Source organism: Salvelinus alpinus, chromosome 11 (genome assembly GCF_045679555.1).
Source record: "Salvelinus alpinus chromosome 11, SLU_Salpinus.1, whole genome shotgun sequence".
Taxonomy (NCBI): Eukaryota; Metazoa; Chordata; class Actinopteri; order Salmoniformes; family Salmonidae; genus Salvelinus; species Salvelinus alpinus.
This window is the reverse complement of record NC_092096.1, coordinates 60002673-60291030: the sequence shown is the minus strand read 5'-3', so window position 1 is coordinate 60291030 and position 288358 is coordinate 60002673. Positions and strand designations below refer to the sequence as shown.

General features: G+C 43.0%; 5 protein-coding genes across 9 annotated transcripts; 1 reads left to right on the top strand and 4 right to left on the bottom strand.

Annotated features, from left to right (window-relative positions):
* Positions 1-44244: 44244 nt before the first annotated feature.
* LOC139534581 (alpha-2 adrenergic receptor-like) lies at positions 44245-46643 on the bottom strand. The gene has a single exon (XM_071333821.1). The coding sequence runs from the start codon at positions 46362-46364 to the stop codon at positions 45063-45065; it is 1302 nt and encodes a 433-aa protein (XP_071189922.1). The 5' UTR covers positions 46365-46643; the 3' UTR covers positions 44245-45062.
* Positions 46644-140663: 94020 nt separating this feature from the next.
* On the bottom strand, positions 140664-168210 carry LOC139533349 (protein Dok-7-like). Its single transcript, XM_071331396.1, has 9 exons — positions 168023-168210; positions 167879-167924; positions 165114-165344; positions 162017-162217; positions 151084-151203; positions 147226-147330; positions 145867-146675; positions 140984-141032; positions 140664-140725 (listed from the first exon to the last, which is right to left on the bottom strand). The coding sequence occupies exons 1-9, from the start codon at positions 168074-168076 to the stop codon at positions 140664-140666; spliced, it is 1677 nt and encodes a 558-aa protein (XP_071187497.1). The 5' UTR covers positions 168077-168210.
* LOC139534579 (putative nuclease HARBI1) lies at positions 153613-156867 on the top strand. Of its 4 annotated transcripts, none has more exons than XM_071333817.1 (11): positions 153613-153886; positions 153974-154150; positions 154241-154302; positions 154385-154471; positions 154559-154600; positions 154669-154842; positions 154922-154957; positions 155055-155609; positions 155679-155794; positions 155891-156000; positions 156095-156867. In XM_071333817.1, the coding sequence occupies exons 8-10, from the start codon at positions 155138-155140 to the stop codon at positions 155951-155953; spliced, it is 651 nt and encodes a 216-aa protein (XP_071189918.1). In that variant the 5' UTR covers positions 153613-153886; positions 153974-154150; positions 154241-154302; positions 154385-154471; positions 154559-154600; positions 154669-154842; positions 154922-154957; positions 155055-155137; the 3' UTR covers positions 155954-156000; positions 156095-156867. The 4 variants fall into 4 exon arrangements, with proteins under 4 accessions (XP_071189918.1, XP_071189915.1, XP_071189916.1 ...); XM_071333814.1 differs by having other exon boundaries at positions 153808-153886; XM_071333815.1 differs by lacking the exon at positions 155679-155794 and having other exon boundaries at positions 153816-153886.
* A 229-nt stretch (positions 168211-168439) lies between the features above and the next one.
* Positions 168440-188604, bottom strand: LOC139534578 (hepatocyte growth factor activator). The gene is made up of 14 exons (XM_071333813.1): positions 188206-188604; positions 187988-188051; positions 187212-187305; positions 185094-185167; positions 184624-184767; positions 184189-184320; positions 181562-181672; positions 181091-181265; positions 180044-180141; positions 176268-176553; positions 175217-175356; positions 169710-169850; positions 169294-169436; positions 168440-168733 (listed from the first exon to the last, which is right to left on the bottom strand). The coding sequence occupies exons 1-14, from the start codon at positions 188257-188259 to the stop codon at positions 168560-168562; spliced, it is 1830 nt and encodes a 609-aa protein (XP_071189914.1). The 5' UTR covers positions 188260-188604; the 3' UTR covers positions 168440-168559.
* Positions 188605-191889: 3285 nt separating this feature from the next.
* LOC139534580 (regulator of G-protein signaling 12-like) lies at positions 191890-287565 on the bottom strand. Of its 2 annotated transcripts, none has more exons than XM_071333819.1 (18): positions 287372-287564; positions 284673-286643; positions 268169-268270; positions 218393-218414; positions 216441-216613; positions 215328-215420; positions 214893-215036; positions 214289-214468; positions 213787-213940; positions 212890-212987; positions 209825-210022; positions 206700-206773; positions 205202-205328; positions 204560-204659; positions 203365-203429; positions 202749-202845; positions 201912-202505; positions 191890-193011 (listed from the first exon to the last, which is right to left on the bottom strand). In XM_071333819.1, exons 2-18 carry the CDS (start codon positions 286548-286550, stop codon positions 192674-192676), a joined length of 4437 nt encoding a protein of 1478 aa, XP_071189920.1. In that variant the 5' UTR covers positions 286551-286643; positions 287372-287564; the 3' UTR covers positions 191890-192673. The 2 variants fall into 2 exon arrangements, with proteins under 2 accessions (XP_071189920.1, XP_071189921.1); XM_071333820.1 differs by lacking the exon at positions 191890-193011 and adding an exon at positions 196886-198053 and having other exon boundaries at positions 287372-287565.
* Positions 287566-288358: the final 793 nt, after the last annotated feature.

The following is a 288358-nucleotide window of genomic DNA, read 5'->3' as shown; positions in this document are numbered from 1 at the left end:
TTCTCAACTGTATTGCTGAAGAATTGGGACGGTTTCGATCATTTTCCACAATTACCCCGAATTTCATTGCGAGTTGTTCTGATATTGTTTTGCGTTTATGCCAGAAGCATAAGATACTAGTCTAGTTATAAACAGTGTTACTGTTTATAAGCTACTCTGAAATCATAGTTTACCAAAATAACAATTATTTAACACTAGAAGAAGTTAAGTTACACTAAAGCTACCGTTAAGAAAAATAGTTCACCGAACTGAAGCTACTTTGAAAAAGTAGTTCACTACATACAAGTTACTTCGGGAAAAAAATATCATAACTAAATCTGAAAGGTCATGGACTACAAATTTAAAACAGATCACTCTGGGGTCAGGTGTTAACAGAAAAAAAACGATGTTTTAAGTTAGAATTAGGCAGGTCTAATGCCGAAAAAAAGAGGAAATTATTGCCCATTTCCCCCATATTGTCTTATCTTTTTGCAACAACAATAAATGTGTGTATAGTTAGCTACACCGATACAAGGACAAAAAAGTTATTAACTACTGAAAACACTTCCAAGATCTGAATTTAGTTCAACCACCACCACGCTACTGCAAAATGTAGTTTAAATTAGGCCTACCAGTTGAACTACAAGTAGTTCCCTACTCCCCAACACTAGTTATAAACTACTAATAATCTAATGAAATGTAATTTAACGTTTTCAGCAACGTTGTTATTTACTTTATTCAAGGATACTATTGTGTCCCGTTACAATCCAAAGTGCTTGTGCACAGACCTGTGCCACATAGGCCTATGTTGCTGTACCATAGACTAATATATTCATATAATTATACCTGAATTACATCGGAATGACTTGCAAAGTGGAACCCTGTAGCCTCCCAATCGAAAGACTAATTTCCTCGTAAACGCGTGTGGAATTAGTGTGTGAAATAGAGTATACACAACTTTGTGAATAATAACAATAATAACAAACACATGTATCATATATAATAATAACACTTCCTGAAATACCATTGTCTGGTTTGTCACGGTTAATTTACAATGCGAAAAGAGAAACATGTTTTCTGTACAATTTCAAAACAGGAAATAACCCATGTGTGGCCACAATAACTGGGTACGGAGGGGTGACTGATCCATTACGTTCTGGTTCAAAGATAATGTAGCCAAGTCAGGACAAGAGAAAGATAGAGAAAATCTATTATGTCTTCCTATTTTTCGTTGTTATTTAACCAGTTTTAACAGTAACCATTGAAATGAAACTGTTTCTCTCTACCTCGCAATAGCAGCTCAATATATCTACAATTATGATAGACCACTGCATAACACCATTATTGAGTGTATACAAGAGAAAAATAAGCAAACTATTTTGGAGAACTCAGATTCAAACAAATATATTATTTCAGCTGGAAAGTTGGAAGCTTCCAAAGTTTTGAATAGCAAAAGCCATTCAAGATGGTCAGAAGCCTTTTCGGCAACAACAGCCATTATTGATAAATCTATATCTAGTTTTGTAGCGTATTGTATTCAACTGAAACATGTTAATGTATTTGTTTGTTAACTAAAATGGAGGCTATTCCATTAGTTCGATGGAATGTATTTTCTATTGGCCTACACGTCGGTTCATACAAGCCAATGAAGACAACATATTCCATTCAAATCTCTTCTGAATTCAGGTGGTGTACTGAGGCGTGTACTGAGTGGTTTCATCCAAGCAAAGGTCTGAATCGACAGGCCGTAGGCCATTCTCACCGAACATCAATCAGTTACAATTATTATTAACTTACCTCTTTATGTGTCAAATAATTTTAGCATACACCTACATAATCTCAATGTAGCCCATTTTTTCCTATACGTAGGCTATATCTTAAAATGAGTGAGTCAGCAGGGAATAACGCAAAGTGGTTGCTATGAGGGTTGCATGGCCAAACAAAGGGCCTAGCAGTAGCCTATAGATGCATAGGTCATTCTTTAATTACAGGACTGCTTCTTGTTTTTTTAAACTGAGAGGCTTTAGAGGAAACTCAGTTGTCAGCTCTGATTTTCTTGCTCACCTGAGCGAAGTTCTTTTCGACCAAGCAAGCGCGTTTCATGCTGCGTGATCAAAAACAAGGGTGTCATCCCCACTTACTTTGACACTGCGACAAAAGGAAACTGCAAATTGTTTCCTAAAGCCTCTTTTCAAAGTAATAAGATATCGGATGTAAAGGGCGTGCACTCTAATGAATTAAATGTAAGGACCTATAACAAATGACTGATATTCAATGTGCAAATGACGTCTATTCTCTTGTTATTGAAAGGGACTATTTTAATTATACTTCGAGTAATGTGTTCAACTTCACTCAAAGAAGTGACGTGTGTAATAATGGGGTCAATTCTCTACGCGGCATTTAGGCCTACCAAGCAATGTGCTACAAATGTAGCATTATTATGGTTAAATTCATGGTGGACTTAAGAAATAAATTAAAAGTGACTGTTAGAAAAAGTTCCACGTTTTAAATTAATCGAAGAAAGTCTTTACTGTCCACAGGGACAGGGCAAATTGCTTTAATAGCACTGTAATTCTTATTAAAGTTAAATAATGCATAGAATTTTGCATTTGTAGCCTATGTCCTCTTTCCTTTAAATCGTTAATGATAGGTAATGGATGGGGGGGGGGGGGGGGAGAGACTGAAGGGCACCATCGAGTGACAGCTGGTGGTGTCAGAAGTTATAATGCTGCAGATTAACAGGTTGGCTTGTTATTATGACATCAGGTACCCAGGTCAAAGGAAATGTAACCCAGCTTTTCTGTATCTAAAGCCCAACAACTCGCATGGATACAGTCAGGACACCATCGGGATAGACCTATAGCCACATATGGCTGGGGTTCATAATGAGGGAACCTATCTGTTTATTGTTAACAGGTTGTCAGTGTTGCCACTGTTAAAAGAGTCACACTGTTAGACTCATCTGGAGCCTGAAGGAGAATACACATAATTTGAAAGAAAATACTACAAGCCTGATGTCATGTTCAACCCGGCTGTTCATCCATTATGGCTCAAAGCCCAGAGAGCTACATGTATATGCTGTTGGAACTAACTATAGCTAGATCTCAGAGATTAGTAGAGGTCCCAGTCATCCATTATGGCTCAAGGGCCTGGGAGTTAGAGTATGCTGTTGGAACTAATTATAGCTAGATCTCAAAGACCAGCCAAAATATTTAGTTTACTATACTGTAGAATACTATATTCCACACTGTAGTATTTTTTTACTTTATTTAACTAGGCAAGTCAGTTAAGAACATATTCTTATTTACAATGACAGCCTAGGAACAGTGGGTTAACTGCCTTGTTCAGGGGCAGAACGACTGATTTTTACCTTGTCAGCTCGGGGATTCAATCTATCAACCTTTCGGTTACTGGCCCAAAGCTCTAACCACTAGGCTACCTGCCACCCGAATCCCTTGATCATGTGTAGTACTTACTATAGCATTTTGTAGTATACTGTAGAAAATTACACTACACACTGTAGTATCCCTTGATCACGTGTAGTATTTACTATAGCATTTCATAGTACACTATAGAATACTACAGTATTATCCGCAAAAAAAACAATGTAGTATATACTACAGAGTCCGCAAAAATATTACAGTCCGCAAAAACACTACAGGTTTTTAACTATAGTAATACTACAGTATTTCATTTGCATTAACTCCATCCATTTAATCCCGATTATCTCAATATGTGCCACCCATCAGTAAGAAACCAACATGCCAAGTATAGACCATATATTGTGTTCCATACAGGTTATAGAAAAGAGCCGAAGCTCTGAATAAAAACACTTTAGTAAATACTACAGTAACATCTACACAAACACTATAGTGATTGTTAAAGTATATACTATAGTTTTTTTTTACTATAGTAATACTACAGTATTTCTACTATTGTAAACTGTATATATAACAGTATACTACAGTAAAGTCTGCAAAAACACTACAGTGAATACTATAAATATAAATATAGTAATACTACAGTATTTATACCGTAATATACTGATTCAGAGGGGTTGGGTTAAATGTGGAAGACACATTTCGGTTGAATGAATTCAGTTGTGCAAATGTTCCTATAGTATTTTTTTCATGTGGGAGTAGAGGTCCCAGCAGAGAGAATTATTTGAAACTAAATAATGTCTGTTTTTTTTTTACCAGAAGAGGGCAGCAATGTAAGTTCCACTACCATTCTGCATAGAGCATGTCTTTTTAATTTTTACATTTTATTTAGCCATTATTTAATTAGGCAAGTCAGTTAAGAAAAAATGCTTATTTTACAATGATGGCCTACCCCGGCCTAACCCTCCCCTAACCTGGACGATGCTGGACCAGTTGTGCGCCACCCTATGGGACTCCTGATCATGGCCAGTTGTGATACAGCCTAGGATCGAACCAGGGTCTGTAGTGACACATCTAGTATTGAGATGCAATGCCTTAGACCGCTGCGCCACTCGGGAGCACTTTATGGTGGTCACAAACTCTATCTTGTCCTGCAGGGTGTCCAGGCATTTGACCCAGCCCAGACATGCACACCTTGATCCAGCTAATCATGGTTTTGATGATGAAAGGAATCAGTGTTGGGCTGAAACAAAAGCCTGCAATCCCTTAGTCTCCAAAAGCTGCAGGTGACTGCTGCTCCATAAGTAACTTACATGCACTTTTATGCCTCGCGAATGGTCGGTGCATCCGTCTTGTGATTACGAGGCTAGCACATTTATACATCCCTAAAGATATGGATTTACACGTCAGTCCCATTACCATAGGCAGGTACAGTGTAATTACAGTTTTACATAATACTTATAATAAATCAGTGTAAATTGTGCTAACACTGTACATAGTGTGCCTAAGTAACTACCATAAGTATCAGTGACACTTATTTTAAAGTGGGGCCCTCACACAGACACTGTACTTAACTGTACATCATTTGAGTTTGTCCAGTAGAGGGATTCTATGCCCAATTATAAAGGCACAATTTACTGGCCCTGTTTACAATGTCCCTCTTTTGTCACTGGATGGCAGTATGTCACTATTCCAAATCATGTACGTTTCATACCACTAGCACGGTAACAGTTTTCAAGCTATATGGGATTGCATAATGACTATAGTTTTTCCATAGCATACTATAGAACAGGTGTACTGTCTACACAAGTGAGTATCATTAGCAAAAATGTGAAATGGTACAAGTTGACGTTGTACAAGATAGCCATATAAATGTTAGCACAGGGGAAACAGAGAGACGGATGCAGAATACAAGAGGTGATTTAACGATGGCTTTTAACATGTGAAGCTAGCTCTGTCCCATCTCATCGTGTTGACATTTCTTCTCCCTACAGAAGCCACTGGGCCTCAGTATAATCTCTGCAGCCACCGATATGAAGCTCATTAATAGATAATTCAGTCTAGGAAACCGCGTAGGGCTCATTTATCAACGAGGTATTGTGAACTGCATGAGAGCAAAATTACATTATCATATGTCACCCAAGATTATCAAATAATATTTCTTTGCTGTAAATGACATCATGCTGCACTAAAATTGATAAAATTATATTTGCACAAAAGCGGGGCTGGTGGGGGAGAGAGAAAGACTCAGAGCATGTCATCAAGGTATTTTTATGCAAATAACACACTGGCATAATTGCTGCAATCTTGAAATGTGGATATCTCCATCTTTGATTATTGTGTTTTCCTCCCTGCTATGAATGAGAAACACTGCTTATTTGAGATAATCAGTATCCTTTACTAGTAGGATGAGTTTGAGATTCTTCCAGACCCCAACCTCAGAAACATCTCAGTGCGTCTCTCAAACGTTAACCTTGTCCCCAGGCTTAATTGCTATGCTGAGAGAGCGCTTACACAGAAATGGGATTTCAGTCATTTTGTGTTGTAGAGATACATTATGGTTGCTTGGCTTTACAGTGAACTAAATGTAAAAATCACTGTCGCCTAGTTGAAAGTTTCACACGTACACTGTATCAATGGAACATTGGTAATAATATGAACACTTTATAATTACACTTCATTAACAATATGAGCACAATTAGCCAGAGAGGGATGGAGTGCCCTTTGAAAATTGTATTCCTCCGAAGGCTGTCTCTTAGTCAATTCTAGGGAGGTTGGAAATGAACAGTGCATTGAGCTTGTACTATCAGAACTCTGAGGCTGTTGCAATACAAAATTGACACAATTTGTAGAAGATAATGACTATGTATTATGATATTGCTGTGGCAGCGGTAATCATCCCTTATGTCTGAGTGTAATAACAGCACTTAGAATAGATCACCACAGTTGTCATCCACCTAATAACTTGTAAATAAACCCCCACGTTTCCTGTCTGCTGAAAGAGGCTAGCAAAACCATTTTAGTACAGAAAGCCTTGTGCTATCTCAGTTCATTCTACTCCACCTCACACCAGGGCAGCCTGGTAGCATCACAGTATATTTTGTTCTCATAGGACAAGTTCACTAGATCAGTGGTTGCCAACTCCAGTCCTCCAGTACCCCCAACAGTACACATTTTTATTGTAGCCCTGGACAAGGAGACCTGATTCAACTTGTCATCCAATCATCAGGCCCTCAATGAGTTAAATCAGGTGTTTTATTGTCCGGAGCTTACAACAAAAATGCTGTTGGAGATACTGTAGGACTGGAATTGGGAAACACTGCACTAGATAAACACAAGACATGGGCCATTGGGTCAAGGGTCAAGATCATCACTTCAGACAGCGGGAGAAGGATTATCGAAGAGAGGGCCTGACCTGAGACTGACTTAATAACTTAAATTCATTGTAGACTACTAAAGTAACTGCACCCCTAGAAAGAATATGGCCAATAGTATAAATACAGACTGGATCCAAGTGGTTGGGTCTGAAGGCCAATTCAGCTGTCTCTCTAAGAAGAGTCTATATGGGTACTTTGGAAGCCCCATTCTCTCAACCTGATTTGTCTGTCCATGTCTACTGTTTAACAGATTTGCCCTAATTGCTGCATTGAATTCCACCATCCTACTACTAGCTTTGATTTCCAGGCTCCCTCACACCAACAGCCTAGTGATGAACGTAACTTGGGAGTATGAGAACGGAAGATCTGACTAGTAACCTGATGTTGAATCAAACCCCAGCATCTCTTTGTAATTACACATGGCTGTCGGGGTCCTGTCTTGTGCACACCAATTCTAGACGTCTGTGGCTAGGGAGGAGCCCTGGCTACAGAGTGCAGTTAACACAATCCCATTCAAATTCACCATAAATACTGTACAGTTTAATTCATTGGACAGAGACTATGAAGGCTTGTTCTCGTGCACCCCACACGCCATCTCCTCTCCTCTGCCTATTTAATGAATTAAATCAATTAGAAGAACTTGGGCCCGGATTCACAAAACCTTCTCAAGAAAAATTTGTTCTTAACTGTCATTTTTTTCATTAACTATAGACTTATGAAGAACATTAAGCAAAGTTGCTATTCCTCAAAAAGGTTATTGGAAATGTTCTTGCACTATTTCTTATGTTTCTCCTTAAGCAAAAAGTTAAGAAGAAATGTAATTCTTAAAAATACATTTTTGTGAGAAGTGTTTTGTGAATTTGGGCTCTGGTCCATTAAGAAATAAGATTTAAATAAATAATAATAATAATATACAGTACCCGTCAAAAGTCTGGACACACCTACTCATTCAAGGGTTTTTCTTTATTTTACTATTTTCTACTTTGTAGAATAATCAAAACTATGAAATAACACATATGGAATCATGTAGTAATCAAAAAAGTGTTAAACAAATCAAAATATATTTTCAATTTGAGATTCTTCAAAGTAGCCACTCTTTGCCTTGATGACAGCTTTGCACACTCTTGGCATTCTCTCAACCAGCTTCATGAGGTAGTCACCTGGAATGCATTTTAGTTAACCAGCTAGGGCTACCACAGCATTCTGCAGCAATAGGCCATCCCATCTGGGGGACTATCATTTGTTTTTCAACAGGACAATGACCCAACACACCTCCAGGCTGTGTAAGGGCTATCTGACCAAGGAGAGTGATGGAGTGCTGCATCAAATGACTTGGCTTCCACAATCACCTGACTTCAACCCAGAGATGGTTTGGGATGAGTTGGACTGCAGAGTGAAGGAAACGCAGCCAACAAGTGCTCAGCATATGCGGGAACTCTTTCAAGACTGTTGGAAAAGCATTCCTCATGAAGCTGGTTGAGAGAATGCCTAGAGTGTAAAATGCTGTCATCAAGGCAAAGGGTGGCTACTTTGAAGAATCTCAAATATATTTGCATTTGTTTAACCCTTTTTTGGTTTTCTAGATGGTTCCATATGAGTTACTTCATAGTTTTGATGTCTTCACTACTTTTACAATTTAGAAAATAGTACAAATTAAGAAAAACCCTTGAATTAGTAGGTTTGTCCAAACTTTTGACTGATATTGTACTTATATACATTGTTGTGAGAATCAATCCCGCTTCCATAAGGCAAACACTTCTAGCATAATGCTAATGAGTGTTGCTGGGCTTTCATTTCAATTGGATTTAGAAAATCAATGTGCGGTTGGCATATGTTCTGTTGGCAGCCAGTTCCTGGGAGCCCAGTTAGAGTACAGTCATTTACATAACCTCCAACTGTCTGTCTTCTTGGACTAAACCCCCTGTATGAGTAAATAGTCAAATACTTTGTTTTATATTCCAACTACAGTGGCATTCACTAAAAGGCCTATGTAATAAGCGAGAAGGTACAGTGTATTGTATCATACGCAGTATTTATTGACCTTGTACCTGGTTCTCAAATATAAACAGAAGCATGTGTTATAGTTAAGCAATACGGCACGAGGGGGTGTGGTATATGGCCAATATACCACGGCTAAGGGCTGTTCTTACGCATGACTCATTGCGGAGTGGCTGGACACAGCCCTTAGCCGTGGTATATTGACCATATACCATAAACCCCCGAGGTGCCTTATTGCTATTACAAACTGGTTACCAACATAATTAGAGCAGTAAAAATCTATATTTTGTCATACTCGTGGTATACGGTCTGATATACCACGGCTGTCAGCCAATCAGCATTCAGGGCTCGAACCACCCAGTTTATAATTACTGTTAAGGAATGTCTGATATGTAACCAGATATGTCACCAACATGCTCGTTATTGGTTTTTGATGTTTTTCCAGTTAACGGGAAACATCAGTTGTCTTGTTTAAATACGTGATTACTACTGCTTAGGAGCTTGTTAACATACAGTACAGTATTTTAGGTTAATCAAATATGCAATGCCATTGACTATGATTCAATAGAGCATCGCATCCTCCCCAAACAACAAAGGTCTATCAACATTCTTCCTAAACAGCTGCGTATTTCCTCCCTCAAAGGTCTTCCATTCAGGCCCCAACCAATCCCAACCTCGCTGGACTTTTGATATTCAAAATCCCCTACTCCCCTCTGAAGATGAGTTGTCTCCCGTGCAGGTAAATTGAAGGCACGTTGCAGTAGATCACAGCCAACTGAGGCTTTGCCACCATAGATCTTCTGGCAGCACAATGCCCCATGCCTAGGTTTGCAAAATTCCAGTAACTTTCCCCAAATTCCCTAGTTTTCCAGAAATCACAGTTGGAAGATTCACGGAATCAGAAGGGAATAAGCAGGAAATCCGAGAATCCTTCAACCAGGTTTTCTGGTAAAGTTACCGTAATTTTGCGGAAGACACATTTTAGTTGAATGCATTCAGTTGTACTACTGACTAGGTATCCCCCTTTCCCTTTACTTTCTTATCAGTTTCGCAGACGGCGCATGACAGTTAGCCCCCGTCTATATTCAGCCTTCATTCCCCCAGTAATGGCGGAGCTGAATTGCCACGCAGAGAGTGTGTGTGTATGAGTATGCGTGTGTGTCTTCATCTCATAGCATCGATAGAACTAGAAAACGGCCGTGGTGATGCAGTCTGCAGGTCACGTACCTGTCTGTCAGGTAATTTAATCAGGATCACAGACTCATAATCCCCATGAGGCTCCTCTCTCTGTCCTCGCAGTAGTGGGTTTTGCACTGGCTCAATCATTCAAACCACATTGTTGTGAGTCAGTGAAGTAGTAGTGACTCACCGGAAATGTAATAATGTTAGTAATCTAGGAAACACTTCCCACCTGTGAGGAATCATGTATTATATGAATATAGAGCCATTATTTGTTTTGAATAATTTATACCCGGTGGTACACACAGGGGGTTTATAAAAAGTATATTTTAAAGGGGCAGTATTTTACAACATAATGTTAGACTACGTTCAGGTTGAGGAACCATCTAACATTATATGTTGTAAAACAATGAACTGCCCCTTTAATCTTAGCTCTAGGAGAACCCCACTTCCTCCAGATTAGCACTGTTAACCTCACCCCCACTTCCTCCAGATTAGCGCTGTTAACCTCACCCCCACTTCCTCCAGATTAGCGCTGTTAACCTCACACCCACTTCCTCCAGATTAGTACGATTAACCTCACCCCCACTTCCTCCAGATTAGTACGATTAACCTCACCCCCACTTCCTCCAGATTAGTACGGTTAACCTCACCCCCACTTCCTCCAGATTAGTACGATTAACCTCACCCCCACTTCCTCCAGATTAGTACGGTTAACCTCACCCCCACTTCCTCCAGATTAGCGCTGTTAACCTCACCCCCACTTCGTCCAGATTAGTACGGTTAAACTCAACCCCACTTCCTCCAGATTAGTATGGTTACCTCACCCCCACTTCCTCCATATTAGTACGGTTAACCTCACCCCCACTTCCTCCAGATTAGTGCTGTTAACCTCACCCCCACTTCCTCCAGATTAGTATGATTAACCTCACCCCCACTTCCTCCAGATTAGTGCTGTTAACCTCACCCCCACTTCCTCCAGATTAGTGCTGTTAACCTCACCCCCACTTCCTCCAGATTAGTGCTGTTAACCTCACCCCCACTTCCTCCAGATTAGTGCTGTTAACCTCACCCCCACTTTCTCCATATTAGTACGGTTAACCTCACCCCCACTTCCTCCAGATTAGTATGATTAACCTCACCCCCACTTCCTCCAGATTAGTACGGTTAACCTCACACCCACTTCCTCCAGATTAGTATGATTAACCTCACCCCCACTTCCTCCAGATTAGTGCTGTTAACCTCACCCCACTTCCTCCAGATTAGTGCTGTTAACCTCACCCCCACTTCCTCCAGATTAGTGCTGTTAATCTCACCCCCACTTCCTCCAGATTAGTGCTGTTAATCTCACCCCCACTTCCTCCAGATTAGTGCTGTTAATCTCACCCCCACTTCCTCCAGATTAGTGCTGTTAACCTCACCCCACTTCCTCCAGATTAGTATGATTAACCTCACCTCCACTTCCTCCAGATTAGCGCTGTTAACCTCACCCCCACTTCCTCCAGATTAGTGCTGTTAACCTCACCCCCACTTCCTCCAGATTAGTATGGTTACCTCACCCCCACTTCCTCCAGATTAGTATGATTAACCTCACCCCCACTTCCTCCAGATTAGTATGGTTAACCTCACCCCCACTTCCTCCAGATTAGTACGATTAACCTCACCCCCACTTCCTCCAGATTAGTATGGTTAACCTCACCCCCACTTCCTCCAGATTAGTATGATTAACCTCACCCCCATTTCCTCCAGATTAGTATGATTAACCTCACCCCCACTTCCTCCAGATTAGTGCTGTTAACCTCACCCCACTTCCTCCAGATTAGTGCTGTTAACCTCACCCCCACTTCCTCCAGATTAGTACGATTAAACTCACCCCCACTTCCTCCAGATTAGTATGGTTACCTCACCCCCACTTCCTCCAGATTAGTACGATTAACCTCACCCCCACTTCCTCCAGATTAGTATGGTTACCTCACCCCCACTTCCTCCAGATTAGTACGGTTAACCTCACACCTACTTCTTCCAGATTAGTGCTGTTAACCTCACCCCCACGTCCTCCAGATTAGTGCTGTTAACCTCACCCCACTTCCTCCAGATTAGTGCTGTTAACCTCACCCCCACTTCCTCCAGATTAGTATGGTTAACCTCACCCCCACTTCCTCCAGATTAGTGCTGTTAACCTCACCCCACTTCCTCCAGATTAGTGCTGTTAACCTCACCCCCACTTCCTCCAGATTAGTACGATTAAACTCACACCCACTTCCTCCAGATTAGTATGGTTACCTCACCCCCACTTCCTCCAGATTAGTACGATTAACCTCACCCCCACGTCTTCCAGATTAGTGCTGTTAACCTCACCCCCACTTCCTCCAGATTAGTGCTGTTAACCTCACCCCCACTTCCTCCAGATTAGTGCTGTTAACCTCACCCCCACTTCCTCCAGATTAGTACGATTAAACTCACCCCCACTTCCTCCAGATTAGTATGGTTACCTCACCCCCACTTCCTCCAGATTAGTACGATTAACCTCACCCCCACGTCTTCCAGATTAGTGCTGTTAACCTCACCCCCACTTCCTCCAGATTAGTGCTGTTAACCTCACCCCCACTTCCTCCAGATTAGTGCTGTTAACCTCACCCCCACTTCCTCCAGATTAGTACGATTAAACTCACCCCCACTTCCTCCAGATTAGTATGGTTAACCTCACCCCCACTTCCTCCAGATTAGTACGGTTAACCTCACCCCCACTTCCTCCAGATTAGTGCTGTTAACCTCACCCCCACTGTCACATTCCCCAGTTTCTGTGTTGTGGTTTGATTTGTATGTGTGTTTCAGGATGGATTCCTGAAATTCCCCCAAGCAGCTGATTGGTCGGCCCCATTGCTAATTGGAGCTGACCCCGCCCTCTCGTTAGAGGATACAGCTGTATCCCATTACAGACTCCTTCTGAAGCTAGAAAAGCCAGTGTTCCTTTTTTCTCAGACAGCTGATTGTTATGTTCTGTGTTGGGTGTTTCTCAGAGAGAGCTGATTTATGTTCTGTGTTGGGTGTTTCTCAGAGAGAGCTGATTTATGTTCTGTGTTGGGTGTTTCTCAGACAGAGCTTCTTTGATGTCCTGTGTTAGTTGTTTCTCAGAGTTTTTTTGTGAAGTAGTTTGTAGCTGGTCCTGCGGAGGTATGTTTATGTCCAAAGGACTGTTTTGATTATTGAAATTGTTTACTTACGGTTGGATTATTGTTTCATTTGTTCCCAGGGGGGAAGGGGAAGGCACCTAGGGAGTGTTTAGGCAAGAGGCCTGCGGGCATACATAACCCCTAGTATTTACTGTCTATGCACACTAGGTAAGACCTGGGCGGACCACCCCCTGTATTTTGGTTAGCGCACCAGGTGGTGCTAAGTTAAGTAGTGGGTAGGTAGGAGAGGGGGCTTTGACATTTACTTTCTTTGCTTTGGTTCCGTCCAGCCCCTTTTTACAAATTTACCGTGTGAAGGAATACATACATTCCCAGTAAATGGTAAATTCTGTGCTTTTGTCATCCTTACTTGTACCTACACTCCCATACCTCTTTCACGCCATGGGAGTTGAGTTGTAGCAGGGTGTTGCGCCTCTTGGAGATGAAACGCATGTAACACCCACATCCTCCAGATTAGTGCTGTTAACATCACCACCAACCTTGAGGTCACTGCTAGAATCACCAAATCACCTGAAAATGTTAGGCTATTGTGTGCTTGCTTTTGTATTGAAGTAACATTTTGTTTTATAGATGGGTTGGCTGACAATGTCACAAAAATGATGCGCCCCCATCGATGGGGGCGGAAGCCTTGCCTTGTAATGATTCTGAATGGTCAGATAGCTAGCAACAATGACAAGAAGATGCCATGTGGGGAATTGTAGGTGGATCGTTTCAGTTTTATCTTGTTCTTGATACCATGTCCTGTTTTGACTGATTTCATTTCAATGGCTAAGATTTGCAAGGTATCTAGTCAACAACTGTAATGATGTCTTTGAGACCACAATTACACATTATGCAAATGTATTTATATTTTCAATAAACATTTGGCGTCTTGAATGAGTCCCCACATATGCTGAGCACTTGTTGGCTGCTTTTTTCCTTCACTCTGCGATCCAACTCATCCCAAACCATCTGCGTTGAAGGGTGATTGTGGAGGCCAAGTCATCTGATGCAGCACTTCGTCACTCTCCTTGGTCAAATAGCCTTTACACAGCCTCGAGGTGTGTTGGGTCATTGTCCTGTTGAAAAACAAATGATAGTCCCACTTAGCGCAAACCAGATGGGATGGCGTATCGCTGCAGAATGCTGTGGTCGCCATGCTGGTTAAGTGTGCCTTGCATTCTAAATAAATCAGACATTGTCACCAGTAAAGCACCATCACACCTCCTCCTCCATGCGTCACGGTGGGAGCCACACATGCGGAGATCATCCGTTCACCTACTCTGCATCTCACAAAGACAAAAATTTGGACTCATCAGACCAAAGGACATATTTCCACCGGTCTAATGTCCATTACTCGTGTTTCTTGGTTCAAGTAAGTCTCTTCTTATTGGTGTCCTTTAGTAGCGGTTTCTTTGCAGCAATTTGACCATGAAGGCCTGATTCACGCAGTCTCAACAGTTGAATTGTGTCCGTTACTTGAACTCTGAAGTATTTATTTGGGCTGCAATTTCTGAGGCTGGTAACTCTAGTGAACTTATCCTCTGCAGGTTAACTCTGGGTCTTCATTTCCTGTGGCGGTCCTCATGAGAGCCAGTTTCATCATAGCGCTTGATGGTTTTTGCGACAGCACTTGATTAAACTTTCAAAGTTCTTAAAGTAATGATGGACTGTTTCTCTTTGCTTATTTGAGCTGTTATCTACATAATATGGACTTTTACCAAATAGGGCTATCTTCTGTATACAACCCCTACCTTGTCACAACACAACTGATTGTCTCAAACGCATTAAGACGGAACGAAAATCCACAAACTAACTTTTAACAAGGCACACCTGTTAATTGAAATGCATTCCAGGTGACTACCTCATGAAGCTAGTTGAGAGAATGCCAAAAGTGTGTAAAGCTGTCATCAAGGCAAAGGGTGGCTACTTTGAAGAATATCGAATAGAATATATATTTTGATTTGTTTAACACTTTTTTTGGTTGCTACATGATTCCATGTGTTTTTTCATAGTTTTAATGTCTTAACTATTATTCTACAATGTAGAACATTTTAAAAATTAACAAAAAACCTTGAGTGAGTGTGTCCAAACTTTTGACTCGTACTGTATATTATATATATATATTTATATATATATACAGTGCATTGGGAAAGTATTCAGACCCCTTGACTTTTTCCACATTTTGTTACGTTATAGCCTTATTCTAAAATTGATTAAATCATTTTTTTTACTCATCAATCTTCACACAATACCTCATAATGACGAAGTAAAAACAGTTTTTTTGAAATTTTTGCAAATGTATATATATTTTTTCTCTGTAATATTACATTTACACAAGTATTCAGACCCTTTACTCAACATTTTGTTGAAGCACATTTGGTAGCATTTACAGCCTCGAGTCTTCTTGGGAATGACGCTACAAGCTTGGCACACCTGTATTTGGGGAGTTTCTCCCATTCTTCTCAAGCTCTCTGAGGTAGGATGTTGAGCGTTGCTGCACAGCTATTTTCAGTTCTCTCCAGAGATGTTAGATCGAGTTCAAGTCGGGGCTCTGGCTGGCACATTCAAGGATATTCTGAGACTTTTCCCGAAGCCACTCCTGCGTTGTCTTGGCTGTGTGCTTAGGGTCGTTGTCCTGTTGGAAGGTGAACCTTTGCCCCAATCTGAAGTCCTGAGCACTCCGGAGCGGGTTTTCATCAAGGATCTCTCTGTTCTTTGCTCAGTTCATCTTTGCCTTGTTCCTGACTAGTCTCCCAGTCCCTGCCATTGAAAAACATACCCACAGCATACCCACCGTAGGGGTGGTGCCAGGTTTCCTCCAGACGTGGCGCTTGGCATTCAGGCCAAATAGTTCAATGTTGGTTTCATCAGACCAGAAAATCTTGCTACAGAAATGTTTTGGTACCCTTCCCCAGATCTGTGCCTCGACACAATCCTGTCTCGGAGCTTTACGGACAATTCCTTCGACCTCATGGCTTGGTTTTTGTTCTGACATGCACTGTCAACTGTAGGACCTTATATAGACAGGTGTGTGCCTTTTCAAATCATGTTCAATCAATTGAATTTGCCATAGGTGGACTCCAATGAAGTTGTAAAAACATCTCAAGGATGCTTAATGGAAACAGGATGTACCTGATCTCAATTTCGAGTCTCATAGCAAAGGGTTTGACTACTTATGTAAATAAGGTATTTCTGTTTTTATTTTTAATACATTTGAAAAATAATCTAAAAACCTTTTTTCGCTTTGTCATTATGGGCTATTGTGTGTGGATTGCTGGGGAATAAAACGTAATACATTTTAGAATAAGGCTGTCATGTAACAAAATGTGGAAAAAGTCAAATGGTCTGAATACTTTCTGCATGCACTATACATATATATACAGTTGAAGTCGGAAGTTTACATACACTTAGGTTGGAGTCTTAAAACTTGTTTTTCAACCACTCCACAAATGTCTTGTTAACAAACTATAGTTTTGGCAAGTCGGTTAGGACATCTACTTTGTGCATGACACAAGTAATTTTTCCAAAAATTGTGTACAGACAGATTATTTCACTTATAGTTCACTGTATCACAATTCCAGTGGGTCAGAAGTTTACATACACTAAGTTGACTGTGCCTTTAAACAGCTTGGAAAATTCCAGAAAATTATGTCATGGCTTTAGAAGCTTCTGATAGGCTAATTGACATCATTTGAGTCAATTGGAGGTGTACCTGTGGATGTATTTCAAGGCCTCCCTTTCAAACTCAGTGCCTCTTTGCTTGACATCATGGAAAAATCAAAAGAAATCAGACAAGACCTCAGAAAAAAATGTGTAGACCTCCACAAGTCTGGCTCATCTTTGGGAGCAATTTCCAAACGCCTGAAGGTATCACGTTCATCTGTACAAACAATAGTAGGCAAGTATAAACACCATGGGACCATGCAGCCTTCATACTGCTCAGGAAGGAGACGCGTCCTGTCTCCTAGAGATAAACGTACTTTGGTGCAAAAAGTGCAAATCAATCCCAGAACAACAGAAAAGGACCTTGTAAAGATGCTGGAGAAAACAGGCACAAAAGTATCTATATCCACTGTAAAAAGAGTCCTATATCGACATAACCTGAAAGGCCGCTCAGCTAGGAAGAAGCCACTGCTCCAAACCCACCATAAAAAAGCCAGACTACGGTTTGCAACTGCACATTGGGACAAAGATTGTACTTTTTGGAGAAATATCCTCTGGTCTGATGATACAAAAATAGAACTGTTTGGCCATCATGACCATCGTTATGTTTGGAGGAAAAAGGGGGAGTGTCACGCTCTGACCTTAGATCCTTTTTATGTCTCTATTTTGGTTTGGTCAGGGCGTGAGTTGGGGTGGGCATTCTATGTCTTGCATTCTATGTTCATTTTTCTATGCTTTCTATTTCTTTGTGTTTGGCCATGTGTGGTTCTCAATCAGAGGCAGCTGTCTATCGTTGTCTCTGATTGAGAACCATAGGTAGCCTTTTTCCACCTGTGTGTTGTGGGTAGTTGTTTTCTGTCTTTGTGTCTGCACCAGACAGAACTGTTTCGTGTTGGTCTATTTTTGTTATTTTGTCTTAGTGTTCTGAGTTAAATAAATTTTAACATGGACACTTACCACGCTGCGTTTTGGTCCGATCCTGACTACTCTTCATCAGACGAAGAAGATCGTTACAGAACTACCCACCACCAAAGGACCAAGCAGCGGGGTAAGGAGGACTGGACATGGGAGGACATCCTGGACGGCAAAGGATCCTACACGTGGGAGGAGATCCTGGCTGGAAAAGATCGCCTGCCATGGGAGCAGGTCGAAGCAGCAAGGAAGGCGGATCCCCAGTCCGGAGCCTCCAGCGACGATCCCCAGTCCGGAGCCTCCAGCGACGATCCCCAGTCCGGAGCATCCAGCGACGATCCCCAGTCCGGAGCTGCCAGAGTCTCCCTCCTGTCCGGAGCTGCCAGAGTCTCCCTCCTGTCCGGAGCTGCCAGAGTCTCCCTCCTGTCCGGAGCTGCCAGAGTCTCCCTCCTGTCCGGAGCTGCCAGAGTCTCCCTCCTGTCCGGAGCTGCCAGAGTCTCCCTCCTGTCCGGAGCTGCCAGAGTCTAAATCAAATCAAATTTTTATTTGTCACATACACATGGTTAGCAGATGTTAATGCGAGTGTAGCGAAATGCTTGTGCTTCTAGTTCCGACAATGCAGTAATAACAAGTAATCTAACCTAACAATTCCACAACTACTACCTTATACACACAAGTGTAAAGGGATAAAGAATATGTACATAAAGATATATGAATGAGTGATGGTACAGAACGGCATAGGCAAGATGCAGTAGATGGTATAGTGTACAGTCTATACATATGAGATGAGTAATGTAGGGTATGTAAACATAAAGTGGCATAGTTTAAAGTGGCTAGTGATACATGTATTACATAAAGATGGCAAGATGCAGTAGATGATATAGAGTACAGTATATACATATACATATGAGATGAGTAATGTAGGATATGTAAACATTATATTAAGTGGCATTGTTTAAAGTGGCTAGTGATACATTTTTACATAATTTCCATCAATTCCCATTATTAAAGTGGCTGGAGTTGAGTCAGTATGTTGGCAGCGGCCACTAAATATTAGTGGTGGCTGTTTAACAGTCTGATGGCCTTGAGATAGAAGCTGTTTTTCAGTCTCTCGGTCCCCGCTTTGATGCACCTGTACTGACCTCGCCTTCTGGATGATAGCGGGGTGAACAGGCAGTGGCTTGGGTGGTTGTTGTCCTTGATGATCTTTATGGCCTTCCTGTGACATCGGGTGGTGTAGGTGTCCTGGAGGGCAGGTAGTTTGCCCCCGGTGATGCGTTGTGCAGACCTCACTACCCTCTGGAGAGCCTTACGGTTGTGGGCGGAGCAGTTGCCGTACCAGGCGGTGATACAGCCCGACAGGATGCTCTCGATTGTGCATCTGTAGAAGTTTGTGAGTGCTTTTGGTGACAAGCCAAATTTCTTCAGCCTCCTGAGGTTGAAGAGGCGCTGCTGCGTCTTCTTCACAACGCTGTCTGTGTGGGTGGCCCAATTCAGTTTGTCCGTGATGTGTACACCGAGGAACTTAAAACTTTCCACCTTCTCCACTACTGTCCCGTCGATGTGATTAGGGGGGTGCTCCCTCTGCTGTTTCCTGAAGTCCACAATCATCTCCTTTGTTTTGTTGACGTTGAGTGTGAGGTTATTTTCCTGACACCACACTCCGAGGGCCCTCACCTCCTCCCAGTAGGCCGTCTCGTCGTTGTTGGTAATCAAGCCTACCACTGTAGTGTCGTCCGCAAACTTGATGATTGAGTTGGAGGCGTGCATGGCCACGCAGTCGTGGGTGAACAGGGAGTACAGGAGAGGGCTCAGAACGCACCCTTGTGGGGCCCCAGTGTTGAGGATCAGCGGGGTGGAGATGTTGTTACCTACCCTCACCATGTGGGGGCGGCCCGTCAGGAAGTCCAGGACCCAGTTGCACAGGGCGGGGTCGAGACCCAGGGTCTCGAGCTTGATGACGAGTTTGGAGGGTACTATGGTGTTAAATGCTGAGCTGTAGTCGATGAACAGCATTCTCACATAGGTATTCCTCTTGTCCAGATGGGTTAGGGCAGTGTGCAGTGTGGTTGCGATTGCGTCGTCTGTGGACCTATTGGGTCGGTAAGCAAATTGGAGTGGGTCTAGGGTGTCAGGAAGGGTGGAGGTGATATGGTCCTTGACTAGTCTCTCAAAGCACTTCATGATGACGGAAGTGAGTGCTACGGGGCGGTAGTCGTTTAGCTCAGTTACCTTAGCTTTCTTGGGAACAGGAACAATGGTGGCCCTCTTGAACCATGTGGGAACAGCAGACTGGGATAAGGATTGATTGAATATGTCCTTAAACACACCAGCCAGCTGGTCTGCGCATGCTCTGAGGACGCGGCTGGGAATGCCGTTTGGGCCTGCAGCCTTGCGAGGGTTAACACGTTTAAATGTTTTACTCACCTCGGCTGCAGTGAAGGAGAGCCCGCAGGTTTTGGTAGCGGGCCGTGTCAGTGGCACTGTATTGTCCTCAAAGCGAGCAAAAAAGTTATTTAGTCTGTCTGGGAGCAAGACATCCTGGTCCGCGACGGGCTGGTTTTCTTTTTGTAATCCGTGATTGACTGTAGACCCTGCCACATACCTCTTGTGTCTGAGCTGTTGAATTGCGACTCTACTTTGTCTCTATACTGGGACTTAGCTTGTTTGATTGCCTTGCGGAGGGAATAGCTACACTGTTTGTATTCGGTCATGTTTCCGGTCACCTTGCCCTGGTTAAAAGCAGTGGTTCGCGCTTTCAGTTTCACGCGAATGCTGCCATCAATCCACGGTTTCTTGTTTGGGAATGTTTTAATCGTTGCTGTGGGTACGACATCGTCAATGCACTTTCTAATGAACTCGCTCACCGAATCAGCGTATTCGTCAATGTTGTTGTTGGACGCAATGCGGAACATATCCCAATCCACGTGATCGAAGCAGTCTTGAAGCGTGGAATCAGATTGGTCGTACCAGCGTTGAACAGACCTGAGCGCGGGAGCTTGCTGTTTTAGTTTCTGTTTGTAGGCTGGAAGCAACAAAATGGAGTCGTGGTCAGCTTTTCCGAAAGGAGGGTGGGGGAGGGCCTTATATGCGTCGCGGAAGTTAGTATAACAATGATCCAAGGTTTTACCAGCCCTGGTAGCACAATCGATATGCTGATAGAATTTAGGGAGTTTTGTTTTCAGATTAGCCTTGTTAAAATCCCCAGCTACGATGAATGCAGCCTCAGGGTGTGTGGTTTCCAGTTTACAAAGAGTCAGATAAAGTCTCCCTCCTGTCCGGAGCTGCCATAGTCTCCCTCCTGTCCGGGGCTGCCAGAGTCGCCCTCCTGTCCGGGGCCCACTGCAAGGGTCCCCAGTCCGGGGTCGGCGACAAGGGTCCTGGCCACCTAAGTGGGCCAAGAGTAAGGTGGAGCGGGGTCCACGTCCCGCGACAGAGCCGCCACCGCGGATAGATGCCCACCCAGACCCTCCCCTATAGGTTTAGGTTTTGCGGCCGGAGTCCGCACCTTTGGGGGGGGGGGTACTGTTACGCCCTGACCTTAGATCCTTTTTATGTCTCTATTTTGGTTTGGTCCAGGCGTGAGTTGGGGTGGGCATTCTATGTCTTGCATTCTATGTTCATTTTTCTATGCTTTCTATTTCTTTGTGTTTGGCCGTGTGTGGTTCTCAATCAGAGGCAGCTGTCTATCGTTGTCTCTGATTGAGAACCATACTTAGGTAGCCTTTTTCCACCTGTGTGTTGTGAGTAGTTGTTTTCTGTCTTTGTGTCTGCACCAGACAGAACTGTTTCGTGTTGGTCTATTTTTGTTATTTTGTCTTAGTGTTCTGAGTTAAATACATTTTAACATGGACACTTACCACGCTGCCTTTTGGTCCGAACCTGACTACTCTTCATCAGACGAAGAGGATCGTTACAGGGACGCTTGCAAGCCAAAGAACACCATCCCAACCGTGAAGCACGGGAGTGGCAGCATCATGTTGTGGGGGTACTTTGCTGCAGATGGGACTGGTGCACTTCACAAAATAGATGGCATCATGAGGAAGCAAAATTATGTGGATATATTGAAGCAACATCTCGAGACATCAGTCAGGAAGTTAAAGCTTGGTCGCAAATGGGTCTTCCAAATGGACAATGACCCCAAGCATACTTCCAAAGTTGTGCCAAAATGGCTTAAGGACAACAAAGTCAAGGTATTGGAGTGGCCATCACAAAGCCCTGACCTCAATCCCACAGAAAATGTGTGGGCAGAACTGAAAAAGTGTGTGCGAGCAAGGAGGCCTACAAACCTGACTCAGTTACACCAGCTCTGTCAGGAGGAATGGGGCAAAATTCACCCAACTTATTGTGGGAAGCTTGTAGAAGGCTACCTGAAACATTTGACCAAAGTTAAACAATTTAAAGGCAATGCTACCAAGTGCTAATTGAGTGTATGTAAATTGAGTGTATGTAAACTGGGAATGAAATAAAAGCTGAAATAAAAAATTCTCTCTACTATTATTCTGATATTTCACATTCTTAAAATAAGGTGGTGATCCTAACTGACCTAAGACAGGGAATTTTTACTAGGATTAAATATCAGGAATTATTAAAAACTAAGTTTAAATGTATTTGGCAATGGTGTATGTAAACTTCCGACTTCATATATAAATATATATATAAAATATCTAGGAAAATCCTTGACCCTGTTTGTCCTGATTTTCTCAAACAATGAACAGTACAATAGCAGGTACTTAACTACAGTGAACATCACAATAGCAGGTATTTAACTACATTGAACAGTACAATAGTAGGTATTTAACTACACTGAACAGTCCATCACCATCATTACCGTTGCCCCAACTAGACCTTGAGACATTCGTTTCCTCCCTACTGCATTATTTACCAATGTAACAGTTATGTCGGTGAGGCCATTATATTTTGTATGATATATTAAAGAAGACTGGTCTGACACACACACCCGCACACACACACAGGCACGCACACACACACACACGCACACGCACACGCACACGCACACGCACACACACACGCAAATACACACACTCACCCACTCGCAGACACACACGTTGTTACTTCGCTGCAAAAAAAGATGACAGGTTAAACAACATGCTGCCAAACGCTCTGTACATCACGCCATGTCCATCTTTGAAGAGATATGCGAAGGCCAATCCTTTTGCATTTGCTTGCCGAATAATATCTTAAATGAAAATCTTAACTCTCAATTGCCCTTTGTCTCACCACGCCTCTAAATCTCACGCCACCTTTTCTAAGTCAACATCTGTGGGGAATCCTGAAGGAATTGAGGATGTTGTAGAGATAACAACACAGAATCCGCTGTGTGTACACTACTAATAGCTCTTCCCCAGAGGGTATGACAAGCAATATCAATCCAGATGACAAAATGAGTTCACCCACACACGCTAAAGCGCTCAGCCGCCTGGTCTTGAGGAATAAGTGGTAATTTTGGAGCAAAGAGTATAACATCTTGTCCCCTTGGCTTAAAAGAGGTGCATCAGACTGACGCTGATGATACGAATTGATCAGAGAGTCAAAGGATTATCTATTAAACACGCTTGCCCAGAATCCCTACCCCATCAGACTACATCGGTTCACTAAACATCTATTCCTTATGTCACTGATTGGTCATCTACAAACTATCTTGCATTGAGTAAAGTCATCATCGGTTCTGACCAGAGATGAGTCTTGGGCCGAAGTCTGATTGTGTTGTCTACTCTTTTTTTTTATAGTAACCTAATGATACATCATCAGGAGATAGCCAAACATGAATAGCGTGTCCATGTACTCCCTTAGCACAGTTAGCTTCAGGTCAGCATGTACAAGTGGGGAACCTGTACGAGTGTGAGGTTTGAAATGGAAATGTGTTTTTTTGCACAAATATAAGCACCCCCTATTTGACCTTTTAACCTCTTGAACAAACACTAGAACAAACTTTGTTCTTACATGACATTCACTTCATTGACATGGAAGAGAGGACACTCATTGATAAGAGTGACGTGGTGTTGTCATTGACAAGAGCATCAATCAGACCTCTGAACATTAGCCGGCGCAAGTGGGATAAACAATGTATCAAATTACAATCTATTGAAAACAAATTTACAAAGAGGATTTTCCAATAAAGTGATTGCTGATATGCTTGTTTAAAAGTAATGCAGTGGCAAGGGAATGCTACTTGAATTGAATGTAGAGATGATTGAATATTCTGTATTTATTCTAAGATGTTCAAAGAAGACCATCAGAGGGAAAGTGATGCGTTTCAATAAAACTCTCTATGAATGGAAACGGCATAATTGTATACCTTCCTTTCAAAATGTAAAGTGTAATTGGGTTAAAGCTGCAAAGATGATCCGCCATCATAGCTGCAATTATCAAAATACGATATCGTCCGTGATGCTCATAAATGATTTAATTTCTATCAACGGGTAATTGTATCATTGGTTTCAAAAGTGCTGAGGAATGGGATGGATCTGATTGATAAGCTCTTTGACTGGGAAATTACCGTCATGACTGGGTTCTTCCATACGGTGCACTCAGCATGTAATATAATAGCGACTGCTTTCGCTCCCTTTATGGATCTGCCCATTTTCATGTTGATTATACCTTTGTAATGGTTTCTATCTGGCTAGAGATGCTTTCAGAGAGATTTTAACCGAGTAAATGTAATTTCAGTCTCTGTGAAATATCACTGCTGTTCCCACTGCGACCCAGCCAAGCCTTTCACAGGGCAGAAAGGAAAGGAGAAGGACGTGTACTACTTGATGCACTTTGGATGGTGCCCACGTTGATCGTGTTCCTGCTTACAAACATCTGGGCATCTGGATAGACGATAAGCTGTCTTTTTAAAAGCATATTGATGAGTTAGTTAAGAAGCTGAGAATAACAATGGGCTTCTTCTATAGAAATAGGTCATGCCTATCACTAGATAAAGAATGCAGATGCTTCAGTCGATGTTTCATTTGGTCCTAGACTATGGTGATACCATTTTAATTGAATGAATGCAGCTGCCACGTCATTGAAGCTGTTAGATACAGTTTTCCATAGTGCACTTCGTTTTATTACAGGTGACAGGTTTTGCCCTCATCACTGCTTGCTCTATCGGAAAGTGGGTTTGCCTCTGATTCGTTTATAAAGTCCTATTGCAAAAACAAAAAAACGTCTAGTTTAGATTTACATTTCATTGAGTTGTCAACTAACCTGAATTTAACATGAAATCAATAAGAATTTGAACCGTGTCAGTGGATTTAGGTTAAAGGTTAGGTGAAAAACAGAAATTCCTTGACATGGAAACAACATTGATTTAACCAGTTTGTGCCCAGTGGGACCATACCCGACCACAGGGATGGTTAACTCTGGAAATATCTGGAAATATCTGTTGATACAGACTTTAGTTTCTATGTATCCCATGTATGGATCAAAGTCTTCAGAGTTCCCTTCAACTAGATACATTGGTACCTCTCAGGCAGTTATTGTTGACCAATGTGTCTGTATTGTTGTATTTTGTATTCACTTGTATTTAGTCAAATGCGTGAAATTGTAAAATGCAAGGCTTGTGAAAGGGACCTTGGTCTCAATGGGACTCCCTGTTGAAAAAAAGGTATTATATACATTATATATATATTTTTTTATAAAATAATCATACTGCATTTCCAAGACTTCACACAAGGCTTGCGGGTCAAGTGGTGTCACCGGTGGGATTTTACATTCGATTATATAATTTGTTTTTGGTGTCAGCGGTGGTATGTTCTCTCAGCATAAGTAGACATTGCTTCCCTAACATCTGAGGTAAATGGGTCATATCGGGAGTGCAATACAAATTATTAAAGATCTTGCAGCAACTTTCTGGCGGGTTCCTGAACATTATGTGATTACAGCGCATTCGGAAAGTATTCAGACCCCTTCAGTTTTTCCACATTCTGTTACGTTACAGCCTTATTCTAAAATGGATTCCATTGTTTTTGACCTCCTCATAAATCTACACACAATACCCCATAATGTTTGCAAATCTACTTAAAAAAACAGAAATATCACATTTACATAAGTATTCAGACCCTTTACTCAGTACTTTGTTGAAGCACCTTTGGCAGATATTACAGCCTCGAGTATTCTTGGGTATGACGCTACAAGCTTGGCACACCTGTATTTGGGGAGTTTCTCCCATTATTCTCTGCAGATCCTCTCTGTCAGGTTTGATGGGGAGCGTTGCTGCACAGACATTTTCAAGTCTGTCCAGAGATGTTCATTGGATTCAAGTCCGGGCTCTGGCTGGGCCACTCAAGGACATTCAGAGACTTTTCCCGAAGCCACTCTTGCGTTGTTTTGGCTGTGTGCTTAGGGTCGTTGTCCTGTTGGAAGGTGAACGTTCGCTCCAGTCTGAGGTCCTGAGCACTCTGGAGCAGGTTTCATCAAAGATATCTCTGTACTTTGCTCCGTTCATCTTTGCATCAATCCCTGCCACCACCATGCTTCACCGTAGGGATGGTATTGGCCAGGTGATGAGCGGTGCCTGGTTTCCTCTGGATCTGATGCTTGGCATTCAGGCCAAAGAGTTCCATCTTGGTTTCATCAGACCAGAGAATCTTGTTTCTCATGGTCTGGTAATTATTTAGGTGCCTTTTGGCAAACACCAAGAGGACTGTCATGTGCCTTTTACTGAGAAGTGGCTTCTGTCTGGCCACTCTACCATAATGGCCTGATTGGTGGAGTGCTGTAAAGATGGTTGTCCTTCTGGAAGGTTATCCCATCTCCACAGAGGAACTCTGGAGCTCTGTCAGAGTGACCATTGGGTTCTTGGTCACCGCCCTGACTAAGGCCCTTCTACCTCGATTACTCAGTTTGACCAGGCAGCCAGCTCTAGGAAGAGTCTTAGTAGTTCCAAACTTTTTCCATTTAAGAATGATGGCCACTGTGTTCTTGGGGACCATGAACTGTCAACTGTGGGACCTTATATAGACAGGTGTGTGCCTTTCCAAATCATGTCCAATCAATTGAATTTACTACAGGTGGACTCAAGGATGTCAAGGATCTCAAGGATGATCAATGGAAACAGGATGCACCTGAGCTCAATTTCGAGTCTCATAGCAAAGGGTCTGAATACTTACGTGAATATGTTTTTTGTTGTTGTTCTTTGCTAACATTTCTAAAAACCTGTTTTTGCTTTGTCATTATGGGGTTTTGTGTGTAGATTGATGAGAGAAACAAAACAATTTAAAAATATTTTTTAATAAGGCTGTCATGTTACAAAATGTGGAAAAGGTCAAGGGATCTGCAAACTTTCTGAATGCACTGTATATTAACAAATTGTAGATCTCCTATATTCCTTCCAATTCCATTTCCCAGGGCACACTCCAAAAACATTTCCAATAAGTCACTAGACCTGTCTGATGTGAATGCTTTGCGATGCTTTGCTGGGTTTCTTTGCCATTTTCTAAAACTGCCACGGCATGTCTACAAGACCTTCCTGCTGGTAAATAAGATACATTGTAGGTAATGGTTAAGAGACTCATTTGTCTTCCCCAAGCCATCTTCTTAGCTTCAACCTAACAAGTAATTAGGGAGTCTCCCAAATCGCAAACTTTTCCCTATGTAGTGCACTACTTTTGGGCCCTGGTCAAAAGTAGTGCACTACATAGGGAAAAGGGCACCATTTGGGATGCAACCCTAAATGTTAGGTGGCCTCAGGGGGGTTTCATGTTCACTTTCATTCACCTATTAGCTACCCCCGGCAATGCTTTCCACGTGTAATGAATGTGTTGTGTATTACATGTAAGTTCTACAGGAATAACCATATACTCGTGAGATTGGTTTCTTATAGCTTATATCCTGTAGCTTGAGAAACAAATCAGTATAATTAAGCGCCATCGACCTGGAGTTCAATGTCTCTTGATGGCTATTTACACATATGTTTCATGCTTGCTAGATGTTGCAGTGGTATTGTGTTTTACGATGAGCCATTTATATCAAGGTATATAGACATATTATGTACATTCAATTGCCCAAAAAGAAGCATATCATGGCATAAAGAAGAGGGGAAATTAATCTCCATTCATGGTGTGGTGATACGGCTGGCAATGCTCTTTATCCTAGATAGCGAGCTGTTGAAAACAAAGTTACTCATCTACAGCTCCCTACTGTAGCCCTTTCCTGCAGTCAAATGACTAGTGGCCTAATGTGTGGAATGTTCTTAATATTCTTTCATAATTTCATAATTAATAAACATATATTTTTTTAAACAGCCGAAAATCTGGTGTTTCTATGTCAAACGGTTTTGTTATATTTTAGTCTCCTGTGATGTATATTAAGTGTAATATTGGGGTGCAAACACAACAACAACAAAAAATCAACTATAAGGTACGACAGTATGAGTCATAATACCCATAAAACCTAGTGGTCAAACAGGGAAATGGTTCTAATCGTTTTTCCACCATTCATTTTGCCCATAGGGGATTTTAGAAACACTTCAAATAAGGGCTGTTTCATGTAGGCTTACCCTGGTGTGACGTTTTGAAAACCATGTAAGTCTCTCTAGGACAAGTTGACTTGTATCAATATATTTGCCTGTATTTACCCCCTCCAAAATTAGCTGCTCAGGTGGCAATCATAAAGAACTACAAATGCCATGATGATCTGGATGAGACTGCAGAATCGAGGCAAAGGTAAGAATCTCAGGATTAACTCTCTAATGTTAGCTAAATGTAGTAATGAATAAATTGGCAAAATGTCTTAAATGGACAATTCTGTGAACTGTCTTGTGCATGTTTTAAATCGACACAATACCTGTTAGCAAAAGTGTCAGCTAGAGATGATGTGCAGGAGCTTGCAGGGATTTGTAGTTTTGCATGATGTCTAATTTGATGCTAATTAGCATTTTTGAATCTAAGAGTAAATAGAACCGAATATATTGATAAAAGTCACCTTGTCCGAGAGATTTACATGGTTATCAAATCATTACGCCAGGGTAAGCCTATACGAAACACAGCACTTATTTTAAGTGTTTCAAAAATATCCTATGAGAAAAATTAATGGTGTTTGACCGCTAGGTTTTATGGGTATTATGACACCTCCACTGTGGGGCTCTATATCTGACATGGTACAGGTGTCTTATTTTTTAAGCCCATAACCATGTGTGTGAGGTGTATACTTTGGTTTCAAAGTAGATTTGTTTAAGACTACCAAGTAACACTCTGTGTGACCCTGGTTTTTGAACTTTTCCTGTTGAAGCGATATCCCAAGTATAAATACAGTAAAGTACACACACTAAAGGGTCAAATTAATATGTTTTGAGAAACATTTTCGTTTTTTAGACACAAATACAAACACACACACACATGCACACACACGTGTGCATGTCATGTCATACCTTGACCAGACACATCCGCTTTCTAACGAGCCTGCGTAAATCAGGTGTTAAATGAGGTGAAAAGGAGACTGGAGAAGGACGTTAAACCTTAAAAGGATTTGTTAAAAACTGGAGCTGCAGACATCAAACACCCCAGTCAGAATCACAGATGTCATCTCAGGCATGAACAGAGGAATTCATCTTTTCATTTATTCATTCACCAGCAGCTTAGTGTGCAGGTGGAACCAGCAGTGTGACTATACCAAAATCAGGTGGCAGCTCGATGCCACCGAAATGTATGAACTGAGGACACAAAGGAAGAGAACACAAAGGAAATCCTCAGAGGTGGCGGCCATTGTTTTATCATCCCATGGTGTCCCATGGCCAACAGAATCGGTAAAGCAACTAATTTCAGAAGTAAAATTCTTCTTAATTTTTTAAATTCAGAATGTTAATTATTTGATGTCTGCCTGGTAGGGGTGTAATGAGAGTATGCTGCCGGATACATGGAACTATAGAGAGGGTAAGGATTTCTGCATATAGTTAAAAGACAAAAAAGCCCTCATAGAATGAATGCATCCAAACTGGAATAGTGCAATACAAAGTGAGCCTACAGCTTTTTCCTTTCACTGATGAAATAACTAGAGCTCAAATGTAGGCCAAGACATTGATTGATTTATTATACCTGTATACCTGAAGTAATATTTATACACTGCTCAAAAAAATAAAGGGAACACTTAAACAACACAATGTAACTCCAAGTCAATCACACTTCTGTGAAATCAAACTGTCCACTTAGGAAGCAACACTGATTGACAATAAATTTCACATGCTGTTGTGCAATTGGAATAGACAAAAGGTGGAAATTATAGGCAATTAGCAAGACACCCCCAAAAAAGGAGTGATTCTGCAGGTGGTGACCACAGACCACTTCTCAGTTCCTATGCTTCCTGGCTGATGTTTTGGTCACTTTTGAATGCTGGCGGTGCTCTCACTCTAGTGGTAGCATGAGACGGAGTCTACAACCCACACAAGTGGCTCAGGTAGTGCAGTTCATCCAGGATGGCACATCAATGCGAGCTGTGGCAAAAAGGTTTGCTGTGTCTGTCAGCGTAGTGTCCAGAGCATGGAGGCGCTACCAGGAGACAGGCCAGTACATCAGGAGACGTGGAGGAGGCCGTAGGAGGGCAACAACCCAGCAGCAGGACCGCTACCTCCGCCTTTGTGCAAGGAGGTGCACTGCCAGCGCCCTGCAAAATGACCTCCAGCAGGCCACAAATGTGCATGTGTCTGCTCAAACGGTCAGAAACAGACTCCATGAGGGTGGTATGAGGGCCCGACGTCCACAGGTGGGGGTTGTGCTTACAGCCCAACACCGTGCAGGACGTTTGGCATTTGCCAGAGAACACCAAGATTGGCAAATTCGCCACTGGCGCCCTGTGCTCTTCACAGATGAAAGCAGGTTCACACTGAGCACATGAGCACATGTGACAGACGTGACAGAGTCTGGAGACGCCGTGGAGAACGTTCTGCTGCCTGCAACATCCTCCAGCATGACCGGTTTGGCGATGGGTCAGTCATGGTGTGGGGTGGCATTTCTTTGTGGGGCCGCACAGCCCTCCATGTGCTCGCCAGAGGTAGCCTGACTGCCATTAGGTACCGAGATGAGATCCTCAGACCCCTTGTGAGACCATATGCTGACACATGCACATTTGTGGCCTGCTGGAGGTCATTTTGCAGGGCTCTGGCAGTGCACCTCCTTGCACAAAGGCGGAGGTAGCGGTCCAGCTGCTGGGTTGTTGCCCTCCTACGGCCTCCTCCACGTCTCCCGATGTACTGGCCTGTCTCCTGGTAGCGTCTCCATGCTCTGGACACTACGCTGACAGACACAGCAAACCTTTTTGCCACAGCTCGCATTGATGTGCCATCCTGGATGAACTGCACTACCTGAGCCACTTGTGTGGGTTGTAGACTCCGTCTCATGCTACCACTAGAGTGAGAGCACCGCCAGCATTCAAAAGTGACCAAAACATCAGCCAGGAAGCATAGGAACTGAGAAGTGGTCTGTGGTCACCACCTGCAGAATCACTCCTTTTTTGGGGGTGTCTTGCTAATTGCCTATAATTTCCACCTTTTGTCTATTCCATTTGCACAACAGCATGTGAAATTTATTGTCAATCAGTGTTGCTTCCTAAGTGGACAGTTTGATTTCATAGAAGTGTGATTGACTTGGAGTTACATTGTGTTGTTTAAGTGTTCCCTTTATTTTTTTGAGCAGTGTACTTGGGAAATGTGTCAAATAGCTTCTTGGGAGCTTGTCAGGAAGGCATTCAGGTGAAACGTTACAATATTTTCGCACTCATTAGTCTATATCATAATTCAATTCTCACACAAACAAGCTTCAATAAAACATATTTGATTCATGCCTATCAAGTTCCCAGCCCTTCTAGTCTCTTCACTGTTCCCCAGGGCAGTATTTCTCTATATATAGGTAGAGTTTATGTTGGGCATATTTTCTAACTGCAAAACCTACACGGAAGTAATATCATGCTGTGCCCCACTGATTTCCCTGTCGCCTGGACTGCAACATATAATATTACATTTGCCACGGAACAGTTGTTTCAGTGTGGCGATAATTCCTCATGGAATACTAAGACTTAGAAGCTGTGTGCTGCTGGATGAGAGGCACTCCATTAACCAAAAATCCCTGCAATGAATCGGCAAAAATCAATAACTCTGCTACATTTTGCTAGATTCCCACGTGACCCCTCTGCTCTCCATTTCATCAGCAGTTCATTTAGCCTTATCTCAATGGTATTATGAGGGAATTCAAATTGAGGGGTCAAGCTATGCAATTGAAAAAGCAATATTGGAGAAGAAGAATTAACACCGGGTGCATAAAAGGTCAACATTATAGAATAGGGGGGAAAAAAGACAACAATTGACATTTAACTTGCAATCACTGAAATGTCATTTAGCAGAGATGAAGGAAAACATTTGGGGGAGCAGCTTGCGTCCTGCAAGACTATAGAGACAAAAGTGCAGATGAGAGCATGCTTTTAGAATGAAAGAAAAAAATGTCCTGTTTAGTATAACCACTGGCGTGTGAAAAATATTCAGGCATCTTCATTTGTAGCACAACTGTGGTACTCGGAAGCTTTCTAAATTCCAGTCAAACATACCTACAAAAGCTTGTTTAATTTGATATAAACATTTTAATACATGTCTGCATGTATGTTACTTCTCAAGTAGACACATTGTTCCAGCTCTGCAGGCACGGCAAGTGAACGACAGAGAATACTTTTAGAGGGCCAAATTGGAGATGCAAAGGGTCGTGACACGTAAGTCACAGAGGGAGCTTGTCTTATCTCGCCTTTCACATCAAAGATTCAGTCTGTCCTGGTGGAATATCACTTCCTTCTCTTTTAAGAGGGAAGAGAGTGGGGACTGTAATGGATAAAGTTGATCAGGGTATTCAACTGCTTGAGCTACTGTCCATTAGAGATGATGTCATCCATAGCCTTTGGTGTTTTCCCAAATCAACAGACTGCCATTCGGGTTGAATAGTGTGATGTCACTCAGATTATTGTTTACCTGAAAAGAAAGGTCTCCCAGTGCTTCACGCTGTTTACAGTCTTCAAAACAGTCACACCAAATCTATCTGGATGTTAATTGAAACCTGAATCCAGAGAATGCTGTAGGCTATTATCATCCGCTTTCAGATTCAGTTGCAAGGATGCTGCGGTTTGTCATTATAAAAATGTGTGAAAAAGACATTTCAGGGGGAAGGAGCTTCATAGAAATGCAGTTTTATTTTGAAGCTTCCGAAGCATTACACGTGATTATATTACCACATAAATTAATGCTCAAGATCTGCAAGATTTTTACAGTGACAAACATTTTCTTCTACAAAGTCAGATATTTATTGTTTTAGGAGGAACATCACTTATGGTTGAGTATTTTTAAAGGAACCACACACTGTTATTTAAAGCCTAAATAATTAACCATGGAAGCGAAAACCAGTCATACCAACTAATTGACTGTCAATGCAGTGCAATGATTCCAGTGGAGACAGCTGGTTTTTTTTATATCTTAGAGCACTATAGTCGAGTACATGGTCAGTAAATTAGCTGGCACTTTCCCCAGCCAGCACATCACTCCTGTTTGTTGTACAGAAATTAAATGGGACAAATTTTTAAGAATTGGTTCCTTGAACCAGGGCCAAACTGGATCCAACCCTCTTAGCCATCTATTATTTTAGGGAGAGGGGAATGGGGAAGTTGAAGTTGGGACAGTACTTTTACTTTGCACTTTAAAATGTTTTTCTCTTTGCCTCACACAATCGATGCTTGACTGCACTGGACCCATCTAATGAACATCCTAGCTCATCTCACATTCACATTGATTGCTGATGCCTCTAGCCACATGTCCCTGTGGAAAACTTAATTCATCTCATAAACCGCGATGCCCCAGAGCCCCTTTCATCCAAACGCCAAGACCTCCTCTGGGCGCAGATGAGTCTCATGTGGAGAAGAGTAACAAGGAGGGGTAGGTTGGAATGTTTTTGTGGACCGGCAGGGGACTCGGCATATCAGAACCGGAATCTTAGCACGTGTGAGAAGCAAACAGGTAAACTGCACATGTGAGATGGATTCAAATACGCCACCCATGTTGAACAATTAACATCTGGCATTAAAAAGATCTTTCAAGCTGACCTATGAGGGTGACTAGGTGGCTAGGACCACAAGGGTATGATGCGTCCCCACAGATGGGGGCGGTTGTGGCTTTGAAAGCACCTCTGTGCCAGCGATGCCAGTGATTGACCTCACGCCGAATCCTCAGTGTCTAAAAGCTTCTCAACAGCAGGAGATGGTAATGGAATGTTCTATACCCCACACCCACCTCATCCTTCCCTTTCACAATGACAAGCCAATTAAAGAGTAGGAGCTCTATGATAGGAAGCACGTCTACGCTCTCGGTAGCAAACCCATTGTTCATGGATGGGCTGAGGAATAACAGCATAGCAGGTGGTTTGGAATTATAGACACGGAGATCACGATTGAAAACCGGCAAAAGGGAAATGTCTGTGTAGGTAGAGAGTTGTGAGTAATGTACTACAGACTCGGAAGTTATTAGCCATCAGTCATCCATAGCTACAAAATATATTGCTAGTGCAGCAGGTTGGCACATTTGTGTGTTATTTTGTCAAATCCAACTTCATCTCAGACAATCACACTTTAAACTGACCTGAAAATCACTGTCTACCACAGACATACTGAACATACACTGGTTTAATCTAGCATCTATACAATCTAAGATATCAACTTGATCTCCAATTAGATTGTACCTAACTTTTACAGCATTGTTGCCGTGGCAAATAACCCATTACACTTTTCTGTTCAATGGTTGCCTGATTGGATTTGGCCTTCCAGCTTTAACCTGTTTTGGAAGGGATTTGTGATGCAAAGCAGTCGGTCATAGCCTCCGTGTTAATTGTTTTTCACAACATGATCTCCCCTCGGGCATTTTAACCACATCGCTGTGAAGAAAATGGAACGATAAAGGTGACTTAAGGGTGTTTGAATGGCGATTGCTCCCAATGCCTGAGCCAAACCTGGTGTGATGTTCATGTTAAATGAGTTATACACCTTTAGGAGTGCAGAGCGGTGACGTCACTAGTGCACACCATAGGAAATATTTTCAAAACGTTTTCAAATGAAATCAAAGTTTATTGGTTGCGTACACAGTTGTGCAGATATCTAGCAATACAATAACAATAAACATATAATCCAAAAATGAAACAAAAATAAAGAACAAGAAATTAAGACATATCAGAATGAGCAATATCAGAAGAACTAATATCAGAGTCCGGAATACAAATAAATATATATGTATATGATGGTGTGTATAGACAGTATGAACAGTATATGAATAGAAAAGGTGTGTAGAGCAGTAGTTATATAGGATGAGTCATGACCAGAACACAGTATATAAATATGAAGTGGGTAAAACAGTATGTAAACATTATTAAAGTGACCAGTGTTCAATGACTCTATGTACAGTACATAGAGCAGCAGTCTCTAAGGTGCAGTGTAGAGTACTGGGTGGTAGCTGGCTAGTGAGGAAAAGTTTTGCAACAAAAAACAAGATTTCTTATTGGAAGAATTAATTTCGGCCCGTTTTCTACCGTTTGGTTCCTAGTGAAAAACACCCCAGGCATTGGGGCTAAGAATGAAAGAAACAGGATAAGGAAAGAAGGACCAAATGGAATGTAACATTAGACACCTGGCTTTCTCTTTTAGTCAGAACACAAGGCACCGAATATAATAAACCACTGTGCAGAAAACACCTCAAGGCCTTCAATGTTTTCATAACAATGTAGTCACGTTAAATCTGCAGTACCGTGTGCAACTTAACAGAGTTACTCGGCAAGAGGGCTAAACACACTCCGAGTCACTAATTGTTGGGCATCACTATGTGAGCTGGGATCTAAAACCTGTGCCTGTCTCGTCCACTTCCTTATGATTTGGACTGTGGCTCAATGTGACAATCGGATTATTGTACTTTTTTTCCTATTTTATTGCATTACAACCTGAAATTTAAAATTGATTTTTATTTGGATTTCATGTAATGGACATACACAAAATAATCCAAATTGGTGAAGTGAAATGAAAAAAAAAAAAAACGGAAGAGTGGTGCTTGAACATGTATTCACCCCCTTTGCTATGAAGCCCCTAAATAAGATCTGGTGCAATCAATTACCTTCAGAAGTCATATAATTAGTTAACTAAAGTCCACCTGTGTGCAATCTAAGTGTCACATGATCTGTCACATGATCTCAGTAAATATACACCTGTTCTGAAAGGCCCCAGAGTCTGCAACACCACTAAGCAAAGGGCAACACCAAGCAAGCGGCACCATGAAGACCAAGTAGCTCTCCAAACAAGTCAGGGACAAAGTTGTGGAGAAGTACAGATCAGGGTTGTGTTATTTTTTATTTTTTTTTAATTTTTTTTTTTTTTATTATTATTAATTTTTTTTTTTACCGTTATTTTACCAGGTAAGTTGACTGAGAACACGTTCTCATTTGCAGCAACGACCTGGGGAATAGTTACAGGGGAGAGGAGGGGGATGAATGAGCCAATTGTAAACTGGGGATTATTAGGTGACCGTGATGGTTATAAAAAAATATATCCGAAACTTTGAACATCCTACGGAGTACCATTAAATCCATTATGAAAAATAGAAAGAATATGGCACCACAACAAACCTGGCAAGAGAGGGCCGCCCACCAAAACTCACGGACCAGGCAAGGAAGGCATTAATCAGAGAGGCAACAAAGAGACCAAAGATAACCCTGAAGGAGCTGCAAAGCTCAACAGCGGAGATGGGAGTATCTGTCCAGAAGACCACTTTAAGCCGTACACTCCACAAAGCTGGGCTTTATGGAAGAGTGGCCAGACTAAAGCCATTGCTTAAAGAAAAAAATAAGCAAACACGTTTGGTGTTCGCCAAAAACATATGGAAGAAGGTAATCTGGTCAGATGAGACTAAAATTGAGCTTTTTGGCCATCAAGGAAAACGCTATGTCTGGCACAAACCCAAAACCTCTCATCTCTCTGAGAACACCATCCCCACAGTGAAGCATGGTGGTGGCAGCATCATGCCTTGGGGATGTTTTTCATCGGCAGGGACTTGGAAACTGGTCAGAATTGAAGGAATGATGGATGGCGCTAAATACAGGGAAATTCTTGAGGGAAACCTGTTTCAGTCTTCCAGAGATTTGAGACTGGGATAGAGGTTCACCTTCCAGCAGGACAATGACCCTAAGCATACTGCTAAAGCAACACTCGAGTGGTTTAAGGGGAAACATGTAAATGTCTTGGAATGGCCTAGTCAAAGCCCAGACCTCAATCCAATTGAGAACCTGTGGTATGACTTAAAGATTGCTGTACACAGGTGGAACCCATCCATCTTGAAGGAGCTGGAGCAGTTTTGCCTTGAACAATGGGCAAAAATCCCAGTGGCTTGATGTGCCAAGCTCATAGAGACATAACCCAAAATACTTGCAGCTGTAATTGCTGCAAAAGGTGGCTCTACAAAGTATTGACTTTGGGGGTGTGAATAGTTATTAACGCTCAAGTTTTCTGTTTTTTTTAGGTATTTCTTGTTATTTTCACAATAAAAAATATTTTGGATCTTCAAAGTGGTAGGCATGTTGTGTAAATCAAATGATACAAACCCCCCAAAAATCTATTTTAATTCCAGGTTGTAAGGTAACAAAATAGGAAAAATGCCAAGGGGGTGAATACTTTTGCAAGCCACTGTATAGGCTACGTCCTTTTTACAGTGAAAACAAGTATCTTCTGTACTCAGTGAGCTACGAAAGGAATGTCCCCTTTCTGTCTCTAGACTCGTCTTCTGACTTATCTGCTCACCCATAACTGTTGCTATGACGGCCATTCCAGAGTTGGAGCAGCTATGCAGCATGTGCCATAACGATTTGTTGTTGAGGTAGAGAACAAAGAAGTGGAGAGAAAAGCTACGAAGAACAAGCACACACGAAGAGTTAAGAGTTTCTAACTCAGTTTTTCTCTTGAGCTATTTGACGGGGGAGTGAAAAGGTGCCAACGCACTGAGGCACTGCTGCAGAATCTAGCAGAAAGCTGTGAGCTCAGCTAGGAGAGTGTTAACGTGTGTGTGGGATACCATCTGAGCTGCCCTCCATCATTAGTACTGACAAGTACGCATTGATGTATGGGCGAGAAGATAAATTGAGGTCACTAATTCATAGTGCATCAAACAGTACACTGTAGTGCAATGAACAAATGGGGAATTAGTGTTTCTTCATTCAACACGTTGAGTACTGTACATCTACACAAGACTGGAATTCAATGAAACGCACACTGTAGGAAAATAAGCTGTTACTACACTATGTAACAACAAGTCATTACAATGTTGTTACTGTGTAATTACAAAGATATAAGGGCAACTTGTATGAATGAAATTGTACTGATTGGTAAAAGTACTGATTGGTGATGTTATCTGAGATAGCAATATTTTCAGTGGGCAGTAGTACCTCCTCCTATCCTTATGGCATCAAAGAAAGGTTGAAATTCCTGAAAATGTTGCCAAAGCAAAGCTCAACTTTATACATTTTATACAGATGGATACCCTGCCTTTTATACAGACAGATAGTCTTTGGGTTGAAGAGTTTTGCTGAAGGGCTCAATGGCAGAACAGCCCACCTGGGATTGCTCTAGCCACCTTCTGGTCACTGCCACATTTCCCTCAGGCCTGACTGCTGTCTGTAAAATGAACCTAGTGGAGGACACATTCTCTGTATGCATCCAGTTAGCTCCCTTTCACAAATGATCAAGCTGAGAAGCCAACAGGATTTGTCCCTAGATAAAACTAAAGAATCCTCCGTTGAGGATATGTGTGTGTGTTTGAGATCAGATTTTGAATATGAAACCTTGGAATATTTTTTGCATTGATTTTATATTTTTAGTATTGACAGGCTTATTTACATAATGACATTCTGTAATGCTGTGACTGAACTTCTGCAGGTGGTTCATCTAGTAGTATTATGAAAACTGATCGTACCTCAATTAGAGACTCATCTATAATAGAAGCAGACAGTGGGTCCATTTACCCAGATGAGGAGAAACAATTACAATTGTCTGAATGAGACGGTGCTTAAGGAGGACTTTCACAGTAATTACGAGTGACTGAAATGACCGCAATACTGTCTGCAATACTATCCACTCTTTAGAATAAATATTCAGGTTTTAGAAAGCTAGCTATCATCAGGTCTCAGGCACTTGAGCATAATTGTTTATTTCTGCTGTGAGCCGAGGCTTGATCTTTTCATCCATTACTTTTATCAAGACAAAAGAGTCTCAACTATTCCAATAAAGCCCAAATCCATTTTGCTCGTGGTCCAAGGCTGATAAACGCAGACCTTGTTAGCCACTTGATATCCCTAGTCTTAAGTTACTTTAGGAAATGGCCTGTTATGTCACAGTGAGTTTAGTCACGTTCAAGTGGAACTCTTCCTCATTTGTACTTTGGTAGAGTGTTCTTAAGATGGGTTTCGAGTGAATTCCTTTCGATCTCGCTGGGAGTACCTCAGGGCTTGATGCTTGGCCCACTACAAATGTTCAATTTCTTAGCAGATTCTCGTGAGAGTCATGTCATATCACAGTTAAAGATGTGTTATAAAGGTTTTGGATAATTTCAGCCAGTAGTTTTGAAAGTAGAGCTCATGACCCAAAATGAGTCCCCGACAATTGTGCACAATTGTGTACAACGTCATCCATTTCGTATGATATGTTACGTCTTGCAAAAATGTGTATGATATGTTACCAATTCCGATTTGTACAACATGTTACAACATTTCTAAGTGCTTAAGATCCTGTTCAATCTTAACTAGCATAAAACCACATGGGCACAGTGAATTAAACCTTGGTACAACTCAGTTACTTGACAAACCGAAACAGCATAAAAACCTGCATTTGCCGTAAATACCCATTACAGAGAAGGAATGCTGTTTCCCTCTCCAATGAGACATGGTATAGACCATTCTATTCCATTTTAATCAGCAGGATTTTCCAGGCTGTTAACCATGACAGTCACAAGCCAAAATAAACATACAAATCAGCAAGGACTGACTACATTGTTACAATGCTCTTGTTTATAACACTGCTGCATTTTCAGGAAAGCAAACAGGAAAGATTAAAACAAAGACAGCCATCCGAACCTATTGCATAACCTGTTGGTATCTGTTGCAGCAGAAATCCAACCTCTCAAACCTGTTAGATTCACAGAATGAATGAAACAAATCATCAGGAAATATTCTCTTGTTAACAAGCGTTTCTCTCCATGGAGGTTTGCATTCAAGGTCTTCTCGGAGGCTTAACTTTGGTAAGAGCATACTCCATTAGTAGTACTATACAGTACAGTAGGCCTATGTACAATATCGATCCGAATGTCATTCCCTCTTAATGCTCCCACTTGAGGAACCATGTGCCATATCTGTATCACACCAACACAGAGGTTCCTATCCCCCCCCCCCATTCATTTCAACAAATGTAGATTTACCTGGAATTGAAAGCAAATATGCACTGTATTTTCATATAAGAATCAACGCTATATTGTTATATAAAGCTTTCAGTGATACATTTTTAATACTAACCTCAATTGCTTGAGCTGAGTAAGATGAAATACACAAGGATTAATCACAAAGAATTACAATCACACCGTCTCGGTCCGTGTTTTAAGTACTTGCTCCCTTTTATTTGACACTATGATAGTACTGGCCTTACCAAAATCTGCCATTAAATTACCAGAAGAACATTGGATGGTGGCATGGTAAACTATGATAAAGCAAAAAATCTGTCTGACCTTATAAAGAAAGAGATTCAATACAACTGTTTGCTAAGAGATCTGACACCAGTGTAGCATGAAGTGCCACTTTAGTATTTGATAGTGCTGAGCGATTAGTGCTTTTTGAGGACGGTACAGTTTCAGTTCGGTTTGTAAAAAATAATTACGGTTTTCGATTTCAATTATTTTTATTCATTGCATTATGAAATATGACCTGGAATTTATTTTAGACCTTTTTAACGGAAATTCCAAAGCCAAATATTGAGAACATTCAATTGCCAAAACATTGATAACATATAATATAATAATACTCGTAGGAAAGGTTTTCATCTTTAGCTCACAATCTGTGGATAACATACGATTAGAAAGGTACAAAAATGATGTAAAACATCACATTACAATTTAAAAATATATGCACATGGAAACCAACGAGGCTGGTCTATGGTGATAGGTGGGATGAGCTGAGAGAGATTAAAGAGCTTATGTTTGGTAATGTATTGTTGTTATGTGACAGCTTTATATAAAAGTACCATATACAGTTGAAGTCATAAGTTTACATACACTTAGGTTGGAGTCATTAAAACTTGTTTTTCAACCACTCCACAAATTTCTTGTTAACAAACTATAGTTTTGGCAAGTCGGTTAGGACATCTACTTTGTGCATGACACAAGTAATCTTTCCAACAATTGATTACAGACAGATTATTTCACTTATAATAAACTGTATCACAATTTCAGTGGGTCAGAAGTTTACATACACTAAATTGACTGTGCCTTTAAACAGCTTGGAAAATTGCAGAAAATTATGTCATGGCTTGAGAAGCTTCTGATACGCTAAATGACATAATTTGAGTGTTTTTTTTCTGAGGTCTTGGCTGACTTCTTTCGATTTTCCCATGATGTCAAGCAAAGAGGCAGTGAGTTTGAAGGTAGGCCTTGAAATACATCCACAGGTACACCTCCAATTGACTCAAATTATGTCAATTAGCCTATCAGAAGCTTCTCAAGCCATGACATCATTTTCTGGAATTTTCCAAGCTGTTTAAAGGCACAGTCAATTTAGTGTATGTAAACTTCTGACCCACTGGAATTGTGATACAGTGAATTATAAGTGAAATAATCTGTCTGTAATCAATTGTTGGAAAAATTACTTGTGTCATGCACGAAGTAGATGTCCTAACAGACTTGCCAAAACTAGTTTGTTGACAAGAAATGTGTGGAGTGGTTGAAAAACAAGTTTTAATGACTCCAACCTAAGTGTATGTAAACTTCCAACTTTAACTGTATATGTAGCAGAAAAGCTGTAAAAAAACTCAAATATATTTGTCCTCCAAAGAGGGGAGGGGTAAAAAAAATATATATATATATACACATATATATAAAAAGACAACAGATAACATTCCATTGTCTCTAACAACACAGAATACATCAATTAAAAATAGCCCCATGATGGCCGATTACTGCTTATCACTTATTAACCATAATTTATTCACATTACTTTACTTAAATAAAATATTTCAGTTGTGTATATTACTTATTTTTTATTTGATTACTTTATTATTTAATTTCTTAAAGTCATTATCTCCTCTCTGCTCACGCAGTAGCAGCCAGACAGCCATCTAACGTATCTCTGTACTCCCCAATGAGTCATACTATTTACCTAGTTGGCTAGTGAAAATGGTAGCCCGTGATTATTGGTTTGCCACAGCTGCTCATGCTGCAGAGCTGTCTGATGAAATCACTATTTTAGTAGTTCTTGAAAGTAGATAAGATTTCAAGACTGCTACAACTATCAATCTGGTAGAGCTACCCCGAGTCCTGAAAAGTCTGTATCCCTCTCATCGCTGTTTTGTTGACGTTCCTCTCACTCGGTATGCGTGTCAGCCCGAGCAGAATAGGCACAATTCATTCTAGTCATTGTAGTTAATTACCACGTTTTCTGCGCTGAACCAGATTGAATATTTGCCTATTAAAAACTCCCTACAGCGTTCCACAGTTCCTTCTTGATTTAATTTCTCTCTAGAGAAACGGCACAATGAGCTCACAAAAAACGGAACTAAATGGAATTCAAGTAATTGAACCGATGTCGTCGGTCAATTAGTTGTTTAACAATCGCTCAGCACTAGTATTTGACAGAGTGAGATAAAATGACAAACGCAAGTTTTGTAAGACATTTGGGATCAATCATGAACTGAACTTTGTGGATGCTGTTGTATGTATTCCCTTATAACAGTCCTCTGTATCATAGATGGTCTGCGTGTTGCCTAGTAGCTTCCCTCATGTTTGTGTGGGGAAACCCTATCCTTTACACAGGAAGTCAATGGGGGTAATGTGTCCAATGCAGTTAATGCTAAACTGATCTCAATGGAAAATCATAAAACATACAAATTAAATTAGTTAGATTTAGTTAGGTTAAAAGGTTAACATAATTCCTTTAAAAAGCCTACATCAATATCATATACAGTATATGTAATCTGTTTTTTTTTTTACTGGTGAATAAAACCAACCAACCTCTATGTCTACATGTCTACATTTACTGTGACACCTTAACAGCAGTTTAAGTGATGCTCCAGAATGTTTGTATCATTTCAGCTAGTAGTTTTGAAAGTGGTGCTCACGAGCCAAAACGGGTCCCTGTTTTCTGTGTACTACGTCATCCAATTGTGTACCTGGTCATCCATTTCGTATGATACGTTATATCCTTAAGATCCTGAACTGCATTTGAACAAACACAAAAGATGTAGACCATTACAAAGAGCTGTTACATTGGCACCCCAAACACAGCAGCAGTTTAAAGTGGAGGAAAGATTCAGTTCCACCTTGCTGATGTCCACAGGGCAGTGGGGAATATTGGATTATCTCCTCTCAGCCAACCTGTTGTGCTAAAAGGTCACCAACACCCTGGTATTGACATGGCCAGTCTGTGTCAGGGGGACGAGAACTTTGGTTGACCCCATTACTGCAGCTTCTATCATTTTCATAGTTAACTTCAGAAAATGTTGCCAGTACATTACACTAGGGATCTGAGGCTACTTAGTAAAACAAACAGGCTACGTCCCAATACTCTGGAATACTTCCTTGTTTCATTCCCTTTGTGAATGGACACTAATCTGAATGTTATGGATTGGTGAGGGAAAAATGGGCTGCATACCAATTCTCCACACTTCTCCCAAAGTGTGCACCTGCGCACTCCCTCTCCTGGATTGTAGATCCATGACTGGGAGTGTGCACGTGCACGCTTTGAGAGAAGGGAGGAGAATCGGTAAGCAGCTATGGTGAGAACACCCCCAAGCCAGTCAATGGGATGGGTGGGATATTAGACATGATATCAATAGTGTGATAATAGAGTCTTGATTAGGATTGCCAAAAAGGAATTGTTTTTACCCTAAATAATGATTTAGGCAACTAATTACAGATTTTTTCCCCAGGAAGCTGTTGCAGCGACATTTTAACCATCTCCCTTTAGCATTCCCTAATTATATTTCACCTGCATTTTAAATTGTTTGACAGTGCAAGCGAATGTCTATGAATAGAAAGGATTACGTAAATGCATGGTTGTCCTGGAGCTGTTCTGTTACCATGTTTATAGTGTCTAAACATAAAAAGCTTATTTGTATACCATCTGAGGGACAAATGGGTTGCCAGACATCTTAGAGAGTGCACGTTAGACATTGATTGATGCTGGCGCACACTATCTCAGAATCCCTTGCATAAGACAACACTTGGCAACCCCAGTATCTCTCAATCACTCAAGCATGTCAAAACACATGTGCATCATTGTCAGAGTGCTCCAGTGTGTATATACATATGACAGAAGTCCAACATCACAATAGAGCTCAGATAAGATTTCTTCAGCGTTTATTTTGCATGATAGCCCACTACTTTAAGCATAAGATAAAGCACCACTTGCAAAACAAAATGTTAAATATGCAAAATAATTTAACAGAAACAGTCCACAAGAGAGGTACTTCAAATAAATACTTTATGTTTTATTCTTAGGTATTTATTAATCAGCATCCAGGGTGAAAAATATGGATCTTTCTTACTATTATAAATAAAAGGAACAACCGTAGCCCACGTTTTAAAAACATATACACCTCAACCATTTGTCTGTAATCCCTAGGGTCCACTTGGTAATCATTACCCATGACAAGTCAACATAGTGGATTTGACTACTGATGCGCCCGGCTAGTTCCCCTGTGTTTTCGCATTAGCATGATTAGCCTGGAAATTGTGTTACTTTGGTTGTATAGGACTCAGGAGTACCAGATATCTAATGTGACATTGAGTTAAAGCCTTGCGATACACTTCAGAACATCTTGTTCTGGGAACCACTATGCACACACTGAACGTCAATGGCAAATATGCAGGCCAGTAACATAAATATGTTGGGTAATGAGAGCACAAGAGTTGCCTGTGAGGGAATATGAAGACGTAGTTCAGAATGATGCTCTCTCAATTGAGTTACAGCATGACAATGTGTATGACCACTGTAAGTACAGTACGCACGTTGCATTGTTCATATGGTTGAATACAAAAAAGGCTTCTTTCATACTAATATTTCATGGTAGATTTCATATGTCCATATTGAGATTGTCATGGTCATCTCAGGGCATATTTAGTCATGGCTTGTCCCTCCCATTATCACATATATCTAGAAGGATTTTTTCCACGACTTGCAAAGGATTTTCTGAAAGGCGCGTCGGAAATCCTGGTTGAAGATGGTATAGATGGCGGGGTTGAGTGAGCTGTTGCAGTAACCAATCCAGAAGAAGAATTTAAAGAGGGGATCGGGAATCTTACAGGGGTCCCCGCACACTCCATGCAGGCAGTAGCTGAAGAAGAATGGGAACCAGCACACCACAAATACCCCCATGACTACCGCCAGCACAAAGGTGAACCTCTTCTCCCTGGCCTGGGAGACCTTTTTCATGGACACAGAGCTCCTCCTCCTCTTCCTCCTGGAGGCGAACAGGTCCATGGATTTGTTGCTGGCTCTAGAGATCCGGCTGGAGTGTTTGGAGATGGCACTGTTCTTCCGGCTGGCCCGCTTGACCCTCTTATGGTTCAGGTCCTGAGGTTTGGTGTGACCTTTGCCCTCTGAGGAGGAGCTCTCCTCCAGGTCCCCCTCATCATGAACCTCTGTGGTCATCATGCTGGGCGTGGGTGGGCACTGGCAGTGCCCGGTCTCTCTGTCCCCGTTGATTTTGCACAAGGCGGCTTTGCTTAGCCCATTCTCAGTCATTGTAGGTTCACCTGGACCATGTTTTTTCTCCGACATGCCCCTGGTCCTCGTCTTGGCCACTTGGTATATTCTAATATACACTAATATCATGATTAGGCAAGGCGCAAAGAATGACGCAATGCTAGAGGAGAGGATGTACCAAGTGTCATTGTTCAGCTCACACCCTGGGTACTGAGAGTTATCATTGTTCTTGTCTATTGATATTAACGGAGGAGAAGATATCATGGCAGATATAAGCCATACAATGACGATAATACACTTCACTCGTTTAGGAGTCCGTTTGAGATTATATTCAACAGCTTGCGTAACGGACCAGTAGCGGTCCAAACTGATTGCGCACAGATGGACGATGGACGAAGTGCAAAATAAGACATCTAAAGCGAGGTAAATTCCACACCAAACTCTGCCGAAATACCAGTAGCCCATAAGTTCGTTTGCCAGAGAAAATGGCATCACCAAAGTGGCAACCAGAATGTCTGCGGTGGCTAACGAAACCAAAAACAGATTCTGGGGAGCTTTCATTGCCCGGCTTGTTAACACCGCAATTACAACCAGAACGTTCCCGACCACTGTAAACAAAATAAGAAAACTTACAAGTGCTGCAAGACTCGCTATTGTAGCCGAAGAATATGGACTTTCTGATGAGGAATTTAAGTTGACAACAGGGAACGTGTCAACTCCGCTTGAATTAAACGAATCCATTCCGTCCATGTATTTATTTTTTTATTCCAGAATGGTTGATTCAGGGAAAGACATTCACTTTATGCATGTAGAGTCCATGATAACTAGTCGGTATTTTCATTGCCAAAATGAAAATGAGCACAATGTTGACGGCATGTCTCGTGGATTAGACGGCAAATAATTACCTAATATATATCTGGTTAATTAACTAAACGATCATGCCACCTTGCCTTGTACATGCATACTGTTATAGCATGACAGGCAATCCTTCTCTATCGGCTGCTGCTGGCTCTCTCTCAGCGCTCGTGCTGAGCTCTACATAAGAAAGCTGTCTTAGTCAGCGCTCATGTGTTGCTCACATACAACTAACTGATTTCTGCCCCGCCCCCGACAGAGTGCATTATTTTCTGGAAGCATTGCCCTCTTAACTGTCACCTCATTGAATTACAGTATGCGATGCTTTTATTTATTTTATTTGTTATATCAGTTCAATAGGCTATTTTGTGAATGACGACTATAGTGAAATACGTTGTCTGTCATTAGGCTTTGATCATATGATGTATTGATGACACATGTTGCATGTCAATCACGCCGATACACTGGATAACAAAAAAAGTATGTAATTATTAAATTAGGGAGAAAAGTACATTTGCGAACACACGCATATTTCAGAGATGTGAGATGCGCCCTGAATATCAATGTGATTTAGGCACACCTTTATCCTAAAACGCTGGAGGTCAGTATTGCTGCATCTACTAATGTAATCCCCTGCAAACAATAATGAGTCTTTAGGACGTCCTTGGGACCTCACGAAATGTTCGCCTGAAGTCATCAGGACGTTGTGTCAAATCAAATCAAATGTTATTGGTCACATACACATATTTAGCAGATGTTATTGCGGGTGTAGCGAAATGCTTGTGTTCCTAGCTCCAACAATGTAGTAATATCTAACAATTCACAACAGTACACACAAATCTAAAGTAAGTATTAGGACGAGCAATGTCGGAGTGGCATTAACTGAAATACAGTAGAATGAAATGCAGTATATACATATGAGATTAGTAAAGCTGTATGTAAACATACTGCTTTACTCATGGTGTCATGGTCCACTGGAGGTTTTGTCTAGTTCCCGGTTGGCCCCTGAGGACATTTTTAGGACATTCTTGGAACGTTGTGTCATGGTCCCCTGGATGATTTTTATCTAGTTCCTGGTTTGTCTCGGGGACATCACCTGATGGTCGCAAAGAAACGTCCCCCACCCCCCAAAAAGAGCTCTACCCAGGGCAAGCGCACCCTAGTTTCATTACACATCACCCCCTGTTACTGTTGCTGAGCCCATCAAGGCCCTGATTGTGAACCACTGATCTAGTCACAGCTTTGTCTTTTGGCAATGCTGGGGATACCCACACAAACATTGCATTTAACTTACGTTTGGACACACTTTGACATTCATGATTACATAGTGTATTCATACAGTAATTATTATTTAAGATGTTTTCCCCTGGCATTTGAAATGACAACCTTTTGGTTCATGGCATTCCGATTCCTGCTACATCACCATGTCTGTTTCAATGACTGATTTCACCTGTAGGACTATTCCTACCTTTTACACTTCAAAGTAAATCTCAGCTCTGTTAAAAATACACAGAAGAAAAATGATTATATTTATTGTAGTGATTCAGGAGTAACATTAAAACAGAATAATATGCCTCACCTACATTAGACAACTATACTGAAAACCCAAACTCAAATTGCTGAAATAAGTAAATGAAATCAATGAGAGAATAGTCAGATTAACTCATAACTAAAATAGCAGCGCAGATGGCACTCTTTTGCTAAATGCAGAGATGCATTATAGGTAATGAATGTGTAGGGGACTTAATAAATTCTACAGAATTTGTGGCGCAGCAGAATGATCAGCATACCTGAAGATCCAGAGGTTGTGAATTGAAATCCCAGGAAGGGTCATAATGAGAAGTCAGTAGTGATCATGTCAAATGGATGAAAGATTTTGACACTATTTCAGCTGAACAGCTTACCACTTACTTTAAAACCCCCATACCATTTAATTACTTTACTTATAATGGTTTGAGACACCTGGGACCATCAAGTGACTAAAACCTTCATGGGACCATGACACAACGTCCCAAGAAAGTTTTCAGTCAATTCCCGTGTGGCTGAATCTCACCGGAGAAATCCTCAGAGCAAGGGCAACAGTGCCCCTCTGTCTCAGTAAGTGTAGACCACGTATCTGATACTGTCTTGACCAAAAAACATGTTGCCGCCATAGAATTTGATTGATTGACGCCAGCAAGAATTTGGCCTGCTTTGATAAGTAAATTATAATATTTAGCCAATCTGCGTTGAGCTGAGCTGTGGGTTGTCCTGGTGCAGCAAAACACCCTCCAAATGAGGCCAGTTTGGATTTGGCTACATACCAATCAAATAATTTCCTTAGAAAAACATGATTTTCTGTTCCTGGTCAGCTTGTGCTGTTGTCCTGCAGTAGCTAGCTTGCTAAATCGTCCCTTTCCTAAACCATTGATGGAGATGGGGATTTGGACTTGTGGTTTTGACTTAATTATCTCTACAGGGCAATGATTATGACGGCAAGTCTGATTTAACCATAAATTAACATGTTGTGCCACTGGCCTGAGACGATTGAAGTTCAATATGTAGCCTAGTAGGCTCATGTTAACTAGCTAGCTAACTTAGCTGGTTCATTGTTTCCCATGCAAGGAACCTAGGCTAGTAGCAAGCATTTTAGCTAAAAACTAAAAGTGTACTGTATGACAGAGCCTTAGACCGCTTTGCCAACATGAAAGAGAGGATGGCTTTGGCGTTCAACTAGTCTACAAGTAGGGTGACTCAGTATTTTTGTTTCACGCACCCACGCTAGCTTTTTTACCATGCACCGATACTGTTTAGTAGTCGACTTGAGCTGCAACAGATTTCCACAGCAATGTTCACATGTTGCCACCAACCTTATTATAAGACCAAATGAAACATTTGTTCACAAAAAATGTTGTTCTCACATATTAGTGTTATTTAATACTGTAAACTATAGGAATGAGTGGTTTTGGGTGGATTTATCCTTTAAGGGACCTAATGGGAACATCACTGAATACCCTCAAGACGCCCTGTTAGCGGGTTCCTTCCTTGACAGGATGTGAAAATGTTTATTGTCACTTAAAATTGTACCGGACAATCATCACTCCTTACCATATAACATTTTTAAAGATCGGCATTACAATACTGAAACACAAAAAACATACCAGGGATAAAAATTAAATCAAAGGCACTTGGTTTACTTTGATTCCTTCCTTTAGGAAGCTCCTGTGCGTGTGTGTGTGTGTGTGTGTGTGTGTGTGTGTGTGTGTGTGTGTGTGTGTGTGTTTGTGCGCGCAAGAGAGATAGAATAGAGAGAAACAGAGAGAGAGAGAGAGAGAGAGAGAGAGTTTGGGCTTGGGCTTGTCAAATTGTCAGAACCACGGAAAGACAAAATGAGAAAGTGTTCATTTGCATACCAAATGAAGCCCAATAAGAGCATTTTGGTGGCAGATTGAGGAAGGTGGAATTTTGTGAGCCCTTTGGGTGTTTTGAGTTGAGCTCATCAGCTGAGCAGAGGCAGACAGCAGACAGAGACACATTATAACAGAAGAGTGTTTCCAACTAATGGCAGGAATAAACATTTTTATCTCTTTCCCTCTCCTAACACACACACATACACACACGCACGCACACACACACACACACACACACAAACACGCACACACACACGCACACACACATACGTCTTACTATACTTGTGAGTGCTTTTTGGGGAGCAACAATTGATTCCCATTCAAAATCATATTAACCCTCAACCTAACCCTAGCACTAACGCTTACCCTAACCCTAACTTTAACCCTAACCTCAATCCCTAACCTTAACCCCTAACCTTAACCCGAACCCTAACTCCTAACCCCTAACCTTAATTCTAACCCTAAACCTAACCCCTCAGCCTAAAATAGTATTTTTACAAGGGAGGTATGGCAAAATGTCAAAACTTCTCTTAATTTTAGTTGATTTACGATTCTTGTGAGGACTTCTGTTACTGGTAATGGAGCAATACAACTGAATTATTTGCCTTAACTGCCATAGCACAGTGACGACAGCTTTGAAAGTACAGCGCATCAGCCTGTTGTGATGATGAGAATGACCTGGTTGTTCCACAAGGTCTTGATGTCAGCCTGTGTGTTCCTCAGTTCAGCTGAGGGCTCAGCTTTGAAATGCGTGCTGACGTTTGGAAGTCATGTTGTCCACAGTCAACTTCGATGTGCTGCTGTCAGGTACCTGTCAACACGGGTATAGGTCAGCATATTGTCACTGTGTTCCAGGTGCTGTCTTGAAATTGCTACAGCATAAGAGCACTATCATGAAACCTACTTGATCCTAATAACCATGGTATAACACCTGTTATCATATGCACGTTATAATCTGTTATAATGCTTCAGACATCTAAAATAATAACATTCACAATTATCACATTGAGTTATGGCATTAACACAGCTGATTATATGGACTGAACCCAGTTCTGATGTGTGATGTGCCGACAAAAGAGGACTGCATGAGCTCATTAAGATGATTAGAGTCTGTCTGATGTTGCAACAAACTAGCGGAGTCAGACCATCCTGATATCGTGAATTTACAGTGCCATACAAATATATTGACACCCTTGCACTTTTCTGAAATAGTTTCCTAATTTCTTCTGAAGTTATTATTATTATTATAATTTTAAAAAAAACTTTTGTCGGCACACCTTCCTGTTGGATTTTTAACATTGCAGAGCCAATTGGAAGCAGGTTCCTGATGATGATGATGCTACTGTCTTGAGGTTTGAGGAAGAGACTCCTAAGGATTCTTTATTTCTACGCGTTAGAAAGGCATGCTTGTTCTACGGTACGGCGTAATTGTGATAGACTGCATCCAATTTGTTGAGTAGAATGTTGGAGGCTATTTTGTAAATGACATCGCCGAAGTCGAGGATCGGCAGGATGGTCAGTTTTACGAGGGTATGTTTGGCAGCATGAGTGAAGGATGCTTTGTGAGATAGATGGTTAAAACGAAAGTAGGGTGGTTGTTCGGGCTGGATGGGTGGACGTATACCGCAAAAGGTTGCGAGCTCGAATCTCATCAGGGTCAACTTTAGCATTTTAGCAACTTTTCAACTACTTACTACTTTCTAGCTACTTTGCAACTACTTAGCATGTTAGTTAACCCTTCTCCTAACCCTAATTTTAAGCCTTGAACCTTACTCCTAAACTTAACCCTAACCTTAACCCTAACCCCTAATCCTAACCCCTAGCCTAGCTAACGTTAGTCAGCTAGCTAACATTAGCCACCTAGCCATCTAGCTAGAATTCGTAAAATATTATAACATTTTCAAATTCGTAACTTATAGTACATTTTTCAAATTAGTATCATATCGTACGTTATGCAAATTCGTTACATATAATTTCAATTGTATTTCGTAACATATCAAATGACATGGGTGTTGGACATCCACAAATGAATACATACCATACAAAATGTAACATATCATACTAAATGGAGTGTTTCGGATTTACCTACAGAGTAATACGAAATACTCTGAGACCAGGTTAGTTCCAAAGGCCCGGACCATAACGACTGAACGCAGCCACACTAGATGTTTTAAAACAAATGTTTTAAAACAAATGTTTTAAAACGTTGCATCCTACTGAACATGCCCGAGAACAGCAGAGTGGAGAATAGTCAGGATGTTATAGGATGAACAGGGACGGCGCGTCGGCCGAAAGACCAAACTATGTGGAAAACTTCTAAGACATATTTCATGAACCAAAATAATATTATGGAAATATTCATGTACATTTTGTTATAGAGCGGGTGATTGGCATCTTGAAGTGGAGGTTCCATATTCTTGATGGGCCACTTCCTCTTCAGTTTGTGAAGACAAAATGGAACACATGGAAGAGGCCATGTGTGTACAGCTTTGATAAACATGTCAGCAAGTGTGGTGTTCAACAAGAACAGGTTGGGGGATGGGTAGTGTCCAGACTCCTAATTGAAGAGCTCAATTGAAAGTAAAATCTGAACTTGAAAAGCAAAAGACTATACCTGGTCAACCTAGTCAATTAAGCTAAATCAGCTGTTATGGTTAGCTCATTTGATAAATTAATTTGTGTTGATATGATTAACTTAATACACACTTCAGGTCAAAGAACACCTACTCAAGGGTTTTTCTTTATTTTTACTATTTTCTACATTGTAGAATAATAGTGAAGACATCAAGACTATGAAATAACACACATGGAATCATGTAGTAATCAAAAAAGTGTTAAACAAATCAAAATATATTTTATATTTGAGATTCTTCAAATAGCCACCCTTTGCCTTGATGACAGCTTTGCACACTCTTGGCATTCTCTCAACCAGCTTCATGAGGTAGTCACCTGGAATGCATTTCAATTAACAGGTGTGCCTTCTTAAAAGTTCATTTGTGGAATTTCTTTCCTTCTTAATGCGAAACAACAGTCCATCATTACTTTAAGACATGAAGGTCAGTCAATACGGAAACTTTCAAGAACTTTGAACGTTTCTTCAAGCGCAGTCGCAAAAACCATCAAGCGCTATGATGAAACTGTCTCTCATTAGGACTGCCACAGGAATGGAAGACCCAGAGTTACCTCTGCTGCAGAGGATAAGTTCAACAGAGTTACCAGCCTCAGACATTGCAGCCCAAATAAATGCTTCACAGAGTTCAAGTAACAGACACATCTCAACATCAACTGTTCAGAGGAGTCTGTGTGAATCAGGCCTTTATGGTCAAATTGATGCAAAGAAACCATTACTAAAGGACACCAATAAGAAGAAGAAAGAGACTTGCTTCCGGTGGAAATTTGTCATTTGGTCTGGAGTCCAAATTGGAGATTTTTGGTTTCAACTGCATGTCTTTGTGAGACGCGGTGTGGGTGAACGGACTGCACTCGAAGTAAACGTTCAAAGTTCTTGAAATGTCTTAAAGTAATGATGGACTGTAATTTGCTTATTTGAGCTGTTCTTGGCATAATATGAACTTGGTCTTTTACCAAACAGGGCTATCTTCTGTATACCACTCCTATCTTGTCACAACACAACCGATTGGCTCAAACAGATTAAGAAGGAATGAAATTCCTTCAGCTGTCACAAAGTGCTGTACAGAAACCCAGCCTAAAACCCCCAACAACAAGCAATGCAGGTGTAGAAGTGGCTAGGAAAAACTTCCAAGAAAGGCCGGAACCTAGGAAGAATCATAGAGAGGAACCAGGCTATGATGGGTGGCCAGTCCTCTTCTGGCTGTGCTGGTTAGAGATTATAACAGAACATGGCCAATATGTTCAAATGTTCATAGATGACCAGCAGGGTCTGATAACAATAATCACAGTGGTTGTAGAGGGTGCAACTGGTCAGCACCTCAGGAGTAGATGTCAGATAGCTTTTCATAGCCGATCATTCAGAGTATATCTACTGCACCTGCTGTCTCTAGAGAGTTTAAAACAGCAGGTCTGGAACAAGGTAGCACATCCGGTGAACAGGCAATGGTCCCATAGCCGCAGGCAAAACAGTTGAAACTGGAGCAGCAGCACGACCAGGTGGACTGGGAACAGCAAGGAGTCATCAGGCTCAGGTCCTACGAGAGAAAGAGAGAGAAAAGAGAGAGAGAAAAAGAGCGACAGAGAATTAGAGAGAGCATACTTAAATTCACACAGGAAACCGGATAAGACAGGAGAAATACTCCAGATATAACAGACTGACCCTAGCCCCCCGTCACATAAACTATTGCAGCATAAATACTGGAGGCTAAGACAGGAGGGGTCGGGAGACACTGTGGCCCTGTGGCCCATCTCCCCCATGGCACGAACCCGAGGGGGGGAGGGGGGGCAACCCGGACAGGAAGATCACATCAGTGATTCAACCCACTCAAGTGACGCACCCCTCCCAGGGACGGCATGGAAGAGGACCAGTAAGCCAGTGACTCAGCCCCCGTAATAGGGTTAGAGGCAGAGAATTACAGTGGAGAGAGGGGAACCGGCCAGGCAGAGACAGCAAGGTCAGTTTGTTGCTCCAGTGCCTTTCCGTTCCCCTTCATACTCCTGGGCCAGACTACACTCAATCATAGGACCTACTGAAGAGATGAGTCTTCAATAGACTTAAAGGTCGAGACCGAGTCTGTGTCTCTCACATGGACAGGCAGACCATTCCATAAAAATGGAGCACTATAGGCGAAAGCCCTGCCTTCAGCTGTTGGCTTAGAAATTCGAGGGACAGTAAGGAGCCTGCGTCTTGTGACCGTAGCGTACGTGTAGGTATGTACGGCAGGACCAAATCAGAAAGATAGGTAAGAGCAAGCCCATGTAATGCTTTGTAGGTTAGCAGTAAAACCTTGAAATCAGCCCTAGCCTTAAGAGGAAGCCAGTGTAGAGAGGCTAGCACTGGAGTAACATGACCAAATTTTGGGTTCTAGTCAAAATTCTAGCAGCAGTGTTTAGCATTAACTGAAGTTTATTTAGTGCTTTATCCGGGTAGCCAGAAAGTAGAGCATTGCAGTAATCTAATCTAGAAGTGACAAAAGCATGGATACATTTTTCTGCATCATTTTTGGACAGAAAGTTTCAGATTTCTGCAATGTTACGTAGATGGAAAAAAGCTGTCCTTGAAACAGCCTTGATATGTTCGTCAAAAAAGAGATCAGGGTCCAGAGTAACGCCGAGGTCCTTCACAGTTTTATTTGAGACGACTTTACAACCATCAAGATTAATTGTCAGATTCAACAGAAGATCTCTTTGTTTCTTGGGACTTAGAACTAGCATCTCTGTTTTGTCCAAGTTTAAAAGTAGAAAAGTTGCCGCCATCCACTTCCTTATGTCTGAAACACAGGCTTCCAGGGACGGCACTTTTGGAGCTTCACCGTGTTTCATCGCGATGTACCGCTGTGTGTCGTCCGCATAGCAATGAACGTTAACATTATGTTTCTGAATGACATGACCAAGAGGTAAAATATATAGTGAAAACAATAGTGGTCCTAAAACGGAGCCTTGAGGAACACCGAAATTTACAGTTGATTTGTCAGAGGACAAACCATCTACAGAGACAAACTGATATCTTTCTGATAAGACTGATAAGATCTAAACCAGGCTAGAACTTGTCAGTGTAGACCAATTTGGGTTTCCAATCTCTCCAAAAGAATGTGGGGATCGATGGTATCAAAAGTAGCACTAAGGTCTATGAGCATGAGGACAGATGCAGAGCCTCGGTCTGATGCCATTAAAAGGTAATTTACCACCTTCACAAGTGCAGTCTCAGTGCTATGATGGGGTCTAAAACCATAATATACATTGTTTGTCTTCAGGAAGTTGCTGTGCTACAGCTTTTTCCCCCCAAAATTTGAGAGGAATGGGAGATTCGATATAGGCCGATTTTTATATTTTCTGGGTCAAGGTTTGGCTTTTCAAGAGAGGCTTTATTACTGCCACTTGTAGTGAGTTTGGTACACATCCGGTGGATAGGGAGCCGTTTATTAATTTCAACATATGAGGGCCAAGCAAAGGAAGCAGCTCTTTCAGTAGTTCAGTTGGAATAGGGTCCAGTATGCAGCTTGAAGGTTTAGAGGCCATGACTATTTTCATCAATGTGTCAAGAGATATAGTATTAAAACACTTTAGTGTCTCTCTTGATCCTAGGTCCTGGCAGTGTTGTGCAGACTCAGGACAACTGAGCTTTGGAGAAATACGCATATTTAAAGAGGAGTCCGTAATTTGCTTTCTCATGATTATAATCTTTTCGTCAAAGAAGTTCATGAATTTATCACTGCTGAAGTGAAAGCCATCCTCTCTTGGGGAATGCGGCTTTTTAGTTAGCTTTGCAACAGTATCAAAATGTATTTTGGATTGTTCTTAATTTCCTCAATTAAGTTGGAAAAATAGGATGACCGAGCAGCAGTGAGGGCTCTTCAATACTGCACGGTACTGTCTTTCCAAGCTAGTCGGAAGACTTCCAGTTTGGTGTAGCGCCATTTCCTTTCCAATTTTCTGGAAGCTTGCTTCAGGGCTCAGGTATTTTCTGTATACCAGGGAGCTAGTTTCTTATGACAAATGTTTTTTGTTTTTAGGGGTGCGACTACATCTAGGGTATTACGCAAGGTTAAATTGAGTTCCTCAGTTAGGTGGTTAACTGATTTTTGTACTCTTACATCCTTGGGTAGGTGGAGGGAGTCTGGAAGGGCATCGTTGCGGGCCCCGGACTGGGCACCCTCGCTGCGGGCCCCGGACTGGGCACCCTCGCTGCGGGCCCCGGACTGAGCACCCTCGTTGCGGGCCCCGGACTGAGCACCCTCGTTGCGGGCCCCGGACTGAGTACCATCGTTGTGGGCCCCGGACTGGGCACCCTCATTGCGGGCCCCGGACTTAGCACCCACGTTGCGGGCCCCGGACTGGGCACCCTCGTTGCGGGCCCCGAACTGGGCACCCTCGTTGCGGGCCCCGGACTGGGGACCGTCGCTGGAGGCTCCGGACTGGGGACCCTCGTTGCGGGCCCCGGACTGGGGACCGTCGCTGGGGGCTCCGGACTGGAGAACGTCGCTGGAGGCTCCGGACTGGAGACCGTCGCTAGAGGCTCCGGACTGGAGGCCGTCCCCGGAGGCCCCGGACTGGAGGCCCGTCGCTGGAGGATCCGGACTGGAGGCCGTCGCTTGAGACTCCGGACTGGAGGCCGTAGCTGGAGACTCCGGACTGGAGACCGTCGCTGGAGACTCCGGACTGGGGACCGTCGCTGGAGGCTCCGGACTGGGGACCGTAGCTGGAGGCTGGAGATTGGAGGCTTCATGCCATGACTCCTCACTGGAGGCTTCGTGCCATGGATCATCACTGGAGGCTTCTTGCCATGGATCATCACTGGAGGCTTCGTGCCATGGATCATCACTGGAGGCTTCTTGCCATGGATCATCACTGGAGGCTTCGTGCCATGGATCATTACTGGAGGCTTCTTGCCATGGATCATCACTGGAGGCTTCGTGCCATGGATCATCACTGGAGGCTTCTTGCCATGGACCATCACTGGAGGCTTCGTGCCATGGATCATCACTGGAGGCTTCTTGCCATGGATCATCACTGGAGGCTTCGTGCCATGGATCCTCACTGGAGGCTTCTTGCCATGGATCATCACTGGAGGCTTCGTGCCATGGAGCATCACTGGAGGCTTCTTGCCATGGATCATCACTGGAGGCTTCGTGCCATGGATCATCACTGGAGGCTTCGTGCCATGGATCATCACTGGAGGCTTCGTGCCATGGATCATCACTGGAGGCTTCTTGCCATGGATCATCACTGGAGGCTTCGTGCCATGGATCATCACTGGAGTGAGGAGACGTATGGGCAGTCTGGTACGTGGAGCTGCCACCAGGCTGGGGAGACATACAGGAGGCCTGGTTCTGGCAACAGGCACAGGACTCACCAGGCTGGGGAGACATACAGGAGGCTTTGTCCTTGGCAGAGGCACCGGATACACTGGGCTGTGGAAGCGCACTGGAGGTCTCGAGCTTAGAGCTGGCACAACCCGTTCTGGCTGGATGCTCACCCTAGCAGGGCAGGTGCGGGGAGCTGGGATGTAGCGCACCGGGCTGTGAACGCGCACTGGAGATACCGTGCGCTCCACCGCATAACACGGTGCCTGACCAGTACGAAAAAAAACAGATTTTACCCTTTTAATCCACTCCACAGTGGCCTATCAACTTGTCTCCTGTCATTACTATCATGGACATCACTAAGATGAAACACGCTGATTTGGTATTGATGTAAAAAAACAAGGAAACTATTAACAACTCATTATTTGCATATGTAACGCTAATGCTCAAAATCCTCTGCAATTATCTTCTCCTCTTGAACCATACGTCAATTCACTCCAGATTTTGTTTTTGTTTGTGCATTGAAATATGGCTACAATGTACCTATAGATGCATGTTAGCACATGTGCTAATGCAAAAAATACTTTCAAAATCTTATTCTCATGAACCATAAGTCAGATTGATTTAGTTTATAGACTCACTGAATTAGCCTCTAATTAATTTGAGAATGATTACCTGCTGCATTCAAAGATAACCGACCTACAGCACTAGACTTAACTTCATTTGTGTCATCGTTGTGGTATTGAGAGAAACATGGTAATGCTTTCAATGATTGCACATATAGGAAGTTCCTACATGATAAGACTGCTTTCTTTGATATCCAACGGATCTTGTGTCCTTTCTGTCAACCTGTGAACCTCGTTCACTGCTGCTCGCAGCTATATTAATTTGTTTGTTTTTTCTCTGGAGAACCATGCTGATTGAAAAGTCTGTGGATATATTTTAGTGCAGAGTGTGTCGTTTTTCTTCGGAGTGCTCCTACAGAACGATGGGCTTGTCAAGCTGTCAACACACTATTAATAATGCAACAGATAACTTGTGTTAATGCTTCTTTCTTAGTTATTAATTGAACCCTCTCCTGAACATACTGTATAGATAAGTAACACTTTTGATGCAATTATATTGTGAAGCCACCTGGGGCTTTTAAGACCACAGAAAACATTACCTACTGTATACTGTCAAAGGATGTTTACATGTGCTGTAGGTCATGTAGGATAAATGACTTTCTCTGCAGGAGCTGAAACACAAACTGTTGCATCATACAGTAGAAGCATGTCTTATTCCCATTTTCATGCATACAGTTCGGTATTTGTTAATGATATTCAGCCTGGTTCAGAAACAAACTATGTGCTATCGAAAGTATTTGTTATCCTTAATAATTACAGGCCCTGATAACTGTTATAGCTAGCGATTTGCAGAAGCTGTATCCATTAGTTGAGTCAGAAGCTTTTGAATGGCACTAAAATTATTTGGCTGGTCCTTGACTATTTAGTAGGTCCACTCCAGGCAAGAGGAATCAATGACTTCCTCACAAAGGAGATATTTAACACAAATGCTGAGGACTGAAGAGAACCTGCTTCTGCTAAGCATGTTATTGGTATTACTTGGGCCAATGCCAAGGCATTACGACGTTTAGAGAGCCATAGCTCCACATTTATTATGTACTGCAATTAGAAGTTGGGTTGTTCTTAACATGCTATGGTATATGACAGCAATGCACACTGCATTCCAATGCTGTCTCGTAACTCACTGTAAAAACCAATTACCCAACTGTTAAATGTAAAAACCAATTACCCCAACTGTTAAATATGAAAGTACAGTCTTGATGAAAGAGTATGTTTGACACAAATAGCTATAATTTCATGTTGTTGATAACACAGGCCACTATGTACAACAATATAAAAGCCATGTCTTTCAAATCAAATCAAATCAAATTGTACTGGTCACATACACGTGTTTAGCAGATGTCATTGCAGGTGCAGTGAAATGTTTGTGCTTCTAGTTCTGACAGTACAGCAATATCTAAGTATTATCTAACAATTTCACAACATATAACCAATACACACAAATCTAAGTAAGGAATGGAATTAAGAATATATAAATATATGGACGAGCAATGTCAGAGCGGCATAGACTAAGATACAGTGGAATAGTATAGAATACAGTATATACATATGAGATGAGTAATGCAAGATATGTAAACATGATTAAAATGACATTATTAAAGTGACTAGTGTTCCATTTATTAAAGTGGCCAATGATTTCAAGTCTGTGTATATAGGTAGCAGCCTCTCTGTCCTAGTGATGGCTATTTAACAGTCTGATGGCCTTGAGATAGAAGCTGTTTTTCAGTCTCTCGGTCCCAGCTTTGATGCACCTGTACTGACTTGACCTTCTGGATGATAACAGTGTGAACAGGCAGTTGCTCGGGTAGTTGTTGTCCTGGAGAGCCCTGCGGTTGTGGCCGATGCAGTCGTCGTACCATGCGGTGATACAGCCCGACAGGAATGCCATTTTCAGCTTGTTTTGTTGTTTGACTTGTATGTTCTCAGTGTTGAAAATTAGATTTTGAGATTCAATTTCATAGTTTTTTTTATTGCTCACATCTCCTACATGTTTTTTAAATGGCAAGGTCTAATTTTCAATTTCTTCCTCAGGTATCTCCTAAAGTGGAGTAGCCTTCATGTGGATATCTGAATGTGTGTGTGAGGGGAAAGTGTGTGTGTGAGTTTTTTTTAAAGGAGGATAGTGATAACAAGTAGCCTACCCTAGTCCAGGCCTCTGAATAATCTCACTATAAAAACAAGAAATCCAGGGAGACCAAAAAAGTCAGCAATTTCCCCGGAACATATCATCTAAAAACATGTATCACACTTTGAGCCCCACAGTCTCCTGTTTAAGCTTAATTAAGACACCAACGTCTTCTCCCGCCTCCATCTGATTAGGTGTCACGTTCACCTTCACATACCCTTCACACATTAATAATGTGCTGGGTGGATGGCAGCTCACACGCTGGGTGTGAGAATTGACTTCCCTGGCAGCCACAGAGCGAAGGAGAAAAGAGATTTCACTTCAAACGCAGAAGCGGTTGCTTCCTGTGCCGAGGCCGAGTGTGCGGGCGGGTGGCTCTAATGCCATTACAACAGGGTAGGATTCAACAGACATAAATCCGGCCCTAGCAGCCAGTCAAGAGGAACTGAAGGAACAAATGTTCTCCCAAGACTGCCATTGAAGTGTGAGAAGCATACTGTTAAATGTGTGTAGAAATCCAATTGCGAATTGAGGCATGAGAACGAATACTAAACAATTGGATGGGACTTACAGTACAGAACAAATTGGGTGGGGTTTCTTTTGTTTGCTGCTTGTTATGTGTGGAGTTTATTTTTAATCAGCGTGGAAAAGCTAATTAAGTTCTCTCAAGTCATGAACTGATTAATGAGTATTAACATGTAATTGAATGGTTAGGCTATTATTACAATGTATAAGAAGGAAATTTAGATGACAAGACATTCACAACTCAAAGGCGAGACATGACGCACGCTACACGTCTTTGTTATGAATCTCAAGGGGACTTGTCATTGAGTAAGCCACTCTAGAATGGTCAATGGGCCTGGAGGGCAGAATTCATGGAGAGCACTGATCCACTGATCAGTCTCCCAGTGACAGTAAACTGCAGCAGCTCATTTGGGGTGAACCGTTGTCAAGGGGATGAAATGTGTTTGGAATGGTCAAACGCCCTGGGAGTGTGTTTCGTCGACGTGAGCGTCGTCAACGGGCGATAGGCTGCAATTTAATTAGAACTGCGCAGGCCAGTCATTTGATCAATCACAACTTTCAACTCGCTCTCCCAAGACAGCCCCGTTTAATGGTGCCATCTGTCAGAGGTTCCCCTTTAGTCGTGCAAACAATGGCAACCTGTCTGCATAACAATCATAATGAAGGTCATGCTTCTTCACTGATCAGGAGCAAGGGGATCAACGGAGGATGTGAACCTTTGACTTTTGAGGGAGTTGGGAAGTTTGTCAGAGCTTCACCTCTGATGACCTCACATGAGGAGCCATGAGCTCACTGGAAGAGACTCAAACAGACTCCTGCTGGGTTGTTGTGTACATTCTGGTGTCAATCAATAAATGCCTCAATTGGCACAATTAAGTGTTTACCACGATACAGAATAATCGTTCAAGTCGTGCATGCTCCCATATTTGTCCAGTAAGTTCCTATCACCGAAATGACATTGATTTAATCACCTGTAATAGACTACAAACAGAGGTCAGTAAGAGTTCTCACACACACACATACCCTCACAAGTATGTAATACACATACTTGCAGTATATGGAGATATCATTAGCTTCCACACAATAGATACACCTGGCACTATGTCTCACAAGTCAAATCAAAGTATTATCGGTCAACTGGTAGGATGATTTTCATCACTTCCACCCATTCTGAAAGAACATTTTCATACACCAGATGCTGAGTTGCATATGGGACGCACTGAATCCATGCAGTCATTGACAACCTAACTGAACCTGTGGCATCCCCATAGCTGGAGAACCCTCATTGTACGCCAAAGCTCATTGCGAGCAAGCCCATAGGAACAGCCATAGAGAGAGAGAGAGAGAGAGAGAGAGAGAGAGAGAGAGAGAGAGAGAGAGAGAGAGAGAGAGAGAGAGAGAGAGAGAGAGAGAGAGAGAGAGAGAGAGAGAGAGAGAGAGAGAGAGAGAGAGAGAGAGAGAGAGAGAGAGAGAGAGAGAGAGAGAGAGAGAGAGAGACGCTGTATTTTATTTATAGATTGTTGGTCTGATAGTTGCTGGTGTATTTATGTGCACTGATGTGTAATAACTGTATAATGTTGACTGCATAACCTGTTTGCTTTTGAAAAGATTTCTAAAATCGATTGTTTTCCAAAGCCAACAACCATTTCAGTCATTATCATAAAAATGAGTTAGAACTTCTCTTCCAAAGACCAAAGTGTTTATCTGAAGTGTTTATTGCTTAAAGTGAGTGATGCAGGAAAGGGTTTTGTTTGCTCGTAACCTCCCTGACCACTTTAGTGGCAATTACAGAGAAGCCAAGAGGTAGAGACATCAAACAGGTGTCTTGGGCGACTTAGCTACTTCCTTTGTCATACGAATGTATAAAACAAAGCAAATTACAAACTTTGATTAAACTACCAGTAGACACAATATTAATTTTGTTTGCTGCAGCATTACCAGGTGATACTACATTTTCCCACACACCCACTGTCCACGAACACCGTACATCATGCATACTACCGATGGAGACAATAGGACAGAAAGAGAGAATAACATATCGTAAGCAGACATATCTTTCCACAGTATTTCTATGCCCATTCCTATTCCCTGATCTACAGACGCCAAACCGATAAATATGAACCAGCTCCTCGGATGTAGCTATACTGTATCATAAATGACAGGTCTCACTAATGAATTTACGTCTGTACATAACCTTACTGTTTATGAAATGGATGAGTAACAGAGGATCTGACCGGGAGTACAGTATGCAAAATGTCCTTCCGTAGGAAGGTGGTGGGGCATGTTCATGAATATTCATGAGTCTCACATAGAACCTGTCGGGTGATTGGTTGAGCCTTCTTGAGTGTGTGACGTCACACAGATGCTCTACAGAGCCGTCTGTTTAGCTAGCTCGTGCCGCTGGCATGAGCAGTTAGCACTGCTCGAACAACTTGAGAAATCCAGCTTCAGCTTGATCAAATGAATTGGGAATTAAAGGAAAGCGTCACCAGTTAGATACCAATCTATTTTAGTTTCACTGTCTGATCATTCAAAAAATTTGCCCACTAATTGTTATTTTTACCTTTCCACATACGGTCTGGTATGTGTTGCTTGATATGAGCAAGTTAAACCAAATGTATCAAAGAATAGGTCATGCGTCCACAATTAGTTAGTGGCTACTGCCTGGCCAGTGATCTAGATACAGTGCCTTGCAAAAAGTATTCATCCCCCTTGACATTTTTTCTTATTTTGTTGAATTACAACCTGTAATTTAAATAGATTTTTATTTGGATTTCATGTAATGGACATACACAAAATATACCAAATCGGTGAAGTGAAATTAAAAATAGAACTTGTTTCAAAAAATTTTACTAAAGAAAAATATGGAAAAGTGATGCGTGCATATGTATTCACCCCCTTTGCTATGAAGCCCCCAAATAAGATCTGGTGCAACCAATTACCTTCAGAAGTCACATAATTAGTTAAATAAAGTCCACCTGTGCAATCTATGTTTCACATGATGATGATGCCCCAGAGTCTTACAACACCACCAAGAAAGAGACACCATGAAAACCAAGGAGCTCTCCAAACAGGTCAGAGACAAAGTTGTGGAGAAGTACAGATCAGGGTTGGGTTATAAAAAAAATATAAAAAACATCCCACGGAGCACTATTAAATCCATTGTTAAAACATTTAAAGAATATAGCACCACAACAAACCTGCCAAGAGAGGGCCACCCACCAAAACTCACAGACCAGGCAAGGAGGGCATTAATCAGAGAGGAAACAAAGAGACCAAAGATAACCCTGAAGGAGCTGCAAAGCTCCACAGCGGAGATTGGAGTATCTGGCCATAGGACCACTTTAAGCCGTACACTCCACAGAGCTGGGCTTTATGGAAGAGTTGCCAGAAAAAAGCCATTGCTTAAAGAAAAAAATAAGCAAACACATTTGGTGTTCACCAAAAACATATGGAAGAAGGCACTCTAGTCAGTTGAGACTAAATTTGAGCTTTTTGGCCATTACTGTCACGTTCGTCGGAATGAATGGACCAAGGCTCAGCGTACTTAGAGTTTCACATGTTTAATAAATATGAAACTCACCAAAAACAATACAGAAGAAAACAAAACGTGACGTTCTGGGCTGCTCACAGGCAGCTACACAAAAACAAGATGTGGGAAAAGGCTGCCTAAATATGATCCCCAATCAGAGACAACGATAGACAGCTGCCTCTGATTGGGAACCATACCAGGCCAACAAAGAAATAGAAAACATAGATTGCCCACCCTAGTCACACCCTGACCTAACCAAATAGAGAATTAAAACAGTGAAGCATGGTGGTGGCTGCCTCATGCTGTGGGGACGATTTTCATCGGCAGGGACTGGGAAACTGGTCAGGAATGATGGTTGGCACTAAATAGAGGGAAATTCTTGAGGGAAACCAGTTTCAGTCTTCCAGAGATTTGAGACTGGGACGGAGGTTCACCTTCCAGCAGGACACCTTCCAGCCCCTCCCAAAATATATAATTTGTAGATAATTGGCCCTCTTTCTGGGACTCACCCACAAACAGGACCAAGCCTGGCCTGCTGAGGAGTGACGGACTCCATCCTAGCTGGAGGGGTGCTCTCATCTTATCTACTAACATAGACGGGGCTCTAACTCCTCTAGCTCCACAATGAAATAGGGTGCAGGCCAGGCAGCAGGCTGTTAGCCAGCCTACCAGCTTAGTGGAGTCTGCCACTAGCATAGTCAGTGTAGTCAGCTTAGCTATCCCCATTGAGACTGTGTCTGTGCCTCGACCTAGGTTGGGCAAAACTAAACATGGCGGTGTTCGCCTTAGCAATCTCACTAGGATAAAGACCTCCTCCATTCCTGCCATTATTGAAAGAGATCCTTTCCTTCCAATTCTCTGCTGCCAATGACTGGAACGACTTACAAAAATCGCTGAAGCTGGAGACTCATATTTCCCTCACTAACTTTAAACATCAGCTATCTGAGCAGCTAACCGATCGCTGCAGCTGTATATAGCCCATCTGTAAATAGCCCACCCAATCTACCTACCTCATCCCCGTATTGTTTTTATTTACTTATCTGCTATTTTGCACACCAGTATTTCTACTTGCACATCATCATCTGCTCATCTATCACTCCAGGGTTAATTTGCTAAACTGTAATTACTTCGCTACTATGGCCTATTTATTGCCTTACCTCCTCACGCCATTTTCACACACTGTATATAGACTTTCTTTTTTCTATTGTGTTATTGACTGTACGCTTGTTTATTCCATGTGTAACTCTGTGTTATTGTTTGTGTCGCACTGCTTTGCTTTATCATGGCCAGGTCGCAGTTGTAAATGAGAACTTGCTCTCAACTAGCCTACCTGGTTAAATAAAGGTGAAATAAAATTAATAAATAAATAAAAGAAGTAGTCTTCCAAAAAGGAGACAGAAACTAGACACCCTAGAAGAAACTGCAGCTATGATGATTGGTCCGGGCTATTCCGTTCCGGCAAACGAAGTCCTAAGTATTTTTTCTGGAAGTTAATCAATGATGATTCTATATTTGTAACTAGGCAAATCAGTTAAGAACAAATTCTTATTTTCAAGGAACAGCGGGTTAACTTGTTCAGGGGCAGAACGACAGTTTTTTACCTTGTCAGCTCAGGGATTCGATCTTGCAACCTTCCAATTACTAGTCCAACGCTCTAACCACTAGGCTACCTGCCGCTACCTGTATTCCCTATCAGTGCCCCACTGAAATTGGAATGATTCTTGAATTCAAGAACGGCAATCACAGTATGTCGATCTGTCAACGACGTAGAAGGAACACATCCACACACAACCTGTCCAACTCATTTAACTATGAATGTGTTCTGATTGATATCTTAATGGAAAGGTAGACATACAAGATACCCATCTATCATATTCCTGCGAGAGTTGGCCTTTGGCATCTCAATAGGAACTACAGTTCCCACATACTGTAGTTTCCTCACGGGGAGAAAAAAAACCTCTCTGTTGGCCCATTGGGTATCAATTTCTGCAGTGAACTCTGTTGGAAGAGGGAGTGCATTTTACTAAGACTTTACTATCAATAGGCATTTACTGTATATGGCAATGGAGACAAAGCACCTGCCGATTAATCAGTAAACATAAACAAAGAAGACATATTGCCTATCACATGCAGATTACATACCATAACAAGCCCAGGTTAAAAGTTACTGTAAATGAATAGTACTGTAATTTGTCTGCACTAAAGTAATGGAAAGCAGCCCTTTAGGGAGCAAACATTTAAACAACACACCTTTCAATCCATATCATCAGGGCGCCATGCAATGCAACCAACTAAATAATTCACAATTGATCATTTAATAATTCAAAGGAATCGGGATTGTTTAGTATTTTGCCATATGGGAATGCCTAGAAAAGCCAATCAGAGCTCGTCTAGGATATCAGTTCCCAACTGTGTTCCGGTACTTCAGTTTGAATTGACATCCAACTTGCATTCCATAGAGAAAAAAATCTATGTGCGTAAACAACAGAAGATTAATTTAGATCTTCATTATACTAATTATGATATCAATCATACACTCTTAGAAAAAAGGTGTTATCTAGAACCTAAAAGGGTTCTTCGGCAGTCCCCATAGGAGAACCCTTTGAAGAACCCTTTTGGTTCCAGGTAGAATCCTTTCCACAAAGGGTTCTACATGGATCCCTTAAGGGTTCTACCTGCAACCAAAAAGGGTTCTCCTATGGGAGCAGTCGAAGAACCCCTTTAGAACCCTTTTTTCTAAGAATATACTCAAAGGACTTACGGTATACTCTATGGCAGTGGTTCTTAACCTGGGTTCGATCGAACCCCAGGGGTTCGGTGAGTCAGTCTCAGGGGTTCGGCGGAAGTCAAGACACACATCCGACTCATATGATTCGTGATGACACGCCCCGCTTGGCCATCATTGGCTGCAGGTGATCACGCTACATCGCTTGGCCTATCTGTGCTGCAGGGAATTTGGTGCGCTCAGTAGTCGACTTGTGACTGTCGTGATGGTACGTCTTGTGATTTCTTTCTTAATATTTTAATCCCTTCATACTTACTATGTCGAGCAAAAAAAGAAAGTGGTCGGACGAATATGTACAATATGGATTCACATGTATAACGGAACGTGATGGGAGTCAGCGTCCTAACTGCATGATTTGCAATGCCAAGTTGAGCAATTCTAGTCTAGCACCGGCAAAACTAAGAGAACACTTCCTTAAGCTGCATGGGGATGGAAAATACAAGAACACAACGCTCGCTGAATTCAAGGTGAAGAGAGCCAGATTCGATGAAAAGGCTACTCTGCCTGTTCTCGGCTTTGTACCCATCAACAAACCGATCCTCACAGCATCGTACGAAGTTGCTTACCTGATCGCAAAGCAGGGCAAACCACACACCATTGGTGAAACACTCATAAAACCAGCTGTGTTGAAGATGGCGAATATCATGCTGGGAAAAGAGGCTGAAGTTAAGTTATCCCAAATTCCTCTTTCAAATGACACCATCAGCGACAGAATAGAGGACATGAGCAAAGACATCTTGGCTCAAGTAGTTGCAGATCTGATTTCAAGCCCGGCAAAATTCAGCCTTCAACTCGACGAGACCACAGACGTTTCCAATCTAAGCCAGCTTGCTGTATTCGTGCGCTATGTGAAAGACGACGTGATAAAGGAAGATTTTTTATTTTGTAAGCCTCTTACAACAACAACTAAGGCAGCCGATGTGAAGAAACTTGTGGATGACTTCTTCAAAGACAACAATCTTTCGTGGGATATGGTTTCTGCAGTTTGTTCGGACGGAGCTCCAGTCATGCTGGGAAGAAAGTCTGGTTTTGGTGCGCTAGTGAAAGCCGATGCACCACACATCATTGTTACGCATTGTATTCTGCACAGGCATGCGTTGGCAACAAAAACCTTGCCTCCAAAACTGGCAGAAGTATTAAAAATTGTAGTGGAATGCGTGAACTATGTGCGAACTAGTGCTCTGAGGCACCGCATCTTCAGTGAGCTGTGTAAAGAAATGGGCTCTGAATTCGAGGTACTTCTGTACCATTCTAACGTTCGGTGGTTATCCCGGGGACAGGTGCTGAATCGTGTTTTTGCCGTGCGTGTGGAATTAGCCCTGTTTTTGCAAGAGCACCAACATTGTCATGCAGATTGCTTCAAAAATTCTTAGTTCATTCTCATTTTAGCGTACATGGCTGATATCTTCGCAGCTCTCAATCATCTCAATCAAAAGATGCAGGGCGATGGAGTCAACATCATCGAAGCGGAGGAAAACCTGAAGGCTTTTCAAAAAAAGCTACCGTTATGGAAACGACGAACAGAGAACGATAACTTCGCAAACTTTCCCCTGCTGGACGACTGTGTAAGTAAGATCGAATATGTATCTGGAATCGGAGACATTTCTGTGCCCGCGGAACTGAAGCAAGCAATTGCCACGCACTTAGATGAGCTTGCAAAGTCTCTCGACGGATACTTCCCTACAAGAGAGTCATATTCAGCATGGGTGAGACAGCCGTTCACGTTTAGTGTTGAGACAATAGATGTCAATGATGAATACCTCGATGAAATCATTGAAATTCAGCAGAGCCAGGTTCAACAGCAACTCTTCAGAACAACAACGCTTTCAACGTTTTGGTGTCAACAAATGGTAACGTACCCTGTTATTGCTAAATCAAATCAAATCAAGTTTATTTTATATAGCCCTTCGTACATCAGCTAATATCTCGAAGTGCTGTACAGACACCCAGCCTAAAACCCCAAACAGCAAGCAATGCAGGTGTAGAAGCACGGTGGCTAGGAAAAACTCCCTAGAAAGGCCAAAACCTAGGAAGAAACCTAGAGAGGAACCAGGCTATGAGGGGTGGCCAGTCCTCTTCTGGCTGTGCTGGGTGGAGATTATAACAGAACTATGCCAAGATGTTCAAAATGTTCATAAGTGACAAGCATGGTCAAATAATAATCATGAATAATTTTCAGTTGGCTTTTCATAGCCGATCATCAAGAGTTGAAAATAGCAGGTCCGGGACAGGTGGCGGTTCCATAACCGCAGGCAGAACAGCTGAAACTGGAATAGCAGCAAGGCCAGGTGGACTGGGGACAGCAAGGAGCCATCACGCCCGGCAGCCCCGACGCACGGTCCCAGGGCTCAGGTCCTCCGAGAGAGAGAAAGAGAGAGAGAAGGAGAGAATTAGAGAGAGACAAGATTTTCAAAATGTTCATAAATGACAAGCATGGTCAAATAATAATCAGGAATAAATGTCAGTTGGCTTTTCATAGCCGATCATTAAGAATTGAAAACAGCAGGTCTGGGACAGGTAGGGGTTCCATAACCGCAGGCAGAACAGTTGAAACTGGAATAGCAGCAGGGCCAGGCGGACTGGGGACAGCAAGGAGTCATCATGCCCGGTAGTCCTGACGTATGGTCCTAGGGCTCCGGTCCTCCGAGAGAGAAAGAAAGAGAGAAGGAGAGAATTAGAGAGAGCCAAGATTTTCAAAATGTTCATAAATGACAAGCATGGTCAAATAATAATCAGGAATAAAAGTCAGTTGGCTTTTCATAGCCGATCATTAAGAGTTGAACAGGTAGGGGTTCCATAACAGCAGGCAGAACAGTTGAAACTGGAACAGCAGCAAGGCCAGGTGGACTGGGGACAGCAAGGAGTCATCATGCCCGGTTTGCCGTGACGTATGGTCCTAGGGCTCAGGTTCTCCGAGAGAGAGAAAGAAAGAGAGAACGAGAGAATTAGAGAGAGCATACTTAAATTCACACAGGACACTGGATAAGATAGGAGAAGTACTCCAGGTATAACCAACTGACCCTAGCCCCCCGACACATAAACTACTGCAGCATAAATACTGGAGGCTGAGACAGGAGGGGAAAGCTAAGAAAGCTCTGGAGATTTTCATACCGTTTGTTACAACATATCTTTGCGAGCAATCCTTTTCGAGGATGCTGGACATAAAAACGAAGAAAAGGAACAGACTTTGTTGCGAAAATGACATGAGAGTGGCACTTGCCAAGGTGAAGCTGCGCATTTCTGAACTGGTCTCTGAAAGGCAACAGCAGAAGTCACACTGATTTGCAGTAAATATTCATTATTATGTTTTTGTTTTTGTGTGAAAATCATGTTTTGATGATTTTGTTCTTTGAACACACAGTGTTGATGTTGATGCACGGTTCATTTTGTGCACCAGTAAAATATATACCTATGTTTTGAATTTGAAAAAATCATATTTTATTTTTCCAATTAATAAGGGTTCGGTGAATGCGCATATGAAACTGGTGGGGTTCAGTACCTCCAACAAGGTTAAGAACCACTGCTCTATGGGATAAGAGTGAGACCATGAAATTAACATGGATTTTGCAGATCTATTTAATTCAAATCAATCTTTATTTGTCACATGCACCGAACAGGTGTAGACCTTACCGTGAAATGTTCACTTATGTCACGTCCTGACCAGAGAGTCATTATTTTCTATGGTGGAGTAGGTCAGGGCGTGACTGGGGGGTTAGTCTAGTTTATATTTTCTATGTGGGGTTCTAGTTTTGTTTTTCTATGTTGGTGATTTTGTATGATTCCCAATTAGAGGCAGCTGGTAATCGTAGTCTCCAATTGGGGATCATATTTAGGTAGCTTTTTCCACCTGTGTTTTGTGGGATATTGTTTATGTGTAGTTGCATGTTAGCACTCCATTGTCGTTTCGTTTAGTCTTTATTGTTTTGTTGTGTGGTTCACTTATTTCTAATAAAAGATGTGGAACCCAGATCACGCTGCACGTTGGTCCGAGTATGCTTCCAACGCTCGTGACAACTTACAAGCTCTTAACCAACAATGCAGTTCAAGAAAGAGTTAAGAAAATATTTACCAAATAAACTAAAGTAAAAAATAATATAAAGTAGCACAATAAAATAACAATAACAAGGCTATATACAGGGGGTACCGGTACAGAGTCAATGTGTGGGAGTACCGGTTAGTTGAGGTAATTTGTACATATAGGTAGGGCTAAAGTGACTATGCATAGATAATAGACAGCGAGTAGCAGCAGTGTAAAAACAAATGGGGGGGATCAATGTAAATAGTCCGGGTGGCCATTTGATTAATTGTTTAGCAGTCTTATGGCTTGGGGGTAGAAGCTGTTAAGGAGCCTTTTGGTCCTAGACTTGGTGCTCCAGTACCGCTTGCCGTGCGGTAGCAGAGAGAATACTCTATGACTTGGGTGAATGGAGTCTTAGACAATGTTTTGGGCCTTCCTCTGACACCACCTAGTACTGTATATAGGTCCTGGATGGCAGGAAGCTTGGCCCCAGTGATGTACTGGGCCGTACGCACTACCCTCTGTAGCGCATTATTGTCAGATGCTGAGCCGTTGCCATACCAGGCGGTGATGCAACCAGTCAAGATGCTCTCGATGGTGCAGCTGTAGATTTTTTTGATGATCTGGGGACTCATGCCAAATCTTTTCAGTCTCCTGAGGTGCCCTCTTCACGACTGTCTTGGTGTGTTTGGACCATGATAGTTTGGACCATGATAGTGCTCTCATGCATACTTCAGTGTTGTTGCCTCGAAGCGAGCATAAAAGGCATTTAGCTCATCTGGAAGGCTCGCGTCACTGGGCAGCTCGTGGCTGGAATTCACTTTGTAGTCCGTAATAGTTTTCAAGTCCTGCCACATCCGATGAGTGTCAGAGCCGGTGTAGTACGATTCAATCTTAATCCTGTATTGACGCTTTGCCTGTTTGATGGTTCGTCTAAGGGCGAACCATCAAGCGTCTGGATTATTGTCCCGCTCCTTGAAAGTGGCAGCTCTTGCCTTTAGCTCGATGTGGATGTTGCCTGTAATCCATGGCTTCTGGTTGGGATATGTACGTACGGTCACTGTGTGGATGACATCGTCGATGCACTTATTGATGAAGCCGATGACTGAGGTGGTATACTCCTCAATGCAATTGAATGAATCCGGGAACATATTCCAGTCTCTGCTAGCAAAACAGTCCTGTAGCGTAGCATCCACGTCATCTGACCACTTCCGTATTGAGCGAGTCACTGGTACTTCCCGCTTTAGTTTTTGCTTGCAAGCAGGAATCAGGAGGATAGAATGATGGCCAGATTTGCCAAACGGAGGGCGAGGGAGAGCTTTGTATGTGTCTCTGTGTGTCACGTTCCTGACCTGTTTTCCCTTGTTTTTGTATTTGTTTAGTATGGTCAGGGCGTGAGTTGGGGTGGGCATTCTATGTTGTGTGTCTAGTTTGTCTGTTTCTGTGTTCAGCCTAATATGGTTCTCAATCAGAGGCAGCTGTCAATCGTTGTCCCTGATTGAGAATCATATATAGGTGGCTTGTTTTGTGTTGGGGATTGTGGGTGGTTGTTTCCTGTCTCTGTGTTTGTGTTCTGCACCAGATAGGACTGTCTTGGTTTTCACGTTTGTTGTTTTCTATTGTTGTAAGTGTTCACAGTTCGTTAAATTAAACATGTTGAACACTAACTGCGCTGCATTTTGGTCCTCTCCTTCATCCCAGGAAGAAAGCCGTTACACTATGTGTGGAGTAAAGGTGGTCTAGAGTTTTTTCCCCCTCTGGTTGCACATGTGACATGCTGGTAGAAATGAGGTAAAACGGATTTAAGTTTGCTTGTTCAGGCAGGTAGCCCTGATATTTACTTAGTTTCACATCCTATTGGTTCACTGAAGGGTGTACATGCCAATAGAATGATCATCACAACAGTGTAGTGTATGATCATATAAAGCACTGTAGAGATTGAGAATCTTATAGTATACACAGTATTAAATCAATGATTTAATTTAGTTTTTCTTATTTGGCGAGTAACAACAAAGAACTGAGTCCATAATGTTCTATTAAGTATTAACTACTGTCTACTTGATATGTATTGTAAAACACGGTATTGATTGCCTGACGACTCAAACTGAATTCTTCCGCTGCTGTATGTTCACTACAGACTTCAGTCTGAGACTGCCATCATTGAAGTCGTTTGTGGTGACATCAAAATGATGGGTGTTGTACAAAACAAAGTCATCAGCGATTGGACAATCTCTAACCAATCAGAGTATCAAAGCCAATGATGCATTTTCAATACGCAGCTTTACCCACGTGTTCTGGTAGAACCCATCCGTTTCTGGGACCAATCAGAATGGTTAGAATGTGTTTGCATTCCAGAAATCGTTGGGGAGGTACTCAGATCCAGACTCATTGCGGAGAAGAAACTAATGTCCTGGGCGTGGCTTTGCATTTGGCCGGTGCAAGGAGTTTGGGTAGCAAGGCAAGGGTATTGAGGCAACACTGGTCCTTTGAGATGGTAAATCTCCATCACATATATTAAAATACAAATTGGATGTGAACAGATTTCATCGGAGAGACAAAGCTCTCCTGGGTGTTTTGATTCATGCGTCTCAATAGCTGAATAGCTATATACGCTCCCCATTTCCTCTGTTTTGAAGTAGATCAGTTCAAGTTGGTTAAGCTTTGATTCACTTGGTGCATCTGTTTTTCCAGCACTGCTGTGATTCAAGTGACTGAGCATGCAGCTAACATCTCTTCCTTTCATGTGTTTATTTTTTTTATTCAACTAAATATAAAAGGATACAGTTTGTCCTATTCCGGCGCCACTGTAGTGGGGTAATGATGTATGTATTTAATAATTATTTTTTATTTTACCTTTACTTAACTAGGCAAGTCAGTTATTTTCAATGACGGCCTAGGAACAGTGGGTTAACTGCCTGTTCAGGAGCAGAACGACAGATTTGTACCTTGTCAGCTCGGGAATTACAAACTTGCAACCTTTCGGTTGCTAGTCTAACGCTCTAACCACTAGGCTACCCTGCCGCCCCAATGATGTATGTATAACATGTTTGATAAGGTAATGAGTTGGGTTCACAGGCCCTCGGGACATACAGGTAGCTGCCAAAATAAAGGAAACACCAACATAAAGTGTCTTAATAGGGCGTTGGGCCAACACGAGCCAGAAAAGCTTCAATGAACCTTGACATAGATTCTACAAGTTTCCGGAACTCTATCAGAGGGATGCAACACCATTCTTCCACGAGAAATTCCATAATTTGGTATTTTGTTGATGGTGGTGGAAAACACTGTCTCAGGCGCCACTCCAGAATCTCCTATAAGACGGCCATGGCATATGGTTCACATCATTTTCATGCTCATCAAACCATTCAGTGACCACTCGTGCCCTCTGGATGGGGGCATTGTCATCCTATAGCCATGGTAGCCAAAATAGTGACCTGCCCAGCATTTTTATACATGACTTTAAGCATGATGAGATGTTAATTGCTTAATTAACTCAGGAACCACACCTGAGTGGAAGCACCTGCTTTCAATAAACTTTGTATCCCTCAATTACTTAAGTGTTTCCATTATTTTGGCAGTTACCTGTATGTGTGCACAGTTACCAGGACCAGAAAGAATGAAACACTGCTCAGGCGTTTCTTTTACACCTGCTACATTATGTTAGTGCAACAGAAGTCACAGCAGCGGTGCGCACCGGGAAAGGGGGGCAAAAATGTTACATCGGGGACCGCATGCCGCAGCAAGGTAAATTCGTGCAGTGACATCATAGCAGCAATGGCAAAACATAATCTAGCAACAAATCAAGGAGCCAATAGCGATTCTCACTTAAACATATTTGGCAACACTGCTTACAGCCGGTTCTGTACATTCTGTATCCAATGCTGTTTCACACAATTCGTTCATAGTTCATCGGTAGCTCACTACGTGTAAAGTTGAACATATGTCAGAGTGCCAAATCAATCTCCAATGAGTGATACATACAGTATGTTCAGAGTCAGAGTGCCAAATCTACCTCCAATGAGTGATACATACAGTATGTTCAGAGTCAGAGTGCCAAATCTACCTCCAATGAGTGATACATACAGTATGTTCAGAGTCAGAGTGCCAAATCTACCTCCAATGAGTGATACATACAGTATGTTCAGCTCCGGTACACACTCATGACACCCATGGATAATTGAGAAAGTTTTGAAATAGTTTTGAACAACTCCAATGACTTGAGTATTTCTGGCCTTGTTCGAACAGTCATGGACATACAGTGCCTTCAGAAGGCACACCGTTGACTTTTTCTACAGTTTGTTGCGTTACAAAGTGGGCTTAAAATGGATTTAATTTACAATTTTTATAAATTATCTACACAAATACTCTGTGGAAAGTGGAAGCAATTTGTTAATGGAAAATTAAAAAACGAATGTTTCTTGATGAGATAAGTATTCAACCCTCTTAATGTTAGAATCCCTTTTGGCAGCTGCATCTTTCTGGGTAAGACTCTAAGAGCTTTGCAAACAATATTTGCGCATTATTCTTTTAAAGATTCTTCAAGCTCTGTCAAGTTGGTTGTTGATCATTGCTAGACAGCCATTTAAGTCTTTCCATATATTTACAAGAGTATATATTTTCTGGAGTATTTCTCCTGTCTTATCCGGTGTCCTGTGTGAATTTAAGTATGCTCTCTCTAATTCTCTATTTCTCTCTCTCTTTCTTTCTCTCTCTCTGAGGACCTGAGCCCTAGGACCATGCCTCAGGACTAGCTGGCATGATGACTCCTTGTTGTCCCCAGTCCACCTGGCCGTGCTGCTGCTCCAGTTTCAACTGTTCTGCCTGCGGCTATGGAACACTGACCTGTTCACTGTGATTACTATTATTTGACCATGCTGGTCATTTATGAACATTTGAACATCTTGGCCATGTTCTGTTATAATCTCCACCCGGCACAGCCAGAAGAGGACTGGCCACCCCTTATAGCCTGGTTCCTCTCTAGGTTTCTTCCTAGGTTTTGGCCGTTCTAGGGAGTTTTTCCTAGCCACCGTGCTTCTACACCTGCATTGCTTGCTGTTTGGGGTTTTAGGCTGGGTTTCTGTACAGCACTTTGATATATCAGCTGATGTAAGAAGGGCTATATAAATACATTTGATTTGAATAAATTTGATTTAAGTACAAACTGCAACTAGTCCACTCAAAAACATTCAATGTCGTTTTGGTAAGAAACCTGCCCTGAATGACGGGGCGACCCGGTCAGAGACCCACCTGTTTTGAGCCCTACATTTGTACCCCCCCCCCAAAAAAAGTATATATATTATTTTTGTAGGGGCTTTCCTGTTTTGCATGTTATTTTGGCATTAATATGTGTCACATATCAGTTTGCATACAATGTAAAAAAAATATATACATACAGTTAAAGTTGGAAATTTACATACAACTTAGCAAAATACATTTAAACTCAGTTTTTCACAATTCCTGAAATTTAATCGTAGTAAAAATTCCTTGTCTTAGGTCAGTTAGGATCACCACTTTATTTTAAGAATGTGAAATGTCAGAATAATAGTAGAGAGAATGATTTATTTCAGCTTTTATATCTTTCAACACATTCCCAGTGGGTCAGAAGTTTACATACTGTAACGCTTGTCGTTGGAATGAGTTGAGGACCAAAGCGCAGCGTGATAAGTGTCCATATTCAATTTAATAACTGGACACTAAGAATACAAAAATAACAACGTGAATGATACAAAACGAAAACGAAACAGTCCCGTATGGTGAAAACAGACACCGGAAAACAACCACCCACAAAACACAAAGGAAAACAGGATACCTAAATATGGCTCCCAATCAGAGACAACGACTGACACCTGCCCCTGATTGGGAACCATACTAGGCCAAACACATAAAAATATAACCATAGAACAAAACATAGAAAAACAACATAGAATGCCCAACTCACACTCTGACCAAACTAAAATAAAGACATAAAAAAGGAACTAAGGTCAGAACGGTACACATACACTCAATTAGTATTTGGTAGCATTACCTTTAAATTGTTTAACTTGAGTCAAATGTTTCGGGTAGACTTCCAAAAGCTTCTCACAATAAGTTGGGTGAAATTTGGCCCATTGCTCCTGACAGAGGTTGCGTAACTGAGTCAGGTTTGTAGGCCTCCTTGCTCGCACGCGCTTTTTCAGTTCTGCCTACAAATTTTCTATAGGATTGAGGTCAGGGCTTTGTGATGGCCACTCCAATACCTTGACTTTGTGTCCTTAAGCCATTTTGCCACAACTTTGGAAGTATGCTTGGGGTCATTGTCGATTTGGAAGACCCATTTGCGACCAAACTTTAACTTCCGGACTGATGTCTCAAGATTTTGCTTCAATATATCCACATAATTTTGCTTCCTTATGTTGCCATCTATTTTGTGAAGTGCATCAGTCCCTCCTGCAGCAAAGCACCCCCACAACATGATGCTGCCACCCCTGTGCTTCACAGTTGGGATCGTGTTCTTTAGCTTGCAAACGTCCCCCTTATTCCTCCAAACATAACGATGGTCATTATGGCCAAACAGTTCGATTTAAGTTTCATCAGACCAGAGGACATTTCTCCAAAAAGTGCGATCTTTATCCCCATGTGCAGTTGCAAACAGTAGTCTGGCTTTTTTTATGGCGGTTTTGGAGCAGTGGCTTCTTCCTTGCTGAGCGGCCTTTCAGGTTATGTCAATATAGGATTCGTATTACTGTGGATATAGATACTTTTGTACCTGTTTCCTTCAGCGTCTCCTTCCTGAGCGGTATGACGGCTGCGTGGTCCCATGGTGTTTATACTTGCGTACTATTGTTTGTGCATATGAACGTGGTACCTTCAGGCATTTGGAATTTGCTCCCAAGGATGAACCAGACTTGTGGAGGTCTACAATTTGTTTTCTGAGGACTTGGGCTGATTTCTTTTGATTTTCCCATGATGCCAAACAAAGAGGCAATGAGTTTGAAGGTAGGCCTTGAAATACATCCACAGGTACACCTCCAATTGACTCAAATTATGTCAATTAGCCTATAAGAAGCTTCTAAAGCCATAACATAATTTTCTGGAATTTTCCAAGCTGTTTAAAGACACAGTCAACTTAGTGTATGTAAACTTCTGACCCACTGGAATTGAGATACAGTGAATTATAAGTGAAATAATCTGTCTGTAAACAATTGTTGGAGAAATGACTTGTCATGCACAAAGTAGATGTCCTAACCAACTTGCCAAAACTATAGTTTGTTAACAACACATTTGTGGAGTTGTTGAAAAACGAGTTTTGATGACTCCAACCTAAGTGTATGTAAACCTCAGACTTCAACTGTATATATATATGTATATCTATCACTGAGTTAATAAAGCCGCATACAAACATGGTGTCTTTTTTGTTTTCTTGAGTAAGGCAGCTCCAAAATGCAGGTGTTTCAACCTAGCTCAGTGCTTTCTGTGGTGGTGGGGCAAGGCAGCAGAAAATACGGGGCGTTGCATCGTGTTTGACTCAGTGTTCTGTCACTCATGGGGACACTACGTCACCGCCAAGTCTAAGGGCAGAGCTAGAAAATTCAAGCCCTTGGGTGCTGCCATAGAGTTACATTAGAAGTGCCCATCCAAGAAGGCTCAAGGTCATTGGCCACAGATAAAATTACATCAAATCACGTTATATCTACAGTAGCTTTGATTGGAAATCTTAGCTAGCAGTCATCACCATGAATCAAGTCGACAATCTACTGGCAAATCCTTTTTAATCCTTTTAAAGAGAAATAGTGAAAATAAATTATAGATAAAACGTATCGGTGCTTATCGGCCATTAGACATAAACATTACACAACAAGTTGGAAATCGCAAATTCAACCATGAGTGGTTTGGAAGGAGTCAGTGGCTAACTGCAAGCATTGCAAATCAATCATTAGCCTGCTATTCAGTGGAGTGGCTGTGTGGTCACAAGTCTAAGATTAAGGGTCTCTTTTCCTAGTTTAAAATTATAAACATTCAACATTGGCCATGCTGTCAATGAAGCATGACTTGTGCTGTGCTCAAAACAACTGTTAACACGAAACTGCAAAATCTGACTTTAGTGAGTTCAAGACAACTGGGAACTTGGGAAAATACATTTTGAAAAGTCATCCAACTCGGAATTGTAAATAGGGCACCCCGGCCTCTTTCTACAGCTACGACCTGAAGATCACTGATGTCATCATGATTCAACCTTTTTTTTCTTCCGAGTTGCCAGTTGTCTTGAAAGCACCATAAATCCAGAGAATGACAGACTTTGATGACAAAGTTTGATGACAAGTTTGCCAATGAAGAACCGTCGCGCCACCTTCCTGTTGAAGTGAGCACAGCACAACAAGGTGAGTCCAAAAATGTCTTGTATGCTACTGCATAAATGATGTAATATAAGAAAATAATACTAAGTGTATGTTGTGTAGTAAGCTGTTAGTTGGCAATGTGCCTCACCCTAATAAATTGGTCTATTTTCACCTCTTAATTTCGCTTACTGCTCTCACTTGGTGGTGCACATGTAGCCTATAACCTATTTTTGAGAAATGTAATCATTGAATATTGTAAGAGCTTTCATTGTCTGCTTATATTCCCCCTTCAGTTATCCTACGTTTCTGACTTGGTGTACAGGGAGAACACTATGAACGGCCCATATTCTGAATTCTGTTGCTTTACATTTCAAAAGTGCTGAACAAATAGTTATGGCTACGTCCGTCCTAGCTGGCTCATTAATGTCTTAATTGAAATTACAGATTGCCTCTTATCCGTTTGTCGTCCCCTTATGCCACACTTTAGTTTGTACATCTCAATTGTCAGTTGAAACCACATTTGTTTAAGCAAGTCAGCCATATTAGCTATGTTTTTTTAAAGGCAGTAAATGAGGCTGAATGAACTGTTTCGCTGCCAGACAAGGCTCCGCTGATAGCCAGGTGTAGCAGTGGTAAGGTGTTGGGACTCTGCTGTTGGGACAGCTTTATGTAGGCCCTAACAGTTTGTGGGAACCATTTGTCACCATTGTAGTGCAATTAATATAATGTTTAGTGTTGTGTTATGTAGTGGCTTTGCTGGCATGCATCCCACAATAGTTTTTTTTTGCCCCACAAAGATTTACATGCTAAAATCACCACTGCTCCAGTGTATATTTGGCCTTGCATTTTAGGTTATTGTCTTGCTGAAAGGTGGATTTGTCTCACAGTGTCTGTAAGGAAAGCAGACTCAACCAGTTTTTCCTCTAGGACTTTGCCTGTGCTTAGCACTGTTCCTTTTCTATTTATAAAAAAATCCCTAGCCCTTGCAGATGAAACGCATACCCAGAACATGATGCAGCCACCAACATAATTGAAAATATGAAGAGTGGTACTCAGTGATGTGTTGTGGTGGATTTGCCCCAAACATGATGATTTGTATTCAGGACAAAAAGTTCATTTCTTTGCCATAATGTATTTGTTGCAGTATTACTAAAGTGCCTTGTTGCAAACAGGATGCATGTTTTGGAATATTTTTATTCTGTACAGGCTTCCTTCTTTCACTCTGTTAGTATTGTGGATTAACTACAATGTTGTTGATCCATACTCAGTTTTCTCATATCACAGCCATTAAACTCTAACTGGTTTAATCACCATTGGCCTGAAATCCCTGAGAGGTTTCCTTCCTCTCCGTCAACTGAGTTAGTAAGAACGCCTTAATCTTTGTAGTGACTGGGTGTATTGATTCATCATCCAAAGTGTAATTAATAACTTCCCCATGCTCAAAGTGATATTCAATGTCTGCTTTTTCTTTACCCAATTACCAATAGATGCCCTTCTTTGCGAGGCATTGGAAAACCTCACTGTGGTTGAATCTGTGCTTAAAATTCACTGCTCGACTGAGGGAACTTACAGATAATTGTAAGTGTGAGGTACAACTAAAAAAATCACGTTAAACACTATTATTGCACACAGAGTGAATCCTTGAAAAGTATTATTTAAGTTATTTAGGCTTGCCATAAGAAAGGGGTTGAATACTTATTGACTCAAGACATTTCAGCTTAGAATTTTTTATTAATTTGTAAAAAATTCTAAAAACATAATTATACTTTGACATGACAGGGTATTGTGTGTAAATCCCTGACACAAAATCTAAATGTAATCAATTTTAAATTCAGGCTGTAACACAAAATGTGAAAAAAGTCAAGGGGTGTAATTCTTTCTGAAGGCACTGTACCTTATTGACTACGGTGACATGAGTGATATTAAGTTGGCTTTAGCTACTTATTTTGTGTCAGGTGAGAAATTATAAACAAGACGCCATGATAAATAATTGATCAGGCACACTTTTTTTCAGAGGGATGCGAGCCATATGCTGCGTCTGCCATGCTGTCATGACCTTCTGAAACATTAATGTCAGTCGTCTTTAACCAAGCTCAACAGGGAACCGCAAAGGTGTCGAGGGTATAGCTGTCTTCATGAAGCAATAAGCAATTAAAATCAAAGAGAATAACGATGCACTCAACCTGAGGACGAGCGAGAGAGAACAAATTGGAGGGAATTAGCACCGACAGTAAAGGAGACGACAACAAACACCATTGAAGGGTTGCTGGCCGTGGCTAGGAGGCAGGCGGCTGCTTTAAAGGGATTAAAGGGAGAGGGTGGTGTCGAAGACTGGTAGTCGGTCAGCATTTGTGAAGATTTTTGATTTGACGGCTCGTTCGTGGTCTGGAGAAGTTTTTACAACATTTTTTTGGGGGAAAGGACAACTTTACTCATCTAATATCTCCCATTAAACAGACGTCACTCTTCTTAACGTCTTCTCACCGATCTTCCCAATAAATGGCATCAGGAGTGGTCCTCACCTCAACCCAAGCCCCGGAAATAAATAATCAGGTGAATAAATGAGTAACAACATAAAAGAAACATGAAATCAAAGATAATGGATATACAGCAACAAGATGAAAGAACGAATTAAAAAATAAACGAATGGTTGAACAATTAACTAAACACATGAAGGACTGAAGGACTGCATGCCAGATTGCTTCATGAGACACTTTTAAGAAAGTTCTAAGAAGGTTCTAAGGTTAATAATCAGCTGTTTTACAAAGCTCGGAAGGTTATGTTACTCAGAATGCCACCTGTTTACGCCAGCTAGGACAGTGACATCCTGCAAAGTCAGGTGGGGGTTGGACGGATTCCCAGCGGAAAAACCTTGATGTCTAAGAAATGCTTTGATGAAGTACATGAGTTTACAGCTCTCAAAGGCCTTATCTTTCTGCTTAGTATGCTCAAGAAACGCTACTTATGCAAAATGCACTGAAAATTATCAGAACATTGCATCTCCGGGGACGATGGCTTAGCTGTAAAAACGTCAAGAGATGTTGTTTAGTTTCAAGATAAAGAAGCAAATATTACAACATGGATCGTCCTTGACTTAACATGAACCTATGCACATTCTCATCCATCTACCTGCCTGGATCAGTCCAGACCCAAAAACCACATGGGGGTAAGTCATTTTTCTGTGATAAAACTTTCAATACAAATGCTTAGTTTTTCATACATTTTTAATAAATGACATCCATTGTTCACGATATCAAAATCCCATAAGGGATACAAGTAAAGGGTTGAAGAAAACCCAAGAACAGGATAATCTTGCCACTGACTGAGATGAAGATTCTAGAGGTCAACCACTTTGTATTGTGTTTAAAGAACATGGTGTTCCAGATCGACTCCATTCCAGACCTAAACTGAAGACGACAGTACAGAGAGTCTTCTGCCTCACTACCCCTGCAGAGCTGACCTAGGACCAGCGTAGGCAGATGGCTTCTACATCACAGCACTTATCCCCCATGTCAGTGGGAATGAAATTGCTCTAATGAAAATTAGAGACTTATGCGATGACTGTGATCATCTTTGGGAAGATTGTGTCGTCGTGCTATTTGATTTTTTGCCAGATGGCTCACGCTTGCCTGAGTGGATCTTGCGGAGATCCCAGTGATCTCATGAACTGATTTTGGTGGGGGTGGGGGTGGTGATGATGAAGAGGATGGTGATGAGGATGATGTGTAGAGAATAGGATCAACATGCTGGGAAGTGGATGATGGTGGTAGTGAGGAGGATGAGGAGTGTGATGTGGATGATGTGTAGAGAATAGGATCAACATGCTGGGAAGTGGATGGTGGTGGTGGTGGTGATGACAGCGACAAAGATGATGAGGAGGCCAAGATGATGAGGAGGCCAAAGTGTATCCAGTCCTATGATATCTGGCTTGAAAGTGAAATTTGTTGCATCCTCCATGCCAAGTGAATATTTGGCTAAACGCTGGTTGAGAACAACATCAGGCTGTTTGTTGGACTCATCTCTAAACAGCTCATGACCTTCAGTTTGTTTGTCTTGTTCTCTGAGGCTCAGGAAACGATGCAGGTTCTCTGCTCTCAGGAAACGATGCAGGTTCTCTGCTCTCAGGAAACGATGCAGGTTCTCTGCTCTCAGGAAACGGTGCAGGTTCTCTGCTCTCAGGAAACGATGCAGGTTCTCTGCTCTCAGGAAACGATGAAGGTTCTCTGCTCTCAGGAAACGATGCAGGTTCTCTGCTCTCAGGAAACGGTGCAGGTTATCTGCTCTCAGGAAACGATGCAGGTTCTCTGCTCTCAGGAAACGGTGCAGGTTATCTGCTCTCAGGAAACGGTGCAGGTTCTCTGCTCTCAGGAAACGGTGCAGGTTATCTGCTCTTACCACATTCTCCCCCAAATTCATACTGAAGCCACAAACAAGTCCACTATGACTTGGAAGCTTTTAAGACATAAACAATCTATAATCAACAAATATTTAGGGGCTTCATGATAAAATTACTTTGGACATGTAGTGCTTACAATATTCTATTAACTGATCATATTGTGGTCCAACATAATCCTGCTTTTCTGTGTAGTAACAATATGGATAGTAGATTTGACTGTGATTGACAGGTATACAACAAGACAGGATTTAAAGGGGACTTGCTTCTACTCAATCCTTCAACAGGAGTTGCATATACAGTGGGGAGAACAAGTATTTGATACACTGCCGATTTTGAAGGTTTTCCTACTTACAAAGCATGTAGAGGTCTGTAATTTTTATCATAGGTACACTTCAACTGTGAGAGACGGAATCTAAAACAAAAATCCAAAAAATCACATTGTATGATTTTTAAGTAATTAATTTGCATTTTATTGCATGACATAAGTATTTGATACATCAGAAAAGCAGAACTGAATATTTGGTACAGAAACCTTAGTTTGCAATTACAGAGATCATACGTTTCCTGTAGTTCTTGACCAGGTTTGCACACACTGCAGCAGGGATTTTGGCCCACTCCTCCATACAGACCTTCTCCAGATCCTTCAGGTTTCGGGGCTGTCGCTGGGCAATACGGACTTTCGGCTCCCTCCAAAGATTTTCTATTGGGTTCAGGTCTGGAGACTGGCTAGGCCACTCCAGGACCTTGAGATGCTTCTTACGGAGCCACTCCTTAGTTGCCCTGGCTGTGTGTTTCGGGTCGTTGTCATGCTGGAAGACCCAGCCACGACCCATCTTCAATGCTCTTACTGAGGGAAGGAGGTTGTTGGTCAAGATCTCGCGATACATGGCCCCATCCATCCTCCCTTCAATACGGTGCAGTCGTCCTGTCCCCTTTGCAGAAAAGCATCCCCAAAGAATGATGTTTCCACCTCCATGCTTCACGGTTGGGATGGTGTTCTTGGGGTTGTACTCATCCTTCTATTCCTCCAAACACGGCGAGTGGAGTTTAGAGCAAAAAGCTCTATTTTTGTCTCATCAGACCACATTACCTTCTCCCATTCCTCCTCTGGATCATCCAGATGGTCATTGGCAAACTTCAGACGGGCCTGGACATGCGCTGGCTTGAGCAGGGGGACCTTGCGTGCGCTGCAGGATTTTAATCCATGACGGCGTAGTGTGTTACTAATGGTTTTCTTTGAGACTGTGGTCCCAGCTCTCTTCAGGTCATTGACCAGGTCCTGCCGTGTAATTCTGGGCTGATCCCTCACATTCCTCATGATCATTGATGCCCCACGAGGTGAGATCTTGCATGGAGCCCCAGACCGAGGGTGATTGACCGTCATCTTGAACTTCTTCCATTTTCTAATAATTGTGCCAACAGTTGTTGCCTTCTCACCAAGCTGCTTGGCTATTGTCCTGTAGCCCATCCCAGCCTTGTACAGGTCTACAATTTATCCCTGATGTCCTTACACAGCTCTCTGGTCTTGGCCATTGTGGAGAGGTTGGAGTCTGTTTGATTGAGTGTGTGGACAGGTGTCTTTTATACAGGTAACGAGTTCAAACAGGTGCAGTTAATACAGGTAATGAGTGGAGAACAGGAGGGCTTCTTAAAGAAAAACTAACAGGTCTGTGAGAGCCGGAATTCTTACTGGTTGGTAGGTGATCAAATACTTATGTCATGCAATAAAATGCAAATTAATTACTTAAAAATCATACAATGTGATTTTCTGGATTTTTGTTTTAGATTCCGTCTCTCACAGTTGAAGTGTACCTATGATAAAAATGACAGACCTCTACATGCTTTGTAAGTAGGAAAACCTGCAAAATCGGCAGTGTATCAAATACTTGTTCTCCCCACTGTAGCTTCTATTCAACCTACAGTACTTGATTGGTTTCTCAATAATAAAAATGAAATAAACATAGTATTGCATCATACAGTATTCCATATGGTGCAGGAGTGAATAACATGTGTTGCATGATTGAGGGATAAACATTTGCATTGTGTTATCATCACGAGATGAGTGACTTTGCCGTTAAAGCTGCATTTATAATTCGGTCAAAAGGGCTGCCCCTGGGCCTGCACTTGTTTTGAAACTGAGGGGGTAGGAGTTGGCAAAAGTCTGTTTGTTTTTGTTTAGCTGCTTAGCCAGATGTATTTGTACTACCTCGACTTCCAGGTCTACCTCGGTCCAGTGACTCAATGAAATGGCCAAATTTTCAGAATAAAAGGAGAAGTATAGAGTCCTCACATCATGCCATTGTGGCTTTCCCAATGACTCAAACAGAAGTCCATCTAAACACAATAGACCTTTTGTATCTGCATTTATTAGTTCAGCAAGACAAACGCAACCCAGCTATGCCATACATCAGACCGTCTTCCCCCTTCATTTGCACAAATGATGCGTCTCGCGCCATGTGAAAATGAAATAATGAATCATGGCGCTCTCCCAACTCTATCCTTATCTGGGTGAGTCAGAATCACTTCGGCGAGCGAGAGGCTGACTCTGCATGGTGTGTGTGCCAGCCGACCAGCCAGACGGGCTAAAACAAACATGGTCCTATCACCCCCTCTTGAAACCCAGTAGCTTCGCTTCTCAAATTGAGTTCCCCGTGACAATATCTCACGCAGATAATAATGAAACACTGGGAAAGTGAAGGTTAATAGATCTTAGAGTCGGGTTGCCTGGCGCCTGCATTAGTAATGTCGCACCTTTGTCGGCAGCAGGCTGGAGCTAAATTAGAGTTTCATTGCTATGGTGTCATTAATAAATTACAAGTGTATATTGGGTTTTAAAGGGTATTTTAATTGGCTCCGATTGAGGTCAGAGAGTTCTGTTGTGAATCACATTTATTTGTGATCATATCAACAAGCACTAGAGGCTAAGAAATGACTGTCACATATCAGCCAGTAAAGTCAAGGGAGCAGGAGGAAATCTGTGTAAACTGGATGGTAAAAGGAAGAGTGATTGGGTGATATCCCAAAATGTTTACTGGTGTTAGTGACTAAGGCTTCTGTGAAGATGGAACATTGCTCTTTCTGAATAGAAGCAGGCAGCAATATACAGTATACCCTGTAAGGGCCTATCTATCTTCATTTACAGGATTGGACAATATCTAATCTCTCGTGGACAGACTACCTAAGCATAACTGGAACAGTAGATCTGTCGGCATGCTATGGGATGCGTGAGATAACGAACATCAGTAGTTCCGAGTCACTGGTTATTCGGACGTGTCAGGATTGGGCGAAGGCGGTGCTTAACGTGCTTCGCTTCGACGGATGAAGATTTCCCATAGCGAGGGTGGAGACTTTGGTATCACGCTTCTTCCAGAACCTAATCGAGTAGCTGACCTGTCAGGACCCGGTGCGAGAAACAGTCACTAAATAGGCAGAACCCAGAAGATGAGGCAGACACAGCAGTACTAGAGATGGTGGTTTAATAAAAAATAGATATCTTCCAAAATACAAAGAAAATCCACAAAGTGGTAAAAACAGCAAGGGAAAAACAAACCTCAAAAGACTAATCCAAAATACAAAAGAACAAAACCAGAGAACCTCTGGAAAATCCAACAAGAGAAAAATATATGTTCACAACAAGGCTTGGGCTGGGGCTGGGTGCTAACATACAAACACTGAGCAAGGAACTGAGGAACACACAGGGATTAAATACTAACAAGGGAACGACATACAGGTGCAAACAATAATTAGACCAAGGGAAAAACAAAAGGTACAAAAAAGGTGCAATGGGGACATCTAGTGACAAAAAAACAGAACAGTCCTGGCCAAAACCTGACATGACCAAATTACGCTAGATTGTAGTTCTGGGTTAACCGGCACACCTAACTATATTACTGGCATACTGGACACCCCTGCAGCCCACAGAAGTCTGGGGGGCCCACGAGCTCTGAGGGCCCATGCGCCTGTCATTGATGCAATGAGTGGAGCTTACTCAGGTGTTCAAAAGCACCATATCAGACCGAAAGCCCAATGATTCATTCTTAGGTAGTTCTTTATGAGTTTTAGTTTAGAAAACGATCTCTCCGTAGAAGTGACTGTTAAAAGGATGGTTGAAAACAGCTTGATTGCCATAGCAACATCAGGGAAACTGGGCACAAACTAAAAAAGCAGTTTGCGATGTGAAACGATATTTGAGTTGTGTGGTTGCAATATCAACAGTCCCTTATCTCTGGTATAACTTGGCCAAAACTACATTTAAATTGTGTGCAGCGCAATGGACATATACTGAACAATGTCTCAGGAGGACTTCAGATGACCAGGGGAGTCTCTCGTTGAATTTAATTTACCCTTGATTACATCCCATTTGTGTAGGCTATTAGCCAGACAAAACCTGATTAGTTCAACAATAAATAGTGGCTAAATGTATCCTCAAGCAGACTGATTTTTTTCTCATTATTAGGGTAGTTGATGTGTAATTTTCTTTTTAAGTTTATAAATAGCAGCTAAATACTGTATATAGCTGTATATATACTGCATATACAGTGGGGAGAACAAGTATTTGATACACTGCCGATTTTGCAGGTTTCCCTACTTACAAAGCATGTAGAGGTCTGTAATTTTTATCATAGGTACACTTCAACTGTGAGAGACGGAATCTAAAACAAAAATCCAGAAAATCACATTGTATGATTTTTAAGTAATTAATTTGCATTTTATTGCATGACATAAGTATTTGATACATCAGAAAAGCAGAACTTAATATTTGGTACAGAAACCTTTGTTTGCAATTACAGAGATCATACGTTTCCTGTAGTTCTTGACCAGGTTTGCACACACTGCAGCAGGGATTTTGGCCCACTCCTCCATACAGACCTTCTCCAGATCATTCAGGTTTCGGGGCTGTCGCTGGGCAATACGGACTTTCAGCTCCCTCCAAAGATTTTCTATTGGGTTCAGTTCTGGAGACTGGCTAGGTCACTCCAGGACCTTGAGATGCTTCTTACGGAGCCACTCCTTAGTTGCCCTGGCTGTGTGTTTCGGGTCGTTGTCATGCTGGAAGACCCAGCCACGACCCATCTTCAATGCTCTTACTGAGGGAAGGAGGTTGTTGGCCAAGATCTCGCGATACATGGCCCCATCCATCCTCCCCTCAATACGGTGCAGTCGTCCTGTCCCCTTTGCAGAAAAGCATCCCCAAAGAATGATGTTTCCACCTCCATGCTTCACGGTTGGGATGGTGTTCTTGGGGTTGTACTCATCCTTCTTCTTCCTCCAAACACGGCGAGTGGAGTTTAGACCAAAAAGCTATATTTTTGTCTCATCAGACCACATGACCTTCTCCCATTCCTCCTCTGGATCATCCAGATGGTCATTGGCAAACTTCAGACGGGCCTGGACATGCGCTGGCTTGAGCAGGGGGACCTTGCGTGCGCTGCAGGATTTTAATCCATGACGGCGTAGTGTGTTACTAATGGTTTTCTTTGAGACTGTGGTCCCAGCTCTCTTCAGGTCATTGACCAGGTCCTGCCGTGTAGTTCTAGGCTAATCCCTCACCTTCCTCATGATTATTGATGCCCCACGAGGTGAGATCTTGCATGGAGCCCCAGACCGAGAGTGATTGACCGTCATCTTGAACTTCTTCCATTTTCTAATAATTGCGCCAACAGTTGTTGCCTTCTCACCAAGCTGCTTGCCTATTGTCCTGTAGCCCATCCCAGCCTTGTGCAGGTCTACAATTTTATCCCTGATGCCTTACACAGCTCTCTGGTCTTGGCCATTGTGCAGAGGTTGGAGTCTGTTTGATTGAGTGTGTGGACAGGTGTCTTTTATACAGGTAACGAGTTCAAACAGGTGGAGTTAATACAGGCAATGAGTGGAGAACAGGAGGGCTTCTTAAAGAAAAACTAACAGGTCTGTGAGAGCCGGAATTCTTACTGGTTGGTAGGTGATCAATACTTATGTCATGCAATAAAATACAAATTAATTACTTAAAAATCATACAATGTGATTTTCTGGATTTTTGTTTTAGATTCCGTCTCTCACAGTTGAAGTGTACCTATGATAAAAATGACAGACCTCTACATGCTTTGTAAGTAGGAAAACCTGCAAAATCGGCAGTGTATCAAATACTTGTTCTCCCCACTGTATATATACAGTGTAACGGCTTTCTTCCATAGGTGAAGGAGAGGACCAAAGTGCAGCGCGGCTAGTGTTCAACATGTTTAATAAAAGAACAAGTGAAACACTACAAACAACATACAAAAATAACAAAATGTGCAAAAACCGAGACAGACCTATCTGGTGCAGACAACCACAGAGACAGGAAACAAACACCCACAAAATCCCAACAAAACAAGCCTCTTATATATGATTCTCAATCAGGGACAACGATTACCATCTGCCTCTGATTGAGAACCATATTAGGCTGGACATAGAAACAGACAAACTAGACACACAACATAGAATTCCCACCCAGCTCACGTCCTGACCAACACTAAACAAGCAAAACACATAATAACTCTGGTCAGGACGTTACAGTACCCCCCTCCTGAGGTGCGGACTCCGAACGCACCCCTACAACTCAAGAGGAGGGTCTGGGTGGGCATCTGTCCGCGGTGGCGGCTCCGGCGGTGGACGAGGACACCACTCCACCACTGTCTTTGTCCCCCTCCTTAGCGTCCTTTGAGTGGCGACCCTCGCCCACGACCTTGGCCTAAGAATCCTCCCCAAGGCCCCCACATGATTTTGGAGGTAGCTCAGGACAGAGAGGTAGCTCAGGACAGAGAGGTAGCTCAGGACAGAGAGGTAGCTCAGGACAGAGAGGTAGCTCAGGACAGAGAGGTAGCTCAGGACAGAGGGGCAACTCCGGACTAATGGCAGCTCCGGACTGAATGGCAGCTCCGGACTGAGTGGCAGCTCCGGACTGAGTGGCAGCTCCGGACTGACTGGCAGCTCATGACTGACTGGCAGCTCATGACTGACTGGCAGCTCATGACTGTAAGGCAGCTCATGACTGTAAGGCAGCTCATGACTGTAAGGCAGCTCATGACTGTAAGGCAGCTCATGACTGACTGGCAGCTCATGACTGTAGGGCAGCCCATGACTGTAGGGCAGCTCATGACTGTAGGGCAGCTCATGACTGTAGGGCAGCTCATGACTGTAGGGCAGCTCATGACTGTAGGGCAGCTCATGACTGTAGGGCAGCTCTGGACTGGCTGGCGGCTCTGGACGCTCATGGCTGGCTGACGGCTCCGGCAGATCCTGTCTGGTTGGCGGCTCCGGCAGATCCTGTCTGGTTGGCGGCTCCGGCAGATCCTGTCTGGTTGGCGGCTCCGGCAGATCCTGTCTGGTTGGCGGCTCCGGCAGATCCTGTCTGGTTGGCAGCTCTGGCAGATCCTGTCTGGTTGGCGGCCCTGGCAGATCCTGACTGACAAATGGCTCTAGCGGCTCCTGACTGACGAACGGCTCTGACGGCTCGGGACAGACGGGCGGCTCTAACGGCTCGGGACAGACGGATGGCTCAGACGGCGCTGGGGAGACGGATGCCTCAGATGGCGCTGGGGAGACGGATGGCTCAGATGGCGCTGGGGAGACGGATGGCTCAGATGGCGCTGGGGAGACGGATGGCTCCGATGGCGCTTGGCAGACGGCCAGCTCAGACGGCGTTGGGCAGACGGACAGTTCAGACGGCGTTGGGCAGACGGGCAGTTCAGGCGCCGCTGGGCAGACGGGCAGTTCAGGCACCGCTGGGCAGACGGCAGACTCTGGCCGGCTGAGACGCACTATAGGCCTGATGCGTACTGCCGGAACTGGAGGTACCGGGCTGAGGGCACGCACCTCAGGGCGAGTGCGGGGAGAAAGAACAGTGCGTACAGGGCTCTGGAGACGCACAGGAGGCTTGGTGCGTGGTGCCGGAACTGGAGGCACTGGACTGGAGACACGCACCATAGGGAGAGTGCGTGGAGAAGGATCAGGGCTCTGGAGATGCACTGGAAGCCTGGTGCGTGGTGTAGGCACTGGTGGTACTGGGCTGGGGCGGGAAGGTGGCGCCGGATATACCGGACCGTGAAGGAGGACACGCGCTCTTGAGCACCGAGCCTCTCCAACCTTACCAGGTTGAATGGTCCCCGTAGCCCTGCCAGTGCGGCGAGGTGGAATAGCCCGCACTGGGCTATGCAGGCGAACCGGGGACACCACCTGTAAGGCTGGTGCCCGGCTCGATGCCCAACCTAGCCCTACCAGTGCGGCAAGGTGGAATAGCCCGCACTGGGCTAAGCACGCGTACTGGGGACACCGTGCGCTCCACCGCATAACACGGTGTCTGACCAGTACGACGCCCTCTCACTCCACGGTAAGCCCGGGGAGTTGGCTCAGGTATCCAACCCGGCTTCGCCACACTCCCCTTTAGCCCCCTCCCAAGACATTTTTGGGTGAGCCTCTCGGGCTTCCGTGCTAGTCGCGTACCCTCATACCTCCGGTTCCTCTCTCCGGTTGCCTCTGCTCTCCTCGCTGCCTCCAGCTGTTCCCATGGGAGGCGATCCTTTCCACCCAGGATCTCCTCCCATGTGTAGCAACCCTTGCCGTTTAAGACATCTTCCCATGTCCATTCCTCTGTCTGTCTCTGCTGCTGTCGCTGCCCGTTGCCACGCTGCTTGGTCCGGGTTTGGTGGGTGTTTCTGTAACGGCTTTCTTCCATAGGTGAAGGAGAGGACCAAAGTGCAGCGCGGCTAGTGTTCAACATGTTTAATAAAAGAACAAGTGAAACACTACAAACAACATACAAAAATAACAAAATGTGCAAAAACCGAGACAGACCTATCTGGTGCAGACAACCACAGAGACAGGAAACAAACACCCACAAAATCCCAACACAAAACAAGCCTCCTATATATGATTCTCAATCAGGGACAACGATTACCATCTGCCTCTGATTGAGAACCATATTAGGCTGGACATAGAAACAGACAAACTAGACACACAAGATAGAATTCCCACCCAGCTCACGTCCTGACCAACACTAAACAAGCAAAACACATAATAACTCTGGTCAGGACGTTACATACAGTGTATATATATATAGCTTTCAGAAAGTATTGACATCCCTTTACTTTTTCCAAATGGTGTCGTGTTACAGCCTGAATTCAAAATTCATTCAATTGAGATTTTGTGTCACTGATCTACACACAATATCCCATAATGTCAACGTGGAATTTTGTTTGTGGAAAATCTTAAAAATTCATAAAAAATGTAAAGCTGAAATATCTTGAGTCAGTAAGTATTCAATCCCTTTGTTATGGCAAGCCTAAATACGTTCAGGAGTAAAAATGTGCTTAACAAATCACATAATAGGTTACATCGACTCATTCCGTGTTTAATAATAGTGGTTACCATTCTTTTTTAATAACTATTCCATCTCTGTACCTCACACATACAATTATCTGAAAGGTCACTCAATCGAGTAGTGAATTTCAAGCACAGATTCAACAAAAAAGACCAGGGAGGTTTTTCAATGCCTCGCAAAGAAGGGCACCGATTCGTAGATGTGTAAAGAATTGTAGATACTGAATATCCCTTTGAGCATGGTGAAGTTATTAATTAGGCTTTGGATGGTGTATCAATACACCCAGTCACTATAAAGATACAGGTGTCCTTCCTAACTCAGTTGCTGGAGAGGAAGGACACTGCTCAGGGATTTCACCATGAGGACAATGGTGATTTTAAAACAGAGTAACTGTGTTACGCCAGTGAACTATATTCAATACATCCAACCAATATCGTCAATGGCAAAGTTGTAGCTGTGAGGACTTTACTTACTTTAATGGACTGCCTTTGTGATAAACAAGTTAACCCCGCAAGCAATTCAAAAGAGATTTGTGTCTGGAATAATACCAATATGGTAGCACTTCAGTTTACATTGCTGACATAACAGGGTAATGACTGGAATGTAACAAGAAACAACAGGGAAACAAGACGGCAACAACAACCATTCTGTCATGAATGTGAATCAATTGAACTTCATATCTCCTCCAAGTAGCATTTATCTCTATTGCAGCTACCAGTACTTCACTTTCAGTGCATCCCTGGCTATTGCAGAGATGGGAAACTTAGACAAACTGGAATAAACTGGATATTTGACTAACATCTTTGCTGGCTAAATTCCTCTCAAGCTAAAGGAAGAGGTTAATTTGAGGAATGGGGATGGATGAATTCTAGTCATACAGTAGCGGTCACCCGTAACCTGATTCACAAAAACGTTTTATACTGTTTGACATAAGGACATGAAAGAAGAGTTCTCTGAAGCTCCAAATGAACTGTTCTTTCTTTACAACTGCCAATACATTTCCATGGCAACAGGTTCAAGCAGGCTTTGAGGGCGCTCCAAGTAACTTTTCAAAATACACTCATCACATACAAGAGACTACAACAATGACAACTGGCTTATTTTGTTGCCAAGGACCATAAGTAATTTCAAACAGCATATTCTAAGACGTCTAATTGTAGTCTCTCTACTCTCCACTATGATTATCGATCATCTTTCACAAATCATATCTTTGTTGTAGCAGCTATCTCACAAAATGATTAGTGCTTAGTTTACTTGGTTGATCACCGTGCTTGAACAGTCATATTCAATATGTAGCCTTAAAAATGTAAAGGAAGTTATCTGTCTACAAAAAGGCCATGAATTCCAAGTTCACATGACCTTTATAAGGCCACACAATATGTTGGTTAGGCTCCTAGCCTTTTCTGGGTCAGCCCTCAGGACATAACCATCCTTAATTGAAAGGGAGAGGGGAACAGGGCCTAGGCAGGAAGCACATGAGAGGGTATGGTACCTCCTCTCGTTCAGCCATCAGAACTGGCCATAAATGTCAAGCCACCAAAAGGCCAGGCTCAGCACAGGAATCAAGACTGTCTGCTAACATTTTGGTCTCCTATTTGAGGTTGATTCAATGTTAAAGATCCCCAGAATAGGCTATCTTTCCATCATAGCCTATAGAGCAGCATGGCAAAGTCATGATGGTAGATCAATGACAAAGGGTGATGTGAGAACCTATGAGATCTCACAACCTGGGATATGTTCAATGAGCTGAAACATTTAGAACTTTTAAAATATTTTGAATATTCTACACAATGCATTTCTATCTGAATGTTCTATGTCATTGCAACCTCCTGAACAGGCCCCCTGGGGTTTCAGAGCCAGCAGCATGGAACAGTAACTGTTGATGAAAGGATCAGATTGGTGACCACAGGGCCACAAGTTTGAATCCTAATGCTGACTCTACCCGCCCTTGTGAGTAATGACACAACATCACCTGAATCACTTCGGTAAATTATTTAAAATGTCTGTTGAATAAAGGCATCTTTAAAACCGAGTGGAAATCTTTGAAATAAATGCCAACTCAAAGCTATCCCTCCGTCTCTATATCCCTTTTCAAAACCACCTGCGAAATTCAATCAACTATCCCTGCCTGCAACGGCTATCACATTTTTTAGGAGAACTAGCCTCTCATGCATTTTATCTTATTTTCAGCACTACGTAAATCAGGTCGAGTGCTCCTGGGTAGCATGGATGTTACATTTAAATTGGAAAGGAGGAAAGTTCAATAAAGAAAAAGTCAGGAGGAAAACCATTCACAATCATGCTTCATCGCTTAAACCTAAACTTGAGAGGAAAACTCGAGCTGTGAGCAATCTCTCTTATGAAAGCGAGAAAGAGAACAGGTAATTTAGGAATTACATTAGGAAGTAATCCAAACCCCAAATAAATAACGTTGAAGGAAAGAGGAAGAGCATGCCATGGGAGGCAGCAGCCTTGACCAACCTAACCTGGTAGCAGGCCCAGAACTTGTCGAACGTCCATGCTACCTCACTGATCCTTGAAAAGGCAGCCGCTGTAGAAATGTGGAAATATCAATGAAAATGCTCACAAGAAGTCGGCGGAATGTTGAAACGCTGAATTAGAGTGAAAGCTAGAAAGACCATGAGTACAGAGTAGACCCGAGTTTACAGCACTGAAAAGTTATTTGAATAACATTTTTTAAATAAACTGTAGCATACTGTATGGTCAATGCTTTTCTTGTTTATAATAGATAGGCTGCATTCTTTTTCTTATATCAAAGAAAAAGCTCTCAAACCTTTACCTGAATGTCTCATTTCTCCTCCGTGTAGTTGCTATTTTTCCCCCCTCAATCTTTGTCTCCAAATTCAAGTTACTTCCAGAACAGTGACAGCTGGACTGGGCAAATTGAAACGCCAGAGGTGAGAGGCTTGTAACAGAATGGTAAAGGTAGCAATTGTTTCAATGCAAAGGGATTTTTCATCGCCAAGAGAAAGTTTCTCACCATCTTTGTAACCTCGATGTCTGTCCTTTCGGAGCACTTTCTGAGAGAAAATTTGACGTGGCAGACACATTTAAGCTCCCAGTGCAGGGCTTCACACACTCTCCATTAACAATAAAAGCCATGTTGAAGAACTATAGTAAAGTCTGAGGAAGGTTGAAATATAGATAACATAAGAAAATTTGGGGATTTTAAACTGGACTAATGACACGTGTGGTGCAGCTTCTTGCATTAGCCTGGCCATCTCTAAATCTGTTTCTATGGGAAGTAAGTCCTCAGACAGTTGGCCAACATACTTGCTTTTCCCCCATAATGTTTCCCAAAATACAGCCTGTGAACCTCTACCTCAGAATTCATCCTTGCTACCAAGACCTCAGTTAAGGAATAACACAGTTTACCTTTTGTCACGTCTGCTCTCCCGCTTCTGCATTAATTGTTTTTCGTTTGTATTACTAGTTTGCTGACGCTGTTCCTGTCTCGTTCCATGTCCGTTCTTTACTAAATGTTTGACTCCCCCGTACCTGCTTCGTCTCTCCAGCGTCATCCCATGTGACACCTTCAATAATCAAGCTGTGCCCATATGATACAATTCTATCATGCCTTTTGATCTACTCACCATAAAAAAAACGAATCTTTCCCCTTTATTATTGAGAAAAACATTTGAAGATGAATATTCACACAATGACCTCTGAATAGTACTCCCTTCTCACAGATAACAAGGAATTGAACCCATCTGTAACAGCTAATAGATCCCACAATAAGACCTTGTCATCTAATTAAAATCTAAATTAAGATGTCCACTTCTCCTAATTAACATCCATGACACTACTCCTCCAATTGGCAGGTAATGCAGTGTAACTTGTCCAGGCAGTTCTCAACTCTGGATCTACAACTACCCGTTAGTATTCACATAGAGTCAGGCGGACTAATTTAGACCCAAGTAGGTTTCCTTGGACATCAGTAATCTCCACGCATAACGTCATCTCCCCGGGGCAAAGTGTATTCAATTTATCCTTTATTGTCTTCTCCATTCCTTAGCTTTTTGTTATTGCTCACAATTTCTGTGATCTCCTTTCTTGTCTTTATGAGTTGTTGTTATGCAAGCCCAGAGCGTTGGATTGTGGAAGTGGAGGCACCTGATCACTGTCGCTGTTATGCCCCCCTGGGAGGACCGTTGAGGGATAGTTAGGGTCAGTGGGAGGTTAAGGGTCATTCATACATATCCCAGACTGCACCGCAAGGACCGTGTGGTTGTTACCTTGAGCGCACACATGGGACTTCACAATCATTACTTTTACAGTTGTTACTAGGCTATCTGGACAAGCTGGAGATGACAGTAGTAAACCACAAATGAGATGTAAATACCTAACCCTAACCTTAACCCTATTTAAAGCACATATAGCTCATTTACTTGTTCAGCAGTGATGCCCATTCTAATGTAACATGTCCATTTAGAAACTACTAGATAGTATGAGACTTGGTCATTATTTACCCAGTGAGATTGGAAACTGATGACCTTTCAGCCTTTTTATTCAAGAGCAAATAATGATGTGCCAAAAGGCAATATGCTTTGTGTTACAGTGGATGGATTTGATAATGGCCCAACTACAGTTTCTACAGTAAAAATTGCATTCATCTGGAATCAATCTGTGGTAAACTTCTTGTCAAAACTAGTTTCCTGTTAATTCGAAGATATACATTTTACATTATAAGTAGTATATTTTAAGGCAAAGGAAAGCTTATTGAAGTCTCTTCTTAAATAAATTGAAAGCCGCATTTTAAATGAATGCCTTAAAATAGGCCGTTGTACCACCTATTGTCACTATGTGAGTTAAATCTAAGCAACTTAGAATTGCACAGTGCTGTTCAAATCAGTTAATGACACTAAAGCATATTTTCATAGTCGGCAGATTTGTTCAACCGAAAGCGATAGGAAAGTCAGCTCCATTGGGAATACATTGCAAAAATGTATTCTTTATATGCTGGGCTTTGAAGTAAAACAATTTAGCTGTCAAGAAAGAAATGTGATTTTTGGTGGGCAAATGGGCAAAGCTCACATTGTGTGTCATAGAGCGTGACAGAAAGCTGGAGTGAGTGAAAAAGGAGTGAGGAGAAAGATGAGACGTGAGAGATCAAAGGCAAAGATCAGTCTGAATTGAAATTAAGTCATTTAGATACGGAGGTTTGCGATATAATGCATATTCTGAGAAATTGTTATATTGTGTAGTTACTTAGCACCCACTAATAGCACATTCAATAATTATTAGCTGCAATTTTTGCAGTTAAAAGGCTTAACAATTATGGGATGGCATATTCTTGACATTTTCCCTAAAAGTTCATGGAAAATCATTAGAAGACAGGCACTGCTATTAATGTTCCTTGACTAATGACTTGGTTCAACTGTCCAGCTAAAGGTCGGATTATATTTAATATAGGACTAGTCAGTTCAGTTTTAGCTGGAGCACTAATATATATATATTTTTTATTGTCACATACACCAGATAGGGGCAGTGAAATGTGTTGTTTTACAGGGTCAGTCATAATAGTACAGCGCCCCGGTGCAAATTAGGGTTAAGTGCCTTGCTCAAGTGCAAATCGATAGATTTTTCACCCTGTCGGATCGGGTATTTAGGACTACCTGGAATGATAACTCCTTGCTGTCCCCAGTCCACCTGGCCGTGCTGCTGCTCCAGTTTCAACTGTTCTGCCTGCGGCTATGGAACCCTGACCTGTTCACCGGACGTGCTACCTGTCCCAGACCTGCTGTTTTCAACTCTCTAGAGACAGCAGGAGCGGTAGAGATACTCTTAATGATCGGCTATGAAAAGCCAACTGACATTTACTCCTGAGGTGCTGACATGCTGCACCCTCGACAACTACTGTGATTATTATTATTTGACCATGCTGGTCATTTATGAACATTTGAACATCTTGGCCATGTTCTGTTATAATCTCCACCCGGCACAGCCAGAAGAGGACTGGCCACCCCTCATAGCCTGGTTCCTCTCTAGGTTTCTTCCTAGGTTTTGGCCTTTCTAGGGAGTTTTTCCTTGCCACCGTGCTTCTACACCTGCATTGCTTGCTGTTTGGGGTTTTAGGCTGGGTTTCTGTATAGCACTTTGAGATATAAGCTGATGTAAGAAGGGCTATATAAATACATTTGATTTGATTTAAACCAGTGACCAGCTATCTTTCGGTTACTGGCCCAACGTTCTTGCTGCTAGGCTACCTGCCACCCACTATGACTAGATCAATCCCCAACATTCCTCTTTCTCAGAGTTTGACCGCTTTTATGACTATAGCTATAACAGCTTGTACGACTATAGCAGCTTGTACGACTATAGCTATAACAGCTTGTACGACTATAGCTATAACAGCTTGTACGACTATAGCTATAACAGCTTGTATGACTATAGCTAAAACAGCTTGTATGATTATAGCTATAACAGTGTCCATATCAACTGTCACCCCCCAAGACTTGACAACAAAGATGGTGCTATCTCTTCTCCCACATATGCATTTTACCAGACACTCTTATCCAGAGCAACTTAGAGGAGCAGTCAGGGTTAAGTGCCTTGCTCAAGGGCACAAGGACATTTTTTACCTAGTCGGCTCAGGGACTCGAACCGGTCACCTTTCGGTTACTGACCAACGTTCTTAACCGCTAGGCTACCTTCTCCCCTCCTATGTTATCTGTGTGTGTGCGTGAATGCGTGCCAACATGTGTACGCATTGTGTGTTTACAGTACATGCGTGCATGTTCCATCCAGATATTTTACCTTGTTGCAGAACTAAGACAAACAATACACAATATACTGTTGAAGTTGGAAGTTTACATACACCTTAGCCAAATACATTTAAACACAGTTTTTCACAATTCCTGACATTTAATCCTAGTAAAAATCCCCTGTCTTAGGTCAGTTAGGATCACCACTTTATTTTAAGAATGTGAAATGTCAGAATAATGGTAGAGAGAATGATTTATTTAAGCTTTTATTTCTTTCATCACATTCCCAGTAGGTCAGAAGTTTGCATACACTCAATTAGTATTTTGTAGCATTGCCTTTAAATTGTTTAACTTGGGTCAAACGTTTCGGGTAGCCTTCCACAAGCTTCCCACATAAGTTGGGTGAAGTTTGGTCCATTCCTCCTGACAGAGGTGGTGTAACGGAGTCAGGTTTGTAGGCCTCCTTGCTCGCACACCGTTTTTTCAGTTCTGCTCACAAGATTTCTATAGGATTGAGGTCAGGGCTTTGTGATGGCCACTCCAATACCTTGACTTTGTTGTCCTTAAGCCATTTTGCCACAACTTTGGAAGTATGCTTGGGGTCATTGTCCATTTGGAAGACCCATTTGCGACCAAGTTTTAACTTCCGGACTGATGTCTTGAGATTTTGCTTCAATATATCCACATAATTTTGCTTCCTCATGATGCCATCTATTTTGTGAAGTGCACCAGTCCCTCCTGCAGCAAAGCACCCCCACAACATGATGCTGCCACCCCCGTGCTTCACGGGTGGGATGGTGTTCTTTGGAATGCAAGCCTCCCCCTTTTTCTTCCAAACATAACGATGGTCATTATGGCCAAACAGTTCTATTTTTGTTTCATCAGACCAGAGGATATTTCTCCAAAAAGTACGATCTTTGTCCCCATGTGCAGTTGCAAACCATAGTCTGTCTTTTTTATGCCGGTTTTGGAGCAGTGGCTTCTTCCTTGCTGAGGGGCCTTTCAGGTTATGTCAATATAGGACTCGTTTTACTGTGGATATAGATACTTCTGTACCTGTTTCCTCCAGCATCTTCACAAGGTCCTTTGCTGTTGTTCTGGGATTGATTCGCACTTTTCGCACCAAAGTACGTTAATCTCTAGGAGACAGAATGCATCTCCTTCCTGAGAGGTATGACGGCTGTGTGGTCCCATGGTGTTTATACTTGCGTACTATTGTTTGTACAGATGAACGTGGTACCTTCAAGTGTTTGGAAATTGCTCCCAAGGATGAACCAGACTTGTGGAGGTCTACAACTTTTTTTCTGAGGTCTTGGCTGATTTATTTTGATTTTCCCATGATGTCAAGCAAAGAGGCACTGAGTTTGAAGGGAGGCCTTGAAATACATCCACAGGTACACCTCCAATTGACTCAAATGATGTAAATTAGCCCATCAGAAGCTTCTAAAGCCATGACATAATTTTCTGGAATTTTCCAAGCTGTTTAAAGGCACAGTCAACTTAGTGTATGTAAACGTCTGATCCACTGGAATTGTGGGTATACAGTGAATTATAAGTTAAATAATCTGTCTGTAAACAATTGTTTGAAAAATTACTTGTGTCATGCACAAAGTAGATGTCCTAAAAGACTTTCCAAAACTATAGTTTGTTAACAAGAAATTTGTTGAGTGGTTGAAAAACGAGTTTTGATGACTCCAACCTAAGTGTATGTAAACTTCCGACTTCAACTGTACATGTTGCATTCAAGACTGAAAGCATGAGTAAATCACAGCCTGACCTGGACTTCTGTTCACACAAAAAGAAAAGGAAGTTGTAGAGATGAGGAGCCATATCTTTTCTTCCCCCACCCACAGACTGTTATTATGTGGTCCAACATTCATGTAACATGTACAATTAAGTCGTTACGTGTGCCTTTTAAGCGTTGAATGTCACGTAGCACCATTTTTAATTGTTCATTGTTTGCCGGTTTTCAAGTAAGTGTGACATTTACCTCAATTTTAAAAAATACAATAGAAAATCGTCTTGTAATTTAATTTCAATAATTTGGGTGACCTGAGGAAGGTACACTGATGCCGAAACGTTGGTAAATACCCATTAAATTGCTGGGAGTTTATATATGGAGTGTGCTACTTTCTTTATTTTTATAGTTTATTCGCCGTTAGTCAGCACCTACACACAAACTCATTTTTCTGGGTGTGCGCCAGCTCATGTTTTTTAATAATTTCCAATGAAACATTGTGCCTATACTGTTGCATGGAACATCACATAGGGACTTTCAGAACATTACGTAATAAGCTTTTATTTGCTCGGCACAAACTAATTTGTCAAAGTGACCTTTTTGTTTCTGTTTTCCATATTAAATATGTTGTTTGTTCTTGAATTCTTTCCAGGAGTTTCCCAGCAGCTTTCTGTTTGTTTTCTGCCATTGTGAAGTGTTTGGAATAACCCCTTAGGGCTCTTGCTACACTTCGTGTATGGTTCTAAAAGGTATCCAAACTCTTTCATTACTAACGTAGGTGAGTGTTATTCAACTGCTTTGCTGAGGACAAGGGCATACATTCTTGTACTTACAATATATTTATATATTTTTTAACCTTTATTTAACTAGGCAAGTCACAATATAATGTATGACCAATCCTATTTTTGCTCAATAACTTTAAAACTTGATATGATTGCTGATACTACACTTCCTGTGAAGCGTGATGCGTATTTCAGAATATTTCCAAGTAAATGCAGAGGTTATTTGATTGTGTTGTATGTAACCTCTTCACCCACAATGAGGCAGAGGAGAGAGAAACTTGGCGTTTGGCCAGTCTGAGAGGAGTGCTAGAGTGAGTTGGCCCAGAGGACACTTGACAAAAACTGAAGTGAATTTGGAGGATGTTATGAAACACTGTTTCTACAGAGGCAGGATTTGGTACTTTTGTATGCATTGTTAACATGATATTTAATTGCTTCTTAACAAAGGGCAATATCTCAAGCAAGAATTTTGATAGGACTCTTTGGGAGTGGTCTGACTGGGGAGGGGAAAACGGAAAGTTAGCTGTTATTGGTAGAGAGGTTTGGAACTTTCTTTTATTGGCCTATTAACTAATTTACCGCATGGGGATGTCACCATGGAAGGCCAAAAACTCCATCCCACCAAAACAGCCAGACATTTCAGCCGGTCTTTTCAAACAGCTCTTACACTAAAAGGACATCATCATAAATTTCACAATTTCACAGTATTGTTCCAACCTCAGTGTGGATATATATATATAAAACACATAAAAAATCAAATGTTTGACTACTGCACTGGGCTTTCAACAGAATACATCTTCAAATATGAGTCAAATCTGTCTGGAGGAGTGAACCATTTCTCTTCCTCTCCATCAGTGATTACACTGGTCCTCTTTGCTTTTCTATGTGAGCTCTCCAGCCGACGGAACCATGGCAGAGAGTGGGGACAGGCGTATCGATTCCGTCCCCCGTTAAACCCATTATCAGGCCTGTATCAGGGCAGCGAGGAAGTCTGTGGTTATTGCATTTTCCATTTTCTTAGCAGACCGGAAACCACTATAAGGTCTCTATCTGAAAAGTGTGGATATTTGCCAGGCGTTCACTGTTCAGACATCTCTGATTGTCAAGACAGGTAGTGAGATTTCTGTAAACTTCCTCCTTCATTGACTTACAACGTGTGTCACGCTGGTATGACGGGTCGGGGGACAGGTGCAGGAATGCGTACTAGTTTCTTTTATTATACCCAAATTATGGCGTGCCGTGTAAAGGACGAAGGGGACGAAGGGACGAAGACCAAACAAACACGTATATAAAACACAGAGTAGAAACCCAAACAAAAGAGCGAGGAGTACCTCGAATAAATACACAATTGCACAATGATTATCACTGGGACGAGACCCGTAATCATCTGCACAATATACGTGGCACGAAAGCCAAAACAACATAGCACAGGTACTCACACGACCAATGGACATTGGAACAATAATCGACAGCCCAATGGAATAATCGAGAGCCCACAGAATAATCGACAGCCCACAGAATTAGAGAGAGCATACTTAAATTCACACAGAACACCGGATAAGACAGAAGTACTCCAGATATAACAAACTGACCCTATCCCCCCGACACATAAACTAATGCAGCATAAATACTGGAGGCTGAGACAGGAGGGGTCAGGAGACACTGTGGCCCCATCCGATGATACCCCCGGACAGGGCCAAACAGGAAGGATATAACCCCACCCACTTTGCAAAGGCACAGCTCCCACACAACTAGAGGGATATCTTCAACCACCAACTTACCATCCTGAGACAAGGCCGAGTATAGCCCACAAAGATCTCCGCCACGGCACAACCCAAGGGGGGGCGCTAACCCAGACAGGAAGATCACGTCAGTGACTCAACCCACTCAAGTGACGCACCCCTCCTAGGGACGGCATGAAAGAGCACCAGTAAGCCAATGACTCAGCCCCTGTAATAGGGTAAGAGGCAGAGAATCCCAGTGGAGAGAGGGGAACCGGCCAGGCAGAGACAGCAAGGGCGGTTCGTTGCTCCAGAGCCTTTCCGTTCACCTTCACACTCCTGGGCCAGACTACACTCAATCATAGGACCTACTGAAGAGATGAGTCTTCAATAAAGACTTAAAGATTGAGACCGAGTCTGCGTCTCTCACATGGGTAGGCAGACCATTCCATAAAAATTGAGATCTATAGGAGAAAGCTCTGCCTCCAGCTGTTTGCTTAGAAATTCTAGGGACAATTAGGAGGCCTGCGTCTTGTGACCGTAGCGTACGTGTAGGTATGTACGGCAGGACTAACTCGGAAAGATAGGTAGGAGCAAGCCCATGTAACGCTTTGTAGGTTAACAGTAAAACCTTGAAATCAGCCCTTGCCTTAACAGGAAGCCAGTGTAGGGAGGCTAGCACTGGAGTAATATGATCAAATTCTTTGGTTCTAGTCACGATTCTAGCAGCCGTATTTAGCACTAACTGAAGTTTATTTAGTGCTTTATCCGGGTACCCGGAAAGTAGAGCATTGCAGTAGTCTAACCTAGAAGTAACAAAAGCATGGATACATTTTTCTGCATCATTTTTGGACAGAAAATTTCGGATTTTTGCAATGTTACGTAGATGGAAAAAAGCTGTCCTTGAAACAGTCTTGATATGTTCGTCAAAAGAGAGATCAGGGTCCAGAGTAACGCCAAGGTCCTTCACAGTTTTATTTGAGACGACTTTACAACCATCAAGATTAATTGTCAGATTTAACCGAAGATCTCTTTGTTTCTTGGGACCTAGAACAAGCATCTCTGTTTTGTCCGAGTTTAAAAGTAGAAAGTTTTCAGCCATCCACTTCCTTATGTCTGAAACACAGGCTTCTAGCGAGGGCAATTTTGGGGCTTCACCATGTTTCATTGAAATGTACAGCTGTGTGTCATCCGCATAGCAGTGAAAGTTAACATTATGTTTTCGAATGACATCCCCAAGAGGTAAAATATATAGTGAAAACAATAGTGGTCCTAAAACGGAACCTTGAGGACAAACCATTCACAGAGACAAACTGATATCTTTCCGACAGATAAGATCTAAACCAGGCCAGTACCCCCTGATGAGCTAACGACACCGGCCTCGAGGACGATCACAGGAACGCAGTGCAGGTCGATCAGGACCCGATGCAGCTGCCGAAGTTGCGTCGTTGTCGGACGGGCCAGTTGCCGCTGCCAAAGTTGCGGCGGCATCGGACAGACCAGTAGCAGTGGCGCCGGACGGATCAGTTGTGGCGGCGCCGGATGGACCAGTTGCAGCGTCGTCGGAGGGGCCATTTCTGCTGTCTCCCTTAATGGTCGATTATTCTGTCATGCTGGTATGAATGATTCGGGAGACAGGCGCAGGAATGCGTAATAGTTTTTTTTTATAAACCCAAATTATGGCGTGCCGTGTAAAGGCACGGGGACTAAGACCAAACAAACATGTAAGAAAACACAGGGTAGAAACCCAAAACAAAAGAGCGAGAAGTACCTCGAATGAATAACACACGCGCACAATGATTAACACACGGGACGAGACCCGTAATCATCTGCGCAATCCACCATGGCACGAAAGCCAAAACACACAGCAACTCACACACACCAACGGACATTGTAACAATAATCGACAGGACACTGGTGAACAAAGGGCACACTTATACAATTACTAATCAATGGGAATAGGGACTAGGTGTGCGTAATGACAGTTCCGGAGGGATCCGTGACAACGTGAATATTCAGACTTGAATCATAAACGTATAATAACTGCTGTCGTAACCTTCAGTGGTGGAAAAAGTACCCAATTGTCGTATTTGAGAAAAAGTAAAGATACCTTAATAGAAAATGACTCAAGTAAAAGTGAAAGTCACCCAGTAAAATATTACTTGAGTAAAAGTATAAATCATTTCACATTCTTTATATTAAGCAAATCAGACGGCGCCATTTTCTTGTTTATTTCATTTACAGATAGCCAGGGGAACACTCCAACACTCAGACATCATTTACAAATTAAGCATTTGTGTTTAGTGAGTCTGTCAGATGAAAGGCAGTAGAGATGACCAGAGATGTGCTCTTGATAACTGTGAATTGGACCATTTTCCTGTCCTGCTAAGCATTCGAAATGTAGTACTTTTGGGTGTCAGGGAAAATGTATTGAGTAAAAAGTACACTATTTTCTTTTGGAATGTAGCCAAAGTAGTCAAAAATAGAAATAGTCCAAGTTATCTACAGATACCCAAAAAAACGACTTAGTAGTACTTAAATGTTTTTACTGAAGTGCATCACACCACTAATAAAAATGTTATGAGCCATTGTTCCTGTTCCTGGAGAGTATATGACGTGACACCTGTCAGAACAGTGCAGACAGATCATAACGATGACATCGGATGTGGATTATGGCAAACAAAAAGACAGAAGCAGAACTCACTTACTGAGCAAATACAGACACGGTCCCATCATCCCAAATATGAAATTCCATATTTCCTTCAAGCAGCACATTAGTCTGTTTCGTAGCATCATCACATACGTCATCACATATATTCCCCCCCAAGCAGACACATCGATGGCCCTGAACGAACTTTATCTGACTCTTTGTAAACTGGAAACCACACACCCTGAGGCTGCATTCATCGTAGCTGGGGATTTTAACAAGGCTAATCTAAAAACAAAACTCCCTAAATTCTATCAGCATATCGATTGTGCTACCAGGGCTCTAAAAACCCTAGATCATTGTTATACTAATTTCCGCGACGCATATAAGGCCCTCCCCCGCCCCCCTTTCGGAAAAGCTGACCACGACTCCATTTTGTTGATTCCAGCCTACAAACAGAAACTAAAACAACAAGCTCCCGCGCTCAGGTCTGTTCAACGCTGGTCCGACCAATCTGAATCCACGCTTCAAGACTGCTTCGATCACGCGGATTGGAATATGTTCCGCATTGCGTCCAACAACAATATTGACGAATATGCTGATTCGGTGAGCGAGTTCATTAGGAAGTGCATTGACGATGTCGTACCCACAGCAACGATTAAAACATTCCCAAACCAGAAACCGTGGATTGACGGCAGCATTCGCGTGAAACTGAAAGCGCGAACCACTGCTTTTAACCAGGGCAAGGTGACCGGAAGCATGACCGAATACAAACAGTGTAGCTATTCTCTCCGCAAGGCAATCAAACAGGCTAAGTCCCAGTACAGAGACAAAATCGAGTCGCAATTCAACAGCTCAGACACAAGAGGTATGTGGCAGGGTCTACAGTCAATCACGGATTACAAAAAGAAAACCAGCCCCGTCGCGGACCAGGATGTCTTGCTCCCAGACAGGCTAAACAACTTTTTTGCCCGCTTTGAGGACAATACAGTGCCACTGACACGGCCCCCTACCAAAACCTGCGGGCTCTCCTTCACTGCAGCCGAGGTGAGTAAAACATTTAAACGTGTTAACCCTCGCAAGGCTGCAGGCCCAGACGGCATTCCCAGCCGCGTCCTCAGAGCATGCGCAGACCAGCTGGCTGGTGTGTTTACGGACATATTCAATCAATCCTTATCCCAGTCTGCTGTTCCCACATGCTTCAAGAGGGCCACCATTGTTCCTGTTCCCAAGAAAGCTAAGGTAACTGAGCTAAACGACTACCGCCCCGTAGCACTCACTTCCGTCATCATGAAGTGCTTTGAGAGACTAGTCAAGGACCATATCACCTCCACCCTTCCGGACACCCTAGACCCACTCCAATTTGCTTACCGACCCAATAGGTCCACAGACGACGCAATCGCAACCACACTGCACACTGCCCTAACCCATCTGGACAAGAGGAATACCCATGTGAGAATGCTGTTCATCGATTACAGCTCAGCATTTAACACCATAGTACCCTCCAAACTCGTCATCAAGCTCGAGACCCTGGGTCTCGACCCCGCCCTGTGCAACTGGGTCCTGGACTTCCTGACGGGCCGCCCCCAGGTGGTGAGGGTAGGTAACAACATCTCCACCCCGCTGATCCTCAACACTGGGGCCCCACAAGGGTGCGTTCTGAGCCCTCTCCTGTACTCCCTGTTCACCCACGACTGCGTGGCCATGCACGCCTCCAACTCAATCATCAAGTTTGCGGATGACACTACAGTGGTAGGCTTGATTACCAACAACGACGAGACGGCCTACAGGGAGGAGGTGAGGGCCCTCGGAGTGTGGTGTCAGGAAAATAACCTCACACTCAACGTCAACAAAACAAAGGAGATGATTGTGGACTTCAGGAAACAGCAGAGGGAGCACCCCCCTATCCACATCGACGGGTCAGTAGTGGAGAAGGTGGAAAGTTTTAAGTTCCTCGGTGTACACATCACGGACAAACTGAATTGGTCCACCCACACAGACAGCGTTGTGAAGAAGGCGCAGCAGCGCCTCTTCAACCTCAGGAGGCTGAAGAAATTCGGCTTGTCACCAAAAGCACTCACAAACTTCTACAGATGCACAATCGAGAGCATCCTGTCGGGCTGTATCACCGCCTGGTACGGCAACTGCTCCGCCCACAACCGTAAGGCTCTCCAGAGGGTAGTGAGGTCTGCAGAACGCACCACCGGGGGCAAACTACCTGCCCTCCAGGACACCTACACCACCCGATGTCACAGGAAGGCCATAAAGATCATCAAGGACAACAACCACCCAAGCCACTGCCTGTTCACCCCGCTTTCATCCAGAAGGCGAGGTCAGTACAGGTGCATCAAAGCCGGGACCGAGAGACTGAGAAACAGCTTCTATCTCAAGGCCATCAGACTGTTAAACAGCCACCACTAACATTTAGCGGCCGCTGCCAACATACTGACTCAACTCCAGCCACTTTAAAAATGGGAATTGATGGAAATTATGTAAAAATGTACCACTAGCCACTTTAAACAATGCCACTTAATATAATGTTTACATACCCTACATTACCCATCTCATATGTATATACTGTACTCTATATCATCTACTGCATCTTGCCATCTTTATGTAATACATGTACCACTAGCCACTTTAAACTATGCCACTTTATGTTTACATACCCTACAGTACTCATCTCATATGTATATACCGTACTCTATACCATCTACTGCATCTTGCCATGCCGTTCTGTACCACCACTCATTCATATATCTTTATGTACATATTCTTTATCCCTTTACACTTGTGTGTGTGTATAAGGTAGTAGTTGTGGAATTGTTAGGTTAGATTACTTGTTGGTTATTACTGCATTGTCGGAACTAGAAGCACAAGCATTTCGCTACACTCGCATTAACATCTGCTAACCATGTGTATGTGACTAATAAAATTTGATTTGATTTGATTTATGCTCATTGCAGCATATCAATAATTGTATCAGAAAATGACCAAAAGTATGTGGAGACCTGCTCCTTGAACATCTCACTCCAAAATCATGGACATTAATATGGAGTAGGTTCCCCCTTTGCTGCTATAACAGCCTCCACTCTCCTGGGAAGGCTTTCCACTAGATTTTGGAACACTGCTATGGAGACTTGCTTCCATTCAGCCACAAGAGCATTAGTGAGGTCGGGCACTGATGTTGGGCGATTAGGCCTGGCTCGCAGTCAGCGTTCCAATTCATCCCAAAGGTGTTCGATGGGGTTGAGGTCAGGGCTTTGTGCAGGCCAGTCAAGTTCTTCCACAACGATCTCGACAAACCATTTCTGTATGGACCTCGCTTTGTACACGGGAGCATTGTCATACTGAAATAGGAAAGGGCCTTCCCCAAACTGTTGCCACAAAGTTGGAAGCACAGAATCATCTAGAACGTCATTGTACGTTGAGACGTTAAGAATTCCCTCCACTGCAACTAAAGGGCCTAGCCTAACCATGAAAAACAGCCCCAGACCATTATTCCTCCTCCACCAAACTTTACAGTTGGCACTATGCATTTGGGCAGGTAGTGTTCTCCTGGCATCCGCCAAACCCAGATTTGTCCGTCAGACTGCCAGATGGTGAAGTGTGATTCAGCACTCTAGAAACCATGTTTCTACTGCTCCAGAGTCCAATGGCGGTGAGCTTTACACCACTCCAGCCGTCGCTTGGCATTGCATATGGTGATCTTAGGCTTGGTGATCTTTGGCAACGGAAACCCATTTCATGAAGCTCCCGATGAACAGTTCTTGTGCTGACGTTGCTTCCACAGGCAATTTGGAACTTGGTAGTCCCATTCTGTGAGCTTGTGTGTCCCTCCACTTTGTGCCTGAGCCGTTGTTGCTCCTAGATGTTTCCACTTCACAATAACAGCACTTACAGTTGACCGGGGCAGCTCTAGCAGAAATTTGACAAACTGAATTGTTGGAAAGGTGGCATCCTATGATGGTGCCATGTTGAAAGTCTCTGAGCTCTTCAATAATGCTATTCTACTGCCAATGTTTGTCTATGGAGATTGCATGGCTGCGTGCCCGATTGAATACACCTGCCTGCAATGGGTGTGGCTGAAATAGCCGAATCAACTAATTTGAAGGTGTGTCCACATACTTTTGTATATGTAGTGTATTATTAGAAAAAGATGCCATCGTGTTTATGTCTTTGTCTTTGCTTCCATTTCCTCTAGGCTTGGGCGGTATCCAGATTGTCATAGCAACCTGGTGCCATCCCGGGAAATTTGGTAAAACCGGCACTGAACACAAGGGGCACTATTTTCAAACCCACTGAGCCTCTGTAACCCAAAGATTAGCAACGCTAAGAAGTATGCTAGCTAAATGCTCACGAGCGCATTGCAAACGTTTTATACAATCTCTGACAAACTATTTGCAGGACAAACATCCCAGCTTATAAAGTTATACAATTAACTAAAAAATGCACCTCACAGTTACAAATATTAGACAGCAAAGCACTTTATCCAGAAGGGGATTCTCTGCTGCTACCAATAGAAGCTTAATTTTGCAAGAAGCTAACCATTAAATTAGCAAACTAAATTCACAACTGCTGAGCCTTTAACACATTTTAGCTTTAATAGTTCTAATACATCCAGCTGGCAGACATTTAGTTGTGAATTCCATACTGTAACTAGATCACCTGGCATGTGCTGCACAACAGTGAGTGACTCACAAGGCTTAAAAAGGTAGCTACAAATATTACCTTTTTTTTTTACTTCAAATAAATAGTTTCAACGGTATTGAGAGTAGCCATTCCATGGCTATTTCAGTATACACAGTATACCACCAAAGAATTATTTCCACTTACATTTTCCCACTTATATTTTCATTAGAACTGTGCATTTATTCATATATATTGTCCAATGGATCTACATTACGTGGCATTGGACAAACCGTATAGTTTAGAATGAAATGAGGTGAAGGGCTCTTCTTGAATTGTGCTGTACAAGTTGTAAGGTCGTATGTACAGTGGGGAGAACAAGTATTTGACACTCCCGAATTTGCAGGTTTCCCTACTTACAAAGCATGTAGAGGTCTGTAATTTTTATCATAGGTACACTTCAACTGTGAGAGACGGAATCTAAAACAAAAATCCAGAAAATCACATTGTATGATTTTTAAGTAATTAATTTGCATTTTATTGCATGACATAAGTATTTGATCACCTACCAACCAGTAAGAATTCCGGCTCTCACAGACCTGTTAGTTTTTCTTTAAGAAGCCCTCCTGTTCTCCACTCATTACCTGTATTAACTGCACCTGTTTGAACTCGTTACCTGTATAAAAGACACCTGTCCACACACTCAATCAAACAGACTCCAACCTCTCCACAATGGCCAAGACCAGAGAGCTGTGTAAGGACATCAGGGATAAATTGTAGACCTGTACAAGGCTGGGATGGGCTACAGGACAATAGCCAAGCAGCTTGGTGAGAAGGCAACAACTGTTGGCACAATTATTAGAAAATGGAAGAAGTTCAAGATGACGGTCAATCACCCTCGGTCTGGGGCTCCATGCAAGATCTCACCTCGTGGGGCATCAATGATCATGAGGAAGGTGAGGGATCAGCCCAGAACTACACAGCAGGACCTGGTCAATGACCTAACGAGAGCTGGGACCACAGTCTCAAAGAAAACCATTAGTAACACACTACGCCGTCATAGATTAAAATCCTGCAGCGCACGCAAGGTCCCCCTGCTCAAGCCAGCGCATGTCCAGGCCTGTCTGAAGTTTGCCAATGACCATCTGGATGATCCAGAAGAGGAATGGGAGAAGGTCATGTGGTCTGATGAGACAAAAATATAGCTTTTTGGTCTAAACTCCACTCGCTGTGTTTGGAGGAAGAAGAAGGATGAGTACAACCCCAAGAACACCATCCCAACCGTGAAGCATGGAGGTGGAAACATCATTCTTTGGGGATGCTTTTCTGCAAAGGGGACAGGACGACTGCACCGTATTGAGGGGAGGATGGATGGGGCCATGTATCGCAAGATCTTGGCCAACAACCTCCTTCCCTCAGTAAGAGCATTGAAGATGGGTTGTGGCTGGGTCTTCCAGCATGACAACGACCCGAAACACACAGCCAGGGCAACTAAGGAGTGGCTCCTTAGGATTGCCCAGCGACAGCCCCGAAACCTGAAGGATCTGGAGAAGGTCTGTATGGAGGAGTGGGCCAACATCACATAAGCAATCACGTACGCTCAGATAAAAGCAATTTCTCTGTGTATCTTTGAACATGCTTTATAAAATACTACTCGCTGGGAAAACAAAAGGGTTTGTGTAAGCGTGTACATTACCTTCTCCCATTTACCCTCTCGTATATGCAAATTGTAAAATAAAAGGTTTGTCAATTAAGCACCTACTTCAAACACATGAGATATGAATAAATCCTAATAATACAGCTAAAAACATCCATTTGGGATTTGCGTCATGGTCTACTGTCATAAGACAGATTTAATATATACATAGATGGGTTAAATGGTTACAGCGGGAATCATTTAGCCTTCATTGGTTTTCTTTTTGTCTGTTAGTGTTTAAATCTACACCTTTTCTGTAAAAGACAAGTTATTTTAGGCTCGAACATTACTGCTCAAATTGATATGGGAAAGGCATTTGTCTCAACATATTAGAGGCTCTGTTCTCAAATAAATCAGCTATAAATAAAGTTAAAATAGAATATACAATGAATAGGTCATAGCACATAATACATCGTTAATACCAAACCAGCAAACGACTCACTTCATTTTCTGGAATGATGGAAAGGACGGAAGGATAGCAATAATAATTTGTTCCATTCTGTATTTAAGGTTTCAACCTTGGGTAAACAGCTAGGTCTCTGTACTCAAACCTTGGCTGAATCGCTCTGTGCGTTAAACTGTAAATATATACAGTATTCACACACTTGCTGCCTTACAGTTATTTCAATGGAAAGGCATATATTGATTTGTTCAAAGCTGTTTGTTCAAAGCTTTCCCCACCAACAGAAAACCCACACTATACACTAAATTAAACATTAAAGGTTATCTAAGAACTTGACATTTGCAAGCAATTTGCAGTTCAATTGTTAAGCGGTAAGTAGGTCTTGCCTCAATGGTCAGGTCAACATCACTGAATGGCTAATGCTAGAACATGAGTCATTGCACTGTTTACTGACTTACAGCCAGATTCACTCTGTCATTTCACCAGTGCACTGGAATCACACAGAGCTGAATGTGTTGACTATTACTAGAAGTGCAATGTGAGAGCACTACAGAGTCAAGGTGAGAGTGAACATAAGAGTTGTATCAGCCATCACAATGGTACACAGTCATTGACTAAACAAGCTGACTGTATTTCAAGATGACGTCAATGACCTAGGGAGGTCATAATCTTACAGATGTAGGATCTTAATTTGATCCATCTTTTGTTGCTGGCTTCTGAAGTTTGTAGTTTCCATTTAAAAATGGCAGATTTGATTTTCCCTGACGACAAATGTGTCAACCCCTATAAAACATTTCCATTAATTATATTTCACATAATATTTAACATTTCCTGTTACTACAGGATTATTTTCCTGCAGTAGCAAATTGGCTCAAATTAAGATTGTACATCTGTAAATCATAACTAGTACAGAAAGGGTTCTGATACTTGTTGTTACTATAGGTTCATGAGATGAACTAGAACAGTCCAACCACCTTCAAAACTTCTGGTCACTTATGAACTCATGATTTGTTAATGTCCAATTTCCAGTATCCAATCTTTCAAACTTTTCAATGGGGTTTACTGTGGCTGAGGAAATGAGGGTTCAAGAGTGAGAAGGTATTTGATTTATGAAACCCATCCATGAGGTTAGTTTTGACTAGAAGACACTATGGATCTTGTGATTTATTGTGAATATGTTATGTGTACAGTAGATACATACTGGGGGGTCAATCTAACTACTTGCTAGGACAGTTGGCCCATGTCATGATATCACACTCCACCCTTCATCAGACCACCACCTTATGACCGAGATCAACGGAAATCAATAACCATGAAAATAAAACAACGAAAAGTCGAAATCCCATCAAGAATGAGTGTTGGGTTACATAATCAACGTAGTAATGTCACTAATAAGTCGATTGCTTTCTTAATTAAATGGGGCTCTCGTTTTGCGGACGAGGAGGATGCTCTGCAGCCACTCCAAGGTACTTGCGCCCAACAGTCAAAGGTCAACGTATGAGAGGCGGATTATGATGCTGCTCAAGTGTTCCTCATCACATCCTCTGGGTAACCAGAAGTAACCTTGTTAGCCTACATGACTCCCCGTGTAGCACAGTATACTGCGGTGAGTTACTAGCAACGAGTTTGCGATAAGTTGCAAAGACAAAGGTTGTTAACTGATAAGGTTGTTTTGTTCCGACCGTAAACCTTGTCTGTACTTCTGGAATTTTCCACAAAGCCAACATCGAGTCACTCTTGCATCACCCACCCACCTACCCATTGGGCATGCACTTGTTGAATGAACGTTGTTTCCACGTCATATAAATGAAATTACGTTGAACCAACGTTGAATTGACGTCTGTTCCCAGTAGGTAACCTCTGATGACACAAACAAGGAAGGGCCTAAAACTGACAAACAGTATTGAGTGTACCCATTCACATCATTTATTTGTTTCTTATTTATTTATTTATTTAAGTTAAATTAGTTCTAGATTCATTACAAGAACATCACTTCTATAGTCTTAGCAACAACAACAAAAGTGTATTCAGAGAGAGAGAGAGAGAGAGAGAGAGAGAGAGAGAGAGAGAGAGAGAGAGAGAGAGAGAGAGAGAGAGAGAGAGAGAGAGAGAGAGAGAGAGAGAGAGAGAGAGAGAGAGAGAGAGAGAGAGAGAGAGAGAGAGAGAGACAGAGCACGCGAGAGAGAGAGTGCATCAGCCAGTGAAGCAGCAGCAACCACAGAAAGAGAGGATAGTATACATTTAAAAAAAAAAAAAAAAGATTAGGACATTTCTCCCCCACTATGCCTCGTGGGCACTGCCTGTACAAGCTGCTTTCTGTGGGACATTAGGGGCTGTAATCGAGTTGCATTAAACAGGCCAATGACCAGGACAGAAAGGTCAGTGGCCGCAAATGATTTGGTTGCCTGGCGTTTGGAAATGTTACCCAGCCCTCTAGGCCTGGACCGTTGGCAACAAATCACGTCCGATAGCTAAACTGATCAGCTGCTATTTGTGAAGGCTTAGCAGTAGAATCGATGGAGGTTGAATGTTGGAGGTTGAATGTTGTTTTCCAATGTGCCATTTTTAAACACTTGGAAACCATTTTCAAACACAAGGAAGACGAGCATGACACATATACATGTACAAGCTTGAAAAAATCACTTCTTACATTAGCATAATATGACAATTCACATTAGCACTAGATGCTGTACATGTAATTTGAAGTGACACGTGCATTGTTTTACATTCACATTGCAAGCAACACACCGAACGACTGCAAAGGCATTCAAATGTCAAATGAATGTCTCAAGTGTGTCATGGTTGTGTTTTCCAGTGCTCAACTGAATGCCTTTGAAAGAGTGACTGCTTCCTTTCTGACATACACTACATGGACACCCCTTCAAATGAGTGAATTTGTCTATTTCAGCCACACCCGTTGCTGACAGGTGTATAAAATCGAGCACACAGCCATGCAATCTCCATAGACAAACATTGGCAGTAGAATGGCCGTGCTGAAGAGCTCAGTGACTTTGAACGTGGCACAGTCATAGGATGCCATGTTTCCAACAAGTCGGTCGTCAAATTTCTGACCTGCTAGAGCTACCCAGGTCAACTGTAAGTGCTGTTATTGGGAAGTGGAAACGTCTAGGAGCATCAACGGCTCAGCCGCAAAGTGGTAGGCTACATAAGCTCACAGAACGGGACCGCCGAGTGCTGAAACACATACAGTGCATTCGGAAAGTATTCAGACCCCTTGACTTTTCCCACATTTTGTTACGTTACAGCCTTATTCTAAAATGGGTTAGTCATTTTTTCCCTCATCAATCTACACACCCCATAATAATAATCGCATAATCCCCATAATGACAAAGCAAAAACAGGTTTAGATTTTTTGCAAATGTATAAAATAAAATAAACTGAAATATCACATTTAGATAAGTATTTAGACCCTTTACTCAGTACTTTGTTGAAGCACCTTTAGCAACGATTACAGCCTCAAGTGTTCTTGGGTATGACACTACAAGCTTGGCACACCTGTATTTAGGGAGTTTCTCCCATTCTTCTCTGTAGCTCCTGTCAAGCTCTGTCAGGTTGGATAGGGAATGTCGCTGCACAGCTATTTTCAGGTCTCTCCAGAGATGTTTGATCGGGTTCAAGTCCGGACTCTGGCTGGGCCACTTAAGGACATTCAGAGACTTGTCCCGAAGCCACTCCTGCGTTATCTTGGCCTTGTGCTTAGGGTCATTGTCCTGTTGGAAGGTGAACCTTCGCCCCAGTCTGAGGGCCTAAGCACTCTGGAGCACTCTCTAAGCACATCAAGGATCATTCTGTACTTTACTCCGTTCATCTTTCCCTCGATCCTGACTAGTCTCCTAGTCCCTGCCGCTGAAAAACATCCCCACAGCATGATTCTGCCACCACCATGCTTCACCATAGGGATGGTGCCAGGTTTCCTCCAGATGTGACTCTTGGTTTAATCAGACCATATAATCTTGAACCTTTAAGGACCTTTAATGCTGCAGAAATGTTTTGGTACCCTTCCCCAGATCTCTGCCTCGACACAATCCTGTCTCGGAGCTCAACGGACAATTCCTTCGACCTCATGGCTTGATTTTTGCTCTGACATGCACTGTCAACTGTGGGACTTTATATAGACAGATGAGTGCCTTTCCAAATCATGTCCAATCAGTTGAATTTACCACAGTTGGACTGAAATCAAGTGGTAGAAACATCTTAAGGCTGATCAATGGAAACACCTGATGCACCTGTGCTCAAATTCGAGTTTCATAGCAAAGGGTCTGAATACATATGTAAATCAGGTATTTCTGTTTTGTATCATTATGGGGATTGTGTGTAGATTGATTGAGGGGAAAACATAATTTTATCGATTTTATAATAAGGCTGTAATGTAACAAAATGTGGAAAAAGTCAAGGGGTCAGAATACTTTCCAGGTGCACTGTAGAGTGTAAAAATTGTCTGTCCTCGGTTGCTACACTCACTAATGAATCTCTGGAAGCAAAGTCAACACAATAACTGTCCGTCGGGAGCTTCATGAAATGGGTTTCAATGGCCGAACAGCCGCACACAAGCCTAAAATCACTATGCACATTGCCAAGTGTCAGTTGGAGGGGTGTAAAGCTTACCGCCATTGGACTCAGGAGCAGTGGAAACACTTTCTCTGGAGTGATGAATCACGCTTCACCATCTGGCAGTCCGACAGACCAATCTGAGTTTGGCAGATGCCAAGAGAATGCTACCTGCCCAAATGCATAGTGCCAACTGTAAAGTTTGGTGGAGGAGAAATATCGGTCTGGGGCTGTTTTTTATTAGACCCCTTAGTTCAAGTGAAGGGAAATCTTAATGTTACAGCATAAAGTTTGGGGAAGGCCCTTTCCTATTTCAGCATGACAATGCCCCCATGCACAAAGCGAGGTCCATACAGAAACTGTTTGTCGAGATCGGTCTGGAAGAACTTGACTGGCCTGCACAGAGCCCTGACCTCAACCCCATCAAGCACCTTTGTAATGAATTGTAACACCAACCGCGAGCCAGGCCTAATCGCCCAACAGCCTAATCGCCCAACATCAGTGCCCGACCTCGCTAATGCTCCCTAGTCATCATCAGTGACCTGACATTCACAGTGCCTTCCGGGGGACCTTTGATTTCTAAAGCGTTTGTTAAGGAAACTGATGGAGACAGGATGGGGAAGATGGAGCCTAGTGGAGGAGTGACTGTAACCATAGAGCTGGTTTGCTATGCCTCTACTCCTCTGCCCTTCACTTCTCTAGCGAGCCATCCCTCTTTTCTCTCTCCTGCACGTAATTCAAAATAAAAATATATTTTTGGGGGAAAGGTGAAAAATGTTGCTGTGTGGTCATGTTGACATGATATAATTTACATGGTGCTACAGTATGCTGATTCATTCCCACCACGGCGCTATAAAGCCTACTGAAATAAATCTAATAGCATCATATTCTCTACAGTGCCTTGCAAAAGTATTCATACCCCTTGGTGTTTAAAAAAAAAAATTGCATTACAACCTGTAATTTAATTTGATTTTTATTTGGATTTCATGTAATTGGTGAAGTGAAATTTTAAAAAATGTAAAATACAAAACTGAAAAGTGGTCGGTGCATATGTATTCACCCCTTTTGCTATGAAGCCCCTAAATACGATCTGGTGCAACGAATTACCTTCAGAAGTCACATAATTAATTAAATAAAGTCCACCTTTGTGCAATCTAAGTGTCACATGATCTCAGTATGTATACACCTGTTCTGAAAGGCCCCAGAATCTGCAACACCACTAAGCAAGGGGCACCACCAAGAAAGCGACACCATGAAGACCAAGGAGCTCTCCAAACAGATCAGGGACAAAGTTGATGGAGAAGTACAGATCAGGGTTGAGTTATAAAAAAATATCAGAAACTTTGAACATCCCACGGAGCACCATTAAATCCATCATAAAAAAATGGAAAGAATATGGCACCACAACAAATCTGCCAAGACAGGGCTGCCCACCAAAACTCACAGACCAGGCAAGTGCATTAATCAGAGAGGCAACAAAGAGACCAAAGATAACTCTGAAGGATCTGCAAAGCTCCACAGCGGAGATTGGAGTATCTGTCCATAGGACCACTTTAAGCCGTACACTCCACAGAGCTGGGCTTTACAGAAGAGTGTCCAGAAAAAAGCCATTGCTAAAAGAAAAAAATGAGCAAACACATTTGGTGTTCGCCAAAAGGCATGTGGGAGACTCCCCAAACATATGGAAGAATGTACTCTGGTCAGATGAGACTAAAATTGAGCTTTTTGGCCATCAAGGAAAATGCTATGTCTGGCGCAAACCAACACCTCTCATCACCCCGAGAACACCATCCCCACAGTGAAGCATGGTGGTGGTAGCATCATGCTGTGGGGGTGTTTTTCACCGGCAGGGACTGAGAAACTGGTCAGAATTGAAGGAATGATGGACGGCACTAAATACAGGGAAATTCTTGAGGGAAACCTGTTTCGGTCTTCCAGAGATTTGAGACTGGGACGGAGGTTCACCTTCCAGCAGGACAATGACCCTAAGCATACTGCTAAAGCAACACTCGAGAGGTTTAAGGGGAAACATTTAAATGTTTTGGAATGGCCTAGTCAAAGCCCAGACCTCAATCCAATTGAGAATCTGTGGTATGACTTAAAGATTGCTGTACACCAGCAGAACCCATCCAACTTGAAGGAGCTGGAGCAGTTTTGCCTTGAAGAATGGGCAAAAATCCCAGTGGCTAGATGTGCCAAGCTTATAGAGACATACCCCAATAGACTTGCAGCTCTAATTGCTGCAAAAGGTGGCTCTACAAAGTATTGATTTTGGGGGGGGGGAATAGTTATCCACGCTCAAGTTTTCAGTATTTTTGTCTAATTTCTTGTTTGTTTCACAATAAAATATATTTTGCATCTTCAAAGTGGTAGGCATGTTGTGTAAATCAAATGATACCAACCCCCCCAAAATATATTTTAATTCCAGGTTGTAAAGCAACAAAATAGGAAAAATGCCAAGGGGGGTGAATAATTTCACAAGCCACTGTACGTTATTAACTAAAGCATATCACCATGCTCAGGGTTTGCTATTCCTGTGTTGTCCACTCTAGGTGTTTGATGGTAAGGTGCAAATAAGCCTTCCTCTGTTGTTGAACTATTTATTGAATTTGGACATTTATTTGTTTATGTTGTCTTGCAAGACCAGGCACGTAGAGTAAAGATTTTCCAACTGAATTCCACCTGAATAATTGAGAAGTGTGCAGTTATTTAAATTTGTTTTGACAAGACGGAAGATTGATAAAGCAAACCTGATGACGTTTCCGTTTCAGGGTCGTCATTATTAATTCAACAGATATAATTTTCTCCGAAGCTGAGAGCGAGAGGTTTTCCGAGTGAACTCATCAAGTGCTCGCTCTCATTGGTCAGCTACTTCATTGCTTTCATAGGCACTTCACATCAACCCTGCTTGGTGGTAGAGGGCTTGAAAATATTATACATGCCAATCAAAAGAGTCAGAAACATCACTTTAAAACACAGTTGAGTGACAGACAGATTTCACTGCAGATTTCTCCCTCTGATCCGAGCTGCAGATGGTGTGACCTCAACCTTTCACATTTCAACAAAAGATCAATTAAAGTTTCGTCAAAGTTCAAATTAAACTCCAGTACATTGATTGATGTGAAGGTTAGGCTATCTGTATATTATTTCGCATCCAGGAACACTTTGTTGGCATCTAGGTCTGTCTGTCTATCCATGGGTTACCATGGTGACCTGGCTTGCCTAAAGCCTACCAAGCCAGAGTTTACAAAGGTAACACAATCCTAGGAAACAATGACCACGTTTACATGCACACCAATATCCCGTTATTATTCGTGATTGTCAAGTATTCTGTTTTTGAGCTGACGCATATAAACATCATATCCCGTTTACAATAACCCGAAAAAGCTTGTATCCCGGTTATGAGAAACCCGGATAAGATGTGTGGGATATGATGATCTTAGACGGGATACTGTGGCATGTAAACATCTTATTCCGTTTACTGTTGTTTTTTTGTGATCTGCGCAGGCTCAGTTTCGCATATCATAGATGTTGTGTGATGTTTTCATCTGATTTTCAAACAAATCACTTCAAAAAGTAGGCTATCTGCGCAGTTCTATCCACCATAATAATTCCATAATAATTTATTTAGCTGATACTCCATACTAGACTGTATAGCCTACTGGCTACTTTCACCCCTAATTTAGACACGTTTCTGCTTATCATTTCTGACATTTGGTAGGCCGTATTATAATTTCCGACATTTGGTAGGCGGTATTATAATTTCCTACATTTGGTAGTCCGTATTATAATTTCCGACATTTGGTAGGCCGTGTTATAATTTCCGGCATTTGGTAGGCCATATTATAATTTCCGACATTTGGTAGGCATATTATAATTTCCGACATTTGGTAGGCCGTATTATAATTTCCGACATTTGGTAGACCGTATTATAATTTCCGACATTTGGTAGGCCGTATTATAATTTCCGACATTTGGTAGGCCATTTGTTTGTTGACTATAGTTAGATACATGCAGCTTCTTTTGAGTCATATAATTGTTGCCTCAGAAGACTAAATAAAGTAGTGCTCACCAGAATAATGTCGTACATCAATAGAATGAATACCGTAGTTATCTAGTTAACACTGGTAAAGATGCCTGTTTCGTTTAGGTCTGCGTTTAGAGAGAACACAATAACTCCAAAACAGTGGAAAGATTGGTCCTATGCAAAATGTCCAAATGTCATCAGTTATGAGGAAATGAAAAGCTGCAAAAATTATGAAACACGTTTCAGATAAGACTTCAGTTTGTCTTGGGTGCATATTTTATGTGGTTGACATACTGTCTGCTTGCATAAGAGTGTCAAAGATAACACTTTACAGTGCATTCACATTTTCTCAAGAGATGCTGAAAGAAAGAAATTATATTTCTCCAATCCTGTTCCCAAGACAAAATTAACATCTGTTCTATAATCTTACTGCAAGATATGAATAATTCAGCAGGAGTTAATATTATATTATGCTACATGTGAGAGTTTATAGGTCTACAGTCAGTGTCCATCAGAGGACGCTGGTGGGAGGTGCTATAAGACAGGCTCATTGTAATGGCTGGAATGGAATAAATGGAACGGTATCAAACATATAAAGCAAATGGTAACCACATGTTTGACTCTGTTCCATCTATTCCATTCCAGCCATCACAATGAGCACATCCTCCTATAGAGCTTCCCACCAACCTCCTTCGGTGTCCATATTTCAGTTACTATTCCATTTAAATATTAGGAATATTCTGTTTATTCATGGTTACTCGTAGACCTTAAGCTGGATATGAGCTACTATTCGGAATACTCTGCATATATAAACGTGGTGGAGAACTGTGTTACCTGTGGGATTTATAAACAGGGGGAAAGTGTGTGAGAGCGATCATGGGAAGAACTTCCCCATTTCTGCCAGAGGCTTACCAGTTGCCATTTTGGGAGCCTAAAGTGGTGTTGATTGAAGATCTCGTGCAGCTGGGTGATTTAGGGATGACGCCCATCTGTGCAGCTTTGGACAGTGTTGGCGTTGTCGGTGATTTGCGCAAAGTATTATTTACTTTGTGGTGATCTGCTTATGTAGTTAATTCATAATGTTTTTATGAAGAATTCACATCATGTTTCTGTAAAACTTGTAAGCATGCTGTTTAGGCCCAGAGGTATTGGAACAAAAAACTGTGTGTGTGATCAATTAACTACACATTCTGTGTTGCATGAAAATATCTTTGGGGTTTTCTAATATTTAACTTAATTATCTAACAAGCACATTGCATTTGATTGTAAGCCTTCTCATTGACATTATTATAACTATCCAATTTTTTAAAATGTTTTTGTTTGAGAATGTAAGCCAGAAGCTACATCAACACTTGCATAACACGAAGAAGGCCTGAATGCACGATGTGCGCAAGTCTAATCACGTGTCAAGTAAATGTTTGGTCAAATTATTGGCCCACATTTCAGTTTGATATTTAAACGCTGTAAAAATACCCAGTTGCAATCCTCCAAGTGAATGTGAAGCTTAGGTACAGACTAATACTCACGATAAAAAAGTTTAGTTTATTTCCATATAGCCTATGTTTCCTTTGTTTGTAAGTCATGTGTCTATGAGCTCCATGTCTGTCTGTCTAGCTATCTGTCATGTCAGTCATATGGGAGAGCTCGCGGGTCCACGGCTCCATTTACATTTTTCCGTATATTGGCCTGCATTAGCCTACTATTATATATTAGGAAATATATATTCATTAAAAGTGTTGCCGCTTTGAGTTTGAGCCAGGAATGTTTGAGATGTCAATGGCTGTGTTTACACAGTCAGCCCAATTCTGATCTTTTTGCCACTAATTGATATCTTGACTAATCAGATCAGAATGGCCTGCCTTTGTAAACGCAGCCTATTTAGACAGGCTACATAAGGTCTCGTTTCCCTGCTCAGACATTGCATGCATCAACCAATGGTTGCGTGAAACATCATATGTTATAGCAATCTATCAGTCGATGACACAGTCGATGATGTAGCATGCAACCATTGGGTGATGCATGGAACATCTGAGCAGGGGAACGCGACCATTGAGTTGATGCCAGTTTTGGTTAAGTGTAAACCTATCCATGGCTAATGGTATGGTCCATGGGGAGGGACCATAGGTATAAAGCTGTCTGTTTCTCAAGGGTGCTGTGCTTCATATCTATTCTAGCTCAGGTATGTGAGCTGTGAGGAGGCTGTCACTAGCTGGCTGATGGGATCAAACATCTTTCATCATTAGCTGTGATATCCGTTGATAACAGGCTGCTATTTGGTCGTAAGTGTCAGATTTTCAACCATCCTTTACATGGCGAAGCTTTCTTTATTCTCGACTTGGAAGTCACCAGTGTCTTCTAAACTCCCATGGCTAGTTGCAGGAGGACAATTTGATTGGGAAAATTATCCGTTATTGAATTAGATAATCTTTTGCTCCATGAAATATACGTCGCTATCTTGTCTATTTCTGATATTCTCTTATTGATTGAGACAGGTGGGTGTCCACCCCAAAGTGCTGCATGGCATGACCGAGATTCAGAAATCAAGTGTCACTTTGAAAGACACTCAACTTGGGGTGTATTCATTACGGAAACCGTTTACTGTTTAAGAAGCAAACAGTGAAAAACTAGAGTTTGTATTGGACAAATTCAGGTACAGTAGGTCCCGTTTTTTTCCGTTTGTGTCCATTTAAGACACGTTTGCAACAGAATCGGCGGAATAAATACACCCCAGGCTTGATGATTAAGAGGATCAGAAATAGACAAGATGGCAGCATATACATTTTTGGATTCAGAAGAAGCTGGTGGGAGGAGCTTTAGGAGGACGGGCTCATTGGAATGGAATTAATGGAATGGAGTGAAACATGTGGTTTCCATGTTTGATACCGTTCCCTTTGCGCCATTCCAGTCTTTACAATGAGCCTGTCCTCCTATTGCTCCTCCCACCAGCCTCTTCTGGTTGGATAACATCATGGAGAAAAGGGAGATTTATTTTAATAAATAACAATTCTCAACTGAAACGTTCCCCCTGCAACTAGCCATGGGAGTTGAAAAGTATCGCCAAGTAACGGTTGGTCGAAAATCTGCTGCTTACAGCTAAATAGCAGCCTGTTATCAACGGCTAATCACAGCTAATTATGAAAGACGTTTGATCCCATCAGCTAGTCACTAGCCCGGTGTACCCCAACCTGCTATAGTTGTTTTGGCAGGGTAGGCCTGATTTTGAACCTTAGCTTTTGATTTAATTCGAACCAGTGTTTTAGCAGTGACTGAGAATTTCTCTATTTTGTAAATATTTTTATAGCCCTATGTAAATATCGATTGGATTGAGTCTTCCACCTTTTCACTGTAAATAAACTAGACACTGTTCTGCACCTGATCCTGCTGCCTCCTGTTACTTCCCTGATGGTTTCTCCAACATTTGGTCCCTAAAACAAGCAGAATAATAATCTTTCACTCCAGCCAAAACAAACAACCATTTGGTTGTAGGTGTTTTATTACAGTGTAACTATTGGGTTTATGTTCAATTAGCCACATGAGGATAAAATTAGTCCCATGAGTGAACCAGTCACACATCAAAACAATGTTATCTGTTATAAATACAATTTAATGAAAATAAGGCTTTTGTAAAAATACAGACATTGTTTTTAAAATGCTTTACATTGATCTGTACACATATCTTCAAATGTATAATGTATGAGAAAACCAAGATGACTAGAATTAAAACAGGGAAAAGTATTTACAGATACTGGAGAAATATACAGTACCAGTCAAAAATTTGGACACACCTACTCATTCAAAGGCTTTTCTTTACTTGTACTATTTTCTACATTGTAGAATAATAGTAAAGACATCAAAACTATGAAATAACACATATGGAATCATGTAGTAACCAGTATTTTAGATTCTTTAATGTAGCCACCCTTTGCCTTGATGACAGCTTTGCACATGCTTGGCATTCTCTCAACCAGCTTCACCAGGAATGCCTTTTCTACAGTCTTGAAGGAGTTCCCACATATGCTGAGCACTTATTGGCTGCTTTTCCTTCACTCTGCAGTCCAACTCATCCCAAACCATCTCAATTGGGTTGAGGTCGAATGATTGTGGAGGCCAGGTCATCTGATGCAGCACTCAATCACTCTACTTCTTGGTCAAATAGCCCTTACACTGCCTTGGAGGTGTATTGGGTCATTGTCCTGTTGAAAAACAAATAATAGTCCCACCAAGCGCAAACCAGATGGGATGGCGTATCGCTAAAGAATGCTGTGGTACCCATGCTGGTTAAGTGTGCCTTGAATTCTAAATATATCACAGACAGTGTCACCAGCAAAACACCATTACACCTCCTCCATGCTTCACGGTGGCAACCACACATGCAGAGATCATCCGCTCACCTATTCTGAGTCTCACAAAGACACAGCGGTTGAAAGCAAAAATCTCAAATTTGGACTCATCAGACAAGGACAGATTTCGACCAGTCTAATGTCGGGCCAAGCAAGTCTCTTCTTCTTATTGGTGTCCTTTAGTAGTGGTTTATTTGCTGAAATTCGACCATGGAGGCCAGATTCACACAGTCTTCTCTGAACAGTTGATGTTGAGATGTGCATGTTACTTGAACCCGTGTAGCATTTATTTGGGCTGTAATTTCTGAGGCTGGTAACTCTCATGAACTTATCCTCTATAGCAGAGGTAAATCTGGGTCTTCCTTTCCTGTGGCGGTCCTCATGAGAGCCAGTTTCATCATAGCGCTTGATAGATCTTGCGACTGCATTTGATGAAACTTTCAAAGTTCTTGAAATGTTCCGGATTGACTGACCTTCATGTCTTAAAGTAATGTTGGACTGTCATTTCTCTTTGCTTATTTGAGATGTTCTTGCCATGATATGGACTTGGTATTTTAACAAATAGGGCTATCTTCTGTATACCACTCCTACTTTGTCACAACACAACTGATTGGCTCAAACGCATTAAGAAGGAAATAAATTCCACAAATTAACTTTTAACAAGGCACACCTGTTAATTGAAATGCATTCCAGGTGACTACCTCATGAAGCTGGTTGAGAGAATGCCAAGAGGGTGCAAATCTGTCATTAAGACAAAGGGTGGCTACTTTGAAGAATCTCAGAAATAAAATATATTTTGATTTGTTAAACACTTTTTTTTGGTTACTACATGATTCCCCCCAAAATCTAGGCGGAGAGCTCGGAAATTCAAGCACCTGGCCACAGATAAAATAATGTCTAATCACGATATAGCTATCGTAGCTTTGATTGAACTGATCATGTCAACATTGTACTTTCAAAATCTTAGATAGCAAGCTTGCAGTCCTTCTCATATGAAGAGAAATTATAGATGAAACGTATTGGTGCTCGTCGGCCATTGGACGTAAACATTACAATGAGTGGAGGAATCTGTGGTTAACTTCAAGAGTTGCAAAGCAATCACTAGCCTGCTATTCAGTGGAGTTGGTGTGTGCACCATACATTCAGAGAATGCCAGACTCTGATGACAAAGTTTGATGTCAAAATTTGCCCACGAAAGACCGCCGCACCACCTTCCTGTTCAAGTGAGTCCAAAAATGTATTGTATGCTGCTGCAAAAATGATGTAATATGCCAGGGAGATATGTATACTGTAGCCAAGAAAACATGACTAAGTGTATGTTGTGTAGTAAGCTGTTAGCTGCTGGTGATGCACATGTAGCCTATAGCCTGTTTTAGAGAAATGTCATCATCGAATATTGTAAGAGCTTTCATTATTTGCTTATATGCCCCCTTTATCTATCCTACGGTTCTGATTTGGTGTACAGGGTGAATACTGTTAAAAACGCCTATGTTCTGAATTATGTTCCTGTACATTTCAAAAGTGCTGAGTAAATCGTTTTATTGACTACATCCATCCTAACTCGCTCATTAATGTCCTAATCGAAATTACAGATTGCCTCCTATCCCCTCATCGTCCCCTTATGCCATGGTTTGTACATCTCAATTGTCAGTAGAAAGCACATTTGTTTAAGCAAGTCAGCCATATCAGCTATGTTTTTCAAAAGGCAGTAAATGAGGCTGAATGAACAAGCAGAATAATTTCGCTGCCAGAGAAGGCTCCACTGGTAGCCAGGTGTAGCGGTGGTAAGGATTCACTCCATGGTGCTGAAAAGAAAACTCTGCTGTTGGGACAACTTTATGTAGGCCCTAACAGTTTGTGGGCACCGTATTGTATTGTATTGTTTCATTTTTTAGTTTTTGCTGGTATGCAACCAAACATTTTTGGGGGAGTTTTCCACCCCCACCACGATTTACATTCTAAAATCGCCAGTGTATACTTGGCATGTAGGTTTCTCACTCATGGGTGGCACAAATTAGGATATGGGGGACGGGAATGGGTGGAGTATATGCAAATTAAATACAGGAGTATGACTATTGTTTAAAAACTGTAGTGTTTTTGAGGACACTGTAGTGTTTAGGCGTATATTACTGTTATATTTACTAAAGTGTTTTTTTGCGGATAATTTTGTAGTATTTACTATAGAATTCTACAGTATATTACAAAATTCTATAGTAAGTACTACACACAATCGAGGGATGCTACAGGATGTGGCATTGTATTCCCCAGTATACTGCTAAATTATATAGTAAGTACTACACATAATCAAGGGATACTACAATGTGTAGCATAGTATACTTACTATATAATTTAGTAGTATACTTGTTTACACAATTATATTGGAAGCACTACACAATCGAGGGATACTACAGTGTGCAATATATTATTCTACAGTATACTACAGTTTACTACAGAATGATGTAGTGACTACTACGGTAGAATATTTTCCTGTCGGTGAAACTTTCAACAAACAGTAGGGAATACAGACAAGAAGCAATTTATATTTCTCTAAGGTAAAATGTACAAAGGAACTCCTGTCTTAAATTATCTATTTCAAAAATGTATGTGTGCATAATGGGGGCCAAAGGCACTTCTAAAAAACATTTCCGGGATATTGTTTTACATTTTTCATTTCTGCAAAGCTGAAAAAAAATCCTATGAATTTTCTTTCGACATGTTCTGAATTATTTATAGGGTGTGTGTTGCTAAAGCTCTGTCTGTCCCTCAGCGAAGCCACGTGAACCGTGAAAGCTGAAAAACAAATGGAGAGCACCTAGAAATGAACTCTACATATGTGGTCAACAGTGGGCAATTAGCCGCACTCAAGCCAACCAAAGTTCATTTAGACAACACAGAACAATAACAAGCCTGGGCTGAGTCATCAGAAGCCATTAATGAGGATTTAATTGTGTTGTTCTCATCGGTATACAAAGACCGCCGCAGCTTCTATGCCCACTTTGTTGCATTAGCTTCACAAAGTTTCTAAAAAGCGTGGTAAGCGTTCTGAATGAGTAAGACTGCATGTAATGTACAGGACAAATAGAGACTGATTTAAAAGGCCTCAATCAAGTCTTTCATACAACTAACCGCTGTAGAATTAATACAATGATAATCAGAGAGGAGTTATGAAGGGGGACGCTCTTCATTTTTTCATCTCCCTCATCTTCCCCAAATGAGATCCTAATCGTATTGTATCAGATTAGGGGTGGCACTGGTAAGACTGTGAAAAACCCACTGCTCGTCCGGGTAATGACTCCCCCTAAGACTGGCACTTTCAGCCCCCCACTCCACCCAAGTCTGCCCGGGCTGTGACAGTGACATAATGCCTTCTAATGATATTTCTGAATATACAAAAGCCTTGTTTACACCGCAGGCCTTAATGCTCAAATCAGTTGTGTTTTTCAAATCCGTTCTGGACTATTGAATGTCCAAACAGCAAGTTACAAGTGACAAAATCAGATTAGTGTGTTCTGACACCATTTGCTGACAAAGCTATGCTAGTAGTAATGACGGATGTGTGTGCGGTGTTGTAGGCTGATTGGTGGTGGTGCTTGTGCATCCTATCCCTCAGAAGTTAGGTAGCAAGATAAGGTGGCAACAATGCCTGCCATGGACATTTCCCAGTTGCTTTGAATGTTCAAAATCATAGTGTAAGAACACTTTTAAAGACGCAAAGGATAAAATGATCTAGTCTATTTTGGCTAGCCACAGCAGGTAACTAGTTAGCTAGCCACAGCAGTCAACTAGTTAGCTAGGTAGCTGTTTAGCTTTCTAGCACATTCACTCATTTGTTGGTAAACAATTAACAAGCTAGTTAGCTACCACATGTTCACGTCAAACTGCCAACAGAGCAGCTAGCAAGCAACAAGATATGCAGAATAACAGTCTAAAAACCCCTTGAGGGCAAATAATTCAGATTTGACCATTCAGCCACAATTTACATGGCCAGGAATCAGATTTGTATCTGATCCACCTATGAATGTGGTTTGAAATGTAGCTTGAAATATCCGATTACATGTGCTTTTGGGCTGGTCAGTCTGCAGGAAAAAGTACCGATGCAAATCAGAAATGCAAATAAATTGGATTTGAGTCACTTTAAACTGCCAATGTGAACACAGCTAGAGAGAGCCTTGATTGAAATGTTCCCTTCCATCCAAGCAGCAACTTTTGTTTTTTTTCCTTAGAGTTTGATTTCATGTTGCTTTCGTGATGATTGTGGAGCGTCAGTGCTGTAGGCCTACTGTCGGTATAATTCACACTGAGGGCAGAAGGCGTGATTCTTGGGGTTAGCCTTCCCCGGAAGAGCACAGTAATTGGGACAGAATTCAATGGAAGCTGTCAACAATTGGTGTTAAAGATATCAAATCTGGCAGATCTTTGAGGAGTTTGACATCATGGCAACTTGAGGCGTCCCAGAAAATCCATGTTTCTGGTGAATTCTATAAAACAGCCTGGTCTAGGCCAGTCAGATGCCCTGTGGAGGTCAAGATTGGAGGTGGGATGTCACTGTGGTACTACCCTCCTCCTCTGCTCCAGGGTGTGAAGACCCTCCTCTCTCCCCAAGGCATGCTGGGTACCCGTTTTGTGGGCGGCATCCGTAGCAGTGATGTCGATCTGGGCATATTTAGAGGAACTTTTCCCTGTAGAGTGAAGAAACACCAGACAGTCCATGAGATCAGTAATGTTGTTGACCCTCCATTCAGGACATCATGCATAAAAATAGAATGAACACGGTAGAGAGGTTTATTTAAAAACACTGAGTGATCACTCTTGTGTACGGTTACCATTCAAATGAGAGAACAGCAATATATTCCTGTCCTTGAGCTACAGAGGAAGCAATGAGATTGACTTCAAGATTGCTTCAGTTATGCATTCTCCAGGCGATCTCATAAAGTGGACAAATCCTTACACACATGCTCGCACGCACACACACACGTCAACACACTCTGGGAAGATGACCACATTAGAGCGAGTGACTTCACCACGGTATTCCGAACGCCCTATGACCTTCTGTCGCGGCTAAACTGGAACGCTGCTCCTCCAAGTGATATATAGATGATGCCACACACCGGGACGGAAATCCTCTCGCTGACATTGGAAATGAACCTTTCTCGCGTTGAGCAAGACTGTCCCTCATATTCCCGGAGAGTAATGACGTTAACGGTTGACTTTTCTGCCGATTAGACCACGCTGATGACGGTGGCTCAGTTGTCACTCGGAAAGACCGGGAGCAATCTCCAACTAATGGAGAAATAGAATTAGGGGATTATCATTTACCAAGAGTCTCTCAAGTCTTATTGGAATCGATACGCCAGTGGTCGCAAGCTACCCTGTCCCTCTTCACCATTCTGTAGTTCTGAGCGATTAGCGCTTTTTGAGGTCGGTTCAGTTTATTATAATACATTTTTAAAAATCACAGATTTTGGTTTCGATGATTTTTCAAACACTAAATACATGATGAAATAAAGACAATAAACTGATTTTAGAGCTTTTCAATTAAAATCCCAAAGCCAAAAATAGTGAACATTAAATTTCCAAAAGATTAAAAATATTCCATTGCCTCTCTCAGGTCCACATTGGGTAGACATCAATAGAAAAATAGGAAATGACTATGAAATAATACAATATTTCAGTTGTGTATATTAATTCGTTTTTATTTACTAACTTTATTATTTTTAGCCAGCCAGACAGACAACCTACGTTATCTCTGTGCTCCCCATACTGTGCTGTCTTTAGTCATCCTATTTATCTAGACTAGTCTGCCTAAGTATTCTGCAGAGCTGTCTGACAAAATGATTTAACTAGTTCTTCAAAGTACATAAGGCATACTTTCACAAACGGTCTCTATCCTTCTCGTAGTTGTATTATGCACATTCTTCACTCTCATGTGGTCTATGTGTATCTAACCTAATTTAGCAGGTGGAAAGTCTCTGTCCGAGCTGGCGCAATTAATTATCGTCATTGTAGTTAATTACTAAATTTCTGCACTGAACTAGGTTGAATATTTGCATATGAAAACTACAACTCCCTTCAGCCCAGCATCCCACATAGTTCTTGATGTCGGTCAGTTGTTTAATAACCGGGAATAAATTGACATTTTGGTTCATCCCTCAGCACTACTATTCTGTTTCTTTTTGCGTGCAACCAAGAAATCTGAAATACAAATGGGCACACTTGAGTCTTGTGCTCACGCAAGAAATATACTGTATTCCACTTGATATTGTCTTTGATCACAATATCACCTTCAATATACAGTGTACTTACATGTCACAGGAGGCTGCTGAGAGGAGGTTAGTTCATAATAAAGGTTGGAATGGAGTGAAGGGAATGGTATCAAACACATGGAAACCATATGTTTGATACCATTCCATTTAATCCGTTCCAGCCATTACTATGAGCCTGTCCTCCCCAATTAGCCATGTACAATAGTGCACTTCAAGATGCACATAATTTCAATTGGCTATAGAAAAATTCATAGCAAGACAGAAGACATTGAAGTGCGGATCACCAGAGACCCATAAAAGACAGGTTGTTATTGAGGAAATGGGCTCTTACTCTGTCCTGGAAGGTGTTGGCCAGTCCCCCTGACCCCAGCATGCTCCTGATGCTCCAGCTCCATGTAGTTCAGCTGTTTCTTAGACATGGGGCTGATGGGAATATTGACGTATGTCACACCATCACCGCGGGGTCTTTCTGGAGCCACCATGTCTGGCGGAAACACAAACTTGGCCCCTGCCAATAGAGAAATACCAGGGTGTTATTCACAGATCTTTCTGGAGGCCTAATGAGGCTGACTTATCAGCAGGCACAGGTGATGCATACCTAAAATAAATATGAATCTGAACCACACGTGAGTGTTATTTCCAGAATTAACTTCTCTACACTCTACCATATTCTCAATATTAGTGACCCACTGGTGGCCATTTTGTGGCACTTAACATGCTGCTGTGAGTTTCTGTTGGTGTCTCCATCAGGGCAAAGCAATGGTCTCATAGAAAAATCTAGTCCTTGATAGGACCTACAAAAGGTATTAGCAAATGTGTGCAACTGAACCTACTGTACAGATGCCGTATCTTAATTTGATCATCCTGTTGTTACAGGAATTTTCCTGCACCGCAGGAAATGCAAACTTGTAGTGTATTCAAGGTTTAAAAAGGTTTGTGAAGTTTGTAATTTCCACTTAAATATTTCAGACTTGATTTCCCCTAACGAAAAATGTATCGACCCCTACAACAAAACAAAAAACATTAATTATAATCCACATTACAATTCACATGTACTGTTGCTTCAGGATTATTTTCCTGCTGTAGCAAACTGGCTCAAATTAAGATATGGTATCTGTACATACCCAGGACTAAAGTTATTATTTATTGCTGAACGGTTGAAATAGTGGGAAAAATACATCTTAAAACAACCAAAAGGTGTGTATTGTATCAGTTTTTCCTGTCAAACACAGAAATTAGACAAATACAGCAAGTCAATGTGTTCCACCCACATGCTTTGCACCTGCTCTCAGATAGTGTAGAGAGACAAGAGAAGGAAGTCCCCAAAGAGCTTTGCCTGTCTTAAAGCTGAAAGCCATTCAGGGTAAAGAGAGGAATACATTACTGGGTGGTTGACTGCCATTGACCTCAATGTCTTATTCGTACAATGGTATAGACCATAGCTAAAATATGTACATTTCAGAGTAGTCGCTTTTTATCAGCTACAGCAGGTGCAATTGCTTTTCATAACCTGATCCATTACGGCGTTCCCGGCCTTGAATTAAATAACGTATACAACTACAACCTACAAATAGGGATTTGTGAAGGATCTGATTCAAAGGCTATTACAGAATTTGGTGTTAACCTTTTAGATAGCGATGTAAATCATTACTGCTCAAGTAATGTTTTAAATGCTTCAGTAAAATACTTAAACTGCAGTAAGATGTTACTACATCTGCTATTGTAACCTGTGTATCTGCTATCACCAACTGCACGATGCAAAACACTGGAAGCAGCTGTTCTTGAGTAAACATTGTTAAATCACATTCATCTTTCTAGGTCAGTGCATCTACTCCCTATAGCCAGGGGCCATTATCTGGAAGAACAAACACGGCATTAAAGGCCCTTTCTATATAAACCAGTTATGGTGGTCGTCTTACTGTGAAAACAGTGGGATAGCAAAACCGATACCGCTTTAAACAGATAGTTCTAAACAGACCATGGGAGGATTTATGTCACTTTTTCCTGTAAAATCAGCTAGCTTGATTTAGGATCTAAAAGCACCAGATACTGTAGAAATGTTTCACAAATACAACTATAGGATAAAACGTTCTCCCTATTAGTACACACAGTGTTTGACACAAGACTCTGTTTCATTTAGCTTCTCTCAAGAGAGTCAAACTACAGTATCCCTCATACATACTGACACAGTACATAAAACGCAACGTTAGTGGACTAGCATTCTGTACATCAAGCTGCCTCACGCTAGAGAAGCAGGAGATAGGCTCCTGCCCTATGGGCTACACTGGCTCGGGAAAAGGCTACCTACTTCTACAGTGATTCCATTCCTTCGTTCCATTTCAATCCTTCAAAATGGCGTCATTGGCACCTTAACCAGCTGAGCACCAACAGTGTCAGGGCAATATTTCTCCAAAGTAATTGAGAAGCCATTCGAGACTGGCAGTCTCTCTGCGGGTCTTTCCTTTGGTATCGTCTGAGAGTACTGATGCCTAATTGATCAGACATTAACCATCCCTTGCAATCACAGCAGGCCGTAATGGCAGCCCATTACGACAGTGGGCATGTACACAGCTTCAGAAGCCGGGATATTTTAGCCTCCGTTCACACAGAGTAAGCCCAGCAGGGGGGCAGCCATTTTGGCAGACAGCTCTTTGTGGAGCAGCACCGCTCTGTGGATTCTCTTTGGAAGGTCGGCTGCTTTGGCTTGTAGAACAGAGTGCCAATGGTCAGAGCCAATTGTCTAAGCAGGGGCTCTATGCTGCTACTCTAGCTTTTTGTTGTACTCTGGTGGGTAGGAATTTGTTTTATAAAGCCCAGGTGAGAGGTTATTTTTTCACTGAAGTTCTGTGAAATTTTTGAAGTAAGTTTATTTTTAATAAGGAGCTGAAGGTAGCCAGTTTTGAGAAGTTCAGGGAATTTTTTGGCACAGGTTGTTGGACATTTTAAAAAGTACAGTCGCTAGAGAGCTGATGCTTTTGTAAGGTAAACAGTGTCCCCAGCACTCATGACCGAAGACCGGTCCTAGAGAGTTCCAGCAAGCCTGAGGGGCACTAACTACTAACTAATGTTATGGCTTCAACAGGAGGAGGGTGGCAAGGTGACATGGGAACTGAAGCCAAGTGTGGGAGGAAAATGGTGGTGGAATGAGTGATGGGTGTGGTGCCACTGTGTGACAGCGGTGAGGAGAGTTCCAGAACAGGTGTGTAAAGGACTGAGAGGACGTGGGAGTGGGCGGCCTAAGTGACCCTGATGACTGTCCCTTCACCTCACATCATGGCCAACACTCTGTCATGTGCACTTCACTGCCTGGACATCCTTTGCGGAAACGCTGTATGCCGACAGTACAACAGTAGAGTGAGTGTTCTTCTCACAGCTGTAACAAAAATGTGTGCTCCTTATGCAACATGAGTTACATAAAGGCAGGATGAAGCGCTCAGACATTTTCAAACACACAGAGATGACAATAGACATGGAAGCAGAGACAGAAGCCTGAGAAGTGTACAGCATGTAAAACAACAGAACAAAACACATTTTTACTCACTGTACTGTACAATAATTCAATTGAGTTGGCGGCGCAAAAAGCTAGTTTGACACAGGCACTACTGTTCTGTAATACTATTTATCAGACGTTAGTTAAGGCCAGAGCTATATATTTAGAGAATTAGGCCAACGTTTAGAGTTTTGAATACTGTTCTAATTCGAGACATTTAGTTATGTAGCATTGTTCCCTATGTAATGTTAATGGGGAGAAAACATGGCTGCTATAGAATGTTGAAATGTGATGTAAATGCATCATCAATCAATCAAGTTTATTTTATATAGCCCTTCGTACATCAGCTAATATCTCGAAGTGCTGTACAGAAACCCAGCCTAAAACCCCAAACAGCAAGCAATGCAGGTGTAGAAGCACGGTGGCTAGGAAAAACTCCCTAGAAAGGCCAAAACCTAGGAAGAAACCTAGAGAGGAACCAGGCTATGAGGGGTGGCCAGTCCTCTGCATAATGCAGAAACCGCATAAGCCCAACTCTCTAAATACACTGCTCAGGTTAAGGCACGCTAGGTGTTCTAAAGTGTACACCTCGTCAAATGAAGTGTTCCCTGTCAGGCGCTAGTCTATTACCTTTGCTCAATCTCACAGAGCACTCCAGGTGTCACAGACCTGTCTGTACCTCTTCTTTGCCCTCTCTGACCCCTACATCTGGTGCTTGTCTCAATCCACCAGGATGCTGTTTGTCTGTCTGTTTGCCATTCCAGATGGTCAATATGTCATTCCACACACTCTGAACAGCAGGGAGTAACTCATCAAAATGATCCACTTTAATGGAGAGAGAGCACAGGAACTTTGGCGAGAAATTGAAAGGTGAAGTTCAGTTAAGAACTTGCCTCCGATTGACAACTGAGAATTAAGAAGTTACCTCAGTTGACCTGAGAAGTTGATGGCCTAGAAGCGAAACCCCAAATTTTCTGTTGAGGAAGATAAACAAAAATAAACTGCTCATCAGTCAGAGGCACATTAAGGGCAACCTTTGTAGATTAGATTGTAGATCACCTTTATTTAACCAGGTAGGCCAGTTGAGAACAAGTTCTCATTTACAACTGCGACCTGGCCAAGATAAAGCAAAGCAGTACGACAAAAAACAAATCTATATACAGTGTGTGCAATGTTTTGACTGGCTCAGTATTCAGACAAAAAAAAACGAACATAAATGACAAACCTCATTATCTTGCTCTCTCCACGCTCATTTTCGGCTATTGTGGGACAGAAGACTGGAATATTAAATGCACTCACCTTCAGTCTCATGAAGGAACCGTTGTTGTCCACAACTGCCCACCAGCTCATACTTGCTTTTCTCCTCTGGCTGAAAGACACAGTACACAATAAGTAACATGCTTGTTTAGAAGGGGTGGCTTACATCAAACTAAGTCAAGCCTGAGGCTGTAGTTAATTACAAAGAATTCAGTCCAACTTGAATAAAAATATATATTTCAACAACAGACTAAAACCCAGACTTAAAGATGATCTCTACTCAACAGTTCAATTGACTAATTGGAGTGTACGGAAATCTTACAGGCTTGTCTACTTAAGCTGAAAGGAGCATGTAGCTTGAAGTGTCTCTTGTTCTTATTGAGGCTTATTCATGCCTTTTCTTCTGAGTCCATTGTTCTGGGGGTTTTGCTACAGTCTTTGGTGTGAAAACATGATGGAAAAGTGCAGGCTCAATGCTTCCTGTCAGACTGAAGCGTAAGAGATCCTGACTTAGGTAGTAAAGCTCTTACACAATGTGTTCTGTCTGTTCTGCTCCATAGCTGCCAAACAGTGTGTTACACTGACTTGCTTGGCACACCCACATAATCCTCCCAAAAATAACTGTCACTTTATTTTAATTAACTGTTCTTAAAGATGCACTCTCAAACTTTTGTATAATTTCAGCCAGTAAATTTGAAAGTGGCTCTCACGAGCCAAAATGGGTCACTGTTTTTTTTGTGTACTACATCATCCAACTGTGTACTACATAATACAACGGTGTACTACATAATCCATTTTGTGTGATATGTTACAAATGTAGCAATTCGTATATCATACGAATTTTGCAATTTGTGCGATATGCTACACATCTCTTGTGCTTAAGATCCCAGAGTGCATCTTTAAGATGAGAAGGACTGTCACTTAAGACCACCATTGTGTATAAGAGCAGTACTGACACATCACATAAACATTGTTGACATTCATCAATGTTTGTTCCACTCATGTTAAATGCTAGGGTCGCAAAGAAATGTCAGACTGCAAATGTCTGGATAAATTATGAAAAATCTCTAAACAACCCAAAGTGTTCTAAGTAACTATGCAATATCTTGTAATCTTTGCTGTTACTATCTCAAAAAATAAAGTATTTCCCTTTTTTTCCATAGACATTTGGCCTCACAGGTGTTTCCTTTTAAGTTTGGACCATAGTAATAAAAACAATTGAAGGATGTGAGTGTGATGATCGTAAGAGGAGTGAGGAATCCCATTCATAAACCTCCTACCTCTGAACTCTTCTCCAATGCCCGGCTATCCATAGTATCATACTCAACTTTGCTCCTCTCCTCCTTACTTTTCAGCTTCTTGTCTGGTGGCGAGAGGAAAATAAAGTGTGTTTGAGATGTGCAACTACACATCCGACTCCTATTACACTGCAGTAAAGCCTGTGAGAAAAATATCCCTATATCAGGTTTTCCTTTTTGTCTACTATAGATGTAGGATCTTAATTTGAGCCAGTTTGCTACAGCTAGAAAATAATCCTTCAGCAACAGGAAATGTGAATTATTACATGCATTATAATTAATGGACCTTTTTGTAGGGGATATATTTTTCGTAAGGGAAAATCAAGTCTTAAAATTCAAAGTGGAAATTACAAACTTCAGGAGCCTTTTTAAACCTCAAATGCACAACTTTTACACTACACTTTTTACATTTCCAAATTAAGATCCTACATCTGTACATGCTGTGAACTAATGCAGTCAAAGAAGCGGTGTCTCTTGGTGCCCAAACATGTAACCTGTCTGATCTAGGATAGGAAACGATTGGGGACGATGATTGCAGGGGATTGATTAATCAACGTCTTACAAGACCGCAACATGTCAGAGGACAGGATATACTTTAGCATTACATTGTCTGGAGCTCCCTAGTGTGGTTGGGATAAGTGCTGTATTACTCATGGGGATGGCTCTGTTACGAGCACAGCAGCCAACACAGTGGCCCAGATGTCATTTCCAGTACAAATGGAAACCTCCACAAAACCACATTGTCTAAATAACGGTCAGCGTAATGCTATACAATCTGGGGTCATGCTGGACAAATATGACAATGGTCTATTTAGTTAGTAATTTTCTTGTTTACCATCACAGTAATGTAAAATTATATTGCTTCTTATAACATTCTGTTTCTTCCTGCAGCAACTGGTTGAGATTCTCTGCATCTCTCCCAACTGTCTAAGCAGCTCAATCGCAAAATCAATGCAGCATGTAGAAACATGGAGAGGCATCGACACCTTAACAAGGGGAGGAGAAATAGTCCAGGAAATACAGAAAATAAAAGATCTTAGTCAAGGAGAACAGGGAAAGAAGTGAATAAACGGAGGGAGGAATGCATGAAGGAAGAGGCAGGCTTTGTCTGTTAGCATGGAGTTCAGTCAATAAAGAGTGGAGGAAATCGGAAGGGGAGCGCTCAACGGAACTGAATGACCTTTCACCTCCACACATGGAAGGCCTCCATCTTGTAATTTAGGGTCCAGCAGTTGCACTTCAATGGGCTTCTCTTCTTTAGGTGTCCCTTCACAGTCCACACCGTTCTCCAAGCAAGGCCCAGAGGGTAGTGGCTGTCCAAAACATACACCACTGTGGTGAATCTGACCAACCTATAGGACAACGCTGTTCCCGGGCAATGCTGGTGTCACCCTAGTGGGCGAATAGCACTCCTCCCCGTTCTTGCACTTGAAGCAGTTTTCGTAAAATGATAGTCCCCTTGTCTTCCCCCTTATGGCCTTGTCATGTCGAGTTCAGATCACGCAAAGGTCTGCAGGTGGTAACAAGTTCTTGGGACGTAAGCTCAGCAGAGGCCGTTGACTCATACAGATTCAGTGTGTTGGTCTTTTTACATGGCTCTCCGGTTGTGCTGCGGGTGCCTAATAGCTCAGCTGAGAGCTGCTGGTTCCTCTTTCAGCCTCTTCAGCTTCTCAGAGCTGTGATTGATCACTGAGGCAGGTGAGGGCATGGTCTCGATAACCTCAGTCCATAGGTTCTGTGCTTGCAGCTCAACGCATATCTAGTTATACAGGTTCTGTACATCGGTTTAATAATTCATGGGATTCATTAATAAGAACAAACTACTTATCTAAACATGCTGCAAAATAAACAAGTCTGAAAATAAATTCATGCTTGGACAGAGATATTAAAGGCATATAATAGCATCGGTGTGCATACACACGCACACAGCCAGTGGAACAGACTTACCTGTTATGGCTGGCATTTCTGAGCCCGCTGTGTAGGAGAGCGGGTTCCCCTGTGAGAAAATAAGGAAAGAGAATATCTTCAATAATTCAGACTAGATGAAAAAGTTCCTTTCACACAATATTTTCTCTTTTTGTGCCAGTCTTTCAACTAATATAACTAGGGCATTGTCTTTATGTAAAAACATGAGAGCCACTATGGCTTGCTCACATAGAGTTACAATGACTTATTGGAACCTAAGGGCGCTTAATGGTCTTTGTTTTCCTAGCTGAGGTTGAGTATCACAACGATGTTGATAGATGTGCACTCACACAATGCTTTATCCAATAGGACCGGTGCTGGGCAGCTAACAGAGGAATTATTGTACTGTAAGGCTGGACCTTTACGGCACTCATAGGGAATATCTTTCAAAGTGACCGAAGACTACACTAAAGACAAGTCAGAGGAATCAACAGAACTATGCCTTTTTTGTTTTCTACAAAGGTCATCAGAAATTAACCTTGATAAAGCAATATGGGATTATTAATATCTAAATGCACCACCAGCAGAGGGAGCTCTAGGTTTAAAAGATCAATAAAGTCACATACTGTATACGGGGCAGAAAAAAACATGAACATCATTTGAAGTTGTTTCATCAGAGAGTGAAACAGACTCCCTTCGAAGAAAGAAGAGCAATTTGGTTTAAGATGTTTGAAATTCTTATGGTCTGAATTTTTCTTCATTAATTTTCTTTTTAACCGCACTCAACGAGCTGTATAAGGCCATAAGCAAACAAGAAAATGCGCATCCAGCAGCGCTCCTAGTGGTCGGGTACTTTAATGCAGGCAAACTTAAATCCGTTTTACCTAATTTCTACCAGCATGTGCAACCAGAGGGAAAACAACTATAGACCAGCTTTACTCCACACACAGAGACTCATACAAAGCTCTCACTCACTCTCCATTTGGTAAATCTGACCATAATTCTATCCTCCTGATTCCTGCTTACAAGCAAAAACGAAAGCAGGAAGTAGCAGTGATTCGCTAAATGAGCTAAATGCCTTTTATGAGCTAAATGCCTTTTATGCTTGCGTCGAGGCAAGCAAAACTGAAGCATGCATGAGAGCACCAGCTGTTCCAGACGACTGTGTAATCATGCTCTCCGTAGCAAGACCTTTAAACAGGTCAACATTCACAAAGCCGCGGGGCCAGACGGATTACCAGGACGTGTACTCAAAGCATGCGCGGATCAACTGGCAAGTGTCTTCACTGACATTTTCAACCTCTCCCTGACCGAGTCTGTAATACCTACATGTTTCAAACAGTCCATCATAGTCCCTGTGCACAAGAAAGCGAAGGTAACCTGCCTAACTGATTACCATCCCTTAGCACTCACGTCGGAAGACATTAAGTGCTTTGAAAGGCTGGTCATGGCTCATATCAACACCATTATCCTGGAAACCCTAGACCCACCCAATTTGTGTACTAACCCAACAGATCCACAGATGACGCAATCTCAATCGCACTCCACACTGTCTTTTTCCACCTGGACAAAAGGAAAAGCTATGGGAGAATGCTGCAAATTGACTACAGCTCAGCATTCAACACCAAAGTACCCACAAAGCTCATCCCTAAGCTAAGGACCCTGGGACTAAACAAATCCCTCTGCAACTGAATTCTGGACTTCCTGACGGGCCGCCCACAGGTGGTAAGGGTAGGCAACAACACATCTGCCACACTGATCCTCAACACTGGGGCCCCTCAGGGGTGCGTGCTTAGTCCCCTCCTGTACTCCCTGTTCACCCACGACTGTGTGGCCAAGCACAACTCCAAAACCATCATTAAGACACAACAGTGGTAGGCCTGATCACCGACAATGATGAGACAGCCTATAGGGAGGAGGTCAGCAACCTGGCAGTGTGGTGCCAGGACAACAACCTCTCCCTCAATGTGAGCAAGACAAAGGAGGGCCGAACAGGCCCCCATTAACATCAATGGGGCTGAAGACAAAGGAGTTGGGGCTGAAGTGGAGTGGGTCGAGAGTTTCAAGTTCCTTGGTGTCCACATCACCAACGAACTGTCATGGTCCAAACACACCAAGACAGTTGTGAAGAGGGCACGACAACACCTTTTCCCCATCAGGAGACTGAAAAGATTTGTCATGGGTCCTCAGATCCTCAAAAAGTTATACACCTGCACCATTGAGAGCATCCTGACCGGTTGCATCACTGCCTGGTATGGCAACTGCTCGGCATCTGACCGTAAGGCGCTACAGAGGGTAGTGCGTACGGCCCAGTACATCACTGGGGCCAAGCTTCCTGCCATCCAGGACCTATATACTAGACAGAGGAAACCCCAAAGAATTGTCAAAGACTCCAGTCACCTAAGTCATAGGCTGTTCTCTCTGCTACCTCACAGCAAGTAGTACCGGAGCACCAAGTCTAGGACCAAAAGGCTCCTTAACAGCTTCTACCCCCAAGCCATAAGAATGCAGATCTATTAATCAAATAGCCACCCGGACTATATACATTGACCCCCCCCCCCCACCCCCCCTTTGTTTGTACACTGCTGCTACTCGCTGTTTATTATCTATGCATAGTCACTTTACAAATTACCTCGACTAACATGTACACCCGCACACTGACTCTGTACTGGTACCCCCTGTACATAGCCTCGTTATTGTTATGTAATTTTCTTGTGTCACTTTTTAATTTGATTTGATTGTTTTACTTTAGTTTATTTAGTAAATATTTTCTTAACTCTATTTCTTGAACTGCATTGGTTAAGGGCTTGTAAGTATTTCACGGTAAGGTCTACAGCTGTTGTATTCGGCGCATGAGACAAATAACATTTATTTGATTTAATATAATCAAAAGCACTGCTTAATAAAATAGGTATATTTTTGATTAACAAAAAATGCCTACAATCAGCTATTCTATTCGACTGACAATTTTTTTGAAAATATTTTGATCTAATCAAAAGTCTCATGCTCTGTGTATGAATAATCCCTCTTTCAAAGTATATAAGCATGAGGTTTTACGTTGTAAATCACTTGTAAATGAGATTATTCAAAGATCAAACTGAAGGGTTATCGTTTCTTGTGGTTCCATAACAAGCCAAGAAAGCAGAAGGGAAAAAAGTTTGTAAAAAGAAAATAAGTAAAAATCAATTCCCTGCACTTGGATGACCTCAAAGAGAGAGAAGATGGTCAATACAGCCGTTTTTATCTCAATATGAAATAATTTCTGGGTAACAATCAAGTACCTTACTGTGATTGTTTTCAATTAAAACTGTCAAAAATAAACAAAAATAGCTTCTTAGCAAAGAGCAATTTCTCAAGCAAGAATTTTGCTTGGATTGTGTCTGGGAGTTGTCTAAATGGGTAGGGGAAAACTGAAAAATAGCTGTTATTGGCAGAACAGTTTGGAACCCTCTTTCTTATTGGTCTATTAACTAATTTACCGTCTGGTGATGTCACCAGGCAGGCTAAAACGCCATCCCACCAAAAACAAGCTGACATTTCAGGTCTTCAAACAGCTCTTACACTAAAACGGTATTATCATCCAGGCTCATAGTGTGGAAATATATATAAAACACAGGATAATAACGTTTTTGACTACACTGGGCCTTTAAAAAGCCCAAGACAACCCAGAATGGTAGTACAAACTCAAGATGGAGGCCCATTTAGAAGAGCAGTAACTATTGTGACACAGATGCTCTTATAAACACACTTTCTACAGAGATGGGGGTGTTTAATCGACCATGAACAACATCTACACACAGAAGAGCATTTCCTGACCTTATTGAGTGAGAGGACAGCTGATATCTCAAATGCCTAGTAGAGTCAGTGTTGGGGAAGCTACTCTGAAAATATAGTTTACCAAGCTACCTACTCCTTCACACTGGAAGAAGTTACGCTATACTAAATTACACTCAAGAAAAATATAGTTTACTAAAGTTACTTTGAAACTTTGAAACAAACTACTTTGTGAAAAAAATATCATATCTAAATCTGAAATGTCATAGACTACAAATTGCAGGAACAGATTGCTCTGGAGTCAGATGTTAACAGAATGTGTGACTTTGCCTGTTAAACACAGAAAGTGAGAATTAGGCACACAAAAAGCGTTTCAAGTGACAGGTCTGATGTTGCAAAAGAAAGAAAATTATTGCCTATTTCACCTATGTATTATTTTCTTGGCAGTGTTTAGTTCAGTAGTTAGTTAAACCGCTACATGGCTAGAAAGTTGTTAACTACTGAAAACACTACCAAGATTGGAATTTAGTTCAACTACCACCAAGCTACTGGAAATTGTAGTTCAATTACTAGTTGAACTACATGTAGTTTACTACTCCCCAACACTGAGTAGAGTGCAGACAGACAGGCAGACAGACAGGCAGCAAGATTATTAATGTTCCAACACCAATTGCTGTGAGATAGATTTCACACAAAGGGATGCATTGACAAATATAGCCGGCAACAGATGATACCAAGATGACAAGGGTTTACTCACAGTCGAACAAGCTGTTATAAAGTGAAGTCTAATCAAAAGCAGCTGACAGTATTTTTGTACTTTGGTAGTTGGTACTCATGAGAAAAACAAAGCAACTCTGAAGAAACTAAACATTTTGGCACAAACTGTGTCAATTTGATGATAATAACAGTGAGACGAACCAGTGGAATACAGTCAATAGGATTAAGATAAACATGTTTTTCTTTTTTAACACTTTTCATCCATAGATTAATAAAAGTGACCAGGGGAGCATCTCAATTGTATTTCCTTGATTCCTTGTGTCCTCTCAAAACACATTGGAGTAGAGGATCCTAAGTTTCTCCAATAAGTTTTGAGAAGGAAGCGAGGAGAGAGGACACAAGGAATAAAGAAGATTCACCCCAGCTCTCTGTACCTTGAATCCTCCACAGGTGGGGCAGATAGTGAGGAGGGTTTTGGAGGCAGTGGGTTGGGAACTACTGCAGACCTGACAGGACTCTGGGTGTTGACTGTCACTAGGGGGCGCCACCCTTCTTTTACTCTCCTCAGACTGGCTCTGCAGGAGCTCTGTGGTGGACCGCCTGGCAACATTGTCCGAGAGACCCCTGAGAGGAGCATCTTTCCCCCCCTGTGATGACTCACATAATGGGGGTGAACTGGCCACCTGGTCTATAGGTGTTGTGGAGGTATCCTGCCCCCTGGCCCCTCCTGTTCCCCCCTGCAGTAGAGTTCGGGGGCTGTCATAGATGTACCTCAGTGAGGTGGGTACCTGGTACTCATGTCCTGGCGCATGGGGACAGGTACAGGGGGCCAGGTCTAGAGACAGGTGAGGGGGCAGGCTGAGCAGGGAGCCAAAGTCGTCCCCCCCAGGGCCAATGTCCAGGCTACCCACGTAGGAGGAGAAACTCCCAGAGTAGGAGGAGTGGCTTCCTGTGGCGATGCCGCTGTCGGACGAGCTCTGGCGACCAATCTCCTGCAGCTGCCGGGACCGAGGGATCTTGGCTACTACACGGGCTCCACCCACCTGGCTGGCGGACGGTTTCTCCTTGGCTTGTAACTGGCCAATGATGGTCTCTGTGCGGGCAGAGCTTGTTGTGACAGGCTCAGTCCAAATGGCCAGCCGGCTGCCGATGATGGAGTCTGATTGGCTGGTGTCGGAGGTGTGAGAGGAGCCTGATATGCTGCAGTCATCTCCCGCCACAGACAGACCATTTGTGGAGGAACCTGCCAAAACAACATACGAAAATGCATTATTTATTCTTTAAAAACAAAATGATTACTTATATACCGTATCTACACAACACATTGAGGCACTACATCAAAAAAACATATCAGATTATCCAAAATAAGTTTCCTCAGTCAATTGTCTGACTGGTATTCACAGCCATAATACTCACAATTAATCAACAACATAATAAATATGACGCTATAGAAACGTACTTTAAAAAATGTTTTATTTAGAAGGTTTATTTAGAAGGCTACTTTAAAGCAACAAGCACCATTACTGGGAATGCATAATTTCCCATGGATTAGTCATGGAGAATAATAACACTAACACTAGTACACGTTACATATGTTAGAGGGGTGGTAGTTCCTGAAGTTTGTTTAAAGTGAAAGGAAGTGAGGTCTGTTTATGAAACTAAAGGTTGGTGTTTTCCTAGTGTTGTCGAGGGAAGATAAATGGTGGAGTGGCTGTGGAGGCTGGTGGAGATATTAAATTGGAGGACGGGCTCATTGTAATGGCTGGAATAGAATAAACGAAGAGATACAGCACCTGTGCTGCTCTGGTGAGACAGCATGGTGAGTCGTTTCTCCAACTCCTGGGCCTCATGGTTCACCCTCTTCTCAGAGTAGGCCTGGTTAGCGACAGCGTTGGTGTCTGTCAGAGTGAAACACACAACAGTGTTAATTTTATTTTACCTGTATTTTACCAGGAGTCAACAGTCAACAAAAATACGTAGTATCAATAACACACTAATACAATGATGAACTGAGCTGCAGGATAGGAAAGAAACTGCTTAGGGAAGTCACCATGAGGCCGTTGGTGATTTTAAAACAACAGAGTTCAATGTTTCTAACTTCTATTGACTCTTATCTAATCAAGGTATATTAGTGTTTTATTTTTCATTCATCTTTTTTTAATTACTTTTTCTTGCAATTTGATATTACAGAGTATTTAGTGTAAACAGTTGATAAAAAAAGTATAATTAAATACATTTTTATCCCACTTTGTAACACAATAAAATGTGAAGAAATCCAAGCGGGTGTAGTCTTTCTATATGCACTTTAGGCCTACGTTAACCTGATTTTAACACTGAAAAGGCTTTTTCTAAATTAAATTAAAATATCCATGTGACATTGTTACATATACCATGACATTTCGAGTTATTAATTTAATAAAACAACTAACTTTTCTATGTAGTTTTTATGGCGTGATGGTGCACCCCATAAAAAGACTGGTAGCCGTCACATGTGTAGCTTGTTGTTTATGCTGGCCAATCAAAGTGGCAGAGGCACAACATGTAGCAAGTGGAGTGAGAGTTCACTAATGCAATGCAAGATGGAATAAAATTACAGATTTAAAAGTTAGCGAAATGAGAAGGAGTAGGCTACAACGAGTAACCAACAGGTAGGCTGTTGTTTTATCTGAATGGGGTTGATGAGAAAGAACAACATGTGACCTCAATTTGCCTAGCTAGCTAGCTTCTCTGGGCTACATTTACATTTTATTCATTTAGCAGACACTCTTATCCAGAGCGATTTAAGGTTAGTGCATTCATCTTAAGGTAGCTAGGTGGGACAACCACATATCACAGTCATAGTAAGTAAATTATTCCTCAATAAAGTAGCTGTCAGAGCTAGTAAGGGGGTCAAAAAAGTCAAGTGTGAGTGTTAGTTCACGAAAGGTGGGGGGGATCGGAGTGAGAAGGAGATGCGAGGCTGGGTGCTGTGGGATTATTTAAGATACTCTTTGAAGAGGTAGGATTTCAGTTGTTTTCCGAAGATAGGCAGGGTCTCTGCTGGTTCCACCATTGGGCTGCCAAAACAGAGAAGAGCTTGGACCGGGCTGGATAAAACAGAAAGGTATTACCTGAACGTTCTCTATAAGAACACTAATTTCTGTTTTCGGTTGCAAAACATTTTGCTACGGTGTGCCCTCTATCTGTGAGGGTGAGAACGCTAGGCCTTCAGAGGGCTAATAGAGAACAGAGTCACATGGGAACACCTTGCTGTTTATGCAACACTACATGTGTTTATTAATAGCACTGCTTGCCACGTGGCATCTGTGGTACACGCGACGGATTGTTAATACCGCGGCCAGGATCTTATATAAGTTACCTTAGTCCTAACCCAAAATCAGCTGTTATTGCTAAGTTACATTGATTTCCTGGTCAACCCATATTTTTGAAAGGGTGCTTCCCAAGGGTCATTGTCATTTTGGTTGTGCAAATAGAGTGCAAAATGACATACAAATGGCAAAGGACTACCACAAGAATTTCAATATGTTATCTAGCTGTTAATGAATGGACTGTAATAGCTGACATCTGCTTCAGCTTCTTGTTAACAACCGTGTTCCCTTGCACGAGAAGGGACAGTGGTGTTTACAGAAGAGTAAGGAGACTAGACACACAGATTGAGAGAGAGAGAGAGAGAGAGAGAGGGGGAGAGAGAGTATAATTACTCAAGAAAGAGGGGAAGACAGAGGAAGGAACAGATTGAAGGGGAGAGAGGGAGAAAATAACACAACGAGATGGAGGACGGCAATGAGAGAGAAAGAGAGAGAGGAACAGAGTGTATGTACACAGAGTGTGTGTGTGAGAGAGAGGCACCGAGTGTGTGATGGTGGGGGGGTACAGGGGACACTGGAATCATGGGGATGAGGTTACACACATGCTCAGAGTGATTAGAAGGGTTTGGTGCGCTCTGTTTGTGTGAACTGTGACTTTGACCCCCCCGCTTTCCCTCTGACATCGTCTCCTGTATTTATTCTACTACGCACTACAATAATAGAAAATTAGTTCAAGGCCTGATTGGGCGAGGGGGATGTGTGAACCCAGGAATACCCACACGGCAAATTGACCAGTGTTACCTAGTGTTGATTTTCAGTCTAACATTTCTAGTGTTAATTCAGCTGTTTAATTAACTCTGTAAGTGTTAAATTAGCACTCATTGGTGTAAAATAACTTCAGTGTTGGTGTTAATAACCAGTGTTAAACCAAAACCACACCCCTCATTAACATATTTCCCATTATGTTTCTTTCAGTGTCTATGTTTTGTATGTATATTGATTGATTAAATACATTTTATGCTAGTCAAATATAAATAACATAAATTATTCTAAACTAATCCAATCTGTTACTTGGACTTATTGCACCTGTTAATGAAATGATTGTTCCAGTTAAGATGTTTTAGGTAGTCTAATATCTTAGTCTTCCCAACCCGGAATTCATTCCGAATGTAGGTTGCGGGTGAATAAAAATTCCAAACGTTGGATATCCCCACTCTGGCTGTATTCCAACAGAAATTACACATCACTTTGCAAGTCAGCATAATGTGACTTGCAGGCCTGATGTGGCCTGTAAACCATGAGTTTCAGGCCACTGTATTAGGTTGAAACTAGGCCCTCAAAATAAGGCCTTATGAAACACGTGCTGTATTGTGTTAAATAATTTAATTTGAATGATAACATATTTGTTTAGGATTTCACTTGGTGAAGGCCACAGGACTGAAAATGGATGAATACAACAACCATGTACAGTATCTGTCACTAACAATAACAGTCATGGGTGGTAACTCTACTATTCACTTGAAAGGCAAGACACTCTGGGAAATATGCAAATAAGGCTTTACACTAAGCAGTGTGTTAATTTAACACTGAAGATTGTGGATCCTTATAGACACTGGACCAGTGTTAAATGTAACACTCTCAGTGTTGATTTAACACTGGAGAATTCGCCACAGCTGCAGCGCACACCTTAACCTCTACCGTACCTCTCTCACGATGCGACAGAGCATTCAGAGGTGACTGGATTTAATTTGTTGCTATAGTTACAGTTAGTACAGTGGTTATCCTATTACATATGTATAAGGTGGCCCCGTTGTATATGCTGCTTATGGTACAGTTAGTTCAGTGGTTATCTTATTATATTCACTAATATTACAGTCTGTACCCAGCTAATCCAATTATGTATAAAACAGCTGTCAGTCATCATTCTGTTGGATCAGAGTACATTGCATGGAATCCATGCAATGTAACATGCTCTGCAAGTGGCTACATTCCAGAAAGCACATGGGGTGGACCTCTTTTATAGAGAGGATAAATCCCACTCGAAGTATGTCTCGAAGAACACTTGTTTTGATTAAGACGGTAAGTGTTCAATTTAAGTGTTTGCCAACTCAGAAGGCGAAAAGGCAATGGATACTCTACCTCTATATACCTTATCTCAGAATGACCCCAATGGATACATTTCATCCATCCCCATTTAAATTGCCCAGAAATTTGATAAAAATAACCCCAGCTGAAATATGTTCTGTACGCCACCCTGATCGGTCTGTGCTTGTTTAGGCAAGCCGTATATTTAGCCGTGACAACCTTCATACCTACGCATCAGTAAACACCTTTGGTACTGACCTGGCAGGACTGGCCGAAGTCCAAAAGGGCCTCTGCTGGGGGAGATGCCTCTGACAATGCAGTCGAACAGAAAGCTGATCTGCTCACCCTCCATGGATGATAGGAAGAAGACGCCAGCCCCTGTAGGAAACACACATAGTCCGACGGCTTAATGTCACATTCCACTATTTAGATTGTGGTGAATGTTTCACTACACCCGTCTGGGTCAATTATAAATGGATGGAAGTAGAGTACAGTGATGCATCTTTGTACTGGCCAGTTGGCTCACAAGCATAGCAATTGCTAGCACCCATTAATTTTGAATGGACAAAAGTGAATGGACATGATTCTGGACTGTCAACCAGACAATTGTGGTCCATTTTAACTTAGCCAGATAGTGAAATAAGAGCAACCTTGAACTTTCATAGATATAAAACGCTGAAGTTAGATTATGTTAACCCACTACATTCTAGAATATGTACATAAGCTACGGCTAAATAAAGCCTCACACAACACAAATTAACTGTAAAAATTTCAATCTCTGATATACAGCTCCGGTCACTCAAAATGTCCAATTCGAAGCGTAAAGTTGGTATAGGTTGAGAGGGTGTTAGGGTTAATGGGTCAGGAGTTATTTTGCCTTCTCCGCTAACAACCAAGGCTGCTAACCATCACCCCCAAGCCTTAGACACACCAGGGAGGTCACCAAGAGGGTCCTTCTGTCACTTGGTCCTGAGACCACCCACCACAGAGCTGGCCCCCGTCACATTCTTTAGATGCCACCGACCCTAAGAAGAGGTCAGAGGTTAGCAGCTAAGACTCAAGGACTCAAGAAGCATGTTACAACTTCTCCTGTCTGCAGTCATCTGTTGTCGTCCATCATCCTGTTCTGAGTAAAATGGCTAATTCACAAGGTTAATTAACAATCTGACTTGAGAATAATTTACAGTATTCATGGATTCTCAATAGCTGCAATGTCTACTACTGCATCTATGTATTGATTTATGTCAGTACTTGGGTGGAAAGTAATCCATCATTGTTCACCTGAAGTATGAGTGGTGCTTTGAGAACAATGTAAGGCTCTGGCTACAACAACAACAAGTGAAATAACATACTTCCTGAATGATGACATCATGAAAATGCTTCAACAAAGCTAAGCAGCACATCTTGCACACTCCCCACCCTAACGTAATGAACCCCTCCACTTCTGTCTTATAGAGTCCGAATCATAGGACCAAACCAAGGCTCAGCCATTTGCTGGGGGGACAGGGTTTTACACTGGCATGTAAGTAAACTCTATGCAGCGGCCAGGGTTGGGGAGTAACATATTACGTTTTTTAAAACTGTAATCTGTTACATTACCAGCAAAAATATTGTAATCAGATTACAGATCCTTTTGAAAAACTTGATTACTTTTAAATTCAGAAAGGATGTTTGCCCCCCAAAAATGTGACACCTTTCTGTTTTCTCAATGACATTCAAATCAGCATTGAAAAAAGTTACAAATGTAAGTTTGTTCTGCCTGAGCGAGTCTGACCACAAGACCACTATGATAACACCAAATGCGTTTTGATAGATCGCGAGAAAATAGCAGGAATATTAGTCTTTTGTAGGCTACAGTCCAAGCTATGTCTTCCAACGGTGCGACTGCTGTCGGCATCCAAAGATTATCCAATTTGAATAAACGCTTGGAGGTAAGGATGCAGCCTTCCGGCGATACGGAAATCAATTAGGTCTATTTTAGGTTACATAAGCCATTAATGTGAATCACACTGCTGCTCTGCTATTGTTTTGGATGCTTTTCAGAAATGTTTTTGTATATTTAAACCCAATAATGGTTGAACTGAAGTAGTTTAAACTGCCTATCAATCATTGTTTTTGTGACAAAGAAACAAATAGGAAGCAAACAGGGCAAAACAAGAGTTTCTATTGGGTAGATTCAGGTAGGTTCCTCCCCGTTTCGTTCTGGGGCCTGTTGCACAAAAGTAGAATTAAGACATCCGGGATAAATGACTCAGCTGAGCTCAATGAAGCCAAAACATGTGCGTCCAGGCTTAATTGGTTGCACAAAGACCAAGCCAGGATGAGCAGACACGGATTCATTAAGCCAGGTGAAACCAATCCTGGATAGGTGCGCGCTCACGGCTCACTCAAATAGACCCCGCCACAGATCACAGATTAACTGATTTACCATGGCAACTAGAGCCGCGTACTTTTCCCCATCGGAAGCACAAATCCTCATGGAGGCATACGAGGAGGTAAAAGATATAATTAAGAAGAAAGGCAACACCGCCACAGTGATAAAGCAAAGAGAAAAAGCGTGGCAAAGTATTGCAGACCGCCTGAATGCGTAAGTAGTGCACAATTACACACTCACCGCTCCGCTGAAACATCACAATTACAATTCAAATATTTAATTCACATCTCCAAAAATGCAGTTGTACTGTAATTATGAAACGGTTAAATTTTTAATTGAAATGAACTGCAGATATGAGTGAAATTGTGTAAAGTAACTCCATCACACTGTATAAAGCTATGATAAATCTTTTGATATTTTTACTGAAAACAAGACAAAAATACCAAGTAATTTTTTGCAGTGTGACTCCATTAAATGTGTGTGTGTGTGTGTGTGTGTGTGTGTGTGTGTGTGTGTGTGTGTGTGTGTGTGTGTGTGTGTGTGTGTGTGTGTGTGTGTGTGTGTGTGTGTGTGTGTGTGTGTGTGTGTGTGTGTGTGTGTGTGTGTGTGTGTGTAGATTAAACATGAACGGGCCAAAACGGACATGGCAGCAGGTCAAAATCAAATACAAGAACATTCTGCAGAATGGTATGGTCCCTGACTAATATTTAACAAAGCACAAGCATATATTGTACCCAGAAGGTGCCTGCTCACACATTGTCTGTACTGTTTTAGCAGTGAAAAAGAATACCCACAGACAAGGCACGGGTGGTGGGTCACCAAAGGCTGACCTTACCCCAGCAGAGGACATGGCCTTGGAGCTAAATAAAGGCAGGCCCGTCTTAGAGGGGATCCCTGGGGGGAAAGAGACGAGCATAGGTTCCTCCCAAGATGCCACCCGCTTCATTCAAGGTATGTCCTTCCATCTCTACATGGGATACAACCACATTCATATTGAATCAATTTGGACTGTCTGACTTTGGTTTACCTATTGCCTTGCAGTGTCTGGCAGCACTGTGTTCCTGTTAGAGCCACCAGCACAAGCACCAGACGATGCTGATCCAGTGAGTACTCCATCAAAGGCATACTGTAGGCCTGGCATGTCTTGTCTACTAGCTTCAATATGAATCCGATTAAATGTGATAGGGTGAAGGCCCCAGTGCAGCAGCAACAGCACATGATGGAGACGATGATGAGGAGGAGACCATCTCTCTGGATTCCAGAAGGCATGAGGTATCATGTTAAGACTGTGAAAGTACTATTTACTCTACAATGGTGAGGAGTCCTCATCAAAATCAAAAAATCTAATTTCTTTTACAGGACCCAGATGCTATACAGTGGGAAAACCAGCCTGGCAACATAGTGCGTATTAATAAAAGGACACCACATCCTGCCAAATTCCAGCTGCGCTAATTGTATTGTGTTCACAGAGCTCACAAGCTATCAGAAAGTTGTATGGCAACCACCTCCGGCGCCAAATAGAACTGGCAGACATAGACATTCAGTACAAGAAGAAAAAGATGGAAAATCTTGCACTGGAGTCCGAAATAAAAAAGAGGACAATTAGGAAACTGGACCTTGAAATAAAAAAACTTGAGAGGGAGGTGAGATATGCCTTCAATGTACACTGTATGCTAACTGTAACACAAATGTATTAATCATTATTTTTCTTTCCTCCCCCAGCTCCAAGAAGATGACACAGCTCAAAATAAAAATTAGGTATATTCTCGTAAAGTCAAGTGAGCCATGACATGAGCTCTTATTGTGAGCACACAGGACGGTGGCATCTTTCTAAGTTTTTTTTTTATTTTCCCAGCAATCAGTACAACCAAGTCATCGTTATAAGGCATCGCCCTCTTTTGCCCACCCCCCCAGCACCAGGTGTGGCCACTAGCCTATATGAAGGCCCAAAATTGTGTGTTCCTTTCTGCTCTGACAATGGCATGCCCATTCGTGCGAGATGTGGTGGATGAAGAAGCACTTGTGCTGAGGAGAGCCTTCAGGCGAGAAAGGGTCTTCAGGGACCGGTTGGACCCACTGGCCTTCCCTGATGACCATCTATATGAAAGATACAGGTTTTCTGCAGATGGCATCAGGTATCTATGCAGACTACTGGGTCCCAGGATTAAGCACCGCACTGCACGGAGCCATGCACTGAGTGTGGAGCAAATGGTTTGTGTGGCCTTGCGCTTTTTTGCTAGTGGAGCCTTCCTGTACTCAGTGGGGGATGCAGAACAGCTGAACAAGGCCACAATTTGCCGCACAATAAGGAGTGTGTGTCTGGCTATCAAAGCATTAGCAGATGTCTTCATCTCCTTCCCTGGCCACAGAAGACTCTGTGACATCAAAGAGGAGTTCTATAGGATTGCAGGTAAGAGGATCTACAAATTACAGGACAACTGTTAACACATAGTAGGATACTCATTACTTTGTGTGACAGGTTTCCCCAATGTCATTGGTGCAGTGGACTGCACACACATAAGGATAAAAGCCCCCTCAGGTGCCCATGAGGCCGATTTTGTGAATAGGAAATCCTTTCACAGCATTAATGTTCAGGTGAACATAACTTTTTGATATTGTCCATTGACGAACACTCTGCATTGCCAGTGATGTGCATTGATTGGTGTAATATTCCTCATCTTATGATTTCAGATGGTCTGCAATGCTGACTGTGATCAGCAATGTTGTGGCAAAATGGCCTGGCTCAGTCCATGACTCCAGAATCTTTCGGGCCTCTGAAATCTATCAGTGCCTATCACAAGGTAAGCCACACAACCCCTATTTATAACCATCATGGCTGTGTCAAGAATATCACTGTGTTTATGAGGTAGTAATGATGAGATTTTGTGTTGACAGGTGAATTCTCTGGTGTGTTGCTGGGAGACAGGGGGTATGGCTGCCAGCCTTTTCTCCTGACACCTTTCACAGACCCCCAGGAAGCACAGCAGGCCTACAACCATGCCCATGCCAGGACCAGGGCCAGAGTTTAAATGACCTTTGGCCTCCTGAAGGCACGCTTTCACTGCCTTCACAAATTAAGGGTCAGCCCTGTTAGGGCATGTGATATTACTGTGGCTTGTGCTGTCCTCCACAATGTGGCCTGCCTGAGGAAGGAGAGGGCCCCCAGAGTGCCACCAGCCATGGACTGGGACAATCCGGCAATCTTCCCTGATGACGACAGTGGTCGGCTGCTGAGGGACCAATATGTGTTGAATTATTTTAGTTAGTATGTGTGCTTTCAATTTTGGTTAAATATGTCCTGCGGTGGCAGAGGAATTTGGTTTTTTTTGGGTTCGTTTTTTGACGAATTTGGCCTCTTATGATGTTTGTGCGGTATACTGTGTGTAATACAAGGCTGCAGGGAGGCTACTGCATCCATTCATTTGTCTGTTCAGTTGATGTGTATGGATTTGTCCTGCATTTATTTTAGTGTGCAGACATGCAGGGTGTGTTATATAGAGACCTTTGAATGTGTATGTATCATTTTGTATAATATGCTTGGATTCTGTGCTTTCCATCTTGTAGAGTCACTGTGACTTCAGTTTCGAAAGGAGCTGATGGTTTACCTGCTTTGTTTTGTCCTTATTCAATAAAGGAACATAATGTTACACATTGTGTTTTTATATTCATATGGAATGTGTATTTGTTTATATGACAGAGTACTAGGGCCACACTGAAGAAAAAGGATAAAGTCATAAATTTATGAGGCTGGTTCTTTCTGCAGAAAAGCTACATATTGTTTTTACAGTTTTGATACTTATGACAATGTGATACTTAATATTCTGGCACATCAGCATGTCTTTGTTTATGAAACCATACTGAAGTACAATTTCACGAAATGCCCCACATCTGTCATTTTAACAACTGTCCTCCTTTAAAACAACTGGTTACAATATTATGACTTGTGTTTTTTTCCCCTCTGTGGCCCTAATATTCTATCATTTTATATATAGCCTTATAGTCTATGGGAAACTGTAAATTATCTAATGATAGCAACATCATCTAAAAATCATTTTTTATCCAAAATCATTGAAATTAATGATCACAAACGTTTAAATAATAACAGTGGGTCTAGTTATATGTGATAACAATGTATAGTGAGCAGTGAAATAACTATTGGTTTCCATTTGTGGTGACTGCTGACTGACATTAGGGATGAGATTAAATAGATCCTGGAATTTAGCCTGGTCTGGAGCAGGCTAGCTCCACAGAATAAATCTCCATGGTAATTTATACCATAACATATCCTCCTGCCCCCTATCCATCTTTAGTGCAACCGGATTACGGATCAATTGAGCCAGGATCACCAAGATATCCTGGCTTAATCCCTTATCCTAGTTTTGTGCAACAGGCCCCTGTTTGCTTCCGTTTAACAAATGTTTTGTACCAGAATCGACGTAATGAAGTGGACAGCCAGTGAAAAATGCGCTCTTGTGACCGCTGCATCGTGCGGATCCCAGCCTATGGAATAAAAGTTTGAGTTCCTCCCTTCTAAACTCCCCCGTTATGTTGTGGTCCATACGAGTTCAATTTAAGATGACCATGAGTGGGGCTTTTAATGCTCAATTTAATTCGTGCTAGTTAAAAAAATATATATTGGCCTAACGGACACATGCTCAAACTTGGACAATTTTGATAGACTTAAACAGCTGCAAGTTATGGAGATATTAAAATTTCACCTACAAAAACGTAAACAATAGGCCAATAGCAAATGCAGCCAACGGAATACATTTTTCAGGCAGAACTGGGTGATTTCCGCAAGATGGCCAAGTCAAAATTTGCTATATTGTAAACATTTATGGGGGGGGGGGTGCTTTTTGGTCTTAATTTGAGGTTAGGGTTAGTAATGTGGTTAAATTTAGGGTTAATTTATCCTTAATCCGAAAATGTGGTTCGCATCGCCGTGTGCCTACCAAATTTTGTAACAATGCGCAGAATTCCGTACAGCTCCGCATTGACATGATTGGTTGACCGTAGGTGGGGGCGAGAGGTCCTGTATAAACTCAAACTCACTTCCTTGACAACTTCCTTCACAACAGCTCTGCGCTGCCCTGCGAAGCGCAATAAGTATGAATGCCCTGACTTCTGCAGATGCCGTATCACTGTAGATGCTGCACGGCCAATGTCGACGTCGGATTGACCATACAGCGGCATTTAAGAGGAAAGTAAAAGTAACAAAGTAATACGATTACGTTAGTGAGTTTGGATAATCCAAAAGGTATGTTACCGATTACAATTTTGGACAGGTAACTAGTAACTAACGGATTACATGTAGAAAGTAACCTGGCCAACCCTGGCAGCGGCCATTAACTGACACCAGCAGCAGTAGATGAAAGCACTGAATGCGCATTAAGTAACTCGTAACTGTAAAGGATTACATTTAGAAAGGAACCTAGCCAACCCTGGCAGCGGCCATTAACTGACACCAGTACCAGGAGATGAAAGCACTGAATGAGCACTGAGTAACTAGTAACTGTTACAGGTTACATTTAGGAAGGAACCTACCCAACACTGAATGAGCACTGAGTAACTAGTAACTGTAACAGCTTAGATTTAGAAAGAAACTACCCAGCACTGAATGAGCAGTGAATCATATAGGAACACACTTATTAATGTATATCTGCGTTCAGACGGCCTTGTCCCTGCTCTTTAAAATCATTATAAAAGCCCTGTATTCCTCAATGGAAGTATCCTTAGTTTTGAGGTCTCCTTGGTAAGCTGCTGTCCAGTGCAGACTGTCTGTAGACTGGTCTGGACAGACTGGTCTGGTCTACAGACTTTGAACAGACATTAGCTTCCAGCTACATAAAAAGCAGAAAGAATATTTCCTCTCTCGTTATACTGTAGCTTTGTTATCCATCCCCGTTCCCATTGTCATAACATGGCTTTGAAACATCTCAGTTTTGATATTTGACAACCCCTGGGAGTTGTTTTAGACAGACTTTGAGCCTGGCCTTAGAGATAGTCTACATGGGAAAGACTGAAGAGGCCAATTCACCACCAGACACCATGCAGCAACGTTACCCCCCAGCCAGAGGTCCAGTAACACTGTCGCCCCACTTCTCCATCTGCTGTGGATAAACTGTGCTGCGACAACGTATCTCTGGAATGCATGCCCTTCACAACACTTAAACATTCAGACGCGCCCATGTATAGATCCCGTGTACACACACACACACACATACATTTTTCCCGTCTTTGAAAAAGGGATGTGATTCCCTTTTATTTATGACGCATGGATTGGAAAACTCTCCCCGAATGTGACCTTCACGATATTAAGTTGCGCCTCTAGCCGAAGATTGAATAGAGCTAAATGAATCACGGATCACATACTGGAGTCTCCTGTTTCCAGTTCATCGTGTGTATTAATTTTACTCTGATGTCTTCAGCTATGCAGCGTACTTTGCGTTCCTGTCTGTGTCCACTACAGGTGTTGACACGCGTCCGTTCCACCTTTAACGGTTTAGAGTCTATTCCAGGATGTAAACTGCAAAATACCATATCACAATCACATACACAGGCCATGGAAATAAACTTAACGTGCTCTCTGCTCAAGTATGACTTCATTGACTTTATATTTAGAGATTATGTTTTGCTGGACCAAGGCTAAATGAGATTGGATTTCTATTCAAAGCTTGCAAGCTTTGTGAAACAAAATCGGCCATGACAACAAGTACTTTATTTCATGTCGTCTACCCAAGTTACAAAAGCAGATGTTTATACGTCTGATCCATCTTGTCGGACGACAAACTGAATTCCTCCGCTGTTCTATGTTCACTACATACTTCAGTCTGAGACTACCATCGTTGAAGTCGTTTGTGGTGAAGTCAAAATGAGAAGTCATCAGCGATTGGATCATCTCTAACCAATCAGAGTATCAAAGCCAAAGACGTATTTTAAAATTCCGCTTTACCCACGTGTGTTTTTGCCCACCCAACCCATCGATTTTTGGGACCAATCAAACGGTCTAGAATGGATTTCCATCCTAAAAATCATCAGTTCCCGACTCATTGCGGAGAAGAAACTAACGTACAAAGAGCTATTTTTATGATTCTGTGTCTCGTCAAACACCATTGAGCATATTTAATGTAAGTCTGGCCCCAAGGATGAGTCATAAAAATTAAGAAACATCCAGCAACTCTGTTTACCACTCTCAGTAGTCATAGTCCCGACACTAATGTTCTCCGCCTGAATGATGCCATTTGACACGCTGTTCTTACAGGGTAGATGACTCAGAGAGAGAAAAAACAGGAAAATGTAATGATCTAAATCCACTGAATGCCAAACTCATCTTTTATGCTCTCAGTGATGAGATAAATCCCAGAAACATGTAAATTAGATCAAATTGTGGAGTGATACAAGCGGCTGAAAGCACATGCCAACATACGCTCCATGTGAACATGAAACACATGTTGTAAACAGTGGTACCGAAGTCTAGTAACAAAAAGTAAGTTAAAAATAAAACTTGGACAAAAGCTTGGATATGTCGTTTGAATTAACTTCTGTAATTGTCCACTCAATAAAATCAAGTTTAGTCCCAAAGGTCACCATAAATAATAGCCATCATATACAGGTAACTGCCAAAATAAAGGAATCAGTTGAGTAAATAAGGGATACAAAGTATATTGAAAGCAGATGCTGCCACACAGGTGTGGTTTCTGAGTATATTAAGCAATTAACATCCCACCATGCTTAGGGTCATGTATAAAAAGTGTTTCCCGCCACCATCGACAAAACACCAAATTATGGAATTTCTCATGGAAGAATGGTGTCACATCCCTCCTGTCACGTTCCTGACCTGTTTTCTGTTATTTTTATGTGTTAGTCGGTCAGGACGTGAGTTTGGGTGGGCAGTCTATGTTATGTGTTTCTATGTTGGTTTTGGGTGACCTGATATGGTTCTCAATTAGAGGCAGGTGGTTTACGTTTCCTCTGATTGAGAGCCATATTAAGGTAGGTGGTTTCACATTGTCGGTTGTGGGTGGTTGTCTCCTGTGTCTGTGTTTGTCGCGCCACACGGGACTGTTTCGGTTTGTTTGTTTCGTTCGTTTATGTAGTCATTTTCCTGTTTGTGCGTTCTTCGTTGTTTGTAAGTTCTCATGTCCAGGTCTGTTGACATCGTTTTGTTATTTTGTTTATTATCAAGTATAGTTCGTTTTTCGTCTTGTTTAATAAATTCATTATGTCAAATTACTACGCTGCAAATTGGTCCTCCGATCCTTCTCGCCTCTCCTCGTCCGAGGAGGAGGAATATGACGACTACCGTTACACCTCCAATAGTGTTCCAGACACTTGTAGTATCTATGTCAAGGAGCATTGAAGCTTTCCTGGCGGCTCGTAGTGGCCGAATGCCCTATTAAGACACTTAAATGTTGGTGCTTCCTTTATTTTGGCAGTTACCTGTATAACCCACAGAAAATTCCTTAATGCCACATTCACCTTGAATTTGAGTCTATCAAAGATCAACTGTGGAGTCTGATTTCCTGTTATGTACTGTATTGATTAGTATTCTTATGACCAAGCAGAAACAGACGCTTTATTAGTTCCATGATACTTAATCAGATCATATAGTCATAGAAGTTTGTTTCAGTTCCTAAAAAAATTGTCCAAAACTAATCTTATAGGCCATTGGGCTTAGATTTAAAGGATATATCTGCTAAAGCCTAATGTCAAACTGGAAATCTTCAATGACAATGCCATTCTTCTTTTTCATGACACAATATGAGAGCACAATGGTTAGTAGCTGTAGCACAACAACAGCGACATCAATCAACTCACAGTAGCCGCATCGCGTCCCCCCCTCAAAGACGAAGCCGTTTGGTACAGGCCCATATCTGCGTAGGTCTGGAAGGTTCCACTGGCCGATGATAACGGGGAGAATGTCCCTGACCAGGACCAATAGGTTGTTACACAAGTGAAGGGTCGCAGGCCCGCTCTCCAACATGGTGCCTGGTAAGATACCAACGCTAAACCTGTGGACTGGACAGAGAAGAAGAGAAGTTGGAAACCAGTTAAACAAAATACAATAAAAACTAATTATTGATTTAATATAAACATATCACTACCTCGACACAAACAATTGTTTTAGTGGTAGCCAATAACTGAAAAAGGGATAGAAATAACAATTTCATTCTAAACATTATTGCTCCAGTATGGCTGTGGTTTAACTGTATAGTATTTAAAAAAAGGAAAACAGCGGAGTGCATTGAGAGTGAGATCGGTAAGTTGAACAGAGTAGAGCTCAGATCTGAAGCCCAAATGTAATCAATCAGAGCTTGTCACAAACACCAATGTATTTGACTCAATATTTTTGCTAATGAGCAACACAAGAGGCCTGGTCAGGGTAGGAACCTGTGTTGTCTGTTTATCTGTTTTATAAATGTTTTAAGTGTGTGTGTGTGTAGACTTTTGGGTGTTTTGTGTATGTGAATTTTAAGTGCTTGAGAAACAGTGTGTGAGTATGTGTACAAATGGGAGTTTCTCGATACCAAACAGGAACTACATTAAAATACATGAGTGATACCAGTGAGTAAACTCTGTTAGAAGAGAGATTGATGGCGCCAAAGATGAGAAAATGTCAGCCAGTCCCGGCGTGTCATCGCTCAGTTTGAGAAAGATTCATGGGGTGTCACAAATCACAACAAAAGCGCTGGCACACAACGGCCCTCAGGCACAGGCTGGCAGGTGACATTTCTGCGTGCCTGGCCACAAGTCAGCAAGACGGTGGGCTGAGCACACCCCCAATCACATCGACAGGGCTGTAGTGGAGCGGGTCAAGAGCTTCAAGTTCCTCGTGTCCACATCACTAAGGATCTATCATGGTCTACACACACCGACACAGTTATGAATAGGGCACGACAACGCCACTTTCCCCTCAGGAGGCTGAAAAGATTTGTCATGGTCCCTCAAATCCTCAAAAAGTTCTACAGCTGCACCATTGAGAGCATCTTGACTGGCTGCATCACTGCTTGGTATGGCAAATGCTTGGCCATAGACTGTTCTCTCTGCTACCGCACGGCAAGCGGTATCGATGCACCAAGTCTGGAACCAACAGGACCCTGAACAGCTTCCACCCCCAAGCTACTTAGTTAAATAGTTAACCTAATAGCTACCCAGATTATCTGTATTGATCCTTTTTGCACAAATGTTTTTTACCCATCATATACACATACTGTTCATTATCTGTCACTTCATAATTTATTTTATTGACGTCTGTGGCATTGTATTGTGACAAAACTGCACATTTAAGAGTGGTCTTTTATTGTCCCCAGCACAAGGTGCACCTGTGTAATGCTCATTCTGTTTAATCAGCTTCTTGATACACTGTATATACAAAAGTATGTGGACACCCCTTCAAATTAGTGGATTTGGCTATTTCAGCCATGCAATCTCCATAGACAAACATTGGCAGTAGAATACCACACTGAAGAGCTCAGTGACTTTCAATGTGGCACCATCATAGGATGCCATCTTTCCAATAAGCCAGTTCATCAAATTTCTGCCCTGCTAAAGCTGCCCCGGTAAACTGTAAGTGCTATTATTGTGAAGTGAAAATGTCTACGAGCAACAACGTCCCCGCCACGAAGTGGTAAGCCATACAAACTCACAGAACGTTATCCTGGTAAAATGTGATTGTATTGAACAGTGCTACTTCCAGAAAGTATGGACTTGTTTCTGGACATGGTGGCCAGCTACAATACAGGTTATGCCCTAAAAGAGGAATAAAGGTCTCTGGGGCTGTTTTTGTGGTTCAGGCTAGGCACCTTAGTTCCAGTGAAGGGAAATCTTAACGTTACAGCACATAATTACATTCTAGACGATTCTGTGCTTCTAACTTTGTTGCAACAGTTTGGTCATGTAGTGTATCTACCTCAATTACCTCGTAACCCTGCACATCGACTCGGTACTGGTACCCCGTGTATATAAGTTGTCATTACTCATTGTGTATTTTATTATTGCGTGTTTTACTTTTCTATTATTTCTCTATTTTCTTTCTCTCTGCATTGTTGGGAAAGGCCTGTAAATAAGCATTTCACTGTTAGTCTATACCTCTTGTTTACAAAGCATGTGAAGAATAAAATTACATTTGATTTGATTTGACACTTCACGCCAGAGCACGACAATTACCACACTCACCCACAAACACACAGTGGAACACACACACACACTGGCATTTACATTGCACACACACAGGGCAGCTGCAATATGTCCGCTTGACCATTCCAATTACACTCCACACAATAGATCCAATACATCTGATTTTTTTTACACTCATTTGTTCCACAACACAATTCAACTGGACTCTGTGGAGTCAATAAGAGTTCTACAAAATATAAATTGCCTTATTAAACTTCTACACCAAAATCAGAGCATAAAAAAGTCAAAACACATATTAATGAATACATATTTCCGGATGGTGACAGGGATATGAGTAGATACAACCAGTTATACCCCATTCCATGCTCAATCAGTCATCAAACTGACATCTAAAACACCTTACTGGTTACTTTGAAATGATTTGGTTTGATGCACATGTTATGTAAATTCATATTGCACAACACTTGGGTCACCCAGAAGAGCACGTCATCGGAGAACACTGTCAACAAGGACCTACCCATAAGACTGCCTGTTGCCTAGGATGTAGTGTAGCAGATACCAGCTAAAAACACGCTGATTTGACTCAATGCCTAACAGAGTTATATACATTACATACTACCTACATGGGCCCTCTGCAATAACCATCAGGCTGAAGGGGACACGGATGTCCAAGGCTAAAATCTACTACATGAGTTCAACTTATTACTTCACAAACTAATCCACATAGTACAAATATGGGGCACAAACAATGACTACCATAAACCAGTGCATCTCCCACCTTCCCCCAGACTGTAGCGGATGCGGATGTCCCAGGCCAGCAGAGCCTCTTTTCCGTCGAAGCCCAGCATGACAACCTGGCCCAGGCAGAGGATGACCAGCATGTAGCCCACCCCCTCATAGGAGAGACCTGTCTCCAGACCACAGATGTCCTCCAAGGTGACGCTGACCCTCTCCCGGTGGCCCTGGGCTTTATCCGACTTGTCTTTGTAGACCAGAAGTACCAAGCAGTCTGGGAAAATTGGGAGAGAAGAGAGAACATAAGGAAAAACTTAAATTTCACAAAATTATGATCTATAAAATTGATGATCTATAACAGTTGTATCCTACAACATAAAGGGTCAGTTTCCTGGACAGTCTAAGATTATTCTTGGACTAAAAAGTGTGTTCATGTCACGCCCTGACCATAGAGAGCTTTTTATTCTCTATGTTGGTTAGGTCGGGGTGTGACTAGGGTGGGTCATCTAGGTGTTTTTATGTCTATGTTGGCCTGTTATGGTTCCCAATCAGAGGCAGCTGTTTATCATTGTCTCTGATTGGGTATCATATTTATGCAGCCATTTCCCCTTTGTGCTTTGTGGGATCTTGTCTATGTATAGTTGCCTGTGAGCATTATATTAACTTCACTTTTTGTTTGTTTTGTTCTTTAAAGTTTTCTATTCCAAAATAAAGGATGGAAACATACCACGCTGCATCTTGGTCCACTCCTTATAACGATCGTGACAGTTCAAAGGAAATATCCTTTGAAAGTGCTTTTAGTCCAGGACTAGGCTTAATCTGTGTCCAGGAACCTTTCCCACAATGTTTAGTCTTAAAGCAGTCTTAGTTGTTAGTGAATGTAGAGACTAGGTATGAGGAAGTTAATTACAGCCAGGAAACGTTGTTATGCATAGAGTTATCATTGTATTGAGAAGCCTTCCAGTGAATAGGGTGGAGTAAGAATCAATTTGAGCTTTTTATTGTATTGTACTGTACTGTATTGTACTGCATTGTATTATATTATATGTTATTGTAATATATTGTACTGTACTGCATTGTATTGTACTGTATTGTACTGTATTGTATTAAAATATATTTTATTGTATTGTACAATATTGTACTGTACTGTATTGTATTATATTAAACTGCATTGTGTTGTTTTGTACTATGTTATAATAAATTGTATTGTCATTTATTGTACTGTTTTGTATGGTATTGTACAATATTGTAATGTATTGTACCGTACCGTATTGTATTGTAATTTATTGTAATGTATTGTATTATGTTATATTGTATTGTATTATATTGTAATGTACTGTAATGTATTATATTGTACTTTATTACATAGTATTATATTGTATTGTAATTTATTGTACTGTATTATATAGAATTATAATGTATTATAATTTATTGTCATCTATTGTACTGTATTATATAGAATTATAATGTATTATATTTTATTGTAATGTATTGTATTATGTAATGTTATTGTATTGTATTGTAATGTACTGTATTGTATTGTCAGTTCTGAGGTGGGAGGATGAAATAGAGGAAGAAGAAAGACCATTAGAAAATGTGAGTTTTATACTCGACTTCAGTACATCCTTACTGTCTAGAGAAGAATACGAGTTAAATAAATGGACCATATTGTCTGGCCTGCTTCGAAAATATCAAAAGGACTCTGACTTCCTATATTATCCTGAAAGGCTACACTCAACACAATGATAAGTCAATCAGCGACTTTTGCACTTTGAGTAAACCTGTTGGCAGCACCTGACACTTGTAAGACATGGCCAGAGTCCATAATATGCCAGGCCTACTGTAAGTACCAGTACCTCTTGACATAGTATGAAAGGCAGGGGGAATGGTTATCTTGGGTGCTTGGCATTTACTGTGACCGTACAGGCATATGGTGAAAACAGACAGTAGCTGGTCCACAGAAGTTGGTCCACAGTAGTTGGCCAGTGCTCCTCGCTACTGACCACACATGGTATCCCACAATCACATTGTGAGTGCATTTACTGTTATATCTGAACCACAGAAGGTTGGTGGCACCTTAATTGGGGAGGATGGACTCGTAGTAATGGCTGGATCGAAATGGGTGGAATGGTATCAAATACATCAAACACACGGTTTCCTTGTGTTTGATGCCATTCCATTTGCTCCATTAAAGCCATTATAATGAGCCGTCCTCCCCTCAGCAGCCTCCACTGATCTGAACATATTTAATCAATAGACACAATAACTAGCCTATAGCACAGTAAAGGTAATCACTTCCAATCAGAAGACTATAGTTTACATTCTTAATAACTACAGACACATTTGACATAAAACTAAATTTCCTACATTGTATTTACAGCGTAATTGCCTGATGCATGGTTATAAACCAGTTATAAACACACATACAGCAGCGGCCTCTTTAAATGTAGCCTAGCACCAGAACACATTAACTTTAATACGGGGCCAGCCAAAGTTTGAAGGAGCAACCCAAAATTCGAAACTATCAGCACAGTAGCCTATGCATGGGAAAATATTACATTCCATGGCATGCAGTAATGCAACTTTGTTGCTTTTTTGGGGATGTTTAGTAGGCTAAATGACAAGTAGACAGTTATTTATCGATTTACTACGGTAGTAAATAGACCACAAGCAGTAAACTTTCGAATTGAATTGTAGGCCTATTACATGACCATATACACTTAACAAAGAAAAAGTAAAGTTATGCGCTGATGTTTCTCTAACAACGTGTGTTACGCGCCATCGAATATAGAACAGTGAGCGACGTACCTGCTACAGGCGATGGCTTGCGGAGTGCAACCCACCTATCCTTCCACTGAAAGAGACAACCGTACGAAACAGACGCAAACATTAAAATATTGTATAACTTTGATGCACATTCAAATTCACTGAATTAATTTGTTTTGTAAACACCTTTTTTCCATCTCTGAATTTGACATATCCCTCCACGACAACTGAATCCGTCATCTTCAGTCATGGTTCCAAACCAAACAGCTGCGGTGTCGCTGTCCGGTGCCCGAATGAGAGGTCATTTTCAAAATAGCTTTAGCCTACTGGTGAGGGGCACACACTCCCCCCTTGTACACGCGCTTCGTGCACGCCCATCCGACACCAACGCAAACACACAGAAACGCACCCACCCAAACTTACAGAATTTCCCAGGTGATTTTTTAACAGGTGATTTTTCAACAGGTGATTTTTCAACAGGTGATATTAATCAAAATATATTAAAGAAATGCTACTTGCAATTGACTATATGAGTTAAAGGTTATCATTTGGGGATGGCTCACTAACAATACATAAATAATGAATTGTTACACACACATTTAACAATATTTACAATGTTTATTCAGTCACAAAATAATCTTTATTTCACAGTTGTGCAAAAATCACTATTCTTCCACAATAGGACACAAGCTGTAAGGTCCATACAATAAGGCTGATGTCCATTCATTTAGACTTGGGCTTGCGCTTGATAATTGTGTTGATCCAGTTGACATAGCTAACAACTTTGGTGTAGACACCAGGCTTCCCAGTCTTTCCACAGCCATCACCCCAGCTGATGACTCCATACAGGAAGCTGACGTCATCCTTCACACAGGCCAGGGGGCCTCCTGAGTCACCCTGGGGGAACAAGCAGACACACACACAAACCGGCACGCATGCACGTGCACACACACACACACACACACACACACACACACACACACACACACACACACACACACACACACACACACACACACACACACACACACACACACACACACACACACACACACACACACACACACACACACACACACACACACACACACACACAATGAGTCATCCCCTTGAAACCTTATATTACACAAACCAAGTGCACTCCTACCTACATTCAATATTTGTGTCATTACAACACAACATATAAACAAGGTGGGAAGTTAACCATAACCTTTCATTAAAGAGAATGCAGCTGAAAGCCATGCAATTTATACAGCAGCCTCCTCCATATGCATGTTCTGTGAACGCAAACCACTATACTCAAACCAAAACAGTCCAGAGGCTCCTCTATATATTGTACTGTATCACTCATTACACATCCTTATCACATGGCTGACTGTACAATGTACAAGAAAACATTTATGCTCTTCTATTCTATGTTGGTCCAGAAAAGGAGCCCTAGGTCTATGCACTCTTACCTGGCAGGCATCCACACATCGGTCGGTCCCGGCACAGACCATGTTGGATGTCACATGGTTGCCGTAGACTTCAGGCTGGATACACCTCTCAAACGGGATGATCCTCACCCCGGCCTCCTGCAGGTTGCTGTATTTATTCGCCTCTTTGGAAAAATAAGGCAAATAAATCCATAATGGCTTGGATATACTTATACACTGTAAGCATTAGGTCACATGATAACAATTACATTCATGTGAAGACATGAATAGGACACATGGACCTATATGGAAGAACATGTGATTGGACATGGTGCATTGATGTCTATTTGAGATGTTACATTGTTGTGATATGAAGACATTCAATATAATGACATATCTGACCAGTACAGTGAAGGACACGCAATACACCAGATGACTGTTTTTGACACAACACTTACTCTCATCCATGTAGCCCCAGCCAGTGATCTGACAGCAGTAGTAGTCTGGGAAGGTCATGGCTTTATCAGGCAGGCAGATTGGCCGTATAAATTGAGTCCTTCTCACACAGTGGCCATCTTGTTTTTTCAGTTTCACCAGAACTGTTGGAATAGAAACATTCTTATCATAAGACAGGAAAAGGTGAAGAAAAGTTGTATTTATTTAATCTTTATTTAGCCTTGGCGTGTACATTAAGAACCGCTGTTCATTTCCTATGATTACGACCTGGAGTGGGGAAGTCATCCAAATAAGTTATAGAACTGTCACGTTCGTCGTTTGGATGAAGAGAGGAGGACCAAGGCGCAGCGTGATAAGAATACATTCTTCTATTTATTTAACGAAACAAAGAACACTTAAACAAACTATGCAAAACAACAAACGAACGTGAAGCTATATATTAAACAAGTGCAGACACAAGCAACTTACATATAGACAATAACCCACGAAATACCCAACGGAATATGGCTGCCTAAATATGGTTCCCAATCAGAGACAACGATAAACAGCTGCCTCTAATTGAGAACCAATCTAGGCAACCATAGACATACAAACACCTAGACTAGTAAACACCCCATAAACATACAAAACCCCTAGACAAGGTAAAACACATACATCCCCCATGTCACACCCTGACCTAACCAAAATAATAAAGACAACAAAGATAACTAAGGCCAGGGCGTGACAGTACCCCCCCCCCCCCCCCCCCCAAAGGTGCGGACTCCGGCCGCAAAACCTGACACAGAAGGGGAGGGTCCGGGTGGGCCTTCTTACGGCGGCGGCTCGGGTGCGGGACGTGGACCCCACTCCACCATAGTCATTACCCGCTTTGGTGGCGCCTCTGGAGCGGGGACCCTCGCAGCGGGTCCCGGACTGAAGACCATCGTAGAGAGCGCCACTGGACGGAGGGGCGCCTCTGGACTGAGGGGCAGCTCCGGACTGAGGGGCAGCTCCGGACTGAGGGGCAGCTCCGGACTGAGGGGCAGCTCCGGACTGAGGGGCAGCTCCGGACTGAGGGGCAGCTCCGAACTGAGGGGCAGCTCCGGACTGAGGGGCAGCTCTGGACTGAGGGGCAGCTCAGGACTGAGGGGCAGCTCAGGACTGAGGGGCAGCTCCGGACTGAAAGGCAGCTTCGGACTGAAAGGCAGCTCCGGACTGAGGGGTAGCTCAGGACTGAAGGGCAGCTCCGGACTGAGGGGTAGCTCCGGACTGAGGGGTAGCTCAGGACTGAAGGGCAGCTCCGGACCGAGGGGCAGCTCCGGACTGAGGGGCAGCTCCGGACTGAGGGGCAGCTCAGGACTGAGGGGTAGCTCAGGACTGAGGGGCAGCTCCGGACTGACAGGCAGCTCCGGACTGAAAGGCAGCTCCGGACTGAAAGGCAGCTCCGGACTGAGGGGTAGCTCCGGACTGAGGGGTAGCTCAGGACTGAGGGGCAGCTCCGGACTGACAGGCAGCTCCGGACTGAAAGGCAGCTCCGGACTGAAAGGCAGCTCCGGACTGAGGGGTAGCTCCGGACTGAGGGGTAGCTCAGGACTGAGGGGCAGCTCCGGACTGAGGGGTAGCTCCGGACTGAGGGGTAGCTCAGGACTGAAGGGCAGCTCCGGACCGAGGGGCAGCTCCGGACTGAGGGGCAGCTCCGGACTGAGGGGCAGCTCAGGACTGAGGGGTAGCTCAGGACTGAGGGGCAGCTCCGGACTGACAGGCAGCTCCGGACTGAAAGGCAGCTCCGGACTGAAAGGCAGCTCCGGACTGAGGGGTAGCTCCGGACTGAGGGGTAGCTCAGGACTGAGGGGCAGCTCCGGACTGAGGGGCAGCTCCGGACTGAGGGGCAGCTCCGGACTGAGGGGCAGCTCCGGACTGAGGGGCAGCTCAGGACTGAGGGGTAGCTCAGGACTGAGGGGCAGCTCCGGACTGACAGGCAGCTCCGGACTGAAAGGCAGCTCCGGACTGAAAGGCAGCTCCGGACTGAGGGGTAGCTCCGGACTGAGGGGTAGCTCAGGACTGAGGGGCAGCTCCGGACTGAGGGGCAGCTCCGGACTGAAAGGCAGCTCCGGACTGAAAGGCAGCTCCGGACTGAGCGGTAGCTCAGGACTGAGGGGTAGCTCAGGACTGAGGGGTAACTCAGGACTGAAAGGCAGCTCCGTACTGAAGGGCAGCTCCGGACTGACGGGCAGCTCCGGACTGACGGGCAGCTCCGGACTGACGGCCAGCTCCGGACTGGCGGGTGGCTCTGGCAGCTCCTGACTGGCGGGCGGTTCTGGCAGCTCCTGACTGGCGGGCGGCTCTGGCGGCTCCTGACTGGCGGGCGGCTCTGGCGGCTCCTGACTGGCGGGTGGCTCTGGAGGCTCCTGACTGGCGGGCGGCTCTGGCGGCTCCTGACTGGCGGGCGGCTCTGGCGGCTCCTGACGGACGGACGGCTCTAGCGGCTCCTGACTGACGGACGGCTCTAGCGGCTCAGGACAGACGGGCGGCTCTGACGGCTCAGGACAGACGGGCGGCTCTGACGGCTCAGGACAGATGGGCGGCTCAGGCGGCGCTGGACAGACGGGCAGATCAGGCGGCGCTGGACAGACGGGCAGCTCAGGCGGCGCTGGACAGACGGGCAGCTCAGGCGGCGCTGGACAGACGGGCAGCTCAGGCGGCGCTGGACAGATGGGCAGCTCAGGCGGCGCTGGACAGACGGGCAGCTCAGGCTTGCCGAGGCGCACTGTAGGCCTGGTGCGTGGTGCCGGAACTGGTGGTACCGGGCTGGAGACACGCACCTCAAGGCGAGTGCGGGGAGAAGGAACAGGAGAGCTGGTGCGTGGGGCTGCCACAGGAGAGCTAGTACGTGGGGCTGCCACAGGAGGTGCAGGACTAGGGAGGCGCACAGGAGGCCTGGTGCGTGGGACTGGCACTGTCATTACCAGACGGTTAGCACGCACCTCAGGACGAGTATGGAGAGCTGACTCAGGTAACATCAAATCCCGGACACGCTCCGTCGGGCGGATGTCGTGCCTCATGCACCAACACAGCAACTCCCTCATTTCACTCTCCTCCAATTTCCCCATTAATTCCTTCAGAGTCTCTGCTTCACTCCCCTTGCTCACCTCCAATTCCACCCCGACTGGCTCTGGTTCCATCTTCGGCTCCTCACGGCAAGCAGGGGAAGTTGGCGCAGGTCTCCTACCTGAACTCGCCACACTCCCCGTGTGCCCCCTCCCAAGACATTTTTGGGGCTGCCTCTCAGGCTTCCAGCCGCGCTGCCAAGCTAGCTCCTCATAATGCCGCCTCTCGGCTTTCGCTGCCTCCAGTTCTGCCTTGGGGCGGCGATATTCACCCGGCTGTTCCCATGGTCTCTTGCCGTCTAATATTTCCTCCCAAGTCCATTGCTCCACAAAGCGCTGTTCCTTCCTTTCACACTGCTTGGTCCGGTTGTGGTGGGTTATTCTGTCACGTTCGTCGTTTGGATGAAGAGAGGAGGACCAAGGCGCAGCGTGATAAGAATACATTCTTCTATTTATTTAACGAAACAAAGAACACTGAAACAAACTATGCAAAACAACAAACGAACGTGAAGCTATATATTAAACAAGTGCAGACACAAGCAACTTACATATAGACAATAACCCACGAAATACCCAACGGAATATGGCTGCCTAAATATGGTTCCCAATCAGAGACAACGATAAACAGCTGCCTCTAATTGAGAACCAATCTAGGCAACCATAGACATACAAACACCTAGACTAGTAAACACCCCATAAACATACAAAACCCCTAGACAAGACAAAACACATACATCCCCCATGTCACACCCTGACCTAACCAAAATAATAAAGAAAACAAAGATAACTAAGGCCAGGGCGTGACAAGAACGCTGTATGATGTAGTGTAGTCGTTATTCAAAATCTTGAATCATGAAAACACAGAACGATTGCTCCTCTATTAAATAATGTCTGTTTTGCTTTCAGAAAATAGATCTTGTAAAATTTGGAAAGATCAGAAAAGAGAGAAAAAAGTGAGGGAGTACCTTTTGAATGGACACAGATGCTCAGACACTGTCATACCCAAATGTATGTGTGTGTCTGTGTGTGTCTTCACATTGGAGACAGCTGTTCCAAGATGCACAGCTGCGAGCACAGAGTGTGCGCTGCAGACACGTAGACTGAGTGTTGTAGTCTAGGAAGACGTGTGTGAGTCAGTGTTAGAGCATGTGCAATAATGTCAACTTTGTGTGAGTGTGTGTATGCAAATAATCAGTGAGAGTGAAAAGGAGCGTGACATAGTGTAACGGCTGTCGTCGGAATGAGACCAAAGCGCAGCGTGGAAAGTGTTCATGATCTTTATTGTCAAGAATCACTCAAACAAAAATAACGAATACAAAAACGAAAGCGAACAGTTCCGTCAGGCACAGATACTAAATGGAAAACAACACCCCACAAAACCCAAACGGAAAATGACAACTATTATATGATCCCCAATCAGAGACAACGATAGACAGCTGCCTCTGATTGGGAACCTCACTAGGCAAAAACAACAAAGAAATAGAAAACATAGATTCTCCCACCCGAGTCACGCCCTGACCTAACCAAACATAGAGAATAAATAAGGATCTCTAAGGTCAGGGCGTGACAGTATCCCCCCCCCCCCCGAAAGGTGCGGACTCCGGCCGCAAACCTGAACCTATAGGGGAGGGTCCGGGTGGGCATCTACTCTCGGTGGGGGCTCCGGTGCGGGATGCAGACCCTGCCCCGCTTTAGGCTCCCCCCACTTCGGTGGCGCCTCCGGTGCAGGGATCGTCGCCGGGACCTCCGGACCGTAGATCATCGCCAGAGGCTCTGGACTGCAGATCGTCGCTGGAGGTTCCGGACTGGGGACCGTCGCTGCAGACTCCGGACTGGGGACCCTAGCTGCAGGCTCCTTGCCATGGATCATCACTACAGGCTCCGGGCCATGGATCATCACTGGAGGCTTCGTGCCATGGATCATCACTACAGGCCCCGGGCCATGGATCATCACTGGAGGCTTCGTGCCATGGATCATCACTGGAGGCTTCGGACCATGGATCATCACTGGAGGCTTCGTACGTGGAGCCGGAACAGGTCTCACCGGACTGAGGAGACGTACTGGAAGCCTGGTGCGGGGAGCTGCCACAACACGTCCTGGCTGGATACCCACTCCAGCTCTTGTCAAGAATCACTCAAACAAAAATAACGAATACAAAAACGAAAGCGAACAGTTCCGTCAGGCACAGATACTAAACGGAAAACAACACCCCACAAAACCCAAACGGAAAATGACAACTATTATATGATCCCCAATCAGAGACAACGATAGACAGCTGCCTCTGATTGGGAACCGCACTCGGCAAAAACAACAAAGAAATAGAAAACATAGATTCTCCCACCCGAGTCACACCCTGACCTAACCAAACATAGAGAATGAATAAGGATCTCTAAGGTCAGGGCGTGACACATAGTATATTTACCAATGTCATGGAGAGTTGGATTGAAGACAGAGAAACGGTCTGGAAAGATGTACTTCTCCACTCCAAAGGTTTTGGTGTCCGAAGATGTAACGTTGAAGTTATGCTGACCCAGAATCACACGAATCTTCGACACAAGGGGACTGAGGACAGAAACACATCCTTCTCATCATTCTATGTCGCTAGTAGTGGACCATTATGTCACATGAATTCACTTGAATACAATTACATTTCATTTGTATGATATTAATGCCTTATGTCCTGGGGCCGTCTGTATCAAGTGTCTCAGAGTAGCTGATCTAAGATCAGGTCCCCCTTGTCCATGTCATTTTAGTCATTGTGATTTAAAAAGGTCAAACTGAGCCTAAGCACTCCTACTCTGGCACCTGGACTGAAAAGTTTAAACCTAAAGACCCAAGACCATAGTAACGAGGAATCTACAAGGAAAATCCTCCCAGAGCGCTTCAGTTTTTACTCAAACTCAATATTTGTGTCTAATTATACTGTAGTTTGTGATCATAAAATGGCAATGTTAAAGTCAAAGTCATGAGTGTCTGTGAGAAAATGTGAGGTTGAAGGTTGAATGTGAAAGCTAGCACACTAAACATCGTATTCTCTGCTGCCTTACGTACCATTGCAACCATTCCAAGCAAACACCTATACAAATATTGAAATGATCAGACATTCTTTATTTCTTACTAAGCTTAACATCTAGTTGTTATTGTACATGGTCCCTCAAGAAATGCAGCATGGTAGAATTGAATCACAGTTGCATACCACACAAACAGGTGACAAAATAAGAAGCACCCTAAGAGTACACTCTTACAATAAAAGGTACTACCTAGAACCTAAAAGGGTTCCAATTCTGTCAAAGGAGAAGCCTTTGACGAACCCTTTTTGGTTCCAGGTAGAACCCTTTTCGGTTCCATTTAGAACCCGTTCCACAGAGAACTGACTCATAGTGGCATAAAATCCAAATAGGTGACGACATGATCAACACAAATGGATGCTCCAAGTAGTAGTGTAGTGTCTATATCTTCTAATTCTACAGTACCTGCGAAAGAAGCAGTGTGCGGCAGAGACCACCCAGCAGGACGAGACCAGGGTGCCCGCGCAGAAGTTGTCATCTCCTATGTAGAGGGCTGCCATCCAGGGATGGGTACCGGGCAGGGCAGAGCTGCCACCCAGGATGCGACCCTTGGCCACTGATATCCTCTTCTTATGCCTCTTTCCGCACACAGGCTTCTTGGCTGGCTTGGCGTCATTGGTTTGGTTGGTGTCAGGGAGGACGTTAGGTGGCGGTGGCGGCCGTGGCACCTGTACCACTCTCCGCGAAGAAGCTATGTGAGGGAACAGGGAAGCAGACTTAAAGTAACTGTCCAGGGAAAATGGCACTTTTAAAGTTCATATTCTGTTAACTTATACCCAAATAACATTGTTGACTCGTCCTATACTCGTATTTGTGGCCAAAGGATAATTTTAAGAAAAAACACTCCCCCGCCTCAAACAGACTGTTTCACAAACACTTGCTATTTCCTCATAGAGAATGATGTTTATTTTACCTTTATTTAACTAGGCAAGTCAGTTAAGAACAAACTCTTATTTACAATGATGGCCTAGGAACAGTGGGTTAACTGTCTTGTTTAGGGGCAGAATGACAGATTTTTAGCTTGTCAGCTCAGGTATTTGATCTAGCAACCTTTCGGTTACTGGCCCAACACTCTAACCACTAGGCTACCTGCCGCTCCAGATGTGATAGCCGTGAGAAGGATGAGCTGGCCAATCAGTGGTCATTAATATTTGAACTCAAAATTTTTGAAAAACATGCTTACACTTTGACATTATGGGGTATTGTGTGTAGGCCAATGACCCCCCAAAAAATCCATTCAATCAATTTTAAATTCAGGCTGTAACAACAACATTTTGAAAAAGTCAAGAGGTGTGAATACTTTCTGAAGGAACTGTAGGTCATATTTCATACAAATCCGGAGTGACCAACTTCACATATAAATTCTCATTAAAGCAAGTCTAAGAAGTCCCATTTCTATGCTTTTAGTTCTTAAGTTTCATTTTTCCATCTTTTACCTGCATTTTTGTACACCAGCTTCAAACAGCTGAAAATATAATATGTTTGGTTATGGAAAATATATTTCACAGCGATTTAGATGGTACAATGATTCTCTACACTATACTTGCTTAATTTGTCACATAAACTGAAATTAGGTGAACTATTAGAATTTTGGCAACCAGGAAATGGGGGAGCGATTTCTGCATGTTACATATTTAAGTTTAGAAGGGCTTCATTTCAAATCAGTTCACATTCACTGTGAAGAGCACTGATTTCATTGTCAACATGTGATAGGGTAATACTAGTCATAAACTGGTAATACTAAACTACTACTAGTAGTAGTCTTCTATTACTACTACTACTAGTGCTGCTGCTGCTACTACTAATGATGCTACTACTACTACTACTACTACTACTACTACTACTAACACTACTACTACTACTACTACAACTACTACTAACACTACTACTGCTGCTACTAGGCTTACAATTACTACCTACCAGCATACAGTTAATTGCTACATACAAGGCTTCTAAGTATACCTCTTCTTAACATTTTGGACTTTACCAGTGGCTCATTTCCCCCTGAAAAGACAACCAACAAATAGAGCTGTTTTATAGAAAGTATTGAAAAGAATCACAATAACACATTGCCAGAAATTCAGATTAGCATACCATTTGCCACCCAACAATTACCATTCAATGATGTGGTGGAATAGCAGTTGGCCCAACATTTTTTTTGCTTTCTGTGCATACCCACGACATCATGACATCGATATAACAGAGCCAAGTTGGCCGAGTTACTGCAGAAGCATTTGGCACTTTCTGAATGATTCTCAATTTCCTTATCTCAATTTACACATTTTTCTTAGCTATTCTGACTAACTTTCTATTTAAACATTAGGCTACCTGTGTCAAGATAGCATTCTCTTCTGAGTCGTACAGGAAAGTTAAGTGTAGTAATCTTCTTTTTATCACTAATTGGGCCATTTGTTTATTAAAAAGTGCTGAGCTTTGAATTTTACGTAGGGCAGGTGTCATGGGTTATGTCACTGTTCTGTGAAAGCAGAGAATAACATTTTTGGTGGAATATAAAAACAGAGATGGTTCTATTCCACTTAAATGAGATGCAGCTGTTGGTGAGATTCAAAAAGCTGTCCAACTCTTCATTACTCATTATAATACAGTAGGGGAAGGTGAGGTATGTTTTACATTCAGCATCATTCCCTCAAGGGAAATATTGTATTAATTCTAACAAAGATACCTACATATATTTCAGTATGTTGTGTATCCCTGGAAATGATCAGAACTCATGTAAACATTACAGTTTTGAAAACAGCTTTTCCCAAAAAATGTGTCTTTTGGCACAACTTACCCCAGGTATGGGCTAAATAGAGCTGCAGGACAGGGTAAGTTAAGTCGCCTACACAATTCTGTACTGAATGAAATATGACCACTACATTTTTAAAACCATGTCTATCTTTATTTCCCAAACACAATTCAACACAATCACAATCGCTTGTTTGTCTTTAGAGTGACTAGAGTGACTAACAAACACTTTGTATTTTTTTATACACTTTTAACATAGGCCAGACCCTGTTATTACCTCATATCCCAGCGATAATGTCTTGCATTACTCCTGGGAAGAAAACATTTCAATTTGTCTCAACTTGCCATTGGCTCAACAATTTGCTCAACTTACCTGATGGCCATTGGCTCAATATACTCCAAGGCAAATGTTTTGGCTGTATTAGCTCACACAGCTACAAGGATACACTTTCATGCTAGGTTTAGGACCTCATATTGAAGCTTATAGAGACCCCAACTGATATATAGAACAAGTTAGTTAGTATTATATACAAAAATTATCTAGATACTTTGGTTTAGATACAAGTATCATGAAACACAATAAATAAATTTGACTTAGTGAAAATCTTCTATTTTTTTTACCTAACTTACCACTTTTTCCATGTGGTTTCTTCCTCCTCAGACTCCATGAAATGATGGCCTCTTCCTAAATATTTGGTCAAATTATACATGTATGGTTTCCTAGAAACAAGGATGTCTCAACTTGGCTCAATTTACCCCACTCTCCCCTAAAGGTTTTAAGGGAGTACAAATTGAAGACTGACAAATGCATATTTCACCCTCGATCAAGGATAAAGCCCCTCACGGATCAGAGAGACTCGCTGAGCTGTGTCATTCATATCAGGTTCATTTATCCCAACTCTATTTTCTAAAGTAAACTTCATCCACAAAGATATAATCAATCAATCCTTTAAATGCAGTCATCTAACAAGTTATTCATAGTGAGATGACAAGGGCATTTCTCAAAATGACCAGATGAGTACAGTGGCAAATTGTCATGACAATCAATCTCACTCAATGAATAACATAGATTTTGAAAACCTCAAATTTGACACCCCTTGGGAGCATGTGCCCACTTCCACCCACTTTCTTCTAAAGCGTCAACCAGCCCTGTTACACTCGACGCATAACTTTTGCCAAGCGTGACAACACTCCCATTATTATTGTCAATGAAACCTGGGAGTAAGCAGTGCTTCTCCGCGAGAAGCTTGCTCAACTCATCATAAAATAATGCTCTGGTTCTATTTTCTAAATTTCGACACACGGCTCACACCTGAGAACACTTGATAAAGTGGTTTGCGCTCTTTTCACGCTGGGAAAAATGAAGCCTCCAGTGTAGTAGCTAAAAAAACACTGCTTTCGTGACGCCCCAGTATAGCACTCATGTTACTCACATAAACGCATGACACAAGACGGAACGTCACAGTTCTCCCAGGAGATGGCTCTGTCATTGAGGGTGTAGCACCACGGCATCTTGTCCCCGTCTGGGTTTCTGGACAGTGGACATGTTATGCTGGTGTTATGACACACTTTACAGTAACCCGGCCTGCACCCCAAAAGAGCAAGCATAAGCACAGTTCCAAGGAAAAAATCCCAAGAAGAAAGAAACCTCAAGAGCAGTGGTATTCAAAGTCGGGGTCGCGACAAAACTGTTCTCATCGTTCTCGCAGGGGTTCTCTCCCCCCCAAAAAAAATTTTTAGGAACAAAACATTCAGAGTACAGATTATTGTATGGGACAATATACAAATGTTTTAGAGAAAGACAATTTGAAAAATATAATGTTATCGAGTAAATATATTTATCGGTTTCTTTTCATTTTGATAAGTATACCGATTTTAAAGGTTACTTCATTATATTTGGGGTGGGGTCGCCAGAAAATGGTCCCTGCTGAAAAAGTTTGAATGCCACTGAAAAACAAGAAGAACCAGAGTCAGAGGGGGAAGCCCCTCCTACGGCTGTAGCTGGTAGAATAACCATATCACCATCTAAACCAGACACACACACACACACACACACACACACACACACACACACACACACACACACACACACACACACACACACACACACACACACAGACAGACAGACAGACAGACAGACAGACAGACAGACAGACAGACAGACAGACAGACAGACAGACAGACAGACAGACAGACAGACAGACAGACAGACAGACAGACAGACAGACAGACAGACAGACAGACAGACAGACAGACAGACAGACAGACAGACAGACAGACAGACAGACAGACAGACAGACAGACAGACAGACAGACAGACAGACAGACAGACAGACAGACAGACAGGGGGGGGAGTCGAATGATAGTGCTGTGATATCGGTGGCATGAAGCATAGACAGACTTACACTTCTGTTCTGGGTTGCCAGATTGGTTGTCAATAAAGACTTAAAGAAATAAAGACATCATAATGCCGCACACACCTGCAGTAGGAGTGTTCCCCCAAGCCCCTGAGGGTGGCGCGCTCCACAGTGCCCATGTGGAGTTCATCATGTAACAGGTCAGAGTTCCACGGCAGACAGCGGGCACCAGAGACGGTGGTGTTCACCACGCCACGGTAGTCTATGCCCTTGTTGTCATAGCACTCTTCCTCCGGAGCTGAACAACAAGAGATGTGAGGGATAAGAAAATAAGTATATCACAGTTTCCTGTGTTTATGTGTTTGTTTATGAGAGCGTGTGCATGACCGTCGGTTTGCTTTATTTTGGAATATCTAAATGTTTATAGTCTACATGTAACCACAGAGTAAGATAAACATCATAAAATCTACTCTCTATCTCAGTGAATGACCTCTGGCTCAGACTAGTAATTCTAAGCTAAAGCTATGCTATGCTAAACTAGGCTAACCTAGCAATGTAAATGTAACTGTGTTAGCATGTAGCGGTTGGACTAACCGATGCCACAGTAGGGTCCACTGTAGCCAGGCCTGCAGGCACACACCTCCTCCCTGGTGGCTGTGATGAGACGGCACGTGCCATCGTTCTCACAGGGGTTCTCACTGCAGACTGAAGACAGTTACACACTACATCAGGTATATTACATTATGACAAACCACAGCACTGGGATCAGTTCCAACCACTCATTTCCTGCCTCCCACCATTGCATGATAAACACAGGAGCTGGTCTTGCATCAGTGCTTTAAGGGTGTTAACTTGGACCAAAACAAACATGAAGCAGTAGACTACCTACATTAGAGTGCTTATGGTTCAGGGTTGCAAAAGTATAGTGGGAGAAATGCATTCACTAACACAGACACCGGTGTAGTTGTCAGATTTGACATGTAGTTCTTGGTGTGGCCTTGTGGGGACAGTATAAGTGGGAAAAGCCTACATAACAGGCTAGCAAGGTGGAAGCAGGAAAAGGCAAGTCCTTCTGTACCAAACTAGACGAAGGGGAAGTTCTGCCAGTAAACTGGTAGCGCAAAATCCCATTTGTTTGCATAACCTTATAAAAATCCTTCCTACCATGACAAAACAGGTTCCGGTCAAACGGGCTCTCCAAAATGCCTTCTCTTTTGTAAGTCCCATAAAACATCCCCCATTGAGATGAAAGACCCTTCGGCGAGATTCGGGCGTGTCCCACACTCCCCTCCTGAGTCACGTTGAGTCATGTAATCTGTCTTTTCATCTACAGCAAGGTTACACTTGTAACCATGGAGAGTAAAATCAAAGAGACAGCCAACCCTGCTTTTGGTATCTCTATAGCAGGGATGGGCAACTGGCGGCACCCTTTTTGTAGGCCCGTGGAACAATTGTCGGGGTCTCAATTTACTGTTAAGCATTAGAATAATAGAATGCAATAAGGTGCAATTTCATCAGCAGTCACTCAATAAATTAGCAGTGCTGACATATGAGGCCATTTAGGATAGCCCAATTATGTCACTTTGTGATTAGCTCGTGGAAGATTGCATACAGTCACCTCATTGTGTTGTAGAGCAATTCCCCCTGGATTAATGAGGACTATAATTAAGTAATTATATTTATTATAGTAATATAAGGTATTGAGATGGATGGTCACAGACATTGTGGGGTTAGTGGTTAGGTACTTTTTTTGTGCACACAGTGTGGGTGTCCCTCTCTCTCTCTGTGTGTGTGTGTGTGTGTGTGTGTGTGTGTGTGTGTGTGTGTGTGTGTGTGTGTGTGTGTGTGTGTGTGTGTGTGTGTGTGTGTGTGTGTGTGTGTGTGTGTGTGTGTGTGTGTGTGTGTGTGTGTGTGTGTGTGTGTGTGTGTGTGTGTGTGTGTGTGTGTGTGTTTATGCGTGTGTTTATGCGTGTGTGATTGTGTCACCTCACCAGTCAATAACTGGGAAACCCCTTTGAGTGTACAAGAGTGAGGTGTGGCAACGTGTGGCAACACTGGATACTAGAGTGACTAACAATAAGCTGAGGTGGCTGACACTGGACTCATCAAGGTCTGGAGCAAGGCTACAGCAAGGCTACACTTGTAACCATGGAGAGTAGAATCAAAGAGACGGCCAACCCTGCTTTTGGTATCTCTATAGTAGGCCCACAAACCAATTGTCCGGGTCTCAACTTACTGTTGAGAGTTTGAAGAATACAGAAAGTGCAATTTCAAAATTTGATTGTGCATCAGCAGTCACTCAATTAACCCATGTCAGCTAAATTGTTTTAGATTGGTAAGTTAGTCTAACAGCCAGCTATCTAAACTTGTAGTAAGCATGGCCGAACTACCGCCTGGGATTGGGCCAATTGATCATCAGTTATCAAAACCACAAACATTTCCCTCCACCCCATGGCAAAATGTGGAGAATTGCAGGAAATTTGCTTTAAAACCTTACATTTTTCTATCCGCCCCATGGCAAAAAGAGTAGAACTGCATAAAATGTGTTATACCATTTCAAAATCTTCTCTCTGCCCCGTGGCAAAATGTGTAGAATTGCTGCAAACTTGCTTTCAAACGGCAACATTTTCTCTAAGCCCCATGGCAAAATATGCAGAATTGCTGGAAATTAACTTTAAAACTAAAAATATTTATCTTCACTGTCATGAGGGGTGCATCTAAAATGTTTCGCTCACAAGGTGGGGGGTGGTACGCAGACCCACGAGCCACTGCGGCCCCTCATGATGAGTTCCATTTATTTGTGTCCCCCACCCCCCCTATCAAAGCTGCCCATCCCCGCTCTATGGGAACAAATGTGAGGTGATTTGTTTTTTTGGCTTTCTCAAGGCCTGGTAGCCTCACCCAAACCGCCCCCAACCATTAAGGCATTGAGAAAACAGTGTGATGCTTGGCAACACAGCTGAGACTAAAGCCTGATCATCTGAGAGGTGTGGGAGATTGAGGAATGTCGGAATGGGAAGTATTGAGACGGAGATTTACTAAAGAAGCCCTCATACTCCAAAGGTTTTAGGGGCCCCTGTGGGGCCCATTCCCCTGCCAAGAGACAGCACCTCATCAAGTCTAAGGTTCCACTCGCATTTTTAACAAAAGATAACAAGACAAAAAATACATGGCAAGGAGTGGCTAAAGCAACAAAGGTTGAAAGAAAGCATGAACGTTACCGGTATAGCGCACTCTCTCACAGGAGATCTCCCCGTCCACACATGTGCACCGTTCCACATTACGGTGGTAGATCCTTCCCCAGGATTCTCCGATGTCATAATATCTCAGGTGTATGGTTTCATAGCACTTCCCTGACAAAGGGGAGAACAGAGGGATAAAAGGTAGTTGGGTGAAATGTGAGAGGAGGAGGAAGGGAACAGGTCAATGAGGTGATAGGGGGCATCGTTTGTGTTTGGCACTGTGAAGAGCAAGATATGAGTCAATGCTCTATTTTTCAAGAGGGTAGACAGTTTCTCTACCACCTCCACACCTCTAAATGTAGAGTAAAACCCCATTGGCAATTGACTCTAAGCTGAATGTATAACTGCTTCAGTTTCATTGAAACTACTTTGAAACACAAGTCCATATAGAAAGTGTGATAGTGAGTGACTCACTCTGATCACAGTGCCTCCCGGTGAAGTTCTCTGGACAGGAGCACTCAAAGGAGCGTCTGTGGGGGACCAGAGTGCAGATGCCGACATTTTGACATGGATTCACCTGACACAAGTCTGTGAATCTGCGTGATGAGTGGACGAACACTAAAACACATCAAACAAATACACAAGGAACTATATTAGTGAAAACATTAGTAAGAAACAGTATAGTACATGAGTAACATCAGAATATAGTATGTACCAAGTATGTACCAGTATGTATAGTATGATTAGCTTTAAAGCTGTAAGAGAACATTTGGAAAACGCACTAAGATTCAGACGGATTGAAAGATAGTACATGATAATGCATACCAGTACTATAAATAGCAGGAAATGTGTATCTAAGATTTTATAGATACATACACAGAGACAATAGAGACTTAGTAGACCATGAAGTCTTGTCCATAGTTTCTACAGAAATGACCTCTTACCACTGGGTTGAGTGGTCACAGCTGCACAGTATCCCCACAGAAAGTCCCGATCAAAATTGTGCGTCAGAGAACACCTATGATTCAGAAATAAAAACATTCCTGTAAAGCACACACAACAGTTTCAACTTAGCCATTGAGATCAAGGAGTCAGATAAGAAATCAACAGCGCATTGACAACTAGCAGTCACCTGGGAAAGAACTGTGAGCATACTAAAATGGACCCTTATTCCTCAGAAACCTGTATGTCTCAGTAAGTAGCACTGTACGTACAGGAGGTGGGTTTGAAACTGATACCATATTTAATAATGACTGTCTTTAAGATTTATTGAGGAGAAGGTCCTAATAACGTTGCACTTCCTTAATCCTTTTTGGACAAAAATGATATCCACCCATCCATCCACACCCACTAACTAAAACCTCGTCCATTACATAAACCCAATACATCAAACCCAATACATTGGGTTTAAAAAACCTTTGAAAAAAAAACTAAGGGATAAAGGGACTTCCAGCGGCTGAGGTTCTAAGAGGACACACACACACGCACACACACACCCTCAAAATCCCACACGGTTAAAGATGAGCCAGCACTAGGCTCTTGCTGTTAATTGAGAACTGAGTGGAAGAGGGCAAGAACACCATCCATATTGAATGACATCCTAGTTGTGCGTACTTGCAGACGCCTATAGCCCTGTCATAGCCTGAGTGGATTTGCCCTGCAGTCGCAGCGCAGTTCCACAGATGATGACATATATCATAGCACTTCCTGTCCAACCGCTGTGGTTATTGAGACACACATCTGTGGTCTCATCGTTTTCACAATACAAGACTTTAATCCAAACAAGTAAAGACTGTATTTTGAGACATGACATCATTAATATACACCATTAAACCAGTAGTGGAAAAAGTCCCCAATTGTCATACTTGAGTAAAAGTAAAGATACATTAATAGAAAATAGCTCAAGTAAAAGTAAAAGTCACCCAGTAAAATTCTACTTGAGTAAAAGTCTAAACGTAATTGGTTTAAAATATACTTAAGTATCAAAAGAAAATGTAATTACTAAAAGTATAAAAAGTATAAAAAGTAAAAGTATAAATCATTTCAAATTCCTTATATTAAGCAAACCAGACGGCACCAATTTCCGGATAGCCAAAGGTACACTCCAACATTCAGACATAATTTACAAACAAAGCATGTGTGTTTAGTGAGTCCGCCAGATCAGAGGCAGTAGGGATGACCAGAGATGTTCTCTTGATAAGTACGTGAATTGGACCATTTTCCTGTCCTGCTAAGCATTCAAAATGTAACGAGTACTTTTGGGTGTCAAGGGAAATGTATAGAGTAAAAAGTATAATATTATCTTAAGGAATGTAGTGAAGTAAAAGTAAAAGTAGTCAAAGATATAAATAGTAAAGTAAAGTACAGATACCCCAAAAAATGACTTAAGTAGTACTTTAAAGTATTTTTACTTAAGTACTTTACACCACTGCATTAAACCATTAACTCAGGTTATAAAACCAGAGTAACCGTGTTATAAACATGTTATAGCATATAGCATATTCATTACAGTTTATGGTGAATAAATTAGCAGTGCTGACTAGTGATGACATATGAGGCCATTTAAGATAGCTGAATTAGGTCACATAGTGATTAGCTCGTGGAAGATTGCATACAGTCACCTCATTGTGTTTTAGAGCAATTCCCTTTTTGGATTAATGAGGACTATAATTAAGTCATTATATTTATTATAGTAATATAAGGTATTGAGATGGATGGTCTGTGTGTGTGTTTATGCGTGTGTGATTGTGTTACCTCACCAGTCAACAAATCTGTCGTTCTGCCCCTGAACAAGGCAGTTAACCCACTGTTCCTAGGCCGTCATTGAAAATAAGAATTTGTTCTTAACTGACTTGCCTAGTTAAATAAAGGTAAAATAAAATAACTAAAAAATAACTGGGAAAACCCTTTTGAATGTACAATTGTGAGGTATCTCTTTAAGTGATGGAAATGTGTGGCAATGTTGTGTTGTGTGTATTTGGTTGAAGTGGTTGTTTGTTTCTCCAAAACCCTGGATACTAGAGTGACTAACAATAAGCTGAGATGACTGACACTGGACTCACCAAGGTCTGGATGAACTGATGGTGATACAGTGGTGGTGAATGCTTCCTCCCTGACGGAATGGGAACTTACATTCTTTCCTATCTACTGTAAGAGCTGGATCCACAGAAACAGGGTTAGATACATATGGTTATCATCAGCACAAGTCATGATATTTTATTATACACATATTCTAGTGGTCAATTCTGCATTCTCTGCAAGAAAATTGAAAATTGATTTCAACTTTTTTCATGAAGTTTGTCGTACAAGATCAAGTTCGAAGTAAAAATCATATTCAAAGTAAAAACTCAACAAAAAAAACAACACTTTGTGGCAGAATAGAGGCAATTTAATGTGAATATGCTAATGAACAACCAGGTGTTCTCCCATGGCGCCAGAGGGACAATGAATCCTTTGAGTTTGACAGTGGCTCCAGCCAGGACCCAATTAAGTTATATTACTGTGGAGGCCCAGTAGAAGGGCAGCATAAATCTCATAACTTCATCCTTCCCTTAAACAGCCTAATCATTGTTCTGGTATGAAAAGAGATGTGGACCCTTAACACAAACTGAATAGTACTGGATTCCTACTGCATCGACAAATGAGATCATTATCTCTGAGTTCTTGATTGGTAAAATGGTTGATGGGCTGTATTGTACAATTGTGTAAAGTTATTATACAAACAAGATATTTCAACATTTCATAAACAAAGAGGCTACAGGATAGTGAAGATTACGCACAAAGCTGTAATCAATTACACAGGTGCTTTGTGTTGTTAACGTGAATAGGAAATAATTACCTTTATGACTATTGTCATTCCCATTTCTCGTACGTAACGTTTCATATCCAGGCAGTACCATTCGCTGTTATCAAAGTTAAACAAAGTTAAAGTAATGCATTGTTAGTTTACTTTGTTTCCAAATTACGCACGTAAAAATATGCCTCTCCAAAAGGTTCACTGGTTGCGCTCTAGAACTGCAATAATTGTAAGAAATAACTGTTTTTAAATTCACGTACCGTCCGTGCACTGAGAACATACGGTAGGAAAAGTAACACAAAGTATAGCATCATAATATTTTTGTTTGTTTGGTCGCTGATTTAGATATCATGCGCAAAATTTTTAGAGGTAAATTTCCTGAAGCAGGTCCGTTAGATAAACGTTGTCACGTCTTATCTGTCAACTCCAGAGAACTCAGTCTGCTTTTGGTCATTGAGAACGTGGGAAATCCTGCAAGAGCGATACTGTCCTCTATAAACTCAAACTCTATTGAGTAAATCAATTTCGTCATTAGACAGACTTTTCGGTTATGGTCATTATTCTACGCAAAACATCGAACGTTTTCCCTCGCGACACGCCCACGATGAAACCTGCAAGATCTTGAAAGAGCGGATATTTTGATGTAATGGAAAGTAACCTTTTGGCAGATGGGGGCGGGTGACGGTGCGGGGTCCCTCCTCTCGATCTGAGCTTGGTCGCCATGCAGCGTCCCAGAGTTGTAAACATTCCAAGTGCGGCGTGCTGTGGCAAGAATACCCACTGTCCCATAACCAAGCCTCTAATTTTCCAAGGTTGCAATATTTGACATCCCTGCAGATGCTATAGTAAATTACACAATGAAACCTATTCTTACAAGATTTCTGACAGTTTACAAGACCGGTAAAAAAAAGTGGGTTATAATGTGCGGTTCAAATATGAATTGGTTCACTTTAATGATAACTAACACTGTTAATAATTTACCATCCTGACCAAGTGGGCAAACAGACTGAGAAGAAAAAACACACCAAGGAGAATTTTGGAATGTGAAAATCTTATAAACCAAATGATAAGGGTTTTACAGGTCTATGTTTGAACCAGGTTTGGTAACAAGGATTTGCATTCTAAAAATGTTTTATCTCAAGCTAAATTAATCATTAAAGGGGCAATCTGAGATTTGTACATCTATTGTTGAATGAAATTAATGATGTACACAATCTTTCAAAAGTTTGGGGTCACTTAGAAATGTTCTTGTTTTCCAGGAAAACATACATGAAATTAGTTGCAAAATGAATAGGAAATATAGTCAAGACGTTGACAAGGTTATAAATAATGATTTTTAATTGAAATAATAATTGTGTCCTAAAAACTTTGCTTTCGTCAAAGAATCCTCCATTTGCAGCAATTACAGCATTGCAGACCTTTCGCATTCTAGTTGTCAATTTGTTGAGGTAAACTGATGAGATTTCACCCCATGCTTCCTGAAGCACCTCCCACAAGTTGAATTGGCTTGATGAGCACTTCTTACGGACCACACGGTCAAGCTGCTCCCACAACAGCTCAATAGGGTTGAGATCCGGTGACTGTGCTGGCCACTCCATTATAGACAGAATACCAGCTGACTGCTAATTCCCTAAATAGTTATTGCATTGTTTGGAGCTGTGCTTTGGGTCATTGTCCTGTTGCAGGAGGAAATTGGCTCCAATTAAGCGCCATCCACAGGGTATGGCATGGCGTTGCAAAATGGAACGATTGCCTTCCTTCTTCAAGATCCCTTTTAGCCTGTACAAACCTCCCACTTTACCACCACCAAAGCACCCCCAGACCATCACATTGTCTCCACCATGCTTGACAGATGGTGTCAAGCACTCCTACAGCATCTTTCTATTTTTTCTGCGTCTCACAAATGTTCTTCTTTGTGATCCGAACACCTCAAACTTAGATTAGTCTGTCCGTAACACTTTTTTCTAATCTTCCTCTGTCCAGTGTCTGTGTTATTTTGCCCATCTTAATCTTTTATTTTTATTGGCCAGTCTGAGATATGGCTTTTTCTTTGCAACTCTGCCTAGAAGGCCAGCATCCCAGAGTCGCCTCTTCACTGTTGACGTTGAGACTGGTGTTTTGCGGGTACTATTTGATGAAGCTGCCAGTTGAGGACTTGTGAGGCATCTGTTTCTCAAACTAGACACTCTAATGTTCTGTGAAGGGAGTAGTACACATCGTTGTGTGTGTGTGTGTGTGTGTGTGTGTGTGTGTGTGTGTGTGTGTGTGTGTGTGTGTGTGTGTGTGTGTGTGTGTGTGTGTGTGTGTGTGTGTGTGTGTGTGTGTGTGTGTGTGTGTGTGTGTGTGTGTGTGTGTGTGTGTGTGTGTGTGTGTGTGTGTGTGTTTATGTGTGTGTGTGTGTGTGTGTGTTTATGTGTGTGTGATTGTGTCACCTCAATCAGTCAATAACTGGGAAACTCCTTCTGAGTGTACAAGAAGAGTGAGGTACCTCTTTGAGTAATGGAAACGTGTGGCAATGTTGTGTTGTGTGTATTTGGTTGAAATGGTTGTTTGTTTCTCCAAAACACTGGATACTAGAGTGACTAACAATAAGCTGAGATGACTGACACTGGACTCACCAAGGTCTGGATGAACTGATGGTGATACAGTGGTGGTGAATGCTTCCTCCCTGACGGAATGGGATCTTACATTCTTTCCTATCTACTGTAAGAGCTGGATCCACAGAAACCGGGTTAGATACATATGGTTATCATCAGCACAAGTTATGCACCGGGGCCTCCCACTCCTCTTTCTATTCTGGTTAGAGCCAGTTTGCGCTCTTCTGGGAAGGGAGTAGTACACAGCTTTGTACGATATCTTCAGTTTCTTGGCAAATTCTCGCATGGAATAGCCTTAATTTCTCAGAACAAGAATAGACTGATGAGTTTCAGAAGAAAGTTCTTTGTTTCTGGCCATTTTGAACCTGTAATCGAACCCACAAATGCTGATGCTCCAGATACTAAACTAGTCTAAAGAAGACTTTAATCAAACTTTAAGAAGACTTTAATCTTTAATCAGGACAACAGTTTTCAGCTGTGCTAACATAATTGCAAAAGGGTTTTCTAATGATCAATTAGCATTTTAAAATTATAAACTTGGATTAGCTAACACAACATGCCATTGGAACACAGGAGTGATGGTTGCTGATAATGGGCCTCGGTATGCCTACTGTATGTAGATATTCCATTAAAAATCAGCCGTTTCCAGCTACAATAGTCATTTACAACATTAACAATGTCTACACTGTATTTTTGATCAATTTTACGTTATTTTAATGGACAAAAAATTAGCTTTTCTTTCAAAAACAAGGACATTTCTAAGTGACCCTGAACTTTTGAACGGTAGTACATAGCCATTGATTCTTGAAGAAAACAACTTAGAAATGCCTCGTGAGTTTAGTTCTTCTAACATACCCCCATCAAGTGGAGCTGTTTGAAATCCCAGATTGACCCTGTCACGTCCTGACCATAGTGCTTATGTGTTTTGCTTGTTTTAGTGTTGGTCAGGACGTGAGCTGGGTGGGCATTCTATGTTGTGTGTCTAGTTTGTCTGTTTCTGTGTTCAGCCTAATATGGTTCTCAATCAGAGGCAGCTGTCAATCGTTGTCCCTGATTGAGAATCATATATAGGTGGCTTGTTTTGTGTTGGGGATTGTGGATGGTTGTCTTCTGTCTTTGTGTTCTGCACCAGATAGGACTGTTTTCGGTTTTCACATTTCTTGTTTTGTTGTTTGTAGTGTTCTCATATATTCTTTATTAAATCATGTTGAACACTAGCCGCGCTGCGTGTTGGTCCTCTCCTTCATCCCAGGAAGAAAACCGTTACAGAACCTTTAATTTAATCCTTCAACATATGACTCCTTACCATACAGAAATCAAAATGACTAACGACAGAGGCTTCCATGCTGGAATTATAAAGGTAGGCATGTTTATTGGGTGGAATTTGAACAACAACCAAACATGAAGGCAATCATAATACTGTAATGGTACATTTACAGATATGAAGAAGGATCATATGTTGTTCCCAATGAAAGCGTGGAATATATATATATTTTTATTTTACCTTTATTTAACTAGGCAAGTCAGTTAAGAACAAATTCTTATTTACAATGACGGCCTAGGAACACTGGGTTAACTGCCTTGTTCAGGGGCAGAACGACAGATGTTTACCTTGTCAGCTCGGGGATTCAATCTAGCAACCTTTCGGTTACTGGCCCAATGCTCTAACCACTAGGCTACCTGCCGACTAGAATAATACAGTAAAATGTACTAGAGTTGCGAGGAGTTTCTCGTGTTCCTACAATTTGTGAATCCTATCTTCTCATCTACCTGAAAGAGGTTAAGTTCTATAGCCCCTGCCTTGCAGTACCTACAGTATCAGCAACCATGTTTTAAACAAGGTCGCCTGTCCCTTGATAAATTCCCAAACGGTAGTTTATTACCAAATTGTTCATCAATCTGAACTGGCAATTCATTTTCTTTTCATGTATACCCACTAAACACACACCAGAGTAATGTTAAATAATACAATATATTTCACCAAAACAATTATTATACATTCTATCAGTTCTGGAGGGAAAATCAATAGCTTTTTGCGGTTAAAGTCCCTTGTTTGTCAAGTAAGTTCCTGTTTGAACAGACAGTGACTCAAGCTTGGAAAGTGCTGGTGAAGGTTGCTCAGCCTCAGAACTCACACGATTGTGGCCTTGTACATGTCAGTGTTGGAGTCTTGGATCCCCTCTGATTGGTCGCGGGCGTTGAGGGGCACCTGGGAGACCTTCATCCGGCTTTGGCACTGCCGGAGCTCAGTGGCATACCCTTGGAAACTGAGGCTGAGCTCGGAGTCTTCTCCCCGGGTGATGGTGACCTCCCCCACCTTATCTCCCTCCTCCCCCTCCTCCTCCCCCTCCTCTAGACACACTCCCTCCACGTCCATCACCTCCTGCAGGGCAGGCTGAGAGCGGAGTGCTCCAAGACACGGCGCCCTCTTGTGAGAGCGGTCAAGAGCACATGCTCTTTTTCTTCTCTCTGGGTAAGGAAGGGAGAGATGGGAGAATTATTAATAGAAGGATGTGCCATTGGAAGAATCTCAATTGCATTCTTCTAGAGTCCTCTCTCCTCGCCTCCTCAAAAACCCATTGGGGGAGAAGGTCAGAGGGGTGGGACCTCTGGCTTTCCCATCCAATGGGTTTTGAGAAGACGGCGAGGAGAGAGGATGCGAGGAGTATGCAATTGAGATTCTCCAACTGTGTTCCAGCTGAAGTATTCGCCACAGTGGTCAACAAAGAGGATAAGTACCAATACTCCACAGCCTTGAGGCCTCCAATCTATCATGAATTGGTTAATATAATTGCTAATCAGTGTTGGGGAGTAGTAAACTACATGTAGTTCAACTAGTAATTGAACTACAATTTCCAATTGCTTGGTGGTAGTTGAAAACTAAATTCTTGGTGGTAGTTGAAAACTAAATTCCAATCTTGGTAGTGTTTTCAGTAGTTAACAACTTTTTAACCATGTAGCGGTTTAACTAACTACTGAACTAAACACTACCAAGAAAATAATACATAGGTGATACATATATGACACTTAATAATACATTGTCACTTGAAACAAATAGTTTTTGACTTTAATAGGCTAAATTACATTCTGTTAACATATGAGCCCAAAGTAAACTGTTCTTGCAGTTTGTAGTCGATGACAATTCAGATTTACAAAGGACAATTTTGAACAAAGTATTTTGGATGTAGTGGACTACTTTTTCAAAGTAACTTCAGTTAAGTAAAATATGTTTTCATTAAGGGTAGCGTTAGTATAGCTTCCCCAAAACTGTTGCTAATGATTCACTGACGGTTTACTGCAGTGCATGTGGTATGAAGTCTTTCAGAGGATCTGATCATCCATGTTATAATCAGTGTAAAACAGAGTCATAGGGCCACCAGCGCTTTTCAACTGAGCAAACACTGGTTGAATCAACTTCATTTAAATGAAATAACATTGAACCAACGTGGAATAGATGCTGAATTGACATCTGTCCGCTGTGGGTTGTCTTGACATACGCCCTTTTTTGATGGTAGAGGACAAAAAGAGTGAACAGCGGAACCAAGGGGGAGGGGAGAAAATCCAGACACAACCTTTTAAGAAACCCTCCGGAAGAGCTTTTTCCGTCTCCATTATGATGGAGCTCTGACCCTTGAAATGCAGTATGTCCATTGAGCTGATCTCAGAGCAGTAGGTGACAAAGCATCAGGCTCAGAGTATTTTGGCTTGATGGCTTCTGGTCCAGGACCAGTTCAGATCATTGCGCCCTATGATCTAACAACATGAAACCATCTCAACCATAACAAGGGCTATGCGTGCCTTTCAGCTTGTCTGCTTAGATTCAAAAGAACAAACGGACACTGTTTAACTTCCTGGTTATTCATTAGGTCCGCTGTGTACCGTGCTCGACTACTATGGTCTCCACGTGTTGGATGTCAACCAAACGTGGCACTTGTGCAAAAACTGAGCAGTGTTGCATTGCTATGATGATACACTGTCAAACAGAGGTACATAATACAGAACTTTATCAAAGGTGCATTTTTGGATCCAGATTGAAGTCTGTAGTCAGAATGGAGCTGTGTCACTATGGCCATGGCACATTTCAGTGAGGTTTTTTTAGCTGTATTTTTATCTTGACAAGTGTTGACAAGAGTGACTATCACAGATGGAGAAAGAATATCTGCACTGAAGCCCGTGTACGTAATGAGACATCACATTAGAAGAATTGGTTCTGGAGCGCGCCGACTCATTCAGTTCCGCTGTAACACTTCTCTATGATACTGAGAGAGTGTGAGTCGAGTCCAAAGCTACAGATGTAGGATCTTAATTTGATCACTCTTTTGTTGCTGAGAATGTTCCTACAAAACAGGAAATGAGGGTTCAAGAGTGAGAAGATAGTTGCTTTATGAAACCAATCCAGTAGTGAAACAAATGATGATGCTACATCTGTAACTGTGATATTACAGTTCCAATGAGTAATACTTCTCCTCATCCCTCCTGTGGCCCTTAAACAAGAGGTCTAAGTGACTCCAACACATACACCCTCTGAGCTCCTACGCCTCTGATTCACAGAATCGATGCAGTATTATAAACACAACCTCCACGTCGTTCCCATTCTCACAGCTGAACACACACAGCAACATCTTTGCCAAGCGTAGGCCTACTTAAAAAGTTGATGTGCTCAAAATTGTCTCATGAAGCTACTTCAAATAATAGTCAACAGCAAATTATTACAGTGGGAATTATGAGAAGTATATTGAGCGATTGAAGTGGTTTGGAATAAACGTCTAGCTCTCATTAAAGAGTTGAGCTAAGAGGTGTAATTCTTGTCTTAGCACTGCTGTTAACATGAGCCTGCTGGCTGTCTGTCAGGTGTCTTATGTCAATGTCCTAGGGCACCAGACTTGCCCAGACAGACCAGCTCTCCCCAGGGCCAGTTTGGAACAGAACCAGCCGCACAGCTCAGACTGGCTGAGATCAGCCCCAAGGCCCCCTGGTTACTGCCAGATTGATGATAAGACAGACTGAGGGTCAGCGGTATCCAGCTTTCAGGTGTGTCAGCCAGACTGCTTCCCAATGTTCCCTACATAGTGGAATACTTTTGACCAGGGCATTATATGGAGAACAGGTTGCCATTCGGGATGCAGCCAGTGAAATCTAAAGAGAGATGAAAGAAGGTTCGAGCCACCACGTCCCTCAGGCACACAATCCTCACAGGGTTCACAGAATTCTGAATCATTTTAAGCTGTTGTTTATTTTTTGGCGGTATTACGATTGTCACCTTTGCATTTTTTGTTGTTATGGTGCAGTGGGTTGAACGCTAAGCCCTTTGCCTAAGTGGTTGATTGCATTGGAAAGTATAAAAGCTGTTCTAAATTCTGGATATGGGCAATGACAAATAAGTCCCATTTATGCAAAGTTTGTGTGAGAGGCCAATGATATCACAAAGTCTTATAATCAGGACCAATCACTATACAAATCAAATCAAAATGTATTTGTCACATGCTTCGTAAACAACAGGTGTAGACTAACAGTGAAATGCTTACTTACAAGTCCTTTTCAAAAAATGCACTTGCTATGATAAATACAGTAAAAGATATGATAACCAAACCACGGCATCAAATGTTATGCATTGGTTCTTTACTATGACTAGAAAACTGAACAGTTTTGAGCTCATCCTCGAACACCCTAGTATGGTAGATGAGGTTATTAATGCCTTAAGTGGTGGTGGAGGAACAGTTATACTGTATACTGTCGCCCTCTAGTGGCCAAAATAATTAATTAAACAAATAATGACCAATACATGTTTATCTGACCAGCTGCACAACCATCATTTGATTTGACATGGAAAGGAAACACATAATTAAGATATCATCAGATTATACAGTATATTTGAGATATTACAACGGTAAATGTATCTCAACAGAACACACTCATGAGGTCAAATTGATTGTTATTTCAAATGTTAGGTGGGGTGACGCTAGCAGACCTGTGTTTGGTTTTTCAACATAAGTTTACATTAATGCTGTAGTCAGGGATTGAATTGGGATATCCTATAGGAGCTGACCCCAGAATCTCTCTGTCTGAGTGCCAGTCTGTTGATGCTATCATGCCAACTCCCTGTCACACTCATTGTCATGCAAACATGTTTGGCTGGACAATGACAGGAATGGAGTTGGCAAGAGCACAAACAGATCTGGGATCAGGTTATAGAGGGAGACAACAGATCTGGGACCAGGTTATAGGAGGAGACAACAGATCTGGGACCAGTCTACCCAAAACCACCCTTATTGTCATAAGTTACATTTGCCAAAACCCCTCAGTTTACAAACACAAATATTAGGGCCTACCTGTAGTCGGTAAAAGCTGGAAGAGGGTTCCTTTAACTGGGACATATGTTTGAGCTACAGCTGGGGTTTCTGTGTTTGTATGAGAACAATACTAGCTTTTTCATCCTATTTTTTTATACCTTTATTTAACTAGGCAAGTCAGTTAAGAACAAATTCTTATTTATAATGACGGACTACCCAGGCGAAGCTGGGCCAATTGTGCACCGCCCTATGGGACCCCCAATCACAGCCAGATGTGACGCAGCCTGGATATGAACCAGGTACTGCAGTGACACCGCTTGCACTGAGATGCAGTGTCTTAGACCACTGTGCCACTCGGGAGCCCAAAACTTGAACAGATATTAGTTAATTAACATCTAAGCCAAAGTGGAGGTGAACTTCATTCCACTGCTATAAGAGGTGAACTCGTATAAGTAAACCCCAGGAAACGTAAACCCCAGGAAACATAAACCCTTGGCTCCTAGTTAGATGAATCCTTTGGTTTGTAATATATGGCGTCTGTTAACCTTCTCCAGCAGAGAATGGTGGTCTTGACAGTAGCCATAACATAAACTAAGAGAGGAATGATTTCATTTCTACTCATCCCACTGATTATTAAGAAGACAATTGTTTGATTGACTGAAGTGCGAGATGATTGCATTTATATGTAAATTAATGATACAACATCTAATTATTTGAGTTTACTCAGAAATATGCCTGATTCACTGCATACAATTATTTCTCTCTGATGATATGTCAATTTGTCTTTTTTAAAGGTCAAAGGTAATTGACCTGCCATCATAATGTGACAGAAAAATGTTACCTTTCAGATGTACTGTCACTAATTGTGTGCATGCCGCATTCCTCCGTGCATACAGATGCGTACTGGCTGTTGTGCATACAGATGCGTACTGGCTGTCGTGCAAGCAAGAGCATTCCGCAAGGCACAGGTAAAGAACAGAACATAAATACTGCATGCATAATAAAGAACAAAAATTATATGCATTTTCAGGCAGGGATATATGCATTTTCAGGCTTTCTGTTTAGCTTGGAGCGGGCAGTGAGTGAGAGTGAGAGCGAGAGCGAGAGAAAATGACAGAAACAGAGAAAATAGCAACAGTTTCTATCTGCAGCAGCACAGTCAACTGATGCAAGGCGGACCTGTTACCATGGTTCCCAATGTGGCAGAATCAGGCTGATGCGCTTAGTAACCAGAAAAGACGAGCAGAGAGAGACTGTGAGTCTTATTCTACCCACTCGTATCATTTTGTGTACACATATCACCTTACAGATATCTATTGACAGAGCCATTTAGAAAAGGTCAGGGCTAGACACGTCGTGTCCTCCGGAGTGACGGACTCGGTGTACTTTGAAGTGTGCCACCCTTTGAGCTGCAGGCATGGGTTAAACTTAATTTGTTTTCATTCAAATACTTCAATGTTTTGATTGAGCCTGCCTGGAGTGCTAGATGGATGCACTTCAGAAGACTATTCCATTGGTTTGCACTTTGGGGACTATTCTATTGGTTCCATTGCGTCAGACAAGTTTGATCAAGCACATGCTTAAGTATTTGAAACAAAATGAATGCTATTTGAACCCGGGTCAGATGCTGAAAACACTTTTTTGCTTTATATCCTCTGCCATATCATGTTTCAAGAGTTTCCTGTCTAACAGAACAAAGAGGGTGTTCTTTAATGGAAGCCTCTCAAACGTAAACCAGGTATAGTTTGGCATACCTCAAGGTAGCCATCTTGGCCCCTTACTTTTTTCTATTTTTACTAATGACCTACCACTAGCATTAAGTAAAGCCTGTGTGTTTATGTACGCTGATGACTCAACATTATACACGTCAGCTACCACAGCAAGTGAAACCACTGCAACACTTACCAAAGAGCTGCAGTCAGTTTTAGAATGGGTGGCTAGTAATAAGCTAGCACTAAATATATAAAAAACTAAAAGCATTTTATTTGGGACAAATACTTTGCTAAACCCTAAACCTAATCTAAATCTTGTAATGAATAAAATGGCAATTGAGCAAGTTTTGGAGACTGCTGGATATAACCCTTGATTGTAAACTGACATGGTCAAAACATATAAGTCAAAACATATAGATCAAAACATATAGGTCAAAACATATAGGTCGTTGCTCTGCTTTCTTGACATCATAATCAAAAAAACACTAGTTTTATCACACCTGGACTACTGCCCAGCTATATGGTCAAGTGACACAAAGAAGGGCATAGACAAATTACAGTTGGTCCAGAACAGAGCAGCACGGATGGCCCTTAAATGTACTCGGAGGGCTAATATCAATAACATGCATGTCAATGTCTCCTGGCTCAAAGTAGAGGAGAGATTGATTGCATCACTACTTGTCTTTGTGAGAGGTATTGACATGTTGAAATCACCGAACTGTCTATTCAAACCGCTAACACACAACTCAGACACCCATACATACCGCACAAGGCATACCACCAGGTCTCTTCACAGTCCCCATGTCCAGAACAGACTCAGGGAAAGCGCACAGTACTACGTAGAGCCGTGACTACATGCCTCTACGTAGTAATTCAAGTGAGCAGTTAAATCTGTTGTTTTTAAGATAAAACCTCACCTCACAACACGGACAGCAAAGAGAGACACACACATACACTCTACACACAAGCACATTGTAATATTGCTATATTGTAGTATTGTAAATTTGTAATTAGAGAGTAATAATGTCCTGTATGATGTATTGTTTTATTTATGACGTAGGCTGTTGTTTTGTTTTGTTGTGATGTAATTGTTTAAATCCTGTTTGGACCCAGGAAGAGTAGCTGCTGCCTTGGCAACAGCTAATGGGGATCATAATACATACTAAATAGATGAGCTGAGACATGTAAACACCTTATGTAATTCTAGCCATCTTGCTTCTTGACAGATTTTTTTTGCTGTACAGTTCTTCAAACAGCACAGCTGGATAAGGCTCACTTTTAAATTGGGATTTCAAAGCGTGTTGTTATTATTCTAATAGATGTCTGAACACCAGTGTGACACCTAGACTACGGTGAAATCACACAGATAAACTGGCTAACACTGACTCTGTCATGGCAAACTACCAGTTGCAGATAATAATGCTGGAGATTGTGATCGATTCCCATCACTGCTCATTCCGTTTTGACAGACTAACCCACCCCAATAGAGATAGACATTAGATAGTGAATGATAACAGGCAAAACTAGATTCATTTGGGACTGTTGTGGCAGCGTGCATTCAATCAGAGCATGCCGTTATCAGGAGCAACAAAATAATTGGGAACTCTAAAACTTCAATTATCAGGAGTTAGTTGACTGCATTCACCAACTTCTCTGGCTCACCACAACTATCAACCTCACTTAAAGGTCCTACTGTATATAGTGGAGAACGAGAAACTGACCAGTGGGTAAGGGGTATGAGAAATGAAAATCCAGGAGTGATACAGATATACACGGCTCATACTAAAAGCTTTATACATTAGATGAGGTACATTACAGTAAATACATTTTTTTTCCAGAAATCCTGGATGGAAGATTCCTGGAATCAAGAGGAAATAATCTTCCAACCAGGAGTTCTGGAAAACCTGGGGGTTTTGGGAAAGTTACAGAAATGTTGCAATCCCTTAGAAAGACAAAACAATCAGAATTACACACAAACACAACACCGAATGACCCTCTCGCACAGACAAAACAATCAGAACTACACACAAACACAACACCGAATGACCTTCTCACACAGACAAAACAAATCGGGAAATTAAACACAAACACAGCAACAACAAAAATACCCAGACACAGACGCCACAACCTTCTCAGAAGCCCACAGACAAAGCAGCTAGCATGCAAGAACAGGACAGGGAGAAGGAGGTGGAAGACAAACTAAATGAAAGAGATACAGGTCGTGTTGGGGAAAGTTGGTGAAGAGGAGACATGGAGTGGTAACTGAATTTGAGATTACAAACGTGTAAAAAGACAGACGATGTGATTCCAGGTCTAACATTTATTAGATCTAATCAAACACAGATACAGAATTAATTTTCATGATTATCTACAACAGGCATCCACAGAGGGAAAGGATGATTCCAGACAGAGTGTGACATGCAATTCAACAATGATACCGTTCATTTTAGTTTTCTTTCTCTATATATTTAATTGAATTTTAAAACCAGAGTGAAATACTTATTGGCATTGTTGAATTGCATTGCATTAGAGGGTGGGATGGAAGAAAATACAGCTTTTCAATTCAAATAATTCAATACAAATAATACAATGTACAGGTACATGGTCATCTTTTCAAATAACAATTTCATAACTCTTTGGTTACGTTTTATCTTGTCTGTAGCTGTGTACTGGGCAGAGAACTACACACCAATTATAAACTCACAATGCAAGCATAGAGCTTTTATTGATTGACATGAATGCTGGCTGTGACTCATGGCAATCTTTCAGGTTTTCTATTACAATCAATCAAACCAAACAATTCACACCTGCATGGTAATTGTAGCTTGCTACAATTTGGTTGCTGTCAAATTATAGTAGGACTATTTTTCATGGATTGTAATGACATTTGTCATGTTGACCATTAAAGCATTATGAATGTATAATGAGTTTATTCACCTGGGTCAAATCTGTATCCTCATATACTCTGTGGTACAACAATACGAATCTTTCTACAGTTGACTATCACCTCAAATCTCAGTTAGGTTGTAAAACCCATCAGTTCAGTGGTATGCGAATGTAAATGTCATTCATTTCTAAATATATACATCACTATTTACAATTGAACTCAACTTACTATTGAAAGTGACCACAAACAATGCTATCTATGTTCATTAGAAAGTATTCAAAGGAGTAAAAATTATTGGGGTACAACTGAGAGCAGTTGTACATAAAGTGCATTGGAGTCAGTATAAAATTAGTTGTCACTGGAAGTCAGGTCATCCCTCAGACACACAGGATCACACACTCTCCGTCTCTCACACATATACAAACACATACACACACACACACACCAACACGCTAATGCATAGTCACAATGTGGAAATACCTGAGCTGGACTGGCCATCCCCACATCCATCCTGGGAGGTTTGGGCGCAGGGCGCAGGAGGGGTGAAGTTAGCCTCGTGCAGGCTACCCTCGTGGGACAGCGGCAGCGGCGAGGGGGGCAGAAGGGTGCTGTTGGGGCTGTTGATGTCCCCCTCTCCCACCAGGGTCAGGTCAGCATGTGTGTCTTCCTCCAGCGTTCTGAGGCCTGGGCCTCTAGCCTCCAAGAGTCGGGGGATGGGGGAGAGGGTGGCACCGAAGGTGGGTATGGGGTGGCGGGCTAGGGGCAGTGCCCTGCGCCCCGCAGCGGAGTGGGAGTGTCCGTTGGCGCTGCTAAGGGAGGAGTCCAGGCTCTCGGAGCGCAGGCTGGCGTTGAGGGGACCGCGGGCGGGGGTGCCGCCCACCCCGTTCACCCTGCCTGCCCCCTGGCCCTGTTTGATGGAGGTGGGGGTGGAGCAAGTCGCGTCTAGGGAGGCAGTGGAGGGGGAGCAGGTGGTTAACCGCAGGAAGTCAGGTAACTCCAGGTCCTCTTTGTTAAGGAGGCCTCTCTGGGCATTTCTCCGGCTGCTCTGTGCCCGGCTCAGGAGCTCGAAGAATTCTAAAGAGAGAGAAAGCAGTTACTTCCTATTCCTAAAACCCTCCCCAAGAACAAGGAAACTGGTCAGATAAAAAGGGGATTAGTTAGTTTAACGTGTACAGTACACAGCCCCACGCTGCACTGAGAGATAACTGTGAAGGTTGAAGGCTCCTTTTAATGCTGCCAAAGAGGTGGTGTTGGTGACGCAGCGAAGCAAAGCTCAGAGAAGCCACCACAGAGTAGAAAGAGAGGGGGATGATTTACCTTCAGCTTCATCTATATTAATCTTTTTCGGTTTTCTCTTTTCCGTAGGGAGCGACGGCTCTGGTCCGCTTGCCTTTCCTGATGACCTGTCATCTCCCTGCAGACGCAACAATAACAACGCACTCCATTAAGAGGGAGGGAGGAGGCTGTGCATGCCCTTTACTAACACCACTACGACACATCCCGGACAGATTTACTTACACTGTGAGTGTTTAAGTGTTTGCACCTGTTGCCCTGTTATTTTCAGAAGTAAAGGAAAACCCCAAAACAACATATAACACAGGCCCGTTGTTCCTTTGATGCGCGTTGTTTCGTTGGTGCTTAGTAAATCAGGTTAATGTAATATCCCTAGGGGACAAGGTCAGGTCTCAACTATAAAGGCGACCAGGAGGATGAACTACAAAGCAGGGGGTCAGTCAGTGTTCAAGTCAGCTGCAGCCAGCATTCAAGCAAGGAAACCACTTTGAACAAAGTAGAGTAGAGCACTTGAGCAATTATTATGTGATGTTAAATTGTTAAGAAGCAGCATAGCAGGGGAGCCGGAGACAGAACATTTAGAAGTTTAAGGATACTTGAGAAAAGTGAAAACAGGGATAAAAGAAGGAAGTCTCCTTACTGTTGCTGAAAGACTCCTGCTGGTCAAAGATGGCAGATGGGCTTTCAAGGAGGCTGACTTGGAATCTATAGAGATAGAGAAAAACAACATGGAGGTGAATCTGAGCCAACGAGCCATCCCATGCATCCTACATACCTCTGATATCTTTGCTTATCACTAGAGGTAAGTGGGACAACAAAACAGGACATAGATTACAAGAGCGGTTTGAATTCCTGGAAACAGATGGGCTGAAGTGCAAGGTCAACATTGGAAAAGTGTCGCCACTGAATTTCTCCAGTCACTATCACTTAGGGTGATTGGGGGTTTGAGTATGCCAGTGGGTCTCTATTAGCCTGGTCCCAGATCTGTTTGTGCTGTCTTTGTCACGACTTCCACCGAAGGTGGCTCCTCTCCCTGTTCGGGCGGTGCTCGGCGGTCGTCGGCGGCGGCCTTCTAGCTGCCACCGATCCATTTTTCCTTTTCGTTTGTGTCTGTCTGTATTGTTTACACCTGTGTCCTATTAGTTGATTTCGGTGGGTTTATTTACCTCCGCTGCCTGCTAGTCTTTGTGCAGGATTGTTTGCTGTGGTTTCTTTGTTAGGGGTGTGTGTCTGCACCACAGGTTTTCTTTCTCACGGCAGTTGTACCGTTTTGGTATGTGTTAAGGAGTAGAGGTTTCTCCCCCGTGTGTAGCGTTTATTTTCCCTGTGTGTGGCGACCTCGTTCGGGCGTATTTCCCCCCCCATGTTGTTGTTGAGTTGGGACTTCTAATAAACTATTGTGCCACTGGGATTTCCTTGCTCTCCTGCTCCTGATTCCTGCATCTCCCTCCTTCAAGGAGGCACGTAACAGTCTTGATAACTCCTATGGACAGTAACCATAGGTGTTGGTATAATCGGTGTCAGTGTGCTAGCTTAGCATGTAGCGCTGCCTCCCTGAACCTACCTCTGACTGGGCTTGAACCAGACTGCCCGTGCAAACCGTCTGAGCTATACAACAGGTACCAATTGGATAGCTCCAACAGTGACATTTCAAGCTAGCTGTGGACTGAGCTTGTGGTACGTTCCTAGCTTGGTTACACTAGCAAGACAAACAGATCTGGGACCATGCAAGGTCACTGTAGGAGTGAGTGGAAACAGTGACCCTCTTCAGGGTTGGTTGACCTTGTCTCTTGTCTTAGCGTGTGTTTTGGAGTTTGGTGTGGTGGTGGTTTTACCTTTCCCTGAAGCAGAGGGATCCGCTCTTTCCAGCACTATGCGCAGGCCGTCGAGGCTGGATATTGGCGCCCCTAGGTCTAAAGGCTCCGTTTCTCCACTCTGTCAAAATACACAGCATTTTAGAAAGTTACCTTGCTAGCATTATTAGCATGTTCCCATCCATTTCAACAGATTAGGATGATGCCATATTAGCATGTCATTCAAACATGTAGCGTATCATCTCAACTTCTGTGTACTATCATTAACCATGTAAGACATGGAAGCCCTCACTCTATTTAGAATGTGGCTTTAGCTTCCTGTATAATACTGGGGTAAATGCTTGGAAACACACCACAGGACAAAAATAAACCAACTAACTGGCAAGGATTTGGGGGAAAGGGAGGAGTCTTTCTACCCTCTTCCTCCCTCATGTTTCAGGAGTGTAGTCATTCATAATTATAGCCCTCTCTCTGCAAAATCTGAGGCTGGTTGAGTCAGAATGAGCTAACCACCCAGTAACATTTGAAGAGCATGAGGTTCCTTCCCCCTTCCAAGCCAATGAGACTCCACCCAGTGCCACTGTCATGCTCTACAGAAGAGCTGGGGTGTGTTGGATACACAGCTGCAAACATAAAACCTTGAGGCAACCCAGCCAGACTTACTATTTTGGCCACCAGATCGTTGAGGTGGAGGCCATACTTCGCCACGACAGGGCGCAGGACCTCGGTGACGGGTTTGGTGGGTTTGGCCTTCAAGCCTACGGACCGATTAATGGGTACCAGGTCCAGCCTAAAAATAGAGGGAAAATAAATCAGATGATTTCATTAAGATTCTCTTGGGAGAATGGAGGTGCGAAGAGTTATTTCAAATTTTACATTGGTAAATAAAAAGGGTGGAATGTGAGAGAGAGTGAGAGAGAGATATATAGAGACATAATAATATAGAGATACACTATATGTGCGGACACCTGCTCGTCGAACATATCATTCCAAAATCATGGGCACTTATATGGAGTAGGTTCCCCCTTTGCTGTAATAACAGCCTCCACTCTTCTGGGAAGGCTTTCACTAGATGTTGGAACATTGGTGCAGGGACAAGAGCATTAGTGGGGTCGGGCACTGATGTAGGGGTATTAGGCCTGGCTCACAGTTGGCGTTCCAATTCATCCCAAAGGTGTTCAATGGGGTTGAGGTCAGGTCTCTGTGCAGGCCAGTCAAGTTCTTCCACACCAGTCTCGACAAACCATTTCTGTATGGACCTCGCTTTGTGCACATGGACATTGTCATGCTGAAACAGGAAAGGGCCTTCCAAGTTGCCACCAAGTTGGAAGCACATAATCGTCTATAATGTCATTGAATGCTGAAGCGTTAAGATTTTCCTTGAATGGAACTAAGGGTCTTGCCCGACCATGAAAAACAGCCCCAGATCATTATTCCTCCACCAAACTTTACAGTTGGCACTCTGCATTTGGGCAGGTAGCGTTCTCCTGGCATCCGCCAAACCCAGATTAATCCGTCGGATAGCCAGGTGGTGAAGCATGATTCATCACTCCAGAGAACGCGTTTCCTCGCACTTCCAGTTCAATGGTGGCGAGCTTTACACCACTCCAGCCGATGCTTGGCATTGCGCATGGTGATCTTAGGCTTGTGTGTGGCTGCTCGGCCATGGAAACCCATTTCATGAAGCTCCCGAGGAACAGTTCTTGCGCTGACATTGCTTCCAGAGGCAGTTTGGAACTCGGCAGTGAGTGTTGCAACCGAGGACTGACGATTTTTACGAGCTACGCACTTCAGCTCTCGGCGGTCCCGTTCTGTGAGCTTGTGTGGCCTACCACTTCACAGCTGAGCTGTTGTTGCTCCTAGACATTTCCACTTCACAATAACAGCACTTACAGTTGACCGTGGTAGCTCTAGCAGGGCAGAAATTTGATGAACTTGGAAAGGTGGCATCCTATGACCGTGCCACGTTCAAAGTCACTGAGCTCTTCAGCACGGCCATACTACTGCCAATGTTTGTCTATGGAGATTGCATGGCTGTGTGCTCGATTGCATACACATGTCAGCAACAGGTGTGGCTGAAATAGTCAAATCCACTAATTTGAATGGTTGTCCACATACTTTTTTGCCATATAGTGTATACAGTAGATGCATCTGCTATTACCTGAAAAGGGTGCGCTTTTCCATTCTGAGTTCCCGTGAGCTGAGGGTCATGCAATCTTGGTCCAGCACTAAAGGCTAAACAAAATTGAAACCAACATGAAAAACTACTCATAAAGCCATGAAGCAATGCCTAACCAATATAATGATAATAATATATATGACATTTAGCAGACGCTTTTATCCAAAACGCCATTAATCAAGGCTCCATTTCTTCACTGCACGGAACCTTTTAAGCGCACGTGTTTCCGCACGGAACCTTTTCAACGCAGGACCCAACATGGAACACAGCTACAGTCAACGCTTGCGTTTTTAGCTAAATCGCTGAAGACTGTGTGCATCTAGCCCAAATCATGTATTACATTTTTTTTTTAATGTTTTTACCTTTATTTAACTAGGCAAGTCAGTTAAGAACAAATTCTTATTTACAATGACGGCCTACCGGGGAACAGTGGGTTAACTGCCTTGTTCAGGGGCAGAGTGGTAACGCGGGTGCAAGCAGTTGCTCCAGACGCCACTTGGGTACACTGCAGCATCCATCGAGAGGCTCTTGCTGCCAAGGGAATGCCTGACAGCTTGAAAGATGTTTTGGACACTACAGTGAAAATTGTTAACTTTGTTAAAGCAAGGCCCCTGAACTGTTGTGTATTTTCTGCACTATGCAATGATATGGGCAGCAACCATGTAACTATTTTACAACATACAGAAGTGCGCTGGTTATCAAGGGGCAATGTATTGACACGTTTTTTTTTTAATTGAGAGACGAGCTTAAAGTTTTCTTTACTGACCATAATTTTCACTTGTCTGACCGCTTGCATGATGATGAGTTTCTCACACGACTGGCCTATCTGGGTGATGTTTTTTCTCGCCTGAATGACCTGAATCTAGGATAACAGGGAATCTCTGCAACTATATTCAATGTGCGGGACAAAATTGAGGCTATGATTAAGAAGTTGGAGCTCTTCTCTCTCTGCATTAACAAGGACAACACAGAGGTCTTTCCATCATTGTATGATTTTTTGTGTGCAAATGAAGCTTACAGACAATGTCAAATGTGATATAGTGAAGCATCTGAGCGAGGTACTTTCCCGAAAGGGATGACACAAACAACTGGATTCTTATCCCTTTCATGCCCTGCCTCCAGTCCACTTACCGATATTTGATCAATCAAAATTGCAACAAGTGGTTCTGTGAAAATCTAATTTAATCAGAAGCCACTCCCTGATTTTTGGATTGGGCTGTGCTCTGAGTATCCTGACTTGGCAAATCGCGCTGTTAAGACACTGATGCCCTCACTAGCATGAAAACTAAATACAGGCACAAACTGTGGGTGGGAAATGATTTAAGACAGACTCTCTACAATACAACCCAACATTGCAGAGTTATGTGCATCCCTTCAAGCACACCCTTCTCATTAACCTGTGTTAAGTTATTCACAATTAACAAATAAAGTTTTATATGTAAGATAGCTAAATAAAGAGCAAAATGATTGATTATTATTATATTATTATTTGTGCTCTGGTCCTATAAGAGCTCTTTGTCACTTCCTACGAGCCGGGTTGTGACCAAAACTCACACTCATTCTTATGTTTAATGCATCGTATAGTGTGTGTGTGGCAGGCTTACAATTGTGGCAAAAAACAACATTTGAGAGTGCGCTGACCCTAGTGCTAGAGGGGGTATGTAGCTGGAGGTTGAATGTTTGAAGGGGTACGGGACTATAAAAAGTTTGGGAACCACTGGGCTAGACCAATTATATCTTACACCAAAGACATCTTAAATCCGTTTTTTGTATGTTTTTCTGCCGTGAGTAATATGCGGCAGGCTATAAGACTATCTATCGTATAATGGCACAATCATTATTTTAATTCAGTTTTTTTTGCGGGCTCATACACTACTGTTCAAAAGTTTGGGGTCACTTAAAATGTCCTTGTTTTTGAAAAAAAAGCTCCTTTTTGACCATTAAAATAACATCAAATTGATCCGAAATACAGTGTAGATATTGTTAATGTTGTAAATGACTATTTTAGCTGGAAACGGTTGATTTTTAATGGAATATCTACATACGGTAGGCGTACAGAGGCCCATTATCAGCAACCACCACTCCTGTGTTCCAATGGCACGTTGTGTTAGCTAATCCAAGTTTATCATTTTAAAAGGCTAATTGATCATTAGAAAACCCTTTTGCAATTATGTTAGCACAGCTGAAAACTGTTGTCCTGATTAAAGAAGCAATAAAACTGGCCTTCTTTAGACTAGTTTAGTATCTGGAGCATCAGCATTTGTGGGATCGATTACAGGCTCAAAATGGCTAGAAACAAATAACTTTCTTCTGAAACTCGCCAGTCTATTCTTGTTCTGAGAAATGAAGGTGAGAAAATGCCAAGAAACTGAAGATCTCGTACAACGCTGTGTACTACTCCCTTCACAGAACAGAGCAAACTGACTCTAACCAGAATAGAAAGAGGAGTGGGAGGCCCCGGTGCACAACTGAGCAAGAGGACAAGTACATTAGAGTGTCTAGTTTGAGAAACAAATGCCTCACAAATCCTCAACTGGCAGCTCCATTAAAAATAGTACCCGCAAAACACCTTAGAAAGCGCTGTCCATTTTGTTGTATTAGGCTTTGAAACAACATCCACAAGGACTATATTTTACACTCAATTTCAACCTGTTGTTGAACTTCTTTCTTCAACTAGATCAATCACAGTGAGGTGAGTTTTAAAAGCACAATACTGTTTTGATGTTAAGTATTTGATGTGAATTTCAATTGTATTTGCATTGATGTCAGAGTGGTTAGAGGGACAATAGAGCCCTGAGTACCAGGCCACGTGGAATTTTACTGCTGTCATGACTCATAAGTGCCGGTGTGGTGGTAATATGGTCACTGCAACAGCCCTACCAGTAACGCAAAGCACTGCTTTTTAAATGTAAAAATCTTTCTTTAGGGCCAAATATGAGCAAATTCTAAAATTGCGATTAATCACGATTAATAATACCATTAACCTGATTCATTATTTTAATCGTTTGACAGCCCTACTTAATACATCAGTGAATCTGGATAATGTCACTCTAAATCCACATTGAGATGCACAGTAACTGTGCTAAGAATCAGTGTGCTTCCCTCACCTTCTCTCCTCCCACCAGGAAGAGGTCGACGGCGACCATATTGATGCAGAGTTTCTGACAGAGGACCCGGAGCACCTCCCTGATGGTGGCGCCCGGCCGCAGAGTCACAGAGGAGCACGAGCCATCCGGCAAGGTCACATTGCAGTGCTTGGCGGAGGACAACCTGTCCCACACCGGCACTGAGTGACGGTTGTCCCCCTACACAGGACAAACCATAGTCAGAGATAGAACTCAATAGAAGCAAGAGAGAGGACCAAGAGTTAAAAACAGCAACAATGTCTCTATGTCTTGTATTGTATGTAGTGTTAAATGTTCGTCCTGTCTGCAAACCAAAATTCCCTATGGGGTAAAATAACTATGTTGAACGTCTGAACCTTGAAATCAACCCCCATTAACTTTTTATGGCTGGGGGCAGTATTGAGTAGCTTGGATGAATAAGGTGCCCAGAGTAAACTGCCTGCTACTCAGGCCCAGAAGCTAAGATATGCATATTATTAGTATATTTGGATAGAAAACACTCTGAAGTTTCTAAAACTGTTTGAATGATGTCTGTGAGTATAACAGAACTCATATGGCAGGCAAAAACCTGAGAAGAAATCCAACCAGGAAGTGGGAAATCTGAGGTTTGTAGGTTTGCCTATCCAATATACAGTGTCTATGGGGTCATATTGCACTTCCTAAGGCTTCCACCAGATGTCAACAGTCTTTAGAACCTTGTTTGATGCTTCTACTGTGAAGGAGGGGGGAATAAGAGCTGATTGAGTCAGGGGTCTGGCATAGTGCCACGAGCTCACTCAGGCGCGCTCCCGTGAGAGTTAGCTGCGTTCCATTGCATTTCTACAGACAAAGGAATTCTCCGGTTGAAACATTATTGAAGATGTATGTTAAAAACATCCTAAAGATTGATTCTATACATCGTTTGACATGTTTCTACGAACTGTAATGGAATTTTTAGACTTTTCATCTGGCCTGCGCGTCACGTTTGGATTTTGGAACTAAACGTACGAACAAAAAGGAGGTATTTGGACATAAATTATGGACTTTATCGAACAAAACAAACATTTATTGTGGAACTGCGATTCCTGGGAGTGCATTCTGATGAAGATCATCAAAGGTAAGTGAATATTTATAATGCTATTTCTGACTTCTGTTGACTCCACAACATGGCGTGTACCTGTATGGCTTGTTTTTGTGTCTGAGCGCCATACTCAGATTATTGCATGGTGTGCTTTTTCCGTAAAGTTTTTTTTAAATCTGACACAGCGGTTCCATTAACCTCTCTGGGGTAGGTGGGACGCAATCGTCCCACCTGGCCAATAGCCAGGGAAAATACAGAGCGCCATATTCAAATAAAATGATATAAAAATCAAACTTTCATTAAATCACACATGTAAGATACCAAATTAAAGCTACACTCGTGAATCCAGCCAACATGTCAGATTTCAAAAAGGCTTTTCTGCGAAAGCATAAGATGCTATTATCTGATGATAGCACAACAGTAAACAAAGAGAGTAGCATATTTCAACACTGCAAGCACAACACAAAACACAGAAATAAAAATATAATTCATGCCTTACCTTTGACGAAATTCTTTTGTTGGCACTCCAATATGTCCCATAAACATCACAAATGGTCCTTTTGTTCGATTAATTCCGTCGATATATATCCAAAATGTCAATTTATTTGGCGCGTTTCATCCAGAAAAACACAGCTTCCAACTTGCGCAACGTCACTACAAAATATATCAAAAGTTACATGTAAACTTTACCAAAACATTTCAAACTACTTTTGTAATACAACGTTATGTATTTTTAAACGTTAATAATCGATCAATTTGAAGACGGGATGATCTGTGTTCAATACTGAAAGAAAACAAACTGACGCAACTTTTTTGGTAATGTGCCTCTCTCAAACAATTTACTTCAAGTGAACCTCATTTACGATTGCCGTACTTCTTCATTACACAAAGGAATAACCTCAACCAATTTCCAAAGACTGGTGACATCCAGTGGAAGCGGTAGGAACTGCAAACAAGTCCCTTAGAAATCTGGTGTCCCAATGAAAACTCATTGAAAAGACAGTGACCCCCCCCCCAAAAAAAAATCTGAATGGTTTGTCCTCGGGGTTTCGCCTGCTACATAAGTTCTGTTATTCTCACAGACATGATTCAAACAGTTTTAGAAACTTCAGAGTGTTTTCTATCCAAATCTACTAATAATATGCATATCTTATATTCTGGGGGTGAGTAGCAGGCAGTTGAATTTTGGCATGCTATTTATCCAAAAGTGAAAATGCTGCCCCCTACCCCGAAGAAGTTAAGGAGAAGTTTATCTAAAGTTCCATGTAAAACATTTGTATCTTTTATCAATGTTTATTATGAGTATTTCTGTAAATTGATGTGGCACTCTGCAAAATCACCGGATGTTTTGGAGGCAAACATTACTGAACATAACGCGCCAATGTAAACTAAGATTTTTGGATATAAATATAAACTTTATCGAACAAAACATACATGTATTGTGTAACATGAAGTCCTACGAGTGTCATCTGATGAAGATCATCAAAGGTTAGTGATTAATTTTATCTCTATTTCTGCTTTTTGTGACTCCTCTCTTTGGCTGGAAAAATGGCTGTGTTTTTCTGTGACTAGGTACTGACCTAACATAATCAGATGGTGTGCTTTCGTCGTAAAGCCTTTTTGAAATCGGACACTGTGGTGGGATTAACAACAAGTTTATCTTTAAAATGGTGTAAAATACTTGTATGTTTGAGGAATTTTAATTATGAGATTTCTGTTGTTTGAAATTGGCGCCCTGCACTTTCACTGGCTGTTGTCAAGTCGATCCCGTTAACGGGATCTCAGCCGTAAGAAGTTAAGTCATATGTTTCATATAACACCTGTCATAACCATTTTGACAGCGGCATACCCAAGTCAAGAGGACTTTCTGGCAACATGCCACAAAACTAAACAGAGTCGTGATCTGTATAATGTCTGCTGCTACTACAGAGCTATCTTGGTTCAGTGTTGCCATGGTGACCTGGCCTGGCCGGCATGCGGATGTTACCTCCATCTTGCCCGCTGAACAGGAAGTGGCCAGCTCCAGACTGGCACCTGAGGACAAGGAGCCCTGTGATTCCCTCCGACCGTTGCTGCTCCAGGAATCTACCCAACACAGGAAGGCCAGGGAGGTCAGAGGTCACAGTTAGGAACTCATTAACTCAGTATTGCGATATTCCATGCAAAAAAGGAGAACAAGAAGCAGACAAAACTATTTGTTTCTTTAAAAACCTACTGTATGTACAATATCGTGTGCTATAGCTCGGGAAATAAATACATGTGACTCTGGATGACAACATAATGATGTTTGTTTCCAACATTAGGTCTGTTTACCTTTGTGGGTTTTTTTCGCTGCCACGATACAAACTAGTAGCGCGATACTGGTATCATCCCATCCCTACTTACTATCCATGCATCATCACAACACAGCAACACATAAAAGACAAGCTACTATCCATGCATCATCACAACACATCTACACATAAGACAAGCTACTATCCATGCATCATCACAACACATCTACACATAAGACAAGCTACTATCCATGCATCATCACAACATAACTACACATAAAAGACAAGCATCATCACAACACAACTACACATAAAAGATAAGCTACTATCAAGGGAAAACATTTGTGTAACATCGCCAATGACATAAATCAGATGAAGCTCAAAACACCATTTGAATTGCCGCTTCAGAAGTTCACCTTTCATCATAACAAATTTATAGCATGCAGTGCAGTGCTGTGTATTGCCTGACCAAAGAACATAATGTATGCCAGAAAGCTTCATGTCAATATTGAAACCATACACAAGAAGTTCCCTCACAGGGAAAAAACGTTATTTGAATTGAATACATAAGATTAACTCCTTGTGACATTCTATGACTGAGAATTGCTGACCGAGGTTGATTTCTCCAATGTCCTTTTTCTTGGGTCCCTTTCCGAAGCTCCGGTTCCGGGACCAAGAAAAGAAGGTGCCCCGTTTCTTATGCTCATCATGCTCGTCTCCGGGGTCCTCATTAAGTGACCTTCCTGATCTCTGCTTCCTGGCCTCCTATTGGTCAACAAAACAACTAGTTCAAACAACATGTCTAACACCTGGGTTGTATACATTTGTGCACAACGTAGCAAACCGTTTTGCTATTGAAAACATTTAGAAACAAAAAGAAATTGCAGTGGAAAATTAGTTTCTTATTGGACAAGTTCAGGTAGTCCCTTTTGGTCTGTTTTCTTCCATTTGGTATCTAGTGAATATGACCATGATGTTTTGAAGGTTAACAAACACCTATACTGGCTACAACACAAAATGTGCATCCCACAGGCGAATGACACTGTGATGGTTACTAGGACAATAGCAGATACTATTTTGGCTGTTAAGGTTACTTTAGTACAAGGCGGGTACCTTTATGGGCGTGGAGAGGGAGAGAGAGGAGCTGGCGCTGTGCTTGGAGGGGGCGGGGCTACAGGGGATCTGGTAGGGGTCAGGTAAAGGTCGTCCCTCCACCTCGGCCAGCATGCACTCCTGATACAGGCCAGACTTGAGGAACCTGGAGTAGCTGTCAAACTTCATCAGGTTGAAGATCTACAGACAAAATTGGGGGGGAAAAGGGTCTGGTGTTATGAAGGGTCACAATCAGTTATGACATGTGTTATGACATATGTGGTAATAGCAATGATTAAGTCATGTTTGTAACAACATTGGACAGATCTACACTGACGTTGTACAGGCCTGTGAGTTTGTGGGGGGGGGGCGGGGGGGGGGGGTGTATGCCAGTTTGTGTTTGACCTTGGTAAAGCACAAGAGCCATTTTGGAAACAGGCAGATGACACTGAATAATAAAAATTGTTCCAGCAGTGCTGCCCCGGCAGTTGACACTGTGCTACTCCCAGCCTTATGTGTGTGTGTGTGTGTGTGTGTGTGTGTGTATAAGGGAGGGTTGACAATAAAGTATATTATTATTTATTTAACAACATAACATAGAGTAGTAGGCAGTTGGTCCTCTCACTTGTAACTGCTGAGCCTTGAACATGTTTGGACATGGGGAGGTGAGGACGTCGTCGGCCAGTTGGGCCTGACTGTCGATGTTGACCGGAGTGGTGGCTTTACTGGACAGGAAGCTGTTGTAGATCTCCCCTGCCCTCTGGGATAGCTGGAGAGGAGAGGAAGATGTTTTAAAAACACACACACAACTATGACATAACCTAGTCCGTTGTTATGAAGGGGACTGATTCTGGTGTTTTACACACAGATCCTCACTCAGCCACACAAGGTGCTGCACAACCAGCACTTCTAAAGGCACCAAGGAATTGTCTGTCGAGACACACAGACATGTCCAGTATATTGAGGGATCTTTTTTAATCAATCCATGACATCCAAAGCCTATGGACTAGATAGGAAAGTATGGTTTGGTCTTGGTGATGTGTACGAGGAAGAACCTTACCTGCTTTTTGTCCGTTGCAGGTATATGACTGAAGTATTCGCAGCCCTGCCAGAACAAGATATTCTCCTCACTGAATTCCTTCTTGAGGAATTCCTGTGGAGACACAAACAGCTTTATCATACCTGCAGTAAGCCTGGAGTGTTCGGATCCAGTGTTGATTGGCTATTGATGGATTCTGGGTTCTAACGCCTAAACTTGAAATAGAGTTAATTATCAGGTATTCTATTGAAATATTGAGTGCTATGGTTTAGAGGGTCTACACCAGAAGTGGATGGTTATCTGTAGGAGGAAGGTATATGGTGGGTGCAATTAAGCTTGGAATGTGCTGAGTGCAGGGAAAACGATCATATGTGGCAGGCATTGATAAGGTGAGAGAGTCATGGATTAGTGATGAAGGGGGTCGAGGTCAGGTCACGTTAAGGGAGAAGGAAAAGTGTATTGCCTGTATCACTTCGTTTCCTGCCTAGCAATAAAGATACAATGTTTAGCGAGAAGGAGGAGACTCCATCCAAAGTGGGATACATATACCACCACTATTGTAAACATGTTTTTGTCGGTTCAGCTGCTCGATCCTTTGTGAAGAATAAACGTGGTTTAAGCTTTCATAGTGTCCGTCGAGTTCTTACTCTGATAATTAGAACCTAACACTATATAGTTAACTATTGCTTCTATTCCATAAGAAGAGAATGGTTTAACGCCTTCAAACTCAACTCTGGACCTCGAAGTCAGTTCCACTGCGTTTTTTCATTGTTGCCCTCTAATCAGGGACCGATTTAGACCTGGGACACCAGGTGGGGGAAATGAATTATCAGGTAGAACAAAAAAAACGGCAGGCACCGGACCTCGTAAGGTAAGAGTTGAATACCCCTGTATGGCTGAGGTAGCTTCACATTGATTTCATCCAACAGAATGGAGAATGAGAGAGATAACTGTAACATCACGTAACATGCAAACTAAAACATCATTTTGGACGTCTGAGGTAGACGAGTATAGATTTCATCTAACAGAATGGAGAATGAGAGGGTTTCAGATCATATAACTAAACTAACAGTGAACTAAAATGATGTGAACTAAAATTAAATTAAATTTCCCAGAGTTCTTTACTATACATACTGAGAAGTAGCGGACGCCAATGGGGTCCTGGAGCAGGCGCTCGAAGCAGGCGGCCCAGCTGGCCACCCGGCGCTCTGACAGCCTCCTGTGGCTGCCGGCGCCGGGCAGACTGCCGTTGCTGTTCAGACTGCTCTGGCTGCAGCAGCCCTGGAGCTGCACACCACCACCATGGTCTGGAGAGAGGGAAATTGTAGGGAAAGTGGTTAGGGGACAACGGGGGTAGAGACCAGAACTGTTCTGACAGTGACTGTTCTGACAACAACAGCCTTAATACTGCACCATAGTCTACAGCAGAGAAAAGTTAATTCAGGGACACAATTCTAAGCTAGTTCAAAGAGAGGGGAGAAAATGGTATTAGTCCAAAACCACTAAAAAGAAGGGAATAGCTTGGGAACTGTGGAATCTAGAGAAAGAGGCCTATTTAAACAAGTACTTCCAAGGACTCACAGTTAGTGCCTGCTACCATGGCGGCAGATGCCCATTTCAAAGTCCCACCAACCAGAAAGCAAAATAACAAAAACACAAAAAGGAAGACAGTAAGGTCTGTTACCAAAATGCTCTTGAATGGTCAACGTCAGGCAAGAGAAGTGTTCACAATCTGCCAATGCTTACGGAATTGAGGAATTTTAAGCCTCTGTCGGGAGCTTTCTGAAAACACTACACAGATTAATCCATAGCCTCCAGCACCAGGGTATCTGATCACTGATAAGCATGCGCAAGCACGGGACAAATAATAATTAGATGTAGCCTCTAAATGCTATTGCAAATATTACATGACAACTTGGACACTGAATCATGACTGTTCGTGACTGACTACTTTACAATGTTGTGAGTAATGCCTCGGGATACAGTCTAACTATAGAAGCTCATGCCTTTGTTAGCCAACTCGCCCAGCTGAATCAGTAGGTGTCAGCAGAGCTGTAAAGGCATAAAACAAGCTGGTTTTTACAAGCCCTCACATCTCCCATTAAAAGACGCAAGAGATGTATTCCATTTTCTATTACACCAATCAATTTGTCCCAGACATTTGTTTATATTTTAATTTCAAAGCTCTGCCAATTGACCTCAGTGACGTGATATTTGGTTTGGAGTTGACATGATATTTGGTTAGGAGTTAGCCGTATTAGATTTGATGGTTTGGAATCTTGACTTTGCCAGCAGAGAGCAAATATGGGGCCTGTGTTGCTTTGTTAATGAGATGGTTTTCAGGATAAATAGCATAGAGTTTCTTCGCCACATGCTCATTGAAAGAGCTAAGCAGCTACTCCAAAACCACAGCTCCATTGAACATGGCGTTCAGCAAACATTATTAAACGTCTGTGAAAGGGGGAACCGACAGCAAACACCCAAGGCCAAACCCTATCCTAAAACAGTGTTTCCCAACTCCATTCCTCCAGTGTCCCGAACTTCACACATTTTTGTTGCAGCCCCAGACAAGCACACCTGATTCAACTAATCATCGATCCCTCAATAAGTGGAATCAGGTGAGTTTGTCTGGGGCTACAACAAACATGTGTGCTGGTTGGAATATTCGAGGAGTTGGGAAACCCTGTCCTAAAACCACTGCACAAGAGCCTTTTGTTGAGGTCGTAAATAAATAGGTTGACATCATATTCTGCAAGCCTGTTAAATCCAATAGCCACAGAGTTGCGTGTTGTGGAGAGCTTAATAAACACGCAATAAAAAGCAAACATACAGGAAACGGAGAAAGACGCATTCAAGACAAAGGCACACAAAAAGTGACTATTATTGTTCAACAAAAATGTCCATGGAGGGACAAAACGCCCCATTTGGCCCATGCTTGTTTTGGAACACTTTCATTGAACTCAACTTAAAGCTTATTACTTAGCCTAGTACATACAGGTGCAGGAAACAAAAATATGTGCTGTGTTCTGTCATCACAGATAAAGTGAATGTAAGAACAAGTGTAATGAAAAGAGAAATGTACTCACCACCTTCTGAGGAAGCAGCCGACTGTAAGACAACAAAGAGAGACATGAGTGAGAAGATGCCGTCATGACCTCCTCCTGCTCTGAGGCAAGGAACCACTGGAGCCTGAGCACAGAATGTCTCTCCAGGCATCCCACTACTAGTGTGTGTGTGTGTGTGTGTGTGTGTGTGTGTGTGTGTGTGTGTGTGTGTGTGTGTGTGTGTGTGTGTGTGTGTGTGTGTGTGTGTGTGTGTGTGTGTGTGTGTGTGTGTGTGTGTGTGTGTGTGTGTGTGGCTATTAATGTGAAATGTGGGTGGATCCAGCCCAGGGCCTCTGCACACACACACACACAGCTGTTCACACCTCAAGAATGGGTCCCACTTCTCACCACACACACACTCATTACCTATGACTCACACGCTTTGGACACACAAAAACACACTCAGAGCACATTCGGAGATGCACACCCTCTCTCTCTCACACACACACACACACACACACACACACACACACACACACACACACACACACACACACACACACACACACACACACACACACACACACACACACACACACACACACACACACACACACACACACACACACACACACACACACACACACACACACACACACACACACACACACACACACACACACACACACACAGACAGACACAGACACAGACAAAAGCCAAGTGGCATGTTCCCTCTCACTGGTGTCTGGTCAGACTAGAAGTCATAATGAGGAGCTACTTAAGCGCCCTTGCTTGCACTAATAAGCCACTTTTCACATGCTAATTCAGGGGCTGAGTGGGCAATGAAAGTCTATACAAGACTAAAAGCCACAGAGTGATCAGCAATTCTGACAAGCATCTTCGGAAAGACAAAAAAATTATAATCACAAAGCCCAGGTGTAATCATTATGCCGATTCTGTTGCAAAACGTTTTGTCTGTTTACTCCAAACGGAAAATGCAAACAAGAGTTTCTATTGGACAAATTCAAGTAGGTTTGTTTCCGTTTGGTTCTTAAACGGTAAACGGTTTCCGGAATGAATACACACTCCTGGAATTTCATTGCTGGCATATTTATTAGTGAAATGGTCTCTTCTCTTCACAAGAATAGGTTGATTTTATGCAGCAGCTACAAATGTTTACTTAGCAAACAATTTGAAGACATTGCTGGCGAGAGAATGGCAGAAAACCAGGGATATCTGTTAACATTGGTTTAGTAAGGCTAAAATAAAGGTTTACAGCTGAAAGGCAAATATTTTCAAATGCAGCAGGAAATGCAGAGGAAGAGGAAGAGGAAATTAGGAAATGAGTAGAGCATCATTCAGCCTTGTCCAAGAACACACTATTAATCAGTGTGTTGGAGGATTCATTTAGAAAGAGAGTATGATTCCCTATGAGGTTATGAGACGCCACTTCAGTGTGAACATGCTGGTAGATACAGTCACCTCCAAAATTATTGGCACCCTTGGTAAAGATGAGCAAAAAAGACTCGATATAATAAATAATACAAATACTGAGCTGTATTGTACGCTCAAAACAATTGAGAAATTGAATATTTTATAATAATACAATTGCTCAGTGAAAGAGATTTTGTTTAACAAGTAATTTCAAAATATCTCTAAAAGGGATAACGATACAGCCTTTTTCTAAAATGTAAAAATTTGATTGGAGAACACATTTGGAGGGATCTTTGACCATTCCTCCAAACAGAATCTTTCCAGAATCTTTCCTTGATATCCTTTGTCTGCTCTTACGGACTGCCCTCTTCAATTCAAACCAGAGGTTTACAATGGGGTTCAAGTCTGGAGACTGCGACGGCCATTGCAAAATGTTGATTTTGTTGTCAATTAAACATTTCTTTGTAAATTTTGATTAGTACTTGGGGTTATTGTCTTGCTGGCCAAGTTTCAGCCTCCTGCCAGAGGCAACCAAGTTTTTGGCTAAATTGTCCTGTTACTTGGTAAAGTTCATGATGCCGTTGACCTTAAGGGCCCCAGGACCAGTGGAAGCAAATAGCCCCATAACATCAAAGATCCACCACCAAATTTTACCGTAGGTACGAGGTACTTTTCTGTCCACTGGATATGTCTAGACAAGGCACTTCCAACCAGGCTAATGCTTGAGATAAATCATATAGATGGTGCCGGAAGAAATGGCAGCCTTTTTACGGGCGCCTAACCAATTGTGCTATTATGTGTTTTTTGTCACGTTATTTGTAACTTATTTTGTACATAATGTTTCTGCAACCGTATCTTACGGCAAAAAAGAGCTTCTGGATATCAGGACAGCGATCACTCACCTCGGATTAGAAAAATATTTTTTCTTCAACAAGCAGGACGCACAGGATGTACTTCAGACACCCGACACGGCCGAAATCCCCGCCATTGGCAAGCGACAGAGACGCAGGTATAGAGGACACAGGGCGGGGTCCCTCGTAAGGATCCGCTGACGGCGAGTGGGAAATCCGTCCTTACCATCAATATTACTTGCCAACGTACAATATTTGGCCAATAAATTAGACGAGGTACGATCATGAATACCCTACCAACGGGACATCAAAAACTGTAATATCTTATGTTTCACCGAATCGTGGCTGAATGACGACATGGAAAACATTCAGCTGGCGGGATATACGCAGCACCGTCTAGATAGAACAGCACACTCCAGTAAGACGGGGGGGGGGGGGGGGGGTCTGTGTATATTTGGAAACAACAGCTGGTGCACGGAATCTAAGGAAGTCTCTAGATTTTGCTTGCGTATGTCATGATAAGCTGTAGACCACACTATTTGCCAAGAGAGTTTTCATCTATTTTTTTGTGGATGTTGATTTACCACCACAGACAGATGCTGGCACTAAGACCGCACTCAGTCAGCTGTATAAGGAAATAAGCAAACAGGAAACCACTCACCCAGTTGCGGCGCTCCTAGTGGCCGGGGACTTTAATGCAGGGAAACTTAAATCAGTTTTACCTAATTTATATTAGCATGTTAAATGCGCAACCAGAGGGGAAAAAATCTAGATCACCTGTACTCCACACACAGAGACGCGAACAAAGCTCTCCCTCGCCCTACATTTGGCAAATCTGATCATAATTCTATCCTCCTGATTCCTGCATACAAGCAAAAATTAAAGCAGGAAGCACCAATGACTCGGTCTATAAAAAAGTGGTCAGATGAAGCAGATGCTAAACTACAGGACTGTTTTGCTAGCACAGACTGGAATATGTTCCAGGATTCCTCCGATGGCATTGAGGAGTACACCACATCAGTCACTGGCTTTATCAAAAAGTGCATCGAGGACGTCATCCCCACAGTGACTGTACGTACATACCAAAACCAAAAGCCATGGATTACAGGCAACATTCGCACTGAGCTAAAGGGTAAAGCTGCCACTTTCAAGGTGCGGGACTCTAACCCGGAAGCTTATAAGAAATCCTGCTATGCCCTCCGACAAACCATCAAACAGGCAACCCGCCAATACAGGACTAAGATTGAATCGTACTACACCGGCTCCGACGCACGTTGGATGTGGCAGAGCCTGCAAACTATTACAGACTACAAAGGGAAGCACAGCCGCGAGCTGCCCAGTGACACGAGCCTACCAGACGAGCTAAATCACTTCTATGCTCGCTTTGAAGCAAGCAACACTGAGGCATGCATAAGAGCATCAACTGTTCCGAACTACTGTGTGATCACGCTCTCCGTAGCCAACGTGAGTAAGACCTTTAAATTCTTATGGCTGCAGGGGCAGTATTGAGTAGCTTGGATGAAAGGTGCACAGAGGTGCCCAGAGTAAACGGCCTGCTCCTCAGTCATAGTTGCAAATATATGCATATTATTATTAGTATTGGATAGAAAACACTCTGAAGTGTCTAAAACTGTTTGAATTATGTATGTGAGTATCACAGAACTCATATGGCATGCAAAAACCTGAGAAGAAATCCAAACAGGAAGTGGGAATTCTGAGGCTGGTCGATTTTCAACCAAGATCCTATTGAAATCACAGCGAGATATGGATGAGTTTGCACTTCCTACGGCTTCCACTAGATGTCAACGGTCTGTAGAACCTTGTCTGATGCCTCTACGGTGAAGGGGGGCCGAATGAGAGGGGAATTAGTAAGGTCTGCCATGACCTGACCAGGCTTTGACCATGCGCGTTCACATGAGAGGGAGCTCTGTTCCATCGCTCATCTGAAGTCAATGTAATTCTCCGGTTGGAACGTTATTCAAGATTTATGTTAAAAACATTCTAAAGATTGATTCAATACATCGTTTGACATGTTTCTACTGACTGTTACGGAACTTTTGGACATTTCGTCAGCTTTTAGTGAACACGCTTCCTGACGTTGGATTTGTTTACCAAACACGCTACAAAAATAGCTATTTGGACATAAATGATGGACATTACCGAACAAAACAAACATTTCTTGTGGAAGTGGGAGTCCTGGGAGTGCATTCCGACGAAGATCAGCAAAGGTAAGTGAAGATTTATAATGCTTTTTATGAGTTTCGTTGACTGCACAATTTGGCGGGTAACTGTATGGCTTGCTTTTGTGGCTGAACGCTGTTTTCAGATTATTGAATATTGTGTTTTGCCGTAAAGCTTATTGAAATCTGACACAGCGGTTGCATTAAGAACAAGTGTATCTTTAATTCTATGTAAAACATGTATCTTTCATCAAAGTTTATGACGAGTATTTCTGTTATTTGACGTGGCTCTCTGCAATTTCTCCGGATATTTTGGAGGCATTTCTGAACATGGCGCCAATGTAAACTGAGGTTTTTGGATATAAATATGAACTTAATCGAACAAGACATATATGTATTGTGTAACATGAAGTCCTATGAATGTCATCTGATGAAGATCATCAAAGGTTAGTGATGAATGTATGTCTATTTGTGCTTTTTGTGACTCCTCTCTTTGGCTGAAAAAATGTCTGAATTTTTCTGTGAGTTGGTGGTGACCGAACATAATCGTTTGTGGTGCTTTCGCTGAAAAGCCTATTTGAAATCGGACACTTTGGTGGGATTAACAACAAGATTACCTTTAAAATGGTATAAGATACATGTATGTTTGAGGAATTTTAATTATGAGATTTCTGTTGTTTGAATTTAAGCCCTGCACTGTCACTGGCTGTTGTCATATCAAATTATCAAATTAACGGGATTGCAGCCATAAGAAGTTAAACAGGTCACCATTCACAAGGCCGCTAGGATGTGTGCTCAAAGCATGTGCTGACCAACTGGCAGGTGTCTTCACTGACACGTCCCTGATTGAGTCTGTAATACCAACATGCTTCAAGCAGACCACCATAGTCCCTGTGCCCAAGAACACTAAGGTAACCTGCCTAAATGACTACGGACCCATAGCACTCACGTCCGTAGCCATGAAGTGCTTTGAAAGGATGGTAATGGCACACATTAACATCATTATCCGGGAATCCCTAGACCCACTCTAATTTGCATACCGCTCAAACAGATCCACAGATGATGCAATCTCTATTGCACTCCACACTGCCCTTTCCCACTTGGACAAAAGGAACACCACGTGAAAATGCTGTTCATTGACTACAGCTTAGCGTTCAACCCCATAGTGCCCTCAAAGCTAAGGATCCTGGGACTAAACACCTCCCTCTGCAACTGGATCCTGAACTTCCTAATGGGCCGCCCCCAGGTGGTGAGGGTAGGTAGCAACACATCTGCCACGCTGCTCCTCAACACTGGAGCCCCTCAGGGGTGTGTGCTCAGTCCCCTCCTGTACTCCCTGTTCACTCATGACTGCATGGCCAGGCATGATTCCAACACCATCATTAGTTTGCAGACGACACAACAGTGGTAGGCCTGATCACCGACAATGATGAGACAACCTATAGGAAGGAGGTCAGAGACCTGGCCGGATAGTGCCAGAATAACAACCTATCCCTCAACATAATCAAGACAAAGGAGATGATTGTGGACTACAGGAAAAGGAGGACCGAGCACAACTCCATTCTCATCGACGGGGCTGTAGTGGAGCAAGTTGAGAGCTTCAGCTTTTACCCCAAGCCATAAGACTCCTGAACAGGTAATCAAATGGCTACCCATTGTGTATCACCCCCCCCCCCCCCCCGGCATCCCCTCTTTTACGCTGCTGCTAGTCTCTGTTTATCATCTATGCATAGTCACTTTAACTATACATTCATGTACATATTACCTCAATTAGCCCGACTAACCGGTGACCCGGACATTGGCTACCCGAACTAGTTGCATTGTCTCCCGCCACCCCCCACCTGCCAACACCCTCTTTTACGCTGCTGCTACTCTCTGTTTATCATCTATGCATAATCACTTTAACTATACCTACATATTCCCTCAATTAGCCCAACTAAACAGTGACTCTGTACCGGTACCACCTGTATATAGCCTCACAACTGTTATTTTCACTGTCATTTTACAGTTTTTAAAAATGTCTTTACTTATCTATTGTTTACCTAATACCTATTTTTTACTTAAAAATTGCATTGTTGGTTAGGGCTTATAAGTAAAGCATTTCACTGTAAGGTCTACTACACCTGTTGTATTCGGCGCACGTGACAAATAAACTTTGATTTGATTTGATCATTTCGAGGACAGAAAAGTATTGCTATGCAAAATTAGCAAAGCTTTATGACAAAAGATTGCATAACAAGGGATTATTTAAATATCTTTGTGGGCCTACTATTGGTCACAGCTGGGAGAAGCAATTTATGCATCTAAAATAACATCCTTCATTGATCAATGACTTGAGGAATATGACCAGACACATTTTGTACCCGCCCACTGACTGACTCAGTCTCAGAGTCAGTCAGTGGTAAATAATGTTGGACCATCTGAGGGTTAGGGATCACGGTCATGTGCACCCACTGTGGTCCATTCCATTTTGGGAGTGACGGTGACCATATTTAAACGTTGCCTCAGGGTTTTCCCCCTCTCACAGAGGCGAAACAAGGGGCAGTCCCAAGAACCACAACATCTAGTCTTCACTCAACAACCACAAGGCTGCTGAACCAACCTCATACAGACGGGTCCTAAAAGCCACCTCTTGTGTGGTGGCTAGAACACATACAGCCAGGAGTCAAAGGGAGAGAAGATGAAGGGGTCAATAGAAAACAGAGAGGGGGGGGGAATGGAGAGAGCACCCACTCAACTGTTGCTTCAGTAGATCTGTCAGTTAAAAGTACTAAAAGCACCACCTTTAAATACAGAGTAGTCGCCAGTAACCACATTTTATTCTAAACTACAGACAGCCATCATCTATGATATGACACACGTCTTGGTTAGTTTATAACTCATAAAAAGTCCCTACTGAAACCATGCAATTGGGTCATTCTACGAAAGTGGTTGCTTTCCAGTCCACCGCCTTAACCACGAGGAAAAACACTTAAAAACGTCAGATAATAACACAAAATATATGCTTTTGTTTTAATTTAAGTGTTTTTGTGTTAATAAAACTAAGACAGTTCTATTGCAAAAAAAAATGTTTTATATATCCTAGCTTGTCCCTCGGGTCAGGAATCGTGGTTAAGTGACATATTTAGAATTGAAAATATATATTTTTTACACACTTTAAATGTCATAATACAAAGGAAATTATTATAGTTATTTAGTGGATTACTTAAACTAAAATATGAACTAAATATTATAAATAATTTACAGGGAATACCTCTCAATTTCATGTCCCTCATGGTACCTCATTATAAAAACCACCATAAAAAAACATGCAACATGCTGGCCAGCTTCTTACTGGGTCAAAGGTTCTTCGGAGGTGGGGCTGTTTTGAAAAGCACATGGTGAGTTTGCAATCTCTCTTCTATTAGCAATTTGATGATTCATTTGGCAATTTCATGTGAAGCCTTAAGATGTGTCACCGATGTTCCACAGTTTATAGTAAAGGGACAAGGGAATTTGATAAAAATAATTGTGGTTTGAGCTACTATGGCCGCCATCTTTCATTATCATGAAACTTTTCTGTCTTTTCTGTCTATATTCAAATTAAATATTCAAATTATATTCTGGAAAGCCTGAATTTTCATCAAAATATGGGTAATACCAGTGACAAAAAGGCTACAGGTATTTTTTTTATATGTTGTAAAAATAGCAAAATACATTAAGCAGTCATGTATGTTAATTTACATTTTTAAGGGGTTGACTATTATCTGACTAAGTATTATTACTTTTTTAAACATAAAAAGCTGGTCAAAATGCCACAATTTTCCTAGAACTACCCAGTTATACAGATGAGTGGTGGGAAGCCTAGCGGTTAAGCTCATTGGGCCTTAAAAGTTGCTGGTTCGAATCCCCAAGCCGACTAGGTAAAAAATATGCCGTTGTGCCCTTGAGCAAGGCACTTAACCCTAATTGTTCCTGTAAGTCGCTCTGGATAAGAGCGTCTGCTAAATGACTCAAATGTCAACACAAAATCAGTCGCTAGAGTAGAAGCCTAGCCAAATACCGTATAGTCCTAGTAGTAGTATGACATTTCAAGGCCTTGTGTTGTGTTACATTGATGGGAAAAACAGTTGAGATGTCAGCCATATCCTGTTCTCTAGGATGATGGATTTACCAACCAATCTTTCATTCATGTTGCCTCATAGGAGAGCATAATACAGTACATCTCATCATGACACATCGCGGATCATAGCCAACCAAGTACCTTCCCTCCTAACTCACTATGTGTCATATGAGAAACATTTCTGATGAACGATAATTATACATGTCAGATCATGTCATGTCAGGTTGCCTTTCACATATGTAGGTAACACTTCACGACACATAATCCATAAAAAAATAGCAATTTCAACACTCCTTTGATATATCTCGCCACACCTACGAAAGTTGTCACACTGTTGATTCACGAAACAGAGTGTGTGCCTGTGTCTGTGTGTGTGTGTGTGTGTGTGTGTGTATGTATGTGTGCGTCATCCGTGCGCGCGTGTGTGTGGTGACAGCCCATAGTGGTTGCTGAGACTACACACACACCTCTGTGTGTTTTCCAGCTCATTATTTCTTCCACAGCAGTACACCCCTGTGAAGAGATCAAGTGATGGCTGCCCACCTCTGTTGTCTCAACTGCTCTGCTCTCGTCCTCTGTTCACACCTCCAGTGACTGGCTCTATCCATGGGTGGCACTAGGCAGCCGGGCCGTAGCTACATATGAGGACTCTGAGGTCAGGACCTCTGTAATTTTTAAAAATGAAATAAATAATTAGGAACTCGATTTATTGTTGGGTTAAAATAGTAGGTGCAATTTTGAAACTCTGTTGTTCATCAGAAGTTTTCATTATGTTGTTGTATGTCACTCAATTAATTAGCCCCAAAAAAGTTAGATTGGTAAATTTGTCTAGTTAGTCTAGCCATAGTCTAGTTAGTCTAATCATGTCCCTTAACTCCAGGGGGGCCCACGTTGATTTTGTTAGTCATCTCACTCAGATATCATATTAACATGGCATACATCATGGCAAAATGTGTCAAATTACAGGAAATTATATTTTAAAACTGCAGAAATCTCTCCCCACCCCATGGCAAAATGTGTAGAACTGCAGGAATGTAGCTATAAAACTGCAACAATAGAAAAAGTTCTGTAAAGCAAATGTATTTGTTAACTTTTATTTAATAAAATACTTTTTCTGCTAACAGATCCCTCTGTATGTATAAAATTATAGTTTTTAATCCCGGTGCTGAGTTCATGTGTAGTGGCTAATTGTATAGCTAATAGGCTATGTGTTTGTAAATTGATTGAGATGAATGAAGCAACAGCATCCAATCTGATAATGGCTTGGGTACATTTTTGATGTTCTTCAAATAGCATTTTTGAGTTTTTAAATTGCATAGAAATGTAAAACAGTTTACGGAATTCCTGATGTTTTCATATAGCCCAGGTGCTGGTAGAGAACTCAAGGGGGGAACACAGATTATACACTAATCCCTAAGAGGTAATGTAGGCTACAGTCAGGTCCAACATTGTTTGTACCTTTGATAAAGATGAGAAAAAAATACTGATTTTATTGTATAAAAAAATGATCAGCAAAATATGTAAAAAATGATTTGCACCCCTAAAGATTCTTATAAATAAAATTAAAACAAAATACCATCTGCATTAACATTCTACTTTTTTAAGTTAATATCAGTTTAATTGTGGCCTTTACATGGATCCTGTTTCATTGGGGTATAAAAATGAGGTAACACACATTTGGATACAAAATGGGTACAAAAAAATTGCACAAAATGAAATACCACTTACCACTATTAGGGCAACAAATAATATGTTTAAAACCACTGGAACAGTGGTAAACTTGCCTGGTATTGGAAGCAAGTGTATCTTGTCCCCACGCACAGTGAGGAAGATAGTTCGGGAGGCAAAGAAAAGCATGGTCTCATCTTTGGGTTACCAAGTCTCCAAATGTACAATTAGATGTCACCATGCCAATAGGCTCTTTGGAAGGGTTGCCAAAAACAAGCTTTTATTGAGAGCAACCAATGAATGTAAACGCCTGGAGCTTGCTAAACGGCATTGGCACTTTGATTGGAACCGGTGCTAAGGGCAGATGACACGAAAATTGGTCTCTTTGGCATCAAAAGAAGGATGCAGAATATGGAAAACAAGGGTGCCAAAACAAGGACGCCAATAATTGACACTTAGCTTTTTTAGATGTATTTGTATAACTTGTTTAACAAAATCTCTTTCTCTGAGCAATTGTATTAGTATAAAATAATTATATATTTTTTTTGCATAAGATATATTGCAGTATTGGTATTATGCATTTTATACAGTCTTTATTGCTCATCTTTATCAAGCGTGCCAATAATTATGGACCTGGCTGTACATCTGATAGTGGCATCCAAATCAAATCAAATCAAGACAAGCGTATGACAGCCATGTGTAACGAACATACAGTTGAAGTCGGAAGTTTACATACACTTAGGTTGGAGTCATTAAAACTCGTTTTTCAACCACTCCACAAATTTCTATAGTTTTGGCAAGTCGGTTAGGACATCTACTAAGTAATTTTTTCAACAATTGTTTGCAGACAGATTATTTCACTTATAATTCACTGTATCACAATTCCAGTGGGTCAGAAGTGTACATACACTAGGTTGACTGTGCCTTTAAACAGCTTGGAAAATTCCAGAAAATGATGTCATGGTTTTAGAAGCTTCTGATAAGCTAATTGACATAATTTGAGTCAATTGGAGGTGTACCTGTGGATCTATTTTTAGGCTTACCTTCATACTCAGTGCCTCTTTGCTTGACATCATGGGGAAATCAAAAGAAATCAGCCAAGACCTCAGAAGAAAAACTGGAGACCTCCACAAGTCTGATTCATCCTTGGGAGCAATTTCCAAACGCCTGAAGTTACCACGTTCATCTGTACAAACAATAGTAGGCAAGTATAAACACCATGGGACCACGCTGCCGTCATACCGCTCAGGAAGAAGACACGTTCTGTCTCCTAGAGATGAACGTACTTTGGTGCGAAAAGTGCAAATCAGTCCCAGAACAACAGCAAAGGACCTTGTGAAGATTCTGGAGGAAACAAGTACAAAATTATCTATATCCACAGTAAAACTTCCTCTTGAACTTCCTTCCACAGTAAAACTTCCTCTTGAATTTGCAGACGTGTTGCTGTGCGTTTTGTTGCCAACTTTACTCTGCTAGCTTTGCTTTGCTTTGCTACCTGACAACTTTACGTTTTTTTTTTCTTTTTAATTACCGTTTATATTTTTAGTTTTTCCATCACAACTTTTTTCCCTCATTCAACTTTTTCACTCCGGACGCTTTATCTGGACATGGTTCGTCAGCACCTTCAACAGCCGAAGCTAAGTAGTAACATTAACATGATGTCTTCTAATTGCATTCGCTGTACTCATAATATACAGGAGAATGATCGCCTTACGGCGAGGATAGCTGTGCTGCAAGCCCAGCTTCAGACGCAATCGTTAGGCAAGGGTAATTTCAGTGTAGGAAAGGAAGAAACAGCGTCTGTGCCACCAGTAAGTACAGATAGTAACATTAGTATAAATCCCCCCGCACTGTCCCCGCAGCCGGACAATTTTCTCATGGCTTCTGGAGGGAAATGCTGTTGGAATGCTCAACCGGTGTCGCTCATTCAGCCGACAGAAACTTTCAACCGGTTTTCCCCATTGAGTAGCGAGTCGGAGTCTGAGGCCGAGTCTTCTCTTGTCTCTACTCCTCCCGTTACGGGGTCTGAGACGCCGAAGGCTCCCACCATTAGCTCTGACAAATTGAAAACACTAGTCATTGGCGACTCCATTACCCGCAGTATTAGACTTAAAACGAATCACCCAGCGATCATACACTGTTTACAAGGGGGCAGGGCTACCGACGTTAAGGCTAATCTGAAGATGGTGCTGGCTAAAGCTAAAACTGGTGAGTGTAGAGAGTATAGAGATATTGTTATCCACGTCGGCACCAACGATGTTAGGATGAAACAGTCAGAGGTCACCAAGCACAACATAGCTTCAGCCTGTAAATCAGCTAGAAAGATGTCGGCATCGAGTAATTGTCTCTGGCCCCCTCCCAGTTAGGGGGAGTGACGAGCTCTACAGCAGAGTCTCACAACTCAATCGCTGGTTGAAAACTGTTTTCTGCCCCTCCCAAAAGATAGAATTTGTAGATAATTGGCCCTCTTTCTGGGACTCACCCACAAACAGGACCAAGCCTGACCTGCTGAGGAGTGACGGACTCCATCCTAGCTGGAGGGGTGCTCTCATCTTATCTACTAACATAGATAGGGCTCTAACTACACAATGAAATAGGGTGCAGGCCAGGCAGCAGGCTGTTAGCCAACCTGCCAGCTTAGTGGAGTCTGCCAATAGCACAGTCAGTGTAGTCAGCTCAGCCATCCCCATTGAGACTGTGTCTGTGCCTCGACCTAGGTTGGGCAAAACTAAACATGGCGGTGTTCGCCTTAGCAATCTCACTAGGATAAAGACCTCCTCCATTCCTGCCATTATTGAAAGAGATCGTGATACCTCACATCTCAAAATAGGGTTACTTAATGTTAGATCCCTCACTTCAAAGGCAGTTATAAGTCAATGAACTGATCATAATCTTGATGTGATTGGCCTGACTGAAACATGGCATAAGCCTGATGAATTTACTGTGTTAAATGAGGCCTCACCTCCTGGTTACACTAGTGACCATATCCCCCGTGCATCCCGCAAAGGCGGAGGTGTTGCTAACATTTACGATAGCAAATTTCAATTTACAAAAAAAAAAATGACGTTTTCGTCTTTTGAGCTTCTAGTCATGAAATCTATGCAGCCTACTCAATCACTTTTTATAGCTACTGTTTATAGGCCTCCTGGGCCATATACAGCGTTCCTCTCTGAGTTCCCTGAATTCCTATCAGACCTTGTAGTCATAGCAGATCATATTTTAATTTTTGGTGATTTTAATATTCATATGGAGAAGTCCACAGACCCACTCCAAAAGTCTTTCGGAGCCATCATCGACTCAGTGGGTTTTGTCCAACATGTCTCTGGACCTACTCACTGCCACAGTCATACTCTGGACCTAGTTTTGTCCCATGGAATAAATGTTGTAGATCTTAATGTTTTTCCTCATAATCCTGGACTGTCGGACCACCATTTTATTATGTTTGCAATCGCAACAAATAATCTGCTCAGACCCCAACCAAGGAGCATCAAAAGTCGTGCTATAAATTCTCAGACAACACAAAAATTCCTTGACGCCCTTCCAGACTCCTTCTGCCTACCCAAGGACGTCAGAGGACAAAAATCAGTTAATCACCTAACTGAGGAACTCAACTTAACCTTGCGCAATACCCTAGATGCAGTTGCACCCCTAAAAACGAAAAACATTTGTCATAAGAAACTAGCTCCCTGGTATACAGAAAATACCCGAGCTTTGAAGCAAGCTTCCAGAAAATTGGAACGGAAATGGCGCCACACCAAACTGGAAGTCTTCCGACTAGCTTGGAAAGACAGTACCGTGCAGTACCGAAGAGCCCTCACTGCTGCTCGATCATCCTACTTTTCCAACTTAATTGAGGAAAATAAGAACAATCCAACATTTCTTTTTGATACTGTTGCAAAGCTAACTAAAAAGCAGCATTCCCCAAGAGAGGATGGCTTTCACTTCAGCAGTAATAAATTCATGAACTTCTTTGAGGAAAAAATCATGATCATTAGAAAGCAAATTACGGACTCCTCTTTAAATCTGCATATTCCTCCAGGGCTTAGCTGTCCTGGATCTGCACAGCTCTGCCAGGGCCTGGGATCGGGAGAGACACTTAAGTGTTTTAGTACTATATCTCTTGACACAATGATGAAAATAATCATGGCCTCTAAACCTTCAAGCTGCATACTGGATCCTATTCCTACTAAACTACTGAAAGAGCTGCTTCCTGTGCTTGGCCCTCCTATGTTGAACATAATAAACGGCTCTCTATCCACCGGATGTGTACCAAACTCACTAAAAGTGGCAGTAATAAAGCCTCTCTTGAAAAAGCCAAACCTTGACCCAGAAAATATAAAAAACTATCGGCCTATATCGAATCTTCCATTCCTCTCAAAAATTTTAGAAAAAGCTGTTGCGCAGCAACTCACTGCCTTCCTGAAGACAAACAATGTATACGAAATGCTTCAGTCTGGTTTTAGACCCCATCATAGCACTGAGACTGCACTTGTGAAGGTGGTAAATGACCTTTTAATGGCGTCAGACCGAGGCCCTGCATCTGTCCTCGTGCTACTAGACCTTAGTGCTGCCTTTGACACCATCGATCACCACATTCTTTTGGAGAGACTGGAAACCCAAATTGGTCTACACGGACAAGTTCTGGCCTGGTTTAGATCTTACCTGTCGGAAAGATATCAGTTTGTCTCTGTGAATGGTTTGTCCTCTGACAAATCAACTGTACATTTCGGTGTTCCACAAGGTTCCGTTTTAGGACCACTATTGTTTTCACTATATATTTTACCTCTTGGGGATGTTATTCGAAAACATAATGTTAACTTTCACTGCTATGCGGATGACACACAGCTGTACATTTCAATGAAACATGGTGAAGCCCCAAAATTGCCCTCGCTAGAAGCCTGTGTTTCAGACATAAGGAAGTGGATGGCTGCAAACTTTCTACTTTTAAACTCGGACAAAACAGAGATGCTTGTTCTAGGTCCCAAGAAACAAAGAGATCTTCTGTTAAATCTGACAATTAATCTTGATGGTTGTAAAGTCGTATCAAATAAAACTGTGAAGGACCTCGGCGTTACTCTTGACCCTGATCTCTCTTTTGACGAACATATCAAGACTGTTTCAAGGACAGCTTTTTTCCATCTACGTAACAGTGCAAAAATCAGAAATTTTCTGTCCAAAAATGATGCAGAAAAATTTATCCATGCATTTGTTACTTCTAGGTTAGACTACTGCAATGCTCTACTTTCCGGCTACCCGGATAAAGCACTAAATAAACTTCAGTTAGTGCTAAATACGGCTGCTAGAATCCTGACTAGAACCAAGAAATTTGATCATATTACTCCAGTGCTAGCTTCCCTACACTGGCTTCCTGTTAAGGCAAGTGCTGATTTCAAGGTTTTACTGTTAACCTATAAAGCGTTACATGGGCTTGCTCCTACCTATCTTTCCGAGTTGGTCCTGCCGTACATACCTATACGTACGCTACGGTCACAAGACGCAGGCCTCCTAATTGTCCCTAGAATTTCTAAGCAAACAGCGGGAGGCAGGGCTTTCTCCTATAGATCTCCATTTTTATGGAACGGTCTGCCTACCCATGTGAGAGACGCAGACTCGGTCTCAACCTTTAAGTCTTTACTGAAGACTTATCTCTTCAGTAGGTCATATGATTGAGTGTAGTCTGGCCCAGGAGTGTGAAGGTGAACGGAAAGGCTCTGGAGCAACGAACCGCCCTTGCTGTCTCTGCCTGGCCGGTTCCCCTCTCTCCACTGGGATTCTCTGCCTCTAACCCTATTACAGGGGCTGAGTCACTGGCTTACTGGTGCTCTTTCATGCCGTCCCTGGGAGGGGTGCGTCACTTGAGTGGGTTGAGTTACTGACGTGATCTTCCTGTCTGGGTTGGCTACCCCCCCTTGGTTTGTGCTGTGGTGGAGATCTTTGTGGGCTATACTCGGCCTTGTCTCAGGATTGTAAGTTGGTGGTTGAAGATATCCCTCTAGTGGTGTGGGGGCTGTGCTTTGGCAAAGTGGGTGGGGTTATATCCTTCCTGTTTGGCCCTGTCCGGGGGTTTCTTCTGATGGGGCCACAGTGTCTCCTGACCCCTCCTGTCTCAGCCTCCAGTATTTATGCTGCAGTAGTTTATGTGTCGGGGGGCTAGGGTCAGTTGGTTATACCTGGAGTACTTCTCCTATCTTATCCAGTGTCCTGTGTGAATTTAAGTATGCTCTCTCTAATTCTCTCCTTCTCTCTTTCTTTCTCTCTCTCGGAGGACCTGAGCCCTAGGACCATACGTCATGGCAAACCGGGCATGATGACTCCTTGCTGTCCCCAGTCCGCCTGGCCTTGCTGCTATTCCAGTTTCAGCTGTTCTGCCTGCGGTTATGGAACCCCTACCTGTCCCAGACCTGCTGTTTCCAACTCTTAATGATCGGCTAGGAAAAGCCAACTGATATTTATTCCTGATTATTATTTGACCATGCTTGTCATTTATGAACATTTTGAAAATCTTGGCTCTCTCTAATTCTCTCTTTCTTTCTCTCTCTCGGAGGACCTGAGCCCTAGGACCATACGTCAGGACTACCGGGCATGATGACTCCTTGCTGTCCCCAGTCCACCTGGCCTTGCTGCTATTCCAGTTTCAACTGTTCTGCCTGCGGTTATGGAACCGCCACCTGTCCCAGACCTGCTATTTTCAACTCTTAATGATCGGCTATGAAAAGCCAACTGAAAATTATTCATGATTATTATTTGACCATGCTTGTCACTTATGAATATTTTGAACATCTTGGCATAGTTCTGTTATAATCTCCACCCGGCACAGCCAGAAGAGGACTGGCCACCCCTCATAGCCTGGTTCCTCTCTAGGTTTCTTCCTAGGTTTTGGCCTTTCTAGCAAGTTTTTCCTAGCCACCGTGCTTCTACACCTGCATTGCTTGCTGTTTGGGGTTTTAGGCTGGGTTTCTGTACAGCACTTCGAGATATTAGCTGATGTACGAAGGGCTATATAAAATAAACTTGATTTGATTTGATTTGAAAACAAGTCCTATATCAACATAACCTGAAAGGCCGCTCAGCAAGGAAGAAGCCACTGCTACAAAACCATCATAAAAAAGCCAGACTACGGTTTGCAACTGCACATGGGGACAAATATCGTACTTTTTGGAGAAATGTCCTCTGGTCTGATGAAACAAAAATAGAACTGTTTGGTCATAATGACCATCGTTATGTTTGGAGGAAAAGGGGGAGGCTTGCAAGCCGAAGAATACCATCCTACCCGTGAAGCATGGGGGTGGCAGTATCATGTTGTGGGGGTGCTTTGCTGCAGGAGGGACTGGTGCACTTCACAAAATAGATGGCATCATGAAAAAGGAAATTATGTGGATATATTGAAGCAACATCTCAAGACATCAGTCAGGAAGTTAAAGCTTGGTCGCAAATGGGTCTTCCAAATGGACAATGACCCCAAGCATATTTCCACAGTTCCACAGGCAAAATGGCTTAAGGACAACAAAGTCAAGGTATTAGAGTGGCCATCACAAAGCCCTGACCTCAATCCTATAGAAAATTTGTGGGCAGAACTGAAAAAGTGTGTGCGAGCAAGGAATGCCTATAAACCGGACTCAGTTACACCAGCTCTGTCAGGAGGAATGGGCCAAAATTCACCCAACTTATTGTGGGAAGCTTGTGGAAGGCTACCCGAAACGTTTGGCACAAGTTAAACAATTTAAAGGCAATGCTACCAAATACTAATTGAGTGTATGTAATCTTCTGACCCACTGGGAATGTGATAAAAGAAACAAAAGCTTAAATAAATCATTCTCTCTACTATTATTCTGACATTTCACATTCTTAAAATAAAATGGTGATCCTAACTGACCTAAAACTGGGAATTTGTACTAGGATTAAATGTCAGGAAATTTGAAAAACTGAGTTTAAATGTATTTGGCTAAGGTGTATGTAAACTTCCGACTTCAACTGTATCCAGTGAGACAATGTACAACCACAATGATGTTAAGAGAGAAATAAAACTAAACTTTTCCAATGTAAGCATTAACATATGACAGCCACAGGCTATGCATACATTTCCAACACAAATGCAGGTTTGTCCTAAACCCTGCAGGTTTGTCCTAAACAGCACACATTCAACACTGACCCAGGTACCAAACTGTAGCTCAGCTGAGATGTAGCTCAGACCACAGACCACTGCCACCCAACTGTAACTCAGTTGGTAGAGCACGGTGCTTGTAACGCCAGCGTGGTGGGTTCGATTCCCAGGACCACCTGTATGTAAAAATGTATGCACATGTGACTGTAAATCACTTTGGATAAAACCGTCTGCTAAATGGCGTATATTATTGTTATATTAAAGACCAGAGTTGTAGAAGAAGTTAAAACTATGGCAGATCACATCCCACTTCTTCACTTGTTTAGAAGGGTTTGGGTTAAGAGATATTCTCTTTCTTGATCACACAGAGAGAGATGCCTTTTCAACCTTCACGCAAGTTGAAGCAGTTCATCTGTCCCAAAGCACAACTGTGAAAACAAACGTTACCACAATGAATGTGATTCCCCACTCCAGATTGATGTTAGTGAGAGAGAACGCCCGACACAGCTGTTTTGAGTGGGAGGAGAGGATAGAGAAAGAGAGAGGAAAAGAGAGAAAAAGAACGAGAGAGAGAGTAATTACTAAAGCAGATGCTTTAACAAAAACAGGAGTCCTTTACCACCACAAGACAAAAGAATGAAACTCTCCTACGAAGTTCTCAGAAGTTTACTTACGGTGTTGAAGTACCAGGCTTTCTTGAAGGAGAGTCTCTTTTTGAGACTCATTGTTCTCGGAGTCTGGTGTATGTTAACAGACAGACAGATATGTGTCTGAGCGCATACCTGAACACTCCCCACCAGGGGCGGAGCTTCAATGCAGCCAATAAGGGGAGCCCCCAAGAATGTTTGTCATATCAAATAAAAAAAATGGTGACAAAGAAAATAAAATGATATGGTAACACTTTACTTGACACCCGGTGTCATAACACTTCATGACAAGGTCATAACCATGTCATAATGTCATAAAAACTGACATAACTTGTTATAACCTGTCATAATATGGTCATAATACTGTCATGACCCATATATTTCCACTTGTTGTGACATATATTGTGTTATTTTATGGCTGGTTATGACACCTACATAAGGGTGTCAAACCCCACATTTATTAAAATTCGTTTTTTTCTCTGCCAAGAAGTTTCCTTTCATTTGAAAGCTTGTTTCTAAAATCCTTTGTTGTTGTTGTAATGAATTCTTTACAGTCATTTTTTTCCATCATATTTTAAATAACTTGTAGAAAATATGCTTTATGACACTGTCATGAAGCATTATGACTATCCTGTTTCACTTTACTTGGACTAAGAAAATACACTTTATGAGACTGTCAAGAAGCATTATGACCATCATAATCATATAAGCCAGATAGGCCTATCACGTAAATGCCCTTATATCAAATATTTGTCACATGTGCCGAATACAACAGGTGTAGACTTTACAGTGAAATGCTTACTTAGAGACCATAGACCACGGCCACCCAACTGTAGCTCAGTTGGTAGAGTATGGCGCTTGTAACGCCAGCGTGGTGGGTCAGTCATCAGTCAAAAAGAGGGTGTCTTGTCCTGCTCCTGAAATCTGCTCCTGCATTAATCCCAGATTACAGCATTAGGGTAGGTGCATGTCTGACATCAATGTGTGCGCAATTACAATGATAATTTAACATGATCAAATATATATTTTTAATATATAACATAAACATACAGTTGACACGTAGGCTTTGGTGTATGGAACGTTTTGCCTTGTGTGGTAGGTTTTGTGGGTTTTGACACTCTTATGTAGGTGTCATAACCAGCCATAAAATAACGCAATTTATGTCACAGCAGATCTAAATATGTGCATTGACAGTATTTTATGACCTTATTATAACAAGTTATGTCAACTGTTATGACATATTATAATATGACCGTGTCATAACGTGTTATCGCGCTGGGTGTCCTGTAAAATGTTACCTTTTATATCTGCATTTATATAAGATATTACCTCGCATATCATTGGCACATTCGTCCGTTGTCATGGATTCGCATAATGCATTTTAGGATCCGACCAATCTGTGACAGTCTGCTCATCTGCGTCAGATCTAGCCGGCTAGCCGGCTAAAAATCGGAGCTCTGGCTAGAATGGAACGTAGGTATAAACCTGGGTCTGAAGCACAAAGAGAAAAGGAAGGGAAAACCTGGTCACATGGGCCTTTAACACATTTATTTAGTCAAGTTGAGCAGCATGACAAGATTGAGACTAACAACAATGTCCCTGACACTGACAGTGAATCTGGTGACCGTGTCAATGATAGGAGAAGCAGCTGCATGGCAGCATAAAGCGAGGAAAGAGTGCTCCGAGTCCGACAGCTAGCACCGAGAACAGGTCAGGAGGAGTATGTTGAGCAGGGGAGGAATGACAGTGTCACCGGCGAAGACCTCATTGGTAGGAATAACAACGAGGGGGTCCCCATGGGAGTGAAAGCTCCGCCACTGGTACCCACCCGAATGCTGCCACCAAGTCTGTACAAGTCGGAGAGAGCCGGAGGAATTTGAAGAGGTACCGGACCGGAGGACCTCAGTTCCCCTATACTCCTGCGCTCACTGTTGCCATGGCAACCCACATGAGCAATACAGTACATTCAGCCTCCGCAACCACAGTGCGTGAGGGATTCGGATGAAATAAAACACAACCCCCTGCTCCCTCCTCCTCGAAAAATGTCAAACCACATTGGCCTCTTTCCTATTCTTTTGTTTCCAGACACAGTTTTCTATATGCATTACCTTGAGAGGGCTTGAGTCACTGATACATTGAAACCAGATGAATTTTCAAATAAGATTTAGCATTTATCCTCATCAGGTTGCACCGTTCAGCTATAATTTAATCCACCATAACTATCAACTCCAACTACAAAAGCAATGGACCATTTCTATAACCAAGAAAACAATGTATGATTTAATGAAAATAATCCTGTCAACTATTTGACTGGTTCTACTAGCAGTTTTTCCTTTCCACAAAAGAGAAGGAAAATACGTTTCGAAACCTTTGGCATTGGAGTCGGACTGAGTCGCAGTTCTGATGTTCTTTGGCAATCTCTGGGATCTGTGTGCAAATTGCTTTGGAACCCACTCTATTTTCCCAAACATGGGTGGCCCATACCAAGGTTTTCTCATAGCTGATGGACAAGCCTTATTCCATTTCATTCCTCTCTTAACACAGAGTTCCCATCATTTCATCATGGCCTGGAAGTGCCGTGTAACCATGGTTTCACATGCAGTACTTCTTAAGATTTCACAGAGGATTGTTTGATGTCCTAGTGCATTTGAACATGGTATATTATGGTCTATTAATGTTTATCATGTGAATGTCCTCTATGTCATGGTCTGTGTCAAAAGAGAGCGAGAGAGACTGACAGACAGACAAAGAGAGAAAAAGTGTGTGTGTGTGTGTGTGTGTGTGTGTAGTAAACGAAAGTGAAAACAAAGACAAACATTCATGAAAAAAACTATTTCGTAAACTTAAATAAAATAATTAACTAAACCGATTGAAAAACTAAAACTATTCTGAAACTATTATCTTTGACTGCAAAACTAACTAAAATAACAAAAAAAACATAATGAATTATGTTCAGTTTGAGGGTTTTTTCCAAATTGTCAGCAAAAAATGTTATGGGGTTTTCAAGCTTTTGTGGGCTTTAAGCCTCTGAATCTGCTACCAGGAGATGGCGATGTTTCAAATAGACCTTGCTTATGAATCACTATCACCACAAGAGACTGGACTCAATGTTGTAACTATGGGAATACATTTCTTTAAAAGGTGGTAACATTCTAGCCAATGATAAGGCAGATTCGCAAGTGAATAACAGGCACGACTCCGATATAACATTGTTTTTCTCAAAGTTGCCGGGATGCCACGTGTCTTCCGCTTATATCAGTACATTTGTAAATACCTAAACATTACGAAATTTCTATTCGATCAAATAAGCTTCACGTATTCGACACTCTCTCATTGACCTCCATACAAAAAAATCTCCTTTTTGACTGGTTAATGCTTATTTTAACACAGACAGATTTTGGAGCAAAGTCAGCCCTCTGGCTTCGCCTCTACCTCTCTGCTATCACTAGCGATCACTAGCTACAGTATTACTAGCTATCAGGGAAGAAATCCGCTAGGTAACTAGCATAGCCAAAGGGCGAGAACGCCAGGATAGTGGATTCAATTCCCAGGATGACCCATACATAAAATATATGCACGCATGACTGTAAGTAGCTTTGGATAAAAGCGTCTGCTAAATGGCATATATATTATTAATATAGCATGTGTACAAATTTACCAAACACAAATAACCAATAACCAATCCATTTGTTTTTATTTAATGTGCAGCATCTTTTTAGATCAGTTCCTCATCCAATTGTCATGCTTACGATTCTTGCTTACTGACTGTGAGCTGTAAGAAGAAAGCCTAGCAGAAAATTCCCACACTTTATGCTTACTGACATTTTCCAAAATGCCTCAGCCTGTTCCAACCATTGTCTATTGAGTCCCAGTGGTTCTAATACTCAAAATGAAGGCATCCCATGATGAGACTCCATAAAATGGAATCCGCAGTAGAGGAAACAGCACCACTAACAACCCCACGGCCCTTCTTATTGTTTTGTTGACGAAGCAGAGAAGAGGAGCGTCGCCCAAAGTGGTAAAAAAATGTGCAGTACATATTCTGCTGTTCCATCGCATGTGTAATGATGTCCGAAGAGGAAACAACTGTTTTTGTAATTTGCAGTAACTTTTTTGTTGTTGTAATATCGCAAACGGATGTGACAGCTTTACCATCGATGATTCCAGCTTTAATAATCCCTGAGCCAACACTCCCACAACCAAATCAATTAGTCAGATATTTCCTTTCCTCCCTATACTCTATTCCTATGCGAATACTCCAATGTCAACAAGACCTCGGCAGCACTCGTCAGAAGTTCTAAACAAAGCCATCTCCAATTGAACCAGACAACTAATCTCTGCCTGCTCTCTTATGGCAGACTAAAAACTATTCCTCTGAAAACAACATCAAGAGAGGGGTTTGGAAGCCGCTTCCTTTGACTGATAAGATGGAAAATGCATTTCTTCCCCAACAAAGAGAGGAGAAGAAGAGAGAGGATGGAGACTCCTCTGGCAATATGTGAGCGAGTGAAGATACCCCCCCAGACAGAGCGACAGCATTGTGTTGTGTGCTTCAAAATGTTTTCACTGGGAAATCTGTTTAGCCACAACGTCCCTGTAGGTCTGCTAGACACTGTGTAACATCAGCTCAGATCTGATGATGAGTTCATGAACGATGATTGGGTGACAGTGAGGGATAGTAAAAAAAATTGAACGCAATTAGAGTAGACTCTCCCTAAATGTGCCATCTACTTCTAAAGGCAAAGTGGGCATGTAAGACCAAGGATAAAACTGAGAGGATCATTCCTAAAATCTGACCACGGCATGCATACAGTCAGTGTTCATAAATGTTTCATGACTTCAATGGGTGATCATTCATTGCTGATGTTTGGATGTAGCCTAGAGCACTTATCTGGGGCTATTTGTTTGCAAATTCAATAAAATGTCCACTTGTTTTGAATAATTCTACTACAAAGATCTTCTCACAAGCATACACGATGTCGCAGCCTAAATATCTTTGCCTTGAAGAGCAGCAAGGAAGGTCCATGATCAGGTCAAACAAGGAACTAGAGCCCACTGGAACCAATCAGCTGTACACAACCATTCAGCCTTTAGTGTAATCAATTCCAGAAACAAAGACCTTTAACTGTCATTTAAGGTCAGTCTGATTTGCATGTGAACAACAACCATTGTCCCGCTGCGTTTCATCTCCTAATCTCCCTGATCTGTGCTAATCACAGCCATTCTTCTTTAAGAAGAATTGGCTCTCCAATTAGCCGCTACAGCCGCAGCAGATGGGGTCGGCTCCAGTCTGGACTTAAACTGGTATGTGTTAAACTGGTATGTTGTTGTAGACTACCTGAGCTGTGTGTGTGTGTGTGTGTGTGTGTGTGTGCATACGTGTGTGTACATGTATGCGAGCGCGCCCGTGTGTACGCCCACACTATATATGCAAAAGTATGTGGACACTTCTTCAAATTAGTGTATTCGGGTATTTCAGTCGCACCTGTTGCTGACAGGTGTATAAAATTGAGCACCCATCCAATCTCCATAGACAAACATTAGCAGTAGAATGACCTTACTGGAGAGCTCAGTGACTTTCAACGTGTCACCGTCATAAGATTCCACCTTTCCAGTTCAACAAATGTCAGTTTGACAAATGTCTGCCCTGCTAGAGCTGCCCCGGTCAACTGTATGTGCTGTTATTGTGAAGTGGAAATGTCTGGGAGCAACAACAGCTCAGCCGCGAAGTGGTAGGCAACACAAGCTCATAGAACGTGACCGCCGAGTGTTGAAGTACATAAAAACAGTCTGTCATCGGTTGCAACATTCACTACCAAGTTCCAAACTGCCTCTGAAAGCAACGTCAGCACAAGAACTGTTCATCGGGAGCTTCATGAAATGGATTTCCATGGCCGAGCAGCCATGGAAATCTTAGGCAATCTTAGGCAAGCCTAAGATCAAGCGTCGCCATTGGACTCTGGAGCAATGGAAACGCGTTCTCTGGAGTGATGAATCATGCTTTACCATCTGGCAGTCTGACGCACGAATCTGGGTTTGGCAGATGCCAGGAGAACACTACCTGCACCAATGCATAGTGCCAACTGTAAAGTTTGGTGGAGGAGGAATAATAGTCTGAGGTTGTTTTTCATGGTTCTGGCTAGTTTCACCTCTTAGTTCCAGTGAAGGGAAATATTTACGCTACAGCATACAATGGCATTCTAGACGATTCTGTGCTTCCAACTTTGTGGTAACAGTTTGGGGAAGGCCCTTTCCTGCTTCAGCATGACAATGCCCCTGTGCAGAAAGCAAGGTCCATACAGAAATGGTTTCTCGAGATCGGTGTGGAAGAACTTGACTAACCTCAACCCCATTAAATAGCTTTGGGATTAATTGGAATGCCGACTGCGAGCCAGGCCTAATCGCCCATCATCAGTGCCCGACCTCACTTATGCTCTTGTGGCTGAATGGAAGCAAGTCCCCGCAGAAATGTTCCAACATCTAGCGGAAAGCCTTCCCAGAAGAGTGGAGGCTGTTAAAGCAGCAAAGGGGGGGACCAAATCCATATTAATGCCCATGATTTTGGAATGAGATATTCAACGTGGAGGTGTCCACATACTTTTGGTCATGTAGTGTATATATCTGTGTCACTGTTAGCCAGGTCTTACTAGGGCAGCCATGACAGTGATAACACGTTAGCTGGGAGTGTTACTGTGTTAGCATTCCTCTCACTGGAGATGTTTACCTTTCTCATTCCTGATGCTCTACATCTCTCAGGGTCAGACACACCAAACCCAGGCTATATAACAGTCAGAACGGAGTGTTTCTTCCTTGTTCCAAAGACGGGTAATATCAATTTAACCCCGCCTGACCCTTCGTACAGGTACAGTGACCTAATGTCTTTCCGAGGCATGACATTCGCTCCATTAAGCAATTGCTAGTGTCGCTCTGAATGCAGATACGTCAGTGTGGCGGACGCGTAAAAAATTGGTAACTTCATTGAGAATAGATTGGATAACATCTGACATCTCAAACTTTCATTGACATAGTTTCCGTCCTCCTCTGAGTATATTGACTTCAATACAAAAACTAGGAGGCTCATGGTTCTCACCCCCTTCCATAGTGTGTGACGTTCAACGTTGAGCTGAAAACATCTTTGCAGTAAATCAGTTGAGGAACATTGAGGAAGATCGAACTGGTCCACGCAAGAAAAATATTCAAACATCACAGCCTCGTTGACTATGACAGAGAAGTGCCTTGAAGGTGTGCAGAGTTGGCCACATTAGACACCAACACGCCCTCGCCCTGCTTTCTCCTCACTTTCTCTCCCACAGCTACACAAGAAATGGGCTTTCCAAACTGAAACCTTGCACTTGTAATTAGCCCTTAGATTCTTCCCCCTTAGTCTCCCAAAAATAGCCCCACTACAGAGAGAAAAAGCTTGAAGGGTTTCATGCAGTGTTTTAAAAATCAAGGGTGATCTTATTATGGCATTAGGGGCCACGCCCCACTTGTCATTGGTCAAAAAAAATAACACTTGTGATTGGTCAACAAAATAAAATAAAAATAAATAAATATATTTTAATAATATATTTAAAAAATGTATTGTTCAAAACAAACTGTTCAGTGTACTTACTACTCTGCCCCTCATTGACTGCCGGCAGCAGCATCTCCGCCTCCATGGGTGCATAGGCTTTGCGAACATTGCTTGGATTGTTTTGCCAGCTATTGGCTATGATGGGGAACTGCTAGCATAAATTATAACAGCACAAAAAAAAAGGACCATCCTGGGGCGCTCAAATGTGCGTTCAGTCAGAACTTCTGGGCCTGATCTAGTCTCCCTCCCAATACGTCTTTCGCGCCAGACGCCTTACTTCCGCACGTGAGACTAGATCTGCTCTATCAGGTACAGATGGCGTTGAGGCAAAAAGCTAATTGTAATTAACTTGGGACCTAATAAACCAGATGTCTACATCCAACAAGAGTCGAAGGACAGAGGAATACACTCGCTAGAACCTTCTCACCAAGGATCTGGTAAGACAGAAAAGCATGACGGTGGCTTACTGCTTCCCCCTATGTTGTTCGTCAGGTTCTACTATAGGTGAAAGGGTGACATGTGTGGACTAAAACAGCATAAAACCGGGTGTATCACAAAGCATGATCAAATTAATTAGCCAGCTACAGTAATTTTCAGACACATTGAGAAATAGTTTGGTAATTTTTTTGGGGGGGGGTCGAATTAACCAGTTATCTACCTTTGATAAGCAGCTAGCTATCTATAGGTAGCTGGTAGCTTGCTAGATAGTGCCCATGCCAATATCAAGTCTTTCTAAACTCAGTTCTGACTAACTCGTAAATGTGAAGTTATTTCAGAATGAACGTTAACTGTCTAGCACATCATGCTTTGTGACATTATGTTAGCTAGCTATCCCCAGTTAGATAATATGTTTTCACTTATTGCATCTGCATGCTTGTTGCGTTCTCCCTGGTGTACTCGTTCGTTTGTGAGCTGGCTGCTCATTTTAAATCTAATCTGGTTAAAACTGAGGCAGCATGTGCAGCACTGGTCATTCGGTTTTGACGTGCGAAACTGAAATTGGTGTATTTACGCTGTGTTCAAATGCACAGATCACTTTTATATACTTTATCTTCTCAAAGAAACTAATGGTAGTTCGAAAACTTGGCATCATATTTCTGTCATGCTGCTTTGCCCCGAGTACTTAGCCAATCAGCGGCCATCACCGGTGGTTTTGTTTGAGCCTATGATGATGAGAGGACCTTGTGATTTGTAGGCTTGGAGTTTTTCAGTGTGTAACCAGACTAAGGGAGATGGACTGGGCCTTGACATTGAAATAGTCCCATTCCCTGACTTTTTGCTGAGTGTAATGTTCAATTCCGTGACCTTGTGATCCAGTACCTTGTTGGTTCTTCTGGTCATACTGCAGTGGCTACACTATACTAAATACAATCACGTCACCAAATAATTTATTAAAACACACTGTTTTGCTATGAAGTTCTACAGTAGCCTCAACTCTATAGGGTAGCACCATAGTGTAGCCGTAGGACAGCTAATTTCCATCCTCCTCTGAGTACATTGACTTCAATACAAAAACTAGGAGTCTCATGGTTCTCACACCCTTCCATAGACTTACACAGTAATTATAACAACTTCCGGATGACGTCCTCCAACCAATCAGAGATCTTGCAGCATGAACTGACATGTTGTCCACCGAGAATTTATCTAGTACTGAAAGCATAAGCTACAGCTAGCTAGTACTGCAGTGCATAAAATGTGGTGAGTAGTTGACTCAAAGAGAGAGAAAGACAATAGTTGAACAGTTTTGAACAAATTAATGTATTCAAAAATGAAGCAGGAGCAAGAAAGAGAGAGAGAGAGATTGCTGTATTTGGCAATTTTTGTTCTCTCACTTTCACTGACAGCGCCTTCGGAAAGTACACAGACCCCTTGACTTTTTCCATATTTTGTTACGTTACAGCCTTATTTTAAAATTGATTAAATAAATACAAATCCTCAGCAATCTACACACAATACCCCATAATGACAAAGCAAAGTTTCTTTAAACATTTTTGCAAACGTATATTTAAAAAAAAACAGAAATACCTTATTTACATAAGTATTCAGACCCTTTGCTATGAGACTCGAAATTGAGCACAGGTGCATCCTGTTTCCATTGATCATCCTTGAGATGTTTCTACAACTTGATTGGAGTCCACCTGTGGTAAATTCAATTGATTGGACATGATTTGGAAAGGCACACACCTGTCTATATAAGGTCCCACAGTTGCACAACACATCAGAGCAAAAACCAAGCCATGAAGTCGAAAGAATTGTCCGTAGAGCTCCGAGACAAGATTGTGTCAGGGCACAGATCTGGGGAAGGGTACCAAAACATTTCTGCAGCATTGAAGGTTCCCAAGAACACAATGTCCTCCATCATCCTTAAATGGAAGAAATTGAGAATCACCAAGACTCTACCTAGAGCTGGCCGCCAGGGCCAGACTGAGCAATCGGGGGAGAAGGGCCTTAGTCAGGGAGGTGACCAAGATACCGATGGTAACTCTGACAGAGCTCTAGAGTTCCTCTGTGGAGATGGGAGAACCTTCCAGAAGGACAAACATCTCTGCAGCACTCCACCAATTAGGCCTTGATGGTAGAGTGGCCAGACGGAAGCCACTCCTCAGTAAAAGGCACATGACAACCCGCTTGAAGTTTGCCAAAAGGCACCTAAAGACTCTCAGACCATGAGAAACAAGATTCTCTGGTCTGATGAAACCAAGATTGAACTCTTTGGCCTGAATGCCAAGCGTCACATCTGTCTGGAGGAAACCTGGCACCCTCTCTACGGTGAAGTATGGTGGTGGCAGCATCATGCTGTGGGATGTTTTTTAGTGGCAGGGACTGGGAGACTAGTCACGATTGAGGAAAATATGAACGGAGCAGAGTACAGAGATATCCTTGATTAAAACCTGCTCCAGAGCGCTCAGGACCTCAGACAGGAGCGACGGTTCACCTGCTAACAGGACAACGACCCTAAGCACACAACCAAGACAACGCAGGAGTGACTTCGGGACAAGTCTCTGAATGTTCTTGAGTGGCCCAGCCAGAGCCCAGACTTGAACCCGATCAAACCTCTCTGGAGACTTGAAAATGCTGCTGTGCAGCAACGCTCCCCATCCAACTTAAAAGGATGTGCAGAGAAGAATGGGAGAAACTCCCCAAATACAGGTGTGCCAAGCTTGTAAGAAGACTCAATGCTGTAATCACTGCCAACGGTGCTTCAACAAGCTCACGAGTGGCGGAGCGGTCTAAGGTTCTGCATCTCAGTGAAAGAGGTATCACTACAGTCCCTGGTTCAAATCCAGGCTGTATCACATCCGGCCGTGATTGGGAGTCCCATAGGGCAGCGCACAATTGGCCCAGCGTTGTCCGGGTTGGGCTGGGGTAGGCCGTCATTGTAAATAAGAAATTGTTCTTAACTGACTCTAGTTTGAGAAACAGACGCCTCACAAGTCCTCAACTGGCAGCTTGGTTAAATAGTACCTGCAAAACACCAGTCTCAACGTTAACAGTGAAGAGGCGACTCTGAGATTCTAGCCTTCTAGGCAGAGTTGCAAAGAAAAAGCCATATCTCAGACTGGCCAACAAAAATAACAGATTAAGATTGGCAAAAGAACACAGACACTGGACAGAGCAATTCTGCCTAGAAGGCCAGCATCCCAGAGTCGGCTCTTTTCAGCTGTGCTAACATAATTGCAAAAGGGTTTTCTAATGATCAATTAGCCTTTTAAAATGATCAACTTGGATTAGCTAACACAACGTGCCATTGGAACACAGGAGTGATGGTTGCTGATAATGGGCCTCTGTACACATATGTATAGTTGAAGTCGGAAGTTTACATACACTTTAGCCAAATACTCAGTTTTTCACAATTCCTGACATTTAATCCTAGTAAAAATTCCAGGTCTTAGGTCAGTTGAGATCACCACTTTATTTTAAGAATGTGAAATGTCAGAATAATAGTATAGAGAATGACTTATTTCAGCTTGTATTTCTTTTATCACATTCCCAGTGGGTCAGAAGTTTACATAGACTCAATTAGTATTTTGTAGCATTGCCTTTAAATTGTTTAACTTCGGTCAAACAATTGTGGAAGGGTAGCCCTTCCCTTGTGGAAGGGTAGCCTTCCACAAGCTTCCCACAATAAGTTGGGTGAATTTTGGCCCATTCCTCCTGACAGAGCTGGTGTAACTGAGTCAGGTTTGTAGGCCTCCTTGCTCGCACACGCTTTTTCAGTACTGCCCACAAACTTTCTATAGGATTGAGCTCAGGGCTTTGTGATGGCCACTCCAATACCTTGACTTTGTTGTTCTTAAGCCATTTTGCCACAACTTTGGAAATATACTTGGGGTCATTGTCCATTTGGAAGACCCATTTGCAACCAAGCTTTAACTTCCTGACTGATGTCTTGAGATGTTGCTTCAATATATCCATATAATTTTCCATCCACATGATGCCATCTATTTTGTGAAGTGCACCAGTCCCTCCTGCAGCAAAGCACCCCCACAACATGATGCTGCCACTCCAGTGCTTCACGGTTGGAATGGTATTCTTTGGCTTGCAAGCCTCCCCCTTTTTCCTACAAACATAACAATGATCATTATGGCCAAACAGTTAGATTTTTCAGACCAGAGGACATTTCTCCACGAAGTACAATCTTTGTCCCCATGTGCAGTTGCAAACCGTAGTCTGGCTTTTTTTATGGCGTTTTTGGAGCTGTGGCCTCATCCTTGCTGAGCGGCCTTTCAGGTTATGTCGATATAGGACTTGTTTTACTGTGGATATAGATACTTTTGTTCCTGTTTCCTCCAGCATCTTCACAAGGTCCTTTGCTGTTGTTCTGGGACTGATTTGCACTTATCGCACCAAAGTACGTTCATCTCTAAGAGACAGAACGCGTCTCCTTCTTGAGCAGTTTGACGGCTGCATGGTCCCATGGTGTTTATACTTGCATACTATTGGTTGTACAGATGAACGTGGTACCTTCAGGCGTTTGGGAATTGCTCCCAATGATGAACCTGACTTGTGGAGGTCTCCAATTTCTGAGGTCTTGGCTGATTTCTTTTGATTTTCCCATGATGTCAAGCAAAGAGGCACTGAGTTTGAAGGTAGGCCTTGAAATACATCCACAGGTACAACTCTAATTGACTCAAATTATGTCAATTAGCCTATCAGAAGCTTCTAAACCCATGACATAATTTTCTGGAATTTTCCAAGCTGTTTTAAAGGCACAGTCAGCTTAATGTATGTAAACTTCTGACCCACTGGAATTGTGATACAGTGAATTATAAGTGAAATAATCTGTCTGTAAGCAATTGTTGCAAAAATTACTTGTGTCATCCACAAAGTAGATGTCCTAACCGACTTGCCAAAACTATAGTTTGTTAACAAGAAATGTGGGGAGTGGTTGAAAAACGAGTTAATGACTCCAACCTAAGTGTTTGTAAACTTCCGATTTCAACTGTAGATATTCCAGAAAAATCAGCCGTTTCCAGCTACAATAGTCATTTACAACATTAAAATGTCTACATTGCATTTCTGATCAAATACATGTTATTTTAATGGACACAAAAATTGCTTTTCTTTCAAAAACAAGGACATTTTTAAGTGACCCAAAACTTTTGAACTGGAGTGTACGTTGTGAACTTTAATTGATAGGCTAGTTTGTACCAACCTCATGATGGGTATAGGGAAAATTTAGTATAATTGTCACGTTCCTGACCTATTTCTGTTAGTTTGTTGTATGTGTTAGTTGGTCAGGACGTGAGTTTGGGTGGGCATTCTATGTTGTCTGTTTCTATGTTGGTTTAAGGGTTGCCTGGTATGGCTCTCAATTAGAGGCAGGTGTTTGGCGTTCCTCTAATTGAGAGTCATATTTAGGTAGGTTGTTTCACAGTGTTCGTTGTGGGTGGTTGTCTCCTGTGTCAGTGTTTGTCGCACCATACGGGACTGTTCGGTTTGTGTTGTACATCGTCATTTTATGTGTAGGCTATTTTCCCTGTTCGTGCGTTCTCGTGTTTTATGTAAGTTCGTCGTTCAGGTCTGTCTACTCCGTTTGTTGTTTTGTTAGTTTATAGTGAAGTTCGTGTTTTCGTCTTGTCTTTAATAAATATTATGTGTTCACAACCCGCTGCGCCTTGGTTCCCTCAATACTCCTCCTTTTCGGTTGAAGAGGAGGAGGACCACCGTTACAATAATAGTATAATGTTAAGTAGCCTAAACCTATCGATGTTACATTGAGCTGGGTGAAAAGAATATGAATAACAGTCATCCAATATCCTGTAATAGAAATAACGTCATGCTCATAAAAAAAGAATCGTCCTCCCTCATCTTAAAACGGCACCGACCACCACTGTCATACTGGGAACCTTAACTGGCTGGGGGAGACTGGGAGAGAAAACGGGGATGGGGGTTTCGGTTAAGTCAGTCCCCATAGGGGAACAGATGTCGTCGTCTAGTTAGTCCTCATGGGTATTTGGCATGGGGACAAGTTCGGGGCAGCTCTCAGAGGGGCAAAAATAGACGTTTCTGGAGGGAAACAGACAGAGACAGTGAGGATTGCTGTGTTTATGTACAAACTGTTACAGAGACTGAGTGGGTGAGAGTAGGGAGAGTTACATGTTCCGCTGTATAAAAATAAACTTGAAATATTATAACACACTGGTGTCATCTAATCCAATTTAGCTTCCAAATGCCAATCTTCTATCCATCCTTTGAACCACCCACATCTTCCTACTAGAGAGAGTTGTTGCCCGCAATGAAATAAATGCAATGAAATAAATTTGAAATACTTATGCTAAGTAATCCTAGTATTTACATCTATATGCTACTTGTATCCACCCACCCATGTGTGCTGCGCCTTTGGGGGGATTAGAATGTTACATCAGTGATGATATCAGGCAGTTCTCAGGTCATTTTTCCTTTAATAACCCCCTACAGGGAACGGGGGAGGGTAACCTGAACCTAGATTTGTCATTTTAGGGGCAACATACACCTCAAGCGCCTTTGGAAATACCATGACCACATACCATGTACTGTACTTTATAGCACAAACCACCAGAGTTACTGTTTTGCTCAACAGAAAGCAACTAGGTCACACAATAGAATACTGCATTAGTCCTGTGTGGCTCCGTTGGTAGAGCATAGTGCTTGCAACAGCAGGGTTGTAAATTTGATTCCCACTGCGGCAAGATATGAAAAAGTATGTATGCAGTACTGTAAGATGCTTGGATAAAAAGAGTGCAAAAAGGAGACATTATATAAACCTACGTCCTAGATTTAAGTTATTGAAATATCTCACGAGGGAGAAAAGGGTAGTGTTTGGCTTTGCAAAGCAAAGCCCTAGCAAAGCTCTCACAATAGCGTCGGGGAGGAACTTGTCTCACAAAGATCTCTGTTTATTCTATCCATGGTGCTAAGGAGACAGGACCTTGGCATTGTTTCTCAACATTCTCTGCCAACATATGGCCAAAGATACCAACAAACTGCATTATTGAAGAAACACATTCTCTTAGCACGCTAGTTCTAACACGACACCACCTCTTACTCCAGTACGATACACGCCCGTACGAAACAGACACAGGTTTGAGGTTAAAGACAAATAAAACTTTTTTTTTTTTTTAAACAAGTGTGTACTAGTTTCTCTCTCCGACATGTTCAAACCGTTTCCTTTCGTGAGAAACGGTGTCCTAGTTCCATGGTATTCCTTCATTGAGTTACTTCCACACCCTTGGCAGGAGATGTACTGCAAACAATGCAGTATGAAGGAATGGATGAAAAGTAGAAAGAAATACAAATAAATAGGAATGTAAATAGCGTGGGTGGGTAAATGGCCTTGGAGGTGAATCATACTGCTTTATTCCCAGAGCCTGCCTATATCTCTGATAGGAGGAGGCTATTCAACACAACCAGGTAAATGGGACAAACAGAGCTGACTGTTGCCAACTAATTTAATACATCTCCTTTCCCACCAGGCAGTTGGCTAAATGTTGACAGAATGATGTCATGGTTTTGGTGTCACTGTGATGACATCATTAAGTTTTGAGCTGGGTGTACTATGCACAATAACCAACCAACCACATGGTCAGTGTGGGAGTACACAGTACTGTATTTCTGACCTCAGTTGGTCAGACACTGCTTTCCTTCTGTGGTCTCAAGGTGGTCAGCAACCGCTGTCGCATCTGTCTGTTTGGTCACATAGTTTCCATCCTCTGAGTTCTGCAGCTAACTGAATCTGGAGTCCAATGCAGCTAGCCATTTTCCCAGTCTGTGGGCAGAGAGGCAGCTTATTTAACGCAATGAAACCTCTGCAGGAGGAAAAAAAGCGCACCGCTGTGAAGAGGCATTTAGGAAATGTCAGGCCACTTGCTCTTTACATCCCATAATGCTGTGCCCGAGGACACATTTCGTGAGAGCAACTGTCCACCCACACGTTGACGCTCTCATCCTGTGACGTCTGCGAGATAAAAGCGTGTCGTGATCTTCCCTCGACTGCTAATCCTCCCAAAAACACACCATTTCTGCACCGCCTTTCAAGTCACAGCAGCAGCATCATAATGTCCCAAGCAGAATCCAGACGTATACATACAGTGTATCTCTATATACGGCTCTGGCTGATCCCATACATTTAGATTAGAATAAAACAACTAGACTAAGCCTAGGCTACATGTTTCTACAGGTTGCTTTAAGACAAAAATAGACCAGAGACAGAACATATACCAAAAACAGATGTGCCACCACTGGTTCCTTTAAGACAAAAACATAACTGACTGTCTAACAGCAGGGGGTGAATCAGTGCACAGTAAACAGAGAGGGGCAGAGCAAAACCACATGCAACCACATCAAGTTCAACCTCAACTCAAAAACGACACTAATTAATTTGAAACGGGTCACTAGCCAAGGGACTCCAAACACAGCGCCGCTCAGTCAACAGTTCATAAAGAACACTTGATGAGAGTCGACGATGAGAAAAATCACTCATCATTTCACAAAACCCTTTTAGTATGATGCCTGATTTAAATTCAGTTTGTGTCCCCGGTCCCAGTATTCAGGAAGCAGGACAGTATCGCTGTATAGAACTGCACAGTGTGTCACATAGCCACACACACATGCAAGCTCTGTTAGAGGCTGGAGCTGACCAAAACATTCCTCTGAAGGAACACACAAGCTAACCACTGTGAGGCACTTAAACAGTCAAATATGAGTTACAAAGAGCCCAAAGAAGGCAAGAAAACGGTCAGGGAGATGCAGGAAGACACCACAGCACAGAGATAAGCATGAACTATGAAAGCAAGAAGAGAGAGAGAGAGACGCTCAATGAGTTTGATGAGAATACTTACAGAGTTGAGAGTTAAAGTTTGCTCCATGTATGTCGCTGTGTGCAGCTTGTGTTTGGCTTGTCTTCAGTGCTGCTGCAGCTCCACACGCCCGGTGTGTGGAAACAAGTCCATTCGCCGGCTCACTCCGCGGTGTGTGTGTGTGTATGCAGCCAGGGAGAGCTAAGCTCAGGCGGAGAGCGGCAGTCCAAGATCCTGACAGCTACTGAGAGTTCAAACACCCTCCCCCTGCTGCTACTGTGCCTTGCTTCCTCTCTCCCTCCCTCTCTCACTCCCTACCTACCTCCCTCCCTCTCTCACTTTCCCTCTACCCACTCTATCATCCTTCCCTTTCCATTTATGTTTCTCTCCCTCTGTCTTCATTCCTCCTCACAGTTCCTGCTACGCCCACAAAGTGGATCTTTTAGCCTCAGGCAGGCAAACCAAGCTTTGTTATCCAGCCTATGATGTGTGAGGGAACGCAAAACCTTAGACTCACGGATAAGGGAGGGCCATCAACTCTTGACACACACATAGGTACACAAAATAGCATACACTCACAAGCATTTCTTCACACTATTTGTAATGTATTATTTGTACACATAGACCACAGAAACTCCAAACACACACACACACACTTATCATTCAGTGTGCAAAGCATCTGATTTAAGTCAGAAATTAAAGCCTGAGATGAGGAAGGAATTGGCGTGGGAGGGGGCCGGCGGGGCTTTGACAAGTGTGCTGAAAAATAAATAGAAGAGATACAAAGTTCCCAAACAACAAAGCCCCAGCGTGCAGCGAGACGCTCCTATCGCGTAATCTCCACACACACACAAAATACATCAACCGCTGATCATCACAGCTCCTCTGCTGAGACCAAATGGCAACCAGGACAAGCGAAACAGACAGAAAACAGTAGATTAGGCTAGCCGAGAGGACAGTCTGGCGTAGCTACATGTCAGAGGCTCTGCGAGGTCAAATATAACAGTGTTTACTGATTCCTGACCCCTGTTGCCACGGTTCTGACGCACACGACTAACCACGGAAAAAGCAACAGAGCCGCCGCATGTGCTTGCAGCTTCCGTAGCGTCAAACGGTGAGAGGTTATCCACAAGCAGGGGTCTCACCACAGCGCTGCGGGAAGGGTCTCCCAGGGGCCCACGTTGTCCGCTCATGTAGAGATGTGTGCAGTGACCAGTGGCAGCTTATCACATTTTGGATTCCCACAGCGTGAGAAATGGGCTCAATAACATTCTAGGGAGTCGAGGACAGGACTGAGGAATCATGAAGGTAGGAAAAACTCTCTAAACAAAACACCTTCCAATCCCTGTATAATGGGATATTCCAACGTGATGCACGCTAGTAATCTGGAGAGGCTGAGATACGATGACACTTGCTATTTATATGGTGAGGAACATAGGGAATCTTACTTTGTGGGTGTAAAACTCCTTTGATGTAGCATGCACAACATGCACCAGTTTGTCATTCCATATATTGTCTTTACAGGATGCCTGCCAAATGGAGGCTCTCACTTTCCTTATCAAGAAAGAGCAGATGATGTGTTTCTGTTGCTCTACATTGACTAATTTAGCAGACATACAGTAGTGAGTGCATACATATTCATGTTTCCTTCCCGTACTGAGCCTTGCGGCGTGGCTCATTGATCTTTGACTGATGATCATGTGAAGCTGTTATAGCGTAGTTAAACTTGACTGAATGCCGTTCTCCGGTGAAACAATGGTGTCTGGTTTAGCAAGGATGGTGATGCTGAGCCCTTGGGGTGATGAGCCCTTGAAGTGGAAACCAGGGGTGGGCGACAGCCATAGATGAGGATCTAATTGCCTTTGGCCACCATTAGAAGAAAACCTCATAGTAATTACCTGGAATGTATACCATGACTTAAAGCAGCATGGGTAAATTGCACTCACTTTGTCATGGTTTCAGGGTGGCTGAAATGATGACTGCACAATGAAAAATGTGCAAATACGCCACTGTTAAGTTCTTATCAGACCACAGACGTGCTTACAGAACAACTGTTTTGCAGCAACAAAAAAACTCCCAGAGGACCAGCAATTCCTAAGAAACCCTTAAAAGGTCCAATGCAGCTGTTTTAATCTTAATATCAAATCATTTCTGGGAAACAATTATTACCTTGTGTGATTATTTGATTATTTTTCATTTAAATGGTCAAAAATAAACAAAAAATAGCTTCTTAGCAAAGAGCAATTTCTCAAGCAAGAATTTTGCTAGGACTGTCTGGGAATGGTCTGTGTGGGGAGGGGAAAACTGAAAACTAGCAAAGAGGTTTGGAACTCTTGCATATCCTATGTTGAACATAATAAACGGCTCTCTATCCACCGGATGTGTACCAAACTCACTAAAAGTGGCAGTAATAAAGCCGCTCTTGAAAAAGCCAAACCTTGACCCAGAAAATATAAAAAACTATCGGCCTATATCGAATCTTCCATTCCTCTCAAAAAGTTTAGAAAAAGCTGTTGCACAGCAACTCACTGCCTTCCTGAAGACAAACAATGTATACGAAATGCTTCAGTCTGGTTTTAGACCCCATCTGAGACTGCACTTGTGAAGGTGGTAAATTACCTTTTAATGGCGTCAGACCGAGGCTCTGCATCTGTCCTCGTGCTACTAGACCTTAGTGCTGCCTTTGATACCATCGATCACCACATTCTTTTGGAAAGATTGGAAACCCAAATTGGTCTACACGGACAATTTCGGTCCTGGTTTAGATCTTATCTGTCGGAAAGATATCAGTTTGTCTCTGTGAATGGTTTTGTCCTCTGACAAATCAACTGTACATTTCGGTGTTCCTCAAGGTTCCGTTTTAGGACCACTATTGTTTTCACTATATATTTTACCTCTTGGGGATGTCATTCGAAAACATAATGTTAACTTTCACTGCTATGCGAATGACACACAGCTGTACATTTCAATGAAACATGGTGAAGCCCCAAAATTGCCCTCGCTAGAAGCCTGTGTTTCAGACATAAGGAAGTGGATGGCTGAAAACGTTCTACTTTTAAACTCGGACAAAACAGAGATGCTTGTTCTAGGTCCCAAGAAACAAAGAGATCTTCTGTTGAATCTGACAATTAATCTTGATGGTTGTAAACGAAAAGGCTCTGGAGCAACGAACCGCCCTTGCTGTCTCTGCCTGGCCGGTTCCCCTCTCTCCACTGGGATTCTCTGCCTCTAACCCTATTACAGGGGCTGAGTCACTGGCTTCCTGGTGCTCTTTCATGCCGTCCCTAGGAGGGGTGCGTCACTTGAGTGGGTTGAGTCACTGACGTGATCTTCCTGTCTGGGTTGGCGCCCCCACTTGGGTTGTGCCGTGGCGGAGATCTTTGTGGGCTATACTCGGCCTTGTCTCAGGATGGTAAGTTGGTGGTTGAAGATATCCCTCTAGTGGTGTGGGGGCTGTGCTTTGGCAAAGTGGGTGGGGTTATATCCTTCCTGTTTGGCCCTGTCCAGGGGTATCATCGGATGGGGCCACAGTGTCTCCTGACCCCTCCTGTCTCAGCCTCCAGTATTTATGCTGCAGTAGTTTATGTGTCGGGGGGCTAGGGTCAGTTTGTTATATCTGGAGTACTTCTCCTGTCTTATCCGGTGTCCTGTGTGAATTTAAGTATGCTCTCTCTAATTCTCTCTTTCTCTCTTTCTTTCTCTCTCTCTCGGAGGACCTGAGCCCTAGGACCATGCCTCAGGACGACCTGGCATGATGACTCCTTGCTGTCCCCAGTCCACCTGGCCGTGCTGCTGCTCCAGTTTCAACTGTTCTGCCTGCGGCTATGGAACCCTGACCTGTTTCACCGGACGTGCTACCTGTCCCAGACCTGCTGTTTTCAACTCTCTAGAGACCGCAGGAGCGGTAGAGATACTCTTAATGATCGGCTATGAAAAGCCAACTGATATTTACTCCTGAGGTGCTGACTTGCTGCACCCTCGACAACTACTGTGATTATTATTATTTGACCATGCTGGTCATTTATGAACATTTGAACATCTTGGCCATGTTCTGTTATAATCTCCACCCAGCACAGCCAGAAGAGGACTGTCCACCCCTCATAGCCTGGTTCCTCTCTAGGTTTCTTCCTAGGTTTTGGCCTTTCTAGGGAGTTTTCCTAGCCACCGTGCTTCTACACCTGCATTGCTTGCTGTTTGGGGATTTAAGCTGGGTTTCTGTACAACACTTTGAGATATCAGCTGATGTACGAAGGGCTATATAAATACATTTGATTTGATTTGATATTGGTTAACTAATGTCACAAGGCAGGCCAAAACTTCATCCCAACAAAACATTTCAGCCAGTCATTTCAAACAGCTCTTACACTAAAACGGTATTATCATAATTTTCACAATTTCACAGTATTATTCTAACCTCATAGTGTGGAAATATATATAAAACACATGACAAATCATGTTTTTGACTTCACTGGGCCTTTAATTATGAACTCCACCATTTCATAACTTGGAAAAGTACAGCTTGAGGAAAATGCTATACAGTAAAGGCGGGATTCCCTTCCCGGACTATGTTAAAATTCCCTTAGCCCCACTCTGCGCTGCAGCCACCCGCTGACCAAAATACTATTTAGCTGGTGGAATACACCCAAGTCTTAATGTTCCAGGAAACACTTGAGGAAATCCTACTACTCTTACTTGCTGTTCCCAATTTGAACGGGGATTCCCATTCAGTCTGTGGCAACCCAAATATAGCCTTTTGTTTTGCTAGGCCAAAACTATTTCTGAGAGAATTACAGTTTGCGTCATAGAGAGGATCAAACAGTAGGATGAGCTACTACCCTGAAAGCCCAATTATAAAAGAGACATCAAAATGAGTTATTATTTAATTCAATACAAGCTGACCTTAGCCCAATGTTCATTTTTCTCTCTATAATAGTTCTACATGTCAACTGAAATGCTTTTGATGACAAAGTATTCCTAGTATTGCAATATGTTTTGTATCTAGAAATGTAATTTATGTGAAGCCCAGGGTAAATTTCCTCGTTGTGTGGACAATAACGTTTTGTATCCAATTTATTCTGTTGGATTAGAGCTATAAGTAGTTCATTACTAGGTAGCAGGTTTTCTTTGTGTAGGCCTATAGCAGGCCTTTTTTTTAGGATCCTATAATTCAGTTGTTTACACCCAGCATGTGCAGTTAGCAGGCTCTGTAGACAGAGATCATAGCTAATGCTAACATAATGTATGAAAGCTGTAGCTCGTTTTATTGACCTCACAGACACTTGCAACACGTCAAATGTCCCGTCTCGCTCCATAGCCGTCACAGTAGCTGTTGACCCTGAAGAGGCTGCAAGGCCCTAGTTTACTTGACCCTGAAGAGGCTGCAAGGCCCTAGTGTACTTGAAAGAATTTGAGATAGCTTTAACCAATGACATCGCTCTAGCGTTCGAAAATGGTGAAGTGGAGCAAATCTCTATATATAGAGTTCCCGGTTCAGGATTCACACACTGACTGACAATACCATTATCTTATCTTCACTCCTCTGCAGTACCAGTGACTCAGAAATCCCTCAGACAGAAAAAGCAGAAACCGTTAAGTCATAACATCCTATTGCTGTGTAGTACTAATGAACAGCCATGTTGAGGTAAGAGTGATTCAGCCGCTGTGCTGACAGAAGGCTTTGAAGTTGAGTCTTCCGCCCACTCCTTCCAAGTTAAACGCAAAAGTGAGTAAAACAAAATGTCAAAACCAATTAGGTCAGACATAAGAAATGTACTTTACATTGTGTGAAGCTGTTCTGTACAAATCAAATCAAATGTTATTGGTCACATACACATGGTTAGCAGATGTTAATGCGAGTGTAGCAAAATTCTTGTGCTTCTAGTTCCGACAGTGCAGTAATATCTAACAAGTAATCTAACAATTCCCCAACAACTACCTAATACACACAAATCTAAATGGGTGAATGAGAATATGTACATATAAGTATATGGATGAGCGATGGCCGAGCAGCATAGGCAAGGTGCAGTAGATGGTATAAAATACAGTATATACATGTGATATGAGTAATGTAAGATATGTAATCATTTTTAAAGTGGCATTATTTCAAGTGGCACTGTTTAAAGTGACTAGTGATCCATTTATTAAAGTGTCCAGTGATTGGGTCTCAATGTAGGCAGCAGCATCTCTGAGTTAGGGATTGCTGTTTAGCAGTCTAACGGCCTTGAGATAGAAGCTGTTTTTCAATCTCTCGGTCCCAGCTTTGATGCACCTGTACTGACCTCGCCTTCTGGATGATAGCGGTGTGAACATGCAGTGGCTCGGGTGGTTGTTGTCCATGATGATCTTTTTGGCCTCCCTGTGACATCGGGTGCTGTAGGTGTCATGGAGGGCAGGTAGTTTTCCCCCGGTGATGCATTGTGCAGACCGCACCACCCTCTGGAGAGCCTTGCGGTTGAGGGAGGTGCAGTTGCCGCACCAGGCAGTGATACAGCACGACAGGATGCCCTCGATTGTGCATCTGTAAAAGTTTGTCAGCAGCCTGAAGAAGGCTGTTGCGCCTTCTTCACCACACTGTCTGTGTGGGTGGACCCTTTCAGTTTGTCTGTGATGTGTATGCCCAGGAACTTTCCACCTTCTCCACTGCTGTCCCTTCGATGTGGATAGGGGGGTGCGCCCTCTGCTGTTTCCTGAAGTCCCCGATCATCTTCTTTGTTTTGTTGACGTTGATGAAAGGTTGTTTTCCTGACACCACACTCCGAGTGCCCTCACCTCCTGCCTGTAGGCTGTCTCGTCGTTGTTGGTGATCAGGCCCACTACCCTTGTGGGGCCCCAGTGTTGAGGGTCAGCGAAGTGGAGATGTTGTTTCCTACCTTCAACACCTGGGGGCGGCCCGTCAGAAAGTCCAGGACCCAGTTGCACAGGGCGGGGTTGAGACCCAGGGCCTCCAGCTTGATGGTGAGCTTGGAGGGTACTATGGTGTTGAATGCTGAGCTGTAGTCAATGAGCAGCATTCTTACATAGGTATTATTTTTGTCCAGATGGGATAAGGCAGTGTGCAGTGTGATGGCGATTGTGTCATATGTGGACCTGTAAGGTGGCGGTGATATGATCCTTGACTAGCTTCTTAACCTTTTCTCAATATAGGGGGTGCTGTTTCAACATTAGCATTTATCGTCTCCAAATTAAACTGCCTCATACTCAATTCTTGCTCGTACAATATGCATATTATAGTTATTATTGGATAGAAAACACTCTCTAGTTTCTATAGCCGTTTGAATTATGTCTCTGAGTGAAACAGAACTCATTCTACAGCACTTTTCCTGATATGGAGTGAGATTTCAGACATTTTGGCCTCTGGTCCCAGGTCAGTTTTAAAGTCCCTGTAAATCCTATGAGGATACAAACACTGCCCATGCCTTCCTCTAGATGTCAGTAAGAGGTGACAATTTGAATGGAGTCGATTGCGCAATCAGGGCCAGTATAAAACAGAAAAGACCGGATGTACCGTTCTTTTCCTGCTGCGCCTCACGCAAGATGGACGTCGGACTCTCTCTCTTTCCAAGCGTTGGTTTAGCCACTTATATATCGCCGGTCATGTTTTTACTCGTTATAGGTGTTAAAAACATCATAAGGTAGTTAATTTTAACCGTTTTATAGCAATTTATATCCGTTTAGTGCGATTTTGAGGCATTGCTTTGTGATGCACATTGAAGCACCGGGCACATTTCGGGGTCCCGGTCGAACGTTAGTGGGCATTTCGACGGACAAGAGGACAGCTTTCGACCAAAAGAAGATTAGACCCAAGAAAGGATACATTGCCCAAGATACTGATGGAAGAACAGCTCACAGTAAGAACTATTTATGATGATAAATCGTTGTTCTGTCGAAAAATGTTATACGCATATTCCGCCATTTTTTTTGGTATAGCTTCGCTTGGCGAACCCTGTATTGCACAGTAAGGATATTTTTAGAAATGTAATTCAGCGATTGCATTAAGAACTAATTTGTCTTTCGATTGCTGTCCACCCTATATTTTTTAGTCAAGTTTACGATTAGTTATTCATTACGCCAGATCACTGTCCAAAATGGAGCCCGACATTTTCAGGCTAGTTTTGCTAGTATTGTCATGTTATAACCACGTTTTTTTGTGGCTAAATATGCACATTTTCGAACAAACTCTATATGTATGTTGTAATATGATGTTACAGGGGTGTCATCGGAAGAATTCTGAGAAGGTTATTGAAAAAATTAATACATTTTGGCGATGATTACGTTATCTCTCTCTTTGGCTTGTATCAATGCTCGGGTAACGTTTGCACATGTGGTATGCTAATATAACGATTTATTGTGTTTTCGCTGTAAAACACTTAGAACATCTGAAATATTGTCTGAATTCACAAGATCTGTGTCTTTCCAATGCTATGCTTTGTCTATGTTTAAGAAATGTTTTATGATGAGTAAATTGGTAATACACGTTGCTCTCTGTATTTATTCTAGTCGAGTTGTGATGGTGGGTGCAATTGTAAACTATGATTTCTACCTGAAATATGCACTTTTTTCTAACAAAAACTATCCTATACAATAAATATGTTATCAGACTGTCATCTGATGAGGTTTTTTCTTGGTTAGTGGCTATCAATATCTTTATTTGGCCGAATTGGTGATAGCTACTGGTGGAGAGAAAAAATGGTGGACAAAGAAAATGGTGTCTTTTGCTAACGTGTCTTCCCTGTAAAACATTTTAAAAATCAGAAATGATTGCTGGATTCACAAGAAGTGGATCTTTCATCTGGTATCTTGGACTTGTGATTGAATGATATTTAGATGCTACTATTTACTTGTGACGCTATGCTAGCTATGCAGCTTTTTTACTGGTGGGGGGTGGGGGGTGCTCCCGGATCCGGGTTTCTGACTCGTTAGAAGTTAAAGCACTTCATGATGACATAAGTGAGTACTACGGGGCGGTAGTCCTTTAGTTCAGTTATCTTTTCCTTCTTGGGTACAAGAACAATGGTAGCCATCTTGAAGCATGTGGGAACAACAGACTGGAATAGGGAGCGATTGAATATGTCCGTAAACACACTCGCCAGCTGGTCTGCGCATGCTCTGAGGACACGGCTAGGGATGCCATCTGGGCCAGCAGCCTTGCGAGGGTTAACAAGTTTAAATGTTTTACTCACGTCAGCCACAGAGAAGGAGAGGGGGGAGAAGCAGTCTTTGTTAGCGAGCCGCGACGGTGGCACTGTATTATCCTCAAAGTGGACAAAGAAGGTGTTTAGTTTGTCTGGAAGCGTGACGGCAGTGTCCGTGACGTGGCTGTTTTTGTTGTCCGTGATTTCCTGTAGACCCTGCCACATACGTCTCGTGTCTGAGCCGTTGAATTGAAACTCCACCTTGTCCCTGTAGCGGCATTTTGCTTAGTTGATTGCCTTGCGGAGGGAATAACTACACTGTTTATATTCAGCCATATTTCCAGACCTCTTTCCATGGTTAAATGCGGTGGATATCGCTTTCAGTTTTGCGCGAATGCCGCCATCCACGCTTTCTGGTTAGGGTAGGTTTTAATATTGACAGTAGGTACAACATCTCCAATGCACTTCTTTATAAACGCACTCACAGAGTCAGCGTATAGGTCAATGTTGTTCTCTGAGGCTGACATATTCCAGTCCGCGTGATCAAAACAATCTTGAAGCGTGGCTTCCGATTGGTTAGGCCAGCATTGAATGTTTCTCGTCACTGGTACATCCTGTTTGAGTTTCTGCCTATAAGACGGAACGAGCAAGATGGCGTCATGGTCGGATTTGCTGAAGGGAGGGCGGGGGAGGGCTTTGTATGCATCGTGGAAGTTAGAGTAACAGTGGTCGAGAGTATTAGCGCTGCGAGTCGTGCAATCAATATGCTGATAGAATTTAGGTAGCCTTGTTCTCATATTTGCTTTGTTAAAATCCCCAGCTACATTAAATGCAGTCTCCGGATATATAGTTTCCAGTTTACATATAGTCCAGTGAAGTTCTTTGAGGGCCGTCTTGGTGTTCGCTTGAGGGGGAATGTACACAGCTGTGACTATAACTGACGAGAATTCTCTTGGTAGGTAAAATGGCCTCCATTTGATTGTAAGGAATTCTAGGTCGGGTGAGCAGAAGGACTTGTGTTCCAGTATGTTGTTATGATTACACCATGAGTCGTTAATCATAAAGCATACACCCCCGCCCTTCCTCTTCCCAGAGAGATGTTTATCTCTGTCGGCATGATGCATGGAGAAGCCCAGTGGCTGAACCAATTCCGACAACATATCCCGAGAGAGCCATGTTTCCGTGAAACAGAAGGCAACTCTCTGGAAGGCAACCCTTGCACGAATTTCGTCTACCTTGTTGTCTAGAGACTGGACATTGGCGAGTAGTATAATCGGGAGCGGTGAGCGATGTACACGTCTACGGAGCCTGACCTGAAGGCCGCTCCGTCTGCCCCTTCTGCGGCGACGTTATTTTGGGTTGGCTACTGGGATCAGATCCATTGTCCTGGGTGGTGGTCTGAACAGAGGATCCGTTCCGGGAAAGTAGTATTCCTGGTTGTAATATTGGTAAGTTGACGTTTCTTTTATATCCAATAGTTCTTCCCGGCTGTATGTAATAAAACTTCAGATTTCCTGGGGTAACAATGTAAGAAATAATACATAAAAAAACTAAATACTGCATAGTGTCACGCTCTGACATTAGTTATCTATGTTTTCTTTATTATTTTGGTTAGGTCAGGGTGTGACGAGGGTGGGTATGCTTGTTTTGTCTTGTCTAGGGTTTTTTGTATGTCTAGGGGTTTTGGTAGTCTAGGTATATGTAGGTCTATGGTGGCCTGAATTGGTTCCCAATCAGAGGCAGCTGTTTATCGTTGTCTCTGATTGGGGATCATATTTAGGTTGCCATTTTCCCTTTTGGTTTTGTGGGTTCTTGTCTATGTATAGTTGCCTGTTAGCACTCTTTGTATAGCTTCATGGTCCGTTTTGTTGTTTTGTTCAGTGTTCATTCTTAAAATAAAGAGAATCTACGCATACCACGCTGCGCCTTGGTCTCCTCCCTACGACGGCCGTGACAGAAGAACCCACCACAAAAGGACCAAACAGCGTGTGAATGAGGAGCGGACATCCTGGGCCCGGGAGAAAGATGAGTGGAGGACATCCTGGACCTGGGAGGAGGTAATGGCAGGGGACAAGACCTTGCCATGGAAACAGGTGGAGATAGCACAGGAGGAACGGCGACGATACGAGGGGACACGGTTAGCAAGGAGGCCCGAGAGGCACCCCCAATCATTTTTTGGGGAGGGGGCACACGAGGAGATTAGCTGAGTCAGGTTGGAGACCTGAGCCAACTCCTCGTGCTTACCGTGGGGAGCGTGTAACTGGTCAGGAACCGTGTTATGCAGAGATGCGCACGGTGTCTCCAGTTCGCATTCTTAGCCCGGTGCGCTCTATTCCAGCTCCTCGCAGTTGCCGGGCTAGAATGGGCATCCAGCCAGGACGGATGGTGCCGGCTCAGCGCTCCTGGTCTCCAGTATACCTCCTTGGACCAGGATATCCTGCGCCGGCTCTGCGTACTGTATCTAAAATGCGTCTGCACAGCCCAGTGCGTCCTGTGCTAGCGCCCCGCACTTGCCGGGCTCAAGTGAGCATCCAGCCAGGACGCATTGTGCCAGCTCTACGATGCAGATCTCCAGTGCGCCTCCACAGTCCAGTACGTCCTGTGCCTCCTCTCCGCACTTGCCCTGAGGTGCGTGTCCTCAGCCCGGTACCACCAGTTCCGGCACCACGCATCAGGCCTCCAGTGCGCTTCCACAGTCCAGTATGGCCTGTGCCTCTTCCCCGCACTTGCCCTGAGGTGCGCGTCCTCAGCCCGGTACCACCAGTTCCGGCACCACGCATCAGGCTTCCAGTGCGCTTCCATAGTCCAGAGTTTCTGGCGACAGTACCCAGTCTAGAGCTTCCGGCGACAGTACCCAGTCCAGAGCTTCCGGCGACAGTACCCAGTCCAGAGCTTCCGGCGACAGTACCCAGTCCAGAGCTTCCGGCGACAGTACCCAGTCTGGAGCTTCCAGCGACGTTTCACAGTCCGGAACCTCCAACGACGGGCCACAGTCCGGAACCTCCAACGACGGGGCACAGTCCGGAACCTCCAACGACGGGCCACAGTCCGGAACCTCCAACGACGGGCCACAGTCCGGAACCTCCAACGACGGGCCACAGTCCGGAACCTCCAAAGACGGGCCACAGTCCGGAACCTCCAACGACGGGCCACAGTCCGGAACCTCCAACGACGGGCCACAGTCCGGAACCTCCAACGACGGGCCACAGTCCGGAACCTCCAACGACGGGCCACAGTCCGGAACCTCCAACGACGGGCCACAGTCCGGAACCTCCTACGACGGGCCACAGTCCGAAACCTCCAACGACGGGCCCCAGTCCGGAGCCTCCAGCGACGATCCCCAGCCCGGAGCCTCCAGCGACGATCCCCAGCCCGGGGTCTCCAGCGACGGTCCCCAGCCCGGGGTCTCCAGCGACGGTCCCCAGTCCGGAGCCTCCAGCGACGGTCCCCAGCCCGGGGTCTCCAGCGACGGTCCCCAGCCCGGGGTCTCCAGCGACGGTCCCCAGCCCAGCGATGATCTGCAGTTTAGAGCCTCCGGCGATGATCCACGGTCCAGATTTACGAAGCCGGAGGGATCAGTGTAAAGAGAGGGGGCGGCGTCCAGAACCAGAGCCGTCACCGAGGGTAGATGCCCACCCGGACCCTCCCCTATAAGTTCAGGTTTGCGGTCGGGAGTCCGCACCTTTGGGGGGGGGGGGGGGGGGGGGTACTGTCACGTCCTGACATTAGTTATCTATGTTTTCTTTATTATTTTGGTTAGGTCAGGGTGTGACGAGGGTGGGTATGCTTGTTTTGTCTTGTCTAGGGTTTTTTGTATGTCTAGGGGTTTTGGTAGTCTAGGTATATGTAGGTCTATGGTGGCCTGAATTGGTTCCCAATCTGAGGCAGCTGTTTATCGTTGTCTCTGATTGGGGATCATATTTAGGTTGCCATTTTCCCTTTTGGTTTTGTGGGTTCTTGTCTATGTGTAGTTGCCTGTTAGCACTCTTTGTATAGCTTCACGGTTCATTTTGTTGTTTTGTTAGTTTTGTTCAGTGTTCATTCTTAAAATAAAGAGAATGTACGAATACCACGCTGCGCCTTGGTCTCCTCCCTACGACGGCCGTGACACATAGTTTCCTAAGAACGCGAAGCGAGGCGACCATCTCTGTCAGCGCCATTTTATATAAGATAGAGGTTTATGTTCCAAAGAGACTTGTTGAAAACCCTATTGAACTTAAACAGAGAATCAGATGCCTCAAGTTTTTGACACTACTGTTTAGGGTGTGTGTGTGCATGTGTGCGTGTGTATATGTGTGATAGCAAGGGGCTGTAGGGGAGAAATGTGGGAACGTCATTTAGTAGCACTGCTCGTTAGCAAGGCCATACCAACAAGGCCCATGCCTCAGGCTGCTCGTTAACAAGGCCAAACCAACAGGGCCCATGCCTAGAGCCCACACAAAGACCACTTTGTGAGCCACCCTCGCCGTAAGTGTGGCACCAAATATGAGAGTTGAAGGCAAACAGAAATGAAAGGTTCAAAAAGAGTGGAAACTGGAGCAGAACGGGGGAGGGAGGTTCGGCTGAATGTCCAAATTAGTCAAGCTGACCAACTCCTCCGCATATAAGCGAGCAGCATGCCCTCAAAATGCAGTTCCCATAAAAGATGGGCCATTTTACAATGTTACAATAAGCCAGAACAGAGTTTTATTGAATTAAGTTGATTGAACACCAGATATTTTACTCTAATTCAAAAAACTCCAATTCCAGAAACACAAATGGGGTTAATACCAGGCAAACCGAGTAGGATGGTGCTAGGTTTTAAACGATATGACAGCAGTTATAAACACTGTACTGGACATGGGGCCTACCTCCAGGTCGTCCAGTGATCGTGCCAAGCTGAGCCTCTTGGAGTGTCCAAAGGAGCGACGGCCAGAGGAGCGGCCGGCGCCAATGCCCCAGAACTTGGAGCCCTTTCATGGGGAGAAGAGAGAACAGAGAGAACCTTTTACTGCAGTGGGCTAAATCAGGGTCACACTGAGTATTTCTTAGTAGTCTTAAACAAATCAACTTTGAAACAAAAGTACACACCTCACACACATGGTTATGGGCTTAAAAAAAATAAGACACCTGTACCATGCAGATATAGAGTTGAAATGTATTCAATTTTGATACTTCATATACATCACAGAAGACTGAAATATAACAAAACTGTTCGACATATATTTTTTTAAATGTTGAATAATTATGAAAAATATTAATAACACTCCACCCATGGGGCCACAAGGTCATTTGACTGCAGGAAAGGGATAATGACTGTCTGCCAAAACATCACACTACTACATGGACCACTGATCCTATCATGGTTTCTGTCATACTTAGCTATGGGTCATGAGCCTACATAACACCATCATAAACATGACATAACACCTTTAACATGATGTAAGCATTAGGGATTAGTAAAGTAAACTTGTCAATGGTGATCATCCCTTTGTCTGGAATACACTTCCATACAAAATAGGCATATCCCTATACACTGTACAAGCTTTTCGTTTTGGAGAGATTTGCGAGTGATAAGGGACTATCTCACTGGGCAATTAAACCAAGATGATGTAAACCAACCAAGATGATGACAGATGTTCTTCCTGCCATGACCTTCAGGCCATATGGCGTGTCCTTAAATAAACAAGGGTCCTGACACGCAACTCCCTTCCTGCCCGACAACATAACTGTGACTGGCCAACAGATTGTACAAAAATAACGGATTGGCCACACACACACGGCCCATTAGTCTCAGTTCTGCACAATGTTGACGATTTTGCAGACACCAGTTGGGCTGAGGTAGTGAAAAAATAGATTTTCACCTACTTTACCTCAAAAGCCTCCATCAAACTCAACTCCTCCCCTTTCATCTGCACCTTAATCTCACCGTTTCACTGCTACACTAAAGGAGCATGAGAAACACATTTCGCCAGCAGCCCTGCTATTATAATGATGGGTGAAAGCCCAGCCTAATGTCTGAGCTGGAATAAAGAATTGCCGGTAATTACCATGGTATCACATGTGCTCTATCCTGTAATTTGCTTTAGCTTCCTGTGCAAAACTTCTTTTCAGAACAGAGGACATTTCAGACAGACACATTATTCATTCGGTGTATGCACACAGGATAATAACTTTTGCTTGGATAAACAGCGAGAGACAAACACAACGATAAACAGCGTAATATTTTCCCCTATCATCTGACTCGGGTAATCTGCTCTCTGTACCGGAAAGAAGAGCGGAAATAAAAAATGCATCAGATGGTAGAGGAGGATTCTCTCAATTTGTGCAAAGATTCTGTTTTGCCAAATGCCTGATTTTCCATGGAACACATCCATCTTTATCTACTGTACTCATGCATGCAATAGCGTAGCCACAGGAGAAACATATTATAAAAGGTTAACTTTCTGTATTGGCTTTTCGAAGTACTTTAATATGCTTTGAGGATTTTTCCAAAAGTTTAGAATGCACCTTTACTTCTGTGTCAACAGGAAACATATTGAGTATACAGTATACAGGTAACTGCCAACATAAAGGAAACACCATCATAAAGTGTCTTAATAGGGCGTTGGACCTTGTGATGCGTGGGTCAGCTGTTTGTTCACCCGCCCGCAACTGCTAATAACCCATTCGCAACCAGCCTTCTACACAGTATGTGATAAAGTGAACTTTGAGTAATTAGATTAGTAATTAGATAGATGCAGCTTCTCTTCTGTCAATACTTGTTGCCCTAGAAGACTAAACAAACCCTTGCTCACCAGAATGTCATAAAACAATAGAATGAATGCTTAAATCTAGTTGACATTGGTAAAGTTTGTTTTCGCTTTTATCTCTGCTTCTCTCAAGCAGCAAAGACTTTTAGGGACAGCAGAGAATATGCAATAACGAAAAATGTTGTGCAAAATTTCCAAATGACATCAGTTTGGTTTTGAGGAAAATTAGAAGCTGTTAAAACGACCCAACATGTTTTTGATAAGATTTCAGTTTGGCTTGAATGTATATTTTACGTGGTTGAAATACGATCAGCTTTTATGATGCTGATAAAGACAGCACTTTGAACACGCCGTTAGGGACCGTCTGTAATTCTGTCATGATGCGAAAATAAATAAATAATATTTCTACATTTCTGTTCCCGAGTCAAAACGTACATTTGGTGTATAATTTTACTGCAAGCAATGCCTAATTCTGCAGAGGTTAACACTATATTAAGCTATGTGAGAGGTTATAGACCTACAGTCAGTGTCCAGAGTTCAGATAGGCTAGTATTCCATTTAACCCATCTGAAGAGTACAGTTCCCTTGATGTGACACTTTGAAGTCCCCGTCTTGCGACTGTCGAATTTCCATAGCACCTCACAATCATCACACATAACACTGCTATCATCCTCTTTAACCAAATCTTTCCCAAACATTAAACTACTGTTCTGGCCCTCCCTTCTATTTATTTTCAACTCTCTATTTCAAAGCTTTTCTCTTTTTGAATTAAACACCGACATTGTCCTTTTTGTCTCAGTGGATCGACATTAACTTAACAAGTACATTTTTTGGGGACAAATGGCATGTATTTTGCACGATACAGCTAAAGCTTAGGCTACACACTAACATCAGATAAAAAAAACGAAAGGAAAAACCTCAATCTAGCATATAGACATGAATTGCACAAGAATTTATTTATTTAATGCATTGTTTTCTCTTTATTCTACCCATTTATGGATTTTAATGCATCTCATTATTCACAATATTACATGACCCTTAACCCGCCCACCCCGCACATATAACCGCGGGGACTACGGGTTATGAGTCAACCCGCGCATCACTAGTTGCTTCCAAAAGAAATTCCATACTTTTGGTGTTTTGTCGATGGTGGTGGGAAACACTCTCAGGCACCGCCCCAGAATCTCCCATAAGTGTTCAATTGGGTTGAGATCTGGTAACTAAGATAACGATGTAAACCATATACAATGGCTTTCATGCTTATCAAACCATTCAGTGACCACTTGTGCCATGTGGATGGGGGCATTGTCACCCTATGGGGGCATCGCCATGGCAGCCAAAAATCAGCAAGACAAAGGAGCTAATCGTGGACTACAGGAAACGGAGGGCCGAATGCCCTCATTCACATCGACGGGGCTGTAGTGGAGCGGGTCGAGAGCTTCAAGTTGCTCTGTGTCCACATCACTAAGGATCTATCATGGTCCACACACACCAACACAGTCATGAAGAGGGCATGGCAATGTCTTTCCCCATCAGGAGGCTTTGAAAAGATTTGACATGGGCCCTCAGATCCTCAAAAAGTTCTACAGCTGCACCATTGAGACGATCTTGACTGGCTGCATCACCGCTTGTTATGGCAACTGCTTGGCATCCGACTGTAAGGCAATATAGAGGGTAGTGCGTACGGCCCAGTACATCACTGGGGCCGAGCTCCCTGCCATCCAGGACCTCTATACCAGGCGGTGTCAGAGGAAGACCCTAAAAATTGTCAAAGACTCCAGCCACCCTCTGCTACCGAACGGCAAGCGGTACCGATGCACCAAGTCTGGAACCAACAGGACATTGAACAGCTTCTACCCCCCAGCCATAAGACTGCTAAATAGTTAGTTAAATAGTTAGCCAAATAGGTACCCGGACTATCTGCAATGACCCTTTTTGCTCAAAGATTTTTTGACTCATCACATACGCTGCTGCTACTGTTTATTATCCATCCTGTTGCCTAGTCAATTTATTCCTAGTTATACTGTATGTACATACAGTGCCTTCAGGAAGTATTCATACCATTTGACTTTTCCACATTTTGTTGTGTTATAGCCTGAATTGAAAATGGATTAAACATAGATTTTTGGGGGTCACACAATACCCCATATAAAGTGTAATTATGTTTTTCAATTTTTGTTAATAAATAAATTAAAAATTAAAGGCTGAAATGTCTTGAGTCAATAAAAAATGAAAAGCTGAAATGTCTTGAGTCAATAAGTATTCAATCCCTTTGTTATGGCAAGCCTAAATAAGTTCCGGAGTAAAAAATTTGCAATAATAGTGTTTAACATGATTTTTAAATGACTACTACATCTCTGTACCCCATACATACAATTATCAGTCAAGCAGTGAATTTCAAACACAGATTCAACCACAAAGACCTGGGAGGTTTTCAATGCCTCACAAAGAAAAGCACCTAATGGTAGATGGGTAAGAAGAAGAAAAAAGCAGACATTGGGCAGTGTATCCATACACCCAGTCACTACAAAGCCACAGGCGTGCTTCCTAACTCAGTTGCCGGAGAGGAAGGAAACCGTTTAGGGATTTCATCATGAGGCCAATGGTGACTTTAAAACAGTTACAGAGTTTAATAGTTGTGATAGAAGAAATGTCAAGGCTGTGGGTAACTGGTGAAAGGAGTCAGGCGCAGGAGAGCTGAGATGCGTGGACAAGGTATTTAATACAAGATAACACCAGTATAAACCCAATACTACGGTGCAGGAAAAATACCAGTACCACGAAATAAACGGGTGTAATAACAAAACCCGGCAACAAAATACCAGCGCCGCTCGAACAAGGAGAGGGATCGACTCCGGCGGAAGTCGTGACAGTACCCCCCCCCCCCTTGACGCGCAGCTCCAGCAGTGCGCCGACACCGGCCTCGGGGACAACCCGGAGGGCGAGGCGCAGGGCGATCCGGATGGAGACGGTGGAACTCCCGCAGCATCGAAGAGTCCAATACGTCCTCCACCGGCACCCAGCATCTCTCCTCCGGACCGTATCCCTCCCACTCCACGAGGTACTGAAGGCCCCTCGACCGACGCCTCGAGTCCAGTACTCCTGGAATGGACCAGCCACCACCGGCCTGAGAATGTCCTCAGGACATTGAATGGCCCCACTAACCGTGGGCCCAGTATCCGGCAGGGCAGGCGGAGGGGCAGGTTTCGGGTTGAGAGCCAGACCCGGTCCCCCGGTGCGAAAACCGGGGCCTCACTGCGCTGGCTTTCTGATGCCTCACGGTCTGCTAAAGGTGCACATGAGCGGCGTCCCATGTCTCCTCCGAGTGCCTAAACCAGTCGTCCACCGCAGGAGCCTTGATCTGGCTCTGATGCCACGGCACCAGAACCAGCTGGTACCCCAATACGCACTGGAAGGGGGAGAGGTTGGTAGAGGAGTGGCGTAGCTAGTTCTGGGCCATCTCTGCCCAGGATATGAACGCCGCTCACTCTCCGGCCGGTCCTGGCAATAAGACCGCAGAAACCTACCCACATCCTGGTTTACTCTCTCCACCTGCCCGTTACTCTCGGGGTGAAAACCTGAGGTAAGGCTGACCGAGACCACCAGACGTTCCATGAACGCCCTCCAGACCCTTGACGTGAACTGGGGACCTCGATCAGATACTATGTCCTCAGGCACCCCGTAGTGCCGGAAGACATGTGTGAACAGGGCCTCCGCAGTCTGTAGGGCCGTAGGGAGACCGGGCAAAGGTAGGAGACGGCAGGACTTAGAAAACCGATCCACAACGACCAGGATAGTGGTGTTACCCTGTGAGAGAGGAAGATCCATCAGGTGCGACCACGGCCGTTGTGGAACGGGTAAGGGTTGTAACTTCCCTCTGGGCAGGTGCCTAGGGGCCTTGCACTGGGCGCACACCGAGCAGGAGGAAACATAAACCCTCACGTCCTTAGCCAAGGTGGACCACCAGTACTTCCCACTAAGACAGCGCACTGTCCGACTGATGCCCGGATGACCAGAGGAGGGTGACGTGTGAGCCCAATAGATCAAACGGTCGCGGACAGCAAACGGAACGTACAGACGCCCAGCTGGACACTGGAGGGGAGTGGGCTCTGTACGTAACGCCCGCTCGATGTCCGCATCCAGCTCCCACACTACCGGTGCCACCAGGCAAGAGGCCGGGAGTATGGGAGTGGGATCCATGGACCGCTCCTCTGTGTCATACATCCGGGACAGTGCGTCTGCCTTCGCATTCTGGGAACCTGGTCTGTAGGACAGGGTGAAGACAAAACGGGTAAAGAACATGGCCCACCTTGCCTGGCGAGGGTTCAGTCTCCTCGCCGCCCGGATGTACTCCAGATTGCGGTGGTCCGTCCAGATGAGAAAAGGGTGTTTAGCCCCCTCAAGCCAATGTCTCCACGCCTTCAAAGCCTTGACGACAGCCAACAGCTCCCAGTCCTCCACGTCATAGTTTCGTTTCGCCACGCTGAGCTTTTACGAAAAGAAGGCACAGGGGCGGAGCTTTGGTGCCGTACCCGAGCGCTGAGAGAGCATGGCTCCTATCCCAGCCTCGGACGCGTCCACCTCCACTATGAATGCCAAAGTGGAATCCGGATGAGCCAGCACCGGAGCCGAGGTAAACAGAGCCCTCAGGTGACCAAAAGCCCTGTCCGCCTCAGCCGACCACTGCAAACGCACCGGTCCCCCCTTCAGCAGTGAGGTAATGGGAGCCGCTACCTGACCAAAACCCCGGATAAACCTCCGGTAGTAGTTGGCAAACCCTAAAAAACGCTGCACTTCCTTTACCATGGTGGGAGTCGGCCAATTACGCACGGCTGAAATGCGGTCACTCTCCATCTCAAGGAAACGGACTGTTTAAAGAACAGGCACTTCTCAGCCTTGACGTACAGGTCATGCTCCAACAGTCGACCAAGAACCCTGCGCACCAGGGACACATGCTCGGCGCGTGTAGCGGAGTATATCAGAATGTCGTCGATATACACCACTACACCCTGCCCGTGCAGGTCCCAGAAAATCTTGTCTACAAAGGCCTGGAAGACTGATGGAGCATTCATCAACCCGTACGGCATGACGAGGTACTCATAGTGCCCTGAGGTGGTACTAAATGCCGTCTTCCACTCGTCCCCCTCCCGGATAAGCAACAGGTTGTAAGCGCTCCTAAGATCCAATTTTGTGAAGAAGCGCGCCCCGTGCATTGACTCGATCGCACCGGCGATGAGAGGTAGCGGGTAACTGTACCTCACAGTGATTTGGTTGATGCCTCGATAGTCAATACACGGGTGCAGACCTCCATCCTTCTTCTTCACAAAAAAGAAACTCGAGGAGGCAGTTGAAGTGGAGGGCCGAATGTACCCCTGCCCCAGAGATTCGGAGACATATGTTTCCATAGCCTCCGTCTCCTCTTGCGACAGGGGATACACGTGACTCCTGGGAAGTGCTGCGTCTACCAGGAGATTTATCGCACAATCCCCCCGTCGATGGGGTAGTAATTGAGTCACCTTCTTTTTACAGAAAGCGAGAGCCAAATCGGCATATTCAGAGGGGATGCGCACAGTGGAGACCTGGTCTGGACTTTCCACTGTAGTAGCACCGACGGAAACCCCTAAACATCACCCTGAGCACTTTCGTGACCACCCCGTGAGAGCCCTCTGTTGCCACGAAATAGTGGGGTCAACCAGGGAAACGCAGGAGAATCAATAAGGAAGAGACTGATTCTCTCCTTGTGACCCTCCTGCGTAACCATGCCCAGTGGAGCGGTGGCCTCCCTAATTAGCCCTGACCCTAATGGTCGACTATCTAGGACGTGCACAGGGAAGGGCATATCCACAGGAACAATGGGGATCCTTAAACTATGGGCAAATGATCTGTCAATAAAATTCCCAGCTGCGCCTGAATCTACGAGCGCCTTATGCTGGGAATGCAGGGAAAACTCAGGAAAATTAATAAACAAAAACATGTGGTGCCGACTTACCTGGGGTGACACGAGAGCGCCCTGCCTGCTGCCTCGACTCCCAGAGGAACCTCCCCAGCACCGACCGGCAGTGTGCCCTCTGCGGCCACAGATGGTGCATGGAACGGCCGCTCCTCCGGTCGCCCTAAGTGCAGCACCTCCCAGCTCCATGGGCGTCGGAGCGGTGGTGCTGGGGGATGGAACCGACAGACCCCGATCTGGACGTCCGCGGGTAGCCAGCAGGTTATCCAGCCGGATGGACTGGTCCACCAGCTGGTCGAATGTGAGAGTGGTGTCCCTGCAGGCCAACTCCCGACGGACGTCCTTGCGCAGACTGCACCGGTAGTGATCGATCAGGGCCCTGTCGTTCCATACCGCGCCGGCGGCCAGGGTCCGGAATTCCAACACGAACTCCTGTGTGCTCCTCGTCCCCTGCCTCAGGTGGACGAGACGTTCACCCGCTGCTCTACCCTCAGGCGGGTGGTCAAAGACGGGTGAAATCCTCAAAGTGGTCCAACACCGCTTCTTCTTCCCCCCATACGGCGTTGGCCCACTCCAGGGCTTTCCCTGAGAGGCAGGAGAGCGGCCACGCTCTCACGGCCCGAAGGAGCCGGGTGGACGGTTGCCAGGTAGAGCTCTAGCTGGAGCAAGAACCTCTGACAACCCACCGCCGTTCCATCATACTCCCTCGGGAGGGCGAGCCGAATCCCACTGGGCCCGGGTGAAGGAGGGGTGAGTGATGGTGAGACTGGTGGTGCTGGTGGAGACGCTGGAGGGACTCCTCTTCTCTCCCAGCGCTCCATGGTTTGTAGAACGCAATCCATGGCGCTGCCGAGATGCTGTAGCATGGCAGTGTGCTGCTGGACTCGCTCCTCAACACCTACTGCAGGGGCACCTGCTCCTGCTGACTCCATTCCAAGTGGGTGCGTGTTTCTGTCAAGGCTGTGGGTAACTGGTGAAAGGAGTCAGGCGCAGGAGAGCTGAGATGCGTGGACAAGGTATTTAATACAAGATAACACCAGTATAAACACAATACTATGGTGCGGGAAAAATACCGGTACCACGAGATAAACGGGCGTAATAACAAAACCCGGCAACAAAATACCAGCCGTCAGTAACAGCCTGAACAATAAAACAAACATGCACACAAACATGGGGGAAACCAGAGGGTTAAATAATTAACATGTAATGGGGGAATTGAAACCAGGTGTGTAGAAAACAAAGACAAAACAAATGGAAAATGAAAAGTGGATCGGCGATGGCTAGAAGGCCGGTGACGTCGACCGCCGAGTGCCGCTCGAACAAGGAGAGGGACCAATTCCGGCAGAAGTCGTGACAAGAAAACTATGCATGGATCAACAACATTGTAGTTACTACACAATACTAACCTAACTGATAGAATGAAAAGAAGGAAGCCTGCGCAGAATAAAAATATTCCAAAACATGCATCCTGTTTGCAACAAGGCACTAAAGTAATACTGCAAAAAATGTGGCCAAGCAATTAAGTCACTTTTTGTCCTGAATGCAAAGTGGGGCAAATCCAATAAAACACATTACTGATTACCACTTTCTCCACTCAAGCATAGTGATGGCTGCATCATGTTATGGGTATGCTTGTAATCGTTAAGGACTGGGAAGTTCTTCCAGGATAAAAAACTAAACAGAATGGAGCTAAGCACAGGCAAAATCCTAGAGGAAAACCTGGTTCAATCTGCTTTCCATCAGACACTGGGAGATTAATTCACCTTTCAGCAGGACAATAACCTAAAACACAAGGCCAAATCTACACTAGAGTTGCTTACCAAGAAGACAATATCAATCAAATCAAATTGTATTGGTCACATACACATATTTAGCAGATGTTATTGCAGGTATAGCGAAATGCTTGTTCCTGAATGACCGAATTAAAGTTTGGACTTAAATCTGCTTGAAAATCTATGGCAAGACCTGAAAATGATCTTGCCATAGACAGAGCTTGACAGAGCTTGGAGAATTTTGAAAAGAATAATGGGCAAATGTTGCACAATCCAGGTGTCGAAAGCTCTTATAGACTTACCCAGAAAGACAGCGGTAATCACTGCCAAAGATGCTTCTACAAAGTATTGACTCGGGTGTGAATACGTATGCAAACAAGATATTTCTGTATTTCATTTTCAATAAATTTGATAAAAAATCTAAAAACATGTTTTCACTTTGTCATTATGGGGTATTGTGTGTAAATGGGTGAGAAACAAAGTCTGTAACACAACTAAATGTGGAATAAGTCAAGGGGTATGAATACTTTATGAAGGCACTGTATCTACCTCAATTACCTCATACCTCTGCACATCAACTTGGTACTGGTACCCCATATATATAGCCAAGCAGTGGAGGCTGTTGAGGGGAGGACTGCTCATAATAATGGCTGGAACGAGGCACATGGAATGGCATTAAACACATGGAAACCATGTGTTTGATGAATTTGATACCATTCCACTAATTCTGCTCCAGCCATTACCACGAGCCCGTCCTCCCCAATTAAGGTGCCACCAACCTCCTGTGTAGCCAAGTTATCATTACTCATTGTGTATTTATTTTTACTTTGCTATTTTCTTTCTCCTGCATTGCTGGAAAGGGCCCGTAAGTAAGCATTTCAATGTTAGTCTACACCTGTTGTTAACGAAGAATGTGACTGTCACGACTTCAACCGAGGCAGGCTCTCCTTCCCGTTCGGGTGGCGCTCGGCGGTCGTCGTCACCGGCCTACTAGCTGCTACTGACTCTTTTTCCTCCCCCTCCTTATGTGTTTATGGTTATCACCTGGTTTGAGGGAATTAGCAATCAGGGTGGCTTTATTAGTCAGCCAGCCTGTCTGCTTCTTTGTGCGGGATTGTTTGTCTGTTTCTTTGGATTTCGGGAGTGGTTCGTGTGTGTGTACTGGTTTTGTCTTCATGTTGGAAGACAGGTGTTTATTTGACACCCAGTAGTCCGGTTTGGACATTGTTTGTGTACGAGTTGGGTATTAAACTCAACCTATTGAAGCTCTGCTGTTCCTGCGTCTGATTCCACAAACACCCCGACACCTAGAGCGTTACAGAATCCCGCACCAATCATGGAGTCAGCAGGAGCAGCAGCTAACCCTCTCCCATCGATGGAGGAACGGGTTCTCCACCACACCACCGTCCTCCATCGGATCGGATCCGCCATGGATCAAATGATGGAGAGAATGGAGCGATGGGAGAGGAGTGGGCTCCTCTCTCCACCTTCGGCTCCCCCTCCCCAGGATTCTCCATCCCCCGGCTCCAGCGCGCTCCGTCTTACGCTCCCGAGGGATTATGATGGAACAGCGGCAGGTTGTCAGGGGTTTTTACTCCAACTGGAGCTATACCTGGCCACTGTTCGCCCCACTCCCTCGGGAGCGGAGAGGGTGAGTGTCCTCGTCTCCTGCCTAACGGGTCGTGCTCTGGAGTGGGCCAACGCAGTCTGGAATGGCCCGGACTCCGTGAAGGAGCACTACCCGGAGTTTACCCGTCGTTTTCGTGCCGTGTTCGACCACCCCACAGACGGCCGAGCGGCGGGTGAGAGACTATTTCATCTAAGGCAGGAGAGGAGGAGCGCACAGGATTTCGCGCTGGAGTTCCGGACCTTGGCCGCGGGATCAGGGTGGAACGACAGGGCCCTTATTGACCACTACCGGTGTAGTCTCCGGGAGGACGTCCGTAGGGAGCTAGCGTGTCGGGACATCGCTCTGTCGTTGGATGAGCTCATCGACATGTCCATCCGACTGGACAATCTGCTGGCTGCCCGCGGGCGTTCGGAGAGGGTCCTGTGCGTTCCACCACCCAGCGCCCCGGCTCCCATCCCGATGGAGTTGGGAGGGGCCGCGCCTAGGGGTATCGGAGGACGAGGCCTCCCCTGCACCAACTGTGGTCGGAGAGGACACACGGCCGATCGGTGCTGGGGGGGTCTGTCTGGGAGTCGAGATGTCAGGCGGGACGCTTCTCGATCACCCCAGGTGAGTCAGCACCAAACTCACTCAGAACCTCCTGTCGGTCACATGTTTGTCTCAATTTTTTTCCTTGATTTTTTCCCCTCTTCTCAGCATAGGGCACTAGTCGATTCAGGTGCAGCTGGGAACTTTATGGATCGCGGACTCGCCCGAGAGTTGGGCGTTCCGCTTGTGCCGATAGATTCTCCCTTTCCCGTGCACTCCCTAGATAGCCGGCCATTAGGGTCAGGGGTGGTCAGGGAGGCCACAGTTCCCCTGGACATGGTGACGCAGGGGAATCATAGGGAACGTATCAGTCTATACATTATCGATTCGCCTGCGTTTCCAGTGGTGCTGGGTATTCCCTGGCTGGCCCGGCACAATCCCAATATTTCGTGGAGACAGGGGGTTCTCCAGGGGTGGTCAGAGGAGTGTTCTGGAAGGTGTCTGGGAGTTTCCATTGGTGCCACGTCGGTGGAGAGTCCAGACCAGGGTTCCACGGTGCGCATTCCCCCCGAGTATGCCGATTTGGCAATCGCTTTCTGTAAAAAGAAAGCGACGAAATTACCACCACATCGACCGGGTAGGGATTGTGCGATAGATCTCCAGGTTAACGCTGCGCTTCCTAAGAGTCACGTGTACCCTTTGTCCCAAGAGGAGACGTTGGCTATGGAGACATATGTCACGGAATCTTTGGGACAGGGGTACATTCGGCCCTCCATCTCACCCGTCTCCTCGAGTTTCTTTTTTGTGAAGAAAAAGGAGGGAGGTTTGCGTCCGTGTATTGATTATAGAGGTCTAAATGCCATCACGGTGGGGTTTAGTTACCCACTACCTCTCATCGCTTCGGCGGTGGAATCATTTCACGGAGCGCAGTTCTTTACAAAACTGGACCTCAGGAGCGCGTACAGCCTGGTGCGTATTCGGGAGGGAGACGAGTGGAAAACCGCATTTAGTACCACATCGGGCCACTATGAGTACTGCGTCATGCCGTATGGGTTAAAGAATGCTCCAGCCGTGTTCCAATCCTTTGTAGACGACATTCTCAGGGACCTGCACGGGCAGGGGGTAGTTGTGTATATCGATGACATTCTGATCTACTCAACTACTCAGGCCGCGCATGTATCTCTAGTGCGCAAAGTGCTTGGCAGACTGCTGGAGCATGACTTATACGTCAAGGCTGAGAAGTGTGTGTTTTCCAAACAAGCCGTCTCCTTCCTGGGTTATCGCATTTCCACCTCGGGGGTGGTGGTGGAGAGTGACCGCATAAAGGCCGTGCGTAATTGGCCGACTCCGACCACGGTAAAAGAGGTGCAGCGGTTTTTGGGTTTTGCCAACTACTACCGGAGATTTATCCGGGGTTTTGGCCAGGTAGCGGCTCCCATTACCTCACTGCTGAGGGGGGGTCCGGTGAGGTTGCGGTGGTCAGCGCGGCGGACGGAGCTTTCAACAGGTTGAAGGTTCTGTTCACGGAGGCTCCCGTGTTGGCGCATCCGGATCCCTCTTTAGCATTCATAGTGGAGGTGGACGCTTCCGAGGCTGGGGTGGGTGCCGTGCTATCACAGCGCTCGGGTGCGCCACCAAAACTCCGCCCCTGCGCTTTCTTCTCTAGTAAGCTCAGTGCAGCAGAGCGTAACTATGATGTGGGGGATCGGGAGTTGTTAGCGGTGGTCAGGGCTCTGAAGGTGTGGAGACACTGGCTTGAGGGGGCTAAGCACCCTTTTCTCATCTGGACCGACCACCAGAATCTGGAGTATATTCGGGCAGCTAGGAGACTGAACCCACGTCAGGCAAGGTGGGCCATGTTTTTCACCCGGTTTAGGTACACGTTGTCCTATAGACCCGGTTCAAAAAACGTAAAGGCAGACGCACTGTCCCGTCTTTACGACACGGAGGAGAGGACCACTGAACCCACTCCCATCATCCCCGCCTCGAGGCTGATCGCGCCAGTGGTATGGGAGGTGGACTCGGACATCGAGCGGGCGCTACGGGCGGAACCCGCGCCTCCTCAGTGTCCGGCGGGCCGTAAGTACGTACCGCTTGGTGTTCGGGACCGCCTTATTCGGTGGGCTCATGTCCTACCCTCCTCGGGTCACCCTGGGGTGACAAGGACAGTGGGGAGCCTTCGGGGGAGGTATTGGTGGCCTACCTTAGCTCGAGACGTTAGGGTTTATGTCTCCTCCTGTTCGGTATGCGCTCAGAGTAAGGCTCCTAGGCACCTTCCTCGAGGGAAGTTGCAACCCCTCCCCGTTCCACAACGGCCATGGTCTCATCTGTCTGTAGACTTCCTGACCGATCTGCCTCCCTCTCAGGGAAACACTACGGTTCTGGTAATTGTGGATCGGTTTTCTAAGTCCTGCCGTCTCCTCCCGTTGCCCGGTATCCCTACTGCCCTACAGACTGCGGAGGCCTTATTCACTCACGTCTTCCGGCACTACGGGGTGCCGGAGGATATTGTTTCTGATCGGGGCCCCCAGTTCACGTCCCGAGTGTGGAGGGCGTTCATGGAGCGTCTGGGGGTCACGGTCAGCCTGACTTCCGGGTATCACCCCGAGAGTAATGGGCAGGTGGAGAGAGTGAACCAGGAGGTGGGTAGGTTTCTGCGGTCGTATTGTCAGGACCGGCCAGGGGAGTGGGCGAGATACATTCCCTGGGCTGAGATGGCCCAGAACTCACTACGCCACTCCTCTACTAATGTGTCCTGGCACCATGGCATCCGAGCCAGACCGAGGCTCCTGCGGTGGAGGAGTGGGTACAGCGCTCCAAGGAGACCTGGAGGGCCGTCCGGGAGTCCCTTCAACAAGCTACTGGAAGGCAGAAGAGGAGCGCTGACCGCCACCGCAGTGAGGCCCCCGTGTTTGTACCGGGGGAAAGGGTCTGGCTCTCGACCCGAAACCTACCCCTCCGCTTGCCCTGCCGGAAGCTGAGGCCGCAGTGTGTAGGGCCATTCAAAGTCCTGAGGAGAATAAACGAGGTGTGTTATCGATTAAAACTCCCTTCCTATTATCGTATTAACCCCTCGTTTCATGTGTCTCTCCTCAGGCCGGTGGTAGCTGGTCCCCTGCAGGACGGTGAGGTACCGGAGGTCCCTCCTCCCCCTCTGGACATCGAGGGGTCCCCGGCGTACACGATACGGGCCATTCTGGACTCGAGACGCCGGGCGAAGGGCCTACAGTACCTCGTGGACTGGGAGGGGTACGGTCCGGAGGAGAGGTGCTGGGTACCGGTGGAGGACATGTTGGATCCATCTATGGTAAAGGATTTCCATCGCCTCCATCCGGAGCGCCCTGCGCCTCGTCCTCCGGGTCGACCTCGAGGCCGGTGTCGGCGCGCTGCGGGAGCCGCGCGTCAGAGGGGGGGTACTGTCACGACTTCAACCGAGGCAGGCTCTCCTTCCCGTTCGGGTGGCGCTCGGCGGTCGTCGTCACCGGCCTACTAGCTGCTACTGACTCTTTTTCCTCCCCCTCCTTATGTGTTTATGGTTATCACCTGGTTTGAGGGAATTAGCAATCAGGGTGGCTTTATTAGTCAGCCAGCCTGTCTGCTTCTTTGTGCGGGATTGTTCGTCTGTTTCTTTGGATTTCGGGAGTGGTTCGTGTGTGTGTACTGGTTTTGTCTTCATGTTGGAAGACAGGTGTTTATTTGACACCCAGTAGTCCGGTTTGGACATTGTTTGTGTACGAGTTGGGTATTAAACTCAACCTATTGAAGCTCTGCTGTTCCTGCGTCTGATTCCACAAACACCCCGACACCTAGAGCGTTACAGTGACGAATAACATTATATTTACTGTGATAATGGCCAAAATAATGGCCTGCCCAACATCTTTATACATGACTATAAGCATGATGGAATGTTCATTTCTTAATTAACTCAGGAACCACACCTGTGTGGAAGCACCTGCTTTCAATAAACTTTGTATCCCTCATTTACTCAAGTGTTTCCATTATTTTTGCAGTTACCTGTAAGTAGCCATTTAAGTACTTCTTCCATGGGGAAACTCACTCCCATCAGTTAAATAGTGAAACAGGGACATCTTGTGGACAATGAGGAGATGAACAGAAAAGGCTGTTTGGAACTGAACTTTCTCTGGAAGTGGATTTATGACAATGACATCATTGAGGTATAAGCTAACAGGTGGCTTTTTCAAGCTCAATTCACAGCCAATTGAGCAGTGAAATGGCTGTTGTGTCAGAGTGAATGGTCTGTCCACCCTCTCAGTGCCTGGCAACTCAACTCCTGCAACTGTTTTATCACTTCCTGTAGAATGTAGTTGAACATAAAGCAAACAGAAACACAAAACCAGATGCTAAACAGAAGGGAGCATGCAAATGCATTTTTTGTTGCGTTGCACAAAGCAAATATTGGAGCTATCTTAACTTTGGGTTAGGGTCACACCCTGGAAAAATTTACTCTGGGCTCCCGGGTGGCGCAGTGGTCTAAGACACTGCACCTCAATGCTACAAGAGTCACTACAGACCCTGGTTCAATTCCAGGCAGTATGACAACTGGCTGTTATTGAGAGTCCAATAGTGTGGTGCATAATTGGCCCAGTGTTGTTAGGGTTTGGCTGGGGTGGGCTGTTGTACATAAGAATTTGTTCTTAACTGACTTGCCTAGTTAAATTAAGGATAAATACATTCAGTAAACACATACAAGCTTTGACACAGCATTCCCTCTTCTTATCTTACTTTGGTATTGGCATCTTTCCTGTGATTTCCATTCAGCAGCTCTCCAGATTCTACTCTCCAGAGTCGTTTGGCCCACTCCTCCCTCTGGGGCAGCAGCATCATGGTCTCTGCTGCCAGGTACCTGTCTGGTGGGATCTGGCTCATGGGGGGTGGCAGAGCGTTGGTGCTACCCACCATGGCTGGTCCTGACCAGCTGTTAGTGGCCGGTGTTGCCTGGGACTCGGGCTCTCCACCTCGGCCCTTAGGCCATCTCTGCTTAACACTCATAGAGAACCAGCGCTGACTGCTTCTGAAGGAGCCTCCTCCTGTTAGGCTCTGTTTCTGGTTCTTAGCCAGAGGGTACGGTGGTGGCGGGGGCTTGAACTGAAACTCCAGCGTGGGAGGAGGGCCACCGGATGGGCCGGTTAACGACGCTGGGCCAGGTAGAGATTCGGAAAGTGAATTTGTGCTGCCTGGATTAGGATGGCCGTTTAGTTTTAGGCAGCCATTTTGATGAGCTACTATTTGGGTGAGGTCTCCTTCAGCCTGGGGGTAATCCTCCCATGGACAGCTGGGGAGCTGGCCCCCAGGGTCGTTTCCGCGGGCGATGGGGAAATCCCTGTCCGCTCTTTCCTCAGGGGGGGAGGTGTTTCCGATCCCGCTGTCTCCGTTGCTGCTGGCGCTGCCATTCTTACCGGTACTGCTGCGATTCTGTTGCGTGTGGAGGTGGTGGGCTGAGTCTCTGTCCAGCCTGGTTCTAAGCCTCTCCACTGCCTCCCCCATGTCACAGTATAAGACAGATACAAACTGGAGGACGGAGGGGGGAGTGAGGGGGAACTCCAGGCAGCCCTGGGTGTCTGGGTCGGAGGTGCAGTCGAAGCCGAAGCGCCCTGTGATGCCCAGGTGGTCACTGTGGTGGCACAGCTCGGGGTCGATGAAGAAGACGTGGCAGGAGGTACTCAGGGGACCGTTCTGGCCAACGTGGCCGCCAGAGATGTGTGCAGTGGTGACCAGACAAAAAAAGCGCCTGTCCTCGGAACACACCACACCCAGGACAAGGTTCTCGGCGGGGAAGGCGGCCAGAATGGCTCCTGTGTCATCACAGAGGCGGACGCAGTCGAACATGATCTTCATCATCACCAGCGTGTGGGTCTCCTGCTCTGTGCCCATATGTCTGATACACCCGCAGATCACCTGTAGGCAGTCGTCCTCTGAGCCGTGTCTGGACAAGGCCAAGATCAGTTCAGTAGAGCCCAGGTAGCCCACCACCATGGCTGTGTTCAGAATACTCCAGTCTCGATTCACATCATCCTCCTGCTCGTTGAAAACAGAGTCGCCGTCTGCCACTCGGGCGGTTTCCTCCTCAGATAGGAAGACAGGCTGGGTTTTGGAGTTCGAAGGCTGGATCCAGTGGGACATGTCAGGTTCTGACACAGGTCTTGGTTTAGCTGGGGTGGCATTTACGGAGTTAGATGACGAGTTGCCAGAGTGGTCCGAAACAGTGAGAAAAACTCCCCCGTTCTGAAAAAGCCCCTTTCCCTCTGTTCTAGAAATCCTTAACTCCTCGTCGCTGGAGGATAGGTCCACCGAGGGCCCACTCCCGACAAGCACCACCAACCGTAAGGGGCCTTTACAGGTGCCAATCAACTGCACCACAGCCTCATGGGATGCCTTTGCCACATCAGTTCCGTTGACACTCACTATACGATCCCCCTGCTTCAGTCCCACATGGTCTGCAGGGCTGCCCTCCAATATACCACTCAAGAGGCACGGGCCTTGTCCCGATAAGGTAAACCCGTATCCTACACGTCCTCGAACAACCTCAACCCGTCTGACTTCATGAGGAGAGGTCAAATCCAGACGCCTCCGCGCCCCTTCAGCCTGTCCCGGCATCCTCATCCTGAATGTGGCCGTTTTTTCAGATGCAGAGCGTTGGAACTGAATGTCACTCTGGAGTGATATCTCTTTAGTGCCAACACTGAAGTGTAAACACTAAAAGTAGACAAGAGAGAGAGATTTAAACTGAGTGAGATACAGTGTATCAAATAATGATTAGGCATAGGCCTACTGTAACATTATTTTTAACAAACTGAAACTGTAACACTTAACATGTGATATCATTATGGTACACAACATATTGTGTTATACAATGTATAAACGAAATAATAATGGTGTGATACAATGTATTGTGCACAAAAGCCATAAAATATATTTCCCCTATATTTTAGAAACATTCACTGTTAAGAAAATACTGTACGATTTCATTCTGCAACAATAATGCGGCACCCTATAACAATCTCCACATTTTTTTACGAAAATATATGTATGAGTTGTTATAGTTTAAGCAGACAAGTGTGGGTTGAAGAGACCATTTGGCCTCGTCCCATGTCAGCGTGCAAATGAACCATCTACTTGCCATAGAGTAGACAGCGACAGCTGGCCCCCTTCTCAAGAACGGTTCAATCAATGCACGAGCATTCAAGCGAGACGTTTGTTAATGAAACATGCTCGAGCGCCTTGATTTGGTTTCGTTTGACATCGTTTCTCTACCGCTCTTAGTTAAATGTTTACAAAACAGCAGATTAGTTCGGCATTGTCCATCAAAATACAACAAAACAAAAAATAGCCTTGCTAAAATATTTCCTAGTATTAAATGTAAAGTAGTCTCCCACACTCTCGACGTCTAGATACAATGTTGCCAGTGCTGAGACTGAAATTACCGTTTCAAAGCTTCATGAAGTCAGTTTAAAGGTTGCATACTCCCAACAGTCCAAACTAGTTAGAAATCCAAACGTGCGTAGTTTCCGTAATATAACTTATATTTTCCAAAGTTTCCCTCCAGTATTATGGTATTCCATAAACCACGGATGACAAACTCCACCCGCATCCATTCATTGTTGGGGATTACAAAGCGTCCTTCATAGTAACCATGACATCGTTTTCAGAGCACGTGATTTCCTTCGCCAATCCCCCTGTCTGAGAGCTCAATATTCAAATATTTGCGGTGATCCTATTGGTTCTGATCATCTGAAATTGATAGCCTAAATAAAAACATTGTTGTTGTTGTTCAGGCCACATTTCAAACACATATCATTACCAACATGCGCTAATTTACAAATAACTATGCAGATGTAGCCTAAATGGCTATTAAATGCAACCACCACCACACAATTAATAATGGATATATAACAAGCTAATTAACATGACAGGATGAATTACACTGCTCAAGGGGTCATCATTTGTTGCATCCTGCCAGGAGAGAAAAACAACAACAAAAAAACAGTGAATTATGGTCAAAATGCTGCAAGGTCGCAAGGGGAGTGAGTCACATGGTCCTATTGCACACCACAGTCAAATAGACACAGTGAGTCAGTCAATGGAAACAGTGAAAGCCGAGAAGTTTTATGTATGTTTAGGCCTACTAAAACCCTGGACAAAAACCTTAGGCCTTGTAAGATATTGAAGTGATAGATAGTCATTTGAATCGAATAAGCAGGCTATTGATATTTTTTTGTATATTTTTCTGTATATTATTTAGCTGTTTTCACAAATGTAAAATGCAAAGCCTATATGTGGCAAAACTACATTCAACTCCCTTCTATTTAATCCCATGGTTTCACATAAGAGAGCACTTCAAGACAATGCGGTTTTAAGTGAGTTAATGGAACTGTCTTCTCAAATTATCCACAACACTAACCATATCCTAG

Coding starts and splice junctions, on each gene's coding strand:
- LOC139534581 (XM_071333821.1), bottom strand. CDS start 46,364: ATGGACGGAATGGATTCGTTTAATTCAAGCGGAGTTGACACGTTCCCT.
- LOC139534579 (XM_071333817.1), top strand. CDS start 155,138: ATGAAGGCCCAAAATTGTGTGTTCCTTTCTGCTCTGACAATGGCATGC. Junction 155,610..155,678: donor GGAGTTCTATAGGATTGCAG/GTAAGAGGATCT, acceptor TTTGTGTGACAG/GTTTCCCCAATGTCATTGGT. Junction 155,795..155,890: donor TTCACAGCATTAATGTTCAG/GTGAACATAACT, acceptor TTATGATTTCAG/ATGGTCTGCAATGCTGACTG.
- LOC139533349 (XM_071331396.1), bottom strand. CDS start 168,076: ATGACGGATTCAGTTGTCGTGGAGGGATATGTCAAATTCAGAGATGGA. Junction 167,925..168,022: donor AATTCAGAGATGGAAAAAAG/GTGTTTACAAAA, acceptor TGTCTCTTTCAG/TGGAAGGATAGGTGGGTTGC. Junction 146,676..147,225: donor GTCTCACCAGAGCAGCACAG/GTGCTGTATCTC, acceptor TTGTTTTGGCAG/GTTCCTCCACAAATGGTCTG.
- LOC139534578 (XM_071333813.1), bottom strand. CDS start 188,259: ATGATGCTATACTTTGTGTTACTTTTCCTACCGTATGTTCTCAGTGCA. Junction 184,321..184,623: donor CGGGAGGCACTGTGATCAGA/GTGAGTCACTCA, acceptor CCCCTTTGTCAG/GGAAGTGCTATGAAACCATA. Junction 180,142..181,090: donor GGGGAACACTCCTACTGCAG/GTGTGTGCGGCA, acceptor TCCACTGTCCAG/AAACCCAGACGGGGACAAGA.
- LOC139534580 (XM_071333819.1), bottom strand. CDS start 286,550: ATGAGGATGCCGGGACAGGCTGAAGGGGCGCGGAGGCGTCTGGATTTG. Junction 213,941..214,288: donor CCCTCTCCACGCCCATAAAG/GTACCCGCCTTG, acceptor GTTGACCAATAG/GAGGCCAGGAAGCAGAGATC. Junction 193,012..201,911: donor GGATGGCCAGTCCAGCTCAG/GTATTTCCACAT, acceptor TTCCTTACCCAG/AGAGAAGAAAAAGAGCATGT.